At 40.1% G+C, this 220511-nt stretch overlaps 3 protein-coding genes, 1 long non-coding RNA gene and 2 pseudogenes across 15 annotated transcripts; 3 read left to right on the top strand and 3 right to left on the bottom strand.

Annotated features, from left to right (window-relative positions):
- The first annotated feature begins 658 nt into the window (after positions 1-658).
- On the top strand, positions 659-69931 carry NT5C2 (5'-nucleotidase, cytosolic II). Of its 8 annotated transcripts, none has more exons than XM_036437886.2 (20): positions 659-743; positions 14189-14308; positions 38201-38274; positions 50599-50716; positions 52544-52639; positions 52985-53008; positions 58655-58746; positions 58876-58933; positions 59948-60041; positions 60645-60698; positions 62491-62574; positions 63525-63566; positions 64667-64774; positions 65003-65069; positions 65642-65812; positions 66517-66567; positions 67041-67092; positions 67195-67255; positions 67394-67570; positions 69013-69931. In XM_036437886.2, exons 2-20 carry the CDS (start codon positions 14208-14210, stop codon positions 69244-69246), a joined length of 1758 nt encoding a protein of 585 aa, XP_036293779.1. In that variant the 5' UTR covers positions 659-743; positions 14189-14207; the 3' UTR covers positions 69247-69931. The 8 variants fall into 8 exon arrangements, with proteins under 8 accessions (XP_036293779.1, XP_045438005.1, XP_036293787.1 ...); XM_045582049.1 differs by having other exon boundaries at positions 660-747; XM_036437894.2 differs by lacking the exon at positions 659-743 and adding an exon at positions 1272-1378.
- A 10171-nt stretch (positions 69932-80102) lies between these two features.
- CNNM2 (cyclin and CBS domain divalent metal cation transport mediator 2) lies at positions 80103-174333 on the bottom strand. Of its 4 annotated transcripts, none has more exons than XM_036437851.2 (8): positions 172424-174268; positions 97904-98047; positions 94497-94634; positions 92347-92516; positions 88184-88277; positions 85480-85545; positions 81942-82126; positions 80103-81027 (listed from the first exon to the last, which is right to left on the bottom strand). In XM_036437851.2, exons 1-8 carry the CDS (start codon positions 174045-174047, stop codon positions 80818-80820), a joined length of 2631 nt encoding a protein of 876 aa, XP_036293744.1. In that variant the 5' UTR covers positions 174048-174268; the 3' UTR covers positions 80103-80817. The 4 variants fall into 4 exon arrangements, with proteins under 4 accessions (XP_036293744.1, XP_036293745.1, XP_045438003.1 ...); XM_045582047.1 differs by lacking the exon at positions 80103-81027 and adding an exon at positions 81442-81821 and having other exon boundaries at positions 172424-174292; XM_036437852.2 differs by lacking the exon at positions 85480-85545 and having other exon boundaries at positions 172424-174262.
- LOC118718940 lies at positions 99067-117748 on the top strand. The gene is made up of 3 exons (XR_004987997.1): positions 99067-99370; positions 108506-108517; positions 117738-117748. It is a non-coding gene; the product is annotated as an uncharacterized LOC118718940 (long non-coding RNA).
- LOC118718924 lies at positions 166729-167890 on the top strand (annotated as a pseudogene).
- Positions 174334-177816: 3483 nt separating the features above from the next.
- BORCS7 (BLOC-1 related complex subunit 7) lies at positions 177817-210323 on the bottom strand. Of its 2 annotated transcripts, XR_004987985.2 has the most exons (7): positions 209825-210323; positions 205677-205739; positions 205536-205579; positions 204555-204575; positions 203942-204056; positions 188488-188621; positions 177817-178063 (listed from the first exon to the last, which is right to left on the bottom strand). XR_004987985.2 is itself a non-coding variant. In XM_036437960.2 (5 exons), exons 1-5 carry the CDS (start codon positions 210101-210103, stop codon positions 204005-204007), a joined length of 459 nt encoding a protein of 152 aa, XP_036293853.1. In that variant the 5' UTR covers positions 210104-210321; the 3' UTR covers positions 203178-204004. The 2 variants fall into 2 exon arrangements, 1 of the variants encoding a protein (XP_036293853.1); XM_036437960.2 differs by lacking the exons at positions 177817-178063; positions 188488-188621 and having other exon boundaries at positions 203178-204056; positions 209825-210321.
- On the bottom strand, positions 199760-202201 carry LOC118719024 (annotated as a pseudogene).
- Positions 210324-220511: the final 10188 nt, after the last annotated feature.

Genomic DNA, 220511 nt, shown 5'->3' with positions numbered 1-220511 from the left:
AGGACATACAGATGGCCACTAGGTATATAAAAAGATTCTCAACTTTCCACTGTTATCTTATTTCATCCAGCCAACACCCTATGAGGTAAGTACCATTGTTATCTGTCCCTGTATTATAGGTGAGGGAATCGGGTATAGTGAGGTGAGGTAATCCTCCCAACGTCATTTGTAAGTGGTAGAACATGGATTCCAACCCGCTCTGACACCTTCCAAAGCCGGTACTTTTTGGTCATCATTGGATTCAGGCCTGATATGGAGGTCTGGACCCTTAGGGCCTTGAGGTCCAAGATTCTATATATAGCTGGGGGAAAAAGTAAGACCCCTCCTCTAAGGGAAAGGCTCCGAGTGTAGGCAGAGAAGCAGGAGGTAGTCCCAGGTGGCATTGGATAAGGGATGTAAGCTTAAAGGACATGGAGGAGCAGTCAATGTGCGTCACCCCCACAGCTCGGCCACAACCGCTTGTCCTGTCGTTTAAAGATGCCTAGACCGTTCCTCCCCACCCCCCCCTACCCCCCCAAGGGACGGAGGCACAGTTCCGCAACGGCGACGTCGCGCGGCCAGGGAGCGTTGCGGCAGCGTGGTTCTGCGGCGGAGGTGGGGATCGGAATAACCCGCCGGTCCCTGGGCCAGGAGCGAGCTGGGGGCGGGGCGAGGGGCGGGGCCGCGGCCGCGGGGTTAAGGAGGGCGCGCGCCCCGGGGGCTGCGGCAGTTGCGCGCTAGGATTGCAACCGGGCGGCGAGACGGACGGTGAGTGCGGCGGGCCCCGCGGGCGGGAGGGGCGGGAGCGGGCGAGCGAACGAGGGAGTGAGGGAGCGAGCGAGCTAAGGAGGAAGGAGTGTGGCCCGTCTCCGAGCGCGTGGCCCGTCTCCGAGCCGCCGCCGGCCCCTCAGGCCCCACTCTCCACGCCCGAGCGCCCACCCGCGGGCCGTGTGGCCCGGGCACCCGCGTCTCCGCTGGCCCCTTCGCTGCGTGCGAGTCGCCCCTACCTCAGCGTAGCCCCCTCCTCCGCGTCGCCCCTTCCTCCTCGCCGCGGCGACGCCCCCAGCCTCACGTCACGCCCGCGCCATTGTTTCTCCGAGGCCGACGGGCTCGGACCCGTCTCGGCCTCGGAGCGCGCGGCCCTTCGCCTCCTGTTAGCCTTCCTCTGTGCGCCCTGTTGTCCCGCTTTTCTTTCAGGGTGATGGCAGTCCCCATCCCTCCTCACAGAGACTCCTCTTTCCTCAGGTCTGCCTGGTTTTTTGTGTTTTGTTTTTTTTCCTGGCCGCCGCCGGGCGTCCTCCCGTCCGCGCCCGGGGCCAGCCTTTCCGGCCTCCGGCCCGGACTTCCCGCCCCGCGCGCGCTCCCGGGGGACCCGAGAAGCTCGCGAACGGAGGCTCCGGGAGGGTGCTAGGTTGGACGAGGCGTTTTAGAAAGAGCCGCAAAAGTTGGTTTTGTCGTTCGCGGCACTTCCTGGAAAACTTCACGTCGAGTAGGCAAGCCTCCATAGAAACAGGCTTCTTTTCGAAGGTTCCCAAGTCGGGGGCCAGCTGGCCCGTGGCGGCCTATTCCTTCCCTTCCCGGAGACACCCCGGGAGCCCAGAGCCGAGAGCCGAGAGCGAGACGGCAGATCTGAGGCCTGGACCATTATTTGTTAAGAGCGTTTTGGGGTTTTTGACTCCAGTCAGTAGGCCTCAAGCTTTTTGAAAGCTGTAGGTAGAGCTGGCGTCAGATTTATTTCCGGTCTCCCCTTCCCCCCCACCCTTTAGTCTTTGGGCGGTTGTGTTGGAGAGTTGCGAAGGGCAGTGCTCTGCAATGACTAGTCACTATTTTAGGGTGTGTGTGTGTACGTGTGTGTCGTGGTGCGGACAGGTTCTTCATGTCTGTACACGAGTTTGTCTCTTAAGGCAACGATTGCAAACGCTGCTAGCTCTAATGCGAAAGAGAAAATGTTGAAACGGTGCCCTTTACCGTGGCAACATAATATTGTTGAGGTTTTTTAAATATTTACCATCACACTGCAACGATAGATTTCTCCTAATGAAGGCATCCAGGCCTGGAGAGGTTAATGAAGACACAGCTAGTTAGCAATTAGAATAAACTCAACGTGCTAGGCAGATAGTAGCACACACATACTAAAATGCATTATTTAATTTAATTTATGAGAGAGGACAACCGGGGAGAGGGGAAGTTGAGAAACTTATATTTGTTGTTCCACCTATCCATGCACTCATTGGTTGATTCCTGAGTGTGCCCTTGATCAGAAATGGAACCCGCAACCTTGGCATATGGGGAGTGGTACCTACAACCTTGGCATATGGGGAGGATGCTCTAGACAGCTGAGCTGTCAGGCCAGGGCCAAAATGCATTTCTGTTGCAATGTAAGCCACTACATTTCATTGCATTGCTTTATAATCCTCATTAATCCAGAAGTTTGACTTTAGAAGTTAATAATCTTAAAGTAAGAAGGCTGAAGGAGATGTTCTGCAAGGTTTCATTCAGTTCTAAGATTTAATTCCATTATATGAAAGTTTATAATCAGCTGCAAGTTCCCAAAACTTTATAATTGTAGGAAGATTTACAAAGATACTATTTACTTACAGTATCTGCAAGCCTAATTATAGTGATAGCAGGTGTATAAAGCTAAAGAAAGCCAAGTTACAGTGAAATGTTAGGAGGAGTAATGATCTGTAGGTTATTTCCAATAGTGTTATGGTGAAAGAAAGCACACAAAACCTGAGGTGTGTTCTTAATGTTTTTTTTTGTTGCTTAACTCATCTAAAAGCTTAATTCACTGAAATAGTTAAGCAACTTTGTTATAAATTATACTCTTCCTGTTTATCTAAACATAGTTTTTGTGCAATTATAATTGCTACATTCATATCATTGTTAATTTAGCACTTACCCATATTTCTGGGATGCCCATGTATCTAGAAAATTTATCTCTTATTTGTATAAAGGCTTGTAGCAAGCTTTTATGTCTAAAAGTCAACAATGCCTGGCATATAGGCTCTCAATTTTTGTTGAATGAATGTAGTATTTTGAGCTGTTTAGACATCTATGAACACAATGTTAAGTAGCACAGGGAATATGTTAAGTGACATGTGAGTAGTAAATGTAGGAGATAGCATCAGAAATGATTCAGGGCATGGATTTTGGAATCCAGGTTTGAGATCCGTCTTGTCATTTAACATGCATGCAACCTTGGAGGACTTAACCTTAGCTAATCTTATTCAGTTTCTCTTACCATGAAAACGGGAAATATAGAACAAACTTCACAGGGTTTTATATATTAACCGGGATAATTCCATTGAAGCAATACTGGCATACATTAAATTCTCTATACATGTTAGCTATTACTATTTTTTGGTACAGAGTGGAGAGATTATTGTAGGTTGGTAGAATCAGGGAGAACATACAGAAGGTGGCACATGAGAGTAAGGAGAAGATTCAAAAGAGATATTGCGGGGTTAATGATAAAGGATTTGGTATAGTAATAGTATGATAGAGCTGGTTAGAGAAATTTTGGTAAACTGTTTACAAGATATTCTGTCTACATGAATTTCTTGCATTTAGAGCAGAATTAATGAAGTAAGATAACACTTTTTGTGAATAGTTGGTTTTTTGTGTGGCTGTGTGTGTGTGTGTGTGTGTGTTATCCATTCAGGCCTAAAAAAGTTTAGATTTAAGGAAGTTGATAGCAAATTATTGCGGAGTGATAAGGTCCTCGTCACTTGACACAACCATTTGAAATTTGATTGTGTTCTTTGATTGGTTACCTGAGTTTGCAGTGGCTGTTTTTTCTATTTTGTGGAAAACAACTGGAGCAGCAAACCAATAAAAATAACAAAATTGCCAACAGAGTAGCAAAGCTACCCCTTTTTTAGTCAGAATACAGAATCAAAAGGATTAGATTAATTTGGAGAGTGTTGAACTATTTGTTCCTGCATTTTGTTGGTATTTCTTAGTTGGGAAGCATTATTAAGAAGGTGAGATGAAAAAATGTGCTGTCAGGGTCAGTTTGTAAAGAGAAGACTGTATATGTATCAGTAAGTTTAAATTTGTTGGGTATGTTTCCATTTCAGATGTTAAGTGGAATATTTTTTTTAAGTTTCTTGGTCATTTTAATGAGGTTTCTCTAATGTTTTAATTTATTTTATTTTATTTTATTTTATCTGTTTTGCGGGGTGGGATCAAACTTTTATTGAGGGCATTTAGATGATGGTCGGAGGGCTAGGAGGACAATGAGATAGAAGTCCTCAGCCTCTCCCTGTCTCCCCAGCTTCACAGCCACCAAAAAGTTAAAGTTTAAAAAAAATATATGAAATATTTCAAACATAGAAAATAATGTAATGTTAGTATAATTATAGACCATCATATTTATTTACTTCCTTTTTTATTTTTTTATCGAATTTATTGGGGTGACACTGGTTAACAAAATTAAACAGGTTTCAGGTGCACAAATCTACAACACACCATATGTACACTACATTGTGTGTTTACCACCCCAAGTCAAGTTTCCGTCCATTACCATTTATTCCCCCTATATACTCCCTCCCCCCCATATATTTCCCCTGCTCCTCATTCCCCCAGCAGTCACCACATTGTTCATGTTCGTGAGGTTTCTCTCCCTCTGCATTTAAAAAAATGTTTTATTGATTTTCTCACAGAGAGGAAGGGAGAGGGATAGAAAATTAGAAACATCGATGAAAGAGAAACATCAATCAGCTGCCTCCTGCACAACTCCCACTGGGGATGTACCCACAACCAAGGTACATGCCCTTGACTGGAATTGAACCTGGGACCCTTCAGTCCGCAGGCTGACGCTCTATCTAGTCAGGGCACCCTCTGCATTTTTTGTTCAGTCCTCCTACCCCTCCCACCATCATATTTAGTTTATTTAGTTTATGGGTTATTTCCCCCCTCCTCCCATTTCCTAATTGTGGGAAGGGATTTACATATATATTAGTATATGAGAGGAAGGGAGAGGGATAGAGAGTTAGAAACATCTGATCAGCTGCCTCCTGCACACCCCCTACTGGGGATGTGCCCACAACCAAGGTACATGCCCTTGACTGGAATTGAACCTGGGACCTTTCAGTCTGCAGGCTGGCACTCTATCAGTTGAGCCAAACCAGTTTTGGCGGATTTATATTTATTTTTTAAGGCCGACGCTCTATCCGTTGAGCCAAACCAGTTTCGGCGGGATTTATATTTATTTTTTAAAGGGATAACATTACAGATCAGTTGAGCCTGTATGAATCTTTGCTATCCTGTTTTCTTCTCTTGCCCTCTCCTAGCAGTAAACAGCCATGAATTTCAGGAATTATAATTCCCATAGTATGTACTCCGAGTGGCCAGATTATTATGATCTCTGAATGCATAATCTGGCAATTCTGTGTGTGTGTGTGTGTGTGTGTGTGTGTGTGTGTGTGTGTGTGTATAGAGGCCTGGTGCATGAATTCGTGCATGGGTGAGGTCCTGGACAGCCTGGCCAGGAGGAAAGGACATGGGGTTGGCCTGCCTGCTTGCTGGTCCAACTTCTGGTCAAGGGGACAATTTGCATATTAGCCTTTTAGGATATCTACTGAGTGGCCAGATTATTATACATTCAGAGATCATAATAATCTGGCCACTCAGTGTATATACAGTATCTATAAAAGTGCATATATTCTTATTTAATATACGTATGATTCTGCAAATTGCTTTTTTGTTTAATGATGTTTTTGATATATATCTACGTTGATAGATGTATTTTTAGTTCATTCATTTTTATTTGCTCTATAATAATCCATTATATGTATAAATCAGTTTTTTATGGATATTTAGGTATTCCCAACTTTTTTTTTCTTTTCTGTCATTAATAGTGCTGTAATAAACATTCTTGGCTTGTCATCTTGTTTACATGTGTGAGAGAGAATTCTACACCTAGGACAGAATTGACTAATGAGTTTGACCACTGGGATAGGGGCTTAATCACAAGGAACAACAAGAGCCTGTAATTATTGGAATTGAGGGTCTACGTTGGTGGTCGGCAAACTCATTAGTCAATAGAGCTGCAAATGTGGCTTGTGAGCCGTAGTTTGCTGACCACTGACCTAGGGAATTCTTAGGTGTAGGGTAAAAGGATTCTCAACTTTATTACATAATGATAAATTGTTTTCCAAAATACTAAATACAAAATTCTCAGGTTGCCAGAGTACCATTTTACCATGTCCTTTACATTGATATTGTCAGACTTTTAAAAACAAAATTAAATTTCATTTTAATTTGTTAATTGGTTATAAGTAGGTTGAACTTCTTTGCGTTCATTTATTTTAAGGTGTATTTTTCTGCAAATTGCTGTTTATATCCATTCTTTTTTTCTGTTGGCTTGTTTGCTTTTCTGTCATTGGTTTGTAGATCTCTTTATACTTTATACTAATCCTCTCTTAGTTATGGTATTGCAAGTATCTTCTTGCTATATGGTTTCTGTTTACTTTTTGTTGTATAGAGGTTTTATATTTTCATTTAAACTTTTTATGTGAAAAAATTTACTCCTATAGAAAACTGTAATAATACACCTTATATCTTTCATCTGGACTTGCCAGTGGTTAACATTTTGCCACATTGACTTTATCTTTCATATCTACATTTTTTTCCTGAACCATTTAAAAAAAAATCCTCACTCAAGGATATATTTATTGATTTTGGAGAGAGGGAGGGAAAGGGAGAAAGAGAAACATCTATGTAATCTCTATATGTGCCCTGACCAGGAATCAAACCTGTAACCTTTTTGGTGTAGGGGACAATGCTCCAGTCAGGTGAGCCTCCAGGCCAGGGCTTTTTTTGTGAACCATTTAAAAGCAAGTTGTAGACATCATGGCACTTCAGACCCCAAAAGATTTACTTGAATAACCGTGACTGGTTTTTCTCAGTGGTTAGAATGTTGGCTTGTGGTCCAAAGGGTCATGATTTTAATTCCCAATCAAAGGCACTACTTCAGTTGGGTTGCAAATTCCCCAGTCCTGGTTGAAGCAACCAATTGATGTGGGTGTGCCTCTCTTAAGTCCATGATTCTCATCTCCCTCCTTTCTACTCTCACTGGAAATGAATGGAAAAAATATCCTCAAGTGAGGATTAAAAAAAAAAAAAAAAAAGATTTGAATATCCTAAGAACAAGGATTCCTACAAAACTATAATAAAAATTATCACATTTACTATGGATGCAACTTTATTATCTAATATCCAGTGTATATTGAAAATTTCTCAGTGGTCCCAATAATGACCTATATAGCTATTTTCTAACTCCATCCCTAGTCCAGAATCTAGCCATAGATCATGAATTGTATTTAGTTCCCATGTCCTTTTAGTTACTTTCAACCCACAAAAAGTCCCAGCTTTTTGTTTGCATAATATTGATAAATTTGAAGAGCCCAGGCCAGTTGTCTTATAGAATCCCTCTCAATTTGGATGTCTCATCATTTCTTCTGTTTTGATTCAGGTGGAATGTTTTGGCAGGAATATGTTTTAAATTTTAGTATAGCCAAATTTGTCCATCTTTTTTTATGGTTTGTATTGTCTTTTATCCAAGAAAATCTTCCCCTGCCCTAGCTGGTGTGCCTTAGTTGGTTGGGGGTCATCCCATGCACTGAAAGGTTGCCTGTTCAATTCCCAGTAGGGAGTAGGTCCATATTTTCCTTTCACATTGATGTTTCTCTCTCTCTCTTCCTTTTTCTCTCAAAATCAAAAAAATTTTTTTTTTTAAATCCTTACCTACCTTGATGTCATAAGGCTGTTCATCTCTATTTTCTTCTAAAAATTTAATGGTTTAGCTTTTCATATTTAGGTTTATATATGCTATTATTTCTTAGCCTATCTTTTAATATGGTTCATTTAGAATGTGTTCCACATTTTTTAAAAAAATCTTCCCTCAAGGATATGTTTAATTTAGGGGGCAGAGGGAGGGAAAGAGAAAGGGGGGAAGGGGAGGACATGGGAGGGACCCTAGCTGGTTTGGCTCAGTGTATAGTGCGTGAGCTTGCAGATTGAAGGGTCCCAGGTTCGATTACAATAAAGGGCTCATGTTCAGGTAGTGGGCTTAATCCCCAGTGGGGGCATGCAGGAGGCAGCCAATAAATGATTCTCTCTAATCATTGATGTTTCTATCTCTCCCTCTCCCTTCCTCTCTGAAATAAAAATAAAAGGGTCACTCTTCTTTAAAAAAAAAAAAAAAAGATAGAAATAGGGAGAGAGAAAAATCAGTCTCTTGCCTTATATTTGTGCCCCAGTCAGGGACCAAACTCACAACCCAGGTATGTACCCGGACTAGGAATCAAACCCACAACCTTTCAGTGTTCAGGACAACACTCCAGCGCGGGCTGTGTCACACATTCTTTTCTGTCATTGTGTTTGTCATAAAATTGCTCTGTGTAAGTTCATAAGGAGAGGACAACTTATGTTAGGTTCTAAACTTGGGCCAAACAGTGTAGAAGGTAACAATTTAGACTTATCTATTATAGTCTAAATATTTTACATTACAAATTTCCATTACTCTACAGTATTTTTTTAAATTTGCCTAGCCTTGGCTGGATTGCTCATTTGGTTGGAGCATGGTCCTGTGCACCAAAAGGTGTGGGTTCAGTCCCAGCTGGGGTCTGTACAGGAGGCAGCCGATCAATGTTTCTCTTTCACATGGATGTTTTTCTCTCTCCTCCTTCCTCTCTAAGGATCAGTGGAAACATATCTTTGGGTGAGGATTGCAATAAATATGTAAATAAAGTAATTTGCCTATAAAGATGAGAATTTAATGTGTTTTACTAGTTATCCTTGGAAAACATATGGCAATCTTATTTCTTAACTAGTCATGTTAGAATCTCTAGGTTTATGTTTTAGAGCTGCTAAGTAAATCAGCTAAAAGATACAACTCAAACATTCCATATCAATATTGTAAGAATTTTAAGATATATCTACAAGTTTAAGTGGTATGGTATAAATAAGACCAAGCTGTAACTTGGAGAGTAAACAATTTTTTTTACAAATCAGAAATCAGTAAGTGCCATATTTTTAGCCTTGAATTATTTATTCTGTGGCATTTTAGATGAGGTAATTTTATGTGGAACTAGGAGATGTCAGGAAAAAAACACACCTACAAATAGGACATTAGATTTAGAATAATTAGATTGACATGAAAAAATGTGTAAAATTATATAGCCTTTGGCACCTTTTCGGTACTCTGAAGTTGTGACTCTGAAAGTAGAAAGCTATTATAACATTCCTCCAAACATTAAGTACTGTATTGTGCAGAGGTTGCAGTATTTAAACAATGTGGGGCATGGCATTATAAATAATTTATTAAGGACTATGTGTCAGCCACTATACTTAGCACCTTGCACTTATTGATGCATTGAATCTGACCATTTTGGAGTGGAAGAAACTGAAGTGATTGTATAATTTATTTAATCATAGAGCTCATTAGTGCTGAAGCCAGGTTTGAACCTATACAGTATAGCTCCAGAATCTGCACACTTCATTGCAAGTAAAATTTTATGACCCTGGTTAAGTTATTTAACTTCCCTGTACTGTCGTCTTCTTTGTATAATGAAGATAGTACCTATTAATAATTCATACTGTTGTGAGATCAATTAGATAAAATATGTATAGTGCTTAGAATAACACATGAAAAGAAGTGACCACTCAATAAATGTTAGCTATTATTATTTTAGCATTAAAGGCCCTGTGCATAAAATATGTGCATGGGGGCAGGGGAGGGGGTTTGTCTTTCAGCCCAGCCTGCACCCTCTCCAATCTGGGACCCATAGAGGGCAGTCAGACATCCCTCTCACAATCCAGGACTGCTGGCTCCCAACTGCCCACCTGCCTGTCTTCCTGATTGCCCCTAACCACTTCTGCCTGCCAGCCTGATCACCCCCTAACCACTTTCATGCCAGCCTGATTGATGCCTAATTGCTCCCCTGCCAGCCGTTTGCCCCCAACTTCCCTCTGCTGGCCTGATCATGGATTAATTCCTGGTCAGGGCACATACCTGGGTTGCTGGCTCATTCCCTCTGGGGACCTATAGGAGGCAGCCAGTCAATGATTCTCTTCATCATTGATGTTTCTATCTCCTCTCTGAAATCAATTAAAAAAAATCAATTAAAAAGAAAAAGACTAAAATTTCAGGTTGGTGAGAAAGTTTGAAGAAACAATTCAAAATTTGTTTCAAATGTGGTGCGGGTAGGCTAAAAGAGGTCAATGGGGGAAAAATGGGGACATGTAATACTTTCAACAATAAAGACTTTAAAAGAAATTTGTTTCAAAGCATGTTCAGTGTTCTTAGAATGAAAATGGTTGATTATAAAATTTGTAAATTCTAAGCTTTATATTTCACAAAATAAATTCCAATGAAGTTTAGTAAAACACTGAGTTCATATTTAGTTACTGGTATCATTTTATTACCTATATTGACATAACTTAATTCCATTGAAAATTGAATATTTATTTGGTAGGGCCTCCCGATAGCCAAAGATATTGAGAAAATCAGATCAGTACTCCTCCAGGGTAAAGAAAACATGACTTTTTAGTTCATACTCTATAAATTTCTGTGAGATAGATGTTCAAAAATTTTCCCCACGGGATGTTACTAAAAAACAATTTGTGTAAACCACAGCGGCATGATAATGCCAAGATATATTCTGTCAGGGCTTTGAGCTTTGGAGTTGAGGATATTTCAGTGCTAATTAAATACATTTGGGTCACTAAAACAAACAAAAAGAAAAATGAATATATGATTCAAACTGCCATGTGTATTAAAAACACTTTGCCTGATGATAGGCCTTTAATATATATTATATTTAAGTGCTATTCACTTCTTTCCAAGTGAATTACTGATGTGACCTGAAGCAGGTTGCTAATAACCAGGCTTACCCCACAGTTTCAGTTACTCTTGCTTCCTGTTTTTAGCAGTTGCCTGGAACTGTTGGGGCAGCTGGTTTCCCTTTCTTTGGGGGAAGGTGGTATTAGTGATGAAGGAAACTGTATGTTTTGCCTGTGAAGTATTTTTAAAGTGTGAGACTCTAATATTTAAAATGCTTAAGAGTTTATTTCAGTTGTTATGTGTCAAGTACAACTACTTTGCTTGCTGGATATTTTATAAGAAAACAGAATTATTTAACTGTACCACATGTACCACTATTGTTTAAGAGGAATTAAAATTAGAGTTTTTTATTTATTAGCTGCTGCTAATATTAAACTACTCTTAAGCTTGACACTGTAAACAGGTGATAAGTGAAATGTTTACTTTTTGGAACTCTTTTTTTTTTTTTTTTTTGCCAGATGATAAACAATCATCTTTAATTTTATTGTTACTATGAAATATATTTAAGCATTAGATAGACTGTTTCTGGATAGAGTTCAAAAGTCTGTCATAATAATGTTAAGACATCCTATATAATAAAGAGGTAATCGAAAATTAACCCTCACACTCTCACAAGATGGCTTCCTACAACCAGGTCAGCAGGGGAGTTAGTGAGGGATGACCAAATGACTGAACAAGCAGGCTGTGTGGGCCGACCAAGCTGGCAGGGGTGTTAGTGAGGGATGACCAACAACTGAACAGCCACTGCATGGGGTAACCAGGCTGGGGGGGGGGGCATAAGGGGTGACAGGCTAGTGGGGGGTGAGGGGGAGGGGGGGCCAGTTGGGGGTGACCAGGCTGGTGGGGGGGGCAGTTAGGGGTGATCAGGCAGACAGGCAGGTGAGTGATTAGGAGTCAGCGGTCCAGGATTGTGAAAAGGATGTCCAACTGCTGGTTTAAATTGGGCCTAAACTGGTAGTCCAACATCCCCTCGGGTCCTGGATTGGAGAGGGTGCAAGCTGGGCTGAGGGGGACCCCTCCTCCTGCACGAATTTCGTGCATAGGGCCTCTAGTATTAGGAAAACTTCATTTGAGAAGTTGTTTGAAGATACTGATTTAAGAAAAATTTTATCTCTTTAGCTTCACATAACTTTGTACCCCTTTTTAGTGATAATATGGTTATTTAATTATGTTCATATTTCTAGTTGAATAAAATTTTATGTGACCTTTGCTGAGACTATAAGTTGAATCTTTTAAATAAAATATATTTATTTTACCCTGGCCAATTTGGCTCAGTGATAAGAAGATTGGCTCTCAGACCTAAGAGTCATGGGTTCAATTCCCAGTCAAGGGCATGTACCTCAATTACAGGTTCAATCTTCAGCCCTGGTCAGGGTGCATGTGGGAGACAACCAGTCAATGTGTGTCTCTCACGTTGATGTTTCTTTCTCTCTCTTTTTCCCTCTCACCCTCTCCCTTGCACTATCTTTAAAAAAAAAAAAAAATTAATAGAAAAAATCCTCGGGTGAGGATTAATAAAAAAAAAAAGTGTTTTTCTTAATCCATGAGTAATATAAGAAAGTACTTTGAATTTTTCCTGCAAATAATTTGAAGAAAGTAATTTTAAAAATGAGGGAAATCTCTTCTTAGTGTAATTACTACCTCTAATTTGTTAGAAATTAGGAAAAAAAGCCTGACTTAAAAAAATAGTTTTATTGAAGTATAAATATGTGTAACAACCTACACATATTTAGAAAGTGCAATAAGTTTTGACATATGGAGACACCTGTGAAACAGTCACTATAATCAAGGTAATGAACATATCCCCAAAGTTTCCTTAGGGCTTTTTGCAGCCTCACTGTTCCACCCCAGACAACCACTTGTCTGTTTTCTGTCACTATAAATTAGTTTGCATTTTTTAGAATTCTATATAAATGGAATCTTTTTTTTTTCTTTCACTCAGCATAATTTTGGTATTTAGGTTGTATATCAGTAGTTCATTGCATAATAGTATTCTATTTTATGAAGTACCACAATGGGTCCTTTAACCGGTTCATAAGACATTTGGTTTGTTTTCAGTTTTGACAATTACAAAGCTGCTATGGAATATTTGTCTATAAGTCTTTATATAAATGCTAGTAGCTCTGCGAGCAAATCCGTGCGCCAGTAGCTCTTTGCGGGGCCTGGCTGCTGCGCCCATGCTGCCCAGAGGCTCTCCGTGGCCCAGAGGCCCATCTGTGGCTGGGCGCAGATGCTTGCCTTGTTGCTGAGGTGAAGAAGCAGGCATTCTGCTGGGCCACTTATGCTGCCAGCTCTCAACGGCCACCCCCCCCCCCCCCCCAAGACTGGGGGACTCTGGCGGGCTAAGAGGTCTGGGTGACACCATCTTTGTGATAGAGTGATGGTTAATTTGCATGACCATTGTCATTATTTCCTTGCCTTATTTATTTGATTCATACTATATACCAACTGTTGCTACCAAACACAATCCTCCTATATAATGAAAGCCTAATATGCTAAGTGTCCAGTCAACTGGTCAGCCGTTCATTGATCTTTTGTTTTTTGTTTTGTCTCTATGTCATTTATTTCTGCTCTGATCTTTATTATCTCCTTTTCTTCTCACTCTGAGCTTTTCTTGTTGCTCTCTAATTCTTTAAGTTCTAGAGTTAGATAATTTATTACTATTTTTTCTTGTTTTTTGAGGTAGGCCTGTAGAGCTGTGAACTTCCCTCTCAGGACTACTTCACTGTGTTCCATAGGTTTGGATTGTTGTTTTCATTGTCATTTGTTTCCAGGATGTTTATAATTTCTTCTTGGATCTCTTTGGTAATCCAATCATTGTTTAATAGCATTCTATCGAGCATCTAAATCAGTGGTTCTCAACCTTTCTAATGCTGTGACCCTTTAATACAGTTCCTCATGTTGTGGTGACCCCCAACCATAAAATTATTTTTGTTGCTACTTTACAACTGTAATTTTGCTACTGTTATGAATTGTAATGTAAATATTGTGTTTTCTGATTGTCTTAGGTGACCCTGCTTGTTGTATTGATCCTTTTAATATTATGAAGTGACCTTCCTTATCTCTTGTTATGGCATCACTTTGAGGTCTATTTTGTGCAAGGAGGCAGTCAATACATGTTTCTCTCATCCTCTCCCTCTCCCTCCCTCCCTCCCTCCCCCTCTCCCCCCCTCCCCCTTTCCCTTCTCCCCCTCTCCTCATTGGTCCCTCGTTCCCTCCCTTCCACTCTAAAAATCAATGGAAAGAATATCCCCAAGTGAGGATTAACAAAAAATAAATTAAAAAAAACATATGTATCTTTAAAAATCAGGTATCATTATTAAGCTTCTAAATTACAATACTAATTTTCTTTTCTAGAATTCAGAATACAATTAAAATGACAACCTCCTGGAGTGATCGATTACAGAATGCAGCAGATCTGCCTGCTAACATGGATAAACATGCCCTGAAAAAGTATCGGCGAGAAGCCTATCATCGGTAAGTATTTTGTCTATTTAATCCTCAAAATAGCTTTATAAAGTGGACACATATTATCTTTATTTAAGAGATGATGAAATAAACGTTCAGAGAAGTTAGGCAATTTATCCTAGATTATATAGCAAATTTATGGCTCAAGTCTAGTTTTGGTGTAGTCTAGACTTTTAATCAGTACTACACCATACTAATGCTGCCTTTTTTAAATTTCTCACTGCTACTTACTACTAAAAAATAAAAGTTCTTTTTTTTAAAATAATATATATATTTTTTAATTATTTTTGTACATATACCAATGCCTCCCCCCCCGTACACACCCTCCCTCCCTAGAGTTTTGTGTCCATTGGTTGTACTTATATGCATGTATACAAGTCCTTCTGTTGATCTCTTATCTCCCCCAGATCTCCCCAACCTCTCCACTATAATTTGACAGTCTGCTTGTTGCTTTACTGTCTCTATATCTATCTTTTGGTTCTTCAGTTTATAATGTTTTTTTATCATCCATAAAAAAATAAAAGTTCTTAATAGCAGTCTTAAGCTGCTAGAAAATTGAACCTTAATGAGAATGAAATCCTATATAATAAAGAGATAATATGCACATTAACTGTCACTCCAACACAAGATGCTGCCCCCATCTGGTCAAAGATGGCTGCCCCCTTGTGGACAAAAGATGGCTGCCACAAGATGGCCAGCAGGGGATCTCAGTTGTGTACAATCAGGTCACCAAGGGAGGGCAGTTAGAGGTGACCAGGTCTGCAGGGGAGGGCATTTGGTCACTTTTCGTGGTAACCTTCCCAACTTGTGTCACATTCTTAGAAGGATGCAAATGATGAACTTAGGACCTCCCCAAAATGTGCTAATTTTTTAAATGTATTCTCAGTTTAAAACGGGTACTACCTTTTCAAATTCCAAGTAATCTTTTCTGCTTTTTGTTTTTGCTTATGTTCATTGGGAATGCTCATAACTTCTACATTCTTGGTTTGGTTTGGTCAGTGAGGTTTTCTATTTTATCATCATTCAAAACAATTTTAAATACTTGTTGAATGGGTTGAACAACAGCTTCATGCAATGGAAGCTCTTTTTTTTTTTTAAGTCTGTGTTTTTTTGTTTTGTTTTTTAAAATATATTTTATTGAATTTTTTTTTACAGAGAGGAGGAGAGAGGGATAGAGAGTTAGAAACATTGATGAGAGAGAAACATCGATCAGCTGCCTCTTGCACACCTCCTACTGGGGATGTGCCCGCAACCAAGGTACATGCCCTTGACCAGAATCGAACCTAGGACTTTTCAGTCCGCAGACTGGCGCTCTATTCACTGAGCCAAACCGGTTTCAGTGGCAGCTATCCTTCTACATTATCTTCATCCAACAAATATTTATACTTCACCTACTCCTAGAGCTCAAGAATGTGGGCTGACAACAAATCTCTGTCTTAACAAGGAAGAGAAGCTCTAGTCCATCCCACTATACATAGTATGCCTATTTATTTTGTTTTATGGCCACCAGTGTTCTGTTTTGAACATTTAGTGGTGTAAATCTACCAGAGAAAGAAAAATAAGCCATATTTATACTAGTGGTATGCTTTAAGAACCAAAAAATTTACATAATTTTAATAAACAAGATCTACAGGAAATGCACACAACAGATTTTATCTACTTGAAACATGTAAATGATGAGAGTCAGATACAGAGTACATTTATGATTGGACGTAGGAACATTAGTGAGAGTGACAAGATACAAGGTTATGACACTGTTTCTGAAATTAGTTATAAGCAGTTAAAAATAAGAAGTGTAGGGTTTAGGTTTTGTGATATTGTGATCTCAGGGAGGCCAATTTGGTTTCTTTATCTGTAAACAGATGGCATTAAAAACTATGCTCAGTAATGTTTGTTGCAAATTAATAATTGTTTACTTGGGATCTCATAATCCACAACTACATTTTAGTCTTTGATCTATAAGTGAAACAAATGGGCTGAGCATTTACTGTCCAGATGCCTACCAGGTGGTGATTTCAGTGCTCTGTGACAATTCTCTGATGTTTGTTTATCCAAAGGAAACAAGGTATTTCATAACAAATTGATCTAACTCTATCAAGCAGAAATATCTGCTGATTGTGTAGCATTTCTAGATGTTAGGCTGCTATTATTCCTTAAACCTGAATAAGTAGAAACATTTCAGGTTCCCATCAAGGTAAAGACTCAAAACCAACCAGTGATACTAATGATTCTCTGCAATGTGTGAGACATATTGCTAGATATGCAGGGGAATTAAAGTGTAAATCAGAGTTGATGTGTATCTATATAAATAAAATGCATAACTTGCCTTTAGGAGAGATTTATGTGGAGTGATGTGTTTTATACTTTCTATTCAATGGAAACAAGGGTTAGAATTATGCAATGAAGAAAAATCATCTGGTAAACATCAAGTGTCCTCATTGTGTTTGATGTCATAGAGCTGAGTGTGCTTCTGACTCATTTGGAATGATATTTCCTGGAAGATTTTAGACAGGCTCAACACCCAACATTCTTCATGTACTTGAATGCAATTTTAATAATAGATAAGAAAAAGCATTTTCATGGGTTTTAGATCATTTAAAACATTTTTCTTTTTGTATTGTAGTAAAGTATAAACACCATAAAGTTTATCATTTTCGCTGTTTTTAAAGTGTTTACTGGTATTAAATACATTCACATTGTGCATCAACACCACCATCCATCTCTGTAACTATTTTCATCTTTAAAATTGGAACTCTATTCCTATCCCATATAATAAAAGGCTAATATGCAAATTGACCGAACAGCAGAATGACCGGTCACTATGATGAGCACTGACCACCAGGGGACAGACACTCAACACAGGAGTTGCCCCCTGATGGTCAGTTGGACATCCCCCAAGGTCTCCTTGTCTGTGAGAGGGCTTAGGCTGGGCTGAAGGGATGTCCCCTGCACCCCCCTTCCCTGCCAAGTGCACAAATTTTGTGCACAAGGCCTCTAGTTAAATAATAACTCCCCATTCTACCCTTCATCTAGCCCCTGGTAAACATCCACCATTATACTTTGTCTTTTATGATTTTGACTATTCTAAGTACCTCATATAAGTGGAATCAAAGTATTTGTCTTTTTGTGACTAGTTAATTTCACTTAGTAAAAGGTTCATTCATTGTAGCATATTGCAAAATTTCCTTTTAATATAAAAAATTGGGTATTTGAACTCAGAGTATTTGCTTTTATTAATTAAAAATTTTAAATAGAAATCATTTAGAAGACATTTAGTTTTCTAGTTAAGTCAATTTGTACTGTATTCTGTTTCCAGGATATTTTATTAAAGACATTTATTGGAGATGGTAATTATTTATCATTGGCTAAATTAGGCAGACCATTCTGATCATTTGTCATAAACTGTACATTGTATGTGATATCTAGAATTCACTTTTAGAAGCTGAATACTTTGATTTACTTATTATTTTAAAAATATTTTTATTGGTTTAAGGGGGGGGGGGGGAAGAAACATCAATGATGAGAGAGAATCATTGATCAGCTGCTTCCTGCACACTCCTTACTGGGGATTGAGCCTGCAACCCAGGCATGTGCCATCAACCGGGAATCGAACCATGACCTCCAGGTTCCTAGTTCAACACTCAACCACTGAGCCACTTGGGCCTGGTGAAGCTGAATACTTTTAGTTAAATTATTATCTAACTTCTAACTTTTTCCTGCCTAATATTAGTCTTCTGAATTTCAATATGGAAATGATGGTCATATATCATGATTAAGAAATTATTCTTTATAATGTATGACTGTTCTTCCATTTCCTTATTATGAATGTTGAGTCTTCTAGACTGAAGATAATCATCAGGCCAAACCCTTCATAAAAATATGTTTTGCTCTATGGTCAGAAGATAGGTTGAACTGCTCAGTTGTTTAAGTGGCTTGAAGAGGGGGTAGGTTAGATAAATACTTAAACAGTTCCTTGTTTAACACCTAGATTCTAATAGTGAGCAGTTCAGATCAGAATTTGTATTTACCAAATCCAGGAATGGAGCAATTACATTTTTCATCTGCTTTTCACATTGACTGTGCCCAGGATGCTGAAGTCAGGTATTTCATTTTGCTCTTGTAAAGTTTGCATGATTACAGTACAGAAGAATTTCTGTAAGTGTGTTGGTTCTTTGTGAAAACAGTGTATGAATTCAGCAGTGGTTTTTATTATCTTGAACTGAAATTTGATAGTAATTTGGCTTGTGAGTTTTTGGTTTACTAGTCTTTTGCCTTATTTTAAAAGGAATTGCAATTACTTTATATTTAAAGTTCTTTGTATATTTATCTGAAATTATTTTTAAATTGAAATTTAGGCTTCCAAAGCCATACCAGTCTTTATTTAAACCTGTTGAATAATAGTTTCTTCTCCAATAATAAGTAAGTTTATTGTATATGTTTCAGGAATAAAAAGGAATTTGTATAGTTGCATAAAAATTATTTTGTAGAATCTGTAGTTGACACACTAGTAGAATTAGAAATGTCGATGATTTTTTTTACTTCAAATTAAAAGCCGGGATTAGGTTTTATGCAGACAGGGACTGCCAGTTTGATAAATTGTATTTCTTTCTTAACTGCTTACAGATATCATATGATGTTATTCAGCTTATTGTGTTATAGATCAAGCTTAATTAACCTGTCATTTTAGTATAGGTTCAGATATTCAAGTGGGTAAGTTGTTAAAATTTCAGTAGCCATTTTATCAATTGGAAAATCACACGGGAAATACAGGTTCTCAGGATGAACAAGGAGCCATGTTTCTTAAATAATGTACAAATGGCATATATCTTGTCAGAATAAGAATGAGGTAGAGTATCAGAACTGTGTTAAAAATTTTTTTGTTAGTATAGCAACCTTATGCATTGATTAGTGTTTCACATTTCTAGGGCAGCTATTTTCAACCTTTTTTTAAAAAATAAATCTTTATTGTTCAGATTATTACAAATGTAATAATCTTCTCCTTCTCAATTGCTCTCCTCCACCAGGTTCCCACCCCACCCTCTGTCCTTTCCCCACCCCCCATTGTCCTTATCCATAGGTGCACAGTTGATTTTCAACCTTTTTTCACCACGTGGCACACATAAATTAGTAATTACTATCATTCTGAGGCACACCAAAAATATACTGTTTTTTGCTGATTTGACAAAAAAAGGTATAATTTGATGATGGGTGTATCATTTTTTAAATTTAACAGTCTAAGGGAAAAGAGGTCAGTGCCTTTGACTAAATAGTCAAGTATTGCATATTTAAAAAACTTTTGCGGCACACGGGTTTGAAAATTTCTGTTCTAAGGAGAGACAGGTAGATTCAAGGACTAGTAAGATATTTTTAGGTTATTTCATCCAAAAATTTCATTTATAGGATACTAATAAAAAAGAATGAACTAGCCGAAAGCGGTTTGGCTCAGTGGTAGAGCGTCGGTCTGCGGACTGAAAGGTCCCAGGTTCGATTCCGGTCAAGGGCATGTACATTGGTTGCGGGCACATCCCCGGTGTGGGGTGTGCAGGAGGCGGCTGGTTGATGTTTCTCTTTCATCGACGATTCTGGCTCTCTATCTCTCTCCCTTCCTCTCTGTAAAAAATCAATAAAATATATTTCAAAAAAAAAAAAAAGAATGAACTATAAATCATAGACAGCTTTGATGTATCTCAAGAAAATTATGCTGAGCTAATAAAGCTAATCTCAAAAGGTTATACACTGTGTGATTTCATGTTTATAATCTTGATAAAATTAAGATTGAGAACAGAGTAGTAGGTGCTAGGAGTTAGGAATTGTGGCGATAGCACTTTATAGAATACAAAATTCTCCAAATTTTGTTGTTCCTAAAACATTTTTAATTTGTCACCACTCTGTCTGTGCTTCTTCCAAGAACACTGTACCTAGAAGTAAAATGAAAAGTGGTGGTGGCAGCAAGGAAGAGAAAGAATAAAAGATAACAGATCTTTGACTTAATGAAATCCTATAATAAATTCAGGTTGAGGAAATGTTCTTCATATTTGGATAGCCTGTTTCACCTTCAGGGTCTCTTTTGTATATGGCTTCTTTTATTCACTGTAATGCCTGAGAAATAGATTCATCCATGTTTCGTGTGTATTGGTAATTTGTTCTTTTTTTTTTTTTAATATCTTTTATTGGTTTTTTATAGAGAGGAAGGGAGAGAGTTAGAGAGTTAGAAACATGGATAAGAGAGAGTCATCGATCAGCTGCCTCTTGCACACCCCCTCCTGGGGATATGCCTGCAACCAAGGTACATGCCCTTGACCGGACTCGAACCCAGGATCCTTCAGTCCCCAAGCCAACACTCTATCCATTGAGCCAAACCGGTTTTGGCGGTAATTTGTTCTTTTTTATTACTATTCCATTGTATCAGTATACCACAATATTGTTTTTCTGTTGATGGACCTTTGGGCTTTTTATTAATTATAAAGCTATTATAGACTTAGAAAATATTTCTAAATCCCACATCTGATAAAGGACTTGTATTCAGAATTTATAAAGAATTTTTAAAATTTAACAATATGAAAACAACTCAATGAAGAAATGGGCAAAAGACTAGCATGTCACTACAGAGGATGTATGTATAGCATGAAGGCACATGTTTAACATTGTTAGCCATTAGGAAATACTAATTAAAACTACAATGTATACGCCTATTACAGTGGCTATAATAAAAAATACTGACAACAATATCAAGTGTTGCCAAGGATGTGGAGCAACTGGAACTTGCATACATTGCTGGTAAAAGGCAAAATAGTATAGTCACTCTGCAAAACAGTTTGGTAGTTTCTTACAATTTTAGAGACATTTAACCATTTGACTCAGAAATGAGTGGAAGTGGAAGAGGGCCATAGAGAGGATAAAAGATGATGAAGAAAATAAAATAAAACCCCAAAATGCTGCAGAAAGGCAAGCCACAAGACAACAGAAGCAATTACCACTTGAGATGCCATGTGATCACATGTTAATCATTCCCTAAACATTGTTTATAAGTGGTGACTCTTGGATTTAAATATGCAGACTATTGTATTTATTTTTGTCAGTGACATTACCACAATGTTCCCCCCCCCAACATATGGCCTATTTGCTAAAATGTGTTAATAACAAAAAGTATAACTTGTTAATTTAATTATAAACAAATCTTGGGTAAAAGCACTTTAAAATTAACAGGGTGTTAATGTTCTCATATGACATATGGACTGAAAATTTTGTCAGTTAAATACAACATTCATTAAATCAAGTTTCGCAAAATCAAGGATTTAATGTACTTATGACAGACAATTCCACTAGATATTATCTATGTTCTATATATTTAAAAAAATACACCTCAGACTAAGTTTAAAGGTTACAAAGCCAGAAAGTAGAGGAGCTGGGATTTACGTAGCTGTAGTTGTTCAATGCTCATTCTCTTTCCATTACACCATACTGCTTTTCTAAATAAACGGGGGGGGGGGGGGGAATTATTTTAAGCTTTTAGTTACTGAGTGACTAAACTTTTTAATTACCAATAGAAACCTTATGGTAAGATATTTAGGTAATATTTAAAGAGATAAAGTTTTTTTTTTAATTTAAGTAGTATTTTTTAAAGATATGTATATTTTATTTTTAATTTGAATCACCACTAGGAGGATTTGCCATCTCGGTGTTCTTAGACTTTAGCACACTTGTTTACTTTGTCCCCTATTGCATAATCCCTGTGCATTATATTGGCCAGGAGGCAGGAATTTTGCAGATTTACTCTGAGATTTGGAATTAACCTTTAAAATGTTCTGGATTTATCCCCCATATGCCAAAGATCTGTAAACTTCTTTCCACATGAGCTGAAATTTTCAGGGGATTGAGTAACAGATATTTTCCTTAAAGGCAGTTAATGATAAAAAAAAAAAAAAAAAAAAAGACAACATGTCAGTGTGGAAATACTTTAGGTTCCTCCTGTAATATGATCTGCACATACTTTCTTCTCTTGTAGTTCAATTGTTCATTTTTGAAGGGAGCAAATAACTGATAATTAAAACATATATCCGATTGATTGCCACCCCCCATCCCCCTTCAAAGTAAACTGAAAATTACTTGGACTGACTAGGGCCGCTCTAGTCTGTGAAACTCACATTGTTTGTGTACTGTTGGCGGGCCTCATTAGGGGGTAAATTTGCTTTTCCTGTGTGTTTGCCAGTAAGGATTACTGGAACTTGCCATTTGGATTGTCTCCTTTCTAAACTGGTCAGTATTAAACAATTCTGACCATTAGTTGTTTTTTCTGCTCTCCATTTTTACCCTATTATTCTTAGATTTTCAAATATTTAAAGCTGAGAATATTGGTCATTGAGATATTGCCTGGCTGGGGTTCGGCATTGTGCCCGAATTTGTTGCCTCTCAGGGCCTGAGTTCTCTGTGCTTTAACAAATGAGCTACAGTTCTTAAGAGATCAGTGAAGCTTGTTTGTTGATCCTGTATTCCCATCCAGAGGAAGTAGATCTTTGAGAATGTCTAAGGAAGGGTAAGTGAGTTTATTATTATTTTTTCCTTATTTTTCTCAGCAAAGAGGTGTTCTAGTCATCTGAGTGAATTGGAAGATTAATAAGTAGTGCTTACCAGTTAGAGTAGAAGTAGAGATTGAAAGAAATTCAACTGAAAGCTTACATTGTTAATGTTTCACATGTAATATACTGTAAAGGTACTATTGCTATTTTAAAAAACAGCACTGAGGATGGATAATCTTAATAGGAATTTATTGAATTTAAATACTGTTTACTTTGTGGTAAACTTATTTTGGTTTAATGATAGGAAGTATTTATGAATATTAGAAGCAATTAGTGTTTTACCAAAGAGTTTTGCAAAGAAATGAGTAAAGTTTGAAAATTCAAAGGCATTTCAAAATAGATTGTATCTTCAGAAAATGATGTGAAGGACGGAGTGAAATCAGCCTGTGATTTTGTTTCCTTCTGGGCATTGTTGGCAAAAATAATTTTTTTTGGAATCCCCTATTCCTCTTTACAATGTAAAATAGTTCTGATCAAGTTTTTTTTATTGTTTTAATATTTCTCTTTTGCTGCTGAGTCTGAATTAGCGGTTTACTTTTGTGGTCCCTGTAATAGATAACATGTAGGTTAATGGCTGCATACTGTTGATTATCTCATTTCTAGCGTTCAAGCATACTGAGACTTTCGAGAGACATTCCCTTTGATTAAATAGGACATAGATTTCTCAAAAAGACCTTTAAGAACACAATAAAATTTTGATTTTGTGGAAACTCTTAGTTTCTTCCTAGTTCTTTGTTCCTTCAGAAATTTTGAAACAATTTTAGTGTGTGCTTATAATTTTTAAATCAAATTACGTATAGACTATGAACAAAATGAAATTGGCCTACTCTACTACTTTTAGACCTCATTATTGAATAAAGAAAATGAATTATGGCAAATGTAATTATTTTTAGATCACTTATGACATAACTAGAATTTTGAGGTTTCTTTAAATGTGAAAATTAGGAAAGGACTGCCTTTTAGGTTTATATGTTTTCTTACTGGCTACAAATCTGCAGTTGTTAAATGATTTTTATAAAAAAGATGATCACAGATGCTGATATATTTGTTAGTCTTGTACACATAGCTATTTATAAACTTGGTTTATAGATTAAGAAGAACTGTATTTCTAGGTACAGTCAAAATTCTTGGGAAGTAATTTGTGCTAGTTTTCCCCCTAAGGTAAAGCATATGTTAGACTTGGTTAGAGATATATATAAATCAAAGGACATTACTAGTGTTATGGCTGTGATATTGTTTTAGGTTTCTTCCAGGGTCCCCTAGGGCAACTCCTTAATTGTCTTAATAGGTAATGAACCAAGTGCATTTGAAATGCATGAACACATACATGAAATCATTTAGCTTTTACTCTCCTTTGCTATGTTTAGAAATAAATGGATGAATTTTGTTTTGTACTTTGGGATGAAAAGCACTTTTAGTCTTACTATTTTTGAATATGTGATATTTTGACATGTAATACAGCTGTCATTTGACATAAATGAAATCTTCTAATAGCAATAAGAAAAAATTGTTATAAGAGTTAAATCACCAAAGATTATATACTGAGCCTTATGTAAACTTATGGAAATTGAAACAGTGTGGTATTAATAGAAGGATATGTAGATCATGAAGGGAGTTTATAGACCCACAACTGATTTTCAACAATGAGGCCAAAGTAATTTCATATAGAAAAAAAAAAATCAACATATACTTCAAACCATATAAAGTAATGTAAAATGGATCATGGGTCTAAATATAAAAGTTTAAAGTGTAGGTGAAAATCTTTGTGACTTTGAATTAGGTAAAGATTTCTTAGATGAAAGACAAAATTGATAAATGGTTTCATCAAAAATTAAAAAAAAATTGCTTTTTAAAGACGCAATTAATAAAACATACCAGGAAAAACTATTCTCCCCCCCCTCTATATATATATCCACACACGTTACAAACTTACATCCAAATATATGAAGAATTTTTACAATACAATAAGGCAAACCACCCAGTTTAAAAATGGGCAAAATATTTGAATATATACTTCACATACAAAAAAAGATATGGCCAATAAGTACTTAAATGATGCTCTACATCATTTGAGTTAAAACCTCAATGAGATATTACTCCACCAACTAGAATGACTAAATTAGAACAGCAATTTTCAAAGTTTTTTCAACTCCTGGCACTCATAAGCTAATTACTAAATTCTATGGCACACCAGAAAATATATTATTGACTGATCTGACAAAAAATAGTTAAACTTTTAATTCGGTCACACCAGCCGGCTATTGTGTTGGCTTTTATCATTTTTTTAAAAAAGGTTTTTTAAAAAATTTTTTTAATGGATTTCAGAGAGGAAGGGAGAAGGAGAGAGAGAGAGAACTATCAATAATGACAGAGAATAATCATTGGCTACCTCCTGCAAACCACACTGGGGATACCCCACACTGGGGATAGCCCACATCTTGGGAATGTGCCCTCACTGGGACTCAAACTGTGACCTTCTGTTTCATAGGTTAATGCTCAATCACTGAGCCATGCTGGCTGGGTAGCTGTTGTCATTTTTTATTTGACAATCTTGGGGAAAAGGGGTTAGAGCACCTGACTGAATAGTCAGGTATTGTATGTTTTAAAAATTCTTGCTGCACACTGGTTGAAAATTTCTTAATTAGAATGACTAAAATTGAAAACACTGACCATGTGGAAAGCTGGAACTCTCCTACATTGCTGATGAGAGTGCAAAATAGAAAACAGTTTTAGCAATGTCTTTTATTTATTTATTTTTTTGTTCATCCTCACCCAAGGATATTTTTCCATTTATTTTTAGGGAGAGTGGGAGAGGGAAAGACAGAGAGAAACACTGATGTGAGAGAACCACATCTATTGTTTGCCTCCTGCATGAACCCCAACCAAGGCTGGGGCTGGGGAGGAGCCTACAACCAAGGTATGTGCCCTTGACCGGAATCGAAACCAGGACCCTTTGGTCCACAGGCCGATGCTCTATCTACTGAGTCAAACAGGCCAGCAGTGTCTTTTAAAATCGAACATAAACTTACCATATGACCTAGTAATTCCATTTTTAGGTATTTGTATACCTAAGATAAGTGAAAGCCTATGTCCACACAGATTTGTATAGCAGCATTGCTTATAATATTCAGTACTGGAAACAATCCAAAATATCCATTAATTGAATAGAATAAATAAATTGTGAATAAACTCAAAATGGATACAGGACTTAAACATCAGACGGGAAACCATAAAAATACCAGAAGCATCCACAGGCAGCAAAATCTCAGACATATGCCAAAAGAACTTCTTCTCTTATACTGCCCCTAGGGCAATGGAAGCTAAAGAGAAAATAAACAAATGGGACTACATAAAAATAAAAAGCTTTTTTACAGCAAAAGAAACCATCAACAAAACAACAATAAAGCCCACTGTGTAGGAGAACATATTTGCAAATGTTACCACTGATAAAGGTTTAATCTCCAACATGTACAGACAACTTATACAACAAAATAAAAGGAAGATGAATGATCCAATTAAAAAATGGGCAATGGACCAAAATAGAATACTTTCAAAAGAAGACAGAAGGAAGGCCAAAAGGCACATGAAAACATGCTCAAAGTCACTAATTATCCGAGAGATGCAAATCAAAACAACAATGTGGTACCATCTCACACCTGTCAGAATGGCCAACATCAACAAATGACAAGTGTTGGCGAGGTTGTGGAGAAAAAGGAACCCTCGTGCACTGCTGGTGGGAATGCAGACTGGTGCAACCACTGTGGAGAACAGTGTGGAGTTTCCTCAAAAAACTGAAAATGGAACTCCCATTTGACCCAGAAATCCCACTCCTAGGAATATATCCCAAGAAACTAGAAACACCAATCAGAAAGGATATATGCACCCCTATGTTCATAGCAGCACAATCTGCAATAGCTAGAATTTGGAAACAGCCTAGGTGCCCATCAGCAGATGATTGGATCAGAAAACTATGGTACATCTACACAATGGAATACTATGCTGCCATAAAAAAGAAGGAATTCTCATCATTTGCAGCAACCTGGATGGAATTGGAAAACATCATGCTGAGTGAAATAAGCTAACCCATGAAAGAGAAACACCACATGACCTCACTCATTTATGGATAATAAAGAACATTATAAACTGATGAACCAAAAGATAGATATAGAGACAGTAAAACAACAAGCAGACTGTCAAATTACAGCAGGTAGGGTAGGGAGATCTGGGGGAGATAACAGATCGACCGAAGGACTTGTATATATGCATATAAGTACAACCAATGGACACAAAACTCTGGGAAAGGAGGGTATGTATGGGGGGGGGGGGGCAGTGTTAAAATATGTACATAGATAATTTAATTAAAAAAATGAAAATAAATAAAATAAGATTTCTTTCCTCAGAGAAAAAAGGAAAAAAAAGAATAAATAAATTGTGGTATATTCACACAGTGGAATAGTACTTAGATATAAAAAACTAATTATGGTACATACAACAACATGAATGAATCTCAGATATATTGTGCTAGGAAAAAAGTGCAGAATCAACTCATGATGTTTCAGGGGTTGGGGAGGCTATTGCAAAATTACATTAAGAAATGTTTGGGGTTGATTATGACAATTGTTACATCAGTGTATACAATTGCCAAGTTTACCAAATTTACACTTAAAAGTGGGTGAATTTTAAGTAAATCATACTTCAGTCAGATTGGTGGGGAATGAGACGTGAACTGCTCCTTGCTTATTTAACTTTTTATAAATGAAAAGGTAGTATTCTTAATTTGTATTAAAGAGAATATATTTGGGGAAATACAGGTGCTAAAGGATGAGTAATGTAGGAAAAAATGCACCCTCCTTTCAGTCCTCTACAGTTGTTAGAATGCCTTTTATTACTAAAACTGCTGCTGTCTTAGTTAAGAGCACATGTGTCAAACACAAGGCCCGCTGGCCAAATCCGTCCCACCAGGCCTTGCAATGTGGCCCGCACCGCGCTGTCATCACTGCACTCCGCTGCGTTTCCATCACAATGACAGTTTATGACTGTTCAGTAAACCATTCGGCCCGCGATTTAGGCTGGATTTTAGATTTTGGCCCCTTTTCTGATTGAGTTCGACACCCCTAGTTAAGAGGCCAGAATGAATTTTATCATTTGCTATTAAATTCTAAATTTTGACTGACCTGTTTTTTTTCATTATAGGCATAGTCAGTAACTTGTTAATTTGTCCTAATGACAGCGTCAATAATCATATTTTCTTCTTTCATTTTTATCCCACAGAGTTCAGTTTTGAACATTTGCTGCATTTTATAATTCATCTTCTGTACATTGGTCTTAATTTTTTTTTAATTTTTTTTTAATGGGGAGAAAAGGAGTAAGAATTTAGAGGAAAATGAGGGGAAAGGAATTGGGAAAAGATAATGTATTTAATTAGACTGAAGTTTCAGAATAGTAAATTTATTTGCAGAAGTAGTTATATCTGGTTTCTCCCTTAATTTGTATATTTTTCTTATTTTGTTAGTCCTCTCTTTTATTCCCCACCATCCTGCTCTTATTACTGCAGTTTCTTCATTTGAGAACGAAAGTGAAGGGAATATTAATGTCTCTTAAACATTTTTAATGAATCTCCTTAAAGTTTGCTTTAAAATCTTTGATGGAAACATAATATGATCATTACTTTAAAAAATTTTTCACTTTTAAACATCTCTGAAATTGGGCTGCATCTAGCAGTATAACCATCTAAAACTGAGTTCTTCCAGAGAGCATTTTATTTCTTTTAGTAACCTGGGGGGACAGCATTAACCATCCTAGCAATGTGAACGCAGACTGACATGGCTCTTGTTCAGATTCTTTGGGAGATTTTGCCTCTCCCTGACTCAAGGCAGAGATGCACAGATTTTCTGTTGCTCCTTCTATGTTGTAAATTTATTTCTTCTTTATCCTCTTATGGATATATCCCTTTGATATTTTAGCTTTATGAGTTTCTGAGTTAATTTATGTTTTATTTTAGAAATGATAATATGCTGCTTGGTCAGACTTTTAAAGCACAGATGCTGTTCTGTTAGAATAGGGGCGTCGAACTCAATCAGAGAAGGGGCCAAAATCTAAAATCCAGCCTAAATCGCAGGCCGAATGGTTTACTGAACAGTCATAAACTGTCATTGTGATGGAAACGCAGCGGAGTGCAGTGATGACAGCGCGGTGCGGGCCACATTGCAAGGCCTGGTGGGACGGATTTGGCCTGCGGGCCTTGTGTTTGACACATGTGTGTTAGAATCTGGTAAACCAAATGTATTCTTCCTGAGGTTGTTCCTCAGAGAAAATATTAGGACAAATTAGTAAGCAGTTACTGGCTGGATTTATGAAAATAAAAATTATGCTACTAAATAAAATACTTGCTTTTATAATCTAGTCCAAAATTTCTTAATCTGTCTATATATTCATGGTATTTGAACTTTAAATTTTTAGTAATCCATTTCATAAATTAGAAAGTTCTTACCTATAGGTTACCAAACGAACTTTTTACTGAAGGATGGGGACACTAAGGCAAACTATAGTCTTGCCATTAAGTTTTTAACAACTTAGTTGAGAGATACTTTGCATACCGTTCAGTTCACCTTTTTAAAGTGTACATTTTTTGCCTGGCTATCATGGCTCAATGGTTGAACGTAGACCTACGAACCAGGCGGTCATGGTTCAATTCCTGGTAAGGGGCACTTGCCCAGGTTGCAGGCTTGATCCCCAGTGTGGGCGACAGTGCAGGAAGTAGCCTATCAATGATTCTAATTGATGATTCTGTCTCTCCTTCTCCCTTCTTCTCTGAAATCAATGAAATATATTTTAAAAAATAAAGTGTACATTTTAAAAATAAGTATTTTTATTGATTTCAGAAAGGGAGAGAGATAAACTAACGATGAAAGTCATAGATTGGCTGCCTCCTGCACGCCCCACACTGGGGACTGAGCCTGCAACCCCGGCATGTGCCCCTGACTAATCCAGCCATGACCTCCAGGTTCATAGGTCAATGCTCAACCGCCGAGCCACACTGGCCGGGCTAACGTGTACATTTCAGTGGTTTTAGGCCATTCAGAGTTGTGTAACCAATACCACCATCTAACATCAGAACATTTTCATTACCCCCCAAAAGAAACCCTGTACTCATTAACAAAAACTCCCCAATCCCTTCCTCCCCACACAGCCTCTGGCAACCACTAACTGGTATTAACTTTTTAGTTTAAGTTTAATTTTTAGTTCAGTTAAATATTGTTTGTTTTTTGCAAGGCCCTATGCTAGGTATTGGACTAGAACTCTTTGAAATCTTTGGGTCTTCTAAATAAAAGTTACTGCAGGCACAATTATTTACATGTGTCCTGTACTTAATTTTTTCCCCTAAATTAGTTTTCTGATTTTTGTTTTTTATTTTTCTATTTCCTTTTAGGAAAATCTCTAATTTATTCTCTAGGACAATGGTTTTCAACCTTTTTAATCTCATGGCATATATAAACTAAGTACTAAAATTCTGTGGCAGATCAAAAAAAATTTTCCCCCCCAATCTTACAAAAAGAAATGTATAATTTTGGTTCATTCACACTCGGTGACTATTTGTTGGCCGTTGTCATTTTTAATATTTGACAGTCTAAGGAAAAAGAGGTCAATACCCCTAACTAAATAGTTGAGTATTGCATATTTAAAATTTTTTTACATGCACTAGCTGGTTTATCTCAGTGGATAGAGCATCAACCTGTGGACTGAAGGGTTCTGGGTTTGATTCAGGTCAAGGGTACATGCCTGGGTTCTGGCTCAATTCCCAGTAGGGGTGTGCAGGAGGCATCCTTATCATTGATGTTTCTATCTCCCTCTCCCCCCCCCCCTCTGGAATCAATAAAAATATATTTTTAAAAATTTATGGTGCGCCAATTGAAAATAGCTGTTTGTAGGCTAATCTTTATTTTTTTATTGTTTTGTGTAATTTAACAATAACTTGAGTTCTCTCTTTAAAAATATCTTTATCATCACTGATATTTTCTTCTAATGAATAGAAAAAGGAAGAATTAAATGTCAGTTATATTGTGCAGTGTCTGGCTTCAAAGTTTATAATCCAGTAAAGAATATAAAAACTACCGTATTTTTCGGACCATAAGACGCTCCGGACCATAAGACGCACCAGTTTTTAGAGAAGGGAAATGAAGAAAAAAAGATTCTGAAACAAATAGTGTCCTAAAATATTTTATGTACATTAAAACCCAACCAACATCACAGTCATAAACACATGTAATCAACCCTGTAAAGTAAACAGCAGCATTTAGAACCATTTTAGAGCCGGGCAAGCACACAGAGACCACACAGAGCCGGGCAAGTAAAAAAAACTTTTTTTAAAAAGTATATGTGTAGGCTATATTTGGACCATAAGACGCAGGGACTTTTCCCCCCCCACTTCTGGGGGGGAAAAAGTGTGTCTTATGGTCCGAAAAATACGGTACCTATGCATTTTATGTATATGACAAAATATAGTAAGTGCCAAAATAAAGGGTTTTGCATATTCAGACCTCTCACATAGATCACAACTCTATGGAATTTAATTGTTGCTGAAATCTCTTTAGATAGAAATCTGAAACTCAGAAGCTCACTGTCACATAATTCTTAAAGTCACAATAGTTCTTGAAGTCACTTGAGATTGCTGGGTCTCGAAAAATAAGTTAGAGAAAGCTGAGGAAGACATTTCAGGTATTGGGAATACCATAAAACAAAGCCTCAGTGGACCTTTCTGGAATAGTTAACTCATTTTGACTATTACAGCAAAAGGTGCATGATGTGGAGAATGTGACATAACTGATTTTGGGAAAATGGTGAAAATCTGAAGTACTACATGAAGATATAAAAATTTTTAATTTATTAATTAGGCAGGTAGTGAAGAATGACTGATGGTTATTAGGTAGAAAAACAACATGAATGCAACTATGCTTTACAGTGCTTCTCAAACTAGGTAATGGTAGAAGACCAGTTTTTTAAAAAAATTTCCAATTTGTTTTAAATGTACACTTATAAAATGTAATAAAAATGAAATACTAGAAAATGAAGAGACAAAGTGTGTCTACTTTTATATTACACATTTAACAAATAAAAATTTTCTCATAAAAGTTTTTAAATATAGTTTCTGTATATATCATGTCATGGATTAATAACAACTGTTCACAGTTTGTATTACACATTTAACAAATAAAAATTTTCTCATAAAAATTTTTAAATATAGTTTCTGTATATATCATGTCATGGATTAATAACAACTGTTCACAGACTAGCATTAGTTTGTGGACCACATTTGGAGTAGCATTACTTCAAAGCAATTAATTTGGCATTAGTGTGTAGGCAGAATAATTGGGAGATGGTTGCTAAAAAATTAATGAGTTTCCCTGGCCAGTGTGGTTCATTGAGTTGGAGCATCATCCAATACATGAAGGGTCTTGGTTTCGATTCCAAATCAGGGCACTGTGTGCACACTTGCACATATTCTTTCTCCCCTCCCTCTTCCCTTCCTCCCTCCCCCATTCCGCCCCTCTCTCTCTTTCCTTCCCATTCCTCTCTCTTTCCCTCTCTAAAATCAATGAACATATCCTCAGGTGAGAATTTAAGAAAAGAAAGAAAGAAAGAAAAAAAAAAAGAGTTAATGAAGACCTGGACAGATTGTTAGCAGTGTGAATTGAATAAAACATCTAGGATCCAGAGATACTTGGAAATTTAAATGAAGGCACATGAGATTATTAAAACGATGTGGATTTAAGGGAGAAGAAAGAATAAAAAGATATTAACTAGATTTTTAGTTTTAAATGGGAAAATTAGGCTGCCAGTAGCAAAAATAGGAACTAATTTGGGGATAAAACATAAATTAGGTTTTCAATAAAAATTTACATTATAACATTTTTTCTATTAAGTTAAATATGCACACATACACAAATATGATACATCATTTGGTTCCTAATCTCAGTTTGCACTCTCTAAAAAGCATTTGTAACTTTTTCTTTTATTATAACATTTACAAACCTATAACCAAAATATGTCCAAGAAGATTTAATACTTGTATTCTTAGTCTCATTTGTTGTTGCAGTAACTGCTTTGGGCACTTGGCCAGGAAATTGTGACTCCTAGGCAGTGGGAGGAGTTAGGGATAAAGTTTACCATTGCCAAAGAAATTCTATTCCAAATGGATTTGTGTGGAGCAACAGTGAGATCCAATGACAAGTTAAATTAGACACAGAGGTGTTTTCTCCAACACTGTCCCAGAAGTTACATGCTGTTGAGGGCCTGGTTTCAGACTAAAAAGTCTTTTTGAAGTTAGGTTAAAGTCATCCAAAAAAAAGTCTCCTAGGGATTTGAAGAATTTTGTTATGACTTCAAGAACTATTTGATTCAGATAGTTTCACACTTTGCAAAACAGCAACCAGTGACAGATGAGGTAATGCTGCTTTGAATTATGTGTTAAATCTCAAAATGATTGAGTTTGTTATGTACAGAATTTCACATTTAGTAAATTGCATGTTCATGGTCTTTAAGTGGGAGAATATTAGATCACTCTCTTAATTCATATTATATTGTCTCATTTTTATAGTTATATGTATGTTTACTTATATAGAATTTCTTCATATTTCATGCCTTACTACAGTGGGATATGATAGTAAAAGCTGTTACATTTGTTGTTGTGTTGGAGTCTGTGTCTGATTTTATGTGTTCTTGTATCTTTTTCCTAAAGATTGTTTCTCTTCATGCTCAAATCTCTATCTTGCCAGATGACTTAGTGTGAATGTAGGAATTTCTGTTTTTTAAGGTTGGATGCGTTAGTTCAGTTATGCTTCTTAGGGTGGCAACTTTGTAATTTATTTAAAACAAGCTTTGGAATTTCACAAATATATTTAAGCTCTTAAAGATAGAGGTGGAGTATGTTTCACTGGTTAATAATTTAGAAAAGTGACTCAAGTAAAGATACAGTCAAAATCCTGAAACCAATAGAAATGTTGGTTTCTGCAAAGCAGGTTTCTTTTTGTTTTAAATGCATGGTGGGACAGTGAGCCAGCCTCTTAATTGATACACTACCTAATATTTGCTTTTAACAGTAAAGAATAATCATTAGTTTGAGGCCAAGAGATTGTTTTCCTTGAAGACTTTGTCCTGGAGACATGATATTTCTGGCTTAAGGCTATTTCTCTCCTGGTCAGTGCATACTTTCAGCATTTGGACATTTATTAACTTTGTAAAATTTAGCATATACTATATTATTGCAGATATCTATAATGTAGCTGTTAATTTTATTATTATAGGTTTCCTTTTAGATATTTGCACAGGAATGATTGAATTCCCTATTGCCCCTCCTCCCATGTTTTATAGCATAAACTAGGCAAAGAATAGAAGAGATGAGAATATATGTGAGGTTTTTCTTTTTGCTTCATAATAGACATGAATTAGGGAAAATAGGAATGATTGTTTCTTTTTTTAAGTTCAATAATTGCTTCTGTGGGTGAAGGTAACTTACTTTGAAAATGGAAAAGATATTTGGTACAAGATCTTAAAAGGAAAAGGTCTTACTTCCTAATTTTAGGCACTGAGAAAGTTTCTTAGCTCTGACTATACTCCCTATAGCATAGCTTCTAGAATATATGTCACAAAATAGTACGGTACTTGCTTTGTTGTAGGCATTTAACAAATGTGTTGATTGAATAAAGTGACCAACCAGTCAAAGAAGAAAGAGTGCGATTTGATAGATATTTAGCAGTGATTATTTTGGCAAAAACAAAAGATTTTCATGTTACTGACATACGTCATCTATAGAGTTTGTATGGATAATACCTAAGGTGCATTATGATGTTTATATCCTTTAAAAAACATTATGAAGTGAATAAGCTTAATTTCTTTTCTGGCCAAGAAAGAAACTAGTAAACAATCTTGCTGGATCTATAAATAGTTTCTTTGTATCTTAAGGACTGATTGAGTGATATTAGCAAAGCTTATTTTCTCCCTGATTTTTCATTGGGCCTAAAATCTAACTCCCATCATATTTCTATTAGAATCAAAACTGTTTCTTTTATTGTGTGGTCCTACATATCTCTGCTGGATTGTACCACAGGAAGAAAAATCTCCCTGTCGTTCCTGCCTGAATTCCCACAGAATATTTTAGGCACATCAGCTGTTTGGGCTCTGAGCAAGGATTTGATCCAGTTGGCACCCTACCCTGCATTGAAAGTGTGTTTGAAAAGCCTAAGCATCAGTGGTAACATTGTTTGCAGAGTTAGAAACATTACTTTGTGTTTTTTTTTACCCCTGTTGTGACTTCAAAGGATTTATGTAACTGGGGAAAAATGACAATAAAGAAGGAAGTTTGGTAAATTGCTAAAAGGGTCATGGTGATATATTTGAGGTAGTGGTAAGTTTTTGAAAAGGTTTGGGTGGATGTCATTTATTCTCTCGCTCCTTGTATCTTTCAGCTCTCTGCTACTCTAGCGATTTTCAACTGGTGTGCTGCAAGAGTTTTTACAACATGCAATATCTCACTATTAAGTTAGGGACACTGACCTCTTTTCCCTTAAATTGTCTAATTAAAGAAACAACAACAGCCAACACAACATTAGCTGTTCAGTGTGAATGAATCAAAAGCATACCTACTTTTTTTTGTCAGATTAGCAAAAAATGTATATTTTTTGGTGTGCCACAGAATTTTACTAATAAGTTTGTGTATGCCATGAGATGAAAAAGGTTGAAAATCGCTGCACTACTCTTTTCTTCCACTTTCTTCCACCATTTACCCAAGACAACTTAAATATTTATTTTCTAGAAGACCAGGTTATTTTAGGGAAAGAAAGTAAAAATATTTTATATAACATCTCAGGAACTAAGTTTTATAGAGCTAATCAAGTATGCATAGCATGGTGTAAGATTAGTAATGATTTTTACATTTTTCAGAAAAGCTCTTAATTTAAGGGCCAATTGACTGTTATTGATTAAAGTATTTTAAGCTAATATTTTATTTTTCTTTATTTAAAATTGATATATTCAGCCGAAACCGGTTTGGCTCAGTGGATAGAGCGTCAGCCTGCAGACTGAAAGGTCCCAGGTTCGATTCCGGTCAAGGGCATGTACCAGTAGGGGGTGTGCAAGAGGCAGCTGATCAGTGATTCTCTCTCATCGATGTTTCTAACTTTCTATCCCTCTCTCTTCCTCTCTGTAAAAAAATCAATAAAATATATTTAAAAAAATAAAAAAATATGATACATTCTGAGATGAGAGAAAATGTTTTCTATTAACATTTAAAACAATATATATGCTGGTGAAGAGCTAAAAAAAAAAGTCAATACCTAGATCAGTGGTTTCCAATTTTTTTTTGAGTATTTCATCACTTAAAATATGTACTATTTACTCCTGTATGTACTTATAAATTATATATTATCCTTATTTATATATAATAGAAAACATACACAAATTAGATATCTTTAAATGGTGAAATGAATATAAGTAGAAGATCTAATATCTTCTTTTTCCCCCCAGTAGTCTTCTGCATTCCCTGGTGTAGTCAGTCTTCTTTGGAAGTTATTGACCTAGATCATTAATGGGCGAGGGTAGCCCAGGCATAGTTTTTTTTTGTGTGTGTTTTTTTAAATAAGTTCCCTAGGTGATTTAAAGCATTCTTACTTCTCGAAGTTACTTATGAAATAAAGGCAAAGAAGAGTTTTAGCAATAGACCATAAATCATTCAGAAATTTTGGCCACGAAGCTGGGGTTCAGATGGAAAGGCAACACTTATTTTCAGAAATGATTAAAACTTACCCCAAAACACCATCATGGTAATGATCTACCATACTATTATATTGTTAGTTTTCCCTTCATAGTGATCTTTTTGAAATTTTAATTTATTAAAAATTTTAAAATGATTATTTCTTCAAAATCTGGTCATTTGTTCTTTCTTGCAGGATAAAGTCCATACTCCCCTGTTAATCTTGGCTTCATAGCTTTTATTGCTCATTCCCTCCACCCCTGTTCCTCTAGAAAACCTCCTTTTGCTAAAACAAACAAAAGTACAACCAAAGAAAACTCAGCTTCAGCCATAATAAATGTTTTACCATTCATTATAAACCTTGTCCTTGCTTGGTTATTCTGCCTGAATTGCCTTTCTTGCTTTGTTCTACTGGGAAGCTTCTATTCATTGTTTAAGATTCAGCTCGCACATCTCTTCTGGTCTCTAAACAATTCGTGCTCTGGCCTTCATGATTTTATAGCATTTATTGAATTGCTATAATTATTTGCTTATAAGTCCTTCTCCTGCTAGGCTGAGTTTCTCAAGGATTGAGATTCTAAGTTAAAACAGAAGTTCCATGAGGGCAGGTACTCTTCCGTTCACTGCCATAGCAGAGTTTCTAACATATAGTAGGCACTCAAGTATTTGTTGAATGAATCTGTAATTGTGTCTTTAGTATCTGTCATCTGATAGGCTGAAATGAACCTTTGTTTATTAAATAAATTACAAATGAATGAATTATAAAGTCTCAGAAATAAACTTATTTTATGGGGTTATATTTTGAAAATAACTTAATTCACTCAAGTTTTGACTACATGGCATTGTTAATACCAAAACAGTAAAAAAGTCCACGTATTTTCATGTAACCTCTTATTTCACTTAAGGTATAAAAAGGACTTGAATACATTTATTATGACTTACTAGTGACCCAGTGCACAGATTCATGCACATTGAAAGGAAATTAATTAGAAGGTGGCCAGCAGGACAGAACTGGGCCATACAGGTCGGAGCCAACTTCCCACGGTCCCTCTCCAGCGTCTGTGGAGTGAGTGGGGTCCCTCTGGCAGGTGGGTTCCTCCGCCTGGCCTGCAGGGATCAGGTTGAAACCGGCCCTCCAACATCCCCTGAGGGGTCCGCGAGTGCGAGAGGGCACTCTGCAAAGTTGAGTATGGAATGCTAATGCAACTGTGTAATAAACCAGATTCTGGGCCAACAGTGCCCCAGCAACAACGTAACCCATGGCCGAGGGTGGAATTGCGCGGCCGCATAAGGAATTGAGCTCCCTTCCCTCTGGTTTTGGGGTGTGTCACCCAAGAACCTCCACTGCCAAGTCACTGCAGCTAAGCAGCTCCTGTGTTGAGCTTCTGACTCTTGGTGTTCAGTGTGCATCATAGCAACCCGTCAGATGGTTGTACACTTAGCAGGTTAGCCTTAATTATATATATTAGTAGATATTGGTACTTAAATGAGAAAAATGTAGAAAGACAGCCAAATAATTCTGTTAAACCAATTTTTCCCCCCAGTATTAATTGAGATATCATTGTTTACTCTTTTTTTCAGGGTGTTTGTGAACCGAAGTTTAGCCATGGAGAAAATAAAGTGTTTTGGTTTTGATATGGATTATACACTTGCTGGTGAGTAGCACTTTTTGGTTGTTTAAGATTGCTTTAGATTATCCACAGTAGGCAATTGAATAAACACTTATTGATTTAATCATATATATTACTACTTCTGTTGAGATTTGTGAGTATTGAAATTACCAGATATCCTTGACATTTAATTTGCTACAGATAGGTAGACTACTTGCTGAGTTATTTCAGAGACCCTGGTAAGAAATGATATGGTGAAATAATACATTTTGTGTATATTTGGGCACTTTTGGCCTTTATTTTATCAAGCTGTTACTAATATCTCTCGCTCTAACACAAGGTAAATTTTTATCAGTTAAAAATTTTAATGTTATCTTTAAAACAAATGGAAAATGTGTTCATTTTTCATTGAAATGACTGCATACATATTTATGTAAAGACTTTTAACAACTAGAGCTATTAGCTTTGTTCAATATCAAATAGATCTTAAACATTAGCACTGAGATATATATGAAGTAATATGTTTAGAAATTTTCTCTAAAATATATTGTTATTAAATTCACAAAAACCTTTAAATTGTATAAATTATCTTCAGGAAAATTTTTTATATAACAGTATTAGAAAACTGACATGTTTCAAATTTTAAAAATCTCAATTTGATGTTCAGTTTAGGCTATAAGTAATATTAATGTACAAAAATGAATAGATGCAGCTTATAGGTACTTGCCACATAAATGTGGCCATGATATTTACTAAACAAGTTATGTATTAAAAATATACACTGAATTGATATGAATTCCTCTCATCCATACTGTTATTTATTTGGTTTCTTGTTAACTTAAAGTGTGGAATGCAAAGTTTTTGCAACATTTTGGTTTTTCTAATTGGACACAGGCACTTTTGGGAGCACTTGTCAGAAAGCAGGTGGAAGCACTGTACTTTTTCAGTGTAGTTTTTGCTGTCCAAATCAAGAGAAAATACTACAATCTGTCTTACTAAAATTCTAGCTCTTCTGGGGAAGGAATGACTAGGTAGTTGAAAGATATTATCTAGGCAGAAATAGGAGTTATTGGGGTCAAAAAATGACAAACTTTCCCCCTCTTCGTTATTAAGACATTCTTTAAAAAAAAAAAATGCATTTATTGATTTCAGAGAGGAAGGGAGAAGGAGAGAGAGAGAGAGAAATATCAATGATGAAAGAGAATCATTGATCAGCTGCCTCCTGCACATATCACAGAATAATGAAAAATGAATTCTCTTTATTTAGTGAAAAAGTCACTGAATCGTAGTCTTTACACTTTAAAAATACTTTGATTTCTTTTTATTTGCTTTTTTGTTGTTTTTTGTACCCCTGAATGGGAATTGAACCTCCTGGTTCATAGGTCGGTGCTCAACCACTGAGCTACACTGGCCAGGCTGGCAAACAATATTTTGAGTGATACAGAGTTACCATTTACAGCAAGCATGTCAAACTCAAAGGCTAACATTGGCCAAATAAGGTTAAAGTTTGTGGGCTGCAAAACCCACAAAAAACCTTCAATTTTCATAGAAACGTAGGTTTATTTCAATAGAGACATGCTGAATACAGAAGGATGAAATAAATGAGTAATTGTTAACATAAAATAATAGAACATTTTAATAAAACTATTTTTCTTGAACATAAGCTTATCAGACGCTTTATAACTGCACAAATTAATAAGCATAACACAAATAAACCTATTTTTCTTAATCTCCGAAAGCGAAATATTTCCTGTTGTGCATGCCAAACAAGTCAGTACAAAACTAATGAAGTGGCCATCAGTTGCTAAAGTATTCACTGTTAGCATTAGTGGAGAGAAGTAGTGTGGCTGTGTATAAGGCACATAAGGGAAATGAATGCAGCACAATTATAGTAATTAGTCATTGGCGAATGCTGTTCATTATTAATGCACAAAATTCGTGCAAGCATAGGCCCTTGCAGCCAGCCCTGGCAGCTTCGTCTGGAAAGTTGTCCAGATGGTTGTTCCACTGTCCAGCCTTCTGGTCTAATTAGCATATTATGCTTTTATTACTATAGATAGAGTGCATATACAGGATATTGTAAAAATTAAGTTACAACATTTTTATTAATGTTTCTTACATACTGTTATATTGACTGGGCTGTGGGTTTGCCATGCTTGATTTATAGCTTATATGGATTACTAGTTTTCAGAGTTACAATATAGTGACATTGATACTGAGCCTAGTGTTTATGCATCTGAAGTGTGTGGAAAGACATCTCAAATGGCAGGCATGATTTGAATGATACGTTTATTGAGAGATGGTGTTTATTGGCTTAGGGCTTATCATACTGTAAACTGTCCAGTTTTGTTCTGAGAAAACATCTACATAGGGATTTTCATAAATTTCTTTCATAGTTTTCAATGTGTGAAATTATATGACTCTTATGGAAAGTGTGGGGAGTAGGATCTAATTCTGGATATAAGCTATTTTCATAAGGAAACAGCTCTGTTTTTGATATTCTTAGATAATAGGCACAGAAGACTTCCTTTGGGAGGGTGGTGGTATGATTTGATTTGGTTTTGATTACTCACTTACTTTGAGAATATTGTTCTTCATGCATGGGGTTGATAGACTTGGTGGTGAGTAATCATTTAAAGCTTTGATTTGTCACTAATAAATAAGAGGGTGGGACAAGTATACATACTTGGACTTGAAGGATTTTAAAATGTATGTGTAATAATTCTCAACTTGTAATTTTCAGAAAGTAAACTATATAGAATGAAGTTGGGGAGGTTTGTTTTTTTTATTTGTTTTAGTTTGTTAAAAGAAATTGATGGGTTTACTTGAATATTCTTTTTAAAAAATTATGATTTTTACAGTGTTTATTAACATAATCCATTCTGATGGGAACCTTATTATTGTCATCTCATCTGAATACCACTTATAGTCCAGGCGTCTTCAAACTACGGCCCGCGGGCCACATGCGGCCCGCAGAGGAGTCTGATCCGGCCCGCCAGGTTTTTTGGGTAGTGAGCGCAGCCGAGGTGTTACAGTAGGAATTAGTAGTTCATATAGTCCGGCCCTCCAGCTCTCTGAGGGACCGTGATCTGGCCCTCACTTTAAAAAGTTTGAGGACCCCTGAAACAGTTTTTCAGATATGATCTTTTTATCATCAGCTATCTCTATAATTAAAGTGAATTATGCATATTTTATGTTTTTATTAGTTCATCTGTAAGATTTCTATGTAATTGATATTTTTATATAAAATTAAAAACAAAACAAAAATCCTGTTTATTGACATAAATTAATTTTTCCTGATTGTCTTGAACCTAAAGAAACTTTAATTCTGAAATCTGCCTATAGGAGCAATGCAGTATTAGCATTTAGCTCCTTATCTGAGTAATACTGTAGGTTAATGCTTGTTTTTATAATGAGTGTATACTAATTTCTGTTCTAATGAGTGTGTATTAATTATGCTTTAGTCAGTTTGTCTACTAAATACTGCTGAGTTTATTTACGAAAGTCAATATTTAGAATCTAGGTAATACTGAGTCTTGTATATTAGCTTTGCCACTGTCCAACAGTGGACTATGTTTTATATAAAAAGTACTTGGCAGGCCTATTTATTATTCCTCTCTTACCCCAAATTACTTTAGCAACATTCTTTGTACGTGATGTATGTATATCAGTGTTGACAAAAAAAAATTCCAAACCTAAAAGAAGGTTAAAAGAGGTTATTTGAGCCAGCGAAAGAGGGTCAGATCTGGAAGCAAAATCTGAGAAAATTGAGAAAATGCTCTAGAGAAGAAGAATTTTGCAGTTTATTTTTTTTTTAATTTATTTTTGTTTAAAAATGCTCAAGAGACTTTAAAAAGGCCCAAAGGCATCCAGGTTTAATTTAAGATCATCCTGAGATGATGTCCATTGTTTTCTCCTTTTGTGAGGCATCAATTCAACCCTTGTTAATGAGACACCCTGATAATTCTCATTGAATCATGGCGATTTCTTATGACTCCCGGTATCTGTCATAAATGTCCATCAGAATATGAATGATGAGAAACAATATCAGAAATTATCGAGAAACATCGCAGATTTTGTTTGAATATCCTTTCTGCATTATTCTTTGCAACCAGGCCCAGTGATTATCAATTTGAGTAGTGGAGATCATGATGAGTATCACCTGCAAAGACCAAGTGAACTAAAGGGAGATTTTTAAATTCATCAAACTTGAAAAAGTCCACTTGTGAGATAGCCAGTAGGTAATTCTTACCTTGGTTGACATTTTCAGACAGATGAGCTGCTTGCTGTCTCAGGATCATGCAGGACCCATCTGGTATTAAATGCAGCTTTTTCAGAACAGAAACCAGCTAACACCCTTCAAGGTGAAAGAAACACCCTTTTGCAGTTCATTTTATACATTAAAATCAAAGGAGGAAGAGACAAGGAAGGTTCATGAAATTCATTGGTGCCATATTAAGATGGCGAGAGAACGTAGAGCAGGGAAATACCTCAGATTTAATAAAAAATAAAGCAGATATATATTTATTTTACATTGATGGGTACAGGATAGTTAACATTTAAAACACATAGTGTACAGAGGTATGAGGACAAATAATAACAATGAGGAATGTTGGGACCAGTTCCTCCTAGTATGGAAGTGTGCCAGCTCTTGACCCATCAGCATGTTGTTTATCCTCCCTGAGTCTAGATAGAGAGAGAAGAGCATCAATGATGAAAGGATCATTGATCAGCTGCCTCCTGCATGCCCTCTACTGAGGATCAAGCCTACAACCCAGACATGTGTGCCCTGACTGGGAATTGAACCATGACTTCCTGGTTCATGGGCAGCTGGGCTATTTTTAGTTAATTTTTGTACATGATGTCAGGTAAGGGTCTAACTTCATTCTTTTGCATGTTGAAATTCAGTTTTCTCAACACTGTTGAAAAGACTGTCCTTTCCTTCTGGAATAGTCTTGGCATTCTGGTCAAAAATAATTTGGCTGTAGATGGAGATAGAACTTTTCTTTTTAATGAAACATACAACATTGTAAACCTTTGTGTCCATGCTTCAGCATTTCTCCTTAAAGATGAAGCTCCTTGCAGTAGTGGTGAATTAAATTAATATGGAACATCAGCTGAGTTGAACTTACTATGGATTGTTTATAAATTGGATGCATCTACTTGAAGTTCTTAGTGTGATAACAGCATATATCTTTTAAAAAATATATATTTCTTTATTGAGTTCAGAGAGGAAGGGAGAAGCACAGAGAGGTAGAAACATCAATGATGAGAGGGAACCATTGATCTGCCACCTTCCGCACATTCCTTACTGGGGATCAAGGCCATAACCCAGGCATGTGCCCCTGGCCAGAATCGAAGCTGGGACCCTTCAGTCTGCAGGCCGACGCTCTATCCACTGAGCCAAGCCAGCTAGGGCTACAAGCATATATCTTGAAAGGTTTTTGGTATAAACCAAAGAAGATAACCTTCATTATAAAGGCGAGAATTTCTCATTGTCCCAAATCTTGATTAAGAACCCAGGGCATCCTTCTCACAACTGGGAAAATGTAGAACTTCCACATTACCTTACTCCCCACTCCTCCAAACATGTCTACCCTGTGCAAGATATTTTGTGTTGGAGAGTGGGCACCTCCATTTGAGTAAAGTTATTAGTAAAAGTGATTACCCTCCAATGTATTCTTGAGAGACTTATCAATTTGTGAATGGGTAAAATGTATACAATTGATGAACTATAGAAATGTTTAGTTTGATAAGTAAAATGCATTCATTATCCCCTTAGTGGTCTTAAAAGCACTTTTGAACTTGGTTTTTTGTTTCTTGTTTTTCTGAAATAATAGAATAAGAGGATAAGCAGAGTGCTTGAATAGAGAAACTAGAGTAACAAATGAAAAACAACAACCCAGGAATAAGAAACTACAAAAAAAGATGAAACTCGAAAAAGGGGGGAAAAAACCAGGATTGTGGTTGATAAAACTATTAATAAAAAATAAATTGGAAAACACTCTCATAAAACCAAATAAAATAAAAATCTATTGGGAATTTATTATGAAGACTCTACCCAAAAAGAAGAATTGTGAAGACAAAAAAGTGATAATTTAGTACTAGAGTCCAAATAATTATTTGAATCGTGATTCAGTTAGAAAAGCTAAACTCTGCCGGGCCAGTGGTGGAATGGGTTTGCATAGCTGGAAGGTTTGTTATTTATAGTTTTGACTATAAAGCAATAAAATTCACTTTTATGTAAATCCTCCAAAGGGATTTGAAATGACTTGTAAAATTAAAAACGTGAAAAATGGGCCAGAAGACTAGTTTTTATAAAAGAAAACCCTTAAGAAAATATGCTTCCAAATAGATATGATCCTTCATATAATCACTTTGTTAGGGAAAACTTTATTTTAGTGTCACTGTCATTAGACATTTTAGAAATTCTTTTGGAAGTCTTGTCAGAATCAGTTTATAAATCTAGTTGTTATATTTTAAGTAAATAAAAATTGAGGTAGTTAGAAATTTAAATTTAAATCTTTTTATATCATTGATCTCAGGTTAGTTATAAAAAATTTATTATATCTGTTCTTATGCTAAGGTCTTTAAATAATTTTGAAAAGTAGAAAAAGTCCTCAAGTATCTGTTTACACGAAAATTGGAAAGATTTTATTTAAAAGTTTCCTTAAAATACTCTAGTTTTAAAGAACCAACATTACATAGCCTAAATAACTAGAGATCATTAGTGTTGATAATATTTACAACATAAAAGCAAATAACTATTCTTGTGTGGTTAGGTTGGATTTTGTTTTTTATAGTGATTGGTGGTGGTGGTTTCTCCTAGTTGTAAATGTTTTTAGGACTTTTAGATATTATATTTAGTCATTTATTTCTGTTTAATACCATTTCTCATAAAAACCCAGAAGTTGTAGATGTCTGAAGATCTATATTTAGCCTGAATATCTGTAGGGCTAATTCTCTATACGGTTAAAGTAATACATATCTTAAAAGTATCAGTATCGTAAGGGTTCCTCATGTAACTTTGAGACAGTTATTTTGCTAGACTGGGTAGTTTCTCTAAGATTATGAAAGTGGAATAATAAGACTGCACTTACAAGGGCAAATATCCACTGACAAAAATTTAAAATTTTCCTTTTTCTACATTTAGACATCATGAAGTTGGTTCTTCTCTATATTATATATTTTAAAATATATTTTATTGATATTTTTACAGAGAGGAAGAGAGAGGGATAGAGGGTTAGAAACATCGATGAGAGAGAATCATCGACCAGCTGCCTCCTGCACACTCCCTACTGGGAATGTGCCCGCAACCAAGGTACATGCCCTTGACCGGAATCGAACCCGGGACCTTTTGGTCCGCAGACTGACGTTCTATTATCCACTGAGCCAAACCGGTTTCGACTCTTGTCTATATTATAATGGCAAATTTAGGTGTTGGAAAGGTAGAAAAGTGGGTAATTAGGTGTAGGTAGACTTAGTTTAAATAGGTACTTAAAAACAATATGAGACTGCTCTGGTTTATTCTTATAATCATTATTTAGTCTGTTTCAATTTTAAACACTGCTCCAACTGCATTAAATTTCTGCCATATTAACCTGAAATATGCTAGAGAAAATAAACTAAGACAAAAATAAATTATTGTTTTTTTCTTTTAATTTACATTTCAGGATCAGACTTGGCTTGTATTCCAGGCTCAGGGTGCCAGAAAAGTAAATAATGCACAATACTCAATGTTTATTTTCAATACCCTTGTTATGGGCAATTAGACGAATTTTAGTGATGATCACAGGCTTCTAAATAGGAGACAGTAACTCCTATAAATACCAATTTCCAAATACTATCTCTCCACTCCAGCCCATCACAGTTTTAAAACCTGTTTTTGTTATTTTTTGTTTTGTTGCTTTATTTTGTTTTTTTAACAGGAGAGCCAGTGTAACTCCTTCAAGACTGGAGTGACACACTCTGCATCTTCATCTGCCTCATGTGAGTTCTCATTTTTGGCAGCAGCACTCTGCTAGGCTGGAACCTCTGTCGAGGTTTGCCCTGCCCCCGCTGGCGCGATACCCCCCTTTCCCCCCTCCCAAAATCTAGAATCTACTACCACAAGTGTGTCTTGGTGCAAAGGTAAAAAGTGCATGAGAATTCCAGACTTCCCTGCAGAAAGTTTCTGGCTCATTTCAAAGGAGTACTGTCTCCTCTTACCTAAGTGCTATCTTTTATGAATAACATCACTCAAACAGAGCTCATAGCTCTTATCCCCACAACATGTGGTTGATATCTTTTGAAGAACTGTTTTTTTCCTTGGAGATGATGGAGTAAAGAATATCTTTAAATGCTCTCAATAGCTTTAGCTTTTCAAAGCTTCGGTTGTTCTCTTTATAAGCCGGCTAGTTATGTAACCCGAGGACATTGTGTGCTGCCCTAGTGGCTGAAGCAGTCCTCTTTTTTGGACGCTAGCCCTTAAAATAACTTTTCCCTTTGTCTTTGGATATTGGGTAAATTAGGATAGGCCTGAGGACTTTCTCGAAGAAGATATAAGCATTACATGTGTGAGGTTAGGTTTACTTTGAAGCTACTGGCTGTGTTTTGGGAAGTCAGTTGTAAGAATTGAGCTTGAAACTCTGCATCATTTACTAGCCGTTTTTTCAAGAGGACTTAAAATGAGGGCCTCTGTAGCTGTGCAGAGGCGTAGCACTCTATCGTCAGAGGCAATGTCCATAGTTCTCCACATGTGTCAAGGCTGGCTCATTGTTTGAAAGAGGAGTTTTATTTTTTTACTTATGTATGTATTTAATTTTCAAATAATGGTGGTACTTTGTAGGCTTCAGGAAATAGTCATTTTTGCTATCAGGTCAGAACAAATTGTGATTATTCCCAAGGGACATTTATAACAAAACTTCTAAACTAGTGCTCTGTGCAGCTGTGGTTCTGTTTCTCAAGCCCTGATTGTGCTTTATAATTCTCTGACAGGTGATTTAATGACCTGGGAGTTCGTGTTGCTGAAATGATTATCCGGGAAGCTTATGAGAAAATGTCAATAGCTCATAGTTCTTACTGATTTATATAGAGCTTAGTGAAATAGATAGTGTTGTCAAAGTGGAGCTTGGCCTCTCTCTGCTAAATCCATTCCCATCTATGACTAGAGCAGTTTATTTTGGACTAGATAAAAGAAATTGGAGGGATAATGGGTTTCAACACCCAAGTTTAAGTTTTGATGAGCTATGTAATCTAGAAATTCACTTTAACAGTGGTCGTGTATTTATATAATACACGTGGCATTTATAATATACCCCACAGAGAACTTGGAATGAGACTTAGGAGTAACCTAAATTCTTGCTTTAGCTAATGTTTGTACTTGCTGTTATATAACTTCAGGTCCTCAAATGGGGAAAATACATAATATTTTTGGGAAGTACCCTAAACTCACTGAGAGAAAGGAAATATAAAGTTTATTTCTATAGGTGGAATTTTTAGAAGGTCATTTCAGTTGAACACTTGAGAGGAGTTCTGCCCTGGAATAAATACAATGTGGCAAGTGTAGAGAGTTTTATTTTTTCTGCTATTCTAGGGTTTGTTCTGGCAAAATGGGGATCTGAGATTTTATCTCCCATCTCATTTTTTCCCCTACTAAAAATTCTGAACAAATTATTTTGGATTTCAGTCCAAAATGTCTCATAGACATGGTTTTAATCACTATTATTCCATTATTCTAGAAATTATCTGATTTTCTAACTAGGGAAAATCGCTCATTTAGGGAATTGAGGGTTGTTGGGGTTTTTTTTGTGTGTGTTTTTTGTTTTGTTTTTGCCTCCCATTATTTTTCTTTTTTTAAAAATTATTATCTGTGTACATATTTTAACATTGTCCCCCCGCCTCCCATTCTTAAGGCAGATCCAGCAAGTTGTTATTCTGAAAAAAATTTAATTGAAAACATTTTATATAGGCCAAATCATAAGAGTCAATGAATTACGCAAATTGGTTTGCTATACTGGAATTTTGTTTCATTAACTATTGTTTGAAGTAAGCGGGGCTTTGTAGATTGGGAACTAATTTTTGTTTTATGGAAATTTTAAAATGTTATTTTCTATTACTTGTGGTGAAATCACTGGGTGGGTATGAGATATTGCTTTATATTCTCAAACTAATGTAAATTGCTTTCCTGTTTTTATGATAACACACCTGCCCTGCCCTGTTAATGTGTATGAATAGTTAACACTTCCTTTATCACAGTAGATATCATCTAGATTTAAGATTTTCACACTTGAGACTTCAAAAAAATTTTTTTGTGTGGGGTGAGGATGGGGTTGGAATTGATGGGAAGAAAAAAATATAGCCAGTTTTGAAAATGCTAGCTGGGGTTAGCATTAGCATTAACTTGTTAATACAAAAAAGAAATGACAACTTTTGGGGGGTGTTGTTCAGATGAGATGAAACTCAGTGCATCTCCTAAAGGACCTTAATAATTCTAGGCTTTGAAAATATGACAAATGTTTAAAGGACTTTGAATGCTCACCTTGCTTCTTTAAAATTTCAATTTAATTTTTAAAAACAGATCAAATACATCAATAATGTTACAAGTTTTAAAAAGTATAAAAGAAGTTACATAAAGTTTTCCTTCTTCCTTCTACTGTCTTTTAGCCATTCATCCATCTCCCTTCTGTGGAGCAACCAGTATTATGATTTTCTTTTATGTATTTTTGAGTAGTCTAAAGCAGCGGTAGCCAACTGGTGGTCCATGAGGTCAGAAAGGTTGGCAACAGCTGGTTAAAAGATTGCTTTTAGAAAAGGAAAGTTGAATTGTACTCATTAAAATATTAGCATTAACTTGGATAGGCAGAATAATTGCAATGAAAAAATCAGTTGGAGCCATAGGTTATATGTTAAATCATAGAAAGGAAAACTATAATAATATAATGATAATAGTTGCATTATTATGAGAATGTAGGAATAGAATGGATTTGTTCTTGGCCTCATTTGGCATTTAGCAAGAAAACAGGTCTTTTTTTGGAAGGGATTTTTTTTTTTTTTTTTTTTTTTTTTTTTTTTTTAATATGACCTACCCACCCCTAGAGACTGATGGAAGAATGCTTACCTAGATACTAAATATTTCATTTGGAAGAAACTAAAGGAGCAACATTTTGTTTATGCTGGATTGCAGTAATGACTCTAAAAAGTATTTTTTATTATAGAAAACTTCAGATATATACGATACAAGAGGAAAAACCCCATATTCCAAAATCCATTTTATTTCACCTGTAAAAAAACAGTAGTATGCTTCTTTGGCAAAAAAGAAGACATCATTTTTTAGACATATACTTGCACATCCCAATTCCTCTATAATCACATCTAATAAAATGAATCACAATTCTTTTTTTGTGTGTATGTGTTTTTTTTTTAATCCTCACCAGCGTCTATTTTTTTCCATTACTTGTCAGAGAGAGTGGAAGGAGAGGGGGACAGAGAAAGAACAAGAGAGAGATTGCCTCCCACACGTGCCTTGACTGGAGATAGGGCTCAAACCCCAACCCAGGTATGTGCCTTTGACCTAAATTGAGTCCAAGATCCTTGGGTGCAAGGGCCAACATTCTAACCACAGAGTAACACAGCCAGGGTGAAATAACTCGTAATTCTTTAATGTCGTCCAATTCCCAAGTTCACATCTTGATTTTTCAAATTATCTCAGACATGTCTTTTTATGGTTGCTTTTGCAGTAAAAACTTAACACAATGCAATTTAATGATTATAATATTGTTAGGGCTGATAAGAAAACAAATGAGTCCTGACAAATAGAATTATGCTGCTTGAAGAAGAAATATAATGTAGCTACCAAGCCAAATAGGAATTCCAAAAATAGACTGGGTTTTTTTATAGCTCATTTTTAAGAATTCGTACACCAGTTATGCACACCAGTAAAGCCTTCAACATATATAGACTTCTACCTTGTTTTCTATTTTACTTACATTTTCATGTAATATCACAACTATGCATATTAATTTTCCCACCCTTTTAGATTGTATGCATGAAAGACTAGATAAAGAGTAAAACAATGTTTGAATTAGGTTCCTTAAGAATGAAAGAACTATTCTGAAATGTCTGATAATTTAGCTGTTACTGCTGCTCCTACTATGTATAATATTACCTGTTTCCACAAACTAACAATTGAGTTCTGTGATTACTTGAGGCAATACAAAACACAGATTTGGGGCAAAAAGAAGAGAGAGAGAGAGAGGGAAAAAAAAGGCAGATTTAGAAAGAGGGAGTAACTGGTAGAAATTTAGGAAGAGGAGGAAAGAGTAGAAATTCACTCATTTGCCTTCTATTTTAATTGGCTATTCTTTTAATGAGAACCTTTTCTTTGTGCAGTATACAAGTCCCCAGAGTACGAGTCCCTTGGTTTTGAGCTTACTGTGGAGAGATTAGTTTCTATTGGCTATCCTCAGGAACTGCTCAGCTTTGCTTATGATTCTACATTCCCTACCAGGTAATTTTTCAAGATTATTTTGGATTAAAACCCCACTTATCCCCAAATTAATAATTCCAAATGCAGCCCTGATTAAAAAATAAAGTGTGTTTTCCTTTTCAGTTGGTTGGTGTTGATTTTAAAATGATCAAGGACTATTCATGTCCACTACCATATCTTTTCTGTTCTTGAATTGAGCTTCATTTATTGTTATTGAAGGAGATCCATTATTGGAAAAGAAACAGGATTACTAGTAAATCTGATGGGCAGTAATCAGTCATGGATATATATATAACTTTGGTTGTTGGAAAGCAGTTACAAGTTTTGCTAATACACTTAATTTGGTAATCAGGAACCTCTTTTATTTTTTTAAACTTTTTATTTTTAAAAATATTTTTATTGATTTCAGAGAGGAAGGGAGGGGGAGAGATAGAAACATCACTGATGAAAGAGAATCATTGATTGGCTGCCTCCTGCATGCTCCACACTGGGGATTGAGCCTATAACCCGTGCATATACCCTGTCCTGGAATTGAACCATGACCTCCTGGTTCATAGGTCAATGGTCAACCATTGAGCCATTTTTTTTTTTTTAAAGTATTGATTGACTTAGAGAGAGAGAGAGAGAGAGAGAGAGAGAGGGAGAGAAATATTAACCCTTTGCACTCCGAACCATTCTGGACATTGGCTACCAGCTACTCGATGCTAATGGCGGAAACATGCGTTGAATTAACTCAATTCCCTGTAATCACTAATAAACTGCGATGTCCCCTGAGAGGGGACAGCGGAGTGCAAAGGGTTAATTTGTAGTTCCACTTATTTATGCATTCATTGGTTGCATCTTATATGTGCCCTGGATGGAGATCCAATGCACAACCTTGGTGCATTAAGTCGATGCTCAAATCAACTGAGCTACCTACCTGGTCAGGGCTAAGAGAGCCTTTTTAAAATATTGAATATATGTATATACAATACTTACTGATTTCAGAGAGGAAGGGAGAGGGAGAGAAGATAGAAATATCAGTGCACACCCCACACTGGGGATCAAGTCTGCAATCTGGGTATATGCCATGACTGGAAATTGAACTGTGACCTCCTGGTTAAAGGTCAATGTTCAACCACTGGGCTAGAGGAACCTTTTGATAGTTTGCATTAATAAATTTGATAGGAAAGAAAAATTGTGGGTTTTTTTAAGATGTTACCATCATATATGTTCCATATACAACATCTAAAAGAGGGAAATATAAGCTAGTTCAGTTTTGTCCAAGGAAACTAAGACTGTTTTAGGATGGAACCATCTGTATTAAGAGGAATTACAGTTTATACCTTAAACTATATTAAGCTCTCGTTCCTTATAGAAAACAGTTGTAATTAACTATCTAGACAGAGTAATTTTAGTTGCTCTGGGATTAGGTTTTTTTCTTCTTTTTAATAAATATATTTTATTGATTTTTTTAAAAGTATATTTTATTGATTTTTTACAGAGAGGAAGGGAGAGGGACAGAGAGCTAGAAACATCGATGAGAGAGAAACATTGACCAGCTGCCTCTTGCACAGCCCCCACTGGGGATGTGCCCGCAACCAAGGTACATGCCCTTGACTGGAATCGTACCCGGGATCTTCCAGTCCGCAGGCTGACGCTCTATCCACTGAGCCAAACCGGCCTCGGCTGGGATTAGTTTTTAAGATTTTATTCACTTACTTTAATCTCTAGGGTTATGTTGTTTTGGGACATACTTGAGTTGCCATAAAGCTTGAATAAGATGAGTTTGGTTCATGGTGATCAAGTAATGTAAGATTATTGCCTGTATTGTTTTGCATTATTGATAATGTTTTCATTTTCACTTAGGGGACTTGTCTTCGATACACTCTATGGAAATCTTTTGAAAGTTGATGCCTATGGAAACCTCTTGGTCTGTGCACATGGCTTTAACTTCATAAGGGGGTGAGTTCAAAGAAACCTTTTAGTCTCTTTCTAGTATTTGTATAGTCTGACAATATGAAGATGACAGTGTCTTCCTGAGTTCAATATACTTCTCTGTGTTTTGTTTGTTTGTTTTATTATTAAAGAGCAATTCTTTTACATAAGGATACTTTACAATTACTTATCAGGCAGGAAAGACCCAAACTGACTTATAAATAGAGCTAGCAGTTACATTTTGTTTAAAATAAGTGCTTTCTAATGATGGATCATCCAAAAAAGGTAATCATGTAACTTGCCCTAAAAGAACTTGAGTGGCTTTGACTTATTTGAGATTCTAAGATTTTTATTTTCTCCTTTTTAATACAGTTCTCAGGTAGCTGCTCAGAAGAGGTATGTACATAAAAGTGTTTTGAAACATTTAAAACTACAACAGTGTAAATGACTAAGATTTTTAACAGCTAATACATTATTTTTTTATATTCTAATGAAAGCTTCAAATATTTGATTATGTTAAAATTTTTTAAAACATGGGGTTAAAATGAATATAGGGTAATATTTAAAACAAGTAAGGATAAGCTTTATTTTTATAATTAGACTATTTTCTTCTTTCTTTTCTTTAAAAAAATTTTTTTTATTGATTTTTACAGAGAGGAAATTAGAGGGACAGAGAGCTAGAAACATCGATGAGAGAGAAACATCGACCAGCTGCCTCTTGCACACCCCTCACTGGGGATATGCTCGCAATACATGCCCTTGACCGGAATCGAACCCGGGACCCCTCAGTCTGCAGGCCGACACTCTATTCACTGAGCCAAACCGGTTTCGGCTATAATTAGACTATTTACTATCCTTACTAATTTGAACTTTTTACCCTAGTAAACAGCAGATAAAATTTAGTGTCTACTATTTTTTTAGTGAAACATCCCAATTTTCTCTTTAAACATTACAATACCACAGTTTGACAACTTCTATAATTATGGCTTTACAGTTATACATCTTCTGTATTGCTGTATTACCTACTTTACCAGTGGCTCTATATTAGGATCAGAGCAACTCTTAAAACCAAATAGGTTATATGTCAGTCTTTCGCATAACTTTGTCATGAATTATTTATTCTCAATGGCCAGGCAATAAAAACAGCACAGTCTACATTGAAATTGTTAGAGACAATATTTTTGGTAAATAAACTTTATGATAAGAGGCACCAACTAATTGAAACTATACTCGAGTTTTTTTTAAATCTATGGTTATAGCAAGACCCTACTTAGAATTGAAGCATCTTATGCAAGACTCTTCAGCTGATTCTTGGAAATCAGAGCTCAAAGATTTCCAAATATACATAGTGAGAAAAGTGTGAAGTAACACCCAACCTTGACACACCTGGACAGGCCTTTCTTTCACTGTCACATCTGCCCTTCTTTCACTGTCCCTCATGAGGGGTTTGTTCACAATCCATGAATATCATGATGCAGAATTTCAGTGTGAAGTGATTGCAAGTACCCTGTTTCCCCAAAAATAAGACAGTGTCTTATATTAATTTTTTCTCCCAAAGTTGCGCTAGGTCTTATTTTCAAGGGATGTCTTATCTTTTCATGCGCTAGGTCTTATTTTCGGAGGATGTCTTATTTTTGGGGAAACACGGTAGTATTAGCAACCTAAGCTATTTTACATATGGATATTGGCACTACAATTCAGAATCCTAGTGAAGATGAACCAACATTATATTTATTAATGTCTGAAAAGGGACTTTTGTGCTGTGGGGGAGGGGTAGGTAGTCAAAGAAGAAAAGAGAGAGAAGCAGTTCTATAATAAATTAGTACTGCAATTAGATTTACTAACTCAATATCCAAAGACCTTCTTTCTTCCCCTTAGCCAGTAATGTTTCAAACACCTCCTTTGGAAATAAATTTAGTAATGTTTTAAAAATAAGTCATTTATGAGTAAATGCAGAATCATTTAACCAGCACTTAGCACTGTATGGTCCTTTGAGTAAAAAAGTCCATGGAGAAGAAGGGACTGAGGATGGAAGGTGAAGGAGAGAGAGAGTTCTTGAAGAACATGGTAGACAAGTCTGGCACTTTACAATGCCTTGCCAATGAGGCCTCAATTGCAAAGGCTTTTAAAGTTTTAGAATAGGATAATATTGAGATTAAATCTTTATTCTGTGGATTTCACAAAGTTAGCAGTAGTTTGTACTATATAACTTTTCTACTCAACTTTAAGTCTAGCATTCCTTCTTTTATGATATATTACCTCCCTCTGAATTAATTTTTACTTAAAAGATATATTAGCATGATTTGGCACTTAATTTAAACAAAATGTTATTGTTAATTATATAAGTCTTTTGGGTTCTAATTGCCTTATAACTATTATCCCTCTGTAAAGGAATTATTCTTTAATGATGGAGGGAATAGGAAAGTATGTCTAAGGGGGCAATGCATATAATTACTATTCCCTTTCACCTTAATTTTCATTACAGAAAATCTTGGAAAGCTAGAAATGAGATATTCTACAAAGTTATTCTTTATTGGAAATTTTAATTAGATGAGTGACAAAGACAGGAAATAATGTGATTTTATTTTCCAGAGTTTATGCCATTGTAGTTAACCAACCTAAGTAGGAATTTACTCAAGTTACTCTGAGTATGAACTTTAAGCTTGATGTTTGTTACTTAGATTATTAGTTGATCTCCATAAATTCACCTTGGGAATTGTGTATTTTTATATTTTAGTGTTTTGCCCTTCCTGTTTCTCTGTAATATTTTTATTAATACCATCCCCTTCCTCTTGCAGTGTTTTATTTCACTCTCCTAGGTTCTCGTGTGTCTCTAAAAACTTCTGTTTCCACCGGTTTCTTTCCTTTTGAACCCTAAATGTTCTCCATGAATATTTTCTCAGTCTTTTCTTTTCACAGTACTCTTAAGTGGCCTCCTCTACTCAATAATAATCTTCATGACTTCACCTACTACATATGCGTAGATGTTATCTCTCAAGTTGGAATCTCTGTTTTAAGTTCTTGATGTTTGTTTTTAATTGTTCGTAAAAATGTTTGCTTTGAGCTTACTGTATCCAAAATAAAACTCCTTACATCTACTTTTTACCTAATTCTCATATTTCTGTTAATGGAACCACTACCCTCTGAGAGACACCTTAATGTGAACATCATTACCTTTTTAAAAAAATATATTTTTATTGATTTCAGAGAGGAAGGGAGAGGGAGAGATAGATAGAAACATTAATGCTGAGAGAGAATCATTGATTGGCTGCCTCCTATATGCCTCACACTGAGGATCGAGCCCACAACCTGGGCACAAGCCCTGACCGGAAATCGAACTGATGACCTCCTGGTTGCTGGGTCAGCACTCAGCTGCTGAGCCACACCCAGCTGGGCTATTATCTTTTATTATTATCTTATGTTTTCTTTCTTTTAAAATATTTATTTATTTATTTATTTATTTATTTATTTATTTGAACATTACCTCTTATTTTTATGTCCCTCATCTGGCACATCCAATCAGATGCCTTTCCTTTAAAAATTTCCTTTGCCATCTTAAGGCTACTGCAATAACTGATTTCATAGTTCTTTCTGTATCAGTTAACTTTTAGTTGCATAGTAATAAATTACTTCGGAACTTAGTAGCTTGAACAATTACCATTTTATTTAGCTCAGAATTCTGAGAGTTAGCTGGAGGATTCTGGGGTTCCTCAGCTGATCTAAGGAACCGAACCCATGGCCTTCTGGTGCACAGGACAATGCTCCAACCCAGTCACACCAGCCAGTGCCAGATTGAAAACTTTCTTAGGCTGCAACCTGAGCTTGTTCATCTTCATGTGTAATATTTGGAAGTCTGCCTTGCATGTAGCCGTTAGACTATTTGTATGATTTTTCTATCTGAAATAGTGTTACTCATATGTCTGGCAGTTGGCAGCCTGTTGGCTGGTTGCCTCATTTCTGCATGTAGCCTTTTATTATCCAGCAGGCTATCTCGCTTTCATTCACATAGTAGTCTCAGAGTTCCAAGAGCAGCAAGAGTAGGCAAGCCTCAGTGCCCATGTGTTTTCAAAGTCTGTTTGGATCCCATTTATTGTTGTTCAAGCCTGTATTCAAGGATGGAGTCTCATAATAGGAGGAACTACAAAGTCATATTACAAAGAGATATTTGTAGCCATTTTTGCAACATATCACTTTTTTCCCCCCTTCCATTTTATCCTAAGACTGCAATTGATTTCTTTTATAATTTAGCTCTGCTGATTTTATCCCTATGCTTAAACACTGTGAATGGCACTTTGGACTTGAAAGAAGTTAAAAACAATAGCATAATCTGCCTCAATTTATCTTTCTAGTTTTATTTTTCTCTGCTCCCCCTTCTCTACTCAAATTGGACTAGTTTCTAAATTGGTCTGCCTAGCCTTTAAGGATCAGCTCACATGCCACACTTTTCATGAATCCTCACTCCCACATTTACTTTTCTCAGTCCCTAAAGTTGTAATGTCTCCCCTTCCTCAGTTTTCTCATAGCTCTTTGCACCTTTCTTTTGATTTTTTTACCCTGTGATAATTGTCCCTTATCAGACTGACAGCTTTTTAGAAATGTATTTTAGAGAGGGAAAAAAGAAGAGAGAGAAATACTCATTTGAGAAAGTTATACATCAATGTGAGAGAGATTCTAGTACATCAGTTGGTTTCCTCCTGTACGTGCCCCAAACAGGGATCAACCTAGGAATGTGCCTTGACTAGGAACCCAACCTGACCTTCGAGTGCAGTGGTCGCCAACCTCACGGACCACCAGTTGGCAACTGCTGCTCCAAAGGTTTCCTTAAACTAGTGGTTGCCAACCTTTCAGACCTCACAGATTCGCAGACCACCAGTTGGTGACCACTGTTCTAGTGCATAGGACGATGCTCCAACCAACTGAGCACACCAGTGAAGGCCAGATGGAACACTTTTTAGGGCTTCAACTTGAGCTTGTCCATCTTTATGTGTAATACTAGAGGCCTGGTGCATGAAATTCATGGGACGGGGGGGAGGTTAGGGGATTGGTGGTGTCCCTCAGCCCAGCCTGCACCCTCTCCAATCTGGAACCCTTGAGGGATGTCCAACTGCCCATTTAGACCTGATCTTTAGTCAGACATTCCTCTCTCAGTCCAGGACTGGTGGCTCCCAATTGCTCACCTTCCTGATTGCCCCAAACCACTTCTCCCTGCCAGCCTGATCACCCCCTAACCACTCCCCTGCCAGCCTGATTGCTCCTAACTGCCCTCCCCTGCCAGCCTGGTTACGCCTAACTGCCCTCCCCTGAAGGCCTGGTCACTCCTAACTGCCCTCCTCTCCAGGCATGGTCACCCCTAACTGCCCTCCCCTGCAGGCCTGGTCCCCCACAACTGCCCTTCCCTGCAGGCCCAGTCGCCCCCATCTGCCGGCCTGGTTACCCCTAACTGTCCTCCCCTGCAGGCTTGATTGCCCACAACTGCCCTCCCTTGCAGGCCAGGTCCCTCTCAGCTGCCCTTCCCTTCAGGCTTGATTGCCCACAACTGCCCTCCCCTGCAGGCCTGGGGTCCTCCCCTCCTCCCCCAACTGCCCTCCCTTGCAGGCCTGGTCCCTTCCAACTTCCTTCTTCTGCCAGCCTAGTCACCCCTAAGTGCCCTGCCCTGCAGGCTTGATCGCCCCCAACTGGCCATCTTGTGGCAGCCATCTTGTGTGTTGAAATGATGGTCAATTTGCATATTACTCTTTTATTAGATAGGATTTGGAAGTATGCCTTAGAAGTAGCTATTAGAATATTTGAATGAATTTTTAAGAATTTATTGACTTCAGAAAGGAACAAAGAGGTAGAGAGGGAAACTTCAATGATGAGAGACAATCATGTATCGGCTGCCTCCCTGCATGCCCCCTACTGCAACTAGAGGATGTGCCCTGGCTGGGAACCAACCACTGAGCCACACTGACCAGGCTTGAATGATTTTTGAATGATGAATATTTCTCATAGTTTTTATGCTAGTTTTTTGAGTACCAGTTAATTAAAATTTTTTTCTTTCAGACCAGAAACTAGAGAGCAGTATCCAAATAAATTTATCCAACGAGATGACACTGAAAGATTTTACATTCTGAATACATTATTCAACCTACCAGGTAGATTCATTCTATGCTTATATAACTGATGCTTTCTCTTCTTTCCATGATTATCTTTGCTCAAGGGAGATAAAATTAATTTAAATTTTCTCACCTAAAGCTTATGAATATCTATTCTTCATTTTTCAGAGACCTACCTGTTGGCCTGCCTAGTAGATTTTTTTACTAATTGTCCCAGATATACCAGGTATGTAAATGCTATAATTTTTTTCCAATTAATTTTTTAAAAAATTAATGTACAGGGTTTTAGAGAACTGGCCATTGTAGGTCTTTTCTGCTTTTCTGAAGTGAATTTAGTACTAGTGAGAGATGCCTCATTGCCAGCCTGAGAGATGGGACGGCACCAGCAGCTCCATGCAGGCTCTCACCTCCCACTCGGCCCCTCTTCTTGCCAGTGTGCTGCAGCCATGTTTGGAAGGGACCACTTCTGATTGGCTTCTCCTGGGAATGAAGACGGCCAGCAGAGGTGCTAATTGTGACAACTGAGTGGGAGGTTTGTGTGATGATTATCTGTCAAGCAGAATTACACTAAAACCCCCCTACTCATTTCACAGCAGCTACCCAGGAGCCATTCAGGGATGGTAATTTAATTTCATTCCCAGGCCCAGCAAGATTTGATTGAGGAATAAATACTGTTTATCCTCCCTGAAGTAAAATTTTGTTTAAGTTATACTCTCCTTTTTAGGAATTTGCATAACCACTGCTGAAAGTTCAGCTATATGTGCTAGAGTTTGCTAACTTCCTTATCCTCTCTAGGCCTTACCCACTTGAAGGCACTGAATTTGGTAGAGTGCTAAGTAGCTAAGCTACATAGAAAATAGGCAATACCTTTGTATCTAGAGATGTTAGAAAAGGCAGGGTAGAGAGAACCTAAATTACCAACTTTAAGTTTTAAATGTTTTTTTGATGGAACCTGTTTCTTAAAAGTGATGAATAAAAGAACTTGATGTTTTTGGAACTGGCCTTTAGCTTCCATTCAGTGTATTCTATCACTTTGTATTTGTTCACAGTTATTGTATTCCATTGAACACTATAGTCATCTCTGGTGGCCAGGTGGATTTTCATTAGGGAGTAATTATTTTCCTAATTAGCCAGTGCCATTATCCATGTGATAATGGAACCTTTGGGTCCCTGGGTAAGGTGTGATATTTTATTTATCCTCTTTTGGATTCCCTATCATGTTCTTTTCATCTCTCTGTAGCTGTGAAACAGGATTTAAAGATGGGGATCTCTTCATGTCTTACCGGAGTATGTTCCAGGATGTCAGGGATGCTGTTGACTGGGTTCATTACAAGGTACCTACTCACTCATTGGCATGTGTTTTATATTGTTTGACATTAACTTTTTAGGTGCAAATAGAACCGAGTTTTTTCCCTTTAAAACAAAACAAATCAAAACACACAAACAATCCCCCCCCCCAAATAGATTTACCCCCTAGTGATAGCTCTTTATAATACTTTAATACTTTGTTCTTGTCTTTGATTGTCCTGCTTTCAGATTGTGCTTGGTTTCTAGATCTTATTTCACAAACACACTTAGAGATTTTATACTTGCTGTATCCTATGAGTATAATTATAGTCCTTTCCAACCCCTCCCACCCCCAAATACTTGACTGATAACGTTAATAAGTATATTAACATTTACTATAAATTGTACTGAGTAAAATATGAAATGCTTTTTGATGTCTAGGTTAAAATAAGAATAATTTTATATTTTAAATACATTTTGGAAGCAGAGTTGAAGCAAATCACATTTGCTACTTTATCCTGGTCTTCTCCAATGTATCTGCTTTTCCATTTTGTAATACTTAAATGATGTGTCTGGGTTGATAGTAGACATAATTTGTCTTATAAATTGTTAGACTGATTTTGTTCTTATTTCTGTTTTTCTTCCCCTAGGGCTCCCTTAAAGAAAAGACAGTTGAAAATCTTGAGAAGTATGTAGTTAAAGATGTAAGTATTAAAGGGGAATCTACATGATAGCTTATAAAACCTATTAGGGAAATTAATAAGTCTATTTAAAATGAAATGCACAGGGGAAGATATGTATTTCCTTGTCTTGTTATAATATATGCCAAGTGTAATTACCAAGAGTTTTCAGCCAGAGCATATGTTTGGTACAGTTTTTCCTGCTTATTGATAATTAAGAAGACCTAGTATTCCATTTGTGTTTATAGCTCTAATTATGATAGCAGCTAGAGAGGTTATTGTGTGCTCATCAACGTGCTGAGTGAGTAATTACATGCATTATCCTGCTTACTCTTCTGTATAAGCCACGAAGGCATTGTTACCTCTGCTGCATAGGAACAGATGAAACTGAGGATTAAAGGGATTAAATAATTTGGCCAAGTTCATACAGCTAATAAGTAATGAACCCAAATCATAGCCACTGTGCTACACCATCTAAACAATGTACAAAGTAATTTATTTAAATTGTCTTTAGCCTATCAACAGGAAATAATAGGGAAAGCTTTAAAAATACCTAAAGGACATTAGAGGAGAATCTAATAAAATTCAGAAAAACCTGTAGTTTATTTAATTGAATTGTATCAATGTTAATTTCTTACGTTTTGGTGATTGTGCTGTGGTTACGTACAATGTTAATATTAAGGGAAGCTAGATGAGGAATATATAGAAACCCTCTACTGTTTTCACAACTGTAAGTCTGAAATTACTTCAAAATTAAAAGTAAACACATTTCTTTTTCTCACAGAGGAAAAGTAGCATAATGCATTATTTCCTCAAAAAGTATTTTGGTAAAGATTACTTACTATTTTCAGTCTTTGTACCTCCTATTTCCTCCCCACTCACCCCAATCCTTGTTTCAGAAATGCTGAGGGGTGCAGGAGAGGTCCAGGAGAACTTGAGTAAAGGGACCTATTTACTGTGAGAGAAGGGAAATCTGCTTTTCTTTCCGGTTATGGGGAGTTAGAATTAACTTTGTTTCTGTAGGTGAGTCTAGGCATTTCTAGATTGTATCCTACACATGTAATTCAGTTTTACAAGGTGTTTGTTTTTTAAATGAAAATATGTACAATGAAGCTAAATCTCCATATAGAAGATTTTGCTGTTTAAAATCAGCTCCCCCTGATCTCTAACATATCTAATTCATATACTAAGATTACAAAGTAATTTAAACTCTTTCCTGAGACAAATATGGGGAAAGTAGAGATGTTTTTAGGAAGCATATAATTATTATTTATGTGTATCATCTATTTATGTATATAAAAGCCTAAGCAACCGTTATTGCTGTTCGACCAGTCACTACGACACGCACTGACCAGCAGGGGGCAGACACTCAACGCAGGAGCTGCCCCCTGGTGGTCAGTGTGCTCCCACGGCCAACCACCCCTGGTCCCTCCCCCAGGCTGGCAAACCTCCCACAGTCCCTCCCTTCGTCCAGCAGACTCCAGCCAGTCTGGTCCCCCATTGGGAGTGGGCAAGATGGCCCTGATTGCCTGCTAGGCCTAGGGACCCCACCTGTGCACCAATTTCGTGCACCGGGCCTCTAGTTTTATATATAAAATCTATAAATTATATACACCATGTATATTATATATGTTAATACTTAACTTATGCATAGTGATAATGTCATCTTCTCAACGCAGAAATCTGAAGCCATCCAACCTTAAAGGGCATCCCCTGTTCTTATTTCAATGGACAAAAGTCCAGTATGTGACTATTCCACAGTAAATGAATATGTATTTGGGTTTATTGCTTCACTCATCATTATATTACATTTCAGGGAAAATTGCCTTTGCTTCTGAGCCGGATGAAGGAAGTAGGGAAAGTATTTCTTGCCACCAACAGTGACTATAAATATACAGATGTAAGTTGCTTAATATTCATATTTGTTTATTTATACAGAGGAATTATTTTGGCTTAAAGAACTGAAGATAACAAGGAGGGTAATAGTTTATTAAGGATAGTTTTGCCACTTCATTTTAAAAGCAGTGAAAAGAGCAGAAATATAAGCATAAGAGCTACCTCAGAGTGATTCTCACATTTTTCTAAATATTTCTTTGGACTATTTCCCCTAATTACAATTGGCTACTTGAATGCTTTAATTTGGGGGTTATTCAAAACATTTATGCTGATCAAAATGTCTTCTATGTCTCTTTGGCACATCATTTATATAAACTTAAGTCACTCTCTTTATTGTACATAAACACATGCCCTCCTCCCTGCTGTTGGGACCCAGACAGCATAGATAGTGCGAAGATGTTTTTATTTTTAGCCATCAAAAGTTACTACTGCTTAAGTGCTTTTTTGCCAGATTAACGCATGTAGAAAAGCCAGTTTAATTCCTCATCTTACTTTCGCTAAGACAGTTACAAGTTCATGGTACTAGAAAAAAGCTCAGTATTTCCCAATTCTTTATGTAAAATCTTATCTTAGAAATCTGAAGATTTGTAATAAGCAAGACTATGAGTCATTAGTTTTCTCTATGCTCTTACCTCAGAAGACCCTTACCTCCAAAAGTGTGTTCCAGTCACTAGAATTAGAGATATATGGATGAATCTGTACCTAATTATCTCCTAGAAGAATCTGATGTCCTACTGAGAGTGTCAGAGGCTTCTGTATGTTTGTTAGGATAAGCATTAATTTCTGGATTTCATAGCTATGATTTCATAAACTTTAGAGGAAAGAAGAATGTGATAAATCCTATATTGAAAAAGACATTTTTATGGAAAAGTGGTGTGGTTTTTTAATACTGTTTTATATCTTTTGTAGAAGTATTATATGGAACCTTATGTTGTTGTTGTTTTTTCCCTCCAGAAAATTATGACTTACCTGTTTGATTTCCCACATGGCCCAAAGGTACTATATGTAAATTATTAGACCATTGTTTTATTAATAATGAATGTATTTAATCAGCTTGGAATATTGATGTTAAGGAATTAATTGGTCAGGACCCATTCAGAAATCTTCATTAACATTAGAAGTAATGCAGGTGTTGGTATATTATTTCAAGTCGCTAGCAACTTGAAAACTTAGTAGACAAACATAAAAGAGATTCATATGGCATTTAGTAGGATGGTATCAGAATAATTTTATGCCCAAGAACTTCTATGTAAAGTTAAGTTTGTGGGTTTTTCAGGTTGAGGAAGATAACTGATGGAAAGAAACAGAAAATGTGTATATTCTTGACAGCTTTTAGATTTTGCTTAGTTATTGATGAGTTTTGTGCTAAGGGAACAGTTAAACTTGATACTTAAGCAGAGGTATCTTTATTTCTGCAGTATGGCTGCACTTAGATCTAAGGGACTATTCATTGCAAGTTAATCATATACTTGTGCCATACTGTTGTAATCCTAGGCTTTTAAAAAAAATATCAGTAAATCCCTATTTTGAGATCACCCAAAAGCAGTGCTCTTCAGCGTGACCTTAAAAGGTTGTTTCAGAATGGAAATCATGGTGATGGACATAACTGTTACATTAGTGCTGTGGTTGGCCCGCAGTAGGAGCCAAAGGCCAATGTGCACCTCGAGCCATCATTCTGAAGTCTTACCCAGTGAAATTTCCTAGTAGTCCCATGCTGGTTTGTATACTTCCGTGCTGAGGCTAATCGGCCTCTCCCTTCATTTGTCTCTTGGGTATGGATCTGCATCTCTTTTCAGCCTCCTTGAGCCTCTTTTTGAGTGTGAGCATGCTTTCATACGTTAAATTTCTGTGAAATAAGTTAATAAGTAGGTGAAATGATTTTAAATGTAGAGATTAGTCGTCATTCATTTATATTTTCACCTTGCCTGCTTCCAAAAGGATATGGCTTATAAGACAAAATGTTTTTAATAAAACTGGGATCTTCTGAGTATACTTACTACTTCTATTATACATTCCTTGCATCTGAATGAGATTAAATATTAGTGCTTTAAGGATATGGAGTGATGTTTCAGCTTTTGCTGTTTCTGCTTCATCAGCCTGGGAGCTCCCATCGACCATGGCAGTCCTACTTTGACCTGATCTTGGTGGATGCACGGAAACCACTCTTTTTTGGAGAAGGCACAGTACTTCGTCAGGTGGATACTGTAAGTTGAGGGGATGTTCTGTCTGCACATTGTTCTTCCTGTTTCTCCTTCTCCCACTCCCCCTAAGGAAACAGGTATTTTTATCTACTTAGTTGTATCTCTCTCTTGAAATTATTCTAAGACTTGGTTTCAAAAGTGTCTTTCATTTCTTTGTTTAGCCAAATAGCATTTTAGATAGACATTATGATAGAATGATAAAATATTAGAGTTCATATTCTCTTCTCACAGAAAACTGGCAAGCTGAAAATTGGTACCTACACAGGGCCCTTACAGCATGGTATTGTCTACTCAGGAGGTGAGTTGCAGCCTTCCCTTTATTTGGTGTGTGTCTCTGCTCAGACCTCACCCTGAAAGCATTGATGTCCTCCTAGCATAGTGGCTCATATACCCTTTAGTATCCTAAAGCTATCTACTGCAGGTAAATACTTCAGTCCTCTAGTAATACAATAGGAGTCAGGGAGAATGGGTTTGAGAAGTTGTTAGTATGTTCTAATGAATCTTTGATTTTTCACCCAATCTTTCTTTTACTTATTTGAGGCTGTTTCTCAGTGTCTTGAAATCATTTGGGGGTAGTCCTATGGGACATAAATACATATTCTGTTGGAATGATAAACTTAATAGCAGATCTATGATGACAAAAAGAGGTGGTACTTTTGAGGGTTATAGTCAATACTAATGCCGAGACATGTAGGAGGCAATTTTAAAAAAATGAGAAAAAGATAAATTGTGGGTCTTTGACTTTAAGGTGAGCCTTTTTTCTAGTGTGTTCTTCACATACTTGTAAGAAATAAATTAATCAGCACAGTATTTAATCGTTATGGTACTGAGAATGCTATTTTTTAATATGGGGACATTTTTTTGTTTCAGGTTCATCTGATACAATCTGTGATCTGTTGGGAGCCAAGGGCAAGGATATTTTGTATATTGGAGATCATATTTTTGGGGACATTTTGAAGTCAAAGAAACGACAAGGGTGGCGAACTTTCTTGGTGATTCCTGAACTTGCACAGGAGCTTCATGTCTGGACTGATAAGAGTTGTAAGGAGCCATTTTTTTTTTTAATAAATCTTTGATATAGTTAATTTATATAAGTGGCCAGTTGTGAACCAGTACTTTTTATGCAGGAGGGTCAATAGATGGGCCCTGATACTTATATAATTCTTCCCCAGACGTCCAGAATTGGAGGAAATAGAGAGGTTATCTTGTTCAGTTTTCTTCTTGAATCCTTTCAATTTTAAGTATAAAATGTTACTGAGTTCTATTAGAATAGCAGCTAACCTGGGAACTCCACTCTCCTCGTTAGTCCCCGTTTGTCCAACCATGCTACTCCTTCCAATCTCTCTACTACAAGCTCTGTGACTCTGGGTGTTAATCACCTCCTAATACTTTTTATTTGTTCTTCTGAGAAGTAGAGAATGGGGCCAAATTCCATTCTCAGAACTGAGCTATTCTGTGGACACTGAAATGTGAGCAGTGGATTTATATCTTTACATAACTTCAAACAGTGTGGTAAAAGGTAATGCCTGCATGCCCTTAGGCAAGTTACTGGCAACCTCTGCCTTCGTTTCCTCAAGTATGAATGTGGATAGTAATACCTACCTCATAAAGCTGAGGTAAGGTGTATATAAGGAAGATACAAGTAACAACCCTTCTCAACCAGGGCTCCTCATCTGAAACAGAACAGAGAAAATGTGTCCTATACAATGATTACATTAAGGCTTAATTCTCTTTGGGGAACCCAGGTGGAGAAAAGCTGGAACACAGAGGCAGCATGCAGCAGGTGCTGGCTGTTGGTTGGTATTGGTTGGTATTGTTTGTACTTACCAGTGGAATTTTCTGGCTAGCCTTTCATCCACATTTTCAACTTCTCACTTAGGAAGTTTTAGAAATTTATGGAGTTGGCCCCATTTCCTAGACTTGTAACTATGGACAGGTCCCCTCATTCTGTTAATACTTGCTTTGCTGACACACCTGAGAGGGGGTGTGAATTGGCACTTTGTAAGCTTAGACTCAGCATCCAGTTGGAAGAGTTGTGGTCAGCGGTGAGTCAGTAGAAAAAAGGCAGAGGAAACACTGATGTTCATCTGCAGGCCGGGTAGCAGAGGTTTTACTGAAGGGGGCAGGGAAGTTATTTTACACACTCACCTGTGGCTTTACTTTTCAGTCATATATCTGCAACCTTTTTAAATGTAGTTTCAGCAGTAATAAAAAAAAAACGATGCTTTTTATCTAAAATATTTTTATTTTCCTTCCAAACCATAACAAGCGCTTTTTGAAGAGCTTCAGAGCTTGGATATTTTCTTGGCTGAACTCTACAAGTAAGTTTCCCCCTAAAACTTCCCTACCTTTTTGGGAATCCCATAGGTATATGAGATATCCTTTCTAGAGAGATTTTCACTGGATTTCTCATTTGTCTCCAGGCACCTTGACAGCAGCAGCAATGAGCGCCCAGACATTAGCTCCATCCAGAGACGTATTAAGGTATCCAAATGGGATTTGGGAGAAAACTTGCAAAATAAAGTTTGTGATTTTTTGTATTTCTCATTTTGTACAGGGACTGGCACTTAGCTGGTGCACAAATGTTTTTGAATGAGCTGACAGTTTTATTCTTTAATTTAGAAAGTAACTCATGACATGGACATGTGCTATGGGATGATGGGAAGCCTGTTTCGCAGTGGCTCCCGGCAAACCCTCTTTGCCAGCCAGGTGATGCGTTATGCTGACCTCTACGCCGCATCTTTCATCAACCTGCTGTATTACCCGTTCAGCTACCTCTTCAGAGCTGCCCACGTCTTGGTGAGTCAGTGCAGCTGTAAGCTACGGTTACAGTTCTACAGTTAACATACTGTGGATGGCACCAGAGAAGTTGGCATTATTCCTTTCTAATGTGCACAGAGACCTAGGGTGGGTTGCACAAAAAGGAGTCTTTCCTCTTTTGTTCGCACTAAATGAAAGAAATGCAGTTTTAATATTCCTATGAAATGTGATCTGTGTTTCAGGACTGCTTTTGCTGTGAGAAAGAAAATAAGGCTCTCTTCTCTCATTTTACCCAGTTTCAAGCTATAGTACATGATTTGGGCACAGTGTTGAGGATTGAGAAAGAAGAGGGTAGGCAGCTTTAGGGAGTTCCAGGAAGTAAGTACTTCAGTACCTAAACTGGGTTGGCCTCTGGTCCATGATAGACAGCTCTCTGCATGGCCACCTACAGAGGGAGAGGAGCTCTTAGAAGTCACCAAGCTTAACTAGGTCTGGAAGCTTCCCCGATCTGTGAGAGAAGTTGCCACCACTTTCCTGGAACTTAAGTGAATACAATCAAAGTAGTATTTAAAATTTTTGCTGGAAAGTGTACACATGAGGCTGAAGATATTTTAAAATAAGAACTAGAGAATCAAGAAGGAATAAACTGTGTGGGCTAGACCATTGCTAAGAATTGTATCCATGCAGTAGTGATCACAAAACTGAAATAAGTCAATAGAAAAGCTTAAAGAAACAAACTCAAGAGAAAGCTTAGAGTTCGTCTGATTTCTAAGCTAGGAAGAGTGGGGAAAGTGGAGCAGCTCACTGTGGAGCAGTGCTTTTAGAAGATGGAAAAATAGAAATCGTCAAAAACTGGACTGCTAAGCTCAACCTTAGGTCAGCCAGAACACCAGTGATTCAGAAAAGGCTCTTTACACAGGCGGCAGGCAGCTGATCATTAACCTCTTCAACCAAATGCTAGTGGAAAGCTCATGACATTATTTTAAAAGTAGATTGGAACTCAATGATTTATTTGCTGGTGAACACTGTAAATACAAGGTATGGGATAGTTATGGCTGCCCTCTGTATAATGCGCATCCTGTTACCTTAGTTGCCTGGGCTCCTGAATCATTTGCTGTTGGATCATTTCATACTTTATGCTTGTGTGATAAACCTGGGCAGTCATACGCTTTAGAAAAGCCCAACATTGAAAGCATATTTAATATTGCCTGGTTGATTAATGGCACTCAGATTGCTGGAGCCTGCGGAAATGGACATATTCTTTCTGCACCCACATGGTGGAGCAGTGTTGGGAGTGGAAAGTTTTCAAGTAACATTAGTCAAAAGGAAGACCGTGCACGTTTGTAATGTTAATGATGCAGTGCACTTACTGGAATTGTGATAGCATCATTAAAGCATCTTTGAACCAGAGAGGTTAGGATTTGGGAAATAGCTCCAACTGCTCTCTGAACCTATGACTTTGAACTATGACTTTGTTCTAGATGCCTCATGAATCTACGGTGGAACACACCCATGTAGATATCAATGAGATGGAGTCCCCGCTCGCCACTCGGAACCGTACTTCAGTGGATTTCAAAGATACTGACTACAAGCGGCACCAGTTGACACGGTCGATTAGTGAGATTAAACCCCCCAACCTATTCCCACTGGCCCCCCAGGAAATCACACACTGCCATGATGAAGATGATGATGAAGAGGAGGAAGAGGAAGAATAAGAACGAAAACCAAAATGCTGAACACCCATTAAACCAGTTCTGGCAGGACTCACAGGAGCAGACAATGTCCCTGCTTGGGTCCTAGCGGGAGTGGGGGGGGCATTCCATCAAAGGTATATCTGAAAAGTTTCTGAAGCCCTTAAGACAATTCTAATCGTAGGGAGATACTTGTTTTAGTTTTGTGTGTCTACACTCTTTACAGATGGTTTAAAATTATAATGGAGTCTGTATTAGGAAAAAGGAAAGGTAAAAGCTGGGCTGAATTGCATGAAGATGGCTCCGTTGTGGCTTGTGACACTGTTTCCTTGTCTTGTTTCATCATCAGTCTGTTTAGTGTCTCAGGTGGAAGGAGGAAGATGATGGAAGAGGTGATCCAGAAATGCTGTTATGTTACAAATTGTGCTCTTCCTCCAAAATCCATCTTTTTCAGTGCATTACATAGTATTGTATGTCAGTGGAGAATACATTGTTTCCAGGATCAAATGTAGTCTTCTGTTTAGGTCAAAGTTTTTTGTGTTCTCTGCTTGCTGTAGGGCTGATATGGAATGGACTGCAAAAGTTTCATCTTTCTATAGTTCTATGATTGATAAGCTTTTTTGTTTTTTTCTTTTCAAAAAACAATCTTCTCATCTGGGACAGATCTATAGAAAGAATTTAGTTGAAAGAGGACAAAGGAACAGGCCCCCCAAAAGAAAAGGAGGAACTTTTTATATTACAGCATAACTGAGTAATTCACTGGTATGGGCTACATTGTGTGGCTTGTGCTACTGAATTCCAGCTTTCTCTATCCTCTCAAGTTGAGTGCTGAGTTTCATTGTCAAGCAGAAGATAGAACGTGGGCTCTGAAAGCCAAAACTTTACAAAAGCAGAGGGCACAATCAGTGTGAATGATTTCACTTCAGAATCCCAAAAATCACTTCTTGTCTTGAACAAGAATGGATCATTACTGTATACACTAGGGAAAGGGGTACTATCCCAGTACCAGTACAATGGTGTAGACTCCTAACTTTATCCTTCATTCTTATGTCATTGGTCAACATGGAAGGGTCAGTTAGTTGCTCTAGAACTCAATAAAGTATAATATTTCTAATACTGACTTTGACCTCTTCTGTAGCACAACTGTCATAACTGTTGGGTTTAGATTAATTTAGTGACATCAATTTGACACTCTCCCCTAAAATATAGTCTAGCATGGTTAATTGTTAAATTGATAGCATGTAAATAGGCCTCAATTTTCTCATGGAAAATTTATTTTGGTATAGGACTATGAGATAAGGCTTTTTTCCTTTCCTTTTTTTTGAAATTATATAGTAGGAAACACAGTAATTTAACTAATGCCGTATTAACTCACTGCTTTAAATATCTGTGGCTTTATATTGTCAGGTCAAGAAACATACATTCTAACTGGTAACTATTAGGAATATGTTCTACTTTTAAAGTATTGCAAATTGCAATTAGATACTGTCTTTGCTTTGAATTTTAGAGAATGTATATATGGTCACCCCAGCTATTAATTATTCTCACTTAAGATAGAGATATTGCCCAGTTTACACATGGTCTTAAATTTTCACAAAGCCAAAGAATTTTTAAGTGGGTTATTATAACTATAGAGCTAACTTATAAGAGTAAATTTACATACCTGCCCTTTACAAGGACCAACATGAGCAGTTTGCTTTAATTTACCCCACTTTTTGTATTGTCCACGTAAGATCTTATCTATGTAATAGACTCTTTTTAGTCAGATGTCTCTCTGGCAATGGGTCCAAAGACTGAGAAGTGAAAAACACAATTGGAATAAGGAATAAGAATGCCACTGATGGTTACAACTTAAGGACCACCAAAATGTATTTTAAAGAGCTCACATTCCATAAAGTCTAAGATCCAGAACGTAGTGTGTTGGAGAATCAGTGAGCCATTGGCAGGCAGCTGCAATTGGGCTTGTTAAAACATGAATCTGAGTGGCTCTTGCCAATAGTTAAAGGAAGCTGAATTTAAAACATGCCCCCACCTCCTTTTTTTAAAACCTGAGGTGTTTTAGACAAAACCTGAGGTGTTTTAGACTGATCTCCCAACTTTTCAGAATCTTTCCTGGGTATTTGAAAAACACCACTTATGTTCAGGCGAACAGGGACCCTGGCACACACCCAGCAGCTCGTCGGGCACAGTGCTGCTGTTTCCTCTCAAGAATTGCCCCACACGTTCGCTCTATAAAGGTGGTCAGTTAAAGCTCAGATGGTGTGTTTCATAAAAATCCGTTAAAGCGAGAACATTAGTGCTCTGTTGAGACCTTAGATGTTCTCCTACAATATGCATAGTTATGCTGAGACTTAAAATAAGAAAGGTCCTCAAGCTACCCTTTATAAGATGCTTTTAGAAGTGGTTCTTAGTGGTTCGTAGAACTAGAATAACTTAGAGCTACAAATCCTTTAGTCATGTTAAGTATTATTTTTAAGCAACCACTATAAAGCCACTTGCAGTGACATATCAGATTTAAAAGTACTCTGTCCATGTTTAGATATTAAGTAAATCAGATTTAGAAATAACTATTTTGTCAACAAGTTTAAAATCCTGAAATTTTTCCAAGACCGCCAAGAGCATTTAAAAATACCGTGCTTATTCACCACAAATAGCCTGAGACAAACAACTGCATATCTAAGTCTGCATTAAGGATAGAGCCTTGTCCACATTCCATGTTATGGAAACTATTTCATCTTTCTTTGGTGGTGGGAAAAATGGTAACTATGATCGAGCTATTGCCATACAGTTACTGGCCCAATTCCTCACTTGGTTTAGTAGTTTATGTCTCAGTACTTAGGTTTCTCATGGCATTCTTTCCTGGTGACTAGAGCTTTTACATGCTTTTCCTCAAATGGAACAATTTCAAATGATACATAACTTTAGGAGGGCCTGAGAATGAATTCTTTACCATGGAATTACCTAAGCATCCTTGAAAATACAAGAAAAACTGCACTATTACCAACAAGTGGAGGATGCACAGGCACAGCAACCAGGAAGCAGAGGCAGGCGGACAGGGTGACCCTGGCGTTCCATACTGCTCTTACTGCCAATTTGGAGAAGCAGCAGAAAGCACATCAAAAAAGAAAACTGCCCTTGTTTAGCAATGAACAAGGCAACTTTCTGCCTAACCTGGCTGGCTAAGCCGTTTTCCCCGTCCTCAGAGACAGTATCTTCATTCCAGGGCCATAACCATCTGACTTGTTCCAACAAAGGTATGTAATTTCAAAAATAAAATATACACAGTAGTTAAGTCCCTTTGAAGAGTTTTAACACAAGAAGTACTCCCAGTTAAACAGAACATTTCATCTCAAGTCTGCTGACTCCGGTACTGTAAGTCTTAAGTAATCTTATATTTTCCAACTTAAAACCACAGAAATTACATTTTTGCTCCATTTTACCACTAGAAAAAAAAGTGTAATTAGACAGATTACTTTGAGCTAAAGGTACAAGAATGTCCCCAAATACTTGCTCTCCCTTTGAGCTGAGCTCCCCTCTCCCCAAGTCGTATCTAGCCAGGGCTGTAGACAAGGTCTAAAGAGTCCGGGCCAAATTCCCGCCCGCCTTCCCCCCCTACCCCCCCCGCCCCCCACCACCACCACACACACAAACAAAAGAGCCAAAGCAGCCAAGTGCATGTTCTTCCCATGAAAGAGAAAGTCCTCCTCTCAAGTCTCACAAGTTCCTGAGATCCTGGGAAAGCCGATTTGCCAACCAGTCCTTCCTAACATGTCCAGTCTTTCTGAGAGGATTCTCACCAAAGGTAATTGATGTGGGGGTGGGTAGGTATTCTGAAGCAAGGAACTTCATTTTTTGACCCATTGCCCTCAAATCACTGATGGAGCAGAACTGTGGTAGGGGAGCTGGCTCAATCTAAAAATTTCTGCCTTGTGTCCTAGCTGGTTTGACTCAGTGGATAGAGTGTTGGCCTGTGGACAGAAGGGTCCCAAGTTTGATTCCAGCCAAGCACATACCTTGGTTATAGGCTCTTCCTTGGCCCAGGCCTTAGTGAGGGCCCGTCCAGGAGACAACCAATTAATGTGTTTTTCTCACATTTTCTCTTTCCCTCTCTCTCGCTAAAAATCAATGGAAAAATACCCTCAGGTGAGGAGTAAAAATTCCTTGTGTTGGCCTAGAGTGCTTCACCATCACTACTACCCTGGCAGGAAAGCACTTGAACAACAAATCCTGACAGCTGAGTCTCCCTGGTATCCTTCGGCCTCACAGCCATCCACCGAGATGGCCTGTCCCAGAGGAAGGCCTATGACCATCCCTTTGTTCGGAAACTTCTTCGAAAGAGCACAGACAGGAGGATCTTAGAGCAGAAATGAAAGTTATATAACGAAAGCAAAAGTTTTCTAGCTAATATACACTGGCCAGATTATGATGACCTCTGAATGCATAATAATATGACTACACACACACTGAGTGGCCAGATTGTTATGCGTTCAGAGATCATAATATGGCCACTTAGTGTAATTCAACCTTTGACTTTAATAAGGATCATCTGGATTGAATTGAATTACCTTCAGAAAGTATCAAATAAGTTCTCAGAAATCAACTCCAAGCTATGAAAAGGTCATTCAGTTTGTACACTCACTTCCTCTACAAGATCCTCAGATAACTATCTGTGACAAATGCTGAACTGAGAAGTCGCCTGGAGAGGACAATTTGTTAATGAAATTGAAACCTCAGCTTTCTTCATGGTAAAGCCTAGAAGTGAACTACCACATGGCACATGGACGCAGACAGAGGCTGAGGCAGATCTCATCACCTCTCTTCCTCAGAGCACTTGTCTAGTCAACGCGAGTAAAGCAGGAAAAACCAAGAGCAATCGACCGGGCGTGGATGTGTCGGAGAGAAGATTCCTTCCCTAGCCGTTTGCTTCCTGCTCTGCTTCTCAAAGCACACGGCCCCCCTAACACTCCACTGGAGTACAGATGTGCCTTCTACTCTTAAGAAGAGTGGGGATAGTGATTGGGGAGCTGGGATGGTGGGTAGGTCAGACAGTGTCCAGCCAGTCTTGTCAGCACTTCACCGAAATGTCTACATCCACAGGATACAAGTAGTAAGTAAAACAGACCACAAATGTCATAAATAATAATGGTGGGAAGAATGAGGGACCAGATAAGAAGCTCACTTCTCAGAGTGGAGGAAAAAGGATTCCAAAAAGATGTGGCCTAGAGAGGGGTCACAGAGGGGCTGTTGATGCCTGAATCTCTAGAGCACCAGAGCACGACTCACCACACTGATGCTGGTGTAACTCTAAGCCTGCGCATCCTCTCCATCCTGGGAGAGGTCTCACAGCAGGCTTCATCTTCGAGATCCAATTGAGAGGCTCGGATGAGGCCTTCAGCCTTGCCTAGGAAAAAACCGCTTAGAGCAGTGGTCAGCAAACTCAAGTCAACAGCGGTTTGCCGACCACTGGCTAAGAGAGTTGCCCAGATGGTTGTGTTATTAGTGACTGAGCACCAAATTTCTAGGGCAAATTTGGGTGCATTCAGTGCCCTTACTAAAACTGAGGGGAGAAATTACAATCCTTGCAAAGGGGCATTCTCTGGAATTGGCTGTTCCAGGCTATATGTTGGAGACTTGGTTCTAGTAGCCACTTTTCTCGTAGCACACAACTTTGTGATAATATATCCAAAGGAAATGCCACACTGACAATTTCCAACTTTCCCACCAGTAAAGCCAAGCAATTGGGCAGGGCACCCAGGGTGGTATTGCATAGATGAAAGGGAAAGAGGGAACACACACCTGCTATAAGGGTGAAAAGAAAATCATTTATCTAAATAGAATAGAAATGAACAAAAACCTTTTAAAACAATCACAAAATTTACAAATTGGTACAAAACAAATAGGAGAGATTGTAAATCTACAACATCATTTGAATTATAAAAGGCATTCATCATGACAATCAGCTCATGAAACCTGTACATGTCACTTGTGCTTTAGGTTTATGTACACAGCTCTGAATACTGTGTTCAGAAAGCCTCACTGCTGAAAAGCATGAAATGTGCACTATGATACAGTGAGTAAAGGCTAAGGAAAATGAAAATCAGAACAAAGCAGGGTCTTTTTCGAGGGCCAAGGCAATGTTGGCATTGGGACTCGAAACCAAAAAAAGGCATACTAGCAGCCCAAATGGGAGGCTCCAGAGAGATGAATTCTATAATCCAAGGGTGGGAATTAAGAGGCCATTACTGGTATAGGGCTAGGCCACTGCCCTGGCTTTGAAGGGAGGAAGGAGGCTCTGATCTCAGCCATGCTACTAGAGAATAGAACTAGTAGCTAGGAAACCACCTCTATATTAAAGTATCTCAGAGGTACCCGAGAGGCCCTGCCACAGTGAGAAACCTGCCTCCACCCTCATCCCAGACACTAGTCATAGGAATAGAGGTCCCAATAAAAGGGGCCGGGGACATTAAGACCAACATAAGAGCAGCAGCCCATTTTAAGACAAAACAAAAACAAAATTGCTGCCTTCTCACCCACTTGAAGGGACAACAGAACTCTGGGTGAGGGGCTCCAGAACAGATCTCAGTCACAGACAATGTACTAACAGTAGAGAAATATGTACATAATAAATAATATAAAACAGAGCATATACATTTGTGAATTTGAAGGACTCCAGAAACAAGGAAGATCAATGGACTGATACACTCTACCTTCACAGTAGACTGCAGACACGGCAGTAATGAGTCAGAAGCTAGGCCGGGACTCTGCAGAGTGAGAGTCCTGAGGCCTTAATCTCCCCACTCCTTTCCGCTCTGGGAGTCAGACCAGCCGTTCCTATCCAAGGAGCCTGACTCCAACACGAAGGCACCCAAGCCCCCTGGTCCATCTGATAGTCCTCTTTAAGGTGAGTTTGAAGAGAAGCCTGGCCCCAAAAGAATCCCTCTCTAATGACTCCACGTCAGTCAGATGCCATAAGCTGGCCTGCCAGAGGAGGCAAGACAGTACTCCCATCATTCTTCCAATTTGGTCATGTTTAAAACACTCCTAGGTATTAAGAATAGAAAACATGTATTCACTCAAGTCATAGAGAACATGCCGGCTCTGTGTACGTCGGAACCTTGGCATACAAATGCCCAGAATTCTACTCTTGTGCCACTAGAACCTTAATTGTCATGTTGCTTCAAGAACAGCCTGGTTATTTCCCAACAAAAGCTATTTAAGACAATTCTAATGAGATGATGTCAGTGGCTCTAGCACATCCTGAGAGAAAGCTTACTGGAGCTGAGCCAACCACTAAGATCTAAGAAGCAAAAAAGGTCCCAGCCCGCCGCTAAAAAGCTGTGGGAGAAAAGCTGCTCCAAGCTCTGCTGTTGCCATGAACTGCCCTCAGGGCTGACCAGACAACAGGAAAAACAAAACAAAACAAAACAAAAAAAACCCTGCAAGAAAGCATTTGCTGCAGCAGGAATGAAGGCCCATCTCAGCCTTGAGGGATGGTAACATCAGCAGGCTGGGCCTGGGCGCCGCCATTCACCCCCAAACAAGGCAATGAACCTCTCCGCTCAGAATTTTCTGGACTACCTCTCATCAGCCCACTTGAATACAACAGAAATACGAGAAGATAAAGATCAGCAAGTGGCCCTGAGTTATAAAAACCGAGCAGGTTGCCCACTGGTAAATTTACATCAGAAAGGTTTCTGAATCCCCAAGTCACTTCCATGCTGAACTAAGTCCCCCCTAATTCTGGGCTAACCTACCACCCACCCAGAACAGAACAAATCGGAATGAAATCTGACCCCAGACAAGACCTGTGACCTCAGCAGGAAAGAGCACTGACCAAGCAGCACACCTGCACTGCAGCTCAGCCTTGGGGCCCTCGCCTTGCAAGAGAAACAAGGGGAGCTGTCCCGGGCCCTGCCAGCCGGGAGTGTGGGTCATGCGATGTGCACCAAGCCAACCCTCTCTGGTGGCCTCTTGCTTGCAATCCCAGGGAACAAGGTGCCAGCCTAGGTCAGGCCTCTGCCGGGCTCACCCCTGGGGACACGGGAGGCATCTTGGTCTCCTGGCCCAGAAAAGGGGGAGATGGTCACAGGTCCCTGGCTGGCTTTCAGAAGATGACGGGTTTTTTGTTTCTGACCAGCCACACACATGCTCAATCAGCCATGGCTACTTAGGTCTGCCTCTCAACCTGAGAATTTGAGGGCAGAAGTTCATGATCCCTGCTTAGCCCAAATACCTGTTGCTTCACTGTCTATGGAAAATGAATTTCTATTTGTATCTATAATATTTTCCTAGACTGAAAAAGCTGGTCCTTTCGTCGTATGGTCTTGGGATAGCACAGGTAATGTATTCACAGTAAATGTTTCATATTGATGGTGTGGAGTTCTGCACTCCACATTTGCACACAAGTTCCTTGAAATAACTGTAGAAAATAGTCAGATGACCTGCTCCCTCCCACCTGGGGAAGCCAACTTTGTCAGCCTGGGAAGTGAGGGGGGAGGAGGAAGAGCTGAATGGGGTGCCCTTTCAAATGCAAACTCTGTGAGAATTCAAGGCGTGTGCTAGTTGATTAGCACCCAATATCCAGGAACAAATCTTAAAGGTTTGTTTTCCTAAGAGTTTAAGTACATGATATTGGGCATTCCCGATGATATAAAACGGGGAAATAAAAGGGGGAGAACCTCTAAGGCAATAGGTAAAGCCACTTTCCTTTATAAAAAAGCTGACAGTCCTGGGAACATCTGGATATTCAATCCAGTTCCGTTTGAACCTTTAGGGAACCAGGGAGGCTGCGCAGGAAGAGGTTCCACAGCGGAGACCATGGAGGGAGAGGCCCTGGGTCCGACAAGGGCTTCGGCGGAATTCAGGACCAGGGCCTGCGTCTGCCACAGCGCCCCCTCCAGGCTCCCACTGCACAGCCCAGGACGCGCCGCGGTGCTCAGGACTGGCCACTGCACACGCGATCGGAACGGTCTGTCCTCTGCCCCGCTCCCGCTCACTTCCCAGACGGGGGCTGGACAGACCTTCTGGGCCAGAGTCATTCTCCCGCTGCCCAGGGAGGAGGGAGCGAGCACTACAGCCCGAGTCCCTTCCCAGGAGGGGCTGGAAAAGAAGCCTGTGGCTCCCACGGTTACTGGAAGGGCCTTGAGCATTCCCCGAAGCAGATGTCACCGTAGCCACTGCTGACCTCCATGCCTTTCGGGGCCAGACAGGAATGATTTCTTATTCTCTGTTAGAAAACGGCGTGAACGGTTAAAAGAGCGGTTTATAGCAACACACAGGGAGGTTAAACCCCATCCTGAGCCCATGCGAAGCCAGCCCTGCCGGCGCCTTCACAGAGCCCCGTGCTGAGCAGGTAAGGGATTAAGAAGCTCTGCTTTCTCCCTGAAGTCAAGGAGGCAGCAGCTGCACTCAATCCTTTCCGACTCTCACTGAGCTTTAGGGTTCATAAAAGGAATTGGGGGGCAGGGGCGGGGGGCCTCTGAAAAGACCCCACACAGTGACTGACTGCAGAGCTCCTTCCGGCTGTAGCAGGGCCCGGGACGGGCTGTGTGGAGAAGCAGGCCGGCCGGGGGAGGCTGAGGGGCCACGATCCTCAGGGCCAGAGGAGCCTCGGCTGGGCTCCCCAGGCCACAGCGAAGGCCAGTGCTGGCCGGGCCGAGGGGCATGGCTCCGGGGAGATGCTCCTGCCCAGCACGGCCCAGGCTCCACTTCAGGGACACGCATGTCTGCACACCCTACACACAGTCCAGTTCCCGTCACACTGGGTTGCACTCAGCTAGATGCGTCTTAAAGATTTAAACTCAGATCTAAGATGCCTCCCCGACCCTGCACACACACACACGCACACACACACACACACACACACACCCATAGCGCAAGGCTCCATCCCATGGTGGCAGGTTGGGGCCAGCAGGCCACAGGGGCCCCTTAGGGGGTACCCACCCCCGAGACCCTCTACCACAAGGTGAGGCCAGCACATCCCTCACTAGGGCTTGGCACCGAACGAGGAAGACACTCCAAGACTGAAACCCAGAGGAAATCTTCGCCAAGTGCGCATCTGGCACCGGAGACATCTCTCAGCTCGCCAGCACGCGCTGGTTACTCCGCGGCGCCGCCCCCGCCCACGGAGCCGCTGGGCAGCCCTCCCTGAGGGAGGAGGGAACGGGGGCCCCGGAGACAACGCTATCCTCGTGGCCAGTGGCTGGAGGCGGCGTGGACAGACATTTCTATTAGAAAGCCAGTCAGTAGGAACTCACTTCAGGGTTGAATGTTGCCAACAAAATGCACACATCCCTCGGCTAACACTTAAAACACAGATCAGACAGTTAAGAACGAGTCCCTCAAGTAACACCTCCTGACATTAATCTCACTACACGCGATGGACTTGGTATTAAAGTCAGACAGACACACACATGGGATGGCCACAGCACACATTTGGTTTCTGAATCCCTGGAGAGGCGGCCTCTCTGGCGTGGCCACGTCTGAGCCGGGAGGCACAGGCCCTCGGGCAGGGACACAGCCACGACCGGGCCCCACGGGCCCAGGGGAAGAGGGACAGTTGGCTCCCGGGGCGGGGGCGGGGGCTGGCAGTCCCTGAAGTGCCCTCCTTTAGACACATGGACTTAGAGACGCCTCTGGGTGTGGGCACAGCACAGCCGGAGGTCCAACCCCTTCCCGACAAGCACACCCAGCGGGAGGGAGGAGCCCGAGCTCCACACGCGTGTCTCCTCGGCGGCCCCGTGGACGGTCTCCATTTGGCATCCGTGTAGCAGCATTTCGGGCACAAGAGCGGGCGGGAGGCAGCCTGGCCACCCGAGATGCCAGGCTGTGGGACGTCGGGAGGAAGTCACCTTGCCTCTTGCCAATGATAAACCATGGGCTTAAAATTCATTAACATTCATTTTGGTGATAAAAATTCCTTAAGAGTGGGAGCAAAATCACATTCCAAGCACATGTTAGACCTTTCGGAGGGAAAGGGACACAGTTAAACATTAACTTAGAGCAACACTGAGCTCGGGGGCGGCTGCAGGTCCCCGTGCAGGCTCCACCCGCAACGTCCCAGACTCCGCAGGTCCGCGCAGCAAGGCTTTCTTCCTTCATCCTTCACGTTCGACAGCGCCACCCACTGGGGCACAGAGGAAGGGGCCCACGGAAGGCCCTGGAGGGGCAAGTCCATCCTACTGGGGTCACATCATGGGGGTCACGGCAGAGTTCAGGCAGGACAACTTAAAACTCTGCAAAAGACATTCTAAAAACATGATCTCTTGAGAAAAAAAAAATCCCAACAATTTTCAACTTCATGCAAATCAGAGGAGGAGGAGAGTGAATAATAAAAGGTACAGCTGAAAAAATAAACATGATTCTATTTGGGTGGAAGTTCATTTCCAAAATCTCAAACACCAAACCCCAGCCCTCATGTCCGCTCCTGCCCTCACCAGCCTCCTCTGCTGCTTCCAGGGAGGGGACAAAGTCTTTGGTCTCAGGATGTTGCAGGACGCAGCATGGCACACAAGCTCACACTAATGGGATTCACTGTCGGGCGAGCAAGGCCACGTGGCCGGGCCCAGGGTGTGGGGGGAAAGACCTAGGGGCGCCCTAGATGGCGCCTTCGTTGTGTAGGCTGTGATTGGCCTTGGTGTGCGTCACACAATTCTGTTCATTGAGCAGGTTGGCCGTCTCGTCTGGCAACCCGTCGTGCAGCTCCGTAAGAGTCAATTCAATTTTAGTGTTTTCACTGTCCGAAGACTGAGGAGTTTTGTCCATCCGGGACGCCATCAAGGCATTTTGGTATTGCTGTCTTGAGATCTGGGGCCGGAAGATGGTACAGAAAACAAACCAAGATAATGCTTAGTTTTAGGCTCTCTTGCCTGGACATCGTGTTACACATTAAGTCCCCGAAAGGCCCCTAAGTTGGGAGAAAGTCATCCTGGAGGACAAACTGAGCCACTTGTCTTTCGATCAGAGAACATTTATTTGCAAAGTCACAGAGGTGGTAGAGGTGAGGAAGTGAGCTGGAGGAGGAATGGGCTCAGGAAACGAGTTACAGAGGCAGGAGGAGGGCCCTTGGAGAGGGAGAGAGGAAGGGAGAGGCAAGGTCCCAGGGCGAGGGGAGGCGGGAGGCACAGGCATGCTCCCAGGAGCCAAGTGGAGCCACTTTTTTTTTTTTTTTTTTTTTTTAAAGTTCAAGTTGACTCTGGTAAGCAAGTCAGTTTTTACTGATTTAAGCCATTTCCAAACTTTATTTCAAAGTTTCCCAAAGATTAAAACGGAGGTAGGCTTCCATCAGCTAAAGCTGGCTTGTCCTCCGAGAGGCGTCTTTACTTCAGACTAAGGAAAGGAGCCTGTCCCAGGGCAGGAGGTGAGTGGAGGGCTCTTCCCACTCCTTCCTGGCCAGTCTTCCGAGTCTCCGACCTCTGCCCTTGTCAGGACCAAGCGAGTCTCTGGAGTCCGAGCCCGTGAAGACTGGTGAGAGGTTGATTCTGTCTCTTAGGTCTCCAGCTCTCAGCCCCTCACACGGCCACATCTGATCTGGCAGCTCATTGGACAGGGAGAGCCAAGGACATGCATGTGTTTCCCCACCTGAGTCCTGGGCACAGTAGCTGGAGGCAGGGCACCCAGAAGGACAGGGGACTCAGTGGAGGGGCTGTGGTGCCAAAAGGCTGGCTGTGGATCTGACCTTGAACTTCCAGGTCCAGCCAAGCGGCTCCCTCTGCTCTTACCTTAACGAACTGGAGATCGGAAAGGGCGCGCACTGAGTAGTCTGGGATGTAGACTTGGAGGAAGGAAGAGTTGAGCTGATTGTTGCTGCTCCCCAGTGAAGGTGTGACGGCATCCATCCGGTCACTTCGACTGAGAGAGTCCGAGTGATTCAAGCCACATGGCCGAGGAGGGGACTTGCTTTCACCTGGAAATGGAGAGAAACAACACCACCCAGCCACTTCCTAAGTGAGGCAGCTACAAGCAATAAAGGCAGCCTGGTATTTCCCAGATAATAAGATGGAAGTCATTAGCAGACAAGCTTAACCCACTCCTGCCTGACGCCGCCCACAGGAGCTCGCTGCTTCTCCATTCGACGGACTCCATGGGGGTCAGCTGCGCAGCCTGTCCGAGGGCGGACCGTCCTCCCATCTCTGCCAGCACAGGCCCTGCAGCACACACCCCGTCAGGACCGAACGCACAACCCAGGGAGGCACAGCCCAAGCCAGAAGCAAAAGCAAAGGACTCTTGAGGATGTTCATGAATCAGAATGTTTTAAAGGGATTACACCCTAACTCCCAGCCAAAGCCATTATCTTTGTCTCTGACTCCAGCAGGCAGTCTGAGATTCTCAACACGAGGAGACAGTAAACCCTTGAGAGGTTTGGTTAAGTTGCTTTAGGTGCTGTGTGATTCTTCAGTGCGACAGACAGGTCAGTACGTCTAAGTGATGTTGCTCTTAAATGCAGGTTTACCACTGCTTTTAACACAGATTTCATTTAAAATAAGACCTGCCCCCTTGCCAGGCCTCTTTCGTGTTTGCTTTTCCAATCTAGCCCACAGCTATGAACTGGTGTCCACACCAGACGGACAGTCCTGAGGTGCACCGTGTCCTAGGACTGGAGGGGACCAGTTCTCCCACCTGAAGGTCAGCTCCTCTTTGCAATGAGTCCTGACAGATGCTCCCACAGAGCAGCTGCCCTCAGCCGGCCCCACCTTCAGCTTCAGCTGACAGTCCCCCCCACTTCACTCTATGGAGCTTTTGTTCCCTGCCCTTAAAAGCTCAAAGACAGTATCTCTTCTTAAATCTCTTCTTCTCAAATACTTCAGCTCATGTGTACCACCCGTCATCCCATCCCGACCACCATCTGAGATTTCATTCATTCGTAAATGTCCTTCCCATAATGACGCCCAGAACAAACATGGCAGCTACCCGAGGAAGTCAAATGAAGAGTTCACTTTCTGCTAAACTTTTCACGTCACCACTTTCCCCACCGCTTCTCACTTTTAGGTCAAAATTAAACTCATAGTGGCAGTTCTTGTTGCTTCCACTTATCTTCTAAGAGAAAATGGCAAATTAAACATTTATCAGATGTTTTCTGTTTAGCAGAACAGAGCTTTGATCAGATGTCCCAACATTGCAAAGCCTTACCTTACCTGCAAAAGGCAGATAATAATGGTACCACCTCCTGGGGCTGATGAAGATGCAAAATAAGATAACGGATGGAGTGCTTAGCGCAGCATCTGACGCCTGGGTAACAGGACTGTGTTCTTTACTGTTAGCTCCTCCCTCTCCACCGCGCCTGCCCTCACGACCAAGCCTTTCCTAATGGTGGTACTTCACCCAGGCTGGCAGACCCCTCGGCTCTTTGAAACAGGAGATGCCACTATACCCCCGAGTTTCTGTCCAAAGTCACGTCACCATTTCTACAGACACCTTCACAATGGTGTTTCCTTCTGTGTGTGACAATCTGAAGGCTATGAAAATGAGATATTTAGAGGACACTTTGCTCTCTGACCAGACGCTGTGTGCTGGCAGGCTGACGCCAGAGGCTGGTGCAGGACTCCAAGCCTCCCGTTACTCTGGCAGATCTAGACTCCCCTCCACCCAGTGCCTGGCCTCACAGCCACCGTCTGGAGCAGCCCTCCCTCAACATGCAATGACATGTATGTATGTCCACTGGAAGGAGAATAAAGACTGTATGGCCTTCCTCCAGTTCAGGTCATGTTTTGTTGCCGAATTTATGTGCCAAGATTTTAGACAATTATGAAAACAACTTTCGACTTAATTCCTCTTTATGTCTTCTCAGAATTGTTTCCTCTCTGCTTTTTGTCTTGCCTTTTAAAATGCACCCTACCTAGACATCCTCTCCGTTTGCTAGTAAGCTAGAGCTACAATAAAGAGACGTTCCCAGCCTCTCCCCTGGAACCCAGCACCTGTGGAAGAGGCTGGGAACACCGGTTTAATCCGCCCATTTCTGAGGAGTCGTGTTCCGGTCCTGCTGGCTTCCCTGAGTCCCGGGCCTGCAAATGCCGCTTTCTGCTACTGCCGCAGGCTGAGTGGGCACAGCTGACAGATCTCAAGTTTTATGGGAAATGTAAAAACATAAAAGACATTTCCATGAGCTTCATCCAAAAGTCATTCCATGTCAGCTTTTGTGGCATTTTAAATAGGTGGCAGATGCCAGCAAATAAAATGAGGGGAAAAATCATGCATACATGTATACTAATGTGCATATATGTATGTGCACATTCATATGTGTGTATGTATAGTCTGCCAAGTGTTTTCATTCAAATAGCCTTATGAGCAAGGCCAGTGTGGCTCGGTGGTTGAACATCGACCCATGATCCAGGAGGGTTCACAGTTCGATTCCCATTCAGGGAACATTTGAGAGTTGTGGGCTTGATCTCCAGTAGGAAGCATGCAGGAGGCAGCTGATGGATGATTCTCTCTCATTGATGTTTCTCTCTCCCCCCCTCTTTCTGAAATCAATAAAATATATATATATTTTTTAAAAGCCTTATGAATTATATATTATCCCCCAAACACCCTAAACTTTTCAAAGCAAAGATCTGAGGGAACATTAGTTTCTAAGACAAGTATTGCCTCCTTTACTAAATACCAGCATTTCAGAGTTTTGCTGAAATTGGCTTATCAAACACAAATTTCAACAGATTTTAAAAATCTAAGCTGTATGAAACAAAATAAAGGCAGAAAAGTTGTACTATTGAATAGGGAAGCCCAGCAATTTTAATTAAAGGAAGATTAAGGCTTGGCCTCCGTTTTTAGCAGCTGGACATGTGAGCCAGGCACAACCAGCCCTCCTGCAGGGCACTTGCCAGCAGCTGGTTAGGAATGTGCAGGGCACTAACTTCAAAACGAAGAGGGGGAGACAGGAGCGGCCGGCCCCCTGCCCGAGGACAGGATGGGGAGACAGGAAAGCTGTGGGTTTGCCACGGAAAGTGGGTCCCTCAAGCGTTGGGCGTGTGTTCTGTGGAAGCGTCCTCGGGCTGTGTGGTCCGTGGGGCTTCGGTCAGAGAAAGAACCAAAGTGGCCGGCGCTGCTCTGCAAACCCCGGGCGGCCAGAACCCCTCTTCCTTCCCGCTCACACATTCACGTTCCCAGATTCCCTGCCAGCGCCCCGGGCCCTTCCTGCACCTGCCGAGGGCGTGTGTGTTCCTGGGAACGGAGTGCTGGAGCTCCAGAAAACCGAGCGGCTTCTCCTTGCGGGGCGGGGCAGGGGCAATCAGAAGAATACGAAAAGGAAACATGCAGAATTACCTGGAGAACCTGCTGCTAACAACTCTGTCCTGCTGACAACAAAGGTACGAGACAGGGACAAAGGAACTGAAAAATGGAGAAAAACAGGGTGAGACCACATCGAAAGGCGGGAAAGAGATCTCTGCAATCGGGACAGGAGTGGATACCGGCCCTACCGATACGAGCCAGTGGTCCCAGCACGGACAGGCCTGGATGACACATGGACACAGAAACAGGACACTCAGCTTTCCGGGAAGAGCACGGGAGGCCGAATGCTGGTCACCCAGAGCTCTCCTGCGCCAGCAGCCACACCCAAGGGGTCATGGCTCAGATCCGGCCCTTCTGACCTAAATCACAGCCAGGGCCCCACCTGTGCCAGCACCTCTGTCACTCCCAGGACGGCCCACAGCATCCCTGACTGTGGCAAGAAGTTAGCTGTTCAATGCACTCACACCCTTAGTTGGTCTGGTTGTAATTCTGACTTGATGCTTTGAACTGCTCTGGAACACTTGAGAGTTCCCAGTGTTAGCGGCAGGTATATAAAGAGCAATGGGCACACACTTCCCGGGCAGGATGGGCATCCTCCTCACGGACTCGGACAGGGAGCCGCAGCCACCTGACCGCGTGCTGGGCAGGAGTCTTAGTTCCTGGGCAGGTTTGTTTTTCAAACTGAGACAGATTTGGCATCTACCTGGGCAGATCCTAGAAACAGATTACTGTAGGGTTTTTCCAGGCAATCAAAATGAATAAACAATATTATCTTGCGATTACTGTACTAATTTGCATCTCTCGAACACACAGAATCCCAAATCCGATTGGCGAAGTCAGGTAAAATCTGGGCTCTGTAATAAGATGCTATTGATGAAACCCCCACCTTTCTGGCATTTCCAAACTAGCAGCAGGCCCGCCAGCTGTCATAGGAAGGCCTGCTCCCAATTCCTCTTCGGAATGGGACCCTCACAGGAAGCCACAGGCCAGTATCAATAAAAAGGCACAATTGACTCCCCACCTTTCTTTTCAAAACTGCCTTATGAGTCCGATTCTGCTCACGTGGGCCCATTTGAGGCTGGTTGCCAAATAGTCACAATGTCAACACCTGTCATTCCAACGCTTCCTTGTGTGCTTTAAAGGTTACGAGGCGAGTAAGCACCACCACGTCGATTCTTTCAACAAGCACACGAGGTAACCTCATATCCTCTTAATGAGGAGGGAGCCAAGAGCCTTTCTCCAAGTCCGGCCACCGAATATGAGGGAGCTGGGCGGTACCGTGGTCTTCTTGGCCGGTAAGCACCTCCCCGTCCTCAGGAGCAGTGAACACAGATCATCTTCGCTCACGGCAGACGCCGCCTAAGGACGTGGGCAATAGGGCTATGTCCACACGGGTGTTCAGCACTGACGTGGGCACCGGCCCACGTGACTCACTGCCCAGCAGAGTGCGAAGATGCATCCGGGCAGGGGAGGCCTGGGGTGAGAGAATTCTTGACGCTTCCCTGGCTTTCTAACCGTAACATCTCAGTGCCTGCGACGTCATCTGGCACAGCTGAGGACCAACATCACAAAAGCAGACTTGTCTGGAAGTATCCCTCCCCTTTTGAGACTGGTTTTCAGAAGTAACTGGTTTTTAGGATGGGCTATAGCAAAAGTTTTCTAGTACAGCCTGTCATTTGACATTTTAGCCACAAGGTGGCAAAACAGCACCTCTGTTTGCCTGTCTGCCCCATTCTACACACTCCCTCTCCCTCTCTCTCTCTCTCTCTCTCTCTCTCTCTCTCTCTCTCTCACACACACACTCACACACACACACACACACACACACACACACACACACACACACACACAGCAATGTCAATAGAGACCCTTCAGGTCCCATCCCAGAGGTGGGCAGGTACCCGTGTCCATGTCCCACTAGGACAGGCGCTGCTTGCTGGCATCTTGTGCAGAGCACTTAATGGCCCATGGCACAGCCACCCAGAACTGGCTGACTCTAGATACGAGCTGGATATATGCAATAAATATATATTAACCACCTCGTTCATCCTCAGGAAAATGCAAACTGAAAAGCCTCCGGAGCAGTTAACACGTAGATGACTCAGCGATGCGCGGTGCAGGGCACGGGAACTTCCCAGGACGGTGAGTGGGACGCTCTGGCAAATCGCTGGGCAGCAGCTACTAAAGCTGAGAGATCCTCATACCCTGTGAGCCCACCACCCAGCCCTACGTACAGACCAACAGGACGCACACACATTCATGGAGAGAGGGCACGAGAGTGTCCACATTTCACAGCCACAGTCGCCCCAAACAAGCAACTACCCCAACGCCCATCAGCAACCGAGAGAACAGACGCAGCTGTGCTCCCGCACACGGAACACCGCACAGCGGTGAGGAGACACGAGGCAGCGCCCCTGCAGTGCAGGGGGAGAGGGGACACTGGGTTACAGCACCAGACTCGGTAAAACTCATCCTGAACTGGCGTGTGTGGTGGCGGCCGAGGTCCTGGGCCAAGGACGTTCTGTCTCTGATCTGGGCTGTTTGCACGTCAGTTTGTGAAAATTCATGTGTGTGTGTGCACTTAGGATGTGTGCAGTTTCTGTGTACGTGGTATACTTCCATAGGAAGTTCAGGAAGGAGATAAACAGGGTTAGCTGCAGGCAGAGAGGAAGGCGACCTAGGAGGACGACGCCATTTCCTGAAACACGGCTCTACCCTCGGGCTGAAGGCCACTCACCTGGGGAGGCCGTGAGGGCCATTACACCGTAATAGGAAAAAGCACTGGCTTCGAACTTCATACCTTCCTTCCCAGCTTCCACTTCCACCTTCCCCTGCGGAGAGAAGAGGGAGGGCTTCAGTCCACTCGCGTGCATCTGCTTGCAAACCCGGGGGAGGCTGGTGCTTCCTGAGGGCCTGTCTAACCCCTTCCCCGCCATCCCAGGAAGTCACCCTCTGATCCTCATCCCCAAGGAGAGGGTCCTTCTACTCAAACATGAAAACTGGGTTTGGCTGGGGACCGAGGCGGCAGTGGAAGTGTGACGTTTAATCTCTCCCGTCCATTCACACCTTCCCAGCACCGGAGGGAGCCCTCCCGCCCCGAGGAGACGATGCTCTTCTCTGTCAGGAGGACAGACCCTGAGAAGACGCTCAGGGCTGGGGCCAGGCTGTCCTGCAGGAGCCACGTCGGAGCAGAGTGAGGGTGAAGGGCCAGCCTGGCTGTGGCCAGGGGACAGAGAGGGTGAGCTGGTGCCCAGGGGCGCTCTGACCAGCACAATCCCTGAGCAAACGCTCAGCCGTCCTGCAGGCCAGGCCCCCCCCCCCCCCCCCCCCCCCCAACGTCCAGATTCCCCAGGGCACCGCGCCCCCTGCTGCCAGAGGCTCCTTAAGGAAGTGTCCTCCCTCAGGACAGCGCCTCTTCTTCCTTGTCTCCCACTTGTCTGCATCTCCTTCGCTCACACCAGTTCCCGGGGACAGACACCCCTCCCGCATCCCTGGGGCAGGAGGGTCCCTGGGCCCTTCGTGGGAGATGCTCCAGGTGCGTTTTCTGGGCGGCTGCAATGCCTGGTGACCCCGGGCTCCCAAACCCCGCTCAGACGGCCTCACTGCCTCTGGGGGCGAGGGGGCCCTCACAGGCACGAACAAAAAGGTACCACTTGCGACCAGGAACTGTGCTAGCCAGTCCGCGCTTTGTTAATTCATCTAGTGCTCCCACCTCGGAGGCACACACAAATCCAGGGTGGGGCTCAGAAAGATTACGTAACCGGAGAACAAGCTCTTAACCTAGATGCGACCTATGCCGCCCCCAAGGCAAACTCTTTTACTTGGTTCACTCCCCATTATTCTAAACTAAATCCCCGATTATGGAGGACTTTCTCAAATCACTTCAGAAAACTACCCTTTGTCTCTCTCTCAGGCTCTCCTTCCCTCAATGGCTGTTAGTTTTACCAACGCCCACTAATTCTCTTGCCATAAGAAATGAATGGAGAGGGTAAGAGGAAGTGCATGGAAAGAGAAAAGGACCAGACTGCATGCATCCTGTGACCAAGGAGGAGGAGAGACAGAAACCAATATGGAAGCAATGGATAAAACAGACAAAAAGTAGAATCAGACAGCTGTGTTACCATAGAAACTAGGGGGGGGGGGAGACCTCGCAAATAAAGGGAGGGTCAGAGTCACAGAGGTGGCAGTCGCTGGCGGCCTTCGGGAGTATCGTCAGGAGGAAGTCAGACAGTGAGGGGCAGGGAGAGCGGGTGGGAGAGAGCACAGGCGCAGGTGAGGAGGGAGGGCCGCCAGGCTCCATTGAAGGTGCCTTAGGGGCAGGGAATCCAGTGCACCAAACTCATTAAACACCTCCGCAAATCCTATTAATCCAGCACTACCACTACTTATAACACCCATGACATCATCAGTTCAGAAAACTCACTGCGTTTGTATAAATATATAACTGCATAGGTACCCCAATGCCGGCACATACACATAAACGCCTTGTCAAAAACATCTGTATGTTAGATGATTTACTTGTAAATGGTCAGGGATTAGAAAGTCCCTCTTCCAAATCTACTTTTGAGACCTGTCAGCCAGATAATGGCTCTCTTATACATCAACAAGGCATCACTGATTCATCAAGACTAACTATTATATATAAAAATGACTACTCAAAGCATCATAGTTTCCACTGTTATCACTGACATCCACAACATCAATCCTCAAAATTACCCTAAATAATCATTTTTAATATAATCCAAAGTTTCTCTAGGGTTAAGGAATACTTACATCTAGCTTTATGAGAAACATAATAATTATTCCCTCACTGCTGTAAATCCCCCACAGCCCCTCAGAATTTCGAGCTTGTCCACTTCCCATAAAAGAAAAATAATTTGAAGTTGAATAAAACTAAGGTTAATAGAAGAATCGGGTTTGAATTCGAAAACCCTTCCAAAAGAAGTTTCTAAGAAAGACTATCAAAGTGGCATGTAACCAGTTAACCCATGGGTTTTTCTACAGTTCCTCACTTCTGCTTCCAGATGCCACAATACTGTCTAAGCACAGGCATGGATACAACACTTCCCCAAGTTTCTGACACAGATATCTGATAAGAGTTCCTTTCAAACAAAGAGAACTTTCTTCATTCACTTAGAAAACTGGGGCCTTGCTGGACTCATGTAAATTTTAGGACCTACCAAGCACTGACTACACTTTTATAATGATATCTCCAATTCATCTCTTAGAACTAAGCAAGAAATATAAGAATGCTTAAGGGGCTAGTATTCTTATATTGAAATAAACTCAAGAATTCCTACAAAGTAATTCTTCAATAAAGAGGTACAAGAAGTGAATAAAACCAGCATTTTTTCCGCTCTAATGTTCATCTTGGTCTCCATGCCAAGGACGGTTCTATTAGGTCATACTGTGATATCATCAGTGTCTCCTGATAACTCAGGCACCAAAGCCCCAAGGAGGGCTCACACTGGCTCGACCTTCCCACCGTACACAGTGGATTATGTTGTAGTGAGAAGGAAACAAGTCACCATTGCCACGAGAGGCGGTGATTATGACATCAGTTACCCTGTAAAATCAGTCTGGTTAGTAATCAGGAATAAAAAAACAACAATAAATGAATTATTTAGACAGTACTAAGGGAAGAGATAGTAAGATATAGCCCTGAAACTAAAAGAACAAATCCTAAGAAGAGGACAGGGAAAAAAGATAGGACCCAAGGAACTCAAGACGCTTGAATTTTAAATGTCCAGCCAAGATTTAGACAAGCACAGGTAATTCCCCAAAGTCTTCAAAACATACTAACAATTGAACTCACCATTCTTCATTTGACTTAGGGCCTCAGCAATCACTGAGTGCCCTTCAGTATTGGAAATTAAAGTAACCAATGACATTGCTTTATATTGGAACTAGTGGCCCGGTGCACGAACTTGTGCACATTGAAAATTAATTAGAAAAATATTTTAATATTACTATTCGCTCTTTCTCTATAATACAAGTGTCAACCAAATTCACAATCAACAATGACAGATGGACACACACACATGCGACTGGCGCCAGTGAGAGATTTATATGTATTGCACATGCTCAAGTCAACTTAGCCTTTTAAAGATATAGAATAAACTTGCTTAATTAGACCTGCTTTCTGACTTAGCTAAACTTTTCCCAGGCCAGTGAAGCACCCCAACTTTTCTTTCAGGTAATTGTCAGCAACACAGCAGTACATATCAACATGAAGCAGATTATTATTGTAGATCATGCAGGGAAAACAAAGGGTAAAATATTAACTGCAGCAATATTTGACTATATTCTGCAAGGTGAGAAAACCTGAAGTCATTTTCAAGATCCACCATTTCTCACTTTTTTTCAGTTGGGTCAAATTAGCTTTCTAAGTCTCTGTTTTCCAGCTAATGAAAAAGAAAATAGGATTCCACCGAATCTCCTATCTACCTACTCCAGGACTTCTGTGAGAATCAAATGAGATGAGGCACAGGAAAATACTTCACAGAGTGTAAAATGTTTGCACCTGGCTATAAAGTAAGCCGTGTTTCTGGGTTGAAGAAACTCCATGGAGGCTAGCTGCTAGGGAGAGGAAGCCAGGCTTTGCTATGTGACATCATTACCCAGCAGAAACTTAGCATATTAGCCATATATATACATACATATATATACACACACACATATATATATGTATATATATATATATCGATATGTATATATCGATATGTATATATATATGTGTGTTTTTTTTTTACAGATATGAAAACAGGGAGATGAAATTTTCCACTTTCATGGCTACCCCAAAAGTATGTAAATTCCAATACCCGTTCATCTAGACCAAATCTCAGAACTTGAAGGGTGGGTACTCAATGAGATCAAACAGCTACTGAATAATTCTCTGACCTGCAAAATGAGAACGAAGTAGTCTACAGGTTTGTTGCGCTGGTAGAGGTAGTATTCTGGGGCTTTCTTGTTCTTCTCATCATACTTCAGTTCTTGGATGACATTGGGGTGCTTTAGCAGCCTTAGAAGGATCTTCTCTGACATCTGGGATGGGCTAAATGCTTCTACTTCTATAGATATAAACACAACTTGACATTACACTTCAAATGGACAGAAAATATTAGACTAGTGATTAAGGTATTTGGGTAATAAGAATACTAGGAATTAAAGTGATACAATATGGATTAACGAGACTTCCATTTGGTGATCCATTGGGGACAGATTACCTGGGAGAAATTAGAAAATGCTGCGTTTTCATATTTGTTTATTTAAAATTCTTCCTTTCAATCTGTCATTGGGTTTAGTTCTCATAAGAACACTCTCATTTTCTGGCTGATACAAATGAAAATCAACCGACAGCAGGCTTCTTGACTGCCAGGATGTCCTTCAACAGCCACAACAGCCTGACTCTCCAACAACAGCCAAAGGAAGAAGCAATGGTCAGGAAGCATCTAGCTGTGGGTTAGTACCAGGTGCACAACACAGGGCCCTGCAGCTCCATCTCCCACTCAACTGCCCTGAGGAAGTCTGGGGACCAGGGACTCGGAGAGACTCAGGATAAAAACAAGGCACGTGCACATATCAACATGCACTCCAACTTGCTAATTTAAAAAAGTTATGTTCATCTCTATTTACAAAGACATTCGTTTTATTTAAAATAAAAGCCAAAATTACCGATTTAAAGCTGCTATACTGAAACTGGACTTGACGGTATCTCAGAGGCAGAGTAGGATAACATTTCATTTTAAATTGTGGTTCTTGGGTGATGAAGAATATCACAATTAGAGAAAGAATAAGCAAGTAAGTTAAAAATACTGCTTATAGGTTTTAAAATGTTTAAATCATGTTATGTATGAAAAATATAAATTCTGTATTAGCTTCTGTGCTTTTTTTTTTTTTAGTAATAACAAGTAATACATGGTAGAAATTTTGGAAAAAGATAAAGAGGACAATAAAAAATGACCTATAAACCAACCACTGTGAGCAACTGGTGATGAGCATTTCCTTCCAGTGCCTCACCTAGGCCTGTGCCTGTGCGTACGTCCAAAACAACAGCTATCACCTTCCTGTACATACAGATCTACACCCTGTTTTTTCCTCACTTTACATTAAATGATGAGTGTTTCCCCAAGTTGTAAATATTATATTGTGAGCATTTCCATTATCTGAAAAACGTGATTTTAAAAAGTGCACAACATCCCCACATGTGGCTGCTGTTGGCCATCTTTTCAAAATAGTCTAAGTGCACTGCCTGCAGCTGGAAAGTGCTGGCTGCCCATCCTGGACAAGACGTCTTCCAGGTCACGGGAAACCTTCTCTCATGGCCCCGGGCCAGCAGAGCTCAGCCTGTACCTACAGAGCCCAGGGTGTGAGAAGGGTGAGCCAGTCTCTTAAGTCCATTCAACCTTGACCTGTATGAAGCAGACAGGCTAGGTTGGTGGTTTTAACCATGTGCACACTTGCCTCCTGGGATGGGGCCAAGTTAATAATCTGATTTGAAGAGGCTGTCAAGAAATCCATGTCAAAGTCCTCAGAATTTCTGATTTCATTTAATCCATTAGAGAAAGAGATTGCATTTTGAAAATCTGTTTTTCTTCTTTGTAAGTCTTAGAACCTGTGTTCTTACTGACATCCTCTGCTCCTCCAAGGCAAGCTGAAGAGAGAGCTACTCAGCTGTCCGACACACAACCAGGTGGTGTCTGGCTCACTGTCAGCCTACTCCGCCCGCTGGCACTCCCAGGGGCTTAGCTGGAAGCAGAGGACCTGGCCTACTGTTCACATGCAGTGTGGCACTGACATTCATCCTTACCTTTCAGACCAATTTAAGTTACTGGTCCACCTGGTAAATGTCTCAGAGTTCATGCCGACACTGAACATAGGAGAGGAGAGAATTTAAAAAGAAAAAAACAAAACTAAAACAAAACACAAACGTGGCATTGCTTTTCACCCCGCTTCCCAGGCTCCGCCCCGGCCCACCCTAGTCAGCGGTGGGTGAGAAACACTGGCTCCAGGGTTGGTCGAGATTTCAAATTGTGATAAGAGGCACTTGCCTGTTGCTAGGAAACGGTGCATAGCCAAGAGGAGCTGTGGTGATATTTTAACCTTCATCTCGCTGTCTGTCTGCTTAAAGGCGGAAAAATCTTGCTTTCTTTCTCGATGGGCTACTTTCTTTTTCGTTCTGTTATCCGCTGAGGTAACAATGAGGAAAAAGTGAGGAAAGGCATTTCGTTAGATCAGGGCCCTTTTTAAATGGAAATAAAATATACTGCAAAGGCTAGAAGAGAGAATGAGTCAACTGTCCAACACACAACTCTCTCCAGCTTGTGGGCATCCTCCGTCCAAACACCACATGGAAAGAGGACAGAAGACTCCTCGTCAAGTCAGTGCTGCGCAGTCAGAACGGCAAATCCTAAGTCAGTAACAGGCAACCTGATTAGTAGCAACGACAAATATACCTCATGGGGATCTGTAGAGCCCTTACAGGTACATTATTGGGAGCCCTGAACAAAACCCCTCCCCTCATAACCCATAGCAACCGAGGAGGTGGCCCGGAGTGTCCACACTCCGGAGGTGGCTCCTGTGTCCTGCACAGTGAAGAACGATCACTGTCACAGGTGACACGAAGGAAGTGTGTCCCTGCCTTTGGCAGGCTCCTCGCCTGTGCTGAGAGGTAAAACAAATACCGGAGCACGATCTCTTAAGAAGCAAACCAAAACGCTTCCATAGAACGTCACTGTAACAGTAACATCGGTAGCCCTGGCCAGCGTGGCCCGTTACTTGAGCATTGTCCTGTGCACTGAAAGGTCAGTGGTTCCATTCCCAGACAGGGTGTGTGCGGCAAGCAACTGATGTTTCTCTCTCACATCAATGTGTTTTCGTTTTCTTGTTTTGTTTTAAGAAGAGAAACTTTATTATTATTTTTACATATTTATTGATTTTTTATTTATTTATTTTTTACAGAGAGGAAGGGAGAGGGACAGAGTTAGAAACATTGGTGAGAGAGAAACATTGATCAGCTGCCTCTTGCACACCTCCTACTGGGGATGTGCCCACAACCAACGTACACGCCCTTGACCGGAATCGAACCTGGGACCCTTCAGTCCACAGTCCGATGCTCTATCCACTGAGCCAAATCAGTCAGGGCACATCAATGTGTTTTGTTTTAAAATATATTTTATTGATTTTTTTACAGAGAGGAAGGGAGAGGAAGAGAGAGTTAGAGTGTGCAGTAGCTGCCTCCTGCATACCCCTTACTGGGATGTGCCCGCATCCAAGGTACATGCTCTTGGCAGGAATCAAACCTTAGCCGACGCTCTATCCACTGAGCAAAACCAGTTAGGGCACATCAATGTTTTTCTCTCTTTCTCTCTCTATTCCCCTCTCTCTAAAAAAAAAAAAAAAAAAAAAAAAATCAATAGGAACATTTTTTAAAAAGTAGCATGTTAGCTTCATTTCTACCAAATCACAAGATCCTCAAGGTCAAGCAAAAATGAAGAAAGTGATCCAGAACAGAAGTTAACCGACTTCCTCTGTAAAGGACTAAACGGTAAATATTTCAGGCTCTGAAGATCATGTAGTCTCTGTTGCAACTACTAAACTTTGCTGTTTAGCAAAAGCTGCCATATTGAATGAATTAGACGGTGTTCCAATAAAACTTTATCACAGACATGATATTTTATTTTCATATCATTTTCATGTCACAAAATAATTATTCTTTTTATTTTTTAACACAATTTTGAAATTCGTAGCTTGTGAGATACACGAAAACAGGTAACAGGCACTTGTGGACTGTAGTTTGCCAACCCCTGATCTAGAAGGTCTAAGGCAAACCTGTCTTCAAGTATTTTCCTGGACAAAATAATAACCAAGAAAAACACTAGATTAAAGACAAGGCCCTGAGTGCTTGCTCCTTTCCCCCAAATCCAAAGTCTTTGCACTACCATTTAATGTCTAGGGTGAAGCAAATGGCTTACTAGGCTTGTTTTGGGGAGAAAAAGATCACAACTTACAATGTTCTTCTATCTGACATTCAGAGAATCAGACAGTATAAATCAACACAAAGATTTAAAATAATGTTCAAATGACAAAAGTTATCATCTCTGATCACTTATTTAACCAATATACACGAAACCACGTTTCAGCATTTCATATCAGTAAGTTACATTTACAATACTTTAGTATGAAATCAGTCTAACCAACGTTCGAAAGAAATTCACTCAACTACAAATATAAGGTCTCATAAATGTCTAAATTACCTTTCTTATGATGAGTACTAACCCTGGGGAAACACATAAATATACAAATACACACTTGGTATTAAATAGTAATTGTGAGGAGCAATGGAAAAAAAATGTAGGCACACATGACAATATTCTGTATCATGTGATCTCTGACTCTCTCCAAGTGTCAAAACCACATAGACACTTGAGTGTTTTAAGAACACTATAGACATGTGAGGGGAAATAAGATACTTTTCAGAAGCAGGTCACTGGCTAATTATAAAACCTATTCTTTTAAAGGGTACATGGAAAACTTTCTCAATTTTAAAATAAGGGACATTCAGTTCTAGTGGAACTACATAAAATCACTTTGCCCGGAGTGCCTCAGGCCATTTGAATGATCTGTTCCAATATTGTTTCAATAAACCAACCGGCGCCCGGCTCTTTATCCCACCTGTGAGACCCCAAACATCTCAGGCCTTGGGACACCTTTGGCATTATGGAGCTTTGCCAAAATGAAGCTGAAGAAGGTTTAAGCTGCCCAGTCAGACGATCCAGTTGTACTCACATAGGACAGGATTCAGGTTCAACACTCAGCCAGGATCCAGCCTATTCCTGGGCAAGCAGTGTGCATACTCCCTTCCACTTCCCTGGCTCATGCTACTCCCCTCCCACCCCCAAAGGGGCAGAGAAGCAGAAAAAGAAAGGGAAAAACACACTTTATTGTGCACCCCACCCTGTCCTGCCTCCTCTACCCCATCTGACCACCGCTGCCCCCAGCAAAACCACACTTGCAAACTTCACCTTTACTTTCATCTATCAGAACTAGAAAATTTAAACCATTGCTATCCATCAATTTAATAAATCCCCTCACTTTTTAAGTACTTGAATTATGACCTTAAGTAGAAACAGAAATTTGCTTGAAAACAATTTACCTAATCGAGCAAAATGAATTTTCTGGACAGGGCAAGAAAATGCTCAGATCAATGGTGAGGAGCAGCCGGCTTTTCAAAAAGAAAGAAAGAAAACCACATTGCCACTCGACATTATAGGACCTGCCCTGCTTGCCCCCCTCTGGTAAAGAGACTGGATACACCAGCAGGTCGCACACAGCCTGCACACACAGCACATAACTGGAAACAGGCGAACAACAACTGGAGAGATGCCAAATGACTCACCAACAACATGATCAGGAAAGCAAAGGTTTGGGGAAATTGCTCTCAGGCAAAACTACTCACTGTATAAGTCTGTTTCATCCAGGATCTCTGATTTGATGATTTCTTCAATCACATCTTCTAAAGTGACAATCCCCAGGACTTCATAAAATGGATCCCCCTCTCCTTCATTGTTAACACGCTGCACAATAGCCAGGTGAGATTTACCTTTGAAGAAAAGAAAGCAAAGGTTAAGAGGCAATTTTCTGAATTTCCTGAATCAAGTGTTAGGTATGATTATGGGGGGGGAAAGAACAGCAGCAAACACAGATACCAGATGATCAGAGTGTGCAGTTCAACACTTAAAAATGCATTAAATACCCCAAGCAAAAACAGATGGTGAGACATCAAAAGCAAGACCAGGTAAGCCTGAATATCACCTTCTACACACACTGCCCTGCCCCCACATGGCCACTGAGTTCTTAATAGAATTGTCTTCAGTGACGGCAGCTCTTCCTCTGTGACCTTTTGGCAATTGGCACTTTACTTTAGGAGAGCAGTTCCTAAAGCGAGCTCCGGGACCCCTAAGGATGCCCAAGCCCATTTTATAGGCGATCTGCCAAGGCAAATGGTTGGCATTTTGAACCAATGGTGCCTGAGCACAAATCAAGGCAGTGGTGACAAAAATGTACTAGTTCTACGGGGTTCTCTACCACCATGGACAGTAATGGGGGGGGGGGGGGGGCGTTTGCATTTCTCTTAAGAATATCCTTAATAAAGCAGTAAGTGTTTTAATTCCATTAAATCTTGGCCCCAAGGACCTGTCTTTGAATATTCTATGTGACAAAAGGGAAGGGCATGAAACGTGTGTGCTGCCTTCAGAAGTGTGATGGCGTCTTGAGGGAAAGCACTTGCACAATTGGTTCTGGCCACTCTTCACTGAACAGCACTGACTTGAAAGAATGACTGCTAGACAGACCTCGGTGTTTAGCTTATTGGGCAGACACTTTCCTAAAAGTGAACAAAAGGAGCCCATTGCCGAAACCTATTTGGCTCAGTGGATAGAGCATCGGCTTGCGGACTGACAGGTCCAGGTTCGATTCCGGACAAGGGCACATCCCCAGAAGGGGGGGTGCAAGAGGAAGCTGATCGATGTTTCTCTCTCATCGATGTTTCTAACTCTCTATCCCTCTCTCTTTCTTTCTGTAAAAAAAAAAATCAATAAAAAATATATATTTTTAAAAATGAGCCCGTTACATTCAGGAAAACAGCAGCAGCCTTTGCTGCCCAGGACGCCACAGGCAATGCTCACCTTTGCGCCTGGTTATCCGGGCGGCGTCCCCAGCTTTCTGCCCTCTAAAGGCACTCACTCTAGTTTCTGTGTTTTGGAAGCAGGTCCAGCTTAACCTCAGGGAGAAGGGAGAATTAAACTACTTCCTGGAGTGGGCAAGGACCTAAATATATTATCCATAATTCTTCTCCAAGGAAGATTGCAGACCAAAGGATTTTAATCCAACTGCGCCCAAGGTCCACTTATGGGGTTTTGGTGTAGTATCAAGAGAATACCCAGGATTATAAAAAAAGGCTGTAGATGAAAGTAGAGGTGAGGTTTGCAAGTGTGGTTTTGCTGGGGGCAGTGGTGGTGAGGTGGGGTATAGGAGGCTGGACAGGGTGGGGCACACATAAAATGGTTTTCCCTTTCTTTTTCTGCTTCTCTGCCTCTTTTTGGGAGCAGGGGAGAGGGGTAGCCTGGATCAGGGGAGGGGGAGGGGAGTATTCACACTGCTTGCCTAGGAGTAGGCTAGATCCAGAGCTGAGTGCTAAACCTTTTCCAGATACACATCTGTTTGAGCCCAGATTTTCTTCATATACTTCAACTATTCAATAAAAACAGTTGTACTGCACCAACTGAATGCAGAAAAAGTCCAGCTGCTTTCCACTTAGCTAGATAATAAAGATCTACAAAAAAAAAAAAAAAAAAAAAAAAAAAAGGTAAAACAATAACACTTAATACTCTTATTTTGGAAAATAGTGATTTTAAGTTCAGTATTATTTATGTTAACATGAAATGGGTTTGTTATTGTCCATTCAAGTTAATTAAGAATGTTTTCAATTTCTCAGGTTTTCTTTTTGTTTATTGATTTTAGAGAGAGAGGATGGGAGGGAGGGAGAGAGAAACATCAATCTGTTGTTCAACTTATTTATGCATCATTGATTGATTCTTGTATGTGCCCTGACTGGACATCAAACCCACAACCTGGGCTTATAGGATGATGCTAACCCACTGAGCGACCTGGCCAGGACCTCAGGTTGAATATCAACCAACAGGGAAGAACACATGCTCTGAAGTCAAACCGAACCGTCCTGGGTTTGAACTCCAGCACTGCCAGTTAATTAGCCACTACTGGCTGTGTGGTCACAAGCAAACTACGTAACTTTCCTGAGCCTCAGTCTTCTCGCGTCCAAAAGCGGGCTCAGAATCACTGCTGCCCAAGAGACTATAGTGAATTATCATCAGAGATAATGTGGGTAGGGAGAGCAAAGACAGTGCCTGGGATCCCAGAGGTGATCAATATGGAACAACTCCTATTCATTTTTTAATGTTCTTCCTCAAGTCTAAGGCACCATCAACTGATTGTTGGCTTAGTCAGAGGGAAGGAAAAACTCACTACATTATATGTGCACCGTGATTAAAAGATGCACTTCAATATCAAAAAGATCTTTTAAAATATTAAACACATTTTTCACACCAATATTGGTGTTTCCAGTTCAGGGCATGTGAAGCATCTGAAATATATCCTAAATTAAGCCACGTAGACATAGTATAGAAATTCCATGATCAGTTAACACATATATTGTTGTGTGTGTGTGTGTGTGTGTGTGTGTGTGTGTGTGTGTTTGTGTGTGTGTGTGTTTTAATCACAGGAAGGGGCTTTTGGGGGGCTAGGATGGAGGAGCAGTCCCTGAAATAAAGTTTACTTAAAAGTAGGAGTCAATCAGGTTCCCTTGGACACAGCCACCGACACTAAAATGTTCCCTAAGGCCAGGTCTGCTCACGTTCCCAGCAGCGCTCATTCAGAAACTGCCTTGGGCTCTGCAGGTTGGCTGGCCTTTCCTGCTTTGGCTCATACCCCTTGAGAGGCAACCAGGCTTGGAAGCCTAGAAGGTTAGATGGTTAGACAATTAGGCATCCTAACAATTTTCATCCTTAGCGTGCTCACGCTCAAAGAATGAAAATACTTCCAGCAAATGAGACTAGGGGGAAAAAACTTATCAGCAATAGATATAAACACCGCATCAGGGTCAAGTCCATTCCAGTCTAGTAAATTCAGTCTGGTGAGTTTCTCACATCTGCTTTCCCAAGAACCCAAACATAAGCAGTTAAAAATTCTTGGTCAGTGCTGTCTGTCGAAAGTTAAATTCTTTTGCTATTCCCAGCTTGTGATCATTTAAAAGGAATTTTCCAAAGCAAGGTCTAATATTAGACTCAAAATGAAGTTTCCATTCCACTGAGGCGCTATTCTCACCAAAGTAACTACTGCATAATCAGATTGTCTTGGAGCAATTCGTTTAAATGCAGATGGACATACTTGGAATACCAGCTCTATAGCACCAGCGGATCGGACTGGAGAAATGTTTCATGTGAGTCAGGCTTCTTACACGGAAAATTACATTTTCTTAGGGGCTCCCTCTCACACCCCACCTTCAATGCTGAAACTTTTGCATCTGCCCAGAGCCACATTCTTTTAGCTTTTGAATTCCTGGTGAGAAGTCCTGTTTTCTGAACTTTCTTGCTGGTAAGCAGTAAAAAAAAAAAAAAAAAAAAAAAAAGTGACCACCCTCTTCTCTAATCATGCTGTAGGAGGCTAGCAATACAATGCACCTATCACCCGCCACTTAATCATTTGCTGCAGGAGTTCCATCTTCTCATCAATGGAACAATCAACAGGGAGATGTAAGCAAGTTGCCAATACAGAAATTTAAAAACCTGAGTTCCAAAAGCATCATTCTTAACCTGAGCATTGGAGGGATTTGGCAGGATAGAAAGCAGAAAAGCAATTTTGGGGAACTTAACAAAAGACTCAACCAAAAACTAGAAAAGATAATGAACTGGTGGGTTCTTAACTTCCAAAGAGAAGAATGGAAATATAGCAATCAGGACAATATGCAATTATAGGTGCTAAATAACACAAACTTTTAAATATATGTAAATTAAACAAACTTGTTAAACTGTGTATAGAACAAATGAAGCGGGCATTGCTGGCACAATCAGGCTTTGGAGAGAGCCTTCTTGGCCAGCTGTGAGCGCTCCTGAGCATTCCGGTCACCTCACGCTGTCCTAGGAATAGAGGAAGAGAGATCACCGAGAAAATCAAAGCAGGCCTGTGTTCAGAGCACAGGGCTCTATGGATACATTGCCATTCAAATTCAGCATGAAATGATCGCCTAGGCCAGTGGTCAGCAAACTCATTAGTAGTCAACAGAGCCAAATACCAACGGTACAACGATTAAAATTTCTTTGGAGAGCCAAATGTTTTTAACTTAAACTTCTTCTAACACCACTTCTTCAAAATAGACTCGCCCAGGCCGTGGTATTTTGTGGAAGAGCCACACTCCAGGGGCCAAAGAGCCGCATGTGGCTTGCGAGCCAGTTTGCTGACCCTGGGCCTAGACTGATCATTTTTCTAAAACTGCTGTGCTCACGGCAGGGCACTTAAAAAGATGAAGTTAGAAGAACATGTCTTCATTGTCAGATGAACTAAGTGTCTAAAATTATATATACATAGTAGAGATGGGATCAAATTTCTGTCTCGGCCAGCTCCCCAAATCAAAGTTCATTTGCATATCCTCTCTGGATTGGTAAAGCAGCCCAGAATGGCAGCAGATTGGCACATGTGCATCTTTTAACCTTACAGCAGAGGCTCAAATTCTGAATAAAAGACACCATTTGGATGCTCATGGATTAATCCACTGGGTGGGCTGACAAAGCACCTGTAACCGCCTGTGGAAAACATGGACTCATTTGCATCCACACGTTTCATGCCAATGAAGTGAAGTGGAACAGTAAGCGGACTAATAGAAATAGCCAAAGAAGCCAAAACTGGTTTGGCTCAGTGGATAGAGCGTCGGCCTGCAGACTGAAAGGTCCCAGGTTCGATTCTGGTCAAGGGCACGTACCTTGGTTGTGGGCACATCCCCAGTAGGGGTTGTGCAAGAGGCAGCTGATTGATGATTCTCTCTCATCGATGTTTCTAACTCTCTATCCCTCTCTCTTCCTCTCTGTAAAAAAAAAATCAATAAAATAAAAAATAAAATAAAAAAAGAAAGAAATAGCCAAAGAAGAAAGCCAAGAGGGCAGATGAAGAAGAATGGAATTAGGAACGACATGACACAGCTGTAGTCAGAAAGAGCCAATAATGTGAGCACAAGACAAATAAGAGTCCGTGGGGCCGTAAAATGCCCCTCAAACAGCAGGAAGAAAATACACAGGAGATTCCATAATGAGAAATTCAAGCGAAACATTTCGTAGTCACGTGTTGCACAACTGACTGCTGTGTTGCACAACTGCAGGGCGACCAGTAGTGGAGTGCAAGGGTTTACGGACCTCTGGAAGTTGTGTGATGCCCCTCACTCACCAAGGTAGGTCAAACACACTTGACATGTCTTTGTTTCTAAAGTAGTCCCAATTTAGTTAACAAAAAATCTAATGTTTCAATAAGTAGAATCCTCAAGTCCCAAAGAAGGAGTTCAGTTCCTAATCATTAAGTTCCTAAGAGGGAAGTCGTGATAAAAGAAGGAAATGCTCTATGATGAAATGGAATGAAGGGTATATTTCAATGGCCATATTTAAGATCTCCCAAAGAAACCAGTTTGCATATTAGTAGTTAAGGAAGTGGAACACTTTAAATAGAATTAGATATAGTCCAATTTATAAAAAGTAAACAAACATATCAAGTGAGATCCTGTATATAAACACAATTTATAATCCATAAAATACAAACAATTGTGTGTGTGCATGGGGGGGTATATGACATGACAAGCCTGACAAGCTCAGTGAACAAAAGTAACCACACATGCCGAAACCGGTTTGGCTCAGTGGATAGAGCGTCGGCCTGCAGACTGAAGGGTCCCAGGTCCGATTCCAGTCAAGGGCATGTACCTTGGTTGCGGGCATATCCCCAGTAGGGGGTATGCAAGAGGCAGCTGATCTATGACTCTCTCTCATTGATGTTCCTAACTCTCTATCTCTCTCCCTTCCTCTCTGTAAAAAATCAATAAAATATATTTAAAAAAGTAACCACACAGGATGGACTGATCACTAATCCCTAACTAGGAAGGCCATGGTGGAGAGTCCCATCCCAGGCCTACAGCTTCATTAGCAAAGGCTGGTCTTTACTTTAAGTGAGCCCACTGTTCTTCTGCATCTAGGATAATATACCTTTGAGACATCAAAGTAATTTTCTTTTCTAGATCCCTTTGTAGGCACCAGAGCAAGAGACCATGGAACCCATCATTGCTATCTTGTTCTCCACACACCATCTCTAATGCTATCAATGTAATTATTACTTATCCTACAAGGCTTTCCTATAGGCTGGACTTTCTTTCATTCAACTGTAGACACACAAATTCACTCATTCTCTCAAATATTTACAGAATGCCCACTTTTTAACAGGGAACAAGACCAAACACTAGCCCACAAGGAATATTCTAGTGGGGAGACACACATTAAAGTAAACAGACACTAAAAATATGCTAGACTGTGTAAAATGTGCTGTGGAGAATGCACCAGCAGGGGCAGAATTACATTTAATAATAAAGTGACATCTGAGCAAAGATGAAGGACGCAACGGAGCCAAATGAAGCACATAAATTACTGGGTGGGATGTTTCAGACAGAGGAAACAGAAAGAGCAAGGAGGCCAGTGTGGCTGGAACAGAGAGAGCGAGAGGGAACATGGTACAGGTGAGGTATATAGGGTGTGGGGAGGCTGACACGGATGGTGTGCAGATCCTGTAACTGTTACAAAGACTTCAGCTTTTACTCTGGGTGAGAAGTCACTGGAAGAAGGTTCTAAGCAGAAGAGTGATCTGCTCTCTCGCCGCTGTGGGGAGAAAAGGCTTGGCAACTGGTGAAAAGTCGAGGGAAAGGGAAATCAGTTGTTATTCCAGTAAACTAAGTGGGAGAACAGTGGCTTAGACTAGTGGAATAGTGTAGGTGATAGACCTACTGAGATTCTGGATATATATTTAGATAGGGCCAGCCGGTTCTGCAGATGGGCTGAAGGTGGGGCAAAAGATAAAGAGAAGAGTTGGGGCTGGCTATAAGGTTTTTGGCTTGAACAACGGGAAGGACAGTGTTGCCATTTACTGAGGATTGTGGAAGATGCTTGCTTAGAAGGAAAAAGCTCAGTTGCAGATAGGTTAAACGTGGGATGCCAAATAGACACCCTAGTGGAAATGTCAAATAGACACTTACACACCTAAATACAGGATTTGAGAGAATGAGAGAAATGTGGGCTTCAGCCCTTACCGGTTTAGCTCAGTGGATAGAGTGTTGGCCTGCAGACTGAAGGGTTCCAGATTCGATTCTGGCCAAGGGCATGTACCTTGGTTACAGGCACATCCCCAGCAGGTAGTGTGCAGGAAGCAGCTGATCAATGTTTCTAACTCTCTATCCCTTTCCCTTCCTCTCTGTAAAAAAAAAAAAAAAAAAAAAAAAAAAAAAAAATCAATAAAAAATATATTTAAAAAACAAAAAGAAATGCGGGCTACAGATGAAAACTGCCCAAAAATCAATTAAATCTCCTCAGATGTGGGTGTGGTCAAAAGGGTCTAAGCACTGAGCCTGGGCCAATGTCTCCTTCGTTAGGAAGTTGAGATATAACCAGAAAGACGGAGAAGGAACGGCCAATGGGATAAGGAGAGAATGGTGTGCTAGAAGCCAAGGCAAAAACACAAAACAAAAAACCCACAAACAAACAAAACAAAAAACACCAAACTACTTCAAGAAGAAGTTCAAAGTATCAAATGTAGAAAAAAGGTCATGAAAGGAGTCTTGGGTGACAAAAGATGCAAGAAGAGAAAGATTGAGGTGAAGAATTTAAGGGTCATCATTGAAGTGCCATGCCCTAGTCCCTGTCCAGCATGATTTCTGCTACAGCCCTTCCTGCTTCTCACAGGGAGGCACAGCTGGCCTGCTCTGCCAGGCAATCTGAGCCAGGGAGAAAGGCCTGTCATTAGGACAGAGTTTGGCTTGTTCTCTCCAAAGCAACACCTCCCTCTCCGAGTACTGAGCTCTGGAAATGACACATAGATTTCCGATCACCCATGCTTAAAACTAAAATCTTTGTTGCTTCTCTCCCTCAGTGTTTTCTTCCTTTTTAATGAAGAATGAACACACACATACACACGCAGTATGAAGTACACCTGGGGAACCGCCACCCAGGAAGGACTACATAACAATGGACCACAGGGTGAATGAGCAGGAGGTTGGAGGGGCCAGCAACAGGGAATGAGGAACCAAGAGTGGTAAGAGATGTGGTTCAAGGTGAATACAGGTCTACCTGCGGCCTCTCCTCTCCCCAACCCATTCTGTTTGTCGAAAGCAGGTCCTTAAAGGATGGGGAGAGCACATGGTGATCCAGCAACATGTCTCATGGTGACTAAGTGGCAATACAACCTCAGAAGGGAGCAATTCTCCTATTCTTTCTAGCCATATCTGGACTATTGTGCTCAGGTCTGTATTTTATGACACAAACTGAGGAGAGAATGACCAAGACCCTTAGGATGTACAATATAAGGAACAAATAAAGAGGACACAGACATTCAGCTCGAAGAGAAACCTGGACAAGGAGGAAATGATAGTAGCCTTCAAATCTGACATGGAAAGCAATCACTTGGTTCTCAGGCCTCCTCACCCAACAATTTATTACCTGCACACCTGTACTGAACTTACCGCAGGTACATGTCCTCCCTGATTAGATCATGAACTCCTTGGTGACCACTCCCAGCCCCCAAGTCTAGCACAACGCCTAACACTCCAGTCTTGTTCCTAGTCCTAAATACCAAAGGAAAACTTACTAAACCACAACATTCTCATAAGCACTCAGAAGTTCTCATTTCCTATCAACAAGTGAATTAAGGAAAAACTTCTTAAAGGCCATCAGAACCTGACACCCAAATACACCATCCTCTCATCCTTCAGTCTTTATGTGCCTCTCTCATGGTTTCACTGTCCAATCAATCAAATGACTTGATGTTCCCCAATCATAACTTCTAAAGTTTTACTCAACCCCATAGAAGAGGTAGGAAGGAGCTTCTGTGAGCGGTGTGTGTGTGTGTGTGTGTGTGTGTGTGTGTAAAAAACCTCCATACCCAGACCCTTCACTCACCTCCCTAACCCAACCCACTGCCACTGCCACATCTGAGCTGTGGGAGTGCCCACATCTCTACATCCACATTACTCTAACAGTAGGTAGGTCCTGCCCTGACCAGGTGGCTCAGTTGGTTGGAGCGTCATCCCATACATCATCAAGGTTGTGGGTTTGATTCCCGGTCAGGGCACATACCTAGGTAGCAGGCTTGATCCCACAGAGCACACAGAAGGCAGCCAATCGATTCCCCCGCCCCCACTTTCTCTCCCTCTCTCAGATCAATTTTTTAAAAAGTCATTAAAAAAATAGTAAGACAGGTCCTTACTCTATCCATTTCCCTCTCAATTCAACAGATACAAAATAAAAAATAAATAAGCCCTGTATTATAAGCCACACTACACAAACACAAAGCCATTTTCTCACAGTCTGGTAATGCATTCTCACACATGCCTGCAGGTCTTCTAATATAGTGACAGACCTAGTATTATAGCCTGCGAACAATGGCTGCATTTGCTTAAGGAGAAACACTACAATGTAATTCAGGGACCTATCCTCTTACTATTTCTGTACTGTTTAAAGCTAAAATGAAAACAACAAACTTCATCGTGTTTTTTTTTTTAAGTACTTATTTTACCTTACCATCCCCACCAGAGCTAAATGCATTTTTTCCAATTGAATTTTCCCACCATAAAATAGACCAGAAAAATGTGACACAGATCTTAAAATAGTCCTATAAAAACAATACATGAGTATATATATAGAAGCACTTGCTGTATATAGAAGTTACTGGTTTTAAGTGATGATAACAGTTGCTATTCTGGGAGATAAAAGGCCCCTTTTACCAAAAGGTTTACAATTTCCAAAAACTCCAATGGCCAACCAGTAAGTGGCTGCCCCAAGTCTGCCTAAGAGAACAGCTCCTCCACTCCAGGCACGTGGGAGTCAGCTCAGCCATGGACATCCTCTCTCCGTTAGATCCTGTCCGCCAGGAGGTTTACTAGGAGAGGATTTGGACTCATGGTTTCCTAAAAAATTAAGTTTTTTGGTAAGAGTAGCAATTTCTTTATAGATATTTCTTTAGAGGGTAAAACCCTGAATTTATTAATTGTGTAAATCATAATAGCTTTTAGGGAACAGGCCTGCTAGTCACTAGCCCCTCACACTCTGAAAGCTCAGCCTCTAAAGGACTTTATTTTTTTTAGCAGCTGCCTTCCCCCAAGGTGACTGCAAGGTCCTGGGCACAGTGCAGGGAGCCGGGTCTACCAGGCCCAGCTCAATGCTGCACCTGGAGGCAGTCTCTCCTTCTGTCTCAGGCTTGCTTCTACGTATTTGCTATAAATACCTGTTTCTTAACATTTAAAGTGAGTTTGTTTCCACTTTCCCATTCGTTACTGAAGTTTCTTATTCTATATCCCAAAAACAGAAATACCTGAAGGAAAGTATTAATCTGACAATTAATATTTAAAAGAATTATGTTCGTGGCTATCTTTAAAAATGTTATATTACTGCCCTGGCCAGGTAGCTCAGTTGGTTAAAGCGTCGTCCCAATAGGCCAAGGCTGCAGTTTTGATATCCGGTCAGGGCACATGGAAGAATCAACCAATGAATGCATAAATAAGTGGGGGGAAACTTCTCTCTCAAAACATTTTAATGTTGTTATTGACTGGTGGAAATTCACTTTTCCATAAAAAGCTCTCATGCAATAAGATCAGAAATATTACACACAGAGAAAATCCAACCCATGTGGTTCTCAGATTTTGACAGCTGCATCTGTGGAGACTCAGAGAAGGTATGGCTGCCTTCAATGACATCAACATTTACATGTTAGGAATTATATTCAAGTGTGAAGTACATTAAAACTACAGGTACCTGCTTGACTCATGTAGGCACACAAATATTTACTGAGTAAATCCAAAAATTTACCTAAATCTTTTCAACCTGTTTTTATTTTCAATCTATACCATTTTCTGGGCTAAAATTTGCCTCCTCCACATTATTTTTGAATTTATAACCATAACTTCTCTCAGTTATCATTAGAGTGAAGATACTATCTTCTTATAGTATGCCCAATATTTCATCTAAGAATTTAGCCTTGATTTTTACAAAACACTTTTATATTAAGCACTACACTCACCTGTCAGGCATCCTTTCTTCCAGTCCTCAAACACTGATCCCAGCACAGTGCTAGTACATAGAGATGTCCACCTCCTTAAGAAAACATGCTTGTGTGTGTGTGTGTGTGTGTTTAAAAAAACACATGAATTAGAAAATAATTTATATTATGAAAAGATTCTTAGATTTACAAAATGGAACATTTTTAAATTAGAGTTTTTGTTTTGAGATAACTGTACATTCTTAGGCAGTTGTAAGAAGTAACAGAAAGATCTGGTGTACTTTTACCCAGTTTCCCCTACATGGTAGCATCTCTAGCAGATACTGACACTGACGCTGCTGCAGAACCAAACTCCCATCCCCACAAGGATCTCTGACGTTGCCCTTTTAGAGCCACAAATACTTCCTCTGCCCTCCAAAACAGATCACTTTAATAATTTCTCTGGTGAAACGCATGCTTAGTTTTCTGCTGGCAATGGCTCTTAGCTTTAGCTTTTAAGTTTGAAAAGCTCACAAAATGGCAACCAATGGGAAAACACTTTAATCAACAAAAACTTATTCTACATGGAAGACTGAAAACTCAAAAATGGGGTCCAATCCTGGCAAGGCTAGAGAACCAGGCTTCCCGGCTGAGACACCCAGGCAGGTTGTTGCCTGACTGAGTGCTCAGGCAGCACTGTTTTTGGAGAGCAGCAGAGACCACACCGTGACTTAGTAAATGTCTGCAGAGAGACGTCTGAGGCAGTGTAATTTTCCAGGCGGCTCCTCTGGCTTCTCATAATGTGGTGGATTTCTTGTTGTTGGTGTTAATGGAAAAGTATCCTTGGGTGAGGATTTTTTTTTTTTTTTTTTTTTAACAGAGAGAGAGAGTGGAAGGGAGGGGAGAGACACACAGAGAGAAACATAGATGTGAGAGACATATCGATTAATTGTCTGCCACACATGCCCCAGCTGGGGTTAGGGATTGAGTCTGCAACCAAGGTACACGCCTTTGACTGGAATTGAACCTTCGACTCTTCAGTCCACAGAATGTTGCTCTATCCACTGAGCCAAACCAGGCTGTGTGATGGATTTTTGATGGAATTTGGGTAGGTAACAGTCTCCAGTAATTAAACACTAATCTAGGTGCTGCTGTGAAGGGATTTTGCAGGTACAAAGTCCCTAATTGATTAACCTTAAATAAGGATATCTTGGGTGGGACTGACTTATAATCAGCTGGAAGGCCTTTAAAAATGAATTTATTGGGGGACATTGGTTAATAAAATTATATAGGTTTCTAGAATACATCATCTGTGTTCACCATCCCACGTCACGTCTCCTTCCAACTCTGAGGAAGAGACGTTCTACCTGACCATGCAGACCATGTCTTGGGGTTCCAGCCTAATTAGGATCTTCCCTCCTGACAGCCTGCCATAGAGACTTTGGACTTTTAGATTACAATTACATACATAAGCCTGTTCCTTACGATAAATCCCTTAATGAGTGTTGTGTGTGTGTCCGTCCTCTATTGGTTTTGCTTTTGAACAATGACTGACAGACAAAAAGGGACTCAGAAAGCAGATACCACGAGAAAATTAGGGTTAGATTACGTTTTCATTTCCCAAACTCAAGACAATGAATGTCTATGAAGACAAGCTAATGTATGTATACTGTGCCAGAGACCCGCTCAATAAACTTCCTTGTAGGAATAGCAAATAATCGTTTGGAACAAAAAAGAAAAACTAACCTAGACTAAACTGTGGCTGGATTTAAAAGACAAGAAGTCAAATTATTCACTTCAATGCATCCAAGTGTCCTACCCTATTAAAGACAGCCCTGTGGTTCTCCCACCCAGGTCAGGATTCCAGACCAACAAACAGTGGATGGCCTCCTCCCTCCCTCCCCTCCACTACCAGCTTGTTCTCTGTCTTACTTCCTCAGTCCTGCTGTCAGATACCTCAGCCAGAAACCCAGTGAGTCAATTCACAGAAGATTCCAGTTGTTCTGTGACTTGCTTCATGTCCCATCCAAGTGACTTGTGAGAAAATCTTGTGAACCAAAGAGCAGACACTGAAGAGTTTTTTCCATTATTCCTTTCTCCCAGAGTATTTAAAGACTCGAATTTTCCCATCTTTTGGAGAAATATTTTCTTATAAATAGTGAGGCATGCCGGGCATCTCCACTTCATCTTTTTTAGTGGTCTGTAACACTCACTGTACACCCCTTGGAATGTTTTCCTAGTAAACGATCAGCAATGGAAAACATAGCTAAGACAAAAGATGGCTGAGATGATGGGAACCTTCTCATCTTTCCCAAGAGACAGGTAGTTCTTCTATAGAACTGTGGGGTTTATTTTAGAACCGATGAGTCTATTTTTGTCTTTCCTTTAGACTTGTAGCCTTTGTAAGGATGGAAGACTGACTATACTGATGAGGTAATAGTCCAACAGATTAGTAACAGCCCAACATATCCAGTAATAGATTTTAAACAGAGAGGTATACTTCTGCTGTTATGATTAAAGATCAGTCTTTTCATTTTATAATTTTCTCTTCTATTCCTTCCTCATGTCTTAGTTTTTGGACCAACAATCATTTAGAACTTTGTTTTGCAATCCAAAGCTCTTAATTTCAACTAGACTAATTTCTTGGATGATTTCTACAACACAAGTAGACAGGCTGGTGGTTACACAAAATCACACATAAAAACACAGTCCTATTATGAGAGCCACAGTGAACAGTCATTACTGAAGTCTAGGTCAGCGTTTTTCAACCGCTGTTCCACGGCATACTAGTGTGCCGCGAGATGTTGCCTGGTGTGCCATAGGTGCAGACAAGACAAGAATTTTATAATTTTTCACTATTTTGTTTACTTAATATTTCATAATAAAGTAATTATAAAATACTTTCTTTGTGTTTATTTGATTCCTATTCAAGAGAATTACTTTATATATAGTCAATATAGGCACAGAGTTAAATTTTTTAACATTTTCTAATGGTGGTGTGCCTCGTGATTTTTTTCATGAAACAAGTGTGCCTTTGCCCAAAAAAGGTTGAAAAACACTGGTCTAGGTGATGTGATCAAACCACACCATACATTTGCTTTAGGAGAAGGCATTTTTATTTTTGTAACTCTCACCTGGGAATATATTTTTTTTAATTTTTTGAGGGGGGTGGAGGGAGAGAGAGAAACATCCAATGGCTGCCTCCCATTCACGTCATAACCAGGGAATCAAACCCGCCACCTTTTGGTGTCTGAGCAGATGCTCCAACCAACTGAGCCACCTGGCCAGGGCAGGAGCAGGCATTTTAAGAAGGGTGAGGTCATCAGTTCCTTTTAAACTAGCTTAAAGGAGAAACTAAGGGCTGGTTTGTTAAAAGAAACCAACTCGAATCTCCTCTTTTCACGAAGTCCTTCCTAATGACTTCAAGTTGGAATGAGCATGCAGAAATGTTGATATATATTATGATAAAGTTAACAATAATATATTATTACATAATATATTATTATATAATTAATAATCATGTGATATGAGGAAAAAGGGCTATCAAAATTATTAAAAGTCACTGAGTCCTAGAGCTGGAGAGAAAATTTAAAGTTATCTAGTTCAAATTCTTATCCAATATATTAATCACACCTTTAATTTTTCTGCAAACAAGAAACTTAAAAAAAATTAATTTGAGGTTTCGCTCATTGTCCCAAGATAAGAGTCCTAGCACTTTACTCGTCTATTTCCTGTCCTAGAAACAGAAGAGTCAATACTCCATTATCATTGTAGAGGAGAAAAGATGCAGTCGGATAATTTTACAAAGCAAACATCCTCTATAACAAATTCCTTCACAATTCCTCCTCACCTTCCCATTATCAACATCCCCCCTCACCCCCCACACACCAGTATCTCTGAAAAAATGTGTAGGAAATAAAAGGCAAGTTTTTCTATTTCTATGAGGGGGAAAAAAATCACCACCTAAATGTCCACCAATAGACAGACGCTGGTTAAATGAGTTCTAGTACAGCCACACAATGGTAGCATACAATGGTATACTGAGTTGCGTTTAAGAAGAATCAAAGATCTCACAGTCTTTTGAAAAATTTCCATATTTTCATAAATATCACCCAAATATAGTAAGAAAAATACCAGAATAATAAACATAATATGATCACATTTGTGTAATTGTATACACAAACATTTCGGGAGAAATTAACAGTAGTATGTTGGCTGCAGTTTACAGTATAAGTCTGTGTCTTACAGAGTAATTCTATTTGTGTGCTTCTCATCAAAAAGGAAAAAAGAATGAAGATTTATAATTGTATAAATCTTATAAGTGAAGATTTATAACTGTATGTAATCTTCACCAGAGAGTGTTTACTTTGACTAGAAATGAATGGGTAGAATCTCTGTTAACATTAGACGCCTCCCTCTTAAGCGCCATCGCAAAACCCTCCAAGCCCCGTGGCTCCCTCCTTCCACCACCGCAGTGACCCATCCACACCAGCTGGGACTGGGTTCTGCCCTGCGATCAGTGCAAGCAGACGGCCAGCCACGGCAGCTCCATGTGCTTCTCACTTCTGCCTGGAGACTGCTCCCCAAACCACTCTGTAGTTATGGGTATGCAATCCAGAAATGGGGATATGTTAGGAACTAGTGTGCCCAGTGGACAGTCTGAGAGCGCCTGGGAAGGCTCCGGGAAAGGCCCTGGGTCAGATAGAACGCCTGTGGCCCTCAGCTGGCGCTATTTCCAATGTGCTCTCACCTCCTGGCATTTCTTTCCCCCCTTCCCATTTCACTTCCCTTTGTCCTCAACTCCTGCTGCCTGGAGTCCCATTCCAAATACACTTCTTTACACAGTCTGTCTGTCTGTCTGTCTGTATCAGGCTGCCCTTCAGGCTAAGATAAAATTCGATGAGTGTAAAGTGTTTCTGCCTATCAGTTTCTGGCTTTGTACATTTCACCCTCCTCCATTTCCATGATTCCAGTGCCAGATATGTTTCTATCTCAACATGCGGCTGATCCTGCACTTTTGTGCCACAGTCCTGAGTAAGCTGGCACAGTGGGCATTTCTCAACAGCATTACCTCACTGGATGGCCAGCAATAACTCTCCATTGAAGCGACTGCAAACCCAAATTAAATGTATCCCCAGCTCACTTACCACAGCTGATTCCCAAAAATCACCTGGGATCACTTCACCTCACCAGACACAATGGTGAGAGTAATTTGAAGTGGCAAGAGAGCAATTTTGACCAATTGTATAAAACATCTGGATTTTGCAATTTTAAAAAAACATAACCATGTAGACACATTTGTGAGGGCCCTTGCCAAGGCCCATGCATGTGGAGCACTTAAGCTTAAACTTCATTAGCTTTATGGTAAGTCTGTTTTTCACTACGTACTAATCAAGTAACTATAACATAAGCAGGCATTAACACATAGAATGGAAACTCTCAAATCTGTATACCAGAACCATCCCTAGCCCAATATTTTTTCCTAAACTTTAGATTCAAAAATATCCCAATTGTCTACTTGGTCCTCTTTACTGTCCCACCAGCATCTCCAGATCAACACATCCCAAACTGTATCATCTTCTTTACCAAACCTGCCCCTCCACTCTGCTCCTCTTGCTGCCTAATGGCACCAGTACATCAAGTGTGAAGGTCAGAGTCAACTTAGATTCCTCCTTTCCTCTAGGTTCACCCTGCTTTGACAAACTGGTTCCAAATCACTGTGTTAAGTTTTAAATTTAAGACTACCTCCTAAATGTCTATTGAATCTCTCCCATGTTCTCCATCTCCATGACCAGCTCACCTTAGATACATGTCTCCGTTATTTCTCTTCTGAACTGCAACAACATTCTCCTTCTAACTCTGGCAATTTCTTCAAAGACATCTCACAGATGCCATAGTAATCTTTCTATGAAGCAAATCTGAACACGTTAGTCCTACTTGAAATTTTTTCATGGCTTTCGATTACCTACGATAGTCTAAATGCCTCGGTATGGCCTGCAATGCCCATCGTGACATGATCTGAAGCTCCTTCTCCAGCTTCATCTCCCGTGTCTGCCCATTTCGTGCCATACCATTTGCCATTCTCCAATCTAGATACACCATTTCTTGGTTCCCTCTGTCAAGAACACTTCCTCCCCTTGGCTCCTTTACTCTTATTCTTCCTCAAAGATGCAATTCAAGTATCCTCTTATCCTAATGGCCTCATCTATGCCAGCTGCGCTTGGAAGTCCCATAGAGCCTTCACTAGCTCCATCGGAGCATGTTATTCTGTATTATCATGTGTTCTCTCCTCTACTATACTGTGAGGTTCTTGAAGGCAAGAGTTCTCTTTCATATCTAAAACCTAAAGCAGGCACAGTGCCTGGTATAGAATACTCTCAATAAGTGCTGAATAAATAGCTCAAATTAATCATAAGAAAATAGGAAGGAGGATGAAGTTTAGGAAAAATGATATTATCTCTGCAAGCTCTTATCACAAGACATTGTTTTTCTTCCTGGGACACAATGCAATAAATGAAGCCAATCAGCAACTGCCGGTCATCTGTAATTTTAGCAACCGTTTCCCAGACGAGTGGCCAATTGTTACCTAAGCTAAGGCCTCGTACATAAAAGACTCTAATTTCTTATTTAATTTAATTGTACTGATTTTATTATTTTTACTCCTATTGGCACCAAATTCTAGAAAGGTTACAATAGAGTTTGTCTCCAGATGAAGCCAGCTTGAAAAACAAGTAGAAATCAAACTGTGCTCCTTCCTGTTGAGCTTGAGAATATCTTTAAAGAATTTTCATTGTCTTCTTAAATATACAACATGAATTCAGCCTGAAAACTGAGACTCAGATATTTAAATACGATAGCTTGTCAAGTAAAAAAAAAAAAAAAAAAATTCATTTAGCTTACTGAATGAGTGAATGTTTAAAAAAATGCAACATTCTTTTGCTTATTACATAAACATAGGTTTAGAAGTATAGCTGCCCCTCAGTAAAAATAACATGTCTTAAGGTTTCTGGGAGAAGGTACTTCAACTGTCTACTGGTTCCTGACATTACATTCAGAAGATCTAGGTCATCCTTGGTCACTGATCCCTCACCAAAGTCACAATTTTTAGCATTCAAATATGTGTGATGGGACCCTAGAGCATACTGTCAGGGCTTAAGGGCTTAAACTAAAAGTAGGTGGGTTTGGATCTTTTGGATCTGCTACATATTAGCTGTGTGACCGAGAACAAGTCATTTACCCTCTCTGGCCTCTCACTTTAATCATCTGTAAAACAGAGGTAAGTCCTAAGGTTACTATTTAAAAAATGAATGGTCTGGCTGGCATGGCTCAGTGGTTAAACATTGACCTATGAACAGGAGGTCATGGTTCCAGTCCCAGTCAGGGCACATGCCTGGGGTTTCAGGACTGATCCCCAGTAGAGGGTGTGCAGGAGACAGCCGATCAATGATTTTTTGTCATCATTGATGTTTCTATCTCTCTTTCCATTCCCCTTCCTCTCAGAAATCAATAAAATAAAAATAAAAAATGAATGAAAAAATGTGGAATTTAACAAAGTGCTTAGCATATACTAACCAATAAATGATAATGATTATCTTATTGATGAAGTTTGTCCTGGTTCTGGAAGTTAAAAATAATCTCAACTGTACACGTATAATACCTTTTAATATCTATAGAAACAGGATCTTGAGATCATTAGGATTATTCAGCTATAAGTAGCTTCTTTCAGAATATAGGTTATAGACTTCTATCAAAGAGCATAATTTTTATCACGGAGCATTCAATCCTATGTAGACTTGTTTTCTTTTAAGTTCTTCAGTATAGCAACTCTACAAATTGTTCACTCTCTCAAAACCAAAATTTTGCGGCTAGGTGGATCAAATGGATTATGGAGGTTGTCCTCCCTCCCCTCTCACCTCTAGAAGTAGTTGCTCCCGCTTACTGGATGAGGCAGTGGGGAGGGCGGCCCATGAAGGAAGCTTGTACAGCCACTGCCTTTGTCATATTTCCTCTGTGAAGAAACAGAAGACTTCAGTTCCTGGGATTGATTAAGCTCTAGAATAGAGAACTAAGGATCTATTTTGTATTTTCCTAGGACTCTCTTCTCTCTTTTGTGATAAGTGTCATTGCAGAAAAACTTACATTTTTGCATTTTTGTCAGGAAAGTGGGAAGATAATAAACACAGGTAGCTTGCAATGCACAATAAATTGAAGGAAGATGGCACAAAGCAGAGAAAGACTCAAAGACTAGGAGAATGGGAAGAAAAACCAATGAAAGAATAAGTTATATGCAATGATCATACAAACCCTGACGTTTGCAAAGATATTGTGAAGATTATAAGATCAGAATTCACTTGAGGTCAATATGGTCTCCTCTGGTGCTGGTCATGGATTCATTCAACAGATATTTTCACTGGGCACTCACTGTATGCTAAGTACTGTACTAAACACTAAAGATTACAACAAAAACATAAAAATAAGACTAGTCTTTACTGTCAAGGAACTGGGAGTCAAGTGGGGAAGACAAGGCAAGTAAATTGCAATAAGATGACCTTTTAAGTGACCTCCATGTACCAACATGCTGGTTCACCACACACTCCACTCTCCCTGTAAAACAATGACTGAGGCCCCCAACACACTAAATGCCTTAGGCAAGTAGGCTGCTCTCTAGTCCTCTGCGTACTCCCATAGAAGAAGTAGAAGGTTTACTAACAATTGGTTGTTTTTGTTCCCTAACCTTTTCCTAATATCGTTACTTGATGCTGCAATTATGTAATTTAAATATTATAGAAACTGATGAGACTAAAGAGTTGTTGTTTCTGTGGAAACTGATGAATTCTCTGGAAAGAATCCGTAAAAGCAAGTTGCTTAAGAAAAACTGATGCTGAATTAGCAGTGGGCAAAAGAATTACGAAGGAAAAATACAGGAAGATGCCTCACTAGTATTGCTTCAAAATGCTTTATATTGCTTATTCCATTTAAAAAGAAAACTTAATTCAGAGAAGATTTAGAAGAGCTAGAGAAGATATATTTTGAGTGTGATTCACACACCACTATAGGAAACACCAACCTGCAAATCTACACTCAGAGAAAATATCTTGGCCCTATATCAGAAGAATGCCAATATCACTTTGCAACGCCTCTTGAGATAAATTGATTCAGGCAAAGAACCTTAATGGCTGCTGAAACCATTAGGGGAAAGGTTGATCGCATCAAGGACATTCACATGGTGCCAAAGTACCACTCCACAGATTACTGTGAAAATACACGAGAGGGGAAACACATACTTACAATAGGGACAATCGGCAGTCACCATCTTAACCAAGTTATCAAATTTAACATCATTAATGGTGGACAACCAGCAACGTGAGTATGTACTCTGAAGTATATCTCATCCTCTATAAAGTATTCTTGCCAAAAAATGTTGAATCAAGAATTTGAATCTAATTTTCAGTGTATAGGAAATATAGGAGATAGAGAAATTGAAATGACATAATGAGATCACTGCCTCGATTTAACTGACTACAATTCTAGCTATTAAGTCATGTGTTAATGTGATAAATGACAGGAGCAAAGATAAAAGGACCAATAAAAATAAGACCTCGGAATTTATACAGGGAAAAAAAATGTTATTTCTTACAATGATTTTTACTTTATGAGTTTCTCAAGATCCAAACTGTACTAATTTTGTCATGATTGGATAGTAACATTTGATCAAAATCTAGACCCCAGATCTAGAATTACAGAGATTCTATACAGAATTTTGTATTCCCCTCAATAAATTTAATCTAGCACAGTTTACCGCAGCATTAATTACTTTAACTTTTTTCAACCACCAAACTTGTTTCTGAATTAAACAATTATACAGTCTTAACCCATTCAATGCAAGGGCGCCCTTCTTATTTTCCATTGCTCTTGGATTTTCTAGCAGTGTGGTCTCATTTGGGTTAATTAACAGAACTCTAGATGGAAAATTTTCCTGGTAGGTTGTTCCATTCAGAGCCATTTAGAAAGCACTGCTTGCGTCAGACTCTTGTTTTCTGCTTGGATAAGGGGGCTGTTACTGTAAACCCCAATTTTTTTGGCATCCCACGGTCACACTTCACCGAGTGTACCCCGTGCTTGCCTTCTACTAATGACCTTTCAGAGCAAAACTTTATCTAACTCACCGAGTTAGGAGACTTCCCTTCCCTTAGAGCACAACTTACATCCACACAGCCTACAATTCCATGAACAGACCCCGCATGACTGCAGTCATAGTAATAATCCACAATTACCGCAGGCCTGTGTGTGCCAGGCCCTGTATCTGTATATAACAATTATCCAAGAGGAGACTATCAATTCCACTTTATATATCACAAAACTGAAACCTAAAAATGCTAACATTCCCTGGGCTTCTGTCCTCCCTTCAAACCTTAGGAGCTTACTCAAATGTTTTCTTTTACAGAATAGAGGGCCTTATGAATTACTGTCCATATTTTATAAAGAACTTGAATATCGCCCTGGCCAGTGTGGCTCAGTTGGTTGGGTGTTGTCCCCACACACCTAAAGGTTGTTGGTTCAATCCTCGTCAGGGTACATGGTCCAGTAGCAGCTCAATCCCCAGCAGCTAATCAATGTTCCACTTTCACATCAATGTTTCTCTCTCTCTCCCCCTGCCCCTCGCCCCCCACCTGTCTCTTGCCCTCTCCCTCTTAAACAATAAAAAATATTTTTTAAATGAAAATAAAAGCTTTGTAAATTATTTTGTGCTATCATCTGTTTCGCATTTATCCTAATCTGTGGTTGCCTTTTAACAGTTAATTGGTTGTCAATCTTTTTCTTCATAAATTCTGGATTTTGCATAAGCTTCGAATGACCATTCCCAATTGAGAATATAGAAGTGTATTCTACAGTTGATCCATTTTGAATTGGCTCTGGCCAACAGATTTGCATATTCTGGATATTCAACAGTTTTATGTAGTTTGCAGATTACAAGTGGCCACCTACTTCTTTTGAAATGTCCCATATACCCATGAATTCTAAAATTCTAACACATGTTCATCAAAACGTTAGTGTGCCACATTCATTTTTTTTCATGATTTTAAAAAATTTAGTTTTCATATTCTACCCTCACTCTTTAACATTTATATTTCCAAATGGGACTACTTATATTTTAGTCCATGTCATCCTCAACTGAATCATGTTTTTCCGGTATTACTGCACCCAAAAGTTAGACCAACACTTCAGATATAGCAATATGTTATTAATGCATGACTATGATGGTGCCCATTAGGTTTCAGATTCCTTCTAAACAAGCCTAATATTTTATCCACCAAACTACACGGAACCATTATTTTGAGCATATAATTTAAAATAAATCTTAACTTAAAAATTAAAAAAAATCTTAACTTTAATTCCACTGACAAAAAGTATATACTTCACATTTTTGTCAAGATTTCAATTGCTCAAGTAGACACATATATTCTTAAACATTATCAATGATACCTAGGAAATTATAACAAATTTCTCATATATTGCTGGTGGAAGTGTTAACTACTTTAACTGCATTGGAGGACAAGTTGGCCAAATCTATCAAACCTACAAACCCAGATTTCCCTTGATTCGGCAAGTCTTACTAGTAGGAATTTACAAGGTAAACTTACAAAAGTATTAAAATGTATGAAAAAGGAAAGCCTCTGTTATGTTGTTAATAATAGTAAAATGTTTGGAAACACTTAAATATCCATTAATAAGAGACTGGTTAAATCAATTATGCTAAATCCATACAATAAATATAATACAGCCGTAAAAAAATAATGAGAATTTTTTAATGTACCAATATGAAATTATCTAAGATACATTGAGAAAAGCAAAACATAAAAATATGCATATAACATGTATAACATGCCATCATATGTAAAAAGGAGAAAATACACATTTTATTTGTGCATTTCTGGACGGATATACAAGAATTAATAACACTGGTTGCAAAACAAAACAAAACACTTGGTTGCCTCCAAGGAGAGAGCACAAATAGAATAAGTTGTGGTATACTCACAAAACAGAGTACTACTCAGCAATGAAAAGGAACACTGTAATTGCAACTCACAAATTTAATGTGGTGCAAAACAAGCAGAAAAATACATCCTGTGTGTTTCCTTTTACATAAAGTACAAAAGCAGAAGAAACGTGAACCTTCATGGGACATGGGCGCATTATCCCCTCCTGGTGACTGTTTCTCGAATGCATAGTTTTACATGGATGGGAAAACTCACCAAGCTGCATACTCACATTCTGCATGTACACCATACTTTAAAAGTTCACTAGGAAGTACTGGGAGGTTAAAAGTGGATCAACTATACAGTATGAATTATATCTCAATGAATCTGTTATTTTTAAAAGAATGTCCTAGAAAGAAAATATACCAAAATCCTAAAAATAGTCATCTGTGGGAGATAAGATTTATAATGCTTATTTTCCTTTGTTTACTCTTCTGAGTTTCTCATTCTTTCTTTATACGAAGGTCAGTAATTAAAAAAAAAAATTACTACAAATTTTTGTGGAGGAAAACTGGGAGATTATACCTAGTGGTAACCTACCAAGGGTTTCAGAGAAACTTCTGAATGATACTGGAAACCATTCAAAAACTAAGTAAATTCTTCTTATAGCTCAATAAAAACGTTTTAATTCTAAAAGCTAATTTATGGCTTCTTTACATACAAAACAAAGTAAACAAAATTTTTATTCTATCAATTACCATAATATGTCTCATTTTCAAAAAGTTCCTAAAGAGAATATGAACCTAGCTAGCTTAGGTAGAGAAAATACAAACAAAATTTGTTTGGGAGGAAAAATTTTTTTTACAGGAACATATATTAATTACTCTTATATCGTTAAGCTATACATATCTTTTCATGTCAATTATTTTTATCTCTACCTTACCCCACTTAAAAAAAAAAAAACTGCTATGAGATATAATGCACATACCATGCATTTCACCCATTTAAAGTATAGACTCCAATAGGTGTTAGTATATTCACATAGTTGCACAACCATCATCACTATCTAATTCCAGAACTTTCATCACCCCAAAAAGAAACCCATACAATCAGCAGTCACTCCCGTTTCTCCCAACCACTTACCCCCGACGTTAGGCAAGAACTAATTTACTTTCTGTCCCTATAGATTTGTGTATTCTGGATATTCAACAGGTTTATGTAGTTTGAAGATTACAAATTTTACAGTTCTTTTAAATTTATTTCTGAATATTTTGTTCAGTTGTAAATAAAACTGTTTTCTTAATTGACTGTCGGATTGTTCGGTATAAAAGTATAAAATACAAGTGATTCCCTTGTACCCTCCCTTCCATATGGTGAAACTCATTAATTCTGAAGTATTATAGTGGATTACTTAGGCACCCAGTCATCTGCAAATATAGTTTTACTTCCTTTTCAATCTGGGTGCCTATCTCATCCGTTTTTTAAAGGGCTACATCCTATTCATCCCATTTATAATGCTTTACAGGCCATCCTGCCTAGAGGCAAGCAGTACCTTTTCAGTTTCCTTAATTTGTCCACTTTCAGTTAGCATATATACATGAAGGGTTACATATTTTTTTCTGTTTAACAAAATATACATGTTAATTTTTCTGTAACAAAAGAGAAGCTTGAAAATAATACATTATAGTTAATATTTACATGAAGTTACATTTGATAGCCAAAGAAAAGAGTGGAAAGTACTTATCTTTAAAAGTATTGAATAGCTTGTCAATTATGCATATTGATGTGGTTACCCAGCCCATGCTAATTCCCTTTGCTACATCACTCCATAAAGCCCTAAGGGACTTCCCTGATGCAGGAGAAACTTCTCTGCAAATATAGGTATGCATGCATCGAGGACCCACCCCACTGCCTGAACTCACATCTACACCATGCTTAGGCATTAGGCTCGTTCTATCCTCACCTCTTTCGCTGGCGTTGTGCTCTGTCTTCTTGAAGGTTTAATGAACAGGAACTGTAGGGGGCTGCTATGACTGTTATTACATTGTCCATACACTCATTATCGTTCATGAAGCAGAAGTCCTACAATTTAATAAATGAGTAAAGAGGACATTTAAAAAACCCCAAAGCATCTTTAAGGGTCTCGCTCTTGAAGATATCTCATCTTACTCTCAAACAATCAGGTTCCACGCCCTCAAATAACCATTCCAGGCATCGCATATTAAGGAAAGGTAAATAAAAAAGAAGGGAGTAAAAAAGCATCAAGATTACACTGAAGTTGCATTACAGCCCTGGCTGGTGGGGCTCAGTGGGTAGTGTTGGCCCATGCACAGAAGGGTTGTGAGTTTGACTCCTAGTTAACGGCATCTAACTGGGTTGCAGGTTCAATCCCCAGCCCCAGTTGGAGTGAGTGTGGGAGGCAACCAATCAATGTGTCTCTCTCACATCAATTTTTCTCTCTCTTCCCCTCCCGCCTTCTCTTCCACTCTCTCTAAAAAGCAATGGGGAAAAAATATCCTTGGGTGGGAATTAAAAAAATAATAATAAAGATTACATTACAAAAACTGGTATAAAGGGTCAGTGAGATGTGTTCTAGATGAGGAATTAGACTTGCTCTATTCTCACCTCTTTCCCTGGCATTGTGCTCTGTTTACTTACATGCTTAATGAACGTGAACGGGGGCTGCTACAACTGTAATTAAATAATGCTGTGCATACAGTCACTAATTCTCTTTAATGAAGCAGGAGCCCTACAGATCAACAAATGAGTAAAGAGGACACTTAAAAACCCCAAAGTATCTTTAAGTGCTTTACTTCTTAGTGCAGTTAGTCGTGACTCACTTCAATTAAGAACCCATGTAAAGCAAATATTTTTTCTTCCCTAACATACAAGGTAAGCCTAAATAAAAATAAAACTCGTTTGCTGAAGTAGCCTAAAAAAAAAAAAAAAAAAAAAGCATGAAAAGAAAAAGACCACACTAAGTTTTAGAAAAGACAAAAGTTATGCCCTGAATGGCGAGCAGCTTTCTCCAGGAACGGTTCAAGATGGCTGAAAAGATAGGGGGAGGTTCCCCTGCTCCCCCTGACGTTTTGCCAGGCCTTCAGCAACGAAACTCTGCTTATCTATGGAGACAGAACTTACTCAGTGAAGGGGACTGTTAAAATTACTGTTCACCTAATAAAACTCAATATTCAGAATTAACATTAGACTTGTCTAGTACATCAAAAAGCCAAGAGAAGAAAAGCCTTGCACTACACAAAATGAACAGTACCTTTATTCTAAAACCAGTGTAATCTGACAACCAGGGTTACTACCATTGGGTATGCCTTATTCTAAATCCGATACGCAGGATCTTCGTATATTTTTAGGAGTCAAAATCATCCCCTTTGTGTCTTGGCTGGCATGGCTCAGTGGTTAAAGCATCTGCTGAAGGGTCTCGAGTTTGATTTCTAGTCAAGGGCATATACCTGGGTTGTGGGTTCAATCCCCTCATGTGGGAGGCAACCAATTGATGTGTTTCTCTCTCCCCACCCCCTTCCATTCTCTAAAAATCAATGGGAAAATGTCCTCAGGTGAGGGTTAATCCAAAATAAATAAAATCACAATCTTTCAAAGAGCTCATTCACAAGTGACTTCTAGAGCAACTAAAGAGAAAATGTTGATCATAAAAATCATTAAAACCTCACTTCCTAGAGAACGATCCCATTGATCAAATTACCACATAGTTTTGATGCTGGGTTGAAGAATCTTGTCTCTGATAATGGATGGAATGATTACTTTTCTAGTGTCATTTTTAGGAATAGTTAACAGTTGATGAAAAATATGGGGAGATTTTATGATGGAACACATTCAAGCAACCTTGTTAAGGATAGCAAATAATGAGCTGAATTCACTGGATGTCCGAGGTAGGCTAAAGAACCTAAATATTCCTAAAATTGTATGCATTCCCCTAAGGGAAAAGTACGTATGTTTTATAGAATTCTCAGAAAAAAATATGTAAATAGAACTTTTTAAAGAACTGCAGATCCAGAGGATTTCTTTGTGGTCGAATGAAAGCACTCTCGTTGTATGTGTGCCATTAACTTTCATTTGGAGCTGTGAACATTCACAGATTTCAGTCCAAAAGCATTACTATCGCTTACTATTATACTACAAGGGTTTTAGGGTCCTATCTTTGCCTAAACCATTTCAGTTTCTAAGTCAATTAAGTGAACTGGTGCACACATGGGTTCCTAACGATAGTGTCCAGAAGTACCTACTGCCATAGTTCAGGCCTTCACATTGAAGCCTCATGGAGAAGCCTGTGAACTCTGAACTTGGGCTTCTTATTCTCTCAGGAGCCTCAATGTCCTCTAATGTAAAGAAAGTAATGATAATTCTGGCCCCAAACATTTCCTGCAGTTGCTTGGAGTGACAAAGAAGCTAATGATCACAACATACTGGGTAATTTTGATGCCAGTTTCAGCACAGTGATACAGTAACACTGTCAACGCCTTGCCCACCAAACAAAACAAAAAGACTTTTAAAGTAACTAAGACAACCTAGCATCTCCTTACAGGAGTCTTGTTATGGAAGCATAACACAATTCCAGGATACTACTACCTAGAAATACTCTTTGAACATCCCATCCCACGAAGTCTCACCACTGAAGGAAACCACCATAGAGTTCTTCCCCCACGTCAACCCCAAAATATCTGCCTCATCCTCTCTGCTAGCCTTTCCCCCCCAGAATAAAAAGTTCATCTCGCTACTTTATCCACTCTCCTCTGATTCATTCACCACTAACTAGGGCTGATATCACTTCCCTGAGTAGAGAGAGAAAAGGATGATACTACTATATGCTAATAATTTTTATATTTTTATTTTTCACCCTGTCATATTGAAGGTTCAATACAGCAAGAAGATATAAGAACTGTAAACATTTTTTGAAGATTTTTAAAAAATATATTTTATTGATTTTGTACAGAGTGGAAGGGGGAGAGAGAGTTAGAAACATCAATGAGAGAGAGTCATCAATCAGCTGCCTCTTGCACACCCCCTACTGGGGATCTGCCCACAACCAAGGTACATGCCCTTGACCAGAATCGAACCCGGGACCCTTCAGTCCCCAAGCCGACGCTCTATCCATTGAGCCAAACCGGTCCCGGCAAGAACTGTAAACATTTATACACCTAATGACAGATCAACAAAATGTATAAACCAAGAACAAAATTGAAAGGTAAAATAGTCAGTTCTACAATAATAGTTGGAGATTTCAATACTCCACTCACAATAATGAATAGAAGAACCAAACAGAAGGTAAACAAGAAAATAATGGACAGAGATGTCCAGAAAACTCTACCCAACAACAACAGAATACACATTCTTTCAAGTGTACATGGAACATTTTCCAGGCTAGACCTTAGGCTACCAATTACATCGCAATAAATTTTTAAAAATACGAACTTTCTTCAAAAATTAACAAATAGAAATTAACAAAAACTGGAACATTCACAAAATTGTGAAAATTAAATACACTTTTAAACAACGGATAAAAGAAAGTAATCACAAGAGAAATTAGAAAATACTTAGAGACGTAGGAACATGAAAACAATATACTAAAATTTATGGATGCAATGAAAGTGATGCTAAGGGAAATTTATAGCTATAAAATTTATTACATTAAAAACCAAGAAAATTCTCAAATCAACAACCCAATTTTACAATTTAAGGAACTGAAAAAGAAAAACTTCTCTCAAAGTTAGAAGAAGAAAGAAATAATAAAGACTAGAGCATAAATAAATTAAGAACAGAAAAATCAATGAAACCAAGTTGGTTCTTCAAAAAGATCAACAAAATTGACAAACCTTTAGCTAGAGGACTAAGAAAAAGGGAAAGAAGACTCAAATTACTACAATCAGAAATGAATACTTCCAATTCTACAGAAATAAAAGGCATTACGGGAGAGCACTATGAACAATTGTACACAACAAATTGGATTCCCTAGATGAAATGGACAAAATCCTAGGAATATAAAACCTGCCAACACAAAATAATGAAGAAAAAGAAAATCAGAATAGTCCTATAACTAACAAAGGATTGAGTCAGTAATCAGAAATCTCTTGGCAAAGACAAGCCCTGGACCGGATGGCTTCACTACCAAACATTTGAAGTACTAGCATCAGTCCTTTTTAAACATTTCCAAATAAATGATTGAGTAAACACCTCCTAACTCATTCTCTGAAGCCAGCGTTACCCTAATACCAAAGCCAGCTAAGGACACTATAAGAAAACTACAGACCAATATCCTTTATAAACATGATGCAAAAATACTAACAGACAGAATTCACCAATATATTGAAAAAAAATTATATACCATGACAAGTAGCATTTATACTGTAAGGATGAGTTAACATATAAAAATCAATCAATGTTACATGCCATACATCAACAGAATGAAGAGGGGGTACATGATAATCTCAACTGATACAGAAAAAGCATTTGACAAAATCAACACCCTTTCATAATAAGAACATTCAGCAAATTAGGAGTAGAAAGTACCACCCGGCCGGGTGTGGCCCAGTGGCTGAGTATCGACCCATGTGCCCTGACCAGGAATCCAACCGTGATTCCTGGTTATGGGTTCTGGTTATGGGTTCTGTCTCCAGTGGGGGGCATGAAGGAGGGAGCCGATCAATGATTCTTTCTCATCACTGGATATTCTCTCCCTCTCCCTCTCCCTCTCTCTCTCTCTCTCTCTCTCTCTCTCTCTCTCTCTCTCTCTCTCCTTTCCTCTCTAAAATAAATAAAAACATTTTTTAAAAGGAAAGTACCATAATATAACAACAGCCCATAGGTGAAAACGCACAGCAAATATACTCAAAGGATTTCCTCTAAGATTAGGGACAAAGCAAGGATACCCACATTTAGCACTTCTTTTCAACACAGTCCTATAAGTTCTACCTAGAGCAATTATGCTATAAAAAAAGGAATAAGGCATCTAAACTGAAAAGGGAGAAGTAGAATTATCCATTTGCAGATGATACAATTTTATGTATAAACCCCTAAAGATTCCATAAAAATAGTAAGAACAAATAAATTCAGTAAAGTAACAGGATAAAAAGCCAACACACAAAAATCAGTTGCATTTCTATATGCAAACAATGAATAATCTAAATTACAAAAACAAAACAAAACAAAAAAAAAAAACCCAATCATGATAATATAAAAAAAGAATAAAATACTTAGGAAATAACGAAGGAGAAAGATTTTTACAATGAAAATTATAAAACAGCCGAAACCAGTTTGGCTCAGTGGATAGAGCATCGGCCTGCAGACTCAAGGGTCCCAGATTCGACTCTGGTCAAGGGCATGTACCTTGGTTGCGGGCACAACCCCGGTAGGGGGTGTGCAAGAGGCATCTGATCAATGACTCTCTCTCATCCATGTTTCTAACTCTCCATCTCTCCCCCTTCCTCTCTGTAAAAAATCAATAAAAATATATTCTTAAAAAAAGAAAAAGAAAATTACAAAACATTGCTGAAAGAAATTAAAGAAGACGTAAATAGAAACACATCTCATATTCATGAAGTAGAAGACTTAATATTGTTAAAATGTCCATCCTACCCAAAGTGATATACAGATTCAATGCAATTCCAATGGTACTTCTTGCAGAAATAGAAAAAATCCATCCTAAAATTCATATGGAATCTCAAAGGATTCCAAATAGCCAAAACAATCTTGAAAAACAAAACTGGAAGACTCACAAGTCCTCATTTCAAAATGTACTATAAAGCTACAGTAATCAAAACAGTGTGGCAAACAGGCAGACATATAGACGAATGGAAAATACTAGAGGGTCCAGAAGTAAATCCTTGCATATATAGCCAAATGATTTTTTATAGGGATGCCAAGGCCATTCAATTTAAACAAATGGGGCTGGAAAACTGGATATCCACATGCAAAAGAATAAAACTGAACCCATACCTAAAACCATATATAAAAATTAACTCAAAATAGAACAATGACCTAAACAAGACCTAAAAGAATAAAACTCTAAAAAAAATATAGACAAAAGCTTCACAACATTGGATTTGCAACGATTTCTTAAATGTGGCACCAAAGGTACAAGAAACCAAAGAAAAAATAGACAAATAGGACTTCATGAAAATTAAAGATTTTGTGTACCAAAAGACACTACCAAGAGAGTGAGAAGGCAACCCACAGAATGGGAAGAAAATATTTGCAAATCGTATCTAATAAGGGGTAAATATCCAGAATATATTTTTTAAAAAACTCTAACAACTCAAACAATAAAACAAACAACATGATCTAAAAGTGGGCAAAGAAATTGAATAGACCTTTCTCCAAAGATATACAGACGAAGATGTTCAACATCACTAATCATTAAGGAAATGCAAAACAAAACTACAATGAGATACTACCTCAGACCCATTAGGATAAAAAACACACACACAACGAGTGTTGATGAGGATGAGGGGAAACTGGAAACTTTGGACCCTGCTGTGGGAATGTGAAATGGTATAGTCACTGTGGGAAATGGTATGGTTTTCTTCCTCTGAATGTTTTCCTTCCGCATTTCCATGTCCTGCTTCCACCTTTTAAACCTGGGCTTCCATATTTGTCCTGCTGCTCTTTTGGGAACACCCTCCCTTGGCGATCTCATCTTGTTCACTAACTAACCAGTCATCACTATGAGTCTTCTCAGCTTGTTTTCTTTCTGTGCATTAGTATACAATCACTGAACATTTACGCCTGAAATCAAAAATCCCACTAGTGCAACATCTGGTCCACCCTATCCACACTTCAATTCCCACACAAAATCCCTACAATTACTTACCTAGTTTCTGCTGAATCATCCCTAATATAATTCTACACGTTTGGGGGCGATATAGCACATTTCAACAGCTCTACTCACTGGAAATTCTATTTATATTGAGCTGGAATTGACTTCCTGGAATTTCCAAATAGATTCTAGTTCTGGTTTCAGAGTCTCACAGAATGCCCATCACCACCTATCCTCAAATCTAAATCAAATGCACTATCTTTGTAATTTCTGAGATTCAGTGACACAGCATGACGATTTCCCCCAAGTTAAATAGAGCAGGTGAACATCAGTGCTAGCTCGTGTCCTACAAACCAAAACAGCCACAGGTGAACCAAGGCAGGCACTTAACAGCATCCAGGGGTAAAGCAGTTTAGATAAAGAGATGGATCACAGATATTAAAAAATATGGGTCTCCAAACTGATGGATAATACAGCAAAGTCTGAGCATGCCAACCATCATCATCATTTGGGAGGTCTATCTTCTGTTGGCAAGGCATATTTGTTCTCTGTTTAGAGAACTAGGAAATCCTGCCAATCCTGCTTTTATTACTGATAATTAGCTACCCATCCCATAACCTGATCTGGTAATATAAATACAAAACAAAAACATGTTCTATTGTAAAATAAGTCATAAAAGGCTTACCTCTGGGTGCTCATGACTTGGCCATGATGTTGGAGTTGATGGCTAGAAGAAATATGACTAAGAGCAACCAGTAAGAACCCAAGGAAGAATCTCATGTAGTGCAGGGTACGATGTAAGCCGAGAATATCAGAAAACTCAAGTGAGACCAATTTTCTGGTTTGTGTGGGGCCATTCACTTGGAAGCAATGCACCTCACAGACTCCCTATAGTTAGCCCTGTTAATGAGGAACTTGGTAGATAAAGAAGTTTTGAGAGTTCTCAATGTTGTTTTGAGACTTTTGGCTATGTCAGACAAAATATAAGATACAGAAGAAGAGTACTAATTAAGTTAAACATGAGGATGAGGCATAAAAAAACATGCCTCAAACAGAAAGAAAAATCAACTATTCAAATTCTTAAGAAATCCAAACAAAACAATCTAGAGTTAATTTAGAATTCTCAAGGTCTACCAAGGTTTCCTATGCAAAGCATGAATTTTGTCCAACTGTTGCAGAAAGAAAAAAATTCGCCCTAACCACTTTGGCTCAGTGGATAGAGCGTTGGCCTGTGGACTGAGGGGTCCTGGGTTCAATTCTGGTCCAGGGCACGTACCTTGGTTGCGGGCACATCCCCATTAGGGAGTGTGCAGGAGGCAGCTGATTGATGTTTCTAACTCTCTATCCCACTCCTCCCTTCCTCTCTCTAAAAAAGTCAATAAAAAAAAGAAAGAAAAAATTCTTCCTTTCATATTTCCCTTTCATATTAGAAAATATTAGCAGAATTTGGTCTTTTTCTCTTTTTAAAATAGGCTGTAATTAAAAAGAGAATAATGATAAATATAATTGTATGATACTCTTGTTATATTCTGAATTGGACTGTTAAAGAAATATCTTGTTCTAGAGAGAGTATTTTCCTAAACCTACACATACTTTTAAAAAAATCACTAACATCAATTTTTTCCTACAAAAATTTTGTTCTTGTAGAGACAGAGACTTAGAGCCATTGCTATAGCTTAAAAGAATGGAATTCCCATACCTTATGGCTGTTGGGAACTACAATATTAGAAGTTATTTTCATTAACTTGCTCTGATTCTATTAATATAACACTTTCTAAAGTCATCCCATTCTTTAGCTTTCTATTAAATTGGCCAATGTACAGCCACAGAAGTTTTTAATCTCTCTGGCATTCATTTTCTAGCTATAGCACACATTAATTTATTCAACAAATATTTACTGAGCAATAAATATTTACTAAGTCTGAACCTATATATACCCTACAAACAGAATTCTCACTCCCAGGTATATAACCAACATAAATGCATACATATACCTGTAAAAAGACATGTACTAGACCATTCATAGTGGCATCCTATCTAATAAAAGAGTAATATGCAAATTGACATCACTCCAACACACAAGATGGCCACCCCCATGTGGTCAAAGATGGTTGCCCCCATGTGAACACAAGATGGCCACTACAAGATGGCCGGCAGGGGAGGGAAGTTGTGGGCGATCAGGCCAGCAGGGGAAGGCAGTTGGAAGGGACCAGGTCTGCAAGGGAGGGCAGTTGGGGGCAAACCAGGCCTGTAGAGGAGGGCAGTTGGGGACAACCAGGTCTGCAGGGAGGGAAGTTGGGGGTGAACCAGGCCTGCAGGGGAGGGCAGTTGGAGGGAACCAGGCCTGCAGGGGAGGGCAGTTGGGGGGGAGCAGGCCTGCAGGGAAGGGCAGTTAGGGGCAACCAGGTTGGCAGGGGAGGGCAGTTAGGGGTTACCGGGCCATGAAGGGAGCAGTTAGGGGTTACCAGGCCGGCAGGGGAGCAGTTAGGCGTCGTTCAGGCTGGCAGGGGAGTGGTTAGGGGGTAATCAGGCTGGCAGGCAGAAGTGGTTAGGGGCAGGGAGGCAGGCAGAGAGGCAGGCAGGCAAGTGTTTGAGAGCCAGCAGTCTTGGATTGAGAGAGGGATGTCCGGCTGCCCGTTTACAGGGATCGGGCCTAAACAGGCAGTTGGACATCCCTCAAGGGGTCCCAGATTAGAGAGGGTGCAGACTGGGCTGAAGGATACACACACCCCTGCATGAATTTCATGTACCAGGCCTTTAGTAATTCATAATAGCCAAAAACTGGGAACTATTGGAATGTGTATCAATGGCAGAATGGATAAATTGTGGTATATTAACACAGTGGGAGAGTATACAGCATTGAGAAGAAACCAACATCACACAACATCATGGATGACTCATATACACATAATGTTTCATAAAAGGAGCCAGACTCAAATATATTGTATTATTCCATTTACATAAAGCACAAAAACAGGAAAAGCTAACCTATGTTCTTAGAAGTCCTCTTGGGGGAATAGTAGCTGGAGGGGAGGAGCATGAGGAGTTGCTGGAAATGTGCTATCTCTTGCTTGGGTGCTGGTTATACAGGTGTGATCAGTTTCTGAAAGTTCATTCAGACTCATAACATGGGCACTTTTCGGTATGTTTATAAATGTCAGTCAAGTTTTTAAAAGATTAACCTGCTGTGTAGAAAATGGGTTCTGAGGAGGCCAGAGTGAAACAGCAGGAAGAGCCATTAGGAGCCAACGCCATTATCCAGTATGAGATGATGGTGGCTCAGGTAGCAGAGGTAGGATGGTATCCAGTGGCCACATTCCGGAAATATTTTGAAGCTAGAGTCAGTATGATTTCCTGACATATTACACATAAAGAAGAGAGAGACGAAGGAATATCTTTGGACCAGGAGGCTCTGCCCTTTCCAGTTACACTATGTAGCTGTAGAAAGATAAAGGATAACACTAAGATTTTTATCCTGACAACTGGAAAATAGACGTGCCTTAATTGAAAAAAAAGAAGACTACAGCAAGTATAGATTTGAAGAGCATAGAAAAACTCAAGAGTCTAGTTTTGACCACCTTATGTTTGAGTTGGCTCCAAATTGAGCTGTTGAATATATATTTAAATATATGAATCTGGAGTTCAAGAAAATCTGGGCTGGAAAACAAATTTGTGAGTTGTCAGCACAGCACAAAGTCAGTTTTAAAACAAAGGGACTGACTACCTCAGCCAAGTGATCAAAGTTAACATCAACAGTGATTAAATCTTGTTGATAGTATGTACCTTTGGTATGAGGTGATGAGAATGGCACTTTACGCTGTGGTATTCCAAACCCTTAACTCCTGACAAATCATTCTACCAAATACTCCTTAAAATTGTCAAGATCATCAAAAACAAGGAACGTCTGAGATACAGAACTGTGGATTCTGTTAGCATCACTCCTCCTGTTCACCTATTTTCCTTCTGATCTTTCAATTCAGTGACCTTGCTTTGACTGTTGCTCCCTCTGGAGCAGCAAAGTCCAACTCCGTGTGATGATGGAAAGAAATATGCTGTCTAATATAATAAGTAGCCACTAGGAACATGTGGCTAATGAGCATTTATTGCGACTGGTTACTTTGGAAAGAATTAGGAGTTCAGAGTCTGTTATTCCATCCTTTCTTTTCCTGACCCTTTACAAGCCACAATACTGCTGACAATCCACACTAGATTATCCTGGCTCTAGAACCTGGCTCTAGAACACCTTTAAACAGTGTCTGAAGTCAAATTTCCCTTTGGCTTGGTTCCTGCTTTCTATAGCTACATAGTGTAACTGGAAAGGGCAGAGCCTCCCTGTCCAAAGATATCCCTCACTAATCTCCTGTAGCTCAGGCCTTAAAGGTCACTAATAGAGATTGATTCCTGTGAATTTAACGAGACTGTTTCTCAAATGTGAATCTTTTTTTACAAAGAAAAAAATACATTTATATATATATATATATATATATATATATATATATATATATATATATATATATATATATATATATTCCATTTTAATTACAAAGCCAGATATTAAATTTTTACAAATTAAATGTAAAACATGCAAATATGCAAATTAAAGATATCAACTTAGTGAGATAGGGAATGTCATCCTGCTTAAAACTAAACCACTATTCATAATGTGAATATGGTACCAACTCATACAGCACACATTCCTGCCACTTTCCTCTATTTAAACAACTGTAAAATCTTCATTTGTACAGTGTGTCTTTATAGCCATTAGGTCCTCTTCTATAATAATTAGTGCGCAACTATTAGGCAATATAATCTGGTATCAACCCAAAAATGAACCCAGGGCTCAGCGATAATGTGATCATCCAGAAGATCCAGGATATCTTACCTAATAATAGACAAACATAAACATGTAAATTGACTGTACCTCTGCTATGCCCACAGCCAATCAGGAGCGGGTATGCAAATTAACCCTACAAAGGTGGAAGGTTAATTTGCATACGCAGGCACAGAGTGGCTGGGCAGGGCAGGATGCTTGCTATGAGGGGAAGGGGGGGCAGAGGATCTACAGGAGCAGTGCTGCGGCTCTCAGGTGGCCAGGAGTGAAGCCAGGGGAAAGAAGGCCTGTTCTTGCACGAATATTGTGCAATGGGCCTCTAGTACTTACATAAAATTTAAAAGATTATTAAAAATAAATATTTTTGCATATAACTCAAAACCTCAATTGTTGGAGAGCGAGTTCTCAAACTACCAGAGAACTCTAGTTTAAGAAACAAACTATTCCCAGTTGAGAATAACTATTAAAAGCTTGACAAATTAGCTATCAGATGCTCTCTGCCCTACAGTCAGATGAGAATAGCTCTTCATAAAATTACTTTCAGAGGTTAATGTATTTCTTTTTCAAAAAATATTTATTAGGAAAGGAATAATGGGCCTTCCTATACTCAACACTCAACTTGAACAATTATCAGCCTGCAAAGTTTACATTTTAATAGCCAAGACAAGTTGTACAATGAGGTTACTAGCAACATCTCAGAGAATTGCCAAGAAAAGAAATAGTGCGATGAAAAGAAAAGGGACTCCTAGTTATTGTCATCAAACATTAACGCTTACCATACACCCAACCAACAATGAGAGTCCAAATACACAGCATGGTCCCTGTCTTCTTGAAGCTTGTAGTGTAGGGGGTTTGAAAACCAACCAACCAATGGCATCACAGGCAAAGTACAGTACTAGGTGGGCAGCTAACCCAGACTTGAAGGCTTCGGGAAGACGAAAGAATGGAGGAGGAGGAGGAGGAATTTGCCAAGGGCTACCATTCAGTATTACACCTTACTACATTCTCCTTTCGCTAATCATAAGATTTTTATCTACTGTGCTTTTCCTTTTAAATATATGATCCCTCCAAAGATTTTGCAAATGTGAAAGCATGCACCTTTGAATCTATCTGGGACTCAGATTGCTTCAAGATCTTTCTCTCGGTTTCTACTCAGTGACCTTATATTCACCAAATACATTAATTAATCATTCTCTTCCAAATTTCTCTCCTCTCCTCTCAAGAATTCCTAATGGAGATGACCCAGGAGGTTCTTTCTAGAGAAGGGAGAATTGCACTTCAGCCTGAAAGTGGCCCACAGTGCCACTGGAAGGGTTTACCACAATGAGATGTTCTTCTCTCCGACGGAGAACATATTTCAAACCACTAACTTCATTGTAATGATGATCCCCAAAGCTGTGGCCAAATTCCAGAAGGGCCAATTATTGTATAACCCACCTAAGTTTTCTCATAATTGTATTTGGCTATGCTTCTATTACTCTATAATCCTAAACTACTGTCTAGCATTTATTACAAGACCATATACCATTTTAAGACAATTAGCTCAAGATTTTTTAAAAACTTCATTTTTCAGGATAGAATATATAACAGTTTTTCTTCTTATCAAATACATGAAATCCCTCCTAATTCTCCAGACCGATCACAGGAATTCAGTGAATGTAGGTGATGGTGATCAACTAGCACCACTCCCATCATTCTCTCAAAGAAAAAGAAAAAAAGAAGTCTACTTTCCATGCTGTGACTTTTAACCAGGGTTTCACAACAGAATCATGAGGGGAGCTTCTTCTCAGCAAAACACAGAAGTGAACCCCCACATCTGATCTAGCAAGTGGAAACCACAGCATATGCACTGAAAAATTCCCCTAAGTTATTCTGATTTATCTCTAATTAGAAGTCACTAAATTAAGAGATAGTAAAGCTAAAAATATAAAAGTTTAGAAACTCTTTTTAAGTACAACTCCAAGCCCAAAAGCTATAAATAAATGCTTGGCAGATTTGAGAACAGAAAATAAAACTTCTGTAAGGAAAAATTCCACCATCAATATATTATAAGAAAAATAAATTGTGAGGAAATACTTGCAGAATATGAGTTAATGTCTATAATATATAAAGACCTTTTGTCAATAGAAGATTCAAATGACCCAAACAAAAAATAAGCAAAACAATAGGAATTTCAAAAAATTACAAATGCTAAGAAATATAATAAAATATTCAGTTTCTCTAAAGAAGTGCAAATTATATCAATGAGCTATTCTTTATTTATCAAATGGGCAAAAATGTTAAAGATGAATAATAACCAGTGTTGGTAAGGCTAAATGAGGCATTTTTATGGAAGCAAGGCTCTAAAAATTCATTAGCAGTTAAGTAAATCATGGTAAAATCATACAAATGAATGCTACACAGCTGCTAAATAATTTAAGGCAAATATAGGAAAATGTATATAGGAAAATGTCCACCAAATACTGTGCTAAGCTTAAAAAACAACAACACTTTAATTTTAGAACAATGTGTGTACTATAATTTAATTTTTATAACAACCATAAAACCCATTTGGGTATGTCTGTATCTGTTCAGAAATTTTTCTAAAAGTAAAACAGACAAATTTTTAACAGTGATGATCAATAAGAGTATGGTGAAAGGAGTGAGTAATGGAGAAACAATTCTTAATTTATGTACTTCTCTATTGTTTTAACTTTTATAGTGAGTAACTTTTCTCAACTTCTCAATGAAAAAATATTGGTTGTACATCATCACTGTCCAAACTTTGTACAAATAATTAACATGAGACCTTCATCTACAACAGTTCCATTCCCTGTCCCCTTTGTTTTCTGGGAGAATGCCCTTCTAACCAGCCAGGAAAGAGCTCAGAGCAAACAGTCTTTCCTACATCAGTCTTTTCCTTTCCAAATTATACCAATGGGCTGTTTTTTATTTATCAAATGGACAAAACTGTTAAAGATAAATAATAAACCAGTGTTGGTAAGGCTAACTAAAGCATTTTTTTTATGTAAGCAAGGCCCTGAAAATTCATTAAATAAACTTGGGTTTTTCAGTAACAAACTGGAGAAGCCATGTTAGAATTGAACCTAAAGGTCAGGTCAGTATAAAGTCTTTTCCGACCAGGCAACAGGTGAGAGAGAAATTAGAACTGAAGTCAGCAAACATGATAGTAGATATCTTAGGCTTCCCAGACCATACACTCTGTCCACACTACTCAACTTTTAACATTGTAGCGCCACGGCAGCCACAGGTATTATAATATGCAATATATAGAATAAGCCTGGCTGTGTTCCAATCAATATTTGAAACTGAAATTTGAATTTCATACGATTTTCACATGCCACAAAATAGCATTTTTTTCCCCAACCATTTAAAAATGAAAAGAAAAATTTACTCTGAAGGCATACAAAAGCAGGTGGGAGACCACAGGCAGTTTGTAGTAAGGATAATTTTCCAAGTCTCTGAGTAAAAACAAGCAAGCAGACAAGGAGTCTCTATTAAAATACTATAAGGCTTCATTGCATACAAAAATTCTTTCAAAGGCTTTAAAAACATGTTTTCAGTGAGCCACAGTACCAATTGTCACTATTACAAGAGAAGTACACTCTCCAAAGCTGACAGGACTTCTGATATTATTAAAAGGGTTCCCTAGAAATACAAATTAAAACCACAAGAAGATATCACCACACTCCCACTGCCATGGTCATAATGCAGAAGACTGGCAATACCCAGGGTTGAAAATGTGGAAAAAACAGAATCCTCAATCACTGTTGGCTTTTAAAATGGTACAACCACTTTGGCAAACAGCTTGGTAGTTTCTTACAAAGTTAAACATATACTTACTATATGATCCAGCAATTTCACTCCTAGGTATCTATCCAAGAGAAATGAAAACATATGTCCACACAAAAACATTTATGCAAATATCCAGAGAAGTGTGATGCGCAAAAGCCAGAAACCTGGAAACAATACCAACATTCACCATCTAGCAAATAAATAATGTGGTTTATCCATACAACAGAAGACAATCAGTAAAAGGAACTGCTGGCACACACAACAACATGGCAAGCCTCAAAAAATGCTAAGTGAAGAAAGCTCGACATAAAAGACTCTTTACCGTATAATATTCTGCATCCAACTCCAATGTGTGGGTTTCCCACACACCAAGCAATTCTGACACCTGCTGGGTATTCCTGCACTTCAACTCAATTCTGACATTATCTGTCCAGAGACTGCATCATACTCAGCAGGGTAAAGGCTCAGTCCCACAAGCTGCCCCCCCACTTCAGAAGCTAACGTCAAGTCCAGGTTGTTGTACCTGTGCTTCTGACCAACTGACCATGAATCAGAGGTTCCCACCACCCCCTCCTTGGGTTCCATTAATTTTCCTTAGCAGCTCACAGAACTCAGGAAAGCAGTTTACTCACCAGATTACCAGTTTATTGGAATGGCTGTTAAAGGATGCAAATCAGTAGCCGATGAAGAGATGCACAACGTGAGGTCCGGAACAAGAACTTCGTCCCCGTAGGGTTTGGGACTGGGCAGAGCGGTACACAGACCCGCTCTGGTTCACCAACGAGGAAGCTCTCCAGAACCCTCCTTTGGGGTTTTATGGAGACTTCACCACCTGAGCACGATTGATTAAATCACTGGCAGCTGGAACTCAATCTCCAACCCTTTTAACCTCTCCAGAGTGAAGGGGGGCGGGACTGAAAGTACCAACCCTCCAATCACACCTCTGGTCCTTCTAAGGCAGGCCCCATCCTTAAGTGTTTTCTATAAGTCACTCATTAACATAAACTCAGGTGTGGCTGAAGGGGTTGGTTATAAATATCAAGATACCTTTATCATTCTTATAACTTGGGAAAGGCAGTGGATTTTAGGAACTCACTGGCAGAGACGGAAATGAAGACCAAATATATATTTCTTATTACTTATCACATTATATGATTCCATTTATATGAAGTTTTTATGAGAGGCAAATCTATAGAGACAGAAAGCAGATCAGCAGATCCCTGGGGCTGGAGGCAAAAGCAGGGATTACCTGTAAATCAGGAGGGAACTTTGAGGGATAATATGTTCTAAAACTAGATTAGGGGAGCAGTTACACAACCCTATTAACTTACTTCAAAAAAATCACTGACTTGTACATTCATTCATTCATTTATATTGATTCCAGAGAGGAAGGGAGAGGGAGAGAGAGAGAAACATCAATGATGAGAGAGTAACTGATGGGCTGCCTCCTGCAAGCCCCCTATTGGGAATGGAACCCACAACCAGGCCCGTGCCCTGACTAGAATCGGGAATCCAAATGTGAGAATCATGACCCACTGAGCAACACTGTCTGGGCTGACAGACATTTACAAGGGGTGGGATTTATGGTATGTAAATTATACTTCAATAAACTGTTTTAAACCAGGGAGGGAGAGCCCAGTGGATCTAATGAACATGTCACAGCTCTCTCCTGCTCCCAGGCACTTCCCTGGCTGCCTTTGCTCTGGATACTCCTAGAAGAATCCTTAACCAAGTATCTCCTCCTGAAAACCTCTCCATCCGGCCTCATTCCCAAGATTGCTTCTTCCTTTGAACCTTCCCATCACTTCGCGCTCAGCAATTTTTATCTTAATTTCCTTTACTCCTAACCTCCTAATTCTGTGAAAAATTCCTGGAGGGAGGAACTGTGTCCATCTATTTACTCTTCATACAGCCTATATATACCGTTTTCCCGAAAATAAGACAGTGTCTTATATTAATTTTTGCTCCCAAAAATGCACTAGGTCTTATTTTCAGGGGATGTCTTATTTTTCCATGAAGAAGAATACAGTATACATTTATTGTTAAATGAAAATAAAGGAAATGTATTACCTGTATACGGTACGGTAGTACGGTAGTTGTCAACACAAACCAGACAAACTGTGAATCCTACAGTATCAAGAATTTACTCATTTATTCAATGACAATCATTGTCATCATCTTCTGGAACATCATCATAACAATCCACTTCCTGAATTTCCTGGTGAATTTCTTGGGACTCCATTTCTTTCAGAATCAGTGGACCAAATCTCTCATGTTTAGCAATAGCACTGTCTTTAAATGAGAACTTCTTGTCAAGGTAGCCTGCTCACAGTGCATTTGCAATGCAACTGTCAGTGACTTTCTCCCATGAATTCTTCACCCAAGTCACAACTTCTTGCAGTATAGGTTTCACAAAGTTTCCACGCTGATTTCTCTCCATTCTATTTTCAATGTAGTCATTAATTTCCATGTGCAAATTGTCTCTGAATGGCTTGTTTATTGCAATATCAAGAGGCTGGAGATAGGCCTTATTTTCGGGGGGATGCCTTGTATTTCACTCAGAAGGAAACTTGTAAGTAGGTCTTATTTTCGGAGGATGTTTTATTTTCGGGGAAACACTGTACCAAGCACTCAATGAATATTTATAATGTTGAGTTATAAAATCTCCACTGTCTAAACAAAACCCTATTCTATATTAGCATGAAGAGTGGCAAAAATCTAAACCTTAAAACTCATACCTCTTTCAACAAACCATTATCTAAATCCCTTCCAAATTTTCAGAAAACATCTGTAGTTCATTCATTCCAGGTTTTTCCAATCTAATGGAGCAACTACAGAAATTACAAACCACATTTCAAAGCTGAGCACAAGCAAACTTTTGACAACTGAGTATGAAACCTGCAAGTTGAAAAGACAGTAGAACTTCATAGGACCCAAGAAAATATGACTCCATGTATCTCAACCAAAGCCAAATTTCAGGTGTCATAAAATCCCCAAACTAGAAAGAGTATCATTCCTAAAAGCCTTCCTGGTAAAATCCTGGTTAAGATGGAGAACCTCAGGTGATCAAGGCTACCTTTTATCTTAACAAGTCTGGGTACTAGTCACTCTTGTCTGAAACAGAACACAGGTAATAGAGAGACCTTGAAGCTTAGAGACATTCTAGCAACTCTACAATTTCTCAAATTTTAGTTCAGGTTTTATATTTGGTAAATAAGTGACTTCTAAAAATGTTTTTGCTCCTATTTTCAGGGAAGGGAAGACCATGCAACTTCTTTTTTAAATCACAATTTTGCATCAGATGGAATTGAACTCTCCCCAAAATGATTCACAGAGAACATAAAGGCCAAACACTGATGATAAAAAAGCTGACTCAAAACTTTAGAATAAACAAGCTCTTACTAGTAAACAGTGAAGCAGACATATGGGGGATTATACACTGGTAATCTTCAATGAAGAAATCAGAGATGTTAATCAGTTCAATTTTGAGTGAAACAGCAAGTAATAATTATTAAAATAGTCTGAAGTGATTTCATACCTCTGGGACAGAGACATACAATCTGCCACTTGTCTTTTGACTCAGACCTGCAAATAATTAGACTTCTACGTTAAACATCTGTGATTGTATTACGTAGAAACCCTAAGATAGTAAACATCTGTGATTTTATTAAATTAATATAAACCATCCCAATTTGAGACTAAGAGGTTCCTTTTCAAGAGGGGAAAAAAGAATACTGAGAGCATTTTAAACTTTTTATCCTGTAATGGCTGATCCTCCTAACAAGATCAGACAGAGTGGAGAGGAACCTCATGTTCTGAGAACTGTGTGTCAGGTGTTTTATTACTTATAATAATATTTAATTTAATCCTCCCCAGGTCCTGAGGTATTTTAAAGGTGAGAAGACTGAGGAACAGAAAGGCAAAGTAATACTAAACAAGGCCCAGAGCTAGCAAAGAGTAGAGCCAACGTTTACGTTTTTCCTTCTATACCACACCTCTCCAGGCTGCATCGTTTGTCCAGTTAGTGGGCTCAAACTGCCGGTTAATTAGTTACAGGACACCTGATGCCAATACTATGCTCTAGATTTCTCCATCAAGAACATCTAACCAGCCAATTAAGTGTTTCTATAAATAGCTTTTAATATTACTTTTATTTTCTGCATAAAATTACATTTCATTACAGTTGTTAGACTGCAAACTACTTGAGTATAGGCTCAACTGATATTTTTAGAATATTTTTTATAAACCATTAAGTCACTCTGAAGTTCATTACTTGCCTAAAAGACTGGTATCCAAACATTTGCCTCTTTCCTACACTTACCCTAAAGTAAAATAAAGCATATAAACAATGGTCCATTTGTTAAATTTCTAAAAGAGAACTAAAAAAAAAATATGATTATATGACCAGCAATAATAATTGCCTTCTTTGAATTTCCACATAGTTTGTATCTGTCTCTTTGAGCACTTATCATCTTATATGTGTATTAAAATTATTTATGGGCATGCTTTATCTTCTCTACCAGACTTTAAGCAACTTTACCATGCCCAGAGTATCTAGCATAGCAAATGGTGAATGTTTAAATGGGGGAAAAAATATTTCTCCTATTTTTCTACATTTCTGTCATATAGATATCTGCTCAGAATCAATGTAGTTAATAAAAAAGAAAAAGTTTCTACAATAATAATGAGATTCTCCGGGAACAATCAGCCCTGAATCAAAGTAGATTTCTGTCATCAGGTTCTAATTAAAAACGGCAGATAAAGCAGATGGAGAACAGCTTTAATCTTCATGCTAAGTTGATACTACTCTGGTGAAAACACAGAAAAATTGTTTGGACAAGCCAACTGAACAAACATGATATTGGATGTCTAAAGGAAAGTCATTCTTAAAGAGTCTTCTTTCCACTAGATGGCTATCTGAACTTGAACCAAGAGAGTTAGTCGAAGGGGGAGGGATCACTTCATGTTACTGTGCCTTCCTACTAGGCCAAGGAAAGGGGGTGATGGTAATGGTGGTTTTTTCTATTTTAAAAAGGTTTCCCCTTTAGGAACTCCTTACTTAGTTCTTTTCCCATTTTACTTGCTCATATTATTTACTAAGCAATGTAGAAATATTTTCATAGAAATGATGAAATTGTGCCAAAGTTCTTATCAAAGAAATTTAGAGTCCACTTATACTTGCTTCCCATTTGACTTCTAATGCAAGCTCCCAGAATTTGGTCTTGCCCATCCAAATGTGAAAATTTTACCTATAAAGAACTTTTTTTTTTAACTCTAAGATGAAAGTAAACAGAGAAATTATTAAATGATACCAAATAATTTTTCCATTAGGTAAAATGTGTTCAAATCCATATAGCAAAAACTCTGGCCATCTGAAGTAAACTACTTAAGGCCATTTGTTCAAAAATCATTATTTTATATTAATGTTTATCCACTTCTTTCTGATTATAGAATAAAAAGCTCATGAAAAACATTTGTAAAACTTTGAAAACACATTTCTCTCTAGTATTTATAAAATTCTCTATGCAAATATACTAATTATTACAACTGGTGTAATACTTGTAATATAATATATTGCATATTGTATAAATTTCCCACATTATTAATTATGCTCTGAAGTACAACATTTTAATAGCTATATAATATTTCATCATTTGGATATGTCTTATTAAACATTTAAATTATTTCCAATATTTTTCTGGTATGAATAACACTTTGATAAACCTCTGTGCATACTTCTATGTCTGCATTAGGCCATGTCCTTGGGAAAGATGACTAAAAGAATAATCACAAGAATCCAAAAAAAATGTTTACCAGAAAGGGTGTGTCAATTTCCACTGGCAGTGAGAGTGCCCATCTTTCACACCCTGAGTCAACACTGAATTTTACCATTAAAAATTACTTTTTATTAATTAGGCAAAAACTGATACTTTGCTGTTTTAATATGCATTTCTTTTGTTACCAAGGTGGAATTTTTCTTCACTTTTTAAAATTTAAGTGGCTTTTTTCACATTAGAAATTTGTTTTCATTAATATGATTAGATAACCTCTTAAACTTTTGTATAATTTTCAACTGGCTCTAAAAGACTTTATTCTACAATATCATAGATTTGATTATAGATTTGGCTATTCTTAGACAGATTAACTACTGCCAAGAAAGAGCAATACATATCTTTAAAACAAAAGTTTCATATATTGTAAGTTAATTTTTAAGTTTTACCATTGAATTTCACAATTAAAATTCTATATTGGTTATGCTGAATTAAATCCAGAAACTAAACACAATGTAAAATTCCCCATTTTACAGGAGGAACATTTCATTAATGTTTCACTTGTAAAAATGTAAATATTTCTTTTGATAAGACATGCTTAAAGTGAGTTAGTTACTAGAGAAACAACCTCAGCATTGCAAAAATTATATAATAAGACTAGTGGCCCAGTGCATGGATTCATGCATATTGAAAGGAAATTAATTATTTTAATATCACTATTCACACTTTCTCTATAATAGAAGTGTCAACAGAATTCATGATCAACAATGACAAATGGAAACATAGACATGTTTAGTGCCAGCAAGAGCTTTATATGTATTATGCATGTGCAAGTCAACTTAGCCTTTTGTATATATATACAATAAACTTGCTTAATTAGACCTGCTTTCTGATTTAGCTAAATTTTTTCCAGCCCAGTGAAGTATCCCAACTTCTCTTTCAGGTAATTGTCAACAACACAGCAGTGCATATCAACATGAAGCAGATTATTATTATAGATCGCGCAAGGAGAACAAAGGGTAAAATGTTAATTGCAATAGTGTTTGACTATATTCTGCACAGTGAGAAAACCTGAAGTCATTTTCAAGGTCCACTATTTCTTACTTCTTTTCAGTCGGGTCAAGTTTCTAAACTTTCTTAATCTCTGTTTTCTGGCTATTAAAAAAAGAAAATAAGGTTCCACCAAGTCTCCTACCTAGTAGGTACTCTAGGACTTCTGTGAGGGTCAAATGAGATGAGGCATGAGAAAATACTTCACAGATATTTGGTTAAAGTGTAAAATGTTTGCACCTGGTTATAACGCAAGTCATGTACCTGAGCTGAAGAAACTCCAAGGAGGTTAGTCATTGCTAGGGAGAAGAAGCTGGGCATTGCTATGTGACGCCATTACCTGGTGCCCACAGCAACTGTTTCTGGGTTGGGTTAGGCTGTGGCCACATTTTGCACCATGGGGTCTTGGCAGTGTTGGCTGCGATTTGATGGAGTGTCGCTCCAGGGTGGTAGCGGGGCCTGTGTCTCACTTGAGGGAAGCCGAATGTTGCTTTGTCGATGCCAGGTCTGTGGTGCCATTTCTTTGTAAATGGCCAGTGCATGTCACCGCAGCTCCTGTGTTGAGCATCTGCCCCCTTGGGCACCGTGGCTTCTTCCCCTCCCTAGATGCTCCTCAAGAAAGAAATTATATAAAAGTAGCCGCCAGGTGGCTCCCAACAACCAGTGCAAATGTCAGTGGGACAGATCGGATGCCAGGATGGCAAGGGTATCCCACAGCCTGCCCAGAGGGCCAATCGCATCCCGGGTCCCCCCTCCTTGGAACAAGTGAGTCTGACAGGGCACAGCAGGGCCAGGATGAGCAGAACCAACAGGCAGGAGAGGCAGGTGGCATTGGACTGCGGGTTTCAGCCCAAACCCTGCAGGCCACACCAAGGGACTTCACCCATGCACAAATTCGTGCACCAGGCCTCTAGTATTAAAATAATGACAAAAGGCATAGCATAGTAAATACATAAACCAGTAACACAATCACTTATTATCAAGTATTGTGGACTGTACATAATTCTAGGTGCTATATTTTTATACAAATGGTAGCATAATGTGTTTGGATACACCAGCATCACCACAAAAATGTGAGTATTGTGTTGTATTATGATGTTATGACAGCTACAATGTCCCTAGGTGATAGAAAGTTTCAGTTCCATTATAATCTTATAACTGGTATCTATGTGGTATTAATAACATTAATAATCTGGTTATTATTTAACAGGAAACGAGTAAAGGGAAGACTGAATAACATAGGCATGCTATTTATACAGCTTTTCCAAAAATTCTGCAGTTTAGACACATACCCAGAAAGGTCCAAGTGACGTGGGAAGATGCTTACCTGTCAGTCATATCTGGGAACAAGTTAGTGGCCAAAATAGGCGTGGCCATTATGGATGAATGTAACAACAACAAAATAAGATTTCACAATCCTTTAATTTCCTCCAATCACTTTTCAGTCATGATCTGCATAATAAGCACCAGTACATAATAGTATGCATATTAAAACTGGAAAGTGGTAATGAAATTCCCAATATACAAAGCATCCACTAAACCTGGCTGGTGTGGCTCAGGTTGAGCATTGACCTTTGAAACATGAACCTATGAACCAGGCTGTCATGGTTCGATTCCTAGTCAGGGCACATGCCTCAGATGCAGGCTCAATTCCCAAGAAGGGGCGTGCAGGAGGCAACTGATCAATGATTTTCTCTCATCATTGCTGTTTCTCTCTCTCTCTCACCCTGACCCTTCCTCTCTGAAATCAGTACAAATATAACAAACAAACAAAAACCGCAAAGCATCCAAAGTAAATGAGATGCAAGTAAAAGATCACAGTGTTTTTTAAAACTGCTTCTGTGTCAGGCACTGCGCTGAGCTTCTCATGTGGCTTAGCTCATTTAGCCCCCTCACAGCCCTAGAAGCCGTTAGTCCTGTCCCCATTTTAAGGCTGAGGACACTGAGGCTGACAGGTCAGCTAGCGCAGCCTGCCCTGTGTCACACAGCTCTGAAGCGAAGGAGCCAGGCTCTAAGTTAGATGGCTGATGCCAACACTCGGGCTTTTTGTGGAGAATTGAGACCCAGGTATTTTTTCACTGATAACCAGACTGAGAATAGCTACATCAGATATTTCAGATGTAGATTCCAGATACAGACTGCAGCTTTCTAAGTTGCAAAGACACCACCACCGATTCTTCTACAAAAAGCTTGAAAATCGCCGAAACCGGTTTGGCTCAGTGGATAGAGCATCGGCCTGTGGACTGAAAGGTCTCGGGTTCGATTCTGGTCAAGAAAGAGCATGTACCTTGGTTGCGGGCACATCCCCAGAAGGGGGTGTGCAAGAGGCAGCTGATCGATTCTTTCTCATCGATGTTTCTAACTCTCTATCCCTCTCCCTTCCTCTCTGTAAGAAATCAAAAAATATATTTTTTTAAAAGCTTGAAAATCCCTCCTGGACAGAAATCATATATTTGGCTCACTTTTCATGTGTACATTGGTAAGTGTGGCACTTTATACAAGAAAATGAAATCACTCAAAACTTCCAAAACCAGGATAACCAACTCTGCCTCTGAACACATATGGTGAATTCTGGCTATCATCTTAAAAGGATTTTTAAAAGCATCAATCTGAAATAGCCATCACAAGCCAAAACACAAAGTCTAAGTTGTAAAAATCCAGAACAAGTCAATTGAGACTCGGTGGTCTATTTAGGAAAAGGGAATAGTTTTAAGATGAGGCCATGACAAAATCATCCAAATTCAAATTATATTCACTTTCATTCCTTTGCTATCCATACAAATATTTATTTTTGAAATAACCTGTACAGAAGAGTCCAAATTATTCAACAATGGAAGGAAAAATGAAGAGCAGACCTTTAGAATACCACACAGTTCAGTAATTCCAAGTTTCTCTAACGGAAACTTAGTGGTGTATTCTAGACTGTGGTAGGTGTCGGGGTATTTGTTAGAGAGGCAAAAAATAATGCCAAAGAGAGCAGTCTACCAGTCTAACATAGTTCATAATGCCAGATTAATTACTGTATGGCCCTTTAAACTGTGTCAAAATTAAACAGAAATTAGTCATATCTTGCTAAAGCCTTTAGAAAGCAAAAATAGTGTCAGACAAATTAAAGCTCTTAGAATCTCACATGTGATCTGCCTTTTGAATTAGAGGTTTTAGTAACCCCAGAAGGCATGGGCTGGGCATCATGGCAAAAACAACAAAAGGAGTGAGTGCCCCAGATTTTGATCCCAACTGTGGAAAGAGGCAGAGATAAGATACACCCTGATCGAACAGCCATTACTGGCATTGCAAACAGTGCTTCTGCAGGTGCAACCTCTTACTAAAGAACAGTCACAGTAAGAACTTCCCTTGCCATCAAGGGGTAGGTCGACATGTTCCGCCAACCAGCCTCTGCCATGGCCCAGACTCCTATGCTGACTAAATGTGGTGCCTGTTTATAATGGAGGAGTACCCTGTCAAATAGTCTTCTATCTCCACAGATGCAACAACTATTAGGTACTATTGAACATATACTGGAGCAGGTCAAACCCCAGTCCCCTACCCATCCTGGCCTGTCCTATATAACCCCTTAGCACCTGCCAGGCGGCATGGAGGACATCCATAGCATCTCACCACCGCCTCGTACATAAGTTCCCTTAATAAACGCAGTAGAATGACGAAGTTGTCAGCCTCTTCCTGCAGTCTCTCAGCTTCAGAAAATTTTACATAACAGGCTTGTTCTCAATCAAATAATTGGGCTGGAGTGTGTTCCCTCGTCAGAAGGTAGTAGTGATTAAAATGACATATAGGGAGCCTGACAAAGCAATGTTCATTGTCAGATAGGAGTTTACCTAAATTTAGATTTAATGCACAGGAGCTGGATATTTCAGCTGGTGTGGTGTCAGAAGATAAGTTCTCCAAACTGAAGTTCCTGCTCCTGACCTAAACAGATGGGAGTACCATAAAAGAGAGAACAGGTGTGAGGCCAAATACCTAACTTCAAATCCCAGACCTACTTCTGCTTACTAATCACATGATCTTTGACTCTTTGGGCCTCAATTTCACATACCCATAATTTGCCCCTCTCTGAGAATCAGTGACAAGGAATTTGGTAAAGGCCTGTCATTTTCAGCATCGTCAGAATCAGTCCTTCTCTCTCCATCCCAACCACCATCTCTTTAAACCCAGCAGTCACCTCTTATGAGACTTCTGCAATAGTCCCCAAATGCCAGTCTCCTCATCATTTCTCTCCATTCAGAAGACAATGTTTTTAAAAATGCATCTCTAATCATGTCTGATTCATATAATCCCAAGAGTTCAAAGATACATTACTGCCTCTAGAAGAAATGGTAGAATCCTTAGGATAACCTGCAACAGGGTGACTGGTAAGTCTCTGCTTGCTTACTTCTCTGGTTGCCATGCCCTACCCGCCAACACACACAAATTATGTGTTCCAGCCACACTAGCCTTCTTTCAGTTCCTTGAGTATATAATGTTACCTCCCACCTTATCATATCTCCCTGTAATATTCTCTTTTCCACACCCAAATTTCCCCTGTTTAACTCCTACGTATCTGTCAAATCTCAAGTCACTCAAAAGTCACTTCCTTCCCTCACCACCCACCTGCCAATTTCCTCTCACAGTACTAAGCATGTTTGCTCCAGAGAGCATTCCAAGATGGCAAGATTATTTATTTGTGTAATCATTTGATTCATGTCTCAGACATCACAAACTGTCAGCTCCAAGAGGATAGTGACAGTCTTACTAAAAAAAAAAAAAAAAAAAAAAAAAAAAAAGAAAGAAATGCAGTGTATGTTGTAAAGCTATGAATAGATGAATAGGTAGATTACGGTTTATTAATTTTGGTAGGCTATCAAATTTCCCAATTGAAATAACCTGCTTAAACTTAATTTGTCATTGCTGTTGTGTTTTTCCATAACCACAAAAGAACATTAACATAAGGGTACAATGTATTACAGTATGGCTGATAATTTGTTCAATTTTAATAAAGCTCTTTTTTTAGAATTTAAAAAAAAAGAAAAAGAACTACAGTATACAGTATGTCTCAAAAGAAAAATGATCTTTGGCCTGGCCAGTGTAGCTCAGTTGATTGGAGCGTTATTCCACACACTAAAAGGTGGCAGATTCAGGCCACATACCTCTCTCTCTCTCTCTCTCTCTCTCTTCCGCTATCTATAATCAATTTTAAGAAAGTATAATCTTATTTTTAAAAATGATCTTCTAAAACCTGGTAAGAGAAAATTATGACTTTCACCACTCCTGTTCAACATAGTACTGGAAGTGCTAGCCATAGTGATCAGACAAGAAGAAATAAAAGGCATCCAAACTGGAAAAGAAGAAGTAAAACTATCATTATTCGTAAATGACATGATATTGTACATAGAAAACCCCAAAGACTACAAAATACTACTAGACTTAAATGAATTTGGCAATGTAGCAGGACACAAAATTAACACCCAAAAATCTATGGCTTTTTTATACACCAATAATGAATTCACAGAAAGAGAAACTAAAAAAATAAATAAAAATTAAAAAAAATCCCATTTACCATTGCAGGAAAATTTTAAGATACCTAGGAATTAACTTAACTAAGGAGGTAAAAGACCTATACTTAAAAAATGACAGGCCATTGAAAAAAGAAATAGAGGAAGAGATAAACAAATGGAAGAACATACCATGTTCATTGATTGATAGAATCAACATCATTAAACTGTCCATACTACCCAAAGCAATTTATAGATTCAATGCAATCCCCATTAAAATACTAATGGCATATTTCACAGACCTAGAAAAAACTCTCCAAAAATTCATCTGGAATAAAAAATAAAAGACCCCAAATAACCACAGCAATTTTGAGAAAGAAGAACATAGTTGGAGGGATCACAATTCCAGATATCAAACTATATTACAATGCCACAGTCCTCAAAACTGCCTGGTACTGGCACAAGAAAAGACATATAGACCAATGAAACAGAACAGAGAACCCAGAAATAGACCCCAGCCATTATACTCAATTAATATTTGACAAAGAAAGCAAGAGCATACAATGGAGTCAAGACAGTCTCTTCAATAAATGGTGCAGGGGAAATTGGTCAGATGCATGCAAAAAAATGAAACTAGATCACCAACTTACACCATACACAAAAATAAACTCAAAATGGTTAAAGGACTTAAATATAAGACAGAAAACCATAAAAATCTGAGAAGACTATATAGGCAGCAAAATATCAGACATATGCCGAAACCGGTTTGGCTCAGTGGATAGAGCGTCGGCCTGCGGACTGAAAGGGGTCCCGGGTCCTATTTTGGTCAAGGGCATGTACCATGGTTGCGGGCACATCCCCAGAAGATATATATATCTCAGACAAATGTCGTAGCAATATCTTTACCTATGCAGCTCCTAGGGCAATGGAAACTAAAGAGAAAATAAACAAATGGGACTACATCAAAATAAAAAGCTTCTGCACGGCAAAAGAAACCAGCAACAAAACAACAAGAAAGCCCAATGCATGGAAGAACATATTTGCCAATGCTGTCTCCGATAGGGTTTAATCTCCAAAATTTACAGGGCACTCATACAACTTAACAAAAGGAAGATAAACAATCCAATCAGAAAATGGGCAAAGGACTTAAATAGACACTTTTCAAAAGAGGACATACAGAAGACAGGAGACATATGAAAACATGCTCAAAGTCACTAATCACCCAAGAGATGCAAATCAAAACGACAATGAGGTGCGATCTCACACCTGTCTGAATGGCTATCATCGACAAATCAACAAATGACAAGAGCTGGCGAGGATGTGCAGAAAAAGGAACCCTCTTGCACTGCTTGTGGGAATGCAAACTGGTGCAGCCACTGTGGAAAACAGTATGGAGTTTCCTCAAAAAGTTAAAAATGGAACTCCCATTTGACCCAGTAATTCCACTTCTAGAAATGTAGCCCAAGAAACCAGAAACACCAATGAGAAAGGATATATGCACCCCTATGTTCATAGCAGCACAATCTACAACAGCGAAGATTTGGAAACAGCCTAAGTGTCCATCAGCAGATGAGTGGATTAAAAAACTGTGATACATTTACACCAGCGGTCGCCAACCTTTCAGATGTCACGGACCACCAGTGGTCCACAAACCACCGGTTGGATACCGCTGATCTACGCAATGGAATACTACACTGCTACAAAAAAGGAGGAACTTTTACCATTTGCAACGGCATGGATAGAACTGAAAAGCATTATGCTAAGCGAAATAAGCCAGTCGGAGAAAGATAAATATCACATGATCTTACTCATAACGATCTTATTCATTATGGATATAATGAACAACATAAACTGATAAACAAAAATAGATCCAAAGATGAGGTAACAATGAACAGACCATCCAACCTCAAAGAGAAGGCAGGGGAGGTGGGGGGAGTTAGAGATAAACCAAAGGATTTTATGCATGCATATTAGCATAACCAAAAGATATAGACACTGAGGTGGCCGGGGGTTGTCCTGGGGGTGGGAATGGCAGGGGGGATGGGGGGAGAGACATATGTAATACTTTAAACAATAAAAAAAAAATTATGAGACCAATTTTTTCAGTGTTTTTCTACATTTCTCCTTCATAAGTATTTCCAAATATTTTTTAAATCTTAGCCAGCATCTAAAATCATCACAATGTGGAACATTGGAAGACCAATACACTTTTCTAAAACGTAGAAACAAAGGCATTCCATCATCAAAGGCATTTGCCTGCCTGAACTTATTTACAGCTTTAGAACACTGTGAAACATGGCTATTAAATATAAAACTGAATCTTTTATAGGTTTATTTTAAAACCCCGGAAATTGTAAAATGATTATAGCACCTATGAAGCAGTAAAAAAAAAGAAAACGATTAATATGTATGCCAGAGAAGGGGTTACAAAACATATAACTGGGGAATTTATGGCAATGAGGTTAGTAACTATAAACTTGTTCAAAGTAAGCCAGTATTTATAAGGAAAATATTCAAGTCCTTAATGGTTCACACTTCCTATCCTACCAACAATTACTGTGAGCAAAAAGTTCTGGCCTTTTTCCTGGCTGGGTAGCTCAGTTGGATGAAGCATCATCTCATACACCAGAAAGTTGCGGGTTCATTTCCCCAGTCAGGGCACTTAGGTTGTGGATTCAATTCCCGGTTGAGTGCAAATAGAAGGCAACCGATTGAAGTTTCTCTCACACATCCATGTCTCTCTCTCTCTCTCTCTCTCTCTCTCTCTCTCTCTCTCTCTCTCTCTCTCTCTCCCTCCCTCCCTCCCTCCCTCCCTCCCTCCCTCCCTCCTCCCCTCCCTCTCTTGCTAAAAATCAATATTAAAAACATATCCTCTTGGGTGAGACTTTTTAAAAAAATTCTGACATTTGACAAATAGTTATTCAAAATATAAGCAGAAGTATATTTTTAAAGGACACTGGTATATTAAAAATGCATGTATTTAGTTCTTTCACACTATTGTTTTCTTCAAGTTGGTACCTTATGTTAGATTGTTGCAGAATTTTCTCCTTATTGAAAAGGAAATAGCTGAAAAATAAGCACCCTGTTGAAGTTCCTACCCCTTCCTTTCTCATTGGTGCTTAAAGTCCCATCCCAGGTGTAAATCAGAGTAGTTAAGTAGTTCTTTCAGACTACAGAAAACAACTGAAAATTCAGAATTGAAGCAATAATGCATCATCAGTTTTCTATTATTTATGTACTTCCTCTGATGCTTAACCTATCTAACCTAAGAGTAAAGAAAGGGTCTGGACTCAAAGACGTTGCACAAACAATGGAGAACAGACCTTATATAAAAAATACTTTGGTTGAAACAACAGCTACCACAGGTGCTTTAAAAAGTCCTCCACAGAAGATACTTTTCCAATAAGGGACTTTTCTGACAATACAGATGTTCAATTAGTATCAATAATTGTACCCTAGGGCCCTAGCCAGTTTGACTCAGTAGATAGAGTGCCAGTCCATGAACTGAAGGGTCACAGGTTCCATTCTGGTCAAGGGCACATACCTTGGTTGCAGGCTCAATCCCTGGCCCCAGTTGGGCCTGTGTGGGAGACAACCAACCAATGTGTATCTCTCACATCGATGTTCCTCTCTGTCTCCACCCGACCTCCTACCTTCCCATTCTCTCTAAAAAATCAATAAGAAAAAATATCCTCAGGTGAAGATTAACAACAACAAAGTACCTAGGAGTCCCTAAAGGCAGCGATCAACATGTACAAAGACAACCTATGTGTGCACTTAGGTAAGGCAAAGAATCCAAAAAGCCAATCAAATCAAGTGCTCAACTTTTCTGATTCCATGCCTTTCCCAAAACTGTTGCTTCCAACTGAAAGGCTCTGACCCTTCCCTCAGCCTTTGGCCTCCTTTGAGACTGTCCTCTCACTACTAAAGCTCTTCATAATATTCCCTACTGCACCAATTAACTCTTCCTTTTTTATAACTAGTCAGGACTTTTCCGCTATGCTGCTTAAGGACCTGCATAGCATACAAAATAGCTTTCTATTTTCTACACTGCCTTGCACATTATACATCAAACATTTATGGAACTAGAGGGACTTGGGAGTCTGAGTCAAAACTATGTCTTTATGGGAGAGCAATCAGTGACCACAGAGTGGAAATGGCTTCAGTGACACAGCAAACACTGACAAAGTACTCTAAGTAACAAGCCTAGAGATGAACTAAACAAAATTCCTGACTTCAATGAGCTCACAGTCCACTAGAGAATATAATTGTAAACAATCAAAATGGAAAAAGATCCCATGGTGATATGATGGATGAAAAGGCACCTAAACTCAGCCTGAAGATAGGTAAAGACCTCTTCTGCAGATCCCAACTCAACTCAGCAGCATTCAAAAGGAAATGGTATAAATGCATAACCCACGGACAACAGTGCAGCGAAGACCTGGGAGGAGGGTGAGGAGGTCAGTGGGGGAGAGGGGAATAGGGAAGTATCTGTAATACTTTCAACCATTAATAGAAATAAAAAATAAAAAGGAGAAGGAATGCCAGACCAGTTGGCTCAGTGGTTGAGCGCCTATCCAGGCAACAGGTTACAGGAACAATCCCCAGGAGGGTACATGCAGGAAGCAGCCTATCCATGTAAATACTGAAGTGTCTCTCTTGATGTTTCTGTGTCTCTCCCTTCCCTGCCTCTCTCTCTCAAATCAATAAAAATATTTTTTTTTTTTAAAGGACAAAGGAAGTAAGAGAAGACTCCATGACATTGGTCTTGGAAGTTATATTTTGGAATTGATTCAAAAAGTATCAGCAACAAAAGCAAAAATATAAAATAATAAGAATAGAAGGACTACATCAAAACAAAAAGTTTCTGCACAATAAACAAAATGAAAAGGCAATCTACAGAACGAGAAAAAAAATATTTGCAAACCATACTTCTGATAAGGGATTAATATCCAAAATACTGTATAAAGAACTCAATAGCAAAAAAATAACTTTATTTTAAAAATGAGCAAATGACCTGAATAGACACTTTTCCAAAGACATAAAATAGCCAACAGGTATATGAAAAGATACTCCATATCATTAACCATTATGGAAATGCAAGTGAAAACCATAATGAGATATTACCTCACATCTGTTAGAATAACTTATCAAAAAGTCAAAGATAACAAATATTAGAGAGGATGGGGGGGGGACCCTTCTGTACTGTCAGTAGGAATGCAAATTAGTGCAGCCATTGTGGAAAACAATATTGAAGTTTCTCAAAAAATTAAAAATATAGCATATGATCCAGCCATCTCACTTCCAGGTATATATCCAAAAGAAACAAAATCACTATGTCAAAGATATATCTGCAATCCCATGTTCATTGTGGCATTTTTCACAGTAGCCAAAAACATAGAAACAATTTAAGTGCCTATCAACAGATGAATAAAGAAAATATTGTACACACACACACTAAAATATTAGTTAGCCTTAAAAAATAGGGAAACCTTGCCATTTGCAACAACGTGGATGAACTCAGAGGTTCAAGTAAGTGAAATAAGCCAGACACAGAAAGGCAAAGATTGCATGAATTCACTTATTTGTGGAATTTAAAAGAAAAAGAAAAAAAAATGTGGAACCCATAGTAACAGAGAGTGAAATGGTGGGTTATCAGAGCAGAGGAAGGGGAGGAAAGGGAAGATGTTAATCAAAGAATACAAACGTCCAGTTATAAGTAAGTTCTGAAGACCTAATGTATAGCATGGTGACTATGAGTTAGTCAATAATAATGTATTGTATATTGAAATGTGCTAAGGGAGTAAATCTCAAGTATTCTTACCATACACATATACAAAAAAGATAATTATGGGAGGTGATGGAAATGTTAATTAATCTGAGTGTGGTAATCATTTCACAGTGCATACATATATCAAATCATCAAGTTGTATATCTTAAACATACAATTTTTATTTGTCAAAATAATAAATAAAAATTTAATTTAAAAAAAAGAAAGAAAGAAAGAAAAGGAAAGAAAGAATAGAGCAAGCCAAAGCACACAGGAAGACTGAGAGGTGAGACCACAGAGCTCTACGTTAGCAGGACTGGACTTGAAAGATTTGGAAGGGCCAGAAGAGGCTGACTGGCCTCTTTTGGACAAATAAAGGAATAAATGGAAAAGAAAAACTAATATGTACTCTCTTTCTAGCAAACAATTTATACTCTATTTGAGGTAATACATATTTGTTTTGTATTATTGGTTCAGAGTCAATAAGAAGCAGCTGGAAAGAGCACAGGATTAAGAACCAGGAAACCCAAGTTCTAGTCTTGTGTCACTAACTACACAATTGCTCTTACATTTAACGATCATCTAGAAAATAAGATGTTTGAATTATTTTCATTATTATCTATTCCTATCTCGAATGGAAGAAGGAAGAGACTACTATGGACAAAGATAGGCAAGGGAGACCTTGCAGAATGACCTACACTGATAAAAGAGAAACATGCAAATTAACCATCACTCCGCTACACCAAGCCTCACCCACCAGCCAATCAGGAGTGAATATGCAAATTACCTCAGCAAAGATGGCGGCCGACCATGGACCTGGAGCAAACAGGAGGCTTGGGTTGCCCTGGCTACAAAGCTTCAATTATAGAAGATAAGTAAATCCCAACAAAAATGGCAGTAGCCACAGAGCTGGAGAAAGCAGGAGGCTTGGGTTGCCCCTGGCAATGGAGGAAGCCAAGCTTCCTGGCTGGCCCTGACCCCCACTCAAGGCTACCAAGTTTTAATTATAGAAGATAAATAAATCCAAGATACTTGCTTCCAGCCAACCCTGGTGGTCAGTGGGTATCATAGTGACTGGTCATTCCACCGTTCAGTCAATTTTCACAATGGCCTTTTAAAATATATATATATAATTCAGCCTTAAAAAGGAAGAAAATTCTAACACATGCTACAACATGGATGAACCTTGGGGACACTAAGTGAAATATGCTTTCACAAAAGACAAATATTGTATGATTCCACTCCTATGAGGTACCTAATGTAGTCAAATTCAGAGACAAAGTAGAATGGTGGTTGCCTGGGGGAAGGAGGGAATGAATTAATGGTGAGTTGTTAATATTTGTAAAGAGCTTTCATCAGTTTTGCAAGATGAAAAGTATTCTGGAGATTGATTTGTACCACAATATGAATGTACTTAACACTACTGAACTGCACACTTAAGAAAGGTTAAGAGGAAATTTTATGTTATGTGTATTTATCACAACTTTTAAAATATAAAAGTTAATTTTCTTCAATATATTGAGATGAGTATATCTGTCTTTTAAGTTTTACATGCATTTTTGATTAATTCCTGATAACAGATTTTTGGAAGTGGAATTAATAAGTGAAAGAATATTCAAAAAACATAATGTTGTGGGTTTTGTGTGTGTGTGTTGTGTTTTTTTTTGGGGGGGGGGGGGTTTAAGCATAAGGTTCTTAATCATATTGCCAAATTACTGACTAGGAAGATTATACCAATTAACACAACCATCAATATTGTCAAGAGTATTTGTCACACACACACTTTCCACCCTTCCATAGTATTTACTGAGCACCTATATGCCAGGCCCTCTCATGGCCCTGGAAAGCAGAAGGGAACAAGACAGACAAAAGTTCCTGCCTTCGTGAAGTATATGTTCTGGTCAGAAAGGCAGGCCAATTTTTTTTTTTTTAATTAAGTAAGCAAAAGATATAATACAGTATATGGTAAAGAAGATTTTTTTTTAAAAAGTTGGGGGGAGGAGCAGATAAGTATTATAAGGGACAGGCTGACATGTTAGAAAGGAAGGCTACAGACAACCTCCCTGACCTGGTGAAATCTGAGAAAAGACATGGAGGAAAGGAGAAAGTCAGAAAACTACCTGGGCAAAGGACATTCCAGAGACAGGGAACAGCAACTGCAAATGCCCTCAAGCAGGAACAGGCGTAGAGTGTCTGCAGTGCTCAAACAGCCAGAAGGCCAGTGTGACTGAAGTGAGGAGAGCTGGGAGGAGAGGGGTCGGGATTAGTAGGAGAGACAATCTGATAAGGAGTTCACATCTCATGAGCCTTGAAATTGGACATTATCATTTTTTCTTTTTAATTTAATTTTATGATGGTAAAACTAAGATGAGATCTACCCTCTTAAATTTTTAAGTGTTCAATGTTGTACAGCAGACATCTAGAAGTTATTCATATTGCTTTGATCATTTTTTTCTATCCTGGCTATTTTGATAGCTAAGAAGACAATATATAGGTGGGCTTTGGACTGCTATAACAAAATATCCTAGATGGATGGTAAACAACAGACATTTACAGTATTTTTCGGACCATAAGACACACTTTTTTCCCCCCAGAAGTGGGGGGGAAAAGTCCCTGCGTCTTATGGTCCAAATATAGCCTACACATATACTTTAAAAAAAAGTTTTTTTACTTGCCCAGCTCTGTGTGGTCTCTGTGTGCTTGCCCGGCTCTAAAATGGTTCTAAATGCTGCTGTTTACTTTACAGGGTTGATTACATGTGTTTATGACTGTGATGTTGGGTTTTAATGCACATAAAATATTTTAGGACACTATTTGTTTCAGAATCTTTTTTTCTTCATTTCCCTTCTCTAAAAACTGGTGCGTCTTATGGTCCGGAGCGTCTTATGGTCCGAAAAATACGGTATTTCTCACTGTTCAGGAAACTGGGAAGCCCAAGACCAAGGTGCTAGCTAAGTCAGTTCCTGGTGAGCGCCCTCTTCCTGCCTTGAAAGTGGCTGCTTTCTCACTGTTTCATCACAGGGCCAAGAGAGGGTGACCTCTCTCTCTCTTACTCTTCTGATAAAGTTATTCATCTCCAACATGAGGGCCCCACCCTCATAACCTCATCTGACCCTAATTGCCTCCCAAAGGCCCATCTCCAAATACTATGAATTTGGTGGGGGATACAGTTCAGTACATAGCAGACAGTATCTTATTTTAATTATAGGTTTTTTGAAAAATTGTTAAGATTGAAGTTATTTTTAAGGAAGGTCAACTTTGCAGAGGTACACTTGATGAAATAGAGAAAATAAGAGAACCACCTTGGAAGTTTTATAATAATCAAAATAGATAAATTCATTCATTCGTTCATTCATTCTTTCAAAATGATTTTTGGAGCACCTAAAACATAGTAGGCACTGAACAAGGCACAAATAAAAGGGAGTAGTAGCTGGAGTAGTAGAACTGAGAATGGAGAGAAAACGAAAATATACAAGGGGCATTTTCAAAATATGTATATTAAATTTGATAATAAAATACAGGGTGAAAAAGAATATAAATTCATAAGTACTGCAAGTTACTTGAGAGCAGGAAATATAGCTAATTCATCTTTGCATCCCACACAGTTCATTTTATGATGCTTAATAAATGCTTAGGAATTAAAGTAAGGAAAGGTTTCCTAAAGATGGGAAAAGACCAGGGAAGAGAGAAATGAAGAAAAAAATTATTGGGGAATGCTTAATGTGAAATGGAAAGAAGAAAGCTGGAACCTAAAATTGAAAAGGTGTCAGAGAAATAAGAAAATCAAGACCATGCTGTCCCAACAGGGTAAGAACCAAGCTAGAAAGAAGAGGGATTCTCACCTTGGTGCCAAAAGCAGCAAAAGAGTCAAGGAAGCTAGGAAGGATAACAACCCAGATGTGGATTTGGCAATAGAGGAAGTTACTGGTTGTGACAAGTATGAAGCCAGGTTGTAGAGGATAACAGATGATGCCAGGACAAGAAAAGGGGAGTAGTAACTGCCTATTCCTTAAGAAATCTTGTGATAAACTGAGAAAGGAAAAAGAGAGATTCCCTAACACAATGGTCGGCAAACTCATCAGTCAACAGAACGGCAAACCGGGGCTCACGAGCCGCATGTGGCTTGCGAGCCGCAGTTTGCCGACCGCGGCCCTAGCACACAAAAACTCTGCCAGAAACACCTACACTGGCCTCCGAACTGCATGTGAGGCTAAGTGAGCCTTAAGGAAACATTTACAACATTCACCCGAGGTGGGATCCTCAACAACCTTGTGGGTTAAATGAGTATAGGAAAGATTCCATCTGTGCCACGTTTAAAGAGACAGCAAATCTTCACATTTGCTACTAATAGCTGGTTTGGTAAGTGGCCTTAAGAGGTCACAGAGAAAGTAGTAACTGTGGTAGTAACTGCTAGATTTTAGCTAATGTGAGCTAAAGCAGCTTAAGTCAATTAAGGTTCTTTTTCTGTTTTAGTCTCACTACGAGACTATTAGAGGCTCTTTTCAAACATCCAATAAATAATAATAAATTAAAACAAAACGACACCCAGAAATATTAGCTATCCACTCATAAGAGGCTTATGATTAAATGCTGGCTGGAAATTCTGTCTCAACTGATAAGCTTCACTGGAGAGTAACCATGCCAAAATTTTTATACTGCTTTAGATATCAAGAAACTGAACAAATAAATTCATTTGACTAATATGCATGGGATAACTTAAGAGCAATATTGTTTGTAATTAAAGCAAACATCAATTTCTCTTCCTAATATGCTTAGTTTTCTTAGGAAGTTAGATAAAAAAGTAGGGGGAAAATTCAATGTTATTATTTTATATCCTTTAAAAACAGACTTTAGGAGAGATGCCTAAATGACAGCTAACTTATCCTATAAATAAATATAAAGTTTCTATAAACATTCTGTGTGTGGGGGGGGGGAGAAAAATCATATCTTTTTATCTGAAATGATGTATAATAGATATACAATTTTATAGAAATATAATAAAAACAAATACCTGATCCTCATCAAAGATAAATGTTTGTTTTTTATTTTATTTTAGCAAAAGGTATTAGGTAGTCTGGAAACTACTGAGCTTCAAGCATGGGTGGTTCCAGAACATTCTTTCATCTCCTTTTAATAATCACCATTGATGGTTTACACTACAGTGATGGTTTCTATAGATAAAAAGGAAGCATCAGTTTCCAGAATCTGAATAAGAGGTATCTTGCGAGTACAGCTTTATGCTAAAAGCACAAAACTAGTTGAAACTCAACTACTTTACCAATCTTTTATTTAATAAAAACAATCAGTAAGGACCAAACAGCTCCATTCCAGGCAGTCCAGATACAAATGTAAACTAACTGGCATTTTGCCACCTAATAATTTGTTTTAAAAACAAATGCAACTCACATATAAGTACAACTAATGGACACAAAACTCTGGGGAGGGAAGGTATGTGGGGGGGGGCAATGTTAAAATATGTACACAGATAATAATTTAATAAATAAAAAAAATCATTAAAAAATAAAAAAATAAAAATAAATAAAAACAAATGCAACTCAAAAACCTAAATTCCTTTTTTTCCGCATACAAAATTAATTTAACTAAGCTGTTATACACACACATGTGCGCACACACGCATTTTTATGGGCTTTAAAAATGCTATTCCTATTTTATTCTAAACACTAGGAATCTTTCTTACTTTTTAAATATATTCTGATTGATTTAAGCGAGGAAGGGAGAGGGAGAGAAAGAAATATCAACAATGAGAATCATTGATCAGCTGCCTCTCGCACGCCCCCTACTGGGGATCAAGCCGGCAACCTGGGTATGTGCCCTTGACCGCAATCGAACCCGGGACCTTCAATCCGCAGGCTGACTCTATCCACTAAGCCAAACCAGCTAGGGCCAGGATTCTTTCTGATGAGGGGAACAAAATGCCACAAATGACAGCATGGCTACATTATGACAAAATATTTCATATTTCCTAAGAAAGCAGGATGAATTTCATCTAAGTATAATGAATTTCATTTAAATATCTAAATCAGTGGTTCAAGTTACAAAATTTGCACTTTTTTGGGGGGGGGGGGGGGAGTGACCCTAGCCCCAAAGTGTCGAACCAAGGCCCGAGCCAGTACCGAAGGCAAAGCCTAATCCCAAGAGCCGAACCCAGGCCCGAAAGGCTAAAGCCAATCCCAGGGGTGGAGCCTAGCACAAAGAATGGAACCCAGATCCCGAATAGCTGAAGCCAGTGCCGAAGAGCAGAGCCTAGGCCCAAAGAGCCACCCCCAGACCCAAACAGCCGAAGCCCAGACCATGCAAAATAATCTGTATAAATTTCCCCATATTGCTACATGGCCTTCAAAATTATCATTAAATGGTTGAAATTAGCTGGCATTTATGATTTTCTTAACTCTTGCCCTCTGTGCTCTGCCTTGAAGTGTTAGATATTTCTTCCCAATTTTTCACGATATTGGATGTTGTATACATGCAACATGAAAAGCCAGCACAGCTCTTATCTTCCCTTGAATTATATCCCTGAATTAAGATTTCCGGGGAGGGAGGGGTAGCACTAAACCAAAGGATTAATTTTTAATGACTCCTGGTTGCCTTCCAAAAGTATTACCAATTTACATTGCTATAAGCAATAAAAAACTTGCTATGTTAGACATTACCATTTTTGGTGCTTTTGATGTAATCAGTGTTAGAAGATGTTATCAGGTAATTTGAGATCTTCCTTTAGTCTTCAAATTTTGGTTATTCAAGGGCATGAGCTTGCTTTATTTCTCTTAAACTTTGTTGTCATTTTCAGTCACTTACAGTTAAGAAGAATGAAGGATTTTTTTTAAACTCAGTATTCTTACTCTAAAGTGGGTAGAACATATAGTCAATTGTTCTGTTTTCCTTAAATATGTATATACTTGTGGTCATCTTGTCAAGTAACAGCAACTGCTAAAAAAAGAAACAGAGCCTAAATTTCAATCACAATATTAGTAAAATCTTTTAACCATAGCCACTTTTGAGATTTCAAAAACCATAACAACTATGAGCACACAGGGCCAAGGTGTCCCTCTTAATTAGCAATCTCTGGAGAAAGACCAAGAACAATGAAGAGCCTACAGAATTATCATGACAAAAATAATGGTTAACTGAGCACTGGTGCCAGGTACTATTAGAAGCATTTTTACATCCATCGTTCCATTAATTCAAACTAATTAGCCTATAAGTTAGAAAATGTCCCACTTTACTATGGAAAAAAACTGAGGCTTAAAGAGGGTAAGTTACTTATCCAAAGCAGATCCAGGAAGGTCACATTTTTTTTTTTTTTTTAATATACTTTTGTTGACTTTCGAGAAAGGAAGGGAGAGGGAAAGAGAGAGAAACATCAATGATGAGAATCATTGACTGGCCACCTCCTGTAAGTCCCCCTCTGGGAATCCAGCCCACAACCCAGGTACAGGAATTGAATCGTGACCTCCCTGCTCATAGGTCGATGCTCGACCACTGAGTCACGCCAGCCGGGCTTCTTCTTTTTTGTTTTGTTTTTTTCTTTTCTTTTTTTTTTTTAAATCTACTTTATTGATTTTTTTTTTTTTTTTTTTTTTACAGGGAGGGATGGAGAGGGAGAAGGATAAGAGAGTTAGAAACATCAATGAGAGAGAAACATTGATTCAGCTGCCTCCTACACACTCCCTACTGGGAATGTGCCTGCAACCAAGGCACATGCCCTTGACCCAAATCGAACCTGGGACCCTTCAGTCCACAGTCTGACGCTCTATCTACTAAGTCAAACCGGTTAGGGCCAACTGTGATTCTTAATCTTTGTATTAGCAGGTGGTATCCTTCCCACAAGATGTGAATTCAAAAAGAGAAACATTCTGTTCTAAGTCTGACAGCAAGGGGGATGTAAAGTTTGAAGAAATGAGGATCTCACCAGCATTACAGCAGTGTTTATGATCAGTGGTAGCACTAATGTAAAATAGGGAGAGGACTAGCTCCCCCATCATCTCCATCAGCCAACCCCACAGCCAACCAACAAACATATCATCTATAGAGGGCTCTGCCTTCCAAAGCCCGCAGTCCCTATAAAATCCCTCTCAAGAGACATTCTGGAGTTGCCTCTGTGTGATGATGATAAAGAATGCTTGCTTCTATTGTCTCTCCTTTTCTGTGTTGGTAGGACTGGGGGTTCTTGTTTGCTCATTCTGAGAAAAGGAAGATAAAAAGACAAAACTAAATTAAACTGTTTTCAATCATAATTGGCCATTTCCATGTATGTAGTTTAACAATATTCCTCATATGCCAAGCAAATCTTATAGAAGTTGAAGTTTACTATACCAATAAAATACATGCATTTAGAGGAAAGGGTGTCCTTCAGAAATATGCTACTTTATACGTAACTAAAGTAAATATCTAATTAGAGTCCAGAGGTTTGTTCTTAAATTTTTAATTTCAAAAGCAAATTGAACCATAAGATATTACATTGGCTCAATCTGTTTTTTATTTTTTCCTTACTAATCATATTTTCAGTTGTGTTTAGGTTTGCTGATACTAATTGAAATTAACCAATCCTTCACAGTAGTTTGGAATGTTTCAGAACTTAAGTAATTCTGGGGTCCCGTATGAGAGGGCGCAGGTGGTATGCAACCCCCATGAAAACCAAGAGAAAAAGCAATACAAAGTATTTCCCTGTTTCATCCAGAGCATACTAAGTCAGAGCTGGTAATTAATTATGGTGTCCCCAGACCTAAAAGGCTATGCCCAGGCTTCTGTGATCCTATTAACACAAATAACCGCCAAAAACCAGACATGATTCTCTGGAAGAATTTAGGTTACATTATAAAAAGCTTGGGGAAAAGGGCACATAGATGCATGAATGGGACACATACTTCAAGTGCTTTGATGAGTATGTCAATGGAAATTTTACAGACTTGCATGTGAACCAAAATTACAAGAGATAAAGAAGTTGCAGCCTATAGTCCCAAATCCAATCTTCACTACTTTTCATAGAAGAAACAACCAGAAATGATTCACGATTCAAGAATATCCAAACCAAGTTAACTCAAAAGAAATATCTGACATTTAACTACCTGAGCCTTCAGGAAAGCAAGATATTTCCTAAAATACCCTCCTAATCTGATCTCAGCAAAGTAAAAAAACTCAAAGTAAGCTAAAAATAAAACAAGCTCACACAATCAAACTTATTATCTATGTAACAAAATGCCTGTCAAAGATGTCTTGAATCCAAGATACCAAAAATACTGACATCAAAATCACAAGATCAACGGCAAACCTGCATATTTGCTTTTTCAATGACACAGATCATTTCAGTGATGCAGGTACCTTCAACTTGGGGCCAGGAGGCCTTCTTGTCAGAGTTGAAAAAACTCCAATCTAGAGTCAGTTCGGGGATGTGGGTTCCAGTCCTATTGATGCTACTACTTAGGTGGGTAGCCCTAAGCAAGCCATTTAACATTCTCTCCTTCTCAGGGTCTACTTTCCTTATTTAAGAGGTTGACTAGACCAGTGGTCGGCAAACCGCTCTGTTGACTAATGAGTTTGCCAACCACTGGACTAGACTAAATGTCCATGTGGCTCAAGAGCGGCGGTTTGCCAACCACTGGACTAGACCAATGTCTCCTAAAGTCACCTAATCATAAGAATTACTCTGAGGTGCCAAAACCGGTTTGGCTCAGTGGATAAAGCGTCAGCCTGTAGACTGAAAGGTCCCGGGTTTGATTCCGGTCAAGGACATGTATCTGGGTTGCGGGCACATCCCCAGTAGGGGGTGTACAAGAGGCAGCTGATCGATGATTCTCTCTCATCGATGTTTCTAACTCTCTATCCCTCTCCTTTCCTCTCTGTAAAAAATCAATAAAATATATATATAAAAGAATTACTTTATATATATTATTTATATAATATATATATATATATATATATATATATATATATATATATATATATAAATAAAAGAATTACTCTGAGGTAACTGTTAACAATCTGGATTCCAAGCCCCCTTTCCTAGAGATTCTGTAATGTTCAGGAGGTCCCTGAAGGAGGCCTAGGACCTTATACTTAGTAAGTGAGGGGCCAGTACCACCATTTTTTCTTCCTGGGTGTCGTTGGAGGTCTTTGCACAGGCTATACAACCACAATGGACCCAAGTTCAAAATAGGCAACTTGGAAAGAAATTACCAGGTGACTGAAGTCAATCAAAAACATCCAGAAAATTATAATCTATTAAAATGGCAGCAGCAGCAAAATATGCCCGAGCTGAAAGGAAGTTGAAAGCAGCTCGAATGGATGGAACAGGATCTTTGGCTCTGTATGAAAGGAGAATATTAAGGTGCCTGAAGATAAGAGACAGCTCCTTATTGGTGTGTCCTCAGTCAGAGGGGCTACTAAACAGATGAAAAGTGTAATTAATGGCTACGCCGTGAGCCAGGAAAGAAGATTATTGAAAGTGGTGATAAAATTAGGGGTATACGTCATAGGACTCATTCTCACCAGTTTGTGCTGACATTCAAAGAAAAGAGAAGAAAACTCCCTACTTTCAGAGATGTGTCAGTCATTGCCCTGTAATTACTAAATTCTGGGTATGAGTATGATGAAGGGCCTATCATCTTTGATTCAAGTCTCTCATCTCCTACAAAACAGAAGAAAAGCCCTTTTTTTTATTTTTTTTCAATACCATTCACTGCAAGTGCTGAGAGCATGAATATCCAGGATGACACTGATGCTGACGGGCTACAGAATTACCAGGAATACCACCTGACCAACTTCATCTACTGTTCTGTGAAGGAATCCACTCTAAGTGAGCAAAGTGCCAGGATGACAGCCATGGGCAATAAGAGCGAGAATGTGTCTTGACCTGATCAGCAAATTGACTTTGACTTTCAACTACACCCCCCAGGCTGTCATCACAAAGGAGTTGATTGAAATGTCTCTGGTGCTGTAGCTCTGGATTAATGAAAATCAAGTTTCATCCTCAGACAAGCAGTGAAGGAGGAAAATTCAGCCAGTTGATTTTGTTTTTAGCTTACTGCTGTCCTGGTCAGAAGAAATTATTGGTCCATTGCTTAAATTACTAAGGACAGCAAGATATTTGTAAATTATCTTATAAAAAACAACTTACAATAAGAAGAAAAAAAGTGATCTGGGTAATTCTTACCATTTGGTAAGTTTTGCCAGCACTAGACTAAGTGATCCTTGAACTACCTGTCCTTCCAACTCTGATTCTATAGTATCTGGATATTTCATAAGGATGTTCTAAAAATTAATAAACATATTAACAAATATGCCCATCTCCCAACCCCAATACCATTCATACCTTATAAACACCCATGAAAATATTCTCCTAGATACTAGGCAAGTGGAATACTTTATTTGGTGGTGAAAACAAAGTTCTTAATATTATACTCTCAGCACATTAATATGGAAGGACTTGTGTTGTAGGAAGAGAGAATTGTACACCTAATATTTTAAGTGAAAACTATACACTGCATTCTTCCCTTGAAGAACAACATTATCTGGTGATTCCACCTGTTCCTAGCTAAGAAATAGCTAGAAAACAGTCTGGCTAAGTCCCTAGTAGCTATAAAACTGCTCAGTAATACTGGAATGCAACTGTTTCAAAGCTAAAAGTAAAAAACAAAAGAACAATAACTGGTTACTAATGCTTCAAATTCAACAGTGTCAGCAACTAGGTGGCTAAGAGCCCCCAATATGTTAGGAAGGTTTTAGTAAATCAAAGCCTGTAGAATGCTTTCCACACACAAAGGTAGCAATCTTTAATTTAGCCCTTCCTTCCGCAACACCATAGACCACTCCTCTAAAATTCCCATAATCTTCTAGTGGGATTTACTTGTATTGTCTTATTTAAATGTATAAGTAACAAAATAACAAAAAGAAAAAGAGAGAGAGCCTGATTGCATGGAGTGCAGAGGGGCAGAGCTGCAAAGGATGTTCATGGGTGAGCAACTATCACATAGGTGGCTACAAGAAGGGTCAATAAAATCAAGATTAAAACACAAAAGGGCGTTTAAATCACTCTTGCCACACAAACAGATAAAGAACTAAGAGTAAAACATTACCACATACTTGAGCTATTAGGAAAACAGTGCAGAGTAGCTCCCTTAAAGCGCTACATACTGATACACTAGGTTAGTATCAACCATGTTCCAAACGAATCTTGATGCTTGACGTGGAAATACTAATTAGTTACTAGTCTGGCACACAGGCCAAAAAGTGATTTGCTTTAATGGCAAAAGTGGGGACACCAACTACTTTGTACAACATCACAGAAGCACTGAGTTTAAAGTCAGACATATGCATAAGTACATTTCTCGGTCTGTCACCCAGCAGGCTCTGAGGCAATGTTTTGACCAAACCTTACACTCAATTAAAATAGAAATGTAAAATCAGATCCAGGGGGCCAGCATAATAGTGTGGTTAAGAGCACAAGGTTGCCTGTCACACAGACCTGTGTTAAAATCCCAAATCAACAAATTACCATGTGACCTTGAATAAGTCACTTAAACTAAACCTCGACTTCCTCGTTTGTAAGCGGAGAGAATGCTTCACACTGTTATTACAAAACTTAAACAAGGTGATTCATGTAAAGCATTCAGCCTTATAGCTGGCACAGAGGAAATAAGCAATAATAATAAGCTAGCTGTAAAATTAGCATGATACTGTCTTTCAACCTCAAGTAAAGCTGAGTTTCCTGGCAGCCAGACAAAAGTTCTAATCATTTGAAAAAAGACATTCCCGTATACTCATAAAAAGGTAGTTTTTCATTTCTTTCACATTACAGGAACTTCCCCCCTCCTTAGTAAAGAATACTTCAGACTAATAACCTACAACTATACACAGGAAAGGCTTCAATGCAGACATTCTTCATTGGGAAGGACAATTTTCATGATCTAACCAGTTTCGGCGAGTTAATAGTTGGTACTGTTAGGAGAAAGAGAGAAAGAGAAGCATAAGAAGTCCAACCCACACACCACTCTGTTCAATAGAGGAAAAACAACAGTTGACTATTTGCATTGTTTCGTAATTGAGTTAGAAAATGAAGAAGAAAGCAATCAGGTGAAATATTTTAACTCACACACAGCTATTAGTAAGGCTAAAGTGACCAAACTCATCAAAAAATATCAAGAGCCTGGTTGGGGTTGCTCAGTAATTGAGCATCAACCCATTGAACCAAGAGGTCCACGATTCAATTCCTGATTTGGACACATGCCCAGGTTGAAGAAAACCCACTAGGAGATGTGCAAAAGGCAAGAGGATGTCTCTCTCTCATGGACGTTTCTGTCTGTCTTCCTCTGGCTCTGAAAATCAATAAAAACATATTTTTTTAAAAAGACCAAAAAAAGGTGAAAAATCAGTTATTCCCAGAGTTTAAGTAACACCTGCCCATTCTACCCTTTTAAGGTCATGGCTCAAATTTCCTAAGTGCAACTTTTTCCATTCTTCCAAACATGCCTCTAGCTTAAATGGACCTTTAACTTGTACTGTCTCCTTGACTAAATACATTACTCTGGCTAAGGGCAAAAATAAAATCTTGTGCATTATTATTTTTTTAGAATTCAAGAGAAAATATTACTCCTTCAATTACTTAATATGTTTCAAAAATACTGAGAGATCATTTAGGGGGTGGGGGTGGGGTGGGGTGGGGATGGGGGGAGAGACGAGTTCCTCATGAAAATAAATCAGTCAGGAAAACTGTTCAAGGACAGCCAAAACCAAATTTCAACAAAAATGCAATTTTGAAATTTTGAGTTAGGAGCAGGCTTTAATGAGTTGTGAGGTACAGAACTAGATTTCAAAGAAAAAAGATACATAAGCGAATTAAAGGCTTCTGCAGGGAGTACACATGGCTATCACTCCATCAGATGTGCAAAAACTCAATAAAAAAAACACACAGAGAATAAGTTCTCTGTCTAAATATTGGGAAATCTAACAACAGAAAGAAAATCAAGTATTTCACAGGCATTTTCGAGCATTTAAAGATATCCTCCTGTATTACAGATATTACTACAAAATGAAAGAGACTGGTTAGATGGTCTAATTAACAACTCGGCAGGGAAAGAATAATGCCATGGCCAAAAGTAGCTCTGTCATCTAGAGATAATGGACAGTTTCTTTTGACTGTTTAAGAACCCAGAAGAATCTCCTCCTGCTTTTAAATGCAAATTACCAATCTCAGAAGCACATTCTGCTCTATTCCTTTATCTGAAAATTACTGCAATGTGGTCCTCTTCCAGAGAGGACCCCATTCAGGCAGGAAAATGGAATTAGGACAACCACACACTCAGTAAGTGTGCTGAGATCGTCGTCACATACAGTGAGCTGTCCCCCTGACACGTGGTCTTTTTCAGTGGAGAGACCAATATCTGTGATCAAGATTCTATTTGAAGAAGGAAAACTTAGTTTTGAGGATTATCAGGTTTACAAAGTTTATATAGACATTTTAATATATGCATACGCAATTTAAAAACTCAACATCCCTTGGTTTTCAAATAAGGACACAAGCTATTTAATGGAAACTTCTTAAAGGCAGAAGTTCGGTAATAATGGTATGACTTGCTATTTAATTGTACATTATATGGTAAAACAAACAAACAAGCAAAAGACCACAATGCAAGAAAAGAGAGCGCCTCAGACCCCGCACTTCCCTTCCCTGTTAAAACTCTCCCCGTAAAGTGGATGCTGACTTGGAGGCATACTGCAATTTAACGTACCGGGTGCTCAAGGTTAAAAGGAACACGTTTACACCGGAAAAACTCAAGGAACAAATAAGCCATAATAAAGGGATTCATCCCATTGTTAAAAGCTATCGTTTTCTGCCAAAACCACACTTGATTTGGGAAATTTTATTCGGTGTCAGGTAAATATAAACAAAGAGTGAAGAATGCTAGACAAAGAGTGAAGAAGTTATAGCCTCATAAAAGGTTAACTTACCTCTAGTCTTTCCAAGTTATATATTAATAAAGTACTTTAGTGTTTTAAAAAACCTCTTTTCTAGTTAAGGCAAGTCACATCCAAATGAGTGAATTTTTTGTGTGTGTGACACCGGTTTATCCCACCCCCTAGCATCAAAGGCAGACCTCAATCTTCCTTCCCCCACAGGTCACCCGGCAACCAGGCACAGAAGCTATTGAAAATGCAACTTCCAATCTCTGAAACGTCAGTGAATGTTCAAGGAGGAGGAAAGGGATTGCATTGAGTTTAGAAAAGCTATTTAAGTGTTTTACCAAATGCCTGCGATTAGTACATGTCAACCTAATGGCAGAGCATGGCATTAGCCGCCCCCTCCTTTCGCCTACCCACTCAGAACCATGGCAATGAATGCAGCAGAGCACTGAAGACCAGAGAGCCGGAGGAGTATCATGCACAGAAAATAGGAAGCCTGCGTTGTTTTTTTTATGGGGGGGGGGGGGGGGAGCAAGGGATGGCAGTCTTGTGCTTTGAAAGAACCTAGAAGCGCTTCCTAGTTCAACCCATCCCCCAATCCATGCCACCCTTTCAACTTTTGTCATTCAGAAAGAGGAGAAATTCCGGTCAACTCGCCTTGGGGGGTTGGTCTGAGGGTTGAGGACTCAAGCAGGGAGGGAGAGGGTGGAGAGAGAGAAAGAGCAAGCCAAGGAAAGATACCAAAATCTCCCACCTTTCTTAAATTCCTCCAGCATAGCGTCCAACTTGGTGTCATTGAAAACAAAGTGCAAGGGGTGGTTATAAAACTTAGTGATGGTTTTCAGGGGAGTACAGTCATCCGGATCCACGAAGGCCAAGTCTTTCACGAAGAGCAGATCCACGATGTTGGAGCGCTCCCCCTCGAACACCGGGATGCGCGTGTAGCCGCTCTCCATGATCTCCGACATGGTGTTGAAGTCCAGGATGGCTTCCCCGGTGATCATGAAGCAGTCCCGGAGGGGGGTCATCACGTCCTCCACCGTCTTGGTGCGCAGCTCCAGCGCCCCTTGGATGATGTTCAGCTCCTCCTTGACGAGGTCGTTGTAGGGGTCCGTAACCCGCAGCATCTCCAGCAGCTTCTCCCGGTTGTAGACGGTGCCTATCTCCTGGCCCAGGACGCAGTCCAGCAGCTTGCTGACCGGGTAAGAAGCGGGGAAGGTCATCATCATGAAAAACTTGGTGAGGAAGATGGTGTTGGCGCCCACGGCCAGGCCGTGGCGGGAGCAGATGGCCTGGGGCACGATCTCGCCGAAGATGACGATGCCGATGGTGGAGACCACCACGGCCACCAGGCCGGAGCCGGCGATGTCGTCCAGCAGGATGGTGAGCGTGGTGTTGACCAGCACGTTGCCCAGCAGCAGCGAGCACAGCAGGTAGTTGCCCTGCCGGCGCACGGGCTCGATGCGCTTGGCGTAGTTCTTCTCCTTCTCGGTGCCGCAGTTCTGCACGATGCGCAGCTCCATGGGGTCCAGGGCCATGAGCCCCAGGTTGAGGCCGCTGAACATGCCCGACAGGCACAGGAGCAACGAAATGAAGATCACCTGCAGCCAGAAGGGCAGCAGGAACTTCTTCTCCTCGCCCACGATCATCTTGGTGTCCTCGCCGTCGTGGTAGATCCAGGTGGTCTCGGCCCACGGGGGCGGCGGCAGCCCGGCCACCCCGGAGCCGCCTTTGCCCCCGACGGTGCCCCCCGCGGACCCCGGGCCGCCGCCGGTGCCCAGGGCCGGCGTGGACAGCGACGTGCACAGGTAATAGGACTTGCTCTTCTCCATCTTCCGCAGCGGCTTTATCTCTATCTCGATGATGCCCGAGGTCCGGCGGTTGAGGATGATGTGGGGCAGGATGATGATATCGGACGTGCGGATGCCGCAGCGCTGGGGGCCGCTGTCCGGCTCGGGCGGCGCGGGGCCCCCCAGCCCGCGCTCGCCGGGGCCGTGGCGCCGCCGCTCGTGCTCGGTGAAGGCGATGCGGGACCACGTCTCGTTGTTGATGTTCTGCCCGTACACCCGCAGCTTGACCCGAGTCCGCTCGCTCACCCGCAGCGCCCCCCCTTCCATGAACGACACGTCGTTCGTGTCCTCCAGCCGCAACCCGATGATCACCGTCTCCTCGCTCTCGCCCGCCGCCGCGCAGCCGCCCGCGCCGCAGCAGCAGCTCAGCAGCAGCAGCGGCAGCAGCCGTTCGGCCGCCGCCTGCAGGACCCCCCGGCCGCGGGCGCTGAGGCTGCGGCGCGCCGCCATCTTCCTAGTGGGCAGTGCGGCGACTGCCTGCCCGCCCGCCATCTTTACTCCGGGTTCACAAGAGCCACAGCCAATCATAGGGTGGCTGCTGTAGCTGCGGCTTCATCCTTCCCACCCGGCGGCGGCGCGAGTGCAGGCGCCGGCCCCTGAACGAGACTGCAATGGAGCGTCTGCACCCGGCGCTCGGCAGCGCGCCTCCCTGACTGACACTGACCCGGCGCGGGCCGGCTGAGGAACCTGGAGGCTCGCGGGCGCGGGAGGGGGGAGAGAGGGAGGAGACAGCGCCAGGCGCTCCCACGAGAGGCAGGCTGGCCAGCCAATCAGGAGCGGGCGCCCGCCCTCCCAGCCAGGGGGCTGGAATGGGGGCGTGGCCGCGAGCCGAGCCGCGGGCCAATGGCGAGGCGAGGGGCGGGGAGCTGAGGGCCGCGGTCCTCCTCAGCACGCCAAGTTTCCTACCGAAAGGCGCGTGACTCTTGTGTATGTGCGAGGGGAGGAGGCGTGGCCAGCCGGCCCCGAGAACCAGTCACAGGAGAGAGCTGAATGAGAGGGGCGGGGCCTCCCGTCCGACTGCCAATGAAAAGGGGCGGTCCGCGGGCTAGCGGTTCCCCGGGGAGCCTCAGTAGTAGAACCAGGCATTTGGTTTAACTCGATCGGACTCAAGTCGGGAGGCGCGAGGCGGCTGGTTACTCACTCGCTGCACCGGGTGGGAGCGCCCCAGTGTTGGGTGCCGGTGAAGAGAGGGCTGCGTCTTCCCGCCCCGGCAGCACACTAGGCACGGCTTCAGAGGCGCTTTAGCCTAGATTAGAATGAAGCCGGGGCGCCGGCCGCGGCCCCCTCCTCTAGTCTTGCACGCCCGCTCCAACCGAGACTGGCGGCGGCCGGGCGGCCCGGCCTCGGGCTGACCAGCTCTCCTGGAGCTTTTCGCGTCTCCCCTGAAGGACGCGCGCTCTCTGCAGCTCGCGGTCAGGTGCCGCCACCTGCCGGCAGTCTGGGTGCTCTGCAGCGCTTTCCCTAGTGTGCCCCAAACCCCCGGAGGGTGTGTAACGCGTGGGATTAGAATTGAGTAATTTCCCCATCTTCCAAATAATCTACTGATAGTCTTGCTGAAAGTATATATTCCATGAACCCCCTCGCACACTTACTGAAAGGATAGGACCCGGGAGTCTATTTCCAACAAGCACCAGGCAAGTCTGGGAAATGGGAGAGAGTAGACACATGAAGGTTCTATTTTATGTTTTTGAAATTGACTTTAAAGGAGGAGGAGGAAGAGGAGGGAGAGAAAGGTGAGAGAGAGGGGGGAGAGAGAGAGAGAGATGCGAGGGGACCAAACATGAAACCAGAGCATGTGCCCTGAGGGAACTGGGCCACACCTGCCAGAACTAAAGGCACATTCTTAATCGCACACACCTCATCGCACTAGGTTCAGCATCCCTCAGCAGAAAAAAAAACCCTGAAGACCTAGCTCCCTGGGATTCCCCAGCCCACAGTGTCTGGGGGAGATATGGTAGCAGAATAATTGACAATTGATCTTTTTCTTGCAACTTTAACATCTAAAAAATAATTGTTTCCTTTTTTTATTCTGAAAGCATATTTTCTTCCCTTGCAAACCAGTCAAACATTTTACCAATTTCTGGGAGGGATGATGCAGTGGCCTTCTCACTGGCCTCTCCTCTTCTACACCTGCCCCCTTACCTTCTCAATCCAGCATTCAGTGGTCTCCTTAAATCCGATACTGTTTGCTCCCTTGTTTGAAATTCTCCTCTGGACTTCCCATCTCACATGACTAAAAGCCACAGTACCTACATTTTCTGACAAGGCTCTAAGGGTCTGCTGCCTCCTTTGACTCCTCTGGCCTTATCACCTGCTGCCCCAGCCAGATCCTCCTGGCAGGTTCTCATTCTCGCTGGGATGCTCCCCTGGAAGCCTGTGCACCTGCTCTTGTTTCCTGTGCCTGGGCCTCTTTTCCCTCAGATGTCACCACAGCCCCTCGGTCACCTCCTTTAAGAGTACACAAAGGCCACTTTTACTTTTTTTTAAGAGAATATGTTTGTTTTTGTATATTTTGAGAGAGAGAGAGAGAGAAGCATCGATGTGAGAGAGAAACACCTATCGGTTGCCTCCCATACATGCCCCAACATGGGATCCAACCCTCAACCTGGGTATGTGCCCTGACCAGGAATCGAACCTGAGACCCTTCGGTGCATGGGATGATGTGCCAACCAACCACACCAGCCAGGGCCAAAGGCCACTTTTTTTTTTCTTTTTTTTTTTAACTTGTAAACAAACAGTCCCTCTACAACATCTCTGATTTGTTTTCCTTAATTTAGTTTATTGGCCCAAACCGGTTTGGCTCAGTGGTAGAGCGTCGGTCTGCGGACTGAAAGGTCCCAGGTTCGATTCCGGTCAGGGGCATGTACATTGGTTGCGGGCACATCCCCGGTAGGGGATGTGTGGGAGGCAGCTGGTCGATATTTCTCCCTCATCGATGTTTCTAGCTCTCTGTCCTTCTCCCTTCCTCTCTGTAAAAAATCAATAAAATATATTTAAAAATAAAAAAACATGTAATTTTGCCGAAACCGGTTTGGCTCAGTGGATGGAACTTCGACCTGGGGACTGAGGGGTCCCAGGTTCGATTCCGGGCAAGGGCATGTACATTGGTTGCGGGCACATCCCCAGTAGGGGGTGTACAAGAGGCAGCTGATCGATGATTCTCTCTCATCAATGTTTTTGGCTCTGTCCCTCTCTCTTCCTCTCTGTAAAAAAATCAATAAAATATATATTTTTAAATTTTTAAAAAATTTTTTTTGTCAATCCTCACCCAAAGATATTTTTCCCATTGATTTTTAGAGAGAGTGGAAAGGAGGAGAGAGGGGGAAAGAGAGAGAAATATTGATATGGGAGAGACACTTCCATTGGTTGCCTCCCAACAGTAACTAGGGATCAACCTGCAACCCAGGTGCATGCCCTTGACCAGAAATCAAACCCACAACCTTTTGGTACAACGGGCCAATGCCCTAACCACTGAATACACCAGACAGGGCAAAAAAATAAAAAATAAAATAAAAAATAAAAAATAAAGAAATAAAATAAATAAAATAATATTCATCCTGATTATTTCAAGTAATGTCCCAATTCTAGCTTTTAGACCTTCAACTTCTGGTGCTGCTTCCCTACCTCTAATTCTCATACTTCTATATTGAAAAATAAGTTCATATTTTTAAAACATGGATTCAGAGCCCAGCTCGCTTGGATCAGTAGTTGCATGCCAACATATGAACAGGAGGTTACAGTTCAATTCCCATTCAGAGCACATGCCTGGACTGCGGGCTCGATCCCCGTAGGGGGCATGTAGGAAGCAGCCCATCAATGATTCTCTCTCATCATTGATGTCTCTATCTCTCTCTCCCTCGCCCTTACTCTCTGAAATCAATAAAAATATTTTTAAATGGATTCACAGACTTGGCATGCATTTTTTTAAAATAGCATTATTGAAGATTAGAAGGGGAAAATAAAGCTTTTTAGGAATATCTGACAAAGGTTAAGGATAGATATGTTCCTTCTAAGTCAGCTGATTAAAAATGAAACTTTTAACTTCATAAAAAGTGTGAGTACAAGTGTGTTTAAGGGAGCTGAGAGGGAAGATGATTAAAAGCTTTCAAATGCTGAATGCACACTTTTGGGATGAGTGTGGAGAACAGGGTGGGGGAGAGTTTGCCAAACATACAGACATTTCCTGTGCATTTCAGAGAAGCCTAGAATGGTCAGGAAAGTGTGGCATTCAGCAATTTAGAAGCAAGTTAGAAATTCAGGACATTTTACAATATAAAATAAACCAAACTCAAGCTCATAGGGGATTGCTGAGTAATGTTTATACTGGGTAGAGGGATCATATTGGTCATGTACAGCCAAGCAATTTTTCCTTCGCAAAGGGGATCTTCCCTCAGGTTTGGAGGATTTTTAGTGACAGAGTTACCCTTTCTTTAGTGAGGGGCTGCTGGTGCAGGCTTACGGTGACTTCCAGAGGCTTCCAATCTGTTCATCTGGATGAATGGAGGACAAGGGCAACATTTTCTTCTAGGGATCACTTTTTCAATCTGGAAGAAAAAACACAATAAAACCCTGAATTCTGCCAAAATCAATTTGGCTCAGTGGATAGAGCATTGGCCTGTGGATTGAAAGGTCCCAGGTTCGATTCTGGTCAAGGGCATGTACCTAGGTTGTGGGCACATCCCCAGTAAGGGGTGTGCAAAAGGCAGCTGATCGATGTTTCTCTCTCATTGATGTTTCTAACTCTATCCTTTTTCCTTCCTCTCTGTAAAAACATCAATAAAATGGTTTTTTTTAAACAAAACAAAAAAACACACACCTGAATTCTGAGCATATTTCACCTCCAAAACACCTATAGGAGATCCAAGATTGCTAAATGGTTGCTGCAAAGATCTAATCATAGGTAGGTTCTGACTTTGACCCTAAGCAAGTCATGTAGGTAAAGCCAAAACCTCCTAGCAAACACCTTCCCTAACATTCTCTCTAGTTCTCTCTTCCCTGACTCTCGCTTGCCAGAATCCTTCCCTAGATACTAAAGGGAAGAGAGGCTGTTTAATTTCCTCATCTGCATGGATAAGCTCCCATGTCCACAGTAGGGATCTTGGGAAGGCATGGCATCAGACCTAAAAGTCTTTTAATTGTAGTTCCATCCCAGAGCTTTAAGTTATGATTAGGACTCCAGTCATAAAATGCCGGTTTCTCAGTACCACCTGATTTCATTTCCCTGGACTTTTTTCTACATCCTCTGAAGCAAGCAAAAATTCTACTCCAATAAGAAGTAAAGCCGAAACCGGTTTGGCTCAGTGGATAGAGTGTTGGCCTGTGGACTGAAGGGTCCCGGGTTAGATTTAGGTCAAGGGCATGTACCTTGGTTGCGGGCACAACCCCAGTGAGGGAATGTGTAGGAGGCAGCTGGTCAATGTTTCTCTCCCTTCCTCTCTGTAAAAAAATCAATAAAATATATATTTTTTTAAAAGAAGTCAAACTCCCCATGTATAAATAAACAGTATGTCAACCTCAGTGGAAAAAATTCTATTTTTAGTTCCACTAAGACAGTGGTAGGCAAACTGCGGCTCGCGAGCCACATGTGGCTTGCGAGCTGCGATTTGCCACTCTGATGACTAATGAGTTTGCTGACCACTGACCTAGACTCTCCATTCCAATAATTACAGGCTGTTGTTGTTCCTTATGAATCAGAGGTTACCCCAAAATGTACCTGTAAGGAGATTAGGAAACGTACTAAATAACTCCATATTACAGGATAAAAGAGCAGATGTCTTAAAAAAGAAGTACAAATAAAGTGGAGGAATTGAAAGTTTTATGGTTTTTGAGTTGGTCCTTGACAAATATGCAGACGTAAGAGCTATTCCAAGAAGCGTATCTTAGTCTGTGTGAGCTGCCATAACAACATATCATAGGCTAGGTGGCTTAAACAACAGAAATGTACCTTCTCATAGTTCTGGAGGCCAGAAGTCCCAGATCAAGTTCCTGCAGGGTCTGTTTGTAGTGAGAGCTCTCTTCCCGGCTCACAGATACGGCCTTTCCTCTGAATGTGAGTGTGGAGAGTATAAAAGCTCTCTGGTATCTCTTCTTATAAAAACACTAATCCTATTGGATCAGGCTCCACCCTTCCGACCTCATTTGACCTTCATTACTTTCTTAGAGGCCCTATCCCCAACTACAGTCACACAGGGGCTAGGACTTCAGCATATGAACAGAGAGGGGGACAAAAATACTCAACCCATGACAAAGGGATTGGAGAGAAGAAAGGGGAAAAGGCATTCTGATGAAAAGGGTGAGGATGGAAAGTGAGCAGCATTTTTGGAATATCGTGTGGTTGAACTTGGTCCTATACATTCCCTGAAGAAGAATAGCAAGAATAATGTTGGAAAGTTGGTTGGTGTCGGTGTGTGGAGGTGTGAATGCCAAATTTAGGAGTTTAGATCTCATTCTGTAGGCACTAAGGAACTATAAGATTTCTAAGTAGAAGAGCTCAAGTAGAGGAAGATTATCTGACAGACACCAGTGCAGTGTGCTGGAGTCCTGCCATTTAGGGATTTGGAAAACTCCTGCCATGGTTTACAAAGCACTTTCTCATATATTATCTTAGACTGACCTTCACAATTAGGACTAAAGGATACACCACTTCCAAAACACATGTAGGACAAAGAAACAGAGATAACTCTCCTGCCAAAGAAAACCAAGAGGGGATATCATACCCTATGTCCAGGAAGTCCACACCTGAATCATAGCTACTAACACTGGTCTGTCCAGCAATCATGAATCTTAGATCGAACATAGGTTTTTCATGGACCAGAGCAACAGAGGCCAGGCCCGGAGCAGCCAGGCCCGGAACAGCTCACTCCTCGCCTGCCCCTGCCCCAAGGCTGCCTCTCAGACATGGCAGGAAACTTTTGTGGGAACTTGAGGGTCTGCTGAATCAAGTGATGAAGGCTTAGATCTGAATATGTTGAGTTAGTATAGCGCTGGGGTGTTGATCTGTGAGTGCCTTGTACGGGGCCTGGATGAGGTTGGTTGACCTATTTGGAAATGTCTTTTGTGTGAAGTGTATCTTTGGGCATGTGGAGGTATTATTGATATGAGAAAATGCTAAGTAACTGATTTACTATCTGAAAAGGGATTTACTATCGGGGAAAGGGAGGGAGGGGAGAAAGAGACTGAACATAAACTGTGCACCTATGGATGAGGACAATGGGGGAGGGGAAGGGGGCAGAGGGTGGGGTGGGAACCTGGTGGAGGGGGGAAGAAATGAGGAACCTTTGTAATAATATGAACAATAAAGATTGATTTAAAAAAAAAAAAAAAGAACATAGGTTTCTCAGAATCCTAATCATAGGTCAGACTTTCTGATATATTTTTTAAATTAAAAAAAAATTTTAGATATAATAAACATACATAAAAGTGCATAAAACATGTATATACTAGTATATAAAAGCCCAAACAACCCACTGATCAGCCTTCTGGCTGACTGGCCAGAAACTATGATGCACAATGACCACCAGGGGGCAGACATTCAACGGTTCTGAGGTTACACACCCAGAACCAGAGAGCTCTCACAATCCAGGACCCCTCAGGGACGTCAGGGAGCTGGTTTTGGTCCAATTCCCACAGGCCAGGACGAGGGACTCTACCAATGCACCAGGCCTCTGGTGTATATAATTAAAAAAAAAAAAAAACTCACCATATAATTTATCACCTAAAACAGCCCTTTTGAGAGTGAAAAAAGTGTACTATTAATAACTAACCTAGTTTATGGCTTAAACTGGGACAGTCCCAGGCAAAAATTAAGTAGGCTTTATAATAATTTACAGTGATAAAGGAATCACCTCCTAGTTGAGCAAACCCCTATTTATCCCTTTCAGATCACACCCCTCTCCTCCACCTTAGATATAACCACTATTCTTACTGTTATACTACTTCCCTTTTTATTTCTATATTTTTTTAAATTTAGGAATTCCCTGAAGAAGAGCAAGGACAGCCTTCGCTGGTTTGGCTCAGTGGATAGAGCATCCCAGTTTCAATTCCCTTGGTTGCAGGCTCCTCCCCAGCCCAGGCCCTGGTTGGGGCATGTGCAGGAAGTAACCAATTAATGTGTTTCTCTCACATCGATGTTTCTGTCTTTCCATCTTTTCCACACTTCCTAAAAATATCAATGGAAAAATACTCTCGGGTGAGGATTAACAAAGAAGAAGGAGGAGGAGGAGGAGGAGGAAGAGGAGGGAGGACAAACCCTATAATACACTAGCAAGGAATCAGAAGACCTAGTTCTAGTCTTGATTACAACATTCAGGTTGTCCTCCCAGCATGCAAGTCACTTAAATAGCCTCAGCCTTGGTTTTCTCTTCTGTAAAGTTCGAAAATAAAAAAACAGCATTGTGAGGGAGATGTGAGGAAATTATTTTCAGTAAAGAAAAAACTTGGGACATTTGGTTTGGTTCATATCACAATAAATCTTCCTCATCACCATGAGAAATCATCATTTTTAAAGGACTGCATCCACTTCATGGACTTCTGTTACAGTATTTAAAAGCAAAAATAAAAATACCGCCTTCAGCCCTAGCTGCACATGTGTCAAACACAAGGCCCGCGGGCCAAATCCGTCCCGCCAGGCCTTGCAATGTGGCCCGCACCGCGTTGTCATCACTGCACTCCGCTGCGTTTCCATCACAATGACAGTTTATGACTGTTCAGTAAACCATTCGGCCCGCGATTTAGGCTGGATTTTAGATTTTGGCCCCTTTTCTGATTGAGTTCGACACCCCTACCTAGCTGGTTTGGATCAGTGGATAAAGCATCGGCCTGGGGACTGAAGGGTCTCAGGTTTGATTCTAGTCAAGGGCACATGCCCAGGTTGCAGGCTCAATCCCCAAAAGGGGGTGAGAAGGAGGCAGCCAATCAATGATTCTCTTTCATCATTGATGTTTCTATCTCTCCATCTCTATCTCTCTCCCTCTTTCTGCTCCCCCTTCTCTCTGAAATCAATAAAAATATATTTTTTAAAAATACCTCCTTCACAATATTTGCCTATTTATATCCAATTGAAAGGAATAATAAGATAATAAGAAAAATAGCCAAAATCAGTTTGGCTCAGTGGATAGAGCTTTGGCCTGCGGACTGAAAGGTCCCAGGTTCCATTCTGGTCAAGGGCATGTACTTTGGTTGCGGGCACATCCCCAGTAGTGGGTGTGCAAGAGGCAGCTGATCGGTGATTCTCTCTCATCGATGTTTCTAACTCTCTATTCCTCTCTCTTCTTTTCTGTAAAAATCAATAAAATATATTTTTTAAAAGAAAGAAAAGATAATAAGAAAAATAAAATAAGGACAATTAATAAAAGATTTACTACTGAGCTGAGAAGCCACACAAGGCCTCCTGCCCTTGCTGTGCAAACCTTTCCTCTTTAGCAACGTGACCTTTTGAGGATTTGCTTCCCAGAGGATATTCATTTAATATTCACAAAGGAAGTTATGTGAGGGAAGCTTGTTAACTCTGGGGACAGAAGATAAACTGTCCAGGCCCCCACCTCACCTGACACATTAGGCTCTGAGTTAATGTCAAATTACCATCAGCAGCCCCAGCATCTTTGGTTCCCTCCTGCGAGCATTCCCTCAAAGCTCCACGTGCCTTCTTGGCTTCTGCTTGTAATGAATTAAATATTTGTCAGAATCATAGAGTGAGCCATTGACCTGCCATCATTTGAACTATAAAAAAAAATCACTTGTAAATTTTATTAAACTGCACTAATTCTGGTCCTAAAACAGGGCCACGAACTCAAAAGGTCAGAAAAGTCGACTGGGTGAGGATGGTGACAAAATGTCTACAGGGACATGTCCCGCTGGAGGGGGAAGCCGTTACTCACTCTGGCCATGACAGCTGTGGCAGAAACGCGGGTCAGTGATGCCAGCATTTCCAGTTTTTCAAGAGAAGCCAGCAAGTCATAATTCATGAGAAACCTTCTGATTTATACATATGGGCAACTAGTCCAAACAATTTTTAAAACTCTGCAACCTCTCCAGAACCAAGACCACATAAATCTGTTTCTATGCCTAGTGAACCCTCCAGTAGGTGAATGAGGTTTTTTTTTTTTTGTTTGTTTGTTTTTAAGTAATACACGCTACTTTCCCTCAAGAACAGTGTATTTTTCTTTTTTTCTTTTTTTTAAAATATATTTTATTGGTTTTTTTAGAGAGGAAGTGAGAGAGATAGAGAGCTAGAAACGTCGATGAGAGAGACACATCAACCAGCTGCCTCTTGCACACCCCCCACCAGGGATGTCCCCACAACCAATGTACAAGCCCTTGACCAGAATCGAACCTGGGACCTTTCAGTCCGCAGACCAACGCTCCACCACTGAACCAAACTGGTTTCGGCAGTGAATAAGTTTCTTACAGGCGAGTAACCAGCTCAGCAGCAGGGCCCGGTCTAGAAAGAAGACCTGCTTTTTGTCTCCTGCCTCCTTTTTCATTCCAAGAATGAGAAGGTTAATGACTTTAGGCCTAGTATTAAAAGTTAGTAGACCCAAGTATGGCTTACCATGCACCCAGACGTCGTTGATTTTATTCTCTCTGGCTTCCGGACAACGTAGATGAGGCAATGAAGAAGCATAAGGGCAGCCGAGACCGGTTTGGCTCAATGGATAGAGCGTCGGCTTGGGGACTGAAGGGTCCGGGGTTCGATTCCGGTCAAGAGCATGTATCTTGGTTGCGGGCACATCCCCAGTAGGGGGTGTGCAAGAGGCAGCTGATCGATGACTCTCATTGATGTTTCTAACTCTCTATCTCTCTCCCTTCCTCTCTGTACAAAATCAATTTTATATATATATATATATATATATATATATATATATATATATGAAGAAGCATAAGGGCAGAACACTTTTTGTTCCAAATTTATTTTCCTCTCACCTGGAGCCTACCACTGCCCAGTGGCTCTGCTACAGGAAAGGAGAGGTGTGGTTACATTGGGGAAGGGGATTGGGATGGTAGTCAGTCCAAGACAAGCAAGATTCACTCAGTGGGAGAAGATTAAGTACAAAACTTAAGTTCACTCCCATTAACCTCAGTGGGAAGCACGCTTACAGGAATCGCAGGATCAGCAGTTGAAAAGAGACTAGAATGAGGCAGTAAAGCTCAAGTCCTAGGTGGCTATTAGGATTTTTAATTCCAGCTTCCTATTTGCAAAAGACTAGATTTTTATGACCTAGTGTGATTTCCCTCTACACACTCTTGGGCAGGGTCTACAAAAGAACCCTTGTTTTCACCCAAATTGTGGTGTGTGGTTGAAGAAACTTGGCAAATCACAGAAGTTAGGACAGATGCCAACCAAGTTTAGAAAATATGCTTAACTATTTTTGTCCCATTGCTCCACGGGGTTCATGATAATCCATTGTTGGTGATCCTTGCCTAGGACAGTGCCTGATACATTCAAGTAGGTATTTAATTAACATTCAGCGAGAAAATGAAATAATGGACGGGTAAGTTCACAATCCTTGTCAGATAAATTTAGTCAACCTCCCAGCCCTAATAAAGCAGAATTTACTGACTGTTTTTGGCTGCTTCCTCTGAGCCATTCAAGGAAAGGCTCAACCTGAGGAGCAGGTTCTGGGGCTGACTTGGCAAAGAGCCATGCCCTTTTCAGCTATGCATGGCTGGAGGTGCTGGAGGGGGGAATGGGGGTCTCCGTCAGGCTGCTGCTGGGCCTATTCATGTAGATAAGCTGAAAGGTCTCTGCGGGGCTCCAGGATTTTTAAATAAACCCTCCCGCTGTGATAATGAAGCATTGAACATACTATTTTGATACAATAATCAATTAAGAGAAAATCTGCTTCTTAAACCCTTTAAATCCAATATCTTTGGAAAGGGCATATGCCTAGGAAAGAATGAGAACCCTGTTTCTGTATCTCTAATGTTAGTCAATATGTTAAAATGTATAAACAGATAGCAAAAGGTTAAGGAGTGAGTAATCTAGGTGGTGGATAAATGGGTAGCCCTTTCTATTCCTTTTTGTTTTTTAATTCTCACCAGAGGACATACTTAGAAGAAGGAGAGAGAGAGAGGGGGAAAAAAAAAAATCAATCGGTTTCAGTACATGCTCTGACCCGGGGATCGAACCCGAAACCTAGGTTGTGCCCTGACCACTGGAATCGAATCAGCAACCTTTCAATGCACAGGATGATGCTCCAACCAACTGAGCCACTCCAAGTGGACTCGTTACAGTTCTTTAAGCTTTCCTCTATATTTGAAAACTATTCAAATACAATGTTGGGGGGAAAGTTGCCTGTTGTCGAAAGAGCTACAAGCAGCTTCCTAAACCATGATCTGGCAGCGAGAGGCATCAGGCACATGCTGATAACAACATTTAGAGCTAAACTAGCAATAACGTAAACTATGTGCCACACACTCTTCCAAAGCACTTCATACAAATGAGGAAATAAAGGCATAGGGATGGGAAATAATTTTCTCAAGGACAAAATGCTAAGTGGCAGAGTTGAAAGGCAAAAGAAACTTTAAAAGCTTCAAGTTTTTGCTCTTTTTTTTTTAATTATCTTTATTTATTTTTATTTTATTTTATTGATTCTTTACAGAGAGGAAGGGAGAGGGATAGAGAGTTAGAAACATCGATGAGAGAGAATCATCCATCAGCTGCCTCTTGCACACCTCCTAATGGGGGTATGCCCACAACCAAGGTACATGCCCCTGACTGGAATTGAACCGGGACCTTTCAGTCCTCAGGCCGACACTCTATCCACTGAACCAAACCGGTTTCGGCCAAGTTTTTGCTCTTAATCAGCATTCTATACTGTTGTTCATTCTTCTTTTAAAATATTTTTTTTATTGATTTAAGATAGGGAGAGATATAAACATCAATGATGAGAGAGAATCATCAATTGGCTTCCTCCTGCACACCCCACACTGGGGATTAAGCCTGCAACTCAGGTGTTGATTTCCTGACCAGGAATCAAACCATGACCTCCTGGTTCATAGGTCAACACTCAACCACTGAGCCACGCCGGCCCGGCTGTCTCTCATTCTTGAAGGAGAGGTATCCTCTTTTATAAGAGTTGTACATTCCTAGTTGTCTCTTTCACCTATATATATTTTAAGTATTTAACTATATTTATGCCAGTTTTCTGAGCAAAATGCATATTTAATTTTATATTGTCTAATACATGTATTTTCTATTGTAGATTGTAAGTCAAATACAATTCTTAAAGTATATATTTTATTGGAACATAATGTATAAAACATGTTATTCTTGGGAAAAGGACAACATGAATCTCTATATTCCAACCCAATCTTATCACTCAGTGTCTTTTGCGGGTAACTGAGAGTTCAAAATGACAAGAAAGAGGCTAACACCTCATTCCCCTAGACTTGGAAGAGTCTTATAAGCCAAATAACCAGGACACACTTTCTTTTCATTTCCCCTCTAACAGGACCTCCTCAGGGATACCGAAATATGCTTGATCCTAGCTGTACCATTCCAACTAACGCCGTCACCAAAGCACATGGAACTTTAAAACCAAGAAAGAAGTGCTTAGAATCAAGGTCACAGAGACAAATAGGGCTTAAAATATCACCCAGGACCTCCCTTGGTCAGTAGTACTAAGTCAGGGTCTATAGCTGAACACACTTACTAATCTGAGAATTTCTCCATTCTTAACCGCTGTCCTTGTATAATAGAATCCGTCCCAAAGTTTTACAAAGTTTAAAAGTTCTCATGTCCCAAAAAAAAAAAAAAAAAAAAAAAAAAAGTTCTCATGTCCCCAATAAAAACCTCTTGGGCCATGCCCACTCACCCTGGTGCCTATGCACTGAACTCAGAGCAACTGGTTGAAATTTTCTTATTAAAACTCTTCTTCACTTCAAGTTGTTATTAAAAATGAACTATGAGCTCCTAATGACAGGGATCATGGCTTCTATGATCCCTGGCTTATCATCTCTCTATGTCCTCTGACAAAGTCTTCAAATACAACTGGCCTTCAATTTATTTAATAATCATTCTTGAAGCTTTCCTATTTTCTAATAATGTAATCAGCCTTGAAATATTCCTCAATCTTCTTTAACGATGGAAACTAGAACTAAATCTAATACGTTCCTAAGGTACTTTATAAAGGAAAAGAAAACCCACCAATCTCCTAGCTCTTCTTTTAAAAATGATCAAACTCTTTTCCTAAGCTAGTTAGGATTTACTGTAGTCATTATGTTGTCACACATTAGGGTGAACTGAGTTCAAAGAAATGTATCATTCATTTCTTTTCTTCATTCAACTGCCAATATTTTAAAAGTGTTTGCTTTCAAAAGACCATTTAACCCAAGAGCACTGCTACCAATTTGATTTGGCAATCTTGTGGCACGATTAGCCCAGTTTCAGTAGGAGCTTTGTTTAATGAGCAAACAAGCTGAAAAGTCTGAAAGGTGCTCTGCGGGTCAGAAGGAATGTGTTTTTCCTGAGACTCTCTGACGATTGTTATTTCTGGAGCCTGGCCTGCCCATTGGCCAAGCCTTAACACTGCTTTTCAATTCCGCCTCTGAACACTAAGTGGCACCAGAACTTTGAATTTCTTAAGATGGAGCAGAACTGCTTAAACTAGTGTTTTAGGAGATTTGCTGTGAACCAACCCTTCGTTAACACCTTCTAAAAAGATTTCATTTGTTTTTATCGGTGATCCAGAATTTGGTGACTTTTGGCCACTTATTCTTTCTTACAGTCTGAGCTATGGGAAGAGCAGGTTAAAAGGCACAGCCACCCGGGGAGGGGAGGGAGTTCTGGGGGAGATAGATCAAACGAAGGACTTGTATACATGCATATAAGTACAACCAATGGACACAAAACTCTGGGGAGGGAGGGTATGTATGGGAGGGGGGACAAGGTTAAAATATGTACACAGATAATAATTTAATTAAAAAATAAAAACAAACAAACAAATAAATAAATAAAAATAAGACACACGCACCTCATTCCTTAGCAACATCTTCACAGGAGCTTTTCTTTGTGCCTCAGCACCCTCCAGCAGCATCAAGGGAACAACCGGACTGGGCATTGTCGGACTTTTCTGCAAGCTTGAGTGGCTCTGTGATGTGTTCCTGTTAAAAGGCAACCCGAAATGAAAGGACAAGTTGACGGTGTTGTGATGGGACCCACACACTAATATTTCCGTGTGATTTACTTAGAAGGGAGATAAAATTTTACAATTGCTTCGGGTCCTGGGAGTAGGGTCAGTCATTCAGCTATAAAGGTGACTGTCCTTTTCTGAAGAATTTGAATCAAGTTCTTACCACTTCCAAAGTGAACTTCATCCAAAGCTTCTTAAAGGCAGTCCCTGCTGGGCCAGGAGGGTTTATTTTGCTTTGTTTTGTGGGACCTGAGATACTGCAATGCTGAAGCTTCTTCTATTTCCAGAACCAGAACCATGAGGACGGTAGAGGGGAGTGGGTAAGGGCAAGATAAGACAAGTCCTACATACCAGGGCCATCATTAGCAATTGATGATTTGCAGATGCTGAGACTGCCAAAAAGGGCCAGCAAAATCTCAGGGCAGAGTCAGTGGAGTTTTCAAAAGACAAAATGGAAACCTTTATTTTTCCTCCTTTCACCTCCAATACCAGTGCCAGTAGGGCCAGTGAAAAACAAGCTGAAAAGTCTGAAAGGTACTCTGCAGGTCAGAAAGAATTTTTTTTTTTTTTTTTTTTTTTTTTAGGTCAAGAGCATGAACAAGCTACCTTAAGTAATTAAAATGAGCCCTGGCCAGTTTGACTCAGTGGATAGAGCATTGGCTTGTGGACTAAAGGGTCCCAAGTTCAATTCTGCCTAGAAGGACATGCCTGGGTTATGGGCTCAATCCCCCACCCACCAGTGGGGGACATGCAGGAGGCAGCCAAACATCTTATCATTGATGTTTCTATCTCTCCACCTCTCTCCCTTCCTCTATGAAATCAATAATATATATATATATATATATATATATATATATATATATATACACATATGAATTCATTAGCCTTGGCTGGTTTGGTTCAGTGGATAGAGCATCAGTCTGTGGACTGAAGCGTCCCAGGTTCAAATCTGCTCAAGAGCACATGCCCAGGTTGCAGGCTCCATCCCCAGTGGGGAGCATGCACAAAGCAGCCAATCTTTGATTCTCTCTCACCATTGATGTTTCTATCTCTCCCTCTCTCCCTTCCTCTCTGAAATCAATAAAAATATATATTAAAAAAAGAAAGAAAATGAATTCATTAAACATCTATTTACACTCTTACTATTTATTGTTGGTCAGTGCAAACAGAAGGGTGGGCAAGACAGGCACAGACCTTACATTCATGAAGGGCAGTCTTTTGACCTACTCCCTGTATTGAAATAACTTACTGGTGGCCTTGGCCTCGGTGGCCCTCATTTCCACCTCACTAAAATGAAGAAGTCTACCTAGATCTGGGCTTCCTTACCAGAAGACTGGCACCCAGCAGGGGATCACCAAGCCAGGAAGAGGGCTATCTATGCTGGTTGCTGCTGCCAGGCCTCACACGTTCTTTCCTCCTCTCAGTGCATTGGACTTTCTGGTAGGACGAGTTAGCAGCTCCTCTTTCTCACCTACGAAAATTATTTTCCAGCCGAAACCGGTTTGGCTCAGTGGATAGAGCGTCAGCCTGCGGACTGAAAGGTCCCAGGTTCGATTCCGGTCAAGGGCATGTACCTTGGTTGCGGGTACATCCCCAGTAGGGGGTGTGCAAGAGGCAGCTGATCCATGTTTCTCTCATCGATGTTTCTAACTCTCTATCCCTCTCCCTTCCTCTCTGTAAAAAATCAATAAAATATTAAAAAAAAAGGTTGATGAAACTTGGGCTCAACAGGGCTGAGTCACATATGTTATTACCTGTTGGAACAGCTGGAAAGGCACTTCCCCAAAACCTGAATAGGATGATTGCTTGCTGCCAGACAGCTCAGGGCATCTTAATCTACAAATTATTGTCTCCTGTTGGCCAAACACCTGAATAGCTGTAGGCAATCCCCCAATCTGACAATGCTTCTGTAAACCCTACCCTTTGAAGTGTATTATCTCCACTTTGCCTTAGGACAAGTTGTGTTAATAAAATAGCATGGGGTCCTGAATCAAGGAAAAGTCTTTAGCTCCTTTAGATGAAGCTCCTCTGACTCCCAATGTCTCTCTAAATTATCTTTCATCACTGGACTCCTACTTGATCTACGCACAGCCTTTCTCCAGATGCTGAACCCCTTCTTAATGCTGGGTCAAGAACCCCAGCACATGTTCTTTCTACCAACAGAAGATAGTGATATTAATATCACTTCCAAATACATGCTCTCAGCCCCAAGGACTTAAGCCTTGAAAGAAATAAAAGGTGGGGCATCCTAGTAAGTGATTCTTTTGAGCACCAATATCTTGTGATTCTATGAAAGTATAAGTATGGAGAGTTAATACAGCAGATAGCAAGAATGTCAGCTTTAGAATCATGGGTTCAAATTTACCACTTTCTAGCTGTGTGACCCTGGATTAGAAAATTAATCTCTCTGAGCCTGAGTTTCTTCACATGTAAAATGAGGATAATAATGGTTATTGAGAGGGCTAAGTGACATGGTGCCTTAAACATATTAACTATTCAATAAAGACTAGGTCCAGTGGATAGAGCGCTGTCCCATGCACCAAAAGGTCTCAGGCTTGATTCCTGGACAAAGAACATGCTCAGGTTGCAGGCTCAATCCCCAGTAGGGGGGATGGGGGAGGAAGCTGATCTATGTTTCTCATCGATGTTTCTATTTCTCTCCCTTACTTTCTCTCTAAAATCAATAAAAATATTTCTAAAGACTAAATCCTCCATATTATTACTACTATTGTTTATATTCATTGATAACTACCACTACTATTAATTGAAAGAAGACCACACACAACATTAGTCCTACTGGTGTCATTTCAGATTCTGCAGTGTTTTAATAATGTAGTCCTCCCCCCCCTTTTTTTAAAAATATATTTTATTGATTTTTTTTTACAGAGAGGAAGAGAGAGGGACAGAGAGTCAGAAATATCGATGAGAGAGAACCACCAATCAGCTAGCTGCCTCCTGCACACCCCCACTGGGGATGCACCCGCAACCAAGGTACATGCACTTGACCGGAATCAAACTTGGGACCCTTCAGTCCACAGGCCGACACTCTATCCACTGAGCCAAACCGGTTTCGACACCACCACCACCACCCCTTTTTTTTTTTTATTAAGGAATTATATGTGTACATATCTTACCATTGCCCCCCCCACCACCACCATGTAGTGCTTTTAATAGCAAAATACACTTTGTCAGGATTAAGGAGGTGAAAGAAGAAAGGAGAAAAAGGAAAAACAAAGAACTCTCTAAAAGAGGCACCAGCTTGCATTCCTCTCTACTCCAGCAACTAATGGGAAGATGTAAGCACGAGCAAGTCCCTGGCGCCACCTGCCCGTGCTGTGCTGGGGGGTTTATCCCAAAGGTTTGCCATAAAATAGATATGAGTGTCTTCCCCCAGAGTACAAGGTTATTTTTCTAGGATACACCAGCTGCTTCCTTCTTTAAATCTTCCTTCAGTGTCAGTTATCCCCATTTCAAAAACTTGAATCTGCTCTAAAGGCATTGGCACATGTGCAGGGTGAAAGAAATAAGGCAGGGCAGGAAGTAGATCACTGGGATAAACCAGTTCAAATGTGAAGAATGTTACAAGCCGTATCTGAGGTCAAGGGCCCTCCTTTACGCAGCCCCCACATGCACACCGGGAGGGAGAACAAAAACAGCTACGCTGGAAGGAAATGTTTTTCTGTAGAAGCCAGAGTTCCCAGGAATGTTGTAGCTAGAGGAACGACTCCCTTTACTTGTAACTGTAATCTCCTGACAGTGTGTGTACTCTGGTATTCAGGAAACCCGGCTACAGGAGAATGAGAATGATGAAAACATTTCAAAACAAACACTGATTCCAATCAGCAAGGTGTTTTTTGGGTTTTTTTCGTTTTGTTTTTTTTTATAATCAATGAACTCCCAAGAATTTCAAAACAGCAAAGACATGTTTGTGAAATACCTGGTGGATTAAGTCAGAAGTCGAATTTCTCTACCTTCAAAAAAAAAAAAAAATCACTGTCTTAGAAAAAGAGAAGAGTAACAATAGCAGAGTGCTCAAGATTTTAATAAAGCAAAGAAAGTAAATCACTCCTCAGCTCCACAGGTGTCTTTATGCTCACCTTAATTCACGCTGGTGATTGTAGCCAGACAAGAACTTTCGGGGGTTTTGGCTGTGGGATTCTTGTCTCTTATGTTTGATTAAACTTTCTCAACTACAAATTTACCATTTCTTAGAGCAATCTCTAAATAAGCTTCACTATTTGTTTTCAGATAGGAAGGGAAAGGGGAGACAGAAACAGCAACGATGAGAGAAAATCATTGATCAGCTGCCTCCTGCTCGCTCCACACTGGGGATCAAGCCTGCAACCCCAGTCTAACAAATAAAACTTTAAAAAATGTTTAGGTTTAGGAAATAAGCTAAATAAAATTAGAATACTAAGTTCTATACATAGCATGCTCCCAATTTTATTATACACACAGAGGAAAAAACACATGAAAGGATAATGTTAAAGAGGTTTTTGCTGGCTATATGATTAGTAGTAATTTTGTCTTTTACTTTTTGTATTTTCCAGCATTTTAACAATATCCGTTTATTATTTCATAATAAGAAAAATGTTAACATTATTTTTAAAGTAAGAACTTTTGATTTCATAGTCAGACAGACCACACGCATAATGACAATAAAAGAATAAACAACACAATGATGAGAACATGAGGGGAGCATCGGGGGGGAACAGTTGCTCTCATTTCCACACTACAGTTTTCAGAGTATTTTTCACATTATTTATCCCGTTTAATTTTCATAAAAGCCCTATAAGCAGGTTGCAGCATTCTCTACATTTTTAAAGTTTAGAAAACGACTCAAGGAAGTTAATTTTCCAAGGTCAGACCACCTTTGAGAGGCAGAAGAGAAATGGACCCTAAACCTCCTGACCTGACCCATGTTCCCACAGCACAAAGCTTCCTTCTGGCTGTTAGAAGAATGGGGCTCTGTGTGTGAACATGTACCCGCCATAAGACAAGACATAACCAAACCAAAAGACACCCCCCTAGAAAACTGTGTCCTGCTTTCTTCTGGCAATTCAAGGCCAGCAGAGACGTCACTGAAATATAGCTCCCCATCGTGCTGAAACAGCAGAATCAGTCCAAACAAGGTTAAGATTACATGAATCCCAGATAGCAGAGAAAGGAATGAAGGGACAAAATCTACTGTAAAAACAAATTCAGGGGGTGGAGGGTGGGGAGGACGGAAGTGCCTGAGCTGACCCTGTGTGAACGAAGGGACCAAAGTTTAGCCATCCTGAAGCTGTCTTTTTGGAATATTGATATTTAAGCTGTTTATTAAGAAACAAGGCTCAGAAGGAAAATTTGACCTTCCCCCCTTTCCTGCCCAAGAGATAAAGACGGAGAAACCTACCGGGAGCAGACGCGACAGGAAAGTTCTTGCTAGACAACTCAAAAATAATGGAACACAGAGGGCGTCTAGCTAACAGGCGCCTGCACCTGCCTGAAGCCTTGTTTACGACACGTAATGCAAACCAGGCTGAAGTGGCATTCAAGTTTCCCCTCTTGACGCAGGTTTCTCTGTCTGAACCTTTTCAGCAGGAAAGAGGAGAGGGTCAAAGGTTCTTTCTGAATCTTGCTTCTTATTAAACACCTTAAAAATCAATATCCCAAAAGCAGCTTCTGAATGGCAAAGCTGGTTCCCTCCGCAGGCCTATGTGAATCCTCCATTCGCAGGTATTAAAAACCTGACGTTCTCCTGTCCATCTGTATCTGTTAATTTAGTGATTAGCCCAGCCTGGAAGCACTTAGATTTATTAGAAGGTGGGAGGAAAAGTATATATATTTTTTAGTGAAGTGCCAAGATTTCCTTTTCCGTGCCCTGCCTCACAAGGGAGGGCAAGAGTGACTCTTTCCCAAATAAGGACACTCAGGTCACTTAGATTTTGAGCCAAACTGAAACAAATGCAGCCCAAGATTGTTTTATAACTATAAGAATAAGTCAATAGTATTCATAAACTCCTTTCCTTTAAAAAGTATACAACTTTTTGTAATGCTGTCATGTACTTTTATAACAACACTAATGGCCCAGTGCATAAAATTCGTGCACAGAGGTGGGAGGGGTGTCCCTCAGCCTGGCCTGCAAGTTCTCCAATCTGGGACCCCTCGGGGATGTCAGATTGCTGGTTTAGGCACAATCCCTGTGGGATGAGGCCTAAAAGAGCAGTCAGACATCCCTCTTGCAACTTGGGACCGCTGGCTCCTAACTGCTCACTTGTCTGCCTGCCTAATCGCCCCTAAGCACTCTGCCTGCCAGCCTGCTTGCCCCCAACTGCCCCCTCACTGCCACAGGCCAAATAGCCTTAACTGCCTCTGCCTCAGCCCTGCCACCATGGCTTCGTCTGGAAGGACGTCCAGAAGGTCTTCTGATCTAATTAGCATATTACCCTTTTATTAGTATAGATGCTTCCCCCCCCCCGGCCCCCCCCCGCCCCCGGTATTGCACTTAAATCTCAGGCACATGAATTAGCAGTCATTTTAAGATTTTATTTATCTAATTTCAACAGTATGGAGGTCTGGATCCTACAATAATCTTTCCTCCTCTCTTCCCCAAGCTCAACCATTTTCCCGAGATAAGAGAGGAGGACAGAGTGTTTAAAATATCAGTAAACTTTCAGCAAATGTGAGTGCAGGAAAAAAAAAATTCAGGCATGCTTCTTATTTGTTTCTGCCCAGACATTTACCAGGCAAAAAATAACCTAGGGCCAGATACCTCGCGCCCCGCAAAGCATTTCTTATCCCACCTGTAAACAGACCAAGTTCCTTCAGGCAGTTTACTGAGATTATCACTTGAGCATGACTTGACAGCAATCCAAAGAAAAAAAGAGAAGCACAGAATCCTGTCATTTGCTATGAAAATAATATTAAAGGTAACAGGTCAGTGTGTATTGTATGAGCAGACTCAGTGGTCTACCTGGTCTGCTGGGTTCATTGGTTAATGATTTAGTTAAAATAAGTTCTCTCTTGGGCTAGTGTGTTCTGGGCCAGCCCAGCTCCTTCTCTATGTTAAGTCATGCCAACTTTAGCTTATCACCTAAATGAGAGTCAGTTCAGCAAAACCTGGTGACATTTGTCTGTTCAATAGAAAATGGGCTTTATTCATAACAGTAAGGAAAGAGACCTACATAATAACATCATAACTCTCAGTTCTGATTCCAGCCTCTCCCAACTTCTCTATGCAGCCATGAATAAAAGTCACCTTGGGTGCCTGAAAGCCATTTTTTTCCAAGTGATATTCAATATACTTTCTTACCACTTCTACTCGAGAAAAGAAAAATATAGGTTTGATAGTTAACATTTTTAAAATACGCTATTTTCCCCCCCTCAAAATTTCATTTTACTAATGGAATATACAATACTTCCCCCTGACTATTTTGGATAAGGATGCAAGGTTTCTCCGGGCATGTGGGATATGCTCCAGCCTGAGACAACTTAATGGGGCATTTCCTGCTCAATAGATGTTTTTTTTTTTGCTTGAATAAACTCTTCATTCACTAACAAAATCTTGCAGGCCAGATGGCAGAAGATCAGAATGCACTGGGTCATCATGATATTCATATACCAGATCAAACCTGACTCTCACCCGGCCAATGTAGGCTCAGTGGTTAAGTGTCAACCCAAGAACTAGGTGGTCATGGTTTAATTCCTGGTCACAGCTCAATCCCCAGTATGGGGTGTGCAGGAGGCAGCCGATCAATGATTCTCTCTCATCATTGATGTTTCTCTCTCTCTCTCCTTCTTCTCTGAAATCAATAAAAAGATATTTAAAAAACAAAAAACAAACTCTGTTCTTCCAGAAGAGCTCCTGATGGCCAAAGTTTTCAGCTTCTAGGACAGAAAGCATGAGTGGCACAAATAAGCATTGTCATTTAGCTGCCTTATTAAAACCGTGAAGACCCCCATAGGAAACAACTTTATCTCAAAAGAATGCTTTTGAGAATTTTTTTCCTCCAAATCATTGTATCGCCTGATCTTCTCTCATGTCAGTTCCAGTAACATGTCCTTTCTCATAAATCATTTAAGCACATAGCAAATCTCTGCCACTTTCACTAGCCAGGCCCAAAATCTATTTGTTTTGATGGATGACTACAACACAGCTATAATAGCTAGGAAATAGAAAGTACATACACACATATTTTTCCCCCTCTAGAGACTAGAAGATGTGGAGCCACTAAACCTTATAAATCCTTCCTCCCTCCCTCTTTTCCTTCCTTCCATCATTCATTCCATTTCAATGTAGGTATTTAATCTCCCCCACTCAACTGGAAGCACCATGAAGGCTGGGACTGTTTTTTACTATATATTATATTGTTGGGCACTGTGCCAGGTACTAAAACAAATAAGCCATCTAATTTGTTGAATACATATAGGCATTAGCTGAGCATCTAATGCAGGATTCAGAACTGTGCTAGTTATTGAAGAAAAAAATGTAGGATGCGATCTGTCCCCTGATGTGTTTAACTGGGGTGGTAAAACATGAGCACAGAAAATTTTTTTTTTTTCATGATTCATGGACAAACTGAGTGGCACAGGCAGTCAGTCCCTATAGTGATTTGGGGAAGGGGGTGCTCAAGGATTGGAGAAAGCGTCACAAAGTAGATAGGACATCAGCGAAGTATTGCATGGGCAGGATCTGGAAGGTAGAAAGGAGAGGGGAGGCATTCCAGATTGATAATTGCATGCTGGCAGGCAGAAGTCATCCTGGAGGTTCTGATAGCAGGAGGAAGGGGAAGGTCTGGCTAGAGCAGTATAGTGTATCAGAGAGAACCAAGCTTGGTTGGGAAGAGAGAGCCAAACTACTGGACAGTCTTAAATGTCAGCTCCAAGGAGTGTGAATGTATCCTGTAAGTAAATGAGGGAATCACTGGAAATTCAGAGCAGTAAGATGATCAGTGCTATAATGATCAGTTCTATCAGACACAGCAGGCAGGATGGATTGGAGGAGATGGGTTCTCTGGAGACTAGCATAATTATTTTTTGAGAAAGCTGTCATCTGGGGTCTTCCTGGGGACAGCACAGGGCACTCTATCTCAGGGCTACTTCCTCATGTACATTCTGCAAGGCTGCCCAGATGTGCTTGGGGACCTACCTGGCTGCGGTAACATAGGCCTTGGGCTGGAGATTTGCTGATTTCTTTAGCACCTGCCTGGAGTAGGTCTGACCCAAGGGTGGGGTGAGTTGGGAAGAAATACTGTACCTGATGTGTGCACACCACCACACCACCCCACCCATCCAGGCCTAGCCAGCCTTTGCTCCCAGCAAAGCTCTACTGGTAAGCCCGGACTCTGCCCTGCCCCAGTCCTGGGGTTGGGGTTAGGGTTAGGGTTATGGTTAGGGTTAGGGCCAGGCCTTCTTAGGCCTAGGACTCCCACTCAGCCCAGACTCTACCTCTGGCCATTCCCTACTGCTCTCAGATGTACGTCCTTTCAGAACCTCGTTGGAGTAGTGATGGTTGGGAGTTGGAGGGAGAGGATGGGGGCATTTCCTGGATGGGGAAAAGGTGGCTGAAAGAAGGGGGTGTAGAAGGGGTGCACTGCGACAAAAAGGTGGGTTAAAAGGCAGGTGGTAGGCCCGAGAGTTAGTGGGGGTGATGGAGGAAGGGTCAGGGAGGGATTGGGGCCTGGGCCAGGAGGCAAGGGGCGGCACACTCACCGTCTCCTTGGTCTCTGGACTCCTGGACTCGAGTTCACCGCAGCCAGCTCCAGAGACTGAACTCACCCAAGGCCCCATCCCAGGGGAAGCAGGCTTGAGCCCAGGGGCTCCCAAACCAGCATCCAGCCTCTGCTGGCCGCCGCCCGGGACTGCTTCCAGCCTGCTGCTCCAGCACAGCCTCGCTCTGTGCCCTGGCCCTGCTGGCCCAATGTCATCTTGGCTGTCTCTAGTCTTTCCAACCACAAAGAGGCTATTATTATTAATTTCTATATTCCTTCATTGGTCACCTTGATTCTCATTTTATAAACCTCGTATCTGACTTACATGAGCAACCACATATATAATGATCTTTGCCCATTTGGGGGATGAAGTCACCTTTTCTCAATCTGTTTTTTAAAGTTGGGTCTATTGATATAATTTACACTTAGTAAATCTCACCTTTCTTTAGTGTGCAAGAGAATTCTTAGAACAGTTCTCTTGCCCAAAAATGTTTCTTCATACGCTTTTGTACTATAAGCCCCTCTGTCAAGAAAAGAATATCCAAAACTATAGTAAAGTTTTATGAGTTTATTTGAGCCAAGTTTTTGAGGACATGCCCAGAAGCAAGATGGATGGGAAAAATGCTCTTGAGAATGACAGTTAAAAAAAAAAAAAAGTTTTTTAAATTGATTTTAGAAAAAGAGGGAGAGGGAAAGAGAAAAATTGATGTGGAACATCAACTGGCTGCCTCCTGCATGCCCACACTACTGGGGATCGAGCCTGCAACCCGGGCATATACCCTGATCAGGAATCGAACCAGAGACTTTTTGGGGCATGGGACAACCAACTGAGCCACACTGACCAAGGAAGAATAGTAGTTTTGAGTTCCTTCTATGAATTTATAATTAAAGATGAGAACATAAGGAAGGTACCTGAAATCCATTGGTGGTGGATTGAGGCAGGAGAAAGCAAAGTGAGGAAATCACTATAATAGATAAAAAGCAAAATGGAGTAACATGTACTGCTTTGACATTGGTGGTACAGGATACTTAATAATGAATATTTACAGTACATAGAGATGGTATGCAGGAAACCTGATATCACTGACGGTTCTGTGGCCTCCTGCTCTGGTGCCTGCAGCTGTGCCTTCAAGAAAATTGCTCTGACATTTAAAGGTATGTTATCGTGGATACACAGAAACAATGGACAGGACTCGCTTAAGGCAAAGACTGATCTTTGCTAAGGAAGCTGTAGACCGGGGACATGACTACCTTATATGGCATCCCAGTGAGGAATGTTTGATCAAACCACCCTGTGTGGTTCCTTTCAGTCACTACCACATGCCTCCCCCTCCCATCATCCCAAAAACAACTACTGATCTGTCCTCCCTCTTTTTCCAGAATATCATAGAGATGAAATCAATACCATATATAACAGTTTTCACTCAATTTTGAATTTTATTTAGGAAAGCAACTTCTGCTCAGTTCATTCTTAACCTCTAGTAATTTTTTTATCAATTCACTTGTGTCTATTGGGTATTATTTCATTTTACAGAGTTGTGTCTTATTTCCTTTAGTGGTTTGTAATAATCATATCTGTTCATTATAGTAGTAAGGAGATATAGGGTTTCAAGTGAAGAAATATATAAATGCAAAATCTACTAAATTATACTCATTAATCTCATCTATACTAATAAAAGAGAAAAATGCTAATTGACCGTACCTTTGCTACACCCACAGCCAATCAGAGCGAGTATGCAAATTAACTCAACAAAGATGGTAGTCAATGTGCATACGTGGAGGAAGGGAGGAGTGAAGACTGAAGACAGCAAAGAAGGAAGAGGGAAGAAAAGCAGAAAGCAAGGCAGCTGCCAGGGGGAAAGTGTGGGCAGCTCATGGCCGCAGCGGCCTCTTGCAGGAATCTTCCTGCAATAGGCCCCTAGTCTGCTAATAATCTTCCCTGACGTCAGTTAGCTGTTAAGTATTAATAGGAAGGTGCTGTGCCTTTTTTTCTTTTTTGTATCTTTAACAAACTAAACCCATGGAAAAAAAATCCTATTCAAAGTTAGAATATTTCCAACTATGAAGTATGTGGGGAAAAATGAGTGTTTTTATAAGCATCAGGTTTTTTTGCACTCACATTATGATGAAAACTTTTAAATTTAGTTTACAAAATACTCTCTCCATAAAATTAGTTTCTCACTCCTTGCTGAAATGGTATCTTTATTATCTTGAATGGGCAGATTAGTGGGAGGTTAAGGAAAGGGCTCTATCATTTCCACTTGTTCACTTTATTATATTATCTCCAACTTGTGGTTATTCACCAGAATCATTTGATAAATCCACTTAACCACACAGAGATAAACTCAAATTGAGTTATCCCCAGTTTTCCCTCAAGTACCTGATGTGCTGATTTGGGGCACATAGCTTGTGACTATCATTCATTCTGATTGGTCAGTGCCTCAGCCACAGTGTTTTTGTTGTTGCTAACATATTTTTAATATGTAGGTCAGTCTGCTCTGTAGACCAAATTAGAGTTCTCATATTAAGCCATATTTTGTTTTTTCTTATTCATTTATATTGATTTCAGAGAGGAAGAGAGGAGAGATAGAAACATTAATGATGAGAGAGAAACTTTTATCGGCTGCCTCCTGCATGCCCCACACTGGGGATTGAGCCTGCAACCTGGGTATATGCCTTGACCAGGAATCAAACTAGCAACTGTTCAGTGCACAGGACAACGCCCAACCAACTGAGCCACAGCAGCCAGGACTGATCTCTGAACTTTTTATTGGCCTCCTGCTGCCCACAAGGTGTGCCCCACTTCTGCTATCCATAACTTTGGTATCATTGACCTTAGACACCACTTTTCCGTCCACAATCCTGTGGGTGATGGTCTTTTGGATGGATTGCATGGAGGGGCTATGTCCTGGGCATCACCAAGATTGAAGTCCTCCCCTTCTTCCAGCAGGTGGGGCAGGCGGTGATCTCAGACTCCAGTTCAGCCTGGCACTGCTCCTCTGCTCAGATCCGGGCCAGCTCTGCCTCCAGGGGCAGCAGGACCTGGTTGAGCTGTTCTGTCTTCGTGACATAGTGTACCGCCACCTCCCTCAGGCTGTTTTCCCAGCTGGCCTTCAGATTCCTCATCCAGTCCAGGTCTATCTCCAAGGACCAGTACTTATCTAGCTCCTCTTGGTTTTTCAGAACCACCTCTTTATACTGGGCCTGGGTGTATGAGGTCCTGAGATTTGGGGCCATCCAACTCCATGGTCAACCCAGAGTTGGCAATCTGGTTCTGTAGACCATTTACTTCCTCCATGTGGTTCTTCTTGAAGAGCAGCTCCTCCTTGAGAGCCCCCATCTCTGTCTCCAGTGACCTTTCAGAGACCACTGATGTCACTCTCCACAGACTGGCACATGGCCAGCTCCACCTCATACTTGACTCTGAAGTCATTAGCAGCAAAACAGGCACTGTGGATCTGTAGAATGGCATGAGCATTTTCCCAGAACTTGTAAAGATCTGAGCCCTCAGCTTCTCGATACTCTTGAAATAATGCCCCCAGTCCCTGACCTGGGGTGGCTTCTTCTCTAGGTGTTCCTGGATTATCAGTCTCCAGGTTTCTCTCCCTCTCCAGGAAGGAGGCCAGGTTACTTAGGCATGGCATAGTCTCCTTCTCACTCTAGATAACCCCCTATGCCTGCCAGACCTCTGGCTATCACTGCAGCCAAGCCCCTGGACCCTCAGCTACTCCAACTACTGGTAGAGTGAAAGACAGAGGTCCTGGAGCCTGAGCCCTTACATAAATGCTGACCATGCTGTTGGCTGGTCGGGCTGGTAGCTGGGGGACTGCATAGAGCCCAGGGTCCCGTGGTTTGCAGAGAAGTGTGTATGGGGGGGAAGGGGAGAGTGAGAAACATGGATGTGAGAGAGTCACATCAATTAGTTGCCTCCCATATTCAACTCGACCAGGGTTGGAAAACCTGCAACCAAGGTACATGTCCTTAATTGGGAATTGAACCCATGACTCTTCCATCCATAGGCTGACACTCTAAGCATTGACCTAAACCAGCCAGGACGTGCTTTAGTCTTAATATAACATTTGCTATAAGTTTTCAACCCTTCTTTTTAAGTTATATTGAGTTTGTTTACATTTAGTAATTGTAATAAATGCTTATAGAATAAATGATAAGAGAACTTTTTCACACCTCGTTTGTGTTTTTTTGGATTTTTGGTGAAAAGCATCACCCAAGGATATTTTCCCAGTGATTTTTAAGGAGAGTGGGAGAGAGAGGGAAAGACAGAGAGAAACATCAACTGGTTGCCTCCTGCGCAAGCCCAGATTAAGGCCAAAGCCAGGAAAGAGCCTGCAATCAAGGTGGGTGCCCTTGACCAGAATCAAACCCTAGACCCTTTGGTACACAGATTGGTGCTCTTTCCACTGAGCCAAACCAGTTAGGACTGTTTTTTTAAGCATAAGTTAAGATGTACATGTACAATGAGGGATAAATGCAATCTGATATGATTAGTCAATTTGATATTTAATGATATGTAATATGAATTGGATTATTTTTTTTCTTCCAATAAAAACTTCATTTAAAAAATATGTTTTGATATTTTTTAAAAAGAGAGAGGAAGGAAGAGGAAGAGAAACATCAATGAAACATTGATCAGCTGCCTCCTGCACACTCCTTACTGGTGGTTGAGCCTGCAACTAGGGCATGTGCCCTGAGCAGGAATTGAACTGGCCTTTTGGTGCTTGGGATGACACTCAACCATCTGAGCCACACTGGCCAAGGCAAAACTTTATTTTCTATGTCAGCTTTCTCTCAACCCGTTAATAAATTAAGAACTGAACTGGAATAGGAGAGAGTCCCATTTTAAATTCAAACAAAGTAAAGACATTCAGACTTAGACAATGGTAATGCCATTTAACAAGATTAATTCAATGTATATATGTAGCTGTCTACAAACATAATGTTTTCCCCATGCAATCACTCACAGTAATTCAACTGCTTTCGAATTTGGCAATATCATACAAATGAATTTGCTGATTACTAGCAATATTACAAAATGAACCCAGGGCCACATAATCAAGAGTAATGACAACAAAGAAACTCTAGGAATGCAGGTCAAGGCAGGAGTTTGCAGCTGGCCAGATATGATGCAACTTGCCTGATTATCATTTAGGTATTTGCTATAATGAATAAAGTATCTCCTGAGTTACTAGAAAACAGGTTTTACCTATCACCATTCTGTGACCAGGAAATTAAAATATTTCCTGAATTTATAAATCAAAGAAAAAATTCCTTAAGAACTATTCTTCTATGTGCACGATAGAAGTTCTATTTCTGAATTTAAAACACCACTCGGTATTTGTTTAAGAATCACATTTAGACAATATGACATTAAAGGTCTATGGGGAAAACTAAGAGAGCTTTTAATTTTGCTTTCATATCAAACTAATAGAGCACTTAAAAATTCAAGAAGAGTGTGGGTTAGTCTGATTCAAGAAGTGCTTCCAAAATTCAACCACCTAGCTTCTTTTCAGGAGAAACCATACATCATCACAAATATTTTCTGTCTTAACTTTTGGAGAAGAAAATGGAAAATCAAACCCACAGCACAACGGTTGTAGTACATATTTCCTCCTCAGCATCAGGCAAAGCCTTCTTATAAATTGTTCTATTTCAACAGATGATTCAGCTGGTCCTTTAGATCTGATGACTGCTCAACACTAGAAATTAGAGAAAAAGTTTATCTGGCATGAGCAATAAAGATATCTCTGCAAATTATTTGTACTTTAACATATAAGTACTGCTGAAGCTAAATCAACATGTACATTGGTCTTCTAGGGCCCCAGAAGTTTTTAAACAATGAAGAAAAGGTTTGTGGAGCCAATAAGTAGTGCCAACAATAAATCCACTAAATTGTTTTTAAAAGGCTGTTTAATGAAGTTAGCACATTTACTCTACTTAATGATTATTACCAACGTAAAAAGTTTTCTTAAGGTTGGTCTCTTCACCCTGTAACTTTCTTAGAAAGCCTGTACTAGTGGTGCATGCCTTTGACTTAATGCATGCCTTTGAAATATACTGTATTCTTTATATCACAAATGAGCTATGCCAGAGTGTATATTAATTGAAGAGTTTTGCACTAATCCTAGGCCCTCAGTATAATTCCCTATAGCCTACTTCAGATGGCCACCCACTCCCCTATCTGTGGGGTTACTTACTTCTTCTGAATAGCTTCTTGCCTAAATCAGAAAAGGAAGAGAAAAATAAACGTAAGAAAACTCAGTGAACTAGCAGAAGTTATTTATAGCCAGATATATAGAGGCAGAACACATTTCCAGATTATGATACATTCTATTTTTCTGTCCGTTCCATCCTAAGTTTGTGCTCATGAATCCGTTCACTATCAGAGTGCAGAGCTGCCGAAAAGATGACTTCCAAACCTAAAGAGGTAACAATATCCTATCACAGAGTGTGGGATGTGGTCTCACAAACCACATGCATGACTCAATTTGGTTTGCAGAGTATGTAGAGTCAAATGGTCTCATAGCTGATATGTACAAACCCAAAGAATGAACAACTAGTTATTTAAATATCAAGAGTTAAATTCCCAACCATATATTTCCAGAAGGTACCTAAGTATAATATCAATTACATAAAATATACAACAAAATTAAATGAGATGAAAAGCTAATTAAATTATAACATTATCCAGAGATATAATGGAGAAGATGTCTTTACATTTCAAAATTTCCTGGATGATTTACACATAGCTAGGGCTGGGATACATGTGGGGAATGTAGGATATAGGTCAGTTACACTTGACTCCCTCTGAAGGAACAGACTCCCCAGGAGAAAGCTTGAGCACTGACAATCAACAAATACTAATTAAGTACCTACAGGGTGCCAAGCACTATGATAGCATGGTCCTGGCATGGGCCCTGCCATTAGGTTTACAGTCCCTCCCTCTCAGAAGTTCTCAAATTAACACAGAGAGGTTCACAAAAGGTGGTCCCTGCTCCTGATCTCACCCCTCACCTCAACTTCTGCAATCTCAGGCATCTTTTTCAGAAGGATCTCATCCTTGACCAGCCCCACCAATACTCCCAACTCCTGCTTCCATAGGAAAAACAGCTGAAGCACCAACGCAGCAAGCAACTGCCTAGTTTGTAGCAAGTAGTCAGTAGACAGGGCATACTCACTGGTATTGAAGATGTGTAGTTATTATTGCCATTTTCCTTAAACTCTGCATTAAAAACAGACAGACAAATAGAACATTACACTTCCTTGTAGCCACACAAACTTTGTATAAAACCCAAGTCATAAAAGAAATGGTTTCTTACATCTTCTGAGTGCAAGATGGCATCTTCCTGTAGTACCATGTTCCGAGCTGCCTGACCTAGCAGCTGGAAGACAAAAATAAAATGGTAATATTCAAAATTTCCAAACTTTCTGTAATCTCCCTTCTCCCACCCTCTCCTACACAACTACCAACACTGTTAATGTAATGGAGGATAACGTTCCATTTGTTCATGTTAAAATGCCATTTCTTTGTCTCTGTGGCAATTCTGGCATGGGCTCAACACCTGTTCCAAAGGCCACTTCCTGAGAAGCCGAGTTCTCTCTATAGCTTATTAATCTAGTGCTGCAAGGAGAAGTCTACAAAATAAAAAAGAAACCTTTGGTCCCACAAGCCCACTGAAAAGCTAACTTCCCATTTTTCAAAGGCACATTTGAGATTTGGGATGGTTCGAGAGGAGTGAGGGGCAGGGGTTAGAGCAGGACTGAAGGCTAGAAGTGGAATAAAAGCCCCGGGCGGGGGGGGGGGGGCTGGAAAGAAGCTCAGGATTTAAAGTGTGAAACCATGAGGTGAAGGATGGCAAGATGGGGACAGGGAAGAGAAAAGAAAGGAGAAATGTGGAGGCAGGTTTTAATGAGGTCACCGATCCCAGGGCCCTGGGCTCTGAGTCAGTGGGGTGGTCTGTGATCAGAGACGGGACTCAACACCAAGAGGCAAGGAGAGATCAACAGAGGTTTCTGGCCCCTGTCGCACCCTGACCCTGGCAGACACGGTGGGCCACGTAAAGGGGGCTATTGTTATGTGTGTCCGCCAACCTTCCCCGCGGACCCACAACCTCAAATTAACCAGGAACAGGAGCACTGCCACAGCCACCAGACTCTTTTCCTTGTGGTAACTTTTATTTATTTTTGTTTTTACATTTTAAAATTGATAAATCTTTACATACTTCTAACATCAAAACAGTAAGTCCTTCTATTCTATAGGCTCTCACCTTACTTAAAAGGTAACCTACAATATGCCCTCTCCCATACCCTGCTATTTTCACTTGACAATAAACACTTAGCTAAATCCATAGCATTTTCATTGTTTCTCTTGCTTTAAGGGCTGCACAGCACTCCACTGTATATGTCTCATAGGAGTATTCAAAGTCCCATAAGAGTATGTGGACATTGGGACTGTTTCCAGTTTTTTACTATTATGAGTGCTAAAAAAAAAAGTACATTATATATTTTTGCTCCATTTTGCCAGCCTATTTTTGGGATAGACTCATAAAGTCATGACTGTAACAGCAAGATCAGAGGGTTTTAATTTCGCTACATATTGCCAAATTCCCCTTCCGTTAGTTATACCATTTTGAATTCCCACTTCACAATGTCTGAGAGTGCCTATTCCTTCCTGTGGCCACTTTTAAGTAGTAAACTCCAAACTCCTATAGATGGGGGATGGTGACTGACAAACTGATAGCAGAAAGAGGGGTTCTAATGGAATCTTCATTCATTCATTCATTCATTCAATGACTATTTATTAAGTTCCTATGATATGCCAATAAGATACATAGTCTCTGTCCTAATGGGGCTCACAGACTGGGGTTACAAAGAAGACACCAGCATTACTATACATGCCATGAGTGCTGAGGGAATGCACTGGATGTTTTGAGAACATGGCCCTGGGCGGTATGCAGGGATGGGGGGGTGGAGAGAAGGGTACGTCTGATCCATGACAGGGGCAGTGTTCAGAGAGAGGTTCCTAAATGTCTTCTAAGCTGAGACTTAAAGGTTGGAGTTTAGAATTCCTCATATGTGTAATTTTACAGAAAAGGGGCATGATCAGATTTACCATTTTATGGGTGTGGTAAGTAGAATGGACTAGAGAGGGACTGAAGGCAGAGAGATTGATTAGGAGAACATTGCAGTATTCTAAGCCAGCAGCCACAGAGGCCTGAACCACAATGGGACAGTAAATAAAAAAGGGGCCCCCGGCCAGTTGGTTCAGTGGTTAGCGTATCTGCCTGTAAGGGTTGCATTTAATCCCTGGCTCTGGTGGGGTGCACATTTGGCAAACAATTGATGTCTCTCTCTCTCTCTCCTTCTCTCTCGCTCTCTCCTCCCCCACTCCCTTCCACACTCTCTCTGAAAAAGCAATGGGAAAAAATATCCTCTGGTGAGAATTGACAATAAAAAAAGGGGGGGGGGGATGGGAGGACGGAGAGAGGCTGAGAATATCTTTTAGAAGATAGACTTTGTGCGATTGCCTGGAATGCTGTTATAACGCAGGGCCAAGGTCTTTCCTTTGATGATGCTAGTAGATGTATTTGGTGGCATTGTACATCATTTTCTTACACAAACCGACCGCACACATCGTGTATGAGCTGAGGTTTTCAGTTTGGGTTTCTTTTGAGTACCCAGTCTTTTTAGGTTTCTAGAGTTTTCATCCCAGGCCTTTGACCGCTGTCTTGCTCACAAATTAACTGCACAGCAGCTTGTCTTAGTACTCAACTTCAACAAGTATTTCTGCCTTTCAACTTAGTTTTCATAGCAACAGCAATCCACTTTTTCTTTTTGCACTCATATTTCATTGTTTTCCATATTATTCCATTAAATAATGTCATTTCAATAACAAGCCAAGTGCTTTACACAGGTTTGGGGGGGTGGGAGGGGGACAAAAAGGACCCCCGCTAAGCACACAATTCCCCCGGAGGAGCGGAAGTGCAGCTGAGCTGAAGGGGGCGCGTCAGTCACAGCGTGCCCTGTGCTGCGGACACCCGCTGGTATGTTTCCCTCTCACTTTGTGCCAGCCATGGTGGCCTCCCTGCATTTACTGTGCACATTCCTGTCTCAAGGTTTCGCACTTGCTACTTCCTTGGAGCTCTCGGCCTCCGTATGCCCCCGTGGCTTGCTCCCTCACTTCATTCTAGTGTCTGCTCAGATGTCACATTCCCAGAAAGCCCTTTCCTGGTCACTTATAACCACCTGGTTCTTGTATGTGTGTCATTTGTTTGTCCCTTCACCAAAAGGTTCATTTCCTAAGTAACAGGGACTTTGTTTTGTCTCCCTCACACACAGCAAACACTCAGCAGGTATTTATTAAATGGATGCTGTGGAAGGAATGTTTTACTTATGGAAACTGTCGGTTCAAACCAAATATCCATGTGGAATCTGCTGAAGAGAGAAGCAATGCTGTATGGGTTGAGAAGGAGTGACATCAGTAAGACACCCCAATAACCTCACAGTCTACTGAAGACAATGGCAAAATATGTAAGCAACTATAGAAGGAAATACAGTATGTGGTATCATGTAAAAGATCAGTAAAAAGATGAAGTTCTGTGTGCATTCCCACTCCAGGGAGCCCTTTCCTCTTCCCGCTCTTCTTTCCTCTCAGGTGTGCATCTCCTCACTCTAAGGAACCCCACAGGCTTGTAATTCGGGAGCAGTGGACAGGGACAGCATTCCTACCAGGCTAACCCCTGACCCTGTCTCCAAGGCCCCTTTTCCCAGATCTCTCAGTGAGCCAAAGAAGCCAGCCCAGGCTCTCCTGTTGCTTCTTCTGTCCTAAGCCCTTCCTTGTTTCACTGTCCCCAATGTACTCTCAAAACAATAAATAATAAAGCAATCCATATTTCCAGTGTTTCTCTGAATAAAGTATGATACTATTAAAGAAATAAAAATAAAGAAAATTATGAAATTTTAACCATAAAAAAAAACACTTATATGACAAAAGCTTTTTTAAAAGGGGAAGTAAGTAAATAAATAAATAAGAGGAACAGAAACTCAAGAATGTGCCCAGTAAGATAAATCAGAAAAGAATGAATCCATAAACAGGGGATGCACAAAAGATGGAAGACACCTGGGATGTTGAAGGCAAAAACCATGCGGACTTTGGGGACCAGAAGAGACAGAGACAACCCGGAGAAATAAACGGGGATCTGATTAGGACTACTATCCCCCACGTCGTCCTGCGACAATCGCCGCTCTTTAAAACACAGACCCCCATCCTCTACCTTCCCCCTCCTGGACCGCTAGTCCTCGCCGAAACTACACATCCCAGAATGCAACGCTCGCCCTCCGCGGACGAGCTCTACCCGCCGCCACGGCCCACAGCCTACTACTCCCAAGATGCAACGCGCCCCCCGTTCCACAGCTTTGGAAGCCCGGCGTCCGGGGCGCGAGGCCCCGGCAGTGTCCCGCCGCTCACCTCGGAGCTCCGGGAGCCCTTCAGCACCTGCTTAGTGAGGGCGATGACGTCGGTGCCGCAGGTGTTCACCTTCTCCGTGAGCAGCCCCTTCACGGACTGGCCGAACCGCGCCTGCGAATCCGGCGTCCCCGTCGCCATCACCGCAGCCGGCGAACGCCTCCGCGCGGGCGATGGCGAGTCGCCGGGGCCAAAAGACCGCAAAGCGGAAGGAAAAGAGGAGGCAAGGAAGGGATGCATGGTGCCTAGCAAGAGGTTCATCTTGGCTAGTTGTACATTCATTTAAAGTACTCAGTTGGTCCCCGAAAGAAGACGGGTCCCGAGCAAACGTCTCTGGAGGAAATGCAGGACAGTTTCAGTAAATTCGTGGTTTAAAGTCAGAAGACCTGACTACATACAATCCCAATTGTGACACTTGTATGACTGCAAATTATTCAACCTCTGCATCGTGTGCTCCTCACCAGTAAAATAAAAATAATGTTAAAATCTCCAAAGGGTTACGAGAATAAATTAAGATCATTCAGTTCCACTTTAACAGCACAGTGTTTGTATTTGTGAACGAAATACAAACCCTGTATTTCAATACAAACACTGGGCTGAGGATAGAGAAAGAACTGAGATACATACAGTTCTTGTCCCCAAGGAGCTCCCAGGCTGACGAGGCCTGTAAACAGCAACAACCCAATAGAAAAATTGGCAAAAGTTCACAAACAGGCAATTTTAAAAAAAGTAAATGGTCAATAAATGTCAAAAGTTATCAGTACCACTTGTCTTTTTTTTTTTTTTTTTTTTTTAAATCCTTACCAGAAGATATTTTCGGGAGAGTGGAAGGGAGAGGGAGAGACAGAGAGAAACGATGTCCTTTGCTTGCCTCCTACAGGTGCCCCATGTAAGGATGGGGATGGAGCCTGCAACCCATCTGGAATGAAGAACCCTTGACCCTTTAGTCCTTGGACCTGTGAAAGAAAAGAGCCACAAGCTAACCTGACAAGCTCAGGGAAGGCCTGCGTGGCAGTCTTGCAAACCCAGAAACCTAAGATAACCACAAAAGATGGTTTGAAAATTAAATATCTAACAGATTATAGTAGGTAGTCATGTCCCAGATATTTTCCCAGACAAAGATCAACTTTGATCTTTTTACTGAGCCCATTTGCCTTTTTGCCTCTAAGATAACATATCTGAGATGTCTGGGTAACTTGTAACTTCTCTTTTTCCGGAGCCCCTGGGGAACAACCAAATGTGGTGGGCGCCAGGACAGATGCCTCAAATTCCTTCTATAACATGTTAATTGTTCCTGCACTCACCTGAGTACACATCCATCATTTTACTTTTTATCCAATCCCAGGAGTTTCCCACCGCTTTGCTTTCTCCCGCCTCCTTACTGCATCACCAATGAATTTCATGTAACCCACCTATGGCCCTCCTTTAATTTCAGTGTATAAATAGAGAAATGTAACCCGTCATTCTTCGGAGCATTATCTCAATCCGTTGAGGTTCTGCTTCCCGGCAATTGTCGACAGTTTTGGCTCAAATAAACTCTTAAAAAAATTCTTTACAGGTTTCAATGGTTTTTCGTTAACAGACCTAAGTTCTAACTACTGGGCAAAATCGACTAGGACTCCACTAGTCATTTTTAAAAATATTTTTAAAATTGATTTCAGAGAGGAAGGGAGAGGGAAAGAGAAACATCAATGATGAGAGAATCACTGATTGGTCTCCTCTGCATGCCCTCCACTGGGTTGTGGATGGAGCCCACAACCCAGGCATGTGCCCTGATGAGGAATCAAACTGATACTCAAACACTGAGCCATGCTGGCAGGCCCCACTAGTCATTTTTTAATGACAAATGACCTCTTTGTTCTATTAAAAGCAAACTGATTATCACCTTGAAAAATAGTACCTGAAATGTTTCATGTAGTTGTTTCTTTTTTAGCTAATGCACAAGCGAATGAGAATGGCATATTATAAGTTTTGTTTAAAATCACCTTTACTCAGTCCTATTGGTGTGACTCAGTGGTTGAGCATCAACCTATGAACCAGGAGGACACCATTGGATTTATGTGCCGGGGTTGCTGCTCAATCGCCAGTAGGGGGCATGCAGGAGCAGCCAATTAATGATCCTCTCTCATCATTGATGTTTCTTTCTCCCTCTCTCCTCCCTGAAATAGATTTTTTTTAAATCACCTTTACCCAATATCAACATTACTTTTCTTTTAAATGCCTAGATTCAGCCGAAACCGGTTTGGCTCAATGGATAGGGCATCGGCTTGGGGACTGAAAGGTCCCGGGTTCGATTCCAGTCAAGGGCATGTACCTTGGTTGCAGGCACATCCTCAGTAGGGGGTGTGCAAGAGGCAGCTGATTGATGACTCTCTCTCAACGATGTTTCTAAACTCTAATATCTCTCTCCCTTCCTCTCTGTACAAAATCAATAAAATATATATTTTTTTAAATTAAATTAAATGCCTAGATTCATGTTTCTGTTGATTCTTTCATTTAACTCTTGTTTTTAATCAACTTTATTAAGGTATAATGAATGTGCAATGATTACATTCTTTTATTTATTTTTTATTGTGTGGGTATTTTTTAAAAATATATAATATTTTATTGATTTTTTACAGAGAGGAAGAGAGAGAGATAGAGAGCTAGAAACGTTGATGAGAGAGAAACATTGACCAGCTGCCTCCTGCACACCCCCTACCGGGGATGTGCCCGCAACCAACGTACATGCCCCTGACCGGAATCGAACCCGGGACCTTTCAGTCCGCAGACCGATGCTCTACCACTGAGCCAAACCGGTTTCGGCTGTGTATTTTTTGAGAGAGAGAAATGAAGGGCAGAACATCTATTGGCTGCCTCCTGTACACTCCCTATTGGGGATCAAGCCCTGACCTGGAATTGAAAGGGCTACATCTCAGTGCATGGGCCCACACTCAACCAACTGAGCCACACTGGCCAGGGCTTATTGATTTTTTAAAGAACCAGCTTTCGGTTTTGTTAATTTTTCTCTATTGCTTTCATGTTTTAAATTTTATTGATTTTTATTCTTTCTTTCTGCTTAATTTAGGTTTATATTGCTGTTCTCCCTCTAGTTTCCTATGGTGGAGTATTGATTTTAGATATTTTTTATTTTCTAAAATATGAATTCAATGCTATAAATTTCTCTCTAATTACTGCTTTCACTGCATCCCACAAATTTTAATAAGTTGTATTTTCATTTTTATTTAGTTCAACATATTTCTTAAGTTTCGCTTAAGATTTTTTGACTCGTGTTATTTAGAAGTGTGTCATTTAATTTCCAATATCTTGGGATTTTCCCAGCTGTCTTTCTCTTATTGATTTCTGTTATGTGGTCTGAGAGCATATTTTGTATGACTTTTGTTGAAGTGTGTTGTCTATCTTGGTGAATGTTTCATTTGAGTTAGACAAGAATGAGTATTCTGTTGTTGTGAATTAAAATAGTCTATAAATGTCAGTTATCCAGTTGATTTGTAGCTAATTAATACTAATAATCTGAGTCAGACAACTGCAGTGCTGCCCAATTTTGGCTGAAAGCTCAGAGAAAACAAGTATGAAACTTACTTGGATAAGTGCAAAATATCTTCATGTTGGCTAAGATGGAGTAAAAAACAATTGGATTTCCTCACACCTGAAACAACCATATAAATAAGATAAAATTTTTGACGTAACCATTGTTTTTAATACACTAGGCATCAGACAATAAAGGCTAGTGATCTCTGAGGCATGGGGAACAAATGAGATAAGTCCAGTAACGTCTCCAGCTTACTGCCCGAATAAAGTTTCACAGGGAAGGGAAATTCAAGCACACCCTGGTGGAGGAGTCAAACCTGGGAGAGGAAGAGACAAGGCGGGGACACTGGGGAGGTCAAGGAGATTAGAGCTTTCAGGAAAGCAAAGGGAGCTTTACAGTCAGATGAGTGCAGGGGTGATGGTTAATGTCTCTAGTTTAAGGGTCATCCATTTCTAAACTCTGCAAGGGTAACCAGCAGTACCTATTTGTTAAAGGTTGGATATTGGTGATAGTTAAAACCTTGAGAAGGGTGAGATCAGCCAAGAAGAATGTTGATGGAGAAGGGCCAAGGACAGACTTGACATACACAAGATGTCAGAGGGAACGAGAAGAAAAACAAAAGAATTACAAAGAATCCAGAGCTACATGATATTTCATATTAGAGGGTTTAAAGAAGATGGAAGTCCTCAATTGTGCTAACAGAGAGCTTCTATAAGAGAAGTTCTGAAAGACATCCATCCAATGGATTTAGCAAATGAAGGTCATTGCTGATGTAATTAATAGAAGTACCAATAGTGTGGTGGAGTCAGAGGCCAAACTGCAATGAGTTACAATGAATGGGAAATAAGAGACGCAAATGTCCGTTACATTATTTCACCAAGAAGTCTGATTGAAAATAGGAGAGAAATTAAAGGGAAATTAGAGGGGAATTTAAGGTCAGAATTTTAAAATTTCATATATATGTCACTGAGGAGAAGTGAATAGAGAGGACACGCTGAAGATGCAAGAGGAAACAAAACCTATGGGAGGTATGAGAGATCACAGTTAACGATATAGGTGGAGGGCTCAAGTTTTCAAAACATATTTAATATACTTAAAAGTTTCTCTCTGTTCCTCTGTTCCTTTCTTCTTTCTAAAAATTTAACTCAACTTTGAAATGTTAATGTGTTCAGGTGCTTCAAAATTTTATAAAGTATACACTGGAAACTCTTGTCCAACGGTGGGCAAAGGTGTAATGGTCACCATGAGAAAGTATCTTAAGGCCAGCAAATGAAGTAAGCAACTCCATAAGAACATAAAACATTAATATAGGGTAATTTACTTACAAGAATGCAGGTTGGAGCAGAGATGACCCAGCCATTTTGCACAGATTTTCTCCACTAACAGATCATTGTTACATACTTTTTTTTTTGTTTGATTAGTGTAACTTAGATATTAATGATTGGTAAGACAAGGGGCACAGTTGAGGCTGTACCTTCTGGTGGTCTTGTGAAAAATGATTGTTTATAATCAACCCTTCAGTTTGATATTTATCTCAGTGGGTATGCCATTTCAGCTATTTCTAACAATAACATATAAGGCTACATTTTAAGAAGCACAGATAGGAGAATCCAAGATGGCTGCACAGGTAAACACCTAGCCGCAGCCGCACACAACAATTTCAATAAAATACAACTAAAATATAAAATGGACATTACCCAGAACTACAGGAAAGTCGACTGACTGGAAATTCTACAACAAGAAGCAAGGAGAAAACCAGAAGGAAGAGCAGAGGAGCTGGAAAAGCCTAAGGTACGGAGACACACGGCGCGCGCAGAGAGGACGGAGCCGGAGAGGAGGGCGGCTGAGTGCCTGGCTGGCGTTCCCTAGTGGAAAGGAGATAAAAGCTCCGACTGTGCTGGGCCACAGTTCCGACTGCTCTGAACCCCAGTTCTAGGCCAGACCCCGGGGACCCAGGCTCAAACAGAGGGAGCTGGGCTGTAAGGCGGAACCCCAGGGGAGCGGTGAAAGGAGGTTCCAGAGGCGCGCACATTACACACAGAGAAGGGATGGTTGGCTGTGCCACGGGATTGCCCTGGCAGGAAGGAGACAAAAGCTCTGGACTGCTCTGAACACCCCTCCAACTCCACTTCCAACTGAACTGAACCCCAGTTCCGGGCTCATTGGGGGAGAGCCTAGACTGTTTGGTAGCAGGCGAAAATTGAGGGCACCTTTCTCTCAGAGGTGCTTGCAGCGAGTACTGAAGGACCCTGGGGAATACTGAGACTCAGGAACCACATAGGGCGGGGCTGACGGAAGCCAAGGCTGTAGGCTCCACCCTGAAACTCAGCCCAATCAGGAAGCTGCGAAAATGCCAAGACAACGAAATAGATCACAAACGAAAGAAATGGAGGAAAAAAGCGACTGGATATAGAGTTCAAATCTACGCTTATAAGGTTTTTCAAGAATTTCCTAGAAAAGGTCGATAACACCTATGAGGATATGAAAAGAGATCAACTAGAATTAATAAGGAATCAAGGAGAAATGATAAGGGGTCAACAAGAAATAAAGAATACATTGAAATAAAAAATATTATACAGAGTCCTAAAAACAGAATGGAAGATCGAAAGAATCAAGTCAAAGATTTGGAACATAAAGAGCCAGAAGACACTCCTCCGCAGAAGCAAGAAGGCAAGAGAATCCAGAAAATTGAAGATAATGTAAGAAACCTCTGGGACAACTTCAAGCAAACCAATATCAGAATTATGGGGGTCCCAGAAGATGAGAGAGAGCAAGATATCGAAAACATACTGAAAAAATAGTCACAGAAAACTTCCCCCACCTGGTGAAAGAATTAGACTTACAAGTCCAGGAAGTGCACAGAACTCCAAACAAAAGGAATCCAAAGAGGACCACACCAAGACAAATCATAATTAAAATTCCAAGAGCAAAAGACAAAGAGAGAATATTAAAAGCAGCAAGAGTAAAGCAGGTAGTTACCTATAAAGGAGCACCTATACGATTGTCAGCTGATTTCTCATCAGAAACCATGCAGGCCAGACGGGAATGGCAAGAAATATTCAAGGTGATGAATAGTAACAACCTACAGCCAAAGATAATCTACCCAGCAAAGCTATCACTCAGAATCGAAGGCCAGATAAAGAGCTTCACTAATAAAAAAAAAAAGCTAAAGGAGTTCATCACCACCAAACCAGAATTATATGAATTGCTGAAGGGGGTTCTTTTGGAAGAGAAAGTAAAGAAAGATAAAAATTATGAACAACAAATACGTAACTATCAACAAGTGAATCTAAAACCAAAGAAATTTAAAAAAAAAAAATCTGATGAACAATGTTAACTGTTGAATATTAGGTCTAGTAATAATTAATGTCGTTTTCTAATACTTTTTTAAATCGTATTTAAACAATACAACAAAATTTAATCAACAATATACTGTAGTTGCCATTGTTTTCTACTACTTGTGCCCAACGCTCAGGAAGCATTTTAATCCCTCTGTTGTAAAATTCTTGTGATTTTGATGCAAAAAATTCGGTCAATGCATTTTTGAGGCATTCTTCATTATTAAATTTTTTTCCAAGAAGAAAGTTTTGCAAAGAACGAAACAAATGGTAATCGGAAGGGGCAATATCAGGAGAATATGCAGGTTGAGGGAGAACTTCCCATTCCAACTGGCGCAGTTTTTCAGCAGTGATTCTTGCAGTATGCGGTCGTGCGTTATCGTGGTGAAGAATTACGCCCTTCTGATTAATCAGCGCGGGTTCTTTTTCTCTTAAAGCTTGGGCTAACCTTTCCAATTGGGCACTATACACTGCACTTCTAATGGTTTGGTTAGATGGTAAAAGTTCATAATGAAGAATTCCTTTAAAATTCCACCAAACACACAACATCACTTTTTTCGCATGCAAGTCAGGTTTTGGCGTGGGCTGCGGAGCCTCATTTTTGTCCAACCATTGAGGCCGCCTTTTCAAATTAACATACAGCACCCATTTTTCATCTCCGGTAACAATTTGCTCTAAAAACGGCAAATGGTTTTGACGAGAGAGGAGCGAACTGCAAATTGTGACTCTTTGATTACGGTTGTTGTTGGTCAACTCATGAGGAACCCATTTTCCAAACTTTTGGACTTTGCCAAGTGCACGCAATTGATTGGAAATTGTTTTTTGTGAACAATTTAAAGTTGTCGCAAGCTCTTGTTGGGTAATTTGAGGATTTTGCACCAAAAGAGCTTGAAGAGCTTCTTGATCAAAATTGGACACACGGCCTCGACCACTCTTGTCATCTAACAAAAAATTTCCCTCGCGAAATTTCTCAAACCAACGCTGGCATTTTCTGGCACTAACTGCATCTTGACCAAGAGCACTACAGATGTTTTTTGCAGCCTTACTTGCTTTTCTTCCTAATTGGAACTCGTAAAGCATGCAGTGCCGAATATGCTCTTCATCCGCCATCTTCTTAGCCCTAGTTTTGCAACAAAAACCAAACCAAACACAAACTTTTTCAAGCAAAACTTGTTAATTGCACTTCACACGTTCTATAGATACCACGTGTTTGAAGGTTATGTCAATACAAGTCAACGCCAAGCAAGATTTTAAACGAATGTTTAAAACGACATTAATTATTACTAGACCCGATATAATAGAATCAGAGGTATGGAAGGGGATTGAACAGACGATTCTTGGGGAAAAGGGGAGAGGGGGATGTGGGAAGAGACTGAACATAAACTGTTCACCTATGGATGAGGACAATGGGGGGTGGGGAAATGGCAGTGGGTGGGGTGGGAACCTGGTGGAGGAGAGCAATGGGGGGGGGGGAGAAAGGAACATTTGTAATAATATGAACAATAGAAATTTATTTTTTAAAAATTTAAGCAAAAAAAAGAAGCACAGATAATCATCATTTGGAAAGCTTTGGTATGCTTTGCTAAAGACAGTGTTGGTCAAAGCTCAGAGCACTCCAGATACAAAATTGGTTTTGTTTACATCAACAGCTATACAGTTTCTCTTCCCAACTATTTTTTCCATAGACAACCAAATTCATAAAGCTTCTTGTGTATTTTATGCACAGATAAGCAAAAAACAGTACATATCTTCTGAGCGGGGGCGAGGGGGGGGGATGGAGGCAGCATTTGCTACACACCATTCTTGCTTTTCCTTTTTTTTTAATCTAATGTATTTTGGAAATCTTGCCATAAAAAGTACATAAAGTGTTTCCTCCTTTTTCTGATTGCATTCCAATCTCCTATGGATGCAGCATTTATTACTAGAAATTATAAATATTGCTGAAATGATTTGCATATCGAACTATGAGTCATCTACAAGTTAAATTCTTAGAATTGGAATAATTTATTCAAAGGTATGTATAAAGAAATTTTCAGTCTATATTACGAGAAGCAGAATAGCATTGATATTAAGAGCTAAGAACTCTAGGCTGCTTAAATCCTTGCTTAGTCACTGACTAGTTCTGTGGCCTTGGGTAAGTCCTTCTGCCCGTTTCCTTATCTGAAAAATGAAGATGGTGATAATAGTAGCACCTATCATAGAATTATTATAAAGAATACATGAAATAGTCCTAGTCAGGGTGACTCAGTTGGTTGGGTATTGTCCTATGCACTGGAAGATTGCCAATTCAATTCCTGGTCAAAGCACATGCTGGGTTGTGGGCTCGATCCCTGGTAGGAGTTGTACAGGAGGCAGTCCATTGATGTCTTGCTTTCACATCAATGTTTCTCTCTCTCTCTCTCTCTCTCTCTCTCTCTCTCTCTCTCTCTCTCTCTCTCTCTGTCTTCCTTTCTATAAAAAAAGTAGCCTGGTCCTAGCCAGTTTGGCTCAGTGGATAAACCATTGGCCTTCAGACTGAAGGGTCCCGAGTTCGATTCCAGTCAAGGGCACATGTCTGGGTTGTGGGCTTGATCCCCGTTAGGGGGCATGCAGGAGAAGGCAGCTAATTAATAACTCTCACTCATTGATATTTCTAATTTCTCCCTCTCTCTTCCTCTCTGAAATCAATAAAAAATATATTTTTTAAAAAAAAATTCAGCAGCATGGCTCAGTGATTGAGCTTTGACCTATGAATGAGGAGGTCATGATTTGATTCCTGGTCAGGGTACCTACCTGGGTTGCAGGCTTTATCCCCCAAGTGGGGTGTGCAGGAGGCAACCAATCAATGATTCTCTCTCATTACTGATGTTTCTATCTCTCTTTCTCTCTCCCTTCCTCTCTGAAATCAATAAAAATATATATTTTTAAAAAATGTTAAAAGGTCTTCTTTAAGAAGAAAAAGAAGGGAAGAAAAGATTAAAAAATATGAACAATAAAGTGGTAATAAATACATATGTACTAAAAAAAAACCACAAAAACGAGCAGAGCAAAAACAGACTCATAAATACAGAGAATATTCTGATGGTTGCCAGATGGGAGAGGGGTCTGGGGGATGGGTGAAAAAGGTGAAGGGATTAAGAAGTACAAACTGGTTGTTACGGAATAGTCTTGGGGATGCAAAGTACAGCCTAGGGAACACAGTCAATAATATTCTTATGACTGTGTGACTATATAGTGTCAAACGGGTGTGAGACTTATTGGGATGATTACTTAGTAAGCTATGTAATGTCTAATCACTGGGGTGTATTCATGAAACTAATATAATAATGTATGCCAACTGTAATTGGAGAGAAAAAAAGAGAGAGAATATATTAAAAAATAGCTCCTCATCTTCCATTTCAGGGCTCCAGGGCCTGATTCAACCTACCTGTCAGATTCTATTCTTAAGAGACCCCACACGGCACGCCTCCTTCAATTTGGAATGGATACAATGGAATATCATTCAGTCATCAACAGGAATGAAGTTTTGATGCCTGCTACAACATAGGTGAACCTCAAAACATTATGCTAGATGAAACAAGCCACACACACACACACATACACACACACACACACACACACACACACACAGAAAAGTATAAATTTACGTATGTGAAATAGACATATTCATAGAGACAAAGTGGATTAGCGGTTACCAGGAGCTGGGGGGAGGAGGAGGTGGAGAGTTGCTGTGTCATGGGTACAGTTTCTGTTTGGGATGATAAAAATGTTTTGTAAATACATAGGGATGATGGCTATATAACTTGTGAGTATATTTAATACTCTTAATTATACCCTTCAA

The sequence above is a fragment of the Pipistrellus kuhlii genome, unplaced genomic scaffold (assembly GCF_014108245.1).
Source record: "Pipistrellus kuhlii isolate mPipKuh1 unplaced genomic scaffold, mPipKuh1.p scaffold_m20_p_15, whole genome shotgun sequence".
NCBI classification, from domain to species: Eukaryota; Metazoa; Chordata; class Mammalia; order Chiroptera; family Vespertilionidae; genus Pipistrellus; species Pipistrellus kuhlii.
The sequence above is the reverse complement of the archived record's forward strand: the minus strand, read 5'-3'. Positions and strand labels throughout refer to the sequence as shown.

Excerpts from the sequence above, each read along its gene's own strand:
- NT5C2 (XM_036437886.2), top strand. The coding sequence starts at position 14,208 with ATGACAACCTCCTGGAGTGATCGATTACAGAATGCAGCAGATCTGCCT. Across the intron at positions 64,775-65,002 it reads TACTTCGTCAGGTGGATACT|AAAACTGGCAAGCTGAAAAT; the intron begins GTAAGTTGAGGG and ends CTCTTCTCACAG. Across the intron at positions 67,571-69,012 it reads TCAGAGCTGCCCACGTCTTG|ATGCCTCATGAATCTACGGT; the intron begins GTGAGTCAGTGC and ends ACTTTGTTCTAG.
- CNNM2 (XM_036437851.2), bottom strand. The coding sequence starts at position 174,047 with ATGATTGGCTGTGGCTCTTGTGAACCCGGAGTAAAGATGGCGGGCGGG. Across the intron at positions 88,278-92,346 it reads ACTTCGTTCTCATTTTGCAG|GGGAAGGTGGAAGTGGAAGC; the intron begins GTCAGAGAATTA and ends TTCTCTCCGCAG. Across the intron at positions 82,127-85,479 it reads GTTAGCAGCAGGTTCTCCAG|GTGAAAGCAAGTCCCCTCCT; the intron begins GTAATTCTGCAT and ends CTCCATTTCCAG.
- BORCS7 (XM_036437960.2), bottom strand. The coding sequence starts at position 210,103 with ATGAATGTACAACTAGCCAAGATGAACCTCTTGCTAGGCACCATGCAT. Across the intron at positions 205,580-205,676 it reads CCATCTTGCACTCAGAAGAT|AGTTTAAGGAAAATGGCAAT; the intron begins GTAAGAAACCAT and ends TTTTTAATGCAG. Across the intron at positions 204,576-205,535 it reads ACTACACATCTTCAATACCA|GCAAGAAGCTATTCAGAAGA; the intron begins GTGAGTATGCCC and ends TTTCTGATTTAG.